General features: G+C 42.9%; 12 protein-coding genes and 1 long non-coding RNA gene across 22 annotated transcripts; 6 read left to right on the top strand and 7 right to left on the bottom strand.

The window, feature by feature from the left end:
• The first annotated feature begins 6,188 nt into the window (after positions 1-6,188).
• On the top strand, positions 6,189-8,466 carry LOC129838677 (uncharacterized). Its single transcript, XR_008756886.1, has 2 exons — positions 6,189-7,182; positions 8,004-8,466. It is a non-coding gene; the product is annotated as an uncharacterized LOC129838677 (long non-coding RNA).
• A 17,284-nt stretch (positions 8,467-25,750) lies between these two features.
• On the top strand, positions 25,751-28,456 carry LOC129838665 (islet amyloid polypeptide). The gene is made up of 4 exons (XM_055905786.1): positions 25,751-25,919; positions 26,247-26,342; positions 26,836-26,970; positions 27,927-28,456. The coding sequence occupies exons 2-4, from the start codon at positions 26,263-26,265 to the stop codon at positions 28,099-28,101; spliced, it is 390 nt and encodes a 129-aa protein (XP_055761761.1). The 5' UTR covers positions 25,751-25,919; positions 26,247-26,262; the 3' UTR covers positions 28,102-28,456.
• Positions 28,457-44,607: 16,151 nt separating this feature from the next.
• On the top strand, positions 44,608-53,432 carry pyroxd1 (pyridine nucleotide-disulphide oxidoreductase domain 1). Its single transcript, XM_055904986.1, has 11 exons — positions 44,608-44,952; positions 45,051-45,131; positions 45,346-45,465; positions 47,286-47,414; positions 47,509-47,582; positions 47,682-47,976; positions 48,215-48,317; positions 49,464-49,576; positions 49,690-49,812; positions 49,968-50,105; positions 50,303-53,432. The coding sequence occupies exons 1-11, from the start codon at positions 44,875-44,877 to the stop codon at positions 50,549-50,551; spliced, it is 1,503 nt and encodes a 500-aa protein (XP_055760961.1). The 5' UTR covers positions 44,608-44,874; the 3' UTR covers positions 50,552-53,432.
• Positions 53,433-53,714: 282 nt separating this feature from the next.
• Positions 53,715-73,871, bottom strand: LOC129838212 (ATP-dependent DNA helicase Q1-like). Of its 2 annotated transcripts, XM_055904983.1 has the most exons (15): positions 73,764-73,871; positions 70,389-70,455; positions 69,574-69,771; positions 61,521-61,700; positions 60,538-60,644; positions 60,230-60,428; positions 59,768-59,934; positions 59,508-59,589; positions 59,128-59,394; positions 58,754-58,892; positions 58,557-58,648; positions 58,168-58,384; positions 57,677-57,806; positions 56,544-56,663; positions 54,830-54,919 (listed from the first exon to the last, which is right to left on the bottom strand). In XM_055904983.1, the coding sequence occupies exons 2-14, from the start codon at positions 70,402-70,404 to the stop codon at positions 56,571-56,573; spliced, it is 1,887 nt and encodes a 628-aa protein (XP_055760958.1). In that variant the 5' UTR covers positions 70,405-70,455; positions 73,764-73,871; the 3' UTR covers positions 54,830-54,919; positions 56,544-56,570. The 2 variants fall into 2 exon arrangements, with proteins under 2 accessions (XP_055760959.1, XP_055760958.1); XM_055904984.1 differs by lacking the exon at positions 56,544-56,663 and having other exon boundaries at positions 53,715-54,919.
• A 713-nt stretch (positions 73,872-74,584) lies between these two features.
• LOC129838608 (vesicle transport protein GOT1B-like) lies at positions 74,585-78,035 on the top strand. Of its 3 annotated transcripts, none has more exons than XR_008756872.1 (6): positions 74,585-74,754; positions 75,178-75,269; positions 75,574-75,752; positions 75,945-76,026; positions 76,479-76,543; positions 76,841-78,035. XR_008756872.1 is itself a non-coding variant. In XM_055905694.1 (6 exons), exons 1-5 carry the CDS (start codon positions 74,730-74,732, stop codon positions 76,485-76,487), a joined length of 387 nt encoding a protein of 128 aa, XP_055761669.1. In that variant the 5' UTR covers positions 74,585-74,729; the 3' UTR covers positions 76,488-76,515; positions 76,841-78,035. The 3 variants fall into 3 exon arrangements, 2 of the variants coding, with proteins under 2 accessions (XP_055761669.1, XP_055761668.1); XM_055905694.1 differs by having other exon boundaries at positions 76,479-76,515; XM_055905693.1 differs by lacking the exon at positions 76,479-76,543 and having other exon boundaries at positions 74,586-74,754.
• Positions 78,036-84,495: 6,460 nt separating this feature from the next.
• Positions 84,496-88,508, top strand: LOC129838430 (spexin prohormone 1-like). 2 transcript variants are annotated; one of them, XM_055905371.1, is made up of 5 exons: positions 84,496-87,175; positions 87,341-87,479; positions 87,767-87,829; positions 88,002-88,088; positions 88,262-88,508. In XM_055905371.1, exons 1-5 carry the CDS (start codon positions 87,170-87,172, stop codon positions 88,324-88,326), a joined length of 360 nt encoding a protein of 119 aa, XP_055761346.1. In that variant the 5' UTR covers positions 84,496-87,169; the 3' UTR covers positions 88,327-88,508. The 2 variants fall into 2 exon arrangements, with proteins under 2 accessions (XP_055761346.1, XP_055761345.1); XM_055905370.1 differs by lacking the exon at positions 84,496-87,175 and having other exon boundaries at positions 87,332-87,479.
• A 289-nt stretch (positions 88,509-88,797) lies between these two features.
• On the bottom strand, positions 88,798-107,504 carry gys2 (glycogen synthase 2). The gene is made up of 16 exons (XM_055905369.1): positions 107,298-107,504; positions 103,417-103,598; positions 102,846-103,037; positions 102,460-102,645; positions 101,730-101,874; positions 101,387-101,504; positions 101,162-101,282; positions 100,966-101,072; positions 100,700-100,759; positions 100,307-100,385; positions 91,712-91,825; positions 90,559-90,685; positions 90,307-90,402; positions 89,864-90,027; positions 89,449-89,529; positions 88,798-89,109 (listed from the first exon to the last, which is right to left on the bottom strand). The coding sequence occupies exons 1-16, from the start codon at positions 107,416-107,418 to the stop codon at positions 88,891-88,893; spliced, it is 2,112 nt and encodes a 703-aa protein (XP_055761344.1). The 5' UTR covers positions 107,419-107,504; the 3' UTR covers positions 88,798-88,890.
• A 6,652-nt stretch (positions 107,505-114,156) lies between these two features.
• On the bottom strand, positions 114,157-126,372 carry LOC129838334 (L-lactate dehydrogenase B chain). The gene is made up of 8 exons (XM_055905264.1): positions 126,189-126,372; positions 119,126-119,265; positions 118,767-118,884; positions 118,370-118,543; positions 117,948-118,121; positions 117,529-117,646; positions 114,966-115,089; positions 114,157-114,854 (listed from the first exon to the last, which is right to left on the bottom strand). Exons 2-8 carry the CDS (start codon positions 119,252-119,254, stop codon positions 114,687-114,689), a joined length of 1,005 nt encoding a protein of 334 aa, XP_055761239.1. The 5' UTR covers positions 119,255-119,265; positions 126,189-126,372; the 3' UTR covers positions 114,157-114,686.
• A 23,590-nt stretch (positions 126,373-149,962) lies between these two features.
• LOC129838415 (phosphate carrier protein, mitochondrial-like) lies at positions 149,963-155,918 on the bottom strand. Of its 3 annotated transcripts, none has more exons than XM_055905355.1 (8): positions 155,822-155,918; positions 155,209-155,366; positions 154,060-154,184; positions 152,322-152,501; positions 151,890-152,071; positions 151,343-151,515; positions 150,853-150,963; positions 149,963-150,458 (listed from the first exon to the last, which is right to left on the bottom strand). In XM_055905355.1, exons 2-8 carry the CDS (start codon positions 155,348-155,350, stop codon positions 150,298-150,300), a joined length of 1,074 nt encoding a protein of 357 aa, XP_055761330.1. In that variant the 5' UTR covers positions 155,351-155,366; positions 155,822-155,918; the 3' UTR covers positions 149,963-150,297. The 3 variants fall into 3 exon arrangements, with proteins under 3 accessions (XP_055761330.1, XP_055761329.1, XP_055761331.1); XM_055905354.1 differs by lacking the exon at positions 154,060-154,184 and adding an exon at positions 152,975-153,105; XM_055905356.1 differs by lacking the exons at positions 154,060-154,184; positions 155,822-155,918 and having other exon boundaries at positions 155,209-155,340.
• A 6,819-nt stretch (positions 155,919-162,737) lies between these two features.
• tmpoa (thymopoietin a) lies at positions 162,738-180,732 on the bottom strand. Its single transcript, XM_055905148.1, has 6 exons — positions 180,118-180,732; positions 172,314-172,431; positions 171,762-171,911; positions 171,432-171,535; positions 164,598-164,701; positions 162,738-164,386 (listed from the first exon to the last, which is right to left on the bottom strand). Exons 1-6 carry the CDS (start codon positions 180,346-180,348, stop codon positions 164,023-164,025), a joined length of 1,071 nt encoding a protein of 356 aa, XP_055761123.1. The 5' UTR covers positions 180,349-180,732; the 3' UTR covers positions 162,738-164,022.
• Positions 180,733-180,949: 217 nt separating this feature from the next.
• On the bottom strand, positions 180,950-189,079 carry LOC129838285 (serine-threonine kinase receptor-associated protein-like). The gene is made up of 9 exons (XM_055905151.1): positions 188,549-189,079; positions 188,147-188,282; positions 186,637-186,718; positions 186,368-186,440; positions 186,181-186,280; positions 185,697-185,834; positions 185,263-185,399; positions 183,571-183,720; positions 180,950-181,682 (listed from the first exon to the last, which is right to left on the bottom strand). Exons 1-9 carry the CDS (start codon positions 188,658-188,660, stop codon positions 181,615-181,617), a joined length of 996 nt encoding a protein of 331 aa, XP_055761126.1. The 5' UTR covers positions 188,661-189,079; the 3' UTR covers positions 180,950-181,614.
• Positions 189,080-196,674: 7,595 nt separating this feature from the next.
• LOC129838897 (mucin-2-like) lies at positions 196,675-205,040 on the top strand. The gene is made up of 4 exons (XM_055906154.1): positions 196,675-196,895; positions 197,893-198,120; positions 199,874-200,147; positions 200,729-205,040. The coding sequence occupies exons 2-4, from the start codon at positions 197,992-197,994 to the stop codon at positions 202,564-202,566; spliced, it is 2,241 nt and encodes a 746-aa protein (XP_055762129.1). The 5' UTR covers positions 196,675-196,895; positions 197,893-197,991; the 3' UTR covers positions 202,567-205,040.
• Positions 205,041-206,984: 1,944 nt separating this feature from the next.
• On the bottom strand, positions 206,985-225,639 carry LOC129838896 (regulator of nonsense transcripts 2-like). Of its 4 annotated transcripts, XM_055906151.1 has the most exons (23): positions 225,553-225,639; positions 224,319-224,687; positions 223,396-224,175; positions 223,056-223,216; positions 222,688-222,876; positions 222,438-222,593; positions 221,859-221,962; positions 221,617-221,702; positions 221,225-221,333; positions 220,958-221,071; positions 219,737-219,853; positions 219,081-219,266; positions 217,606-217,809; positions 216,894-217,169; positions 216,553-216,736; positions 213,253-213,413; positions 212,728-212,832; positions 212,556-212,654; positions 212,294-212,467; positions 211,146-211,287; positions 209,519-209,639; positions 208,657-208,704; positions 206,985-208,492 (listed from the first exon to the last, which is right to left on the bottom strand). In XM_055906151.1, the coding sequence occupies exons 2-22, from the start codon at positions 224,684-224,686 to the stop codon at positions 208,698-208,700; spliced, it is 3,843 nt and encodes a 1,280-aa protein (XP_055762126.1). In that variant the 5' UTR covers position 224,687; positions 225,553-225,639; the 3' UTR covers positions 206,985-208,492; positions 208,657-208,697. The 4 variants fall into 4 exon arrangements, with proteins under 4 accessions (XP_055762126.1, XP_055762125.1, XP_055762127.1 ...); XM_055906150.1 differs by lacking the exon at positions 208,657-208,704; XM_055906152.1 differs by lacking the exon at positions 208,657-208,704 and having other exon boundaries at positions 222,450-222,593.
• Positions 225,640-226,250: the final 611 nt, after the last annotated feature.

Genomic DNA, 226,250 nt, shown 5'->3' with positions numbered 1-226,250 from the left:
CCAGTCGCAGGCAGCAGAGAACTGGAAGGAAAGGCGTCCAAATGAGGTTTTGGCTTTAGGGATGATCAGTGAGATACACCTGCTGGAGCGCGTGCTGCGGGTGGGTGTAGCCATCATGACCAGTGAGCTGAGATAAGGCGGCACTTTACCTAGCATAGCCTTGTAGATGACCTGGAGCCAGTGGGTCTGACGACGAACATGTAGCGAGGGCCAGCCGACTAGGGCATACAGGTCGCAGTGGTGGGTCGTATAAGGTGCTTTAGTGACAAAACGGATGGCACTGTGATAAACTGCATCCAGTTTGCTGAGTAGAGTATTGGAAGCTATTTTGTAGATGACATCGCCGAAGTCGAGGATCGGTAGGATAGTCAGTTTTACTAGGGTAAGTTTGGCGGCGTGAGTGAAGGAGGCTTTGTTGCGAAATAGAAAGCCCACTCTAGATTTGATTTTGGATTGGAGATGTTTGATATGAGTCTGGAAGGAGAGTTTGCAGTCTAGCCAGACACCTAGGTACTTATAGATGTCCACATATTCTAGGTCGGAACCGTCCAGGGTGGTGATGCTAGTCGGGCATGCGGGTGCAGGCAGCGAATGGTTGAAAAGCATGCATTTGGTTTTACTAGCGTTTAAGAGCAGTTGGAGGCCACGGAAGGAGTGTTGTATGGCATTGAAGCTCGTTTGGAGGTTAGATAGCACAGTGTCCAAGGAAGGGCCAGAAGTATACATAATGGTGTCGTCTGCGTAGAGGTGGATCAGGGAATCGCCCGCAGCAAGAGCAACATCATTGATATATACAGAGAAAAGAGTCGGCCCGAGAATTGAACCCTGTGGTACCCCCATAGAGACTGCCAGAGGACCGGACAACATGCCCTCTGATTTGACACACTGAACTCTATCTGCGAAGTAGTTGGTGAACCAGGCAAGGCAGTCATTAGAAAAACCGAGGCTACTGAGTCTGCCGATAAGAATATGGTGATTGACAGAGTCGAAAGCCTTGGCCAGGTCGATGAAGACGGCTGCACAGTACTGTCTTTTATCGATGGCGGTTATGATATCGTTTAGTACCTTGAGCGTGGCTGAGGTGCACCCGTGACCGGCTCGGAAACCGGATTGCACAGCGGAGAAGGTACGGTGGGATTCGAGATGGTCAGTGATCTGTTTGTTGACTTGGCTTTCGAAGACCTTAGATAGGCAGGGCAGGATGGATATAGGTCTGTAACAGTTTGGGTCCAGGGTCCCTTTGAAGAGGGGGATGACCGCGGCAGCTTTCCAATCCTTGGGGATCTCAGATGATACGAAGGAGAGGTTGAACAGGCTGGTAATAGGGGGTGCGACAATGGCGGCAGACAGTTTCAGAAATAGGGGGTCCAGATTGTCAAGCCCAGCTGATTTGTATGGGTCCAGGTTTTCCAGCTCTTTCAGAACATCTGCTATCTGGATTTGGGTAAAGGAGAAGCTGGGGAGGCTTGGGCGAGTAGCAGCGGGGGGGGGGGGGGGGGGGGGGGGGACTGTTGGCCAAGGTTGGAGTCGCCAAGAGGAAGGCATGGCCAGCCGTTGAGAAATGCTTGTTGAAGTTTTCGATTATCACGGATTTATCGGTGGTGACCGTGTTACCTAGCCTCAGTGCAGTGGGCAGCTGGGAGGAGGTGCTCTTGTTCTCCATGGACTTTACAGTATCCCAGAACTTTTTGGAGTTAGAGCTACAGGATGCAAATTTCTGCTTGAAAAAGCTGGCCTTTGCTTTCCTGACTGACTGCGTGTATTGGTTCCTGACTTCCCTGAACAGTTGCATATCACGGGGGCTCTTCGATGCTATTGCAGTTCGCCACAGGATGTTTTTGTGCTGGTCGAGTGCAGTCAGGTCTGGAGTGAACCAAGGGCTATATCTGTTCTTAGTTCTGCATTTTTTGAACGGAGCATGCTTGTCTAATATGGTGAGGAAGTAACTTTTAAAGAATGACCAGGCATCCTCAAATGACGGGATGAGGTCAATATCCTTCCACGGTACCCGGGCCAGGTCGATTAGAAAGGCCTGCTCGCAGAAGTGTTTTAGGGAGCGTTTGACAGTGATGAGGGGTGGGTCGTTTGACCGCGGACCCGTAGCGGATACAGGCAATGAGGCAGTGATCGCTGAGATCTTGATTGAAGACAGCCGAGGTGTATTTGGAGGGCAAGTTGGTCAGGATAATGTCTATTAGGGTGCCCATGTTTACGGATTTAGGGTTGTACCTGGTGGGTTCCTTGATGATTTGTGTGAGATTGAGGCCATCTTGCTTAGATTGTAGGACTGCCGGGGTGTTAACTTCTTCTGGCTGCAAGCCCGAAGCCGGGCACAATATGACAACAGCCAGCTCAAGTGCAGGGCGCGAAATTCAAAATATATTTTTTTGAAATATTTAACTTTCACACATTAACAAGTCCAATACAGCATTTGAAAGATAAACATCTTGTGAATCCAGCCAACATGTCCGATTTTTAAAATGTTTTACAGCGAAAACACCACGTATATTTATGTTAGCTCACCACCAAATACAAAAAAGGACAGACATTTTTCACAGCACAGAACCAACCAAACTAACCAAGAAACAACTTCATCAGATGACAGTCTTATAACATGTTATTCAATAAATCTATGTTTTGTTCGAAAAATGTGCATATTTGAGCTATAAATCAGTTTTACATTGCAGCTACCATCACAGCTACCGTCAGAAATGGCACCGAAGCAGCCAGAGTACTTACAGACACCAACGTCAAATACCTAAATACTCATCATAAAACATTTCTGAAAAATACATGGTGTACAGCAAATGAAAGACAGGCATCTTGTGATTTCAGCCAATATTTCCGATTTCTTAAGTGTTTTACAGCGAAAACACAATATAGCATTATATTAGCTTACCACAATAGCCAGAAACACAAGCCATTCCCCAGCAGCAAAAGTTAGGGATCGTAACAAACCAGCAAAAGATATATAATTTTTGACTAACCTTGATAAGCTTCATCAGATGACAGTCCTATAACATCAGGTTATACATACACTTATGTTTTGTTCGAAAATGTGCATATTTAGAGCTGAAATCAGTGGTTATACATTGTGCTAACGTAGCATCTTTTTCCCACAACGTGCGGATATTTTTCTGACACTCACATATTCTGACCAAATAACTATTCATAAACATAACTAAAAAATGCATGTTGTATAGGAAATGATAGATACACTAGTTCTTAATGTAATCGCCGTGTTAGAATTCTAAAAATAACTTCATTACGATATGCAGTTTATGTTATGGCGAGAGCGTGCCCAAAACCTGGCCGCAAACTACTAGTTCACATGTACGACAGATATATGAAATAACATCATAAAATGGGTCCTACTTTTGCTGATCTTCCATCAGAATGTTGTACAAGGGGTCCTTTGTCCAGAACAATCGTTGTTTGGATTTAGAATGTCCTCTTCTCCAGTCAATTAGCACGGAAAGCTAGCAAAGTGGCGCGAAGCTCTCCTTCCTGAACATACGCAGACAAAGCAACACGCCTAACGTCCCGAAAAAATTTCAATAATCTAATAAAACTATATTGAAAAAACATACTTTACGATGATATTGTCACATGTATCAAATAAAATCAAAGCTGGAGATATTAGTCGTCTATAACGACAGCTGTACAGAAGGCAAAACCAGGTCCCTTCACGCGCTCTCCAGAAAACAGGAAACTGGTGACACGTCATACAAAGAGCTTTTATTCGACCCCAGATCAAGTTATACACTCCATTTCTTCTCTCACTGCCTGTCGACATCTAGTGGAAGACATATGAAGTGCATGTATACTGATATATATCAAGGACATTTATAGACAGGCCCTAGAACAGAGCATCGATTTCAGATTTTCCACTTCCTGTCAGGAAGTTTGCTGCAAAATGAGTTCTGTTTTACTCACATATATAATTCAAACGGTTTTAGAAACTAGAGAGTGTTTTCTATCCAATAGTAATAATAATATGCATATTGTACGAGCAAGAATTGAGTACGAGGCCGTTTGAAATGGGCACCTTTTATCCGGCTACTCAATACTGCCCCTGCAGCCCAAACAGGTTAAGCATATCCCAGTTTAGGTCACCTAACAGAACAAACTCTGAAGCTAGATGGGGAGCGATCAATTCACAAATGGTGTCCAGGGCACAGCTGGGAGCTGAGGGGGGTCGGTAGCAGGCGGCAACAGTGAGAGACTTATTTCTGGAGAGATTAATTTTTAAAATTAGAAGTTCGAACTTGTTTGGGCATAGACCTGGAAAGTATGACAGAACTTTGCAGGCTATCACTGCAGTAGATTGCAACTCCTCCCCCTTTGGCAGTTCTATCTTGACGGAAAGTCCTATAGTTGGGTATGGAAATCTCAGAATTTTTGGTGGCCTTCCTAAGCCAGGATTCAGACACGGCAAGGACATCAGGGTTGGCAGAGTGTGCTAAAGCGGTGAGTAAGACAAACTTAGGGAGGAGGCTTCTGATGTTGACATGCATGAGGCCAAGGCTTTTTCGATCACAGAAGTCAACAAATGAGGGTGCCTGGGGGACATGCAGGGCCTGGGTTTACCTCCACATCACCCGAAGAACAGAGGAGTAGTAGGATGAGGGTGCGGCTAAAGGCTATCAAAACTGGTCGCCTAGAGCGTTGGGGACAAGGAATAAAAGAAGCAGATTTATGGGCGTGGTAGAATAGATTCTGGGCATAATGTGCAGACAGGGGTATGGTGGGGCACGGGTACAGCGGAGGCAAGCCCAGGCACTGGGTGATGATAAGAGAGGTTGTATCTCTGGACATGCTGGTCTCAATGGGTGAGGTCACCGCATGTGTGGGAGGTGGGACAAAGGAGGTATCAGAGGTACGGAGAGTGGAACTACGGGGTCCATTGCAAACCAAAACAATGATAACTAGCCTGAACAACAGTATACAAGGCATATTGATATTTGAGAGAGACATACAGTAAGGCATAAAGTGATTGCAAACTAGCTGTGAGGATCAGAAGTAGTGGCTCAGGGATTACGGCAGGAATCCGGCGCTGTTGTGGAGAGACAGTCCGATGCTGGTAAATTGGTGAGTAATATCCAGGCTAATAACAGGGCTGGTGTCTGTGCAGAAGGTAAAAGCTGCTAGCAGCAGCTAAAAATGACTAAATAGCTTGTAGCTGATTAGCTGGTTAGCTACTGGGGGTTCTTGAATGTGTTCCAAAGTTAAAAAATAATAGCGATTCCGTATCACATTGGGTGAGGTAGGTTACCGGAAGGTATAATTGAATTAAAAATCGAAAAGAGATATATATATTTTTTATATATATACAAGAAATACGAAAAATACAAACGTACACGAGAGGATGAAACAAAACACGTCTACACTGCTACGCCATCTTGGCTATATGAGTTCCGATATACTCACAGACATAATTCAAACAGTTTTAGAAACTTCAGAGTGTTTTCTATCCAAATAGAAAAATAATATGCATACATTAGCAACTGGTACTGAGGAGCAGGCAGTTTACTCTGGGCACCTTTTCATCCAAGCTACTCAATACTGCCCCTGCAGCCATAAGACGTTAAAGTAATGACGTACTGTCATTTCTCTTTGGTTATTTGAGCTGTTCTTGCTACAGTATGGAGTTGGTATTTTACCAAATAGGATAATCTTCTGTATAACCGCCCCCTACCTTGTCACAACACAACTGATTGTCTCAAATGCATTAAGAAGGAAAGAAATTCCACAAATTAACACCTGTTAATTGAAATGCATTCCAGATGACTACCTCATGAAGCTGGTTGAGAGAATGCCAAGAGTGTGCAAAATTGTCATCAAGGCAAAGAAAGGGTGGCTACTTTGAAAAATCTCAAATATTAAATGTATTTAGATTTGTTTAACACTTTTTTGGCTACTACATGATTCCATATGTGTTATTTAATAGATGTCTCCACTATTAGAAAATAATCAAAATAAAGAAACATTTGAATGAGTAGGTGTGTCCAAACTTTTGACTGGTACTGTATATATATATATATATATATATATATATATATATATATATATATATATTTCCTGAGCTTTCTTATTTCTCCTAGATGAAGGACAAACACTTCAAAACCTTGTTTCTTCTTATTTATTTTATGACTGTCTTTTTGGCCAGTTATGAATATGTTATACAATGCGTTTCTCTGGGCTATAGTAGTAAAGGCCAAATTCTATATTTTCTCAAATATTTTTATATTTTTTATACCTAAAGAGGTCCTAAAATTCCAATTCAAATAGCTAAATGATCCATAGAATGACCATCTTATAACAATTCCATGTGTCTCAGTGCTGTCCTGAGGCTCTATGGGGTTGGTTTAGGATATTGATCTTATTCTCGAACAGCTGGCTGAGGGGACTCTTCTCTTGTTTCATCTCTTGACATTGTAGGGTTGTGTGATAAAATGTTTGGGGTTGATGGCGCTTTTTCCAATAGGAATAAGGAGGGAGTATTGGCCCAATTATGCTCTACATTGAGTTGAGTTTTTCTTTGCACTTGCAATACACTCTTGCAAAACTCTGCACGCAGTATTTTGATTGGATGTTTGTACCATTTGGTAAATTCATTATTGAAAACCTTGCTGCCGTATAGAGCAGTTGCTTCTAAAACTGATTGGAAAATTGGAACACAAACCAGAAAGAGTAACTGTGTTGTATGTTTTTCTCTTATAGCTTCAGGTTTCATACTGTCACTGAAGAAGCTACTGAGCATACCAGCGTACTTTCTGCTTCTGTGTGGCAGCATCCTGAAGTTCAACTCCTTCATTGGGCTGCTCATGTTCAAAGCCAAGTACATGGAACAGCAATTTGGCCAATCAGCAGCCAGAGCCAACTTCCTCATTGGTTAGACACTGTAGCTACATGTTTCACAATCAGCTACCATCTTTATAAACCAACTAGGGCCCCACTACTGGCTGTAAGCGAATGACTGATGCGCATTTGGAGCAATACTGGCTGTATCCGAGGCTCAGTCAATCATTCATATTACAACAGAATGCAACATGCAACTGAAGAGAGAAGAGACAACCAACTTGCTAGTTACGGCATCAGCGTGCGCTCTGGAAAGACAGCAGAGAGTGGAAAGGCCGTTTGCCAGTTACAGCAGCATGTCCCCTGAACAATAATGAAAAGGTAGGTGAGAAGCCTGACCAAGGAGACTGGGGTGAGAAGGTGATGAAGCGTACTTCATGAGCTGTAACCGAAAAACAATGGCATTTGGAAAGTTTGAGGTGAGGAAGAAGGTGTGGTGGAACAAGAATTGTTAGCATTGTTAAGTATCTTGCTAGCTGGATCGAATTCTCCGCGTTAGCTAGCCAGAGAAATGTTGAGCAACGTTAGCCAACTTAGCTGATCAAATAATTGCGTTTATGCTGTGAAAATTAGCTGGGTAAGTTAATGAAGTCAAGCAGCTAGCTAACAGGAACTTTACAACATCGGATAAGCTAACGTTAGTAAACGAACCAACTCGCTATAGTATTAACTGGTATACAACTTCTTGCCGTTCCTCAAGTTATAACGTTAACGTAGTTGCTTAATGGACCCTGGCAACCTGTGTGAAATGTTAACTAGCTAACGACCTAACTACTATCAATGAACCAGCTGTATTTCATCACTTTCATGGCCTACCTCCTTCTTCTGCAGTTTGGCATTAAGTTTTACAACGTTCCTACAACGTGTAATTATTACATCTGATTGGTGGGTTGATACTTTCATTCAATCATTGAGTTCAGTCATTTATATTTAAAAACTAAAGTTTTGATCAGTGGAATATGAGGGAGAGTTAGACCAAAACACACATGGGCTTGTGCTGGGGCTCCCTCTTGTGGGAATATACAGTATGGTTGTTACTGAGCCAGGATTCCTGGCTGTTTTGTCACTGTGCCTATGTCAATGATAGTTCAGCGACAATTATTTAAACATCATTATTGCCAGCCATTTTCTCTGTCCCCCAGGACCCCTGGTGTACGATGGCAGCCTGTTGTCAGAGTGTAACAGAGACTGCTCCTGCTTGGCTGGGGAGTGGGACCCTGTGTGTTCAGACAACGGCATCACCTACAACTTCCCCTGCCTCACAATCTGCTCCAGCTCTACAGGATACGGCAAGAACTGAGTGTACAACACATTCACAGGGATGCTGGCCCATGTTGACTCCAATGCTTCCCACAGTTGTGTCAAGTTGGCTGTATGTCTTTTGAGTGGTGGACCATTCTTGATACACACGAAACTGTTGAGTGTAAAAAAAAAAACCCAGCAGCGTTGCAGTTCTTGACACAAACTGGTGCCCCTGGCACCTACTACCATGCCCCCTTCAAAGGCACGTAAATATTTTGTCTTGCCCATTCACCCTCTGAATGGCACACATACACAATCCATGTCTCGATTGTCTCAAGCCTTACAATATATTTTTTAATCTGTCTCCTCCTCTTTATCTACACTGATTTAACTAGTGACATCCATACGGGATTATATCTTTCACCTGGATTCACCTGGTCAGCATATGTCATGGAAAGAGCAGGTGTTCTTAATGTTTTATACACGCAGTGTAACTCATTGGCACTGAAATAAGTTATTTTCAACAATTACCTGGGGCCTTGTTGGGGCCTTATCTCCCACCCGGGACGAAGAGGGCTAAGTAAGTAATTGCTGATTGGCAATAAACTATTATTTTGACGTATGGTAAAAAATATGGTGAGCAATTCCTATGTAGAGAAGGTTATCTCTGGTAGTTGTTCAATATGACTTCAACTTGTACGGGGGGTTCTTGTAAAATAGATGTTTAAGGTCAATCTGACTCCCTGTTTAAATAAAGTTAAATAAATTAAAAAACGTCAACACAAACAAAGGATATGGGGTATGCATGGTATCACATCATTACATACTAGGCCCTACTGCACCTGCATTCCAGCACCATTCCAGCATCTGGAATTGACTCAACATGTTTGAGGTGGGGGATCAATACATGTGGGGGAAGAGGTGGCTATCGAATGTATGATTATGATATGTACAGGTAAGTTCATTGTGTGTGTGGGGGGGCGCGCGCCAATGTGTGTGTGCGTCCATGTTTGTGTGCGTACTCTGAGGTGTGTTTGAAAATGAATGAGCAGCAGTGTTGTGATGTGTCCTATCCCGTCCTTGCAGAGTGATCTTCCTTGGCCTCATCACATGTTTCAGTGGCTCATCCTACTTTTTCATCATCGCAGTCATGACAGTTTAGGAGGGAGGGGAACACCACCACGGGACAGACCACACACTCATCGCTAGAAATCGAACTTCAGACTCCCGCCAAAACCACTGAACCCCTCAACACACTGAAAAAGATTAAGGCGCACACCCCTAAAATGGGAGCCGGAACAGGGTAACTCCCTCCAAACGCACAAAGACAAAGAGGAGGAGGAACTATCCAACACCTAGGGAGAGAGAACGAGTGACCTCAGTCGAACACAGCCAGAAAGAGGAGGTGGAAGAGGCATTAGATAGAGGAGGAGGTTATCCCAGATGCTCATGTGAGCAAGAAGGAGCAGAAGCCTTCTGATCAGCCAACGGGCAGGCAGAGGGAGAGGTCATAGTGAACCACACCCACAGAGAGAAAGACAACCCACACAACCTCTTGGTTGAGATGAACCACACAGAGGTAGAGGGCCTACAGGGCTAGCCAGTCAGCCTGCCTGCTCTGATCCTCAAGTCAATTGTATTTCAAATCAAATCAAGTTTATTTATATAGCCCTTCGTACATCAGCTAATATCTCGAAGTGCTGTACAGAAACCCAGCCTAAAACCCCAAACAGCAAGCAATGCAGGTGTAGAAGCACGGTGGCTAGGAAAAACTCCCTAGAAAGGCCAAAACCTAGGAAGAAACCTAGAGAGGAACCAGGCTATGAGGGGTGGCCAGTCCTCTTCTGGCTGTGCCGGGTGGAGATTATAACAGAACTATGGCAAGATGTTCAAAATGTTCATAAGTGACAAGCATGGTCAAATAATAATCAGGAATAAATGTCAGTTGGCTTTTCATAGCCGATCATTAAGAGTTGAAAACAGCAGGGCAGGTCTGGGACAGGTAGGGGTTCCATGACCTCAGGCAGAACAGTTGAAACTGGAACAGCAGCAAGGCCAGGTGGACTGGGGACAGCAAGGAGTCATCATGCCCGGTTTGCCGTGACGTATGGTCCTAGGGCTCAGGTTCTCCGAGAGAGAGAAAGAAAGAGAGAACGAGAGAATTAGAGAGAGCATACTTAAATTCACACAGGACACTGGATAAGACAGGAGAAGTACTCCAGGTATAACCAACTGACCCTAGCCCCCCGACACATAAACTACTGCAGCATAAATACTGGAGGCTGAGACAGGAGGGGTCAGGAAACACTGTGGCCCCATCCGATGATACCCCCGGACAGGGCCAAACAGGAAGCATATAACCCCACCCACTTTGCCAAAGCACAGCCCCCGCACCACTAGAGGGATATCTTCAACCACCAACTTACAATCCTGAGACAGGGCCGAGTATAGCCCACAAAGATCTCCACCACAGCACAAACCAAGGGGGGGCGCCAACCCAGACAGGAAGATCACGTCAGTGACTCGACCCACTCAAGTGACGCACCCCTCCTAGGGACAGCATGAAAGAGCACCAGTAAGCCAGTGACTCAGCCCCTGTAATAGGGTTAGAGGCAGGGAATCCCAGTGGAGAGAGGGGAACCGGCCAGGCAGAGACAGCAAGGGCGGTTCGTTGCTCCAGCCTTTCCATTCACCTTCACGCTCCTGGGCCAGACTACACTCAATCATATGACCTACTGAAGAGATAAGTCTTCAGTAAAGACTTAAAGGTTGAGACCGAGTCTGCGTCTCTCACATGGGTAGGCAGACCGTTCCATAAAAATGGAGATCTATAGGAGAAAGCCCTGCCTCCCGCTGTTTGCTTAAAAATTCTAGGGACAATTAGGAGGCCTGCGTCTTGTGACCGTAGCGTACGTATAGGTATGTACGGCAGGACCAACTCGGAAAGATAGGTAGGAGCAAACCCATGTAACGCTTTATAGGTTCACAGTAAAACCTTGAAATCAGCCCTTGCCTTAACAGGAAGCCAGTGTAGGGAAGCTAGCACTGGAGTAATATGATCAAATTTCTTGGTTCTAGTCAGGATTCTAGCAGCCGTATTTAGCACTAACTGAAGTTTATTTAGTCCTTTATCCGGGTAGCCGGAAAGTAGAGCATTGCAGTAGTCTAACCTAGAAGTAACAAATGCATGGATTAATTTTTCTGCATCATTTTTGGACAGAAAATTTCAGATTTTTGCAATGTTACGTAGATGGAAAAAAGATGTCCTTGAAACGGTCTTGATATGTTCGTCAAAAGAGAGATCAGGGTCAAGAGTAACGCCGAGGTCCTTCACAGTTTTATTTGAGACGACTTTACAACCATCAAGATTAATTGTCAGATTTAACAGAAGATCTCTTTGTTTCTTGGGACCTAGAACAAGCATCTCTGTTTTGTCCGAGTTTAAAAGTAGAACGTTTTCAGCCATCCACTTCCTTATGTCTGAAACACAGGCTTCTAGCGAGGGCAATTTTGGGGCTTCACCATGTTTCATTGAAATGTACAGCTGTGTGTCATCCGCATAGCAGTGAAAGTTAACATTATGTTTTCGAATAACATCCCCAAGAGGTAAAATATATAGTGAAAACAATAGTGGTCCTAAAACGGAACCTTGAGGAACACTGAAATGTACAGTTGATTTGTCAGAGGACAAACCATTCACAGAGACAAACTGATATCTTTCTGACAGGTAAGATCTAAACCAGGCCAGAACTTGTCCGTGTAGACCAATTTGGGTTTCCAGTCTCTCCAAAAGAATGTGGTGATCGATGGTGTCAAAGGCAGCACTAAGGTCTAGTAGCACGAGGACAGATGCAGAGCCTCGGTCTGACGCCATTAAAAGGTCATTTACCACCTTCACAAGTGCAGTCTCAGTGCTATGATGGGGTCTAAAACCAGACTGAAGCATTTCGTATACATTGTTTGTCTTCAGGAAGGCAGTGAGTTGCTGCGCAATAGCTTTTTCTAAAATTTGAGAGGAATGAAGATTCGATATAGGCCGATTAGTTTTTTATATTTTCAGGGTCAAGGTTTGGCTTTTTCAAGAGAGGCTTTATTACTGCTACTTTTAGTGAGTTTGGTACACATCCGGTGGATAGAGAGACGTTTATTATGTTCAACATAGGAGGGCCAAGCACATGAAGCAGCTCTTTCAGTAGTTTAGTTGGAATAGGATCCAGTATGCAGCTTGAAGGTTTAGAGGCCATGATTATTTTCATCATTGTGTCAAGAGATATAGTACTAAAACACTTAAGTGTCTCTCCCGATCCCAGGCCCTGGCAGAGCTGTGCAGATCCAGGACAGCTAAGCCCTGGAGGAATACGCAGTTTTTAAGAGGAGTCTGTAATTTGCTTTCTAATGATCATGATCTTTTCCTCAAAGAAGTTCATGAATTTATTACTGCTGAAGTGAAAGCGATCCTCTCTTGGGGAATGCTGCTTTTTAGTTAGCTTTGCAACAGGATCAAAAATAAATTTTGGATTGTTCTTATTTTCCTCAATTAAGTTGGAAAAGTAGGATGATCGAGCAGCAGTCAGGGCACTTCGGTACTGCCCGGTACTGTCTTTCCAAGCTAGTCGGAAGACTTCCAGTTTGGTGTGGCGCCATTTCCGTTCCAATTTTCTGGAAGCTTGCTTCAAAGCTCAGGTATTTTCTGTATACCAGGGAGCTAGTTTCTTATGACAAATGTTTTTCGTTTTTAAGGGTGCAACTGCATCTAGGGTATTGCGCAAGGTTAAATTGAGTTCCTCAGTTAGGTGGTTAACTGATTTTTGTCCTCTGATGTCCTTGGGTAGGCAGAAGGAGTCTGGAAGGGCATCAAGGAATTTTTGTGTTGTCTGAGAATTTATAGCACGACTTTTGATGCTCCTTGGTTGGGGTCTGAGCAGATTATTTGTTGCGATTGCAAACGTAATAAAATGGTGGTCCGATAGTCCAGGATTATGAGGAAAAACATTAAGATCTACAACATATATTCCATGGGACCAGACTAGCTCCAGAGTATGACTGTGGCAGTGAGTAGGTCCAGAGACATGTTGGACAAAACCCACTGAGTCGATGATGGCTCCGAAAGACTTTTGGAGTGGGTTTGTGGACTTCTCCATATGAATATTAAAATCACCAAAAATTAGAATATGATCTGCTGTGACAAGGTCTGATAGGAATTCAGGGAACTCAGAGGAACGCTGTATATGGCCCAGGAGGCCTGTAAACAGTAGCTATAAAAAGTGATTGAGTAGGCTGCATAGATTGTTTACAGATATTTAAATTCATGTTCATTAAAGATTTTTATTCAAGAATTGAAAAGTCCCATTTACCTAATGATAATTCTTCACTGTCTGAAACCCTCAAGAACCAGGGTGAGTCTGGGTCACCCTTTTACTGGGCAAACACAACTTGCATATCATCATAGACTAGGCCGAAACGTTAATCTTTTAGCATTTTTTATAGTGAGCAAGAGTTGCGCTTCATCCTTTTCTACGATGATTAAAGTTTGTTGTTGCACCTCAACTCAACGTTGGTTGAGCGCCCTCCGTTTTTTTGTTGTCAAATAATATATATATTTTTTAAATGAAATAAGTAAATTATTAAAAGCATTCAAACTGGGATGTTTCCCACTTATTTACACAACCTACTCCACACTTGCAAAGTGAATGTTTTTAGAAATGTTCTGATATTAAGTAGTAAACAGAAGAAAAGCAGAATTGAATCCAATTATAATGCAAATAATTGAATGGTCTATGGTTCAATCCTGTTTCTGAAGGTCTGATGAATAAGGAGTATTGTTCCTCCTTCCTTGTGGCAGGCTCAGCAGCACACTGCCCTCCAAAGCACGCAAAAAAATTGCCAGACTGCCCCTTTCCTAGCTCTGCATGGAACATTCAGTGTCACATCCCTGGTTACGTGTGGGGTGACAATAGGGATGACCACAGCAACATCCTCTGGAAAGGGAAAAAAGAGGGACAGAATGTAAACAAATGCAAACCGTAGGTTCTAAACACTGGCCAGTTGAAAGGTTCTACTAAGATATCATGACAAACGGCACCTGTCAGAGTGCTCTCTAAGTGTTACTCACCTGCTTGGATGTCAGCTGGCAGAGTGGCGAAGACGGCCATCGTGAGAGTCCGTTCTTCAGGTGTGACGTCCACAACCTCCAAGAGGGAAGAGATGGGCTCTGCCTCTGTATTAGGGGTGATGTCCACAACATTCAGGTGGGAAGAAGCCAGATCTGCCTCTGTGTTATGGGTGATGTCCACAACCTCCAGGTGGGAAGAAGCCGTGTCCGCCTGTGTGTTAGGAGTGATGTCCACAACCTCCAGGTGGGAAGAAGCCGTGTCCGCCTGTGTGTGTTAGGAGTGATGTCCACAACCTCCAGGCGGGAAGAAGCCGGGTCTGTGTTAGTGGTGATGTCCACAACCTCCAGGTGGGAAGAAGCCTGGGCTGCCTCTGTGTTAGGGGTGATGTCCTCAACCTCCAGGTGGGAAGAGGCCTGGTCTGCCTCTGTGCTAGGGGTGATGTCCTGAATCTCCAGGTGGGAATTAGCTGGGTCTGCCTCTGTCTTAGGGGTGATTTCTACAACCTCCAGGTGGGAAGAACCCGGGTCTGCCTCTGTGTTAGCGGTGATGTCCACAACTTCCAGGTGGGAAGAAGCCGGGTCGGCCTCTGTGTTAGGGGTGACAACAACAATCCTGATGAGCTCTACTACTACAAGGCACCAAGATATCATCACAACAGGCATCTGTCAGAGTGCTCTCTATCAGTGCTACTCACCTGCTTGGATGTCAGCTGGTAGTGTGGTGGAGACGGCCACTGCGAGGACAGGGGGGACTGGTAGGGTGGCTGCAGGGGGCTGGAAGCAGCTCTGCACCTCGTCCGCCACAAAGATTCAGACAGAGCTCATATAAAAAGGGCTCTGGAGGTCCTCCGTGGAGAAGGACTGACTGATTCTCCTGAGGATCGACCGCACAGAGTCAAGAGCAGCAGCCCGGGAGAAAGGGATGTGAGGGGAAGGGTCCTTTAACATGCTGGAGAGCTTCTCCACTACGGCCGCCACCATGCCCACGGCCATCCCGCTTATTATGATTGGGTGCTCTGAATGGCCTTACTCTGGCTGAAGCCACAGGGCCAGGAGGAGCCTGGGCACCACCTCCACCACGACCTGGGATGGGCTGAGCAGGTTGCTTCGGGGCTCATTGGACAGCTCGCCCAGAATGCTCCTCCCAGCTCTCCACGATGCTGTGGACCTTATAGTCGCTGAAATCAACAAAAAGGAGAAGACAAAGCTAAACAATGTGCTCACAGAGAACACTGTCTTAGTCTGTTTCTGCATAGTTCCAGATGTGTAGATAAATGGATCAAGTCATATGCAGGGCAGTACATGGAACTCACATGTCTGCTGGCAAGGTGGGGTGCATGGAGCGGCGAAGCTTGCAGAAAGACTTGTGCCCTATGTGCATAATTTTTAGGCAAGTGTTTACTTCCCAGGCCTGCCGTAGGAAACAGGAAGTCCCATTAGTGTAATTTCACAACAGATCTATTCTGATGTACCAACTAGTTGTTGAAAAAGCTAGTAAAAAGCTCACTGACTTGTAGTATGTCTCTAACTCTCATTCTCTTACCAGCCGAGCGAGGTCGTTTCCCTCCTCCAGGGTGTCCTTCCACACCCTTCAAATAAAACACAGAGCAATTCAACTTTCCTGGCTTCTGATTTTTCTGTTGTTTATTTTACCCACACCTCCTGGAGTGCTGCTGGTGGCAGGGAATGGCAGTGAAGGTGAGTGCTGACGTGGTACTCACCTCTTCCTAATGGATTTTTTGCCCTGAGACACCAGCCAGTTGCTCATGTGCTCCGTGGTGACATGGGGCGGGACCTGGCCTTGACTCTGGAGCAGAAGATAGTGGACCATGAGCTTCTTCTGCAAGATGAGGTATGAGACCGTGCCACGAAATACCATATAATATGCTTTCAGAAGGGCCTCTCACAACATTTCACAACTGCTCATGCCTCACAATTTGCAAGTGATATTAACAACTCTCATGACCAACTTCTCTAAACTGTCTTGAAATGAAACTCTTTCTGTTTATGTTGTTGTGGGATGAATCTTACCTGTTTATTGTAATATGTTTCCTCCCACCAGGCCTGCAGAGTCTGAAAATAAAGGCTGCTTCTACAGAATTCCTTTGAAGAGAATGAAAATAATGATTCTTTGTTATGCACATTATGCTAAAATAGATTTCTCCTAAGATTACCTTCGTGGGACCATAAGTGAACTCTGGAATGCACCAAACCCTATCCATGGTAAGATGGGGAAGAAATGCAGCGCTATAGATATACGGGATGCTCTAGAGATAACAGGAATGACTTAAAGTCGCGAATGATCAATGACTGTGGAGTCGTCCAATATGCTGCACTTAGAATGGAGTTGTAGGCGATGTTTGGCGCAAAATAGAATGTTTACATTCTATTTCTTTGGCGAAATGGAATGTGTAGAACCTGTATAAATGGGTATGCTTCTATGTCTGTATTTCGTGAAAGATTAAGCTCTTTATTTTGTCATAATGTGTATATGAGGATGTAGGAGCCCGTCCCGATTCATGACGCGATTATCCAGGTGCATGTTGCTTAGACCTAATCCAACCTTGGTTTACAAGTTAGATACATTGTTTATATTTGCCTATACAAATCTATCGACCACATCCATTTAAAGCAATGATTGTCAATTGAAAATGTGGTTGTTGTGTTGTCCTGTTGTGCGCCTTGAGTGTCAGAGTCCCCTTAAGCACATTATTCCAATATTTCCGAGCTCTGAATTGACATAAGGTACACTTTTGCAAAGCTATTCGGTTAAAAATAAGAGTATGAATGACAATTAACCCATGACTTGTATTGTATGCATAATAGTGTCGTAAATAATATCGCTCGGCGGGGGGGGGGGGGGGGGGGGGGGGGGGGGGGTAACCGTTATAAGTCTCCAAGGCGCGTACAGACCATCACTTCGTTGTCTTGTTGGTAATAGTAAAAATGCATGACAGTTGGCATTGCAATAGTCTAACAGTTGCTATTCATTTTGTTTCTTACATTAAACAGGCATTTGAGAAGGGTTGCAGTTGTACCTATGACGCACAGACACACTAAAGCTGTACAGTGTAGTTTGAAAAGTCAGTTTCAATTATTTGCAGATGTATTCCCTAATATTTACAAATCGAAAGATGTAATATCTGAAATGAATGTGGCAGAACAGTTTAGCATAGAGTTCCTGTCGGAGTCTTCTCCTTCAGTCTTTTTGCCTCCTAGGCCTCGTTTCTCATTACATGGGATTTTCCCAGTGCCAACTTGACATGAGATGTCCGCTGTCTACTGTCATGTGGTGCTGAATGACAGATCTCGCTATTCCGATTTCGCTGCTGTCCATGGTGCTGAAACATCCAGTTTCGGCTATTTGCAAATGTATGACCATCCAAAATTTACACCACACACACACATACAGACACACGTTAATGCTAATCTCTCACACGCTTTTGAACACTGCTCAACTTGCAACAAGACACTGAAAGAGCATTTAATTCCAAGTGTGTTAGTGTTTGAATAAAGATGCGGGGAATGAAATCAATGTGTGGATGTTGATTGGACAATGTAAATGTGCTTTACAGAAGCAATTTTGTGGCATTCCCTGTATTATGATCAGATTGCTTTGTTTAAGCCAGACTGGAAATTTGTTCTGAGAAACTATGCCGATAATACAATGATAGCTGTAAAAAATAAAAGGCAATGTTTATATGACCCCCTTTCAAAGAGTTGCTCATTTATCACTGCAGATATACAGTGCCTTCAGAAAGTGTTCATACCCCTTAACTTATTCCTCATTTTGTTTTCTTACAGCCTGAATTACAAATGGATTAAATTATAGTTTTTTATCTTACCCAGCTACAGACAATACCCCATAACGACAAAGTGAAAACGATAATGACAACATTTTTGGAGATGTATTGAAAATTAATTACAGAAATATCTAATTTACATAAGTATTCACAATACATGTTAGAATCACCTTTGGCAGCGATTAAAGCTGTGAGTCTTTCTGGGTAAGTCTTCAAGAGCTTTGCACACCTGGATTGTACCATATTTGCAATATACAATATATACAGTACCAGTCAAAAGTTTGGACACCCCTACTCTTTCTAGGGTTTTTCTTTATTTTTTTTATTGTAAACCAAAAAGTGTTAAACAAATCAAAATATATTTCATATTTGAGATTCTTCAAAGTAGCCACCCTTTGCCTTGATGATAGCTTTGCACAGTCTTGGCATTCTCTCAACCAGCTTTATTGGTTCCAACCGCAGTGTCTTTCTGAGACGCAGATTAGGTGAACGGATGGTCTTCACATATGTGGTTCCCACCGTTAAGCATGTAAGATGAGGTGTGGGGGTGCTTGCTGGTGACACTGTCTGTGATTTATTTAGAATTCAAGGCACCCTTAACCAGCATGGCTACCACAGCATTCTGCAGTGATACGCCATCCCATCTGGTTTGCGCTTAGTGGGACTATCTTTTTTTTTCAACAAGACAATGACCCAACACACCTCCAGGCTGTGTAAGGGCTATTTTACCAAGTAGGAGAGTGATGGAGTGCTGCATCAGATGACCATTGAGATGGTTTGGGATGAGTTGGACCACAGAGTGAAGGAAAAGCAGTCAACTAGTGCTCAGCATATGTGGGAACTCCTTTGAGACTGTTGGAAAAGCATTCCAGGTGAAGCTGGTTGAGAGAATGCCAATAGTGTGCAAAGCTGTCATCAAGGCAAATTGGTGGCTACTTTGAAGAACTACAAATCTCAAATATATTTTGATTTATTTAACACTTTTTTGGTTACTACATGATTCAATATGTGTTATTTCATAGTTATATTCTACAATGTAGAAAATAGTAAAGATAAAGGAAAACCCTTGAATGAGCAGGTGTGTCCAGTAGGTGTGTAGACAGCCATTTTTAAGTCATCCCATAGATTTCAAGCCGAATTATGTCAAAACTGTAATTAAGCCAATTAGGAACATTCAATGACGTCTTGGTAAGCAACTCCAGTGAATATTTGGCCTTGTGTTTTAGGATGTTGTCCTGCTGAAGGGTGAATTTGTCTCCCAGTGTCTGGTAGAAAGCAGACTGAACCAGGTGTTATCCTAAAAAACTCCCTCGTTCTTGCCAATGACATGTATACCCACACCATGATGCAGCCACCACCATGCTTGAAAATCTGAAGAGTGGTACTCAGTGATGTGTTGTGTTGGATTTGCCCCAAACGTAACGCTTTGTATTCAAGACATAAAGTTAATTTCTTTGCCACATGTTTTGCAGTTTTACTTTAGTGCCTAATTGTAAACACAATGCATGTTTTGGAATATTTTTATTCTGTACAGGCTTCCTTATTTTCACTGTCAATTAAGGTTAGTATTGTGTAGTAACTCAAATGTTGATGATTCATCCTCAGTTTTCTCCTATCACAACCATTAAACGTTCTAACTGTTTTAAAGTCACCATTGGCCTAATGGTGAAATCCCTGAGTGTTTTCCTTCTTCAGCAACTGAGTTAGGAAGAATGCCTGTATTTTTGTAGTGACTGGGTGTATTGATACACCATCCAAAGTTTAATTAATAACTTCACCATGCTCAAAGGGATATTCAATGTCTTCTTTATTTGTACCCATCTACCAAAAGATGTCCTACTTTGTGAGGTGTTGGAAAACTTCCCTAGTCTCTTTGGTTGAATCTATGTTTGAAATTCCCTGCTCGACTGAGGGACATTACAGATAATTGTATGTGTGGGGTACGGAGAAGATGTAGTCGTTCAAGGGTCATGTTAAACACTATTATTGCACACATAGTGAGTCCATGCAACTGTTTATGTGACTTGTTAAGCAAATTCTTACTCCTGAGCTTATTTAGGCTTGCCATAACAAAGAGGTTGAATGCTATTAAGCTACCAGTTACTAAACTCTAATTGCATTCACGTCATGTTTATGTAAGGATTATGGCGACCTTGTTAATGTTGTTCCTCAATTTTGTTCCTTATATTTCAAAAAGTACAAAGCTGTTTCTGTGCGTTTCCTTGTCTCTGGTGTCGCCACATCCCTTGACGCGTGCAAACGGAGCATCTGTATCAGTTTTCGGACCTGATTGGTGTCACACTTTTGACCTGGCCCCAGCTAACACATTTGACTCCATTAATCAACTACTCATGTGCTTCAGTTTAGAATGCAATGTGTATAATTATCTGTGTTTGCTAGGGGTGGGGGAAAGGTTTGATGCCACTCCGGCCCAGAGGACTGGAATTGCCCACCACTGATCTATATGGTAGGACCAGTACCAGAGCTGAATGAATGTGTCTATTTTGAATATTCACAGATACAGAATAATGTGGTTGATAGCAGAGGCGTCATGCCTATAGGGGGCACAGGGTCACTTGCACAGGGTTCCCAATCTACCAACCTACACACCAACCTACACTGAACAAAAATATAAACGCAACATGTAAAGTGTTGGTCCCATGTTTCATGAGCTGAAATAAAAGATCCCAGAAATGTTCCATACGCACAAAAAGCTTATTTCTCTCAAATTGTGTGCACAGATTTGTTTATATCTCTGTTAGCGAGCATTTCTCCTTTGCCAAGATAATCCATCCACCTGACAGGTGTGACATGTCAAGAAGCTGATTAAACAGCATGGTTATTACATAGGCAATAAAATGCCTCTCTAAAATGTGCAGTTTTGTCACACAACACAATGACACAGATGTTTTGAGGGAGAGTGCAATTGACTTATTGACTGTAGGAATGTTCACCAGAGCTGTTGCCAGAGAATTTAATGCTCATTTCTCTACCATAAGCCGAGCTTTAGAGAATTTGGCAGTACGTCCAACTGGCCTCACAACCGCAGACCACATGTAAGGCAGCGTGTGGACGAGCGATTTGCTGAAGTCAACGTTGTGAATAGAGTGCCCCATGGTGGCAGTGGGGTTATGGTATGGGCAGGCATAAGCCACAGACAGGGAACACAATTGCATTTTATCAGTGACAATTTGAATGCACAGAGATACTGTGACGAGACCATGAGGACAATTGTCGTGCCATTCATCCGCCGCCATCACCTCATGTTTCAACATGATAATCCACAGCCTGCAAGGATCTGTACAGAAATCCTGAAAGCTGAAAATGTCCCAGTTCTTCAACGGCCTGCATACTCACCAGACATGTCAGAAAAAGAAATTAAGCATAATGATTACGGCTCTAGATTGCAGGAAAAATATGTTTGTAGCTAAGCAGGCCAGGGGTGTCATAAACTGTCCCTTCACGCCTAGGGCCCTGTCCACTGATTATGGGTCATGGTCGCCAGGGGCCTTATCACACCGTGGGGTCAGCAAATCACAGGCAGTCAGCTTGTGTCCCAGATCCCCAACTCCTGCCTCCCCCTCCCAGTCTCCCTCAAGCAGAGACAGAGATCAACATCTCTGTTTCTGCCCATCAACTGGACTCGTGGTACAGTGTGCATAGTGAGTGTGTAACATGTATATCATTTTTGCTTGTTGTTCTTTATAGTTACTACTATTGCCTATTGTAAGTTACTTCTCTGTGTTTACTGTGTTGTGTAATACTCTGCAGGTAGCTATGCCACTTATACAGTCCTTCCTTTGTTAATCGTGTTGTTGCTCTACTTGTGCTATCAGTTATTGTGTATATTCATTACCCCTGTTTTCTGTCCATTACTGAACCACTACCACCTTTCCATGTCCATTTCATTACTGTGTGTCAATAATGTATCCTTGTATGTAACTCTGAGGTTGCCTTCTTGCCGGGGGAGGTGCAAGCGCAACCTGGTCTCAGAGCATTTCGTATTATTCTGTATGTATATCAGAGACACCCCATTTAGTATGAAATGTTATGTTATGTATGCTATGTATTCATTTGGGAATGTCTATCACCCATTTTGTATAATATGTTACGAATTACAATTCATATTATACTGTATGTTATGAATTTGCAAAACGTACAATATGTTACAAATTTGCAAAACGTACAATATGTTACAAATTTGCGAAACGTATGATAAGAATTCTAGCTAGGTGGCTAACGTTAGCTACTTGGCTAACATTAGTTAGGTTAGGGTGTAGGGTTAGGGTTAAGTTTAGGAGTTAGGTAACAGGGTAAGGGTTAGGGGAAGGATTAGCTAAAAGGGTTAAGGTTAGTGTTAGGGGAAGGGTTAGCTAACATGCTAAGTAGTTGCAAAATTAGCTAAAAAAGTAGTAAGTAGTTAAGTTGCTAGTTAGCTAAAATGCTCAAGTTGGCCGTGATGAGATTCGAACTCGCAACCTTTGGGTTGCTAGACAATTGTGTTATATGCCAACCCATCCACCCTGACGAACCACCCTTCTTTCATTTTTGTCTTAAGTAACTGTCTGTCTTATATAACCATACCAAAAGTAACATATAATACGAAACCGTAGTGTCTCGGTCCCAGATTTACATGTATTATGTTACGTCTAGTCTATGAGACCAGGCTGGAGTCTGGAGTCCAAATGGAGTCTCTCTTTCACTCTTAGGTGTGGTGCTGGCTCTAGATGCATGTGCCTACGTGCTACTGGGCCTTGTCATCTTGCTGATCAAGAGGAAGCTCCAGAGAGACCAGGAGTCAGCTTAAAAAACACCCAGCCATGGGGCTCTAAGCAGGGTAAAACAGACTTGGTGAGTTTGGTCCCAGCTGCACTCTGTTGAGAACTGAAGAACTACTCAAGATTCCCACGAGATGTTCCATCTAAGAGGACCCTGCTGGAGAGTTCCATGGTCGTCTCCATAGTGATTGGGTCGCGGTGGTTCCTGTGGTGCGTTCCGAGTTCTTCGACCCAGCTCTATCCATTTTCTATAGGGGCATCTCAAATGACATTTGTCGAGTGCAGCACTACTTTTAACAATAACCATCTGCTAAGTTAAAGGTTATTTGTCTCAACAACTGTTGTTTTAAGGAGTTGGTGTTGTTGTTTTCCTGTATTGGCATTATTATTGTGAAGACGATTATAACTATTACTGTAATGAACATTAGTCACCACTTGGTGACAGCACAGAGCTGATGTGGTCATGTCTGTCAAGCTATTTTATCAAAAAGAGCCTCACACACCTTTATTTGGCCAAAGACTAATTGTTACATGAGACATTCAGAATGTGCCTGGTGTCCTTTTTCATGTTTGCAAGCCTGTCTCTTTCCTCAGTTCGTGTTTCAAGAACTAGGTATGAACGCCATATTGTTAGCTCATCACAACTTTTGATAGACTCATGAAATTATACAATACAAGCATTTTCTCTCTTTGCTCTGTCATCGTTGTCTCTCCACCTCCCACTCGTTCACACCCCAGACTCCTTCATCACCATTTTCTCTCCTTATCCGATCTCCTTAACCCACCCTTTCACTGTCTCTCAATTCCCCAGATCGCCAGTAACACGCAACAGTCTCATTTTAATCTATGAGGCATAAGAAACATCTCACTATAACCACGATGTATTATCTTATAATGAAACATACAGTGCCAGCCAAAAGTTTAAAGGGTTTTTCTTTATTTTTACTATTTTCTACATTGTAGAATAATAGTGAAGACATCAAAATGATGAAATAACACATATGGAATCATGTAGTAACCAAAAAAGTGTTAAACAAATCCAAATATATTTTAGATTTTAGATTCTTCAAAGTAGCCAGCCTTTGCCTTGATGACAGCTTTGAACGCTCTTGGCATAAAGAAAAACCCTGGAATGGGTAGGTGTGTCCAAACACTGGTACTGTATGTAATGGAAAATTGTCTGAGAGAGAAATCAAATTATCTCATGCAACTTTAGAATGATATGAATTAAAGTATAGCATGGTAGAACTCTGACATTTTGGGGTCAAACGCTTCCATAAATGGGGTGAGTGTGTGTTGAGGATCACTGGGGAGACTGGGGGAGAATCCTGCATCCAGCAGGCCTAGCTAAACCACAGATGGGTGTCAGTCACGTCTCCCCTAACTCAGGCCTGTGGGTAAAACTCTGCACTTAAATACTGTAGGATGCTTTCTCTGTAAGTCTCTGTCTGCGGGCCGCCTACGGGGCCTGTCGGTCGTGGTGTCGGCAGAGTCTCTAAGGAGAGTACTCTAGGTAATCAGGGTATCTGAGTGCAAAGGACCTCAGAGCCAGTCATGCTAGCAACTTCCATGGAGTTTGACTTGAACTGTACTGAACAAAAATGTAAACACGACGTTCAACAATTTCAATGGTTTTACTGAGTTACAGTTCATATAAGGAAATCAGTCAAATAAATGAATTCATTAGGCCCTAATCTATGGATTTCACATGACTGGGCAGGGGTGCAGCCACAGGTGGGCCTGGGAGGGCATAGGCGCACACACTGGGGAGCCAGGCCCAGCCAATCGGAATTAGTTTTTCCACACAAGGGGGCTTTATTACAGACAGAAATACTCCTCAATTTCATCAGCTGTCCGGGTGGCTGGTCTCAGATGACCCTGCTGGTGAAGAAGCTGGATGTGGAGGTCCTGGGCTGGAATGGTTACATGTGGTCGCCGGTTGTGAGGCCGGTTGGACGTACTGTCAAATTCTTTAAAATTACGTTGTAGGAGGTTTATGTTAGAGATATTAACATTAAATTCTCTGGCAACAGCTCTGGTAGACATTCCTGCAGGCAGCATGCTAATTGCACACTCCCTCAAAACTTGAGACATTTGTGGCATTGTGTTGTGTGACAAAACTGCATATTTTAGAGTGGCTTTTTTTGCCCCCCAGCACAAGGTGCACCTGTGTAATGATGTTTAATCATCTTCTTGATATGCCACACCTGTCAGGTGGATGGATTATCTTGGCAAAGGAGAAATGCTAACAAGGATGTAAACAAATTTCTGCATAAAACAAGAGCGAAATAAGCTTTTTGTGCGTATGGAAAACTTCTGGGATCTTTCAATTCAGCTCATGAAACATGGGACCAAAACGTCACATGTTGCGTTTACATTTTTGTCCAAACACTCACCAGTAACTACATTTGAAAATGAACTGGGGATGAAACCTAGTTCCTGAACCCGCCCCTGAGCAAGGCAGTTAACCCTCTGTTCCCCGGGCGCACGAAGACGTGGATGTCGATTAAGGCAGCCCCACGCACCTCTCTGATTCAGAGAGGTTGGGTTAAATGCAGAAGACACATTTCAGTTGAATGCATTCAGTTGTACAACTGACTAGGTATCCCCTTTCCCTTTCCCATTATCCACAATATTGTAGATGTTATCTCCTTATCTGCAATATTACAGTTGTTATCCCATCATTTTGCCAAGAGGTTACCTCCATTAAATAAGCCACCTAAAAACACAGTCTAACTTTGTGCCCAAAGAACTTAATTCAATATTTTGATGTAAAATGAATGTGTGGTTTCCGCCCCGGCTGTGTTGTCTCACCGAGTGTGTGAGTTTACCAGGCCAGACCAATCACAGCCGCCAATGACGCTGATGATGAGAATGACGAATATGATGACGTGTGTGTGCGTGTGTGTGGAGTAGGTGACTCTTGCTGTGGATTCGAGTTTCTTTAAGTGAACCTCATCCCTGATAATGGAAAAGCAGGACTATATTTGGAGGGGGTGATGTCACAAGTGGTTGACGGTGAAGCCTTTATCTGTGTGAGCATGTGTGTGACAGTCTGAGAAACCACTGGCAGTAGCCGTGTCTGTCTTTGGAACCACTGGCGATTGGGTTTAACTACTGAGGGTGAGTTGACCAGACCATTAGGAATCGTATTTGAACTGAGAGAGTTGGAGGCCAAGACACTATACACCATACTATCCAAAGTATTTTTCTCTGTTTTCCCTGTGGGGTTGAGAGTAGACTGTTGTGTGGTGTGTCTGTTTGGTGGTCTTTGATTAGCATGGTTCTCTAGACTACAGGACTTTTACTGTTTCTGTTGTCATTCTATTATAAAGTGTTCTAGTAGCATACACTGAACATAATTGATGGGTGTAGGTTACACTATTCACAGGCATGTGCAATTCAATGGCTTGTGTGATTACTGACTGTCCATCTTTTGTTTTCATGCAGGGATCTCGCGTGCACGATGTATCACCTGAAGCTGTCGGTGTTCCTTCTCGTGCCTCTCGTGCTGCTGCGCTGTGTCGCCACCGCCCCTAGCAACAGGTGAGAGCGCAAAGCTGCCTCGGTTATTTCCGTTGTTTCTGAGTGTCACTTCTGTGATGTCCAATTACAAGTGTCGTGCAGTGTCGCCGAAAGTTCAATTGTCACTAGGAAGCGGGTTTAATTTTGCAGGTGAATGAATCACTCAACTGATTTAGCACCGGTTTTAAGCTGACACATCCAGTGACTTGGAACATCCATCTTGAACCGTAAGAAATCAATTAACGACGTGGGTAGTCTAACTCTAAAATCGGCTAATCACATTGATGAGATCATTGAGATGAATATCCATTGCAATCGTGACATCGAAGAGGTCGGGTTTTGTCTTACCAAGGCAGAGACAGGAATATGTGGTTCGCGTAAATGTGATCAAGTGCGTACTGGAGGGGGACTAGTGGCCACTCCATTGCGCCCTCGAGAATTGAGCTGATGTTTTGAAGTGGGCATCAGTCACCGGTCTGAGTGACGGGTTGGATCTTTCCTCATCCTGATTCAGGTACTTCACGTCATCTAGTGAGCAGGAAAGCGCGCTCCCGAACAGAGAAGGCTGGCTCGTGCCCGGGATCGTCTCCAACCCCTTTCTCGGCCTCATTTCCGCGCGGCTACAGAGAGGGCTCACATCTGTCAACAGGTAAGGTTGCACCTTATTATATAAATCGCACCTATTTTATCGATTTGTTGATTGAGTGCAAATGTTGATAATTTTGCCGAGACAACACTGTAAGAAAATTATTATTTAGTAAATGGATCCACAGCCTTTTTTTAATATACTCAACTCGTCAGTCAAAAGTTGTATCTGAAATTTTATCTGAACTCAACATTTTTAGTTGGCGCCAGAATTTGCTCCGATTTAAGAAAAATCTAAGTTAGGGACACCCACACATTCAAATAGTGCTTTTAACATACAATGTTTTCAACCTACATATTTGACACATTGACATAAACATGATTACATTGTGCATGATGATTTTATACAGTCATTTTTATTCAACATGTCCTCACCTGGGATTTGAACTTACGATCTCTGGGTTGCCGGCATCCCTATCTATGTGCTACCCCACCATGTATAAATGAACATGCACAATGCCATCATGTATGTCAACATGTGTGAAATGTGTAGGTTAAAAACTCCGTTCGGGCCAACTAAAAAATGTAAGTTCAGATAACACTTTGACTGAAAGTTGAGTAAACAAAACAAAAGGCTGTGGAAACTAGTTACTAAATAATATGTTTTTAACAGTGAAGATTCATGTGGATCAGAATTGAACTAAGCTGAAATTTGTGGGCGGGAAAATCACAGAATATTTCAATTTATAGTGATAATAGTATTATAAATTCAATTAAATAATAGTGATCGTAATAATAATAATAGTCAGTACAAATAATAATAATAATAGTACTATTATTGTTACTAGTATCATTGTTATGGTGGGCTATTTTTATCCACTTACCGGCAGTATGTCTGGTAGGCCAATAACTCTGCTACATTTTCCTGATCTTCATCCCTCTATAAATGTTTAGATAAGTAAGGCATCATTTGTTTGACATATCGGATGAAGTGATTGCTGTCCTCCCATATCCCATCAGCCACCACATAGAGAAAAGGAAGTGCAACACAGCTACCTGTGTGACCCAGAGACTGGCCGACTTCCTGACCCGCTCCAGCAACACCATCGGCACGGTGTACGCCCCCACCAACGTAGGCTCCAGCACCTACGGGAAACGGGATCTACTGCGGCCTCCCAGCTATCTGCCTCTCTAGTGATGCATGGGTTGAATCCCACTGATGTAGGATATGCTCGGCTGAAATGACCACGCCGCCATGTATAGGCCAATGTATACTTTTCAAAACAACAATGATGGTTATGAATCATTAACTTGAGTTTTTCGGTTCTTTTATAAACTTCAGAAAAAAACAGCGCCTTTTGGTATAGAATAATAACAAAAAAAGTATTTGTTACACAAATCAGACGAGAGGCTGATGAGATAATAGTCTCTGTTCTGTGACCCTAACTGGTTCAACTCAACACTAACCCCACAATGGCATGTGAATAAAATGTGATGTAAAAAAAAGTAAACGGGTGCATAAGGCATATAAAATACAAGTTTTGTCGTTCTGTTTGTCTGTTGTGTAGGTTATTTGTTTTTTGTAATAAAGTTGATGGATTTTTGAAAGTTGTTGGTTACACCGCTGGGTGAAACTGCCGGGTCACACAGGTAGCCGTGTTGCAATTCATGAACCAGAGTCACACTGTTAACAATGAGGCGGTGTGCCCTAGTAGGAAGACCACTTTGTGCAGCTCACCCTGCACTATCAAGTCTACCTCTGATAAGCTTCCCAGTAAATTAACCAAGCAACCAAGAAAAGTGCTAAAAATAGCCCATATTAACAATGCAGCCTGAGAAACAAGGTCCATGAAGTCAATAACTTGCTTGTAACAGATTACATTCATATTCTGACTATCTCTGAAACTCACTTAGATAATACCTTTTGATGATACAGTGGTAGCAATACATGGTTATAACATTTACCGAAAAGACAGAGATGCCAACGGGGGCGATGTTGCGGTAATTATAAAGAACCACATTCCTGTAAAGCGTAGAGAAGATCTAATACTGTTGAAGTAACATGGCTACAGGTTCATCTGCCTCACCTAAAGCCCATTCTGGTGGGAAGCTGCTATAGACCACCATGTGCTAACAGTCAGTATCTGGATAATATGTGTGAAATGCTTGATCATGTATGTGATATCAACAGAGAAGTATACTTTCTGGGTGATTTAAATATTGACTGGCTCTCATCAACCTTCCCACTCAAGACAAAACTTCAAACTGTAACCATTGCCTGCAACCTGGTTCAGATTATCATTCAACCTACCAGGGTAGTTACAAACAGCACAGGAATGAAACCATCTACATGTATTGATCACATCTTTACTAACTCTGCAGAAATTTGCTTTAAAGCAGTATCCAGATCCGTCGGATGTATTGATCACAATATTATAGAAATATCTAGGAAAACCAACGTTTCAGAGGCTGGGCCTAATATAGTGTATAAAAAGTCATATAAGAAGTTTTGTAGTGATTCATATGTTGATGATGTAAAGAATATTTGCTGGTCTGTGGTGTGTAATGAGGAGGAACCGGACGCTGCTCTTGACACATTTATGAAATTGCTTATTCCAGTTACTAATAAGCACGCACCCATTAAGAAAATGACTGTAAAATCTGTTAAATCTCCTTGGATTGATGAGGAATAGAAAAAATGAATGGTTGAGAGGGATGAGGCACAAGGTATGGCAAGTCTGGCAGCACACTGATTGGCAAACGTACTACAAATTAAGAAATCATGTGACTAAGCTAAATAAAAATAAAGTATACTATGAAACAAAGATAAATTATATAAAGAATGATAGTAAAAAGTTTTGGAGCACTTTAAATTACATTTTGGGGAAGAAAGCCAACTCGGCTTCTTCATTCATTGAATCAGATGGCTCATTTATCACAAAACCCACTGATATTGCCAACTACTTTAATGACTTTTTCATTGGCAAGATAAACAAACTTAGGAATGTCATGCCAGCAACAAACGCTGACACATCTAAGTATATCTGACCAAATTATGAAAGACAAGAATTGTACTTTTGAATTCCGTAAAGTCAGTGCGTAAGAGGTGAAAAAATGATTGTTGTCTATCAACAATGACAAGCCACCGGGGTCTGACAATCTGGATGGAAAATAACTGAGGATAATAGCGGATGATATCGCCACTCCTATTTGCCACATCTTCAATTTAAGCCTACTAGAAAGTGTGTGCCCTCAGGCCTAGAGGGAAGCCAAAGTCATTCTGCTAGCACGCCTTACTTGCTCAAATCGCTGACAATCAGCCTGTTACCAACCCTTAGTAAACTTCTGGAAGAAATGGTGTTTGACCAGATACAATGCTATTTCACAGTAAACAAATTGACAACAGATATTATCGATCATAGTCTGCTGCTGGAAAAAAACATTTGTGTTATGGCTTTACACCCCCTGCTATAATGTGGATAAAGAGTTACTTGTTTAACAGAACACAGGGGGTGCTCTTTCATGGAAGCCTCTCAACATAATCCAGCTAGAAGCAGGAATTCCCCAGGGTAGCTGTTCAGAATAACACTATCAACAAGGCAGGTCCTACAGGCCCTGGTTTTGTTGCAGTAAGAGAGACTTGGGAAAATTGCATGTCAATCTCTCATGGCTCAAAGTGGAAGAGAGGTTGACTTCCTCATTACTTGTTTTTGTAAGAGGTGTTGACAAGCTGAAGATACAGAGCTGTCTGTTTAAAATACTAGCACTCAGCTCGGACACCCATGCATACCCCACAAGACATGGCACCAGAGGTCTCTTCACAGTCCCCAAGTCAGGAACAGACTATGGGAGGCGCACAGTACTACATCGAGCCATGACTACATGGAACTCTATTCCACATCAGGTAACTGATGCAAGCAGTAGAATCAGATTTAAAAAGTAGGTAAAAAATACACCTTATCGAACTTCGGGGACTGTGAAGTAACACAAACATAGGCACAGTCACATGCATACACACACATGATAACATAGGCACTATACGCACTATACACACACGTACACATGGATTTTGCGTTGTAGATATGTGGTAGTGGAGTATGGGCCTGACGACACACACTTACTTAGTGTGTTGTGAATTCTGTAATGAATGTAATGTCATGTTTTTAAAATTGTATAACTGCCTTAATTTTCCTGGAAGCAAGGAAGAGTAACTTCTGCCTTGGCAGCAGCTAATGGGGATCCATAATAAATACAAATACAAATACTGCACATCATTAATAGTTTCAGTCATGCAGAGGCAATGTTGAGCTATTTTATATATTAAATAAAGCATTCACTTACCATGAACAAACCAAATAAGTTACTCAACAGATACATGTAATAGCAGGTATTGGAGGGGGAAGGTGTGACGCACTACATTAACCTGTGTTTGATTAATACCATTCCCAATGTGAGCAGAAAATGACACCTGTATTCCACTGCTTTTTAACCCAGACATGAGAGGATATACAAAAAAATTGCACAGAGGTTAATTAAGCTGATGATGCCATACACAGACCAACCATTAAGCCCCCAAACATGGCTGCCACTGTGTGATGAGGGTCAGAGGTGTGTCAAGCTCTTCAAATGAATAACACGCATATAGCCTACCTCTAGGATAATGTACATCAAGAGTAGTCAATTAGACAGGGGTAATTCACGTCGACGGAGATGTCGTTGATGCATTGCAATACTGATTACTGATGAGAGTTGTCTATCAGTGACAATGTCACTGACGATGCAATTAACTACTCCATTATACTCTCTCTCTCTCTCTCTCTCTCTCCCTCTCTCTCTCGGCCGTCATGCAGGCTGCCATCTATCACTCACACCATATTCCTTCCATTTAGAGATCATTGCTTGCTGCTAATAGCAAGTTGGACATGTCTTTTAACAGCGCTCCAGAAGAAAAATAAACGGCCCTTCCGAACAGCTCATAGAAATGTTATAAATAGGTATGAGGTCCAGACATGAATAAAATACATCAATATCACGGCAGGGAGGGATAGAATATATATGAGAGAAACAATAAATTCAGTGTGGCTATAGCACCTTCAGATGCCAAGTACAACCTTTGCTTTTCAGGCCACCTTTGGTAATTTGCCTCAATGGCTATTTACTATACAGGCAATTCAAGTTGAGAATTGCCATTGACTGAGAAGAGAACTATTACCCTGGAAGAATTCTGGTTATGTTCTATTATTATATTGAAACAGAAAACTCTGTTTCAGAAGTGTACTACAGACCTTATAAGCGTTGCATCACATAGACATGTTTTAAGGGTTCGTAATATAATGAAAACATCAAGGCCTTCAACCTTGTAAACAATACAGATTTAGGATTTTTATTCAGATCCCCATTAGCTGTTGAAGAAGCAGCAGATATTCTTCCTGGGGTCCACACAAAACATAGAATATGACAAAATACAGAACACTAGTGGACAGGAACAGCAACACAAATTTAAACTGAGAACACTACGACTTAAGAACAATACAACTATTTACTAAAAACAAAATACAGAAAAAAAAAAAACAGTACTAAGAATAATGTGTGTGTGTGTTACGCACGCCTCTGAGAAGAGGGAACGCAACTCCCTGCTATAACTCAACTCTCTGAAGTGCAAGAGGTATGGACTGTAGGTGCGAGCAAGGATGACACAAAAGCAGATTTTACCGTTTACTTGGATTTATTTTCTTACACGGTAATATGGGGAAAAGGGGCTGGACGGAACCAAAGCAAAGAAAGTAAATATCAAAGTTCCCCCTCTCCTATCTAACCTGCCTACCCCCTTAACTTACCTAACTTAATACCGCCTGGTGCCCTAACCAAAATACAGGGGGTGGTCCGCCCAGGTCTTACCTAGTGTGCCTAGACAGTAAATATACTACGGGTATATGTATGCCCTCGGGCCTCTTGCCTAAGCACTCCCAAAGTGCCTTCTCCTTCCCCCCCTGGGAACAAACGAAATAGAGTAATTATTAACGATTTCACAAACACTCACAAACACAGGACATAGCAAAACTGCTACCAACAACAACAGTACATACCAAACTTTCTGATACACAACCAACACTATATCACAATCTAATTTTTCTCTCTCTCCTCTCTCTCCAAAACTCTTGGGGCAGAACACTGGCTTTTATCTTCAGGTGGCAATGGTGATTAGAGTCAGCTGCTTCTTGACGAGGGGGCGGGGTCAGCTCCAATCACCAATTAGCCTGGGGTTGACCAACAGCTGGTTGGGGAGTACTTCAGGAAGCCATCTCCTGAAACACACACTCAAATACAAAACAGAACACAGAAACTGGGGAACGTAACAGTGTGTGTGTGTGTGTGTGTGTGTGTGTGTGTGTGTGTGTGTGTGTGTGTGTGTGTGTGTGTGTGTGTGTGTGTGTGTGTGTGTGTGTGTGTGTGTGTGTGTGTGTGTGTGTGTGTGTGTCTTCACAGTCCTCATTGTTTCTTGAGGTGTTGTTTTATCTGTTTTTTATAACTGTTTTTTTATTGCTTGCATGAGTTACCTGAGGTGAAAAAGAGAATTCCATGTAGTCATTGCTCTATACAGTTGTGTGCATCCTGGGACTTGGGGACTGTGAAGAGGCCAATGATTGCGTGTCTTGTGAGGTATGTATTGGTTTTTGAGTTGTGTGTTAACTGGCTGAACAGACATTTCAGCTCTTTCAGCACGTCAATAGTTCTTACAAAGACCGACACTGAGTGATGCAGTCAATCTCCCCTCCAATCTGAATCAGGAAGGACTGACATGCATGTAATTGACATTTGCCCTCCGTGTACATGTGAGGGCCAGACATGCAGCTCTGTTCTGGGCCAGCTGCAGCTTTTCTAGGTCCTTTTTTGTCGCACTTGCCCATACAACTGAGCAATAGTCGAGAAGCAACAAAATCAGAGCTTACAGGACTTGTTTGGTTGCATGTGATGTTAAAAAATCAGAGCATCTCTTCATCACAGACAAACCTCTCCCCATCTTTACATCAATATAATAAATACGCCTTGACCCTGACAGTTTACAGTCTAAGGTAAGACCAAGAAGTTTAGTCTCTTCTACTTGCTCTACAGCCACATTATTCATAACCAGATTCAGCTGAGGTCCAGTACCTAGAGAGTGATTTGTGCCAAATACAATGCTTTTGGTTTTAAATACTGTATGTTCAGGACAAGTTGATTCCTAGCCAACCATTCTAAAACTGACTGAAACTATTTGTAAATGTTTTTCACTAGCTGTGGATGCTGACATGTATCGTGTTGAATCATCTGCGGACATAGACACACAGGTTTTGTAAAGGTTGTACTCTTCCTCTTCGTCCGAAGAGGAAGAATAGGGATTGGACCAAAGCGCAGCATATGTTGAATCCATAATTACGTTTATTAAAAAAAAGACGAAACACGAAGAATACTTGAAATGATTACAAAATAACAAAACGAACGTAAACAGACCTGAACTATGAGAACTTACATATAACACGAAGAACGCATGAACAGGTACAGACTACACAAACGAACAAACAAACAAAACAGTCCCGTGTGGTGCACAGACACGGAAGACAACCACCCACAAACAAACAGTGTGAACAGCCTACCTTTATATGGTTCTCAATCAGAGGAAACGTCAAACACCTGTCCCTGATTGAGAACCATATAAGGCTAATTACCAATGACCTAAACATAGAAAAAACATAGAATGCATAGAATGCCCACCCCAACTCACGCCCTGACCAACTAAACACATACAAAAATAACAGAAAACAGGTCAGGAACGTGACAGGTTTTGTTTAATGCTAATGGTAGATCATTTGTAAAAAATAGAGAACAGTAAAGGGCCAAGACAGCTCCCTTGTGGAATACCACACTTTACATGGTTGACGATAGAGAAGCTTCCATTAAAGAAAACCCTCTGTGTTATTTTAGGTAGATAGGTCTCTAGCCATGATATGGCAGATGATGTAAAAATAAAAATATGGTCAATAATATCTTATTATCGATATCTTTCAGCCAGTCATCAGTCATTTGAGTCAGTGCAGTACATGTTGAGTGTCATTCCATATAAGCATGCTGAAGGTCAGTTGTTCACAGAGATAGCATTGTATCTGGTCAAACACAATCTCACAATCCATAAGTTTGCTAAGAACTGGCAAGTTGATTGGTCGGCTGATAAAGTCAGCGAAGGGAGCTTTACACATTTTTGGGTAGCGGAATGACTTTAGCTTCCCTCAAGGCCTGTGGACTGACTTTTCTCAGGCTCAGATTAAAGATGCAGCAAATAGGAGTGGCAATACAGTCCACTAACATCCTCAGTAGCTTTCCATCTAGGTTGTATTACCAGGTGGTTTGTCATTATTGATGGACAGCAATTATTTATCCACCTCTCCACACTAACTTTACAAAATTCAAAAAATTTATTTAATTATTAGGTATTTTATGCATTAATATGATGACCACAGTTGGATTTCACATTTCGTGCTTAAGTTTGCCCACCAAGACGCAGAGTGGTAAGTGTCCATGTTTAATATAATCCACTGAACACGACAAAAAATACAAAATAGCAAAGTAACCTAACCGAAACAGTTCCGTGTGGCATGAACACAGACACAGGAAACAAACACCCACCAACCAACAGTGAAAACAGGCAACCTAAATATGGTTCCCAATCAGAGACAATGCAAAACACCTGTCTCTGATTGAGAACAATATCAGGCCAATTGACAAACCTAAACATAGAAACACATAACATAGACTGCCCACCCCAACTCACACCCTGACCTAACTAAAGACAAAACAAAGGAAAATAAAGGTCAGAACTTGACAAATAGTCATAAAAAATGTGGCAATATCAAAAGGAGCCCTCTGATTCAATAAAGATGAAGTTGAATTAGTCTTTCTGCCTATAATTTCATTTAAATTTCATTTAAATTTCTCAGTTTACAATATGTCTTCCAATCAGATGTGCAGCCAGGTGTATTTGCCACTCTCTTTGTTTGATTTCTCTCAAAACCATTTCGTTTTTAAATTCCTTATCAATCCAAACTTAACAGTTTTAAGTCAGTTTCCTAATAGGTGCATGCTTATTGATCACTGTAAGTAACAATTTCATAAATGCATCAACTGCAGTGTCTGGATGATCCTCATTACACACATCAGGCTACCAAATCTTCAACATAGGAATCATTATAAAACCTTTTTTATGATCTCTTATACAATATTTTAGGCTCAGCCTTTGGAACCTTGGCTTTTCTGGATATAGCCACTATATTATGGTCACTACCTCCAACGGTTGTGGATACAGCTTTAGAACAAAGTTTTGCTGTATTAGTGAATATATGATCAATACACTTGGATGATGTAGTTCCTGTACTTTTTATAAAAACTCTGGTAGGTTGATAACAGCTTTATCTCTATGGAGTGTTTGAGCTAATTCCATCAATACTGTTGATAGTGTAGCCTATTGCCACGCCCTGACCATAGAGAGCCATTGTTTCTCTATGGTGTAGTAGGTCACGGCATGACTGGGGTGTTCTAGTTTATTATTTCTATGTGGTGTTCTAGTTTATTATATATTTTTTATATTTTTTTATTTCTATGTTGGTGTGCTTGATATGGTTCCCAATTAGAGGCAGCTGGTATCGTTGTCTCTAATTGGGGATCATATTTAGGTTGCCTTTTTCCACCTGTGTTTTGTGGGATATTGAATTTTGTATTTTGAGTTAGTGCATGTGCACCTCTGCAGTCACGGTTTGTTGTTTGTTTCTTGTTTTTGTTTGATAGTTTCACTTTACATTTACATTTACATTTTAGTCATTTAGCAGACGCTCTTATCCAGAGCGACTTACAGTAGAGTGCATACATTTTATTACATTTTTTTTTTTACATTTTATTACATTTTTTTTTTTTTACATACTGAGACAAGGATATCCCTACCGGCCAAACCCTCCCTAACCCGGACGACGCTGTGCCAATTGTGCGTCGCCCACGGACCTCCCGGTTGCGGCCGGCTGTGACAGAGCCTGGGCGCGAACCCAGCCGCGAACCCAGAGACTCTGGTGGCGCAGCTAGCACTGCGATGCAGTGCCCTAGACCCCTGCGCCACCCGGGAAGTCACTTTAATACATTATGTGGAACTTTAATAGCGCTGCGCCTTGGTCCGTCTCTACAAACGACCGTGACAGAATATCCCACCACACCAGGACCAAGCAGCGTGCTACAATGGGGAAAATAAGTTGGACATGGGAGGAAATAATGGAAGGACAGGAGATCCTTCCTTGGCAGGAGTCACAGCAGACGCAAGAAGAGAAGGGAGAACAGCGACGACGCCGGGATTCGCGGCCACAAGGAAAGCCCAAAAGACAGCCCAAAATGTTTTTTGGGGAGGGGGCACACAGGGTGGTCGGCGGAGCCGAGGTGTGAACCAGTGACAACATGGGAGGAGGTAGCGAGGTGGTCGTTCGACCCAGGGAGAGTGCCAGAGCCCGCCTGGGAGTCAATGGAACAGTGCGAGGAGGGATACCGGAGAATGGAGTTGGCGAGGAGTATGCGGCAACGCAGGCGTTTGGAGGAGGGTGTTACCAGTCCAGTGCAATCTGTGCCGATCCCATGCATCAGGCCTCCAGTGCGCCTCCCCAGTCCGGTACGTCCTGTGCCTGCTCCTCGCACTCGCCCAGATGTACGCCTCCAGAGCCCAGAATGTCCTGTGCTAGCTCCTTGCACTCGCCGTGCGAAGTGTGTCATTGTTCCGGTACAATTTGTGCCGGCTCTACGCGCCAGGTCTCAAGTGCGCCTCCACAGCCCAGTGCGTCCTGTGCTAGCTCCTCACACTTGTCGTGCGAAGTGTGTCATCGAACCGGTACAATTGATGCAGGCTATACGCACCAGGTCTCCGGTGCGCCTTCACAGCCCAGTACGTCCTGTTCCTTCTCCCGGCACTCGCCCCGAAGTTCGTGTCACCAGTCCGGTGCCACCTGTACCGGCCCCACGTATCAGGCCTCCAGTGCGCCTTCCCAGTCCGGTACGTCCTGTGCCTGCTCCTCGCGCTCGCCTTGAGGTGCGTGTCACCAGTCCAGTACCACCAGTACCGGCCCTACACACCAGGCTTCCTGCGACGATCCCCAGTCCAGAGCTTCCGGCGACGGTTCCCAGTCCAGAGCTTCCGGCGACGGTTCCCAGTCCAGAGCTTCCGGCGACGGTTCCCAGTCCAGAGCTTCCGGCGACGGTTCCCAGTCCAGAGCTTCCGGCGACGGTTCCCAGAACAGAGCTTCCGGCGACGGTTCCCAGTCCAGAGCTTCCGGCGACGGTTCCCAGTCCAGAGCTTCCGGCGACGGTTCCCAGAACAGAGCTTCCGGCGACGGTTCCCAGAACAGAGCTTCCGGCGACGGTTCCCAGTCCAGAGCTTCCGGCGACGGTTCCCAGGCCAGAGCTTCCGGCGACGGTTCCCAGTCCAGAGCTTCCGGCGACGTTTCACAGTCCGGAACCTCCAACTATGGTCCACAGTCCGGAACCTCCAACTATGGTCCACAGTCCGGAACCTCCAACTATGGTCCACAGTCCGGAACCTCCAACTATGGTCCACAGTCCGGCACCTCCTGAGACGGTCCACAGTCCGGCACCTCCTGGGACGGTCCACAGTCCGGCACCTCCTGGGACGGTCCACAGTCCGGCACCTCCTGAGACGGTCCACAGTCCGGAACCTCCTGAGACGGTCCACAGTCCGGAACCTCCTGAGACGGTCCACAGTCCGGAACCTCCTGAGACGGTCCACAGTCCGGCACCTCCTGAGACGGTCCACAGTCCGGCACCTCCTGAGACGGTCCACAGTCCGGCACCTCCTGAGATGGTCCACAGTCCGGAACCTCCTGAGACGGTCAACGGTCCGGAGTTTCCAAACACGGCGTCCAGTCCAGCTCCATGGCAGGAACCGTCATCTGCGCCGATGCCCAGTCCAGACACGCCGTCCAGTCCCGCTCCATGGCAGGAGCCTTCCTCTGCACCGAGATCCAGTCCAGGCACAGTGTTCAGCCTGGGTCCATGGCTGGATCCGCGGGATGAGCGGGTTCTTCGTCCCGTACCAAAGCCACCACCGATGCTGACGGATCCACAAGCTGAGTGGGTACTTCGCCCCACACCGGAGTCGCCACCGACACTAATCACCCCCCCCCATCCTCCCCATTTTGTTTCAGGTTTTGCGGCCGGAGTCCGCACCTTTGGGGGGGTACTGTCACGCCCTGACCATAGAGAGCCATTGTTTCTCTATGGTGTAGTAGGTCAGGGCGTGACTGGGGTGTTCTAGTTTATTATTTCTATGTGGTGTTCTAGTTTTCATATTTCTATGTTGGTGTGCTTGATGTGGTTCCCAATTGAAGGCAGCTCGTACCGTTGTCTCTAATTGGGGATCTTATTTAGGTTCCATTTTTCTACCTGTGTTTTGTGGGATATTGAATTTTGTATTTTGAGTTAGTGCTGTAGTCACGGTTCGTTGTTTGTTTCTTGTTTTTGTTTGATAGTTTCACTTTAATAAATTATGTGGAACTTTAATCACGTGACACCTATTACTCAAATAGCTGGATATAGCTATTATCAATCTACCATAGTGTTGACAAAGACTACAGGAACTATATCATCCAAGTGTATTGATCATATCTTTACTAACGCTACAAACCTTTGTTCTGGAAAATAGTTTGGATGGAGCAGAGCAAAGCAGCCTATTCATTCTAATGTGAGTCACATCAGTAACATTTCACCTGTGATATACTCCCACAGTGTAATTATACCATACAGCTAACGGAAATGTGTTTTCCACCTCTAATGTCAGATCACTTCTCTTTTAATAATCCCAGCATATTAAACAACACCACAGACACCAACAGAGCTTATTAGCCCTTAATAGAACATGCAGCAGTCATGGATATCTGGTTGGCTATTATATCTCACACACTGTAATATATCGCTCACACTGACTTTAGTGTCTACATAATTCCATATCAGAAGGATCAGAGGTTACAGTCCCTTGTCACAGGGTAATTAACATGCTGGGTGCATTCATTTGATTCTACTCTGTCTGGATGTAGACATGGAAGTCTGTTTAAATCTGATTAGTAGCACTAATTGACACATGGGCACACTCATAATAGTATGATTGGTGATGATTGGTGATGAAATCTGGTGGGATCTTTCTGTCTGAACTCTGATTGTTTCCAGGGCCAAGAAAAACCATTTCAAGGGTCTTAGACAGAAGGAGAGTAAAAGTTCCATTCTAAGGATTTTTCCCCTATAGTCTACTGTTCATGAATGATTTCACACGCATTTTTCACTTTCCCTTATGGAAAAAACACGATTTCACATTTCAAATTGAACATGTGAAAACGTGTTTTTGGAACACTTCACATGTAAAAACAAAAATAAGTAATTATGAGACATATAGTGCTTTTAACATACAGTATTTTCATTTTACATATGACTTAATTGTGTATGTTTTTTATACAGTAATTATTGTTCAACATGTCCTCACATGGGGATTTGAACTCACAACCACAGCATTCCGATCTTTCTGCTATGCCACCACATATGTGTCAATGACTGATTTCACCTGTATTCCTGCACTTTGGACTTCAAAGTAAATATCAGCTTTGGTAAAAATACACTCAAGAAACCTATTATATTTCAGGAACAACATTGAAAGAGAATAATACTGTACGCCATACCAACATTATACAACTATACAGAAAACCATTAAATTGCTGAAATAAGAAAATTAAATCAATGGTGAGAATAGTCAGATTAACTGATAACTAAAATAGCAGTCAGATAAGATGGCTGACGTTTTATGTGTCCCCAACCAATTGTATTTTTTTGTTTGTTTCTTTGCGTTGTTTGTAACTTATGTTTTTACTTATTTTGTACATAATGTTGCCGCTACCGTCTCTTATGACCAAAAATAACTTCTGAACATCAGAACTGTGATTACTCACCAAAGAATGGCAGAATCCTTTTTTTCCTTCAACGAGTCTGACAAGCCCGACGTGAATGATATTCTGCTCTCCCGGGAACAGGCCCAGATCCCCGTGATTTGCGTGAAAAGAAGGCGGAGAAAAAGGGGCCAAAGGGCGAGCTGCTTTCTGAGAATTCGTAGGCGATCGAATAAACACCCACTTTCTTCCGTTCTGCTAGCAAACGTCCGGTCTTTGGAAAATAAAATAGATGACCGACGCGGAAGATTAAACTACCAACGGGACATTCAAAACTGTAATATCTTATGATTCACGGAGTCGTGGCTGAACGTCGTCGTGAGTATCTCATGATAAGCTGTAGACCACACTATCTACCTAGTGTCACGTTCCTGACCTGTTTTCCCTTGTTTTGTATTTATTTAGTATGGTCAGGGCGTGAACGTGGGTGGGTTGTGATTTTCTATGTTGTTTCTATGTTTGATTTTCTATGTTGGGATTTTGTGTTCGGCCTGGTATGATTCTCAATCAGAGGCAGCTGTCAATCGTTGTCCCACGCACCAGCTCTCCTGTGGCAGCCCCTCGCACCGGTCCTCCGGTGCCGGCGCCACGAACCAGGCCTCCAGTTCCAGCACCCCGCACTCGCCTTGAGGTGCGTGTCCCCAGCCCAGTACCACCAGTGCCATCACCACGCACCAGGCTTCCTGTGCGTCTCCAGAGCCCTGTACGCCCTGTTTCTCCTCCCCGCACTCGCCCTGAGGTGCGTGTCCTCAGCCCGGTACCACCAGTTCCGGCACCACGCACCAGGCCTACTGTGCGCCTCCAAGGTCCAGTATGCCCTGTTCCTGCTCCCCGCACTAGCCCTGAGGTGCGTGTTCCCAGCCCGGTACCACCAGTTCCGGCACCACGCACCAGGCCTACTGTGCGCCTCCAGGGTCCAGTATGCCCTGTTGACCATGACTATGGTGGAGTGGGGTCCACGTCCCGCACCCGAGCCGCCGCCGTAAGAAGGCCCACCCGGACCCTCCCCTTCTGTGTCAGATTTTGCGGCCGGAGTCCGCACCTTTTGGGGGGGGGGGGTACTGTCACGCCCTGGCCTTAGTTGTCTTTGTTTTCTTTATTATTTTGGTTGGGTCAGGGTGTGACATGGGGGATGTATGTGTTTTGTCTTGTCTAGGGGTTTTGTATGTTTATGGGGGTGTTTACTAGTCTAGGTGTTTGTATGTCTATGGTTGCCTAGATTGGTTCTCAATTAGAGGCAGCCGTTTATCGTTGTCTCTGATTGGGAACCATATTTAGGCAGCCATATTCCGTTGGGTATTTTGTGGGTTATTGTCTATGTGTAAGTTGCCTGTGTCTGCACTTTTCGTATATAGCTTCACGTTCGTTTTTTTTTTTTTTTTTGTATAGTTTGTCAAGTGTTCTTCGTTTCGGTAAATAAATAGAAGAATGTATTACTATCACGCTGCGCCTTGGTCCTCCTCTCTTCCTCCATACAACGGACGTGACACTAACAAATATCATACATTCCAAAAATGCTAACCTCCCCTGTTATTGGTGAGAGGTTAGCATGTCTTGGGAGTATGACATTTGTGCATCTGTAACTTTCTCACGCATCATCATTCATGATTCATTCAGGACTATCTGTAATCATGGTAGCATCCACATTAATGTAGAAGTGTTTAGCAACATATTCTGTTCTTATTTACATAAAAGTTACTGCAAAATGACACAATACATTATTTACCATTCATTTATATTGGGAACAAAATCATCTGAAACACAACCAAAACAAACAGCAAATGCATCCAACACATTTGTAGAGTCCCGAGCTTGATGTAATCATTGCGTGCCAGGAATATGGGACCAAATACTACGCTTTTGAATACTTTAATAGACATACAGTGCATTCAGAAAGTATACAGACCCTTTGACTTAAAAAAAAAAAATTGTTACGTTACAGCTTTATTCTAAAATTGATTAAAAAAATGTCTAATCAATTGACACACAACACCCCATAATAACAAAGCAAAAAAAGTTTTTTAGAAAATATTGGTAATTGATTAAAAATAAAAAAAACATAAATACCTTACTTGCATAAATATTCAGACCCTTTGCTATGAGACTTGAAATTGAGCTCAGGTGCATCCGGTTTCCATTGATCATCCTTCCCATGTTTCTACAACTTGATTGGAGTCCACCAGTGGTAAATTCAATTGATTGGACATGATTTGGAAAGGCACACACCTGTCTATATAAGGTCCCACAGTTGACAGTGCATGTCAGAGCAAAAACCAAGCCATGGGGTTGAAGGAACATTTCTGCAGCATTGAAGGTACCAAGAACACAGCGGCCTCCATCATTCTTAATAAATGGAAGAACCACCAAGACACTTCCTAGAGTTGGCCACTAGGCCAAACTGAGCAATCTGGGGAGAAGTGGTCAGGGAAGTGAATTGTCAGGATCGAGGGAAAGATGAACAGAGCAAAGTACAGAGAGGTCCTTGATGAAGAGAAAACATGTTGCAGAGCACTCAGGATCTCAGACTGGGGCGAAGGTTCACCTTCCAACAGGACAACGGGCCTAAGCATACCACCAAGACAATGCAGGAGTGGCTTCGGGACAAGTCTCTGAATGTCCTTTAGTGGCCCAGCCAGTGCCTGGATTTGAACCCGATCTAATATCTCTGGAAAGACCTGTGCCGTAACTGAGCTGTGTACCGGCTCTTCAAATGTTCTACTGCTTGAGATCCTGTACCACCTTATAAAATATTAGCTTGAACATTTTATGGAACTCCTGCACCGGAATGTAAACAGTACCTGCACCCAAAATGAGTACAGGCACCTATTTCAGTCCAAGTCAGTCACTGACCGCAACTAGACAAAAACCTCCAGGTTCTAAAAACGTCTAAACATTTTCTTGGGGACGTCCCTGGAACAAACCAGGAACAAGACAAAACCTGCAGGTGACAATGACTGTTTAAATTAAATCTATGTAAATTATGCCTTTGAAGTCAAATATTCTCAATGACATTTGACACCTGGGTTATCACATGTGCAAAAATGTTGTCACATGCGTAGGGTCGTGGTATCACATGTTACAATGTTGCATCTCCATTTTGTCACATTTATTTCACATGAGATCATGTTTCCAAAAGTGCTCACCCACACCCCGATCCCCAAATAAAGGATAGGCCCCCTACAAAGGTCAGTGTGGCCCAAGAGGCCAGGTTGAGAGGGCATTCAATCTAAGGGTGGAAATTGAAACTGTCAGGGAGGTGGTAATGTTGGTTTGTATGCATGATAGATTGCCCAGCCACTCTCCTTATATTGATGGGGGAAAGCGAGGGCATGCCTTATCACTGTTTCTACAATGTTTTCTTTTTCTAAAGTAATTTTTCTCATTCTCAAGGTTTTATTTCTGTCTGGATGCCTCCACTCTCTATTTATATAATTGGTGACGCATGCTGGTGGCATCACTTTTTAGCTAGAGGAGAGAGAGCCATTGATTGAACTATCCCAATAAAAAGGCCACACCAATTGTGTGTTTTGAAAATAATAAACATATGGTTTGTATATTATGAAAAATATTCTGTAGTAAAACTTGCATGCTTTTGCTAGTAGAGTTTTTTTCCATTTCCAAAAGAGAAAATCCATATTGCCTGTCCTTTACGATCCAGTATTTACAGGTTTCTCTGCATAATGAAATGTACTTTTGACCCAGCCGCTTGCCATAGTTTGGTCACAAACAAGGAAGTGCATTATATTGAAAATTTAGAGCAACAAAATAGTGAATGTAAATCATTTAAACAATGTATTGTTACTTTTTTTTGACGTAAAACAATGTGGATGCATACAGTGCAGTCCATTAGAAACTGATACAATTAAATTGTCTAATATACGTTAAGGACCTTGCGCGAGAACTCCAGTTTCTGTCAATGCAGGCATGCTAGCTAGCTAACGTGCTAGTTTAGCTGAACAGTGATGGCAGCAAATACCGAAAAGACATTCAAGTTTGTGGTCGTCGGTGGTGGCATTGCAGGTGTAACGTGTGCTGAGCAGGTGAGACCACTGTGCACTTTGTCAAACTGCCTGCAACGTTACTGCCTGTAACATTATCAACTTGACATGTTACGCTGTTGTGTGATTGTCTTTGACAGCTGGCCTCCCAGTTCCCATCAGCTGATGTTGCTCTCCTGACAGCAGCCCCTCTGATTAAGGCAGTCTGCAACTTCAAACAGGTGATCATACACAGAAAGACTAGCTATCATGATTGTTAACTTGTGTCAAAGATAAAAGTTATAGTCTATATTTTATTATAGACTACTAATCTGTTCAAAAAAGCATTCGTTTATGAGTTAATACTCTAGCTATGTCTAAAATAGATCTGTCCATAGTTCATCCAGTAATTCATAATGCACTAACGGTAACCCATACACTCCCCTCCCTGGCCAGATATCTAAGACGCTGGAGGAGTTTGACGTGGAGGAGAGGCCCTCCAGTGTTCTAGAGGAAAAGTATCCCAACCTGAGAGTCATCCAGTCTGCAGTGAAGGCCCTTCATGCACAACAACATGTACGTTTAATAGTAAACACACACAGGCTGAAATGCATTCGATTAAGCTAATATATGGTATTTTTATGTTAATGTATACAGTTAAATTATAGCTATCTATATTAATATAACCTTTCAAATGTATTAATGTACACTACATGACCAAAAGTATGCAGACACCTGGTCGTCGAACATCTCCTTCCAAAATCATGGGCATTAATTGGTTGGTCCTCCCTTTGCTGCTATAACAGGCTCCACTCTTCTGGGAAGGCTGTCCACTAGATGTTGGAACATTGTTGCGGGGACTTGCTTCCATTCAGTCCATTCGGTATTAGTGAGGTCGGGTGATTAGGCTTGGCTCAGTCGGCATCCAATTCATCCAAATCAAATTTTATTTGTCACATACACGTGTTTAGCAGATGTTATTGCGGGTGTAGCGAAATGCTTGTGTTTCTAGCTCCAACAGTGCAGTAATATCTAACAAGTAATATCTAACAATTTCACAACACTACACAAAATACACACATCTAAAGGAATGGAATTAAGAATATATAAATACTTTGACGAGCAATGTCAGAGCGGCATAGACTAAGATAAAGTAGTATAGAATACAGTATATACATAGGAGATGAGTAATGCAAAAATAACATTATTAAAGTGACTAGTGTTCTATTATTAAAGTGGCCAGTGGTTTCAAGTTTATGTATATAGGGCAGCAGCCTCTAATGTGCTAGTGATGGCTATTTAACAGTCTGATGGCCTTGAGATAGAAGCCGTTTTTCAGTCTCTCGGTCCCAGCTTTGATGCACATGTACTGACCTCGTCTTCTGGATGATAGCGGTGTAAATAGGCAGTGGCTCTGGTGGTTGTTGTCCTTGATGATCTTTTTGGCCTTCCTGTGACATCGGGTGCTGTAGGTGTCGTCTAAAATGTCATTGTATGCTGTAGCGTTAAGATGTACTTTCACTGGAACTAAGGGGCCTTGCCCCAACCATAAAAAACAGCCCAAGACCATTATTCCTCCACTAAACTGTACAGTTGGCATAATGCATTCGGGCAGGTAGCGTTTTCCTGGCATCTGCCAAACCCAGGTTTGTCCGTCGGACTGCCAGATGGTGAAGCGTGATTCATCACTCAAGAGAGCGCGTTTCCACTGCTCCAGAGTCCAATGGCGGCAAACTTTACACCACTCCAACTGACGCTTGGCACTGCACATGGTGATCTTAGGCTTGTGTGCGGCTGCTCGGCCATGCAAACCCATTTCATGAAGCTCCCGACGAACAGTTGTTGTGCTGACGTTGCTTCTAAAGTCAGTTTGGAAATGAGTGTTGCAACCGAGGACTTTTACGTGCTTCAGCACTCGGCGTTTGCGTTCTGTGAGCTTGTGTGGCCTACCTTGAGACGTTTCCACTTCACAATTCCAGCACTTACAGTTGACCGGAGCAGCTCTAGCAGGGCAGAAATTTGACGAACTGACTTGTTGGAAAGGTGGTATCCTATGACGTTGTCACATAGAAAGTCACTGAGCTTTTCAGTAAAGCCATTCTACTGCCAATGTTTGTCTATGGAGATGGCATGGCTGTGTGCTCGATTTTATACAGCTGTCAGCAACGGGTGTGGCTGAAATAGCCAAATCCATTCATTTGAAGGGGTGTCCCCATACTTTTGTATATATAGTGTACCATTAGGTCCCAAGCATAAATCCCTGTCCAACACTACCACCTTCTGGATGTATTTTCATCAATTACTATGTCATCTATTGTCATACAGAGCATGCATACAATACAGTATGTGCTATTAAAATGCAAGCATAACGTGATCTTCCTTCCTGCTTCTCTCAGACTTTGCAGACCGTGGATGGTCTGGAGATCCACTATGAGAAGCTGTGTATCTGTAGCGGGGGCAGACCCAAACTCCTTACCCAGGATAACCCCTATGTGCTGGGGATACGAGACACAGACAGTGCCCAGGTACTTGACAATGGCTTCCCAGTTAAGATATGCTTGTTTTACCACCCATTCGCTTCAGTAAATCTAGTACTCATGATGTCTTTTGTGCTTGCAGGAGTTTCAGAAGCGGTTATCCAAAGCCAAGCGAATTGTAGTCGTTGGAAATGGAGGGATTGCCTTGGAACTAGTGTGAGTATATCAACATTATTTTTGTCTGAATTGGTCTTGTTCTAAAATCTTCAAATGTGTATATATATTATAGTTAAATGTACTGTATATTGGGTTCAGGTATGAGGTGGAAGGTTGTGAGGTGATCTGGGCAGTGAAAGACAAGGCCATAGGAAACACCTTCTTTGACGCGGGAGCAGCCCAGTTCCTGATCCCCTCCCTGGACACAGACAAACCAGAGCGAGCTGTTACCTGTAAGAGGGCTCGCTACACCATAGAGGGGCCTGCAGCTACGCAGGGCCTTGCTGTAGGTGGAGGTGGCGACAGACAAGGCCAGAGAAGAGGGTTGGAAGAGCCAGGCAGTGCCCTGGGACCAGACTGGCATGAAGGCATCAGTCTGAGAGGAGCAGAGGAGGTAAGTGTGCCTCTGTGTGTTCACAATTATATAATACAACTTTAATGTTTTAGTAAGTTTTAGTAAAACAATTTTATTAGTTTATAGATGGTTTATAAATCTGTTATAAACAAATATAACACATTGGTGGAAACGTATCCATTCAGAGATGGGAATTTGTCTGGAACGAGGAAAGAAAGGTCAGCCTGGAGTAGTAATTCATAGTAACCTAAGTTGTTTTAACTCTTGCTGTGGCCAGGTGTCTCACAGGGTGTCAGTGGAGTACCAGTCTGAGGTGAAACAGATCTACACTCACCAGGACTTCCTGCTGTCACCACTTGCCTCACAGACACCAGACACTGGTGAGAGGAACCTATGACTCTATGACAATGGAACATATACCGGTGTGAAAGAGATGGAAATATGATGTGCTGAAAATGTGTTCGTTTCCATTAATCAAATAGTAAATTATACTGAACAAAAATATAAACGCAACATGCAACAATTTCAAAGATTTTACTGAGTTACAGTTACAAAAGGTCACATTTTGTATATCTGAGTTATAGATGTACAAAAGTCAGATATGCATCTGTTGGTCACAGATACCTTAACAAAGGTAGGGTTAAGGTGCCAAAGGTGGCTGTGCAAAGGTGGCTGTGCGAAGTTGTTGGATATTTCCGGGAACTGGAACACACTGTTGTACACATCGATCCAGAGCATCCCAAACATGCTCAGTGGGTGACATGCCTGGTGAGTATGCAGGCCATAGAAAAACTGGGACATTTTCAGCTTCCAGGAATTGTGTACATATCCTTGCAGCATGGGGCTGTGTATTATCATGCTGAAACATGAGGTGATGGCGGTGGATGAATGGCTTGATCCCGTCCCAGTATCTCTGTGCATTCAAATTGCCATAGATAAAATCCAATTGTGTTTGTTGTCCATAGCTTGGGGCACTCTGTTCACAACGTGGACATCAGCAAATTGTTCGCCGACACAACGCTATACAAGTGGTCTGCGGTTGTGAGGCCGGTTGGATGTACTGACAAATTCTCTAAAACGACGTTGGAGGCGGCTTATGTTAGAGAAATTAACATTAAATTCTCTGGCAACAGCTATGGTGGACATTTTTGCAGTCAACATGCCAATTGCACACTCCCTCAAAACTTGAGATATCTGTGGCATTGTGTTGTGTGACAAAACTGCACATTTTAGTGGTGTTTTGTCCCCAGCACATTATGCACCTGTGTAGTGATCATGCTGTTTAATCAGCTTCTTGATATGCCACACCTGTCAGGATTATCTTGGCAAATTAGAAATTCTCACTAACAGGGATGTAAATGAATTTCTGCACTACATTTGAGAGAAATAAGCTTGTTGTTAATATGGAAAATTTCTGGGATCTTTTATTTCAGCATGGGACCAAAACTTTACATTTTGCATTTATATTTCTGTTCAGTATAGTTGATTTATCTTTTCATCCACTGTACTGTTTTCCCCTACTATAGGCTCTTGGCCAGTGTACGCTCAGCTGACCAATGGGAAGACTTTTGGCTGTGACTTCATCGTCAGTGCCACAGGAGTTGTGCCAAACACCGAACCTTTTCTCCATGGAAACAGCGTAAGGAAAATAAGTCAAACAGATGTTTCATATCATCCATTATTTCATGACAACTCAGGCCACTTAAACTCAGAAGCAATATTTACCAATATTTGTCCATACATATTGTTCAGTTTGCGTTAGCTGAGGACTCTGGGCTGAAAGTGGATGACCACATGATGACATCAGAACCAGACATTTACGCTGCTGGAGACGTATGTACAGCAGGCTGGGAGCCAAGCCACCTCTGGCAGCAGGTACACAGACCACACTGCATCACTTCTAATCATGTTATGCTGCGTCTGACTATTCCTTTGGGTATGAGGCCTTTTGGATTTTGTGGCGAACTATCCTGTCATCAATTCATTTGCGATACATGACATGATATCCTGTATACATCTCTCCTCTGTAGATGCGTCTGTGGACGCAGGCCCGTCAGATGGGCTGGTACGCAGGGCGATGTATGGCTGCTGATGTCCTGTCTGAAACCATAGAGCTTGACTTCTGCTTTGAACTCTTCTCTCACATTACAAAGTTCTTCAACTACAAGGTGTGTGAAGGCAAAGTTGCTATGCTTTTCTACGTGAGTTGTCGACATGTGTTGAATCTGCTTATATGGTGTGTTCCCTGCAACAAGGTGAATTTCCCGTCACGTTGTAATAACAAATCATCACCTGACTTGAAATGCTAAATAAGGTGTGTCCACTTGCTGTGCTTCCCCCCCCCCCCCCCCCCCCCCCCCTCCAGGTGGTTCTGCTGGGGAAGTTTAACGGCCAGGGTCTGGGTCTGAACCAGGAGTTGTTGGTGCGCTGCACTAAGGGCCATGAGTACGTCAAGGTAGTGCTGAGCGGAGGGAGGATGTTGGGAGCAGTCCTTATTGGAGAGACTGACCTGGAAGAGACCTTTGAGAACCTCATCCTCAACCAGATGGACCTAACACCCTACGGAGAAGAGCTACTCAACCCCAACATAGACATAGAGGACTACTTTGACTGAGCGTGTGTGTCTAGCTAACACCCTATAGAGGGTTACTACTCAACCCCGACAGAGGACTACTTTGACTGAGCGTGTGTGTCTAGCTAACACCCTATAGAGGGTTACTACTCAACCCCGACAGAGGACTACTTTGACTGAGCGTGTGTGTCTAGCTAACACCCTATAGAGGGTTACTACTCAACCCCGACAGAGGACTACTTTGACTGAGGGGTCAAGAACTTCCTCGTAAATCAATACTAAACTGGATGTCTGCTTTAGCCCTGTTTATATCTGGTGCTAACACGTCCTGATCTTGCCCACATTTTTAGACCGGTGTAGACGATTTAAAAAAAACAACTGATTGTGATCAGATCTTCCTGACCACCTCCGGAGGTAGTAAGGGACACATTGTATCTGGATAGTGTAAACAGATCTGGATTATCAAACCATTTACATTGTCCCTCTAAAATCATTGACAGGTGGCACGATTGACCTAATGTGTGAGTATTTGTTTTAACATAAAACATGGTTGTTTTGAAACTATTTGAAACTAAACAGGTCATCTGGTAACAATGCAGACACAGTGGATAGATGGTCTTGTTCCCACTGCAGCCCTTAAATAAAACTGATTTGAGCATTTTCAAATCCATTTTGGAACACTGACTGTCCAAACAGTGACCTAATCGGATGTGTGTGTGGGTTCAAACAGCAGTCATTTGCTAATATGGCTACGCTAGCTGTCATAGTAACAACAGATGTGTGCGCAGTGGTGTAGGCTGATTGGTGCTGGTGGTTCCTATCCCTCAGAAGTTATGTACTGTATGTAGCAAGCTAAAGTGATAACAATGCCTGCCATGGACATTTCCCAGTTGCTTTGAATGTTCAAAATCATAGTGTAAGGACAGCCATTTAGCTTTCTATCACAGTCACTCGTTTGTAAACAATTAACAAGCTAGTTAGCTACCACATGTTCTTGTCAAACTGTCAGAGTAGCGAGGAAGCAACACGATATGCCAAATGACTAAAAACCACTTGAGGGCAAATAAATCAGATTTGACCGTTCAAACAAGTCGCATATGGCCAGGAATTAGATTTATCTTATTTAAAATCACCTTTGAAGGTGGTTTGAAATATCAGATTCCATGTGCTTTTTGGCTGTTCAGACTGCAAGAAAAACAGATTAAAATCTGATATGCATATATTTTTTGTCACTTTAAATTGCCAATGTGACATTAAAATACCATGTGTAGTTGCTGCAAATGTGTAGACTAGTGATGCAGTGGTCAGCTGTTTGTTCACAGCACTTGCTAATAACCCATCCGCAACCACCAGACTATGTGATAGTGAAAATATGAGGCCCACAGCTGACTAACCTGCAAAAAATGCGCCTTAGTTCCCTTTTTGCCTCAGTGGATCGATGTTAACTTTTTCTGCCCAAGTTACCAAAGCATGTGTAACTTGGCACGTGTACAGTTAGGCCCACGCACTAAATCCAGATAAAAATAATGAAAGATAAATCTCAATGTAGCTATAGATATGAATTGCACAATAATTATCAATTTCTGGATTTTTTTAATGCATTGTTTTCTCTTTATTCACGCAACCCACTCCCCCATCCTCCACACTATTTCGTGACCCTAAACCCGGATATAACAGCAGATTGCAGGTTATGAGTCAACCCGCGTGTGTGTGTGATCCTTGTGTAGACGCTAATAGTGATCGGATCATCTTGATTTGATCACGAAAACCACATGTTAATGCAAGGTGTAACCAAGGCTATATATATACCTTTGTTGAGAAAGGGCATTGGCAAGTTTAGAACCTGACGTTCTGGTCCCTATCCCAGTGCCTAGTCTATTGCGCAAGCAATTGGGAGGGCACAACTCATATTTTTTTTTTTTTACATATATAAAGCTGTTCAGTCAGGTAGAATTGTGATTAGTAAGGTTGGAAAACAAAAGCTGCATTGGCATTCCAACTGGCAACATTGTGTGTCGCAAACCGAGTTTAACGCCCTCGAACCTACTTCCCTAAAGAAGGCTTTTCTTTATTTGACTCTCACCTGTACACTCTGTACACCCTTTGACCTGTCCATCGAGCTTTCATCCAACCAATAAATTCGTCCCCGAGTACCTCTGGAAAATCTGATGACAATCAGTTCTTTTAATCGTCTAAACATGTGGACAAGATCAGGACACGTGTTAGCACCAGGTATAAACGGGGCTCTTGACTGAATCCTGCAGGGTGAAGAACAGATTTGCGTATCAATATCAAACCTTGAGTTAACATTGTTTTCAAGAAAAGGGTTATGAGTAATTTGCAATACACTGTAAAAAAACAAACTGGTGAATAGAACCAACATAGTTAATAAAAATCAATGCAAGTCATTTTACCAAACAAGTTAAGAATAAATCCAACTCTGTTGCATAAAATCTAAGTATATTTTGAGGATAACCAAAGAGAGAATTTATTTAAATGTGAATGGCTGTTTTTAGAGAAATGTGGGTAATTCAACATTTGTAGACCGTTACTTTTACAAAGTTGTATACATGTTTGAAGAAAAGTATATTTCTACATTAGTATTAAGCAGCTTGTTGAGCAATGAGGTGTAATGGATCATGATGAATGGGTATCAAAACCGTCAGACAAATTTACGTTCAAGGGTGAGACCACCCATGTCCACCATCAGCACCCTAAATTAGAGGCAAATGCAGCACATTGTAATGCTTGCAGTTCTACCTCCAGTTACTGCAGATGGATTGAGCACTTAACAATACCTGCCAAAGCTGGTAAATGGCAAATTAATGTTTAACATTGTTTAATGTATTTGTTAAGACACCATCACTGAAAATAACTAATCAGAAATGAAGTAAATCTCATTCATATTATGGCTATTATTATTTCCCTGGACTTTAATTGTGTACATTTGAATAACTTGTTTTCTACTCAATATTGTTTAAATTGTTGCCTTAATTTAAGCAGATTCAACAATTTTTTTTTACAGCGTATGTAGCTTCAATATTATCGTTTTCATTTAATAATTTTTCTGATCAGTGCTCTTACTGTGTTTTTGGGGGGGTTAGTGGAACTCAAAATGAATTATTTGAAAATATACCAGAAGAGGGTGCAAAAACCATCAAACTTTACAACCAAAAGATTAAAATTGAAATGGTCACATGAAACATTTACATTTTAAAATCAGATTTTTATTAATGATAGCTAAAGATATATACTGTGTTCCTCAAATGTGAATAGACCTTCTTATTCCAAAGCTGCAGTGCAGTATTATAAAATGTATTAGGGTGAATCAAATTCACTAGCGTGCACATTGTGGCTGTTAGATAAGGGTATACTTGAATATTTTTTTTTAAAGTGACATAATACATTGTGAAAACATTCTTCAGTTCAACAAACCTTTCAGTTCATCTGAGTTAGTTTATCCAAAGTAAAATATTGAAATGTCAACAAAAACAGCTCTTCATCTTAGGCTAACAGTGGTATTGATCCAACCGTACAATATTACAAACTAACTTGGATGGGGATATTCTCTGTCAAAGCCAATCCAGAAAAATAGAACATCAAGTGGTACAGAAAAAAGTAGACTCGTCTGCCCCCCAGGGCTCTAGGTCTGGCAACGTGAGACGTGAAAGAGAGAGATACAGTATTGTCCAAATCTGAATGTTAACTGTCCCATGTAAGGTCAAGGTTCATCTTTGGTTTCCTTCTGGAGCTGACTCTGGTCCACAGGTTGCGTGCTGTCCGGGTGATGGTTGAGCCACGGGGGAGGCGCAGGCTCTTTAGTGGCTCTCTGATACAGGCCAGCACCCCTGGGTCTGAGCACCCCTGATTCTTCAAGTACTCATGGGAAATGTAGTTAATCCGCCTCAGCTGTTTGCTGTAGTAGTTCCTCAGGTCACAGAGCTCCTCCACTGCAGCCTCAGAGATGATGGAGACCTGGGAGGGCGAGTTGACCAATGCTGGCCTCCGGTGGTCAGAGTCTGTCACTGCACCTTCTGAAGGCGCTGGGACCGCAGTAGTACAGGGTTTCCTTCGCTTCTTTTGAGGGGTTGTTGATTTAGGTTTTGGATTTAGTTTTAATGGCGGTAGTGGGGATTCACTGTCATTAACTTTCTCTATAATATTGATCTCTACGTCTACTTCAATGGCAGTGGGCTGGGCAGCAGCAGTGTCATTCTGGTCGTACCCTGTTTGACATTCTGTCTGGTCATGGTCCTTGTCTTGTTTCCTGGCCAGATTCTGCTGCTCTTTATCCATCTTGATCAGTTTGTTGTGTCTGTGAGGGGGAGGGCTGCTGTCGTTGGGGGCAACGGGAGGAGGAGACTGGGAGGTCACCACCACCTCTTTAACTCCAGCAGCTAATTGGTCCTCCTATGGGAGACAACAGGAAGTGTCAGTGACCCCTGACTTTACTGAAGAACCAATCCTAAATCGAAGATGGTTGATTTGGGATTGGGCATGTTGTTATACAGAACCATGTTAGTGAACCCCAATGTTAGTGTGGCATGGCGCGAGTTAGTGAAAGCATGCTCCATAATGAATCTACAGCCATGTTTGTAGACATTGACAGGACATACACACAGGACTGAGTTAGGACACAAACCATGAAAGCTGTAACAATGGTTATGAGTGTTTACAGAAATACAGTACCAGTCAAAAGTTTGGACACACCTACTCATTCAAGGGTTTTTCTTTATTTTGACCATTTTCTACATTAATAGTGAAGTCAAACTATAAAATATCACATATGGAGTCATGTAGTAACCAAAAAATTGTTAAACAAATCAAATTATATTGGAGATTTTTCAAAGTAGCCACCCTTTGCCTTGATGACAGCTTTGCACACTCTTGGCATTTTCTCAGCCAGCTTCATGAGGAATGCTTTTTCAACAGTCTTGGACTGTGTTTTGTGTCATTGTCCTGTTGAAAAACAAATAAGCGCAACCCAGATGGGATGGCATATCGCTGCAGAATGCTGTGGTAGCCATGCTGGTTAAGTGTGCCTTGAATTCTAAATAAGTCACTGACGGTGTCACCAGCAAAGCACCATCACACCTCCTCCATGCTTCACGTGGGAAGCACACATGCAGAGATCATCCGTTCACCCACTCTGCGTCTCACAAAGACGTGGCGGATGGAATCAAAAATCTAAAATGTGGACTCATCAGACCAAAAGGACAGATTTCCACCGGTCTAATGTCCATTGCTCATTTTTCTTGGCCCAAGCAAGTCTTCTTCTTATTGGTGTCCTTTAGTAGTGGTTTCTTTGCAGCAAAGGCCTGATTTACGCAATCTCCTCTGAAAAGTTGATATGGAGATGTGTCTGTTACTTGAACTCTGAATCATTTATTTGGGCTCCAATCTGAGGTGCAGTTAACTCTACTGAACTTATCCTCTGCAGCAGAGCTAACTCTGGGTCTTTCTTGTGGCAGTCCTCATGAGAGCCAGTTTCATAATAGCGCTTGATGGTTTTTGCGACTGCACTTGAAAAAACTTTCAAAGTTCTTGACATTTTCCAGATTGACTGACCGTCATTAAGGAAAGAAATTCCACAGGCACACCTGTTAATTAAAATGCATTCCAGGTGACTACCTCATGAAGCTGGTTGAGAGAATGCCAAGAGTGTACAAAGCTGTCATCAAGGCAAAGGGTGGCTACTTTAAAGAATCTCATATTTGTTTAGCACTTTTTTGGTTACTACATGATTCCATATGTATTTCATAGTTTTGATGTCTTCACTATTATTCTACAATGTAAAAAAAAAAAAAAAAAAAAAAAAAAAACTGGAATAAGTAGGTAGGTCCAAACTTTTGAACGGTACTGTATGACATCATGCATATTCTATTATTTTATGAATAATTATGCATTCTGTAAGAATATCATTCAGGGCCCAACGTTACAGATTTGTCTTTAACCTGATTGACATACACATGGTTGCCCAGACAGTGTCATGCCATATATGCAGTGGGTTGAATAGAGAATCAGGGAACTGTACTTTTTCTTTGGTCTCTTCAGGGGGGCACTAGAGGTCTTTCTTGACTTTCTTGGTGACAGGGGAGTTTGCAGCATTGTCACCAGATCTCTTTCCTTTGGTCTTTACCTGGGACACTTTTACCTGTAGGTCATCAACAACAGCTTTAACCTATCTGTCTCTCACATACACACATTCAGTCACTCATTCACCTAAGCTAGGTGTGGGTAATAACGTAAGAGAAGGGTTTAAGAATTGACATGGGAGAACCAGAAACATGAATCATTCCCATATCAAGGTGTTAGGATTGATTGTGATCAGCCATTACCGGCACCTTGGTCACCTTTAGCAAATATCAACATGGATTAAATAAGTAGGCCTAGATCTCAGCAACACCCAAAACCACAGGTGTTGTACTACACTTGGAGCCCTGATATCGGCGCCTGTCTGGTACTACGCAACACTACATTGTTTAGAAAACCTATAGCATTAGAACTACAGTGATTTACAAATACAGTGATTAGGGATCTGTTTTGTTTATAGTAAGTGTGCTAATGACAATCAAGGGTGACAGTGGTAAGAATGATTCTACTCAATCTTTAAAATAATAATTAACATTGATAAAAGGGAAAACGCTCAGATTTTGTTGGTGATTGTATTATTCAATCAATCAAAATGCTGGGAAAAAAATCTAGATCCTTCATCCGCTGGCCTGAAAGAAAAAGAAACTGGCAACGTAGTTCACTTACCTGCAGGTAAGTAAACAAGTAAACAATAGGAGGTATACAGAGAAGACTAAACAGATTGAAAGGGCAGAGAGAAGATGGGGATTGAGAGTGAGAAAACAAGTTGAGTACAGGGAAATAATTACACGTTACACTGAAATATTTCAGTCAGAAGTGCAGAAGGAGAAATAGACAAAATGTGATAAGCAGAAAAGATGAGACATGATGTACTGTATGTATTTTCAGACAAAAGTGGCTTCCTATCCTTAGTCTGCACTGACTAGAAAAAAATGACAACCAAAAAAAGCTATTACCGGGTAGTCATTTATCATATCGATTCCGTGCAGATGGAGGCCACTTCAGTCTCTTGAGATGCACCCAAAAGGCTTCCTGTCTGAATGATTCCTGTACCATTTGCTGTGTAGTACTGACCGTGTTGGCGTCCAGGCCTGTCCTCCTCATCTTCATGGTGATGGAGTGACTCTGGTTCTTCAGCAGTGGTGCCTTACGACCCAGCTTCAGGTAGAAGTAGGTGGTGTACGGAGTGAAACTGAAGTCTTCACTGTGGAGAAGAGGGGGTTAAAGAGGGGATCAAACAAAGATCAACATTCTAAAAGCAACCAGCTGTGCATTAGTACAAGTCCATTGTGACCTCACAATTCTCTCCAGACGCCACTCTTTTGACAACCTTATTTGTCCTTAGTCAGTACCTGATGTAAGGATGTGTTCTTTAGAAAAGTACAGCCTGAAGTCAAAACAATTTTTGTCGCAAAAGTTTTTCCTATTGTGTGCTGAACGTTTCCTATTGTGTGCTGAACGTTTCCTATTGTGTGCTGAACCTAGGTCGTAGGCCTACCTGAGGTATCCCTGCAGCAGTAAGCATATTGAACTGGTAAAGGGTTTCAAGTGAAGTCAGTCAGTACCTGAGGTAGCCCTGCAGCAGTAGGCTTGTGATGATGGCCTCCACCTCCAGGCGAGACAGGGTGGTGGTCTGGATCATCTTCCTGCGTTTGGCCGGACCCTTCCCCATCCACGCCTCGGTCACCTTCAGGGGGGTCAGTTTCTCATCCAGAGAGCCCGCCAGCTCCACAATCTGGACCAGATCTTTAGCATGCTGCGTGATGTCCACTGTGATGTAGTCTGGATGGAAACATAGGCATCTTAGGTAATGAAGACAACATAAATGATGGCAGATCTTTCCATTCGATGGGAGTGTAACTCATATGCCCAATTCCAAATCTACTCCTACGGCCCTAGTACGCCATGTACGTTGGATTTGAAAAGTGGTATGTTCACTATATTGTATACATACCATTGCCATGGCGACAGACGTCACACATCTCGTTGCATCCTTCATCGTTCCAAACCTCATCAAAGTGAACAGCGATCACTGAGCGCCGACACCTTAACACAATAGAGATACTCACGTACTGTACTCTTGATCCTCACACAGATATCTAAACAACTGAAATTGTCAATGAGAGTGTTGTTATTGGTCCAGCTCAGTACCTGTCTACATTCTGACAGTAGTCGACCATGGTCAGCAGCTTCTGTTGGCCTACGTTCTCCATGACAACCATGGTGCTGATCCTGAAGATGTCGTTGAAGCCAAAGTACACAATGCAGTCAGCCGGCTTATCGTCTCTGCCTGGAGGAACGGAGAGAGAACCACGGTAAAGATAAGGGAAAATAAGTGAAGAGTTTTAAGAGGAAAAGAGTTTAAAAACAAACTGGCTACTCCCATTGCTGCGGTCGAAGTAGAAGCGCAATTGGGGAAAAAATATTTTAAATGTAGAATAGTATTTGTCATTTTCTGAGGTCAAGGTATCAGGTGTTGTTCCTAAATTATCACATTTTTGAGTGGGGAGAAAAGAGTTGTCTACCTGCTCGTCCGCTCTCCTGATAGTAGTTCTCTATGGACTTGCTGATGGTGTGATGGATGACAAATCTGACATCAGCCTTGTCGATCCCCATCCCGAACGCCACAGTAGCTACCACCACCTGGATCTTGTTGGTGGCCCATTTGCGATGAACCTGTGACTTGTCCTCTGGACTCATGTTAGCGTGGTATGGAGATGCATTGAGGCCTTTCTTCTGTAGGTCTGCTGACACCGTCTCTGCATCCTTCTGGGAAAACACGTACACTATCCCTGCCAAAAGCAGAAGCATAATACCTCAAAAGTCTGGATAATAAGCTGCTGATGGTTTCAAAAATGGGACAAACTGAATTTTGACCTATCCTTTGTTTTTCCTTTCAAAGTACCTGACTGGTCCTTATATCGCTCCTTGATCAGTGTGGAGATGTCACTGATTGAATCATCACTGTTCGAGTCTTTAAGGCGTACCTGAGAAACACAAAAACAGTACAGATCCTCAAATACTTCTGTGCAGAGATACAGCGGGAATCTAACAAGCATTCCCTTTAGTAACACAAGTGTGTGTATTTTTAAAGGTCAAAAGAACATCAACAGGTGTTTGCCAAGCAGGTGGCGGCCAGGTGTGTATAGTTGCCATGACGCCCACCTCGTAGTAGAGGTTGGTGCGGTTGAAGGAGGCGGTGAGTGTGATTGGCTCAGGGACACACAGGATCTTCTGACAGTCCTTTAGAACACTGCTGGTTGCCGTGGCCGTCAGCCCTAGCAACGGCACCTTTGGGAATTGCCTCTTCAGGATCCCCAGGAGCTTGTAGTCTGGCGGAAGAGGAAGGGTAGTTGGCTATCAGCCCGACACAAAGCTCACAGCATACACCTTAGAATGAAGCAATCTATTGGGCATGCATTCTAAGTGGTATTCATAGAGATACATTGAAGTGTTCTGTTTAATTATATGGTGATATCCTTGTTTGGCTATTGTAACGTAAAGCAGAGTTATTAGAATTCTACTTTGAGTGATTTGTTTGACTAGCCCTTTACCTTCCAAAACAAAGTAAGGAGTCTTAATAAAAAGTAAGTAGTCCATATACAGTAATGTTGCATGGTCTCTCACCAGGTCTGAAGTCATGTCCCCACTGGCTGCAGCAGTGCACCTCGTCCACAGCAATACGGCTAAGCCTGCCTGCATTGTAGGCCTTCTCCAGCCTCGACATCAGCAGCTTGCTCTTCGCGATCTTCTCCGGAGTCACATACAGCAGCTTGAAAGGCGCTTTGGTGTCCGTCATCTCAGCTAGGACCATTTTAGCATGCTCCTGAGGTGCGTAGCAGAAGTCAAATCAAACACGAATCCTACAGCTAGAATCCTAATCAATACCAGCAAAGTATCAACACTATGTAGAAAGTGTTTGTGTTGGTCATTACCTTACTGCTGGATGCGTTGAGAGAGACGGCTTCAACGTCGATGGACTTTAAGTACATGAGCTGATCCTCCATCAGAGAAACTAGAGGAGTTACTACCAGAGTGAAACCTGGCAGCACACAAACACACGTTAAAAACACTGCAGCTAGTAATGGCTGCAACCATCTGCGGTCAGGGCTCTAAAGTGCGACTAATTTAGTCACATATGTGACCAAATATTTTGCTGTGCGACCAGGTTTTATTTTTGTAGCACAGTGCGCCTTTTGAAACTTTGTTCAGTCATGTTACCTAATTGGCTAGCTAGATAACATCCTGGTAACTTTACCAGTATATCCAAACATTTGGGGGCACAGAAAGAAAAATGGACAGCTTTTTCAGGAGAGCAAAGAATGAATGACCGAGCTCCTGCATGTCATCACAAACCTGACGTTCTTAAAGATAGTATATCATTTTAAACGTAATGCATCTCAATAGGAAAATAGTGCTTTTACACAATGTAGAAACCTAATATTCCACAAAATACTTTGAAATTTCAATGACAGGTATTCGTATTAACATTTTAGCCTTTATAATAAACTCATGTCTTTACAGTGTTACATATTAGTTTCTAAGGCATAACATGTGGTTCAAAAGTAAGTCAAGTTCATATAGGTCCAATATAGGCTGTATCACAATTAACTTATTTTCTGGTGCTCCTAAATTTCATGTGGTGCTCCTTACTTTCTTAAATTGGGAGCACCAGAGCTACCAATGAAACATGTTAATTTAGAGCCATGTCTGCAGTACGTGTTTGCACAGCACACACAATTATTCAATGAACTGTAACATTAGTGTTTTCAGTATATGCACCGTGTGTGTGTGTGTGTGTGTGTGTGTGTGTGTGTGTGTGTGTGTGTGTGTGTGTGTGTGTGTGTGTGTGTGTGTGTGTAATGCATGTATGTTTGCATGCATTTTGTGTATGTGTGTGTGCGCGTTCTCCCCTTACCCTCAGAGCAGACTGCAGGTAGCTGATAGCAGAGGCTTTTCCCTCGTCCAGTCGGCATCACTAGGAAGAGGTCTTTACCAGACATACTAAGGTTGATGGCCTTCAGCTGGAGAGGACGGAACTTAGAGAGCTGGAACACGTCCTTCAGATTCTGCTCCAGCTTTGTTGACCACGAGAAATCTAGGTTTGGAAAGAAAATATTCAAGCATGTCAAAATACAGTACAGCAATATATTCAGCCTTCAAGATTGTAGACCACCTAATAAAATAGCACTTTAGACACAATCTACATATTTATTTTTGCTTTAAATTGAACTGCGCAATTCAGCTCCTGGAAAGATATATCTGATATGTTTACATCCAAAAAGATAGGCAGAGTTAAAATACATGTGTATTCGATTATTAGTTATTTAAAATATGTATTTGAGTATTTTCAAATAATGTGGCCCGAATCAACTACTTCTATTGGATGTATTTTAATTTCCTAAAATTAGCCTATGTACTATTTGAAAGTATTTTCAAATACTTTTTTCAAAATACCTGGGTTAAATGTATGGGAGTGTATTTGAGTCAGTGTATGAGCATTGGCAAATACATACCAATATTCAACTACTTGTCTTTTCAAATAAATAAAAATCTGAGTACTTCCTTAGAAATGTGAAAGTAATTGAGATATTTGAAATAGTATATGAACCCAGGTCTGGAACATATTACACACACAGCAGTGTGGTTGTGCTTCTCAATTCATTTAACAAACATTGTAGAATGATAGTGAATACATAAAAACTATGAAATAACACATATGGAGTCATGTACAGCCGTGGCCAAAAGTTTTGAGAATGACACAAATATTAATTTTAAAAGTTATATGATGGCAATTTGCATGTACTCCAGAATGTTATGAAGAGTGATCAGATGAATTGCAATTAATTCAATTAATCCTCTTTGCCATGCAAATGAACTGAATCCCCCCCCCCCCCTCTCAAAAATTCCACTGCATTTCAGCCCTGCCACAAAAGGACCAGCTGACATGTCAGTGATTCTCCCGTTAACTTCTTTGGGACTGGGGGGGCAGTATTGAGTAGCTTGGATAAAAAGGTGCCCAGAGTAAACTGCCTGCTACTCAGTCCTAAAAGCTAGAATATGCATATAATTAGTAGATTTGGATAGAAAACACTGAGGTTTCTAAAACCGTTTGAATGATGTCTGTGAGTATAACAGAATTCATATGGCAGGCAAAAACCTGAGAAAAAATCCAACCGGGAAGTGGGAAATCTGAGGTTTGTAGTTTTTTGTAGTCATTGCCTATTGAATATACAGTGTCTATGGGGTCATATTGCACTTCCTAAGGCTTCCACTAGATGTGAACAGTCTTTAGAACCTTGTTTGATGCTTCTACTGTGAAGGATGAGGGAATAAGATCTGATTGAGTCAGGAGTCTGGCATGAGCTGATCATGCACGCTCACGTGAGAGTTAGCTGCGTTCCAACACATTTCTACAGACAAAGGAATTCTCCGGGTTGAAACATTATTGAAGATTTATGTTAAAAACATCCTAAAGATTGATTCTATACTTCGTTTGACATGTTACTACGAACTGTAATATGACTTTTCGTCTTATCTTTCACCTGGACTTGCCCGCGCCTCGTGAACTTGCCCGCGCCTTGTGTACTAAACACGCGAACAAAAAGGAGGAATTTGGACATAAATTATGGACTTTATCGAACAAATCAAACATTTATTGTGGAACTGGGATTCCTGGGAGTGCATTCTGATGAAGATCATAAAAGGTAAGTGAATATTTATAATGCTATTTCTGACTTCTGTTGACTCCACAACATGGCGGATATCTGTATGGCTTGTTTTGTTGTCTGAGCGCTGTACTCAGATTATTGCATGGTGTGCTTTTTCGGTAAAGCTTTTTTGAAATCTGACACAGCGGTTGCATTAAGGAGAAGTGGATCTAAAATTCCATGCATAACACTTGTGTCTTTTAGCAATGTTTATTATGAGTATTTCTGTAAATTGATGTGGCTCTCTGCAAAATCACCGGATGTTTTGGAACTACTGAACATAATGTGTAAACTGAGATTTTTGGATATAAATATGAACTTTAACGAACAAAACATACATGTATTGTGTAACAAGAAGTCCTATGAGTGTCATCTGATGAAGATCATCAAAGGTTAGTGATTAATTTTATCTCTATTTCTGCTTTTTGTGACTCCTCTCTTTGGCTGGAAAAATGGCTGTGTTTTTCTGTGACTAGGTACTGACCTAACATAATCATTTGGTGTGCTTTCGTCGTAAAGCCTTTTTGAAATGGGACATTGTGGCTGGATTTACAACAAGTTTATCTTTAAAATGGTCTAAAATACTTGTTTGTTTGAGGAATTTTAATTATGGGATTTCTGTTGTTTTGAATTTGGCGCCCTGCAATTTCACTGGCTGTTGTTGAGGTGGGACGCTAGCGTCCCGAATATCCCAGAGAGGTTAACACAGGTGTGAGTGTTCACGAGGACAAGGCTGGAGATCACTGTCATGCTGATTGAGTTCGAATAACAGACTGGAAGCTTCAAAAGGAGGGTGGTGCTTGGAATAATTGTTCTTCCTCTGTCAGCCATTGTTACCTGCAAGGAAACACGTGCCGTCATCATTGCTTTGCACAAAAATGGCTTCACAGGCAAGGATATTGCTGCCAGTAAGATTGCACCTAAATCAACCATTTATCGGATCATCAAGAACTTCAAGGAGAGCGGTTCAATTCTTGTGAAGAAGGCTTAAGGGCGCCCAAGAAAGTCCAGTAAGTGCCAGGACCGTCTCCTAAAGTTGATTCAGCTGCGGGATCGGGGCACCACCAGTACAGAGCTTGCTCAGGAATGGCAGCAGGCAGGTGTGAGTGCATCTGCACGCACAGTGAGGCAAAGACTTTTCGAGGATGGCCTGGTGTCAAGAAGGGCAGCAAAGAAGCCACTTCTCTCCAGGAAAAACATCAGGAACAGACTGATATTCTGCAAAAGGTACAGGGATTGGACTGCTGAGGACTGGGGTAAAGTCATTTTCTCTGATGAATCCCCTTTCCGATTGTTTGGGGCATCTGGAAAAAAGCTTGTCCAACTTCATGTAATTGTCAATAAAAGCCTTTGACACTTATGAAATGCTTGTCATTATACTTCAGTGTAACATCGGACAAAAATATTTAAAGACACTGAAGCAGCAAACTTTGTGGAAATTAATATTTGTCATCCTCAAAACTTTTGGCCACGACTGTAGAAAACAAAAAAAGTGTTAAACAAATCAAAATATATTTTATATTTGAAATTCTTCAAAGTAGCCACCAATTGCCTTGATGACAGCTTTGCACACTATTGGCATTCTCTCAAACAGCTTCACCTGGACCGCTTTTCCAATAGTCTTGAAAGAGTTCCCACATATGCTGAGCACTTGTTGGCAGCTTTTCCTTCACTCTGCGTTCAAACTCATCCCAAACCATCTCAATTGGGTTGAAGTCGGGTAATTGTGGAGGCCAGGTCATCTGATGCAGCACTCCATCCCCACTCTCCTTCTTGGTCAAATAGCCCTTACACAGCCTGGAGGTGTGTTTTGGGTCATTTTCCTGTTGAAAAACAAATGACAGTCCCACTAAGCGCAAACCAGATGGGATGGCGTATCGCTACAGAATTCTGTGGTAGCCATGCTGGTTAAGTGTGCCTTGAATTCTAAATAAATCAGTGTCACCAGTAAAGCCCCATCACACCTCCTCCTCCAGGCTTCACAGTGGGAACCACACATGCAGAGATCATCCGTTCACCTACTCTGCGTCTCACAAAGATACGGCGGTTGAAACCAAAAACCTAGAATTTGGACTCATCAGACCAAAGGACAGATTTCCACCGATCTAATGTCCGTTGCTCGTGTTTCTTGGTCCAAGCAAGTCTTCTTATTAATGGTGTCCTTTAGTAGTGGTTTCTTTGCAGCAAATCGACCATGAAGGCCTGATTCATGCAGTCTCCTCTGAACAGATGATGTGTCTGTTATTTGAACTCTGTGAAGAATTTATTTGGGCTGCAATCTGAGGTACAGTTAACTCTACTGAATTTATCCTCTGCAGCAGAGGTAACTCTGGGTCTTCTTTTCCTATGGCAGTCCTCAGCCAGTTTTATCCTAGCGCTTGATGTTCTTTGCGACTGCACTTGAAGAAACTTTAAAAGTTCTTAATGTTCCTTATTGACTGACCTTCATATCTTAAAGTAATGATGGACTGTTGTTTCTCTTTGCTTATTTGAGCTGTTCTTGACATAATATGGACTTGGTCTTTTACCAAATATCTTCTGTTCACCTCCCCTACCTTGTCACAACACAACTGATTGGCTCAAACACATTAAGAAGAAAGGAAATTCCACAAGGCACACCTGTTAATTGAAATGCATTCCAGGTGACTACCTCATGAAGCTGGTTGAGAGAATGCCAAGTGTGTGAAAATCTGTCATCAAGGCAAAGGCTGGCTACTTTGAAGAATCTCAAATATAAAATATTTGATTTGTTTAACACTTTTTGTGGTTACTACATGATTCCATATATGTTATTTCATAGTTGTGATGTCTTCACTATTATTCTACAATGTAGAAAATAGTAAAAATAAAGAAAAACCCTGGAATGAGTAGGTGTGTCAACTTTTCACTGGTACTGTACACACACACGAACACACACACTATACAAAACATTAGGAACACCTGCTCTTTCCATGACATAGACTAGGGTTGTTAAGGTTAACTGTTAATCGGTTAGCTGAAAATACATTTGACCAGCATGCTTCTCCGTCTATAGGTTAATTAGCATAATTGTATTTTGTGGAATTAAATTGGCGCATGTGCATGTGTATTTTTATTAGTCGTCATGCATTTTATTTATCCCGCGCGCACAACATACACAACATTTTGAAGAGCGGAATAGCCTACCTCCTGTCAGACAACGCAAGAATAGCTACTCAAAAAGCCTGTAGGTTACTGGAGTGAAACCTGCTTTTGTAAGCCCAGTCATTGCGCAACAAATTGCGTGTACATTTTGGTGGCCACGATTAAAAAAGGAGCTATTTTTATTTCTCTTTCTCACCTCGTAAAGCGCGCCTCCCATTCGCCATTTGGATGCATAGGCTATATATAGCCTGCCAACCGTTGACTATCAGCGCGTCACACACCACTTTGTAATGTTTGCTTGAGGCAGTATAATTGTTTGAAACCTGAACGTTTTAAATTACTTTAAATAATGAGGCGTGTCTTACCTTACATCAAAGTAGCCTTGCAAAAATATCCATCCATAGAAACGTGGAGGTAATTATTTTATAATGACTTCCTCATGCCATTAACCAGGATTTCTCTCCTGTTCTATTGGTTTTCATATTAACTTTATTTCGTTGTCCAGAAGCCAAAGGCACAATCCTAGACATATTAGCAATCCATCATAGTAGTTGCTATTAGACGCTTTCTAAAGGAAAAGGTCACATATGGCACTGCTCGCATTAGGTGCGCACTTTAGAACTTTGTTTTCCCGCTAAATGCATTTGGGTAAAATGCTTTATTAGCTGTTTCATGACAGGAGTCGCATGTTCAATAATAGGTTATAGCCTTTTGACTGTAAGACGATAGCCTTGCCATTGTTGCATGTTTCCATTAAGCTCGTAATGAACAATGTTGGGTCCTTGTACAGTTGAAGTCGGAAGTTTACATGCACCTTAGCCAAATACATTTAAACTCAATTTTTCACAATTCCTGACATTTAATCCTTGTAAAAATTCCCTGTCCTAGGTCAGTTAGGTTCACCACTTTATTTGAAGAATGTGAAATGTCAGAATAATAGTAGAGAGTGATTTATTTCAGCTTTTATTTCTTTCATCACATTCCCAGTGGGTCAGAAGTTTACATACACTCAGTTAGTATTTGATAGCATTGCCTTTAAATTGTTTCACTTGGGTAAAACGCTTTGGGTAGCCTTCCACAAGCTTCCCACAATAAGTTGGGTGAATTTTGGCCCATTCCTCCTGACAGAGCTGGTGTAACTGAGTCGGGTTTGTAGGCCTCCTTGCTCGCACATGCTTGTTCAGTTATGCACACACATTTTCTAGAGGGTTGAGGTCAGGGCTTTGTGATGGCCACTCCAATACCTTGACTTTGTTGTCCTTAAGCCATTTTGCCACAACTTGGAAGTATGCTTGGGGTCAATGTCCATTTGGAAGACCCATTTGCGACCAAGCTTTAACTTCCTGGCTGATGTCTTGAGATGTTGCTTCAATATATCCACATAATTGTCCATCCTCATGATGACATCTATTTTGTGAAGAGCACCAGTCCCTCCTGCAGCAAAGCACCCCCACAACATGATGCTGCCACCCCCGTGTTTCATGGTTGGGATGGTGTTCTTTGGCTTGCAAGCCTCCCCCTTTTTCCTCCAAACATAACGATGGTCATTATGACCAAACACTTCTATTTTTGTTTCATCAGACCAGAGGACATTTCTCCAAAAAGTACGATCTTTGTCCACATGTGCAGTTGCAAACCGTAGTCGGGCTTTTTTATGGCGGTTTTGGAGCAGTGGCTTCTTCCTTGCTGAGCGGCCTTTCAGGTTATGTTGATATAGGACTGGTTTTACTGTGGATATAGATACTTTTGTAATTGTTTCCTCCAGCATCTTCACAAGGTCCTTTGCTGTTGTTGTGGGATTGATTTGCACTTTTCGCACCAAAGTATGTTAATCTCTAAGAGACAGAAGGCATCTCCTTCCTGAGTGGTATGGCGGCTGCGTGGTCCCATGGTGTTTATACTTGCGTACTATTGTTTGTACAGATGAACGTGGTATCTTCAGGCGTTTGGAAATTGCTCCCAAGGATGAATCAGACTTGTGGAAGTCTACAATTATTTTTCTGAGGTCTTGGCTGATTTCTTTTGATTTCCCCATGATGTCAAGCAGAGGCACTGAGTTTGAAGGTAGGCCTTGAAATACATCCACAGGTACATCTCCAATTGACTCAAATGATGTCAATTAGCCTATCAGAAGCTTCTAAAGCCATGACATCATTTTCTGGAATTTTCCAAGCTGTTTAAAGGAACAGTCAACTTAGTGTATGTACACTTCTGACCCATTGGAATTGTGATACAGTGAATTATAAGTGAAATAATCTGTCTGTAAACAATTGTTGGAAAAATTCCTTGTCATGCACAAAGTAGATGTCCTAACCGACTTGCCAAAACTATAGTTTGTTAACAAGAAATTTGTGGAGTGGTTGAAAAACGAGTTTAATGACTCCAACCTAAGAGGAAGAGGCGAAGCGAGAGGTTTCACTCTCGCCAAAATATGTTCAATGCATTTCTATGGGCTTATTTTGGACCTATGCTTATCACCTGCCTATATTGTATTATATTATAATCAGATCTCTGATAGTATTTTAAGTTGGTCACCAAAACATTTTTTGCCGTTGGTTGACCGGTTAATAAGGGTCAGTTAGATGGCAGCAAAATTGACCGAAGTTTGCATCCCTAACATAGACTGACCAGGTGAATACAGGTGAAAGCCATCATCCCTTATTGAGGTCAATTATTTAATCCACTTCAAATTAGAGTAAATGAAGGGGAGGAGACAGGTTAAAGAAGGATTTTTAAGCCCTGAGACAATTGAGACATCGATTGTGTATGTGCGCCATTCAGAGGTTGAATGGGCAAGACAAACTATTTAAGTGCCTCTGATCGGAGTATGATAGTAGATGCCAGGCGCACCGGTTTTGAGTGTGTCAAGAACTGCAACGCTGCTGGGTTTTTCACACTCAACAGTTTCCTGTGTGTATCAAGAAATGTCCACCACCCAAAGCACATCATGAAAACTTGACAAATGTGGGAAGCATGCCTGTGGGAAGCATGGAAGAGTCCATGCCCTGACAATTTGAGGCTGTTCTGCGGGCAAAGGGAAGTGCAACTCAATATTAGGAAGGTGTTCTTAATGTTTTGTACACTCCGGGTATATTGTACATATGTGCCACATCCTATACATTGTAGCCTCTACCGTACCATCCTTCTCATAGCGCAGCAGCTCCTGCTTGGTCATTGCAGGTCCAGAGGGCTGGGTGGAGTCACATGGCTCTTCCAGCCTGCCGAGCAGCTGTTTCTTCTTGGAGGTCAGGCTAGCCTGCTTCTTCAGCAGCTCAGCTATCTGCAGCTCCACCACCTCCAGCTTGGCCTCCACAGAGTCCAGCTCTGCCTGCACGTCTGGGGAGGAGAATATTAACAAAAAATAAAACCATCATTATTTGCTGTATTCAACGTGCTCTATGGTATCTACTACTTACGATGGAGCATTCATGTAACACACATGCCCCTCTGGTAGGGAGGAGAACATTAGGTTAATAACTATTTTATCTTTTAATTACTTTTTCCTGTAATCAAAGCTCTCTACGGTATCTAGGCCCTACATAGAAATAATCTAGAATATGCATTGAACACATATGCACAAAGACAATAGTACCATGAATCAGAAATTGAAAACAGCAAGCTCACTCCAAAGTTCTTCTCTTTTAAATGCTGTGCTAAATCCTTGTAGATAAACACATGTTGGCCAGGGCCTAATATAAATTATTATGATATCCATTTCAAAGTTTGGCACAATCTGCCCTGGTTAGCTTTCCTCTGGGACCAATCGCATGTAATCCTATACGAGGAGACTGTCAGGTCTGACACTTCCAAGTCACTAACGACCTGTGTTTCACAGGTAGGGCGCTAATGATGTCAGACACACATCAGTCTATTTCACAGTCAATGTTTCTCTATGGGTTTGGTACCATACTTTTAAGAAAGGGGAATAGAAATGTGAGATCACATTCACTTACCTTTGGTACTGTCCATTTCCAAGGCAAATCTACAACACAATCAACCACCTTGCAGACTTTAATCACTCTGTTGAATGAGGGGGGAAATGGCAGTGTTATGCAATGTAGCCTGCAAGATATAGTGCCTTCAGAAAGAATTCCTACCCCTTGTTTTTTTTACTGATTTTGTCGGGTTACAGGTAGCCAAAATGTAAAATGGATTAAACTGAGATTGTGTGTCACTGGCCTCTGCCCTAACAATAGGAGTCGTTGTCCCAAAGGTGGGAAGGCAGGCGACAAGTTTAGATCCAAAATAAGCCCATAGAAGCACATTGGCCTTATTTATGGACAGACTTAATCAAAAGTGAAACCTCTCGCTTCGTCTCTTCCTCTATGATTTACACACATACCAAGCCCCTCCCCCTTCCGCTCACTCCAACAAAGTTGAGAGATCACATCTTCCTCTCTGACAGGGGGTTTCAACTCACTATTTGCATTTGAGGTTTGGTCCAGCAGAATCGGTCATATGGACACCAAAACACATTGAGACATTATTTTACTGTAATAGATAAGTTAAAAAGTTTATCGTTAGAAAAGTTGTCTCAACTACTCAAACTGCGCGCAGAGCAGACTACTAAAACGAGAGTGTCAATGAACATGGCTTCTGGAAAATGAATGCTCAAGTTTGTCCATGCGGCCTTGAGGTACCACTTAACGCTAGCAGCATTTTAGCCAAAGGGCTGTTATTATACTAGCTGTCTAGTGTGTGATTTATAAATGTGCAATAAGAATAAAACACAATTAAATAAGTACTTGGCAACTCGTTCTTATTCTGAGAAATAAGGTAGGCCACTTGATTTCAACATCTGAACAAAGTGGGCATGCTTTTCAAACAGTTGGAGACAGACAGAAGGGTGTGGTCATAACAATTAAACTGTTCAACTTTGTTAGCTAGCAACTAGATCAAAGTTGTCTAAAGATTAGCTGGCTAATCACTAGCACGTGGGCTTGAGATATTGTTGATGAGACCTGTGTTAATTGTCTAGTGCCTAATGCCTACTACAAGAAGTTAGTCATTATCAGTGAATGTGCATTGTGCATGATACTAGTTAAATTTGTAACAAAAAAGGGCATTTTCATAGACATAAAAAAAAAGCCAGATCAGTGATTATTTAAAAAAATAATAACGCAGGTTATTAAAATATTTTTATAAAATAATGAAATTATTTGTGGGTTTTATGGTTGTGGAAGGCTTATATTTAGTCTAGATATAATTTCACAAGCCCTGAATTCATTAGATTATTCCTGACTGTTTGGAATGCAGTGTATTTGACCTTTAATAGTACAACAATGCTTATTTCGAGAAAACATTTTATATTTTTTACGAGAATCGCCCAGAAGTTTGAGAAGAAAAGAAATTGAGATATAAAATAGAGTTGAATGGTTTTGATAGGAAAAAACTGAGGATGGATCAACAACACTGAAGATAAATAAATTCCAAAACATCCATCCTGTTTGCAATAAGGCACAATAATGCCTTATGCATAAAATGTGGCAAAGAAATGAACTTTATGTCCTGAATACAAAGTGTTATGTTTGGGGCAAATTCAACACAACACATCACTGAGCACTCTCCATATTTTCAAGCACGGTGGTGGCTGAATGTTATGGGTATGCTTGTCGTCAGCAAGGACTAGGGGGTTTAAGATAAAAAAATTAACGGAATAGAGCTAAGCACAGGCAAAATCCTGCTTTCTAACTGACACTGGGAAACATTCACCTTTCAGCAAAACATTGACCTCAAACACAAGGACAAATCTACACTGGAGTTGCTTACTAAGACGACATTGAATGTTCCTGAGTGGCCTAGTCAGTTTTTACAAATTGGCTTGAAAATCTATGGCAAGAATTGAAAATGGCTGTCTACCAATGGCCAACAATCAACTTGACAGAACTTGAAGATATTTTAAAAATAATCATGTGGAAATATTGTACAATACAGGTGTACAACGCTCTAGAGACTTACCCAGAAAGATTTATCTGTAATCGCTGCCAAAGGTGAGTCTAATATGTATTGACTCAGTGGGTTGAATACTTTATTTATTTTTATTTTTTACAAATGTTAGAATTTTTCTTCCACTTTGACAAAAAAAATTACAATTAAAATCAATTTTAATCTCACCTTGTAAGACATTAAAATGTGGAAAAAGTCAAGGGGTGTGCATACTTTCTGAAAGCTCTGTAAATAACATGTACCGGTAAAACATTGCTTACACAATCTTTCACCCTCAACATTGGATATGTAAGGGATAATCAACGAGGAGCTATGCGTTCTATGGAAAATAATGAGATGGAAGGTGTGTTTCACGACATGCTAGCAGAGTAGAACTGCTAGTTTAGCTAATCAAACCAACCACTAGCTTGCCATTATGAAAATCATATTCAACAATGCCAATAATGTTTTCAATTAGACTATTGCTTTCAAAAGCAGCTCAAACATTAAACATGTAAAGAATGAACTATTGGCAATTAATTCTACAGTGCAATTATACTGTCCATTTTAAGGGAAATAATGCACGCTCTAGAATGCCCTTCAAGCCAATCAGAAACAACTATTCAACAATGCCATGGTATAATGTGCATTATAAACTGGGTGGTTCGAGCCCTGAATGCTGATTGGCTGAAAGCTGTGGTATATCAGACCATATACCATGTGTATGACAAAACATTTATCTGTACTGCTCTAATTACATTTGTAACCAGTTTATAATAGCAATAAGGCACCTCGGGGGTTTGTGATTTATGGCCAATATACCACGGCTAAGGGTTGTGTCCTAGCACTCCGCGTTACGTCGTGATTAAGAACAGCCCTTAGGTGGTATATTGGCCACATACCACTCCCTCGGGATTTATTTCTTAATTAACCAAGAATATATTATAAACTGAATGCATAAAATACACTTTGAATCTATCCATACACGAACAAGCTGTTTCCTTGAGCTTTTGGCAAGCAGGCCGGAATGTAAACATTTATTGTGTAAAGTAACGGACATGTGTGAACCGGGAAAGCCCCCACCCTTCCTCCATGTGGCTTTACCATTTTTCTTAACTTTTTCTTCACCACATTAGATTGCTAGCCAATGATTGTTAGATAAATAGATTGCCAATGATCAACCACCCTAGCAGTACGTTATGCAGCCTCCATCGGGAATAACAACCTGCTCCACCAAACAGCCTAATGTTAATGTTAGCCAACCTGTAGCTGACCAGCTAGCAAATTCTACTTCAACTTTTTGACAGCTACATATTTTGCTAGCCATTAATGATACTAACATGTGGAACGAAATTATGGAAAATGAGGGAAAGAGGATGTTGAAAGAACAAAGCAAAACTCACCATCAAAAATTTCCTCGCCTCACTTCTCGAGTTTGCACTGATTATTTGCGCTCCCTTTTTTCTTGACGGTTGCTAGACAGCTCGCGCGGGTGATTTTGTTGGGCAGACCAATCAGATTGCTGTTGTTTCACTTTCTCGGCGGTATGGGGTACATTCAACAAACCAACTGCAATCAATGCTGAATAAATGTTGTATTTTTATTTTACCTTTATTTTACAATACAATACAACCTGAAAACATTTTCCATCCGGAAAATTGACGTGTATGTAGGCAGGGAATATATTTTCAAACAAATCAAATCAAATTTTATTTGTCACATACACATGGTTAGCAGATGTTAATGCGAGTGTAGCGAAATGCTTGTGCTTCTAGTTCTGACAATGCAGTAATAACCAACGAGTAATCTAACCTAACAGTTCCACAACTACTACCTTATACACACAAGTGTAAAGGGATAAAGAATATGTACATAAAGATATATGAATAAGTGATGGTACAGAACGGCATAGGCAAGATGCAGTAGATGGTATCGAGTACAGTATATACATATGAGATGAGTAATGTAGGGTATGTAAACATAAAAGTGGCATAGTTTAAAGTGGCTAGTGATACATGTATTACATTAAGATGGCAAGATGCAGTAGACGATATAGAGTACAGTATATACATATACATTATATTAAGTGGCATTGTTTATTGCATTGTTTAATTTCCAGCAACTACCGAGTTATATTCAGCAGATAAGTGCTCTCCTTTTTTTTCATTAACGTTTTTATACAACCCTTTAGAATGTTGAATGCAACCCTGATTTTGTCCGGAAGAATTATATTTTTGATGAAACCAAGAAGGCGTGTTTCCGGAAGACGTGGCTAGTGCTACAGTGGCAGCACTTGAACTTGTATTTTAGTAAAATACAATTAACAGTGTCAACTTTTATATTTTACAAGCTGTTGATTCATTGTCAAAATGATCTCTCTAACGGACTCACAGAGTAAGGCGATTTCTATTTTATCAGACGGTTGTTGCTTGCCAACTTGTTCCAGCTCTCTAACTAACATTAGCAAGCTATCCTCTCAGCTACATTACTAATGCGCTATTCTCTTATGTGAGGAAAACAGCTAGAAATATGTAGCTTTCTGAATCGTATTTGTTTGCTAGATAGAGTGACCATTGACAGCTAACGTTAGCTAGCTAATTAATGACATATTCATTCTGAACCAGATGGCTAGTTAGGGAGGGAGGATTTCAATTGAAAGTACGGAAGGATAGGCAGTGGAATGGTTGGATGCCATTCGATTCGCTCCGTTCCGGCCATTATTGAGTTGTCCTCCCCTCAGCAGTCTCCTGTGATTCAAAAGTATTAACGTTAGTGTGCTTGGATACTTTTAAATAATGTGATTCCTCTTTCTTGCAGAGATCGGAATGGGACTAACAGGCTTCGGCGTGTTTTTCCTCCTCTTTGGAATGATTCTGTTTTTTGATAAAGCCCTCCTTGCCATAGGAAATGTGAGTGATTTCATCATCACCATCCACAGTTCATATATTTGTCTACCTTCTGCAGCTACATACACGAGGCTTACGTGTTGCTATATTTATTGGAACATTGGTCTGAAATGCAATTCCGTTATCTCTGAGTGACACTGAGAAAAACACAGCTGCAGAGCCCTCCTTGCCTTTCTGACTCTCTCAACTGAGCACAATCACCACCCTATAGAGTAGTGGGGAGTTGTAGGGTTTAACTGTGAAGTACTCTGTCATTGTCAACAAACATTGACATTGTCTGTTCCCTGTCCCTTCTATCTCGCTATAGATCCTCTTTGTGGCTGGCCTGTCGTTTGTGATCGGTCTGGAGAGAACGTTCCGGTTCTTCTTCCAGAAACACAAGATGAAGGCAACTAGCTTCTTCCTGGGTGGAGTGTTGATCGTTCTTATTGGCTGGCCCATTGTGGGAGTGGTCCTGGAGATCTATGGATTTTTCCTTTTATTCAGGTGGGTAAAGTGCCGGCCCCAGGCTGTTTGCTAAGCTTATCTTTCGAATAAGATGCAGTCTTGAGGAAAACAAGCCAAGGAAATCTTTGTTTGTCCTGTCAACTGTCTCACCCCACCCCCTGTTGAGTGCAGCCCTCCGTCATCATGTGCTTGCTGTTGTCAACTAACTCTCTCTCTCTTTATCTTCTCCAGGGGGTTCTTCCCAGCGGCAGTAGGCTTCATCAGAAGGATACCCTTCCTGGGCTCCCTGCTAAACCTCCCATTCATCAGTGGGGTGAGTTCAGAGATGTAGTGGTAAAAAAAAAAAAAAAATCTGATTGCTGGTCACGGTGAGAAAAGAAACGCTCCAATAGTTTCAATGCATTTTTTCCCGGTGAGTGAACTGTTTACACTTGCGTTTACCCTCCACTACACCACTGTGTGAGGAAGAGTATGGGAACAGGAGCTACAATGCAGTGGGTGCTGGGTGGGCTGAGGTGGTTACACTAAAGACAACACAGGGTCCAATTGGTCTCTGACATTGGTTCTGGAAGGCTGTAGTGTCTCATAATGTGTCACTCAATCTTCTATCATATGTGTGTGTGTGTGTGTGTGTGTGTGTGTGTGTGTGTGTGTGTGTGTGTGTGTGTGTGTGTGTGTGTGTGTGTGTGTGTGTGTGTGTGTGTAATGTGGTGTATGTTCGTGAAGTGACTTGTTTTGAGGAGAATGTGTCTATCTCTTTTAAAGCCTTCATAATTAACTCTGAGGACAATCCGCTGTCTTGGTCAGTCACTGCAGATTTTCCCTTGCATGTGAGCATGATTCACATCTGTTTATAATGTATGTTATACTGTAATGTTGCCTTATGCCTGACCAGAGTAGGGAACCATTTGTATTGAAAATAATTTATACTAGGACACCAGCAACAGCATTTATCCTACACGCCATTTTTAATAGTCTACTCAATCAGTCACGTCAAGCAAACATTTAATTTCCCATGTACAACTATGCACTAAACGTTTTAGTCAAGCTTGTATATGTCATCTATTTTTGCTCTACTTTGCAAAGGGGACGGTATTAAATTTGTTTATTTTCTCTCTCTCTTTCAGTTCGTGGACAAAGTGGGAGAGAGCAGCACCATGGTATAACAGTGACTTTTTGTTTATGGAGGAAAAACAATCTATTATATTTATGATACAGTAGTTCTCATAAAGCCACATAACCCCCATAGGTCAATTGCTTACCTCCAACAGTTAGCTAGGTAATTTTCATGAGACTTTGTATATTAAGACCTCTTCCCATTTAAAGGGAAAACAGTCAGCTTTTTTGTATCTTGGTTCTGCCATTTTAAGGTCTGTACCAGTCCTGGTTGCTACGGGCAACTGTTACTAATGAATCTGGAGTTGGTTATGATGGCTACCCCAGAATGTTTTACATGTTGTTGAATGCTGCTCTCCTCTACTGGAGTACTCCCCACGAGGAGGAGAGTCCCTCTACCGGACTGAAGAGAACCAGTGTCCATTTTGGCGCTCTTACTCTGCTATTGAATGTACAGACAAACTCACCGTGTCATCGCCTCTGGACAACCTCAGAAGAGGTGTGGTGGAGGAGAGCTGGTCTTATTGTTACATTGTAGATGGGCAAGGGGGTTTTCCTAGTGCTGTGCTGTCTTGCCAAAAATGAACTAGGGGTTAGTGAGATGGCACAAACAGGTCTTAGACCATGTTACGATTTCCTGACCATATGACCAGACCAGGGAAAACTCAAAGCCATATTTAAAGGTGGTTACCTGGTCAGGTATTGGAAAGACTCCTGGTCCTACTTATGGTGCCTGTGCTTTCTCATACTGGACTGAAACTTGAGTCATGTGGAAGAAAATAGCTTTACTTTCCTTTTCTCTCACGCCTGTTATGATTACCAGATCTGGCAGTTGCATATTTTCCCCTTATTTTTCTGTCATTTCTGTGTATGACTGGTTGAGGAAGCTCTGTAGAATTTAAAAAATATATATATTTCAAGAGCAACATTTGAGTTGGAATTTTATCAATGTTAACTATAGTAATGGAGGGTACTGAATCGAATGGCTAATGGGATATGACAATTGTTTTACAATGTTTTGTCTGACACTTTTGTAATTACACTTTAAAAAAACGTGCCTTGTGCCGTTGTCTGTCATTCATTGGTTTGATTGTGAGAAATTGCAAATATACTAAACAAAAATATGAATGCAACATGTAAAGTATTGGTCCCATGTTTCATGAGCTGAAATAAAAGATCCCAGAAATGTTCCTATACACACACAAATCGTATTTCTCTCAAATTTTGTCCACACATTTCTTTACATCCCTGTTAGTGAGTATTTCTCCTTTGCCAAGATAATCCATCCACCTGACAGGTGTGGCATATCAAAAAGGTGATTAAACAGCATTATCATTACACAGGTGCACTGTGCTGTGGACAATGAAAGACCACTCTAAAATTTGCAGTTTTGTCACACAACGCCACAGATGTTTCAAATTTTGGGGGAGCGTGCAATTGGTATGCTCCCTGCAGGAATGTCCACAAGAGCTGTTGCCAGAGAATGTAATGTTCATTTCTCTACCATAAGCCGCCTCAAACATTTTAGAGAATTTGGTCGTACGTCCAACCGTCCTCACAACCGTAGACCACGCCATCCCAGGACCTTCACCCCCGGGGTATTTTCTGTCGATAATAAAGCCCTTTTGTGGGGGAAAACAAATTCTGATTGGCTGGGTCTTGTGCCCCTGACCAGTCATGTGAAATTCATAGATTAGGTTCTAATGAATTTATTTCAATTTACTGATTTCCTTAAATGAACTGTAACTCAACAAATGTTTGAAATTGTTGCATTTAGATTTTTGTTCAGTATACAGTGCATTTGGAAATTAATCAGAGCCCTTGACTTTTTCCACATTTTTCCCAAAAATTAACATACCTTATTTACATAAGTATTCTGACCCTTGAAATTGAGCTCAGGTACATCGTGTTTTCATAGATCATCTATCAATCTACACCCAATACCCCATAATGACAAATTAATAACAGATTTTTTTTTTATGTATAAAAATGTTGTTGTTTTTAAATAAAGAAAATGAAATATCACATTTACATAAGTATTCAGACCCTTTACTCAATACTTTGTTACAACCTCGAGTCTTCTTGGGTATGACGCTACAAGCTTGTCACACCTGCATTCTTCTCTGCAGATCCTCTCAAGCTCTGTCAGGTTTGAAGGGGAGTGTCGCTGCACAGCTATTTTCAGGTCTATCCAAAGGTATTAGATCGGGTTGAAGTCGGGCTCTGGCTGGGCAACTCAAGGATATTCAGAGACTTGTCCCAATGCCACTCCTGCGTTGTCTTTGTGTGCTTAGGGTCGTTGTTCTGTTGGAAGGTGGATCTCTGTACTCTGCTTCGTTCATCTTTCCCTGAATCCTGACTAGTCTCCCAGTCCCTGCCGCGGAAAAACATCCCCACCGCATGATGCTGCCACCACCATGCTTCACCGTAGGAATGGTTCCAGGTTTCCTCCAGACGTGACACTTGGCATTCAGCCAAAGACTTCAATCTTGGTTTCATTAAACCGGGGAATCATTTTTCTCATGGTCTGAGAGTCCTTTAGGTATCATGACACTAGGCAAGACCCAAATGCAGACACATGAATCAGATGGTTGGAGTTTAAGATGTTTAATAAATCCAAAGGGAATAGGCAAGAGAATAGTCGTGGACAGGCAACAGATCATAACCAGATCAGAGTCCAGGAGGAACAGAGTGGCAGGCAGGCTCGATGTCAGGGTAGGCAGAATGGTCAGGCAGGCGGGTAGGTGGGTACAGAGTCCAGAACAGGCAAGGGTCAAAACCGGGAAGACTAGAAAAAGGAGAAAAGGAAAAAACACTGGTAGGCTTGGACATACAAGATGAACTGCCACAGAGAGACAGGAAACACTGGGATAAATACCCTGGGGGAAACAAGCGATACCTGGAGGGGGTGGAGACAATAACGAGGACAGGTGAAAGAGATCAAGGTGACATTAGGTGCCTTTTGGCAAACTCCAAACGGGCTGTCATCTGCCTTTTACTGAAGAGTGGCCACTTTACCATAACAGCCTGATTGATGGAGTGCTGCAGAGATGGTTCCTCCACAGAGGAATTCTGGAGCTCTGTCAAAGTGACCATCAGGTTCTTGGTCACCTCCCTGACCAAGGCCTTTCTCCCCCGATTACTCAGTTTGGCCCGGCGTCCAGCTCTAGGAAGAGTCTTGGTGGTTCCAAACTTCTTCCATTTAAGAATGATGGAGTGTTCTTGGGGACCTTCAATGCTGCAGACATTTTTTGGTACCCTTCCCCAGATCTGTGCCTCAACACAATACTGTCTCGGAGCTCAACGGACAGTTCCTTCAACCTCATGGCTTGGTTTTTGCTCTGACATGAACTGTCAACTGTGGGACCTTATATAGACAGGTGTGTGCCTTTCCAAATCATATCCAATCAATTGAATTTACCACAGGTGGACTCCAACCAAGTTGTCGAAACATCTCAAGGATGATCATTGGAAACAGGATGCACCTGAGCTCAATCTGGAGTCTCATAGCAAAGGGTCTAAATACTTATGTAAATAAGGTATTTATGTTTGTTTTTTTGATGTGCTAAAATTTCAAAAAAATCTGTTTTGTTTTCGCTTTGTCATTATGGGGTTTGATGAGATTGATGAGGATTTTTTTTTTAAATCCATTTTAGAATAAGGCTGTTACGTAACAAAATGTTGAAAAAGTCAAGGACTCTGAATTCTTTCCAAATGCACTGTAGATGCCAGGATAAACTTGGGGCTGGACCAGGGGCATTTCAGCATGTCTATATAACCTATGCCAAACAAGGCACTTGCATACACTATGGCAGTGGTTCCAAAACTATTTATAGTCCCGTACCCCTTCAAACATTCAACCTCCAGCTGCGTACACCCTCTAGCACCAGGGTCAGCGCACTCTCAAATGTTGTTTTTTGCCATCATTGTAAGCCTGCCACACACACACTATACGATACATTTATTAAACATAAGAATGAGTGTTTGTCATAGGACCATGAGTTTTGTCATAGGACCATTGCACAAATAATAATATAATAATAATCTATAATTTTGCTCTTTATTTAGCCATCTTACATATAAAACCTTATTTGTTCATCAAATATTGTGAATAACTCTCCACAGTTTAATAAGAAGGGTGTACTTGAAAGGATGCACATAACTCTGGAATGTTGGATTGTATTGGAGAGAGTCTCAGTCTTAAATCATTTTCCACACACAGTCTGTGCCTGTATTTAGTTTTCATGCTAGTGAAGGCCGAGAATCCACTCTCACATAGGTACGTGGTTGCAAAGGGCATCAGTGTCTTAACAGCGGGATTTGCCAAGGCAAGATACTCTGAGCACAGCCTATCCAGAAATCTGGCAGTGGCTTCTGATTAAATACAATTTTCAGGGCCTCCCGAGTGGCGCAGTGGTCTAAGGCACTGCATCGCAGTGCTAGCTGTGCCACTAGAGATTCTGGGTTCGAGTCCAGGCTCTGTCGCAGCCGGCCGTGACCGGGAGGCCTATGGGGTGGTGCACAATTGGCCCAGCATTGTCCAGGTTAGGGGAGGGTTTGGCCGGCAGGGATATCCTTGTCTCATCGCGCACTAGCGACTCCTGTGGCGGGCCGGGCGCAGTGCACTCTGACACAGTCGCCAGGTGTACGGTGTTTCCTCCAACACATTGGTGCGGCTGGCTTCCGGGTTGGACAGGCATTGTTCAAGAAGCAGTGCGGCTTGGTTGGGTTGTGTTACGGAGGACGCACGGCTCTCGACCTTCGCCTCTCCCGAGTCCGTAACTACTACCAATTGGATACCACGAAAAAGGGGTGAAAAAATAAAACATGTTTTTATTTTTTTATTCACAGAACCGCTTGTTGCAATTTCGATGAGGCTCTTGTTCAGATTTCGGCAAGTGGACTGGAGGCAGGGCATGAAAGGGATAACGAATCCAGTTGTTTGTGTCATCCGTTTCGGGAAAGTACCTGAATAATTGCACACCCAAATGCTTCACTATATCACATTTGACATCGGCCGTAAGCTTGAGTTCATTTGCACACAAAGAATCATACAATGATGGAATGACCTGTGTGTTGTTAATGCAGACAGAGAAGAGCTCCAACTTCTTCATCATAGCCTCAATTTTGTCCCGCACATTGAATATAGTTGCAGAGAGTCCCTGTAATCCTAGATTCAGATCATTCAGGCGAGAAAAAACATCACCTAGATAGGCCAGTCTTCTGAGAAACTCGTCATCATGCAAGCGGTCAGACAAGTGAAAATTAATTAATTAAAAAAAAACCTGTCTATACTTTGCCCCTTGATAACCAGCGCACTTCTGTCTGTTGTAAAAGCGTTACATGGTCGCTGCCCATATCATTGCATAATGCAAAAAATACACGAGAGTTCAGGGACCTTGCTTTAACAAAGTTAACAATTTTCACTGTAGTGTCCAAAACATATTTCAAGCTGTCAGGCATTCCCTTGGCAGCAAGAGCCTATCGGTGGATGCTGCAGTGTACCCACGTGGCGTCGGGAGCAACTGCTTGCATGCGCATTCCCACTCCACTATGTCTCCCTGTCATGGCTTTTGCGCCATCAGTACAGATACCAACACATCTTGACCACCAAAGTCCATTTGATGTCACAAAGCTGTCCAGTACTTTAAAAATATATTCTCATGTTGTCCTGGTTTCCAGTGGTATGCAGAAGAGGATGTCTTCCTTAATTGACCCCCCGTAAACGTAACGGACATATACCAGGAGCTGTGCCAGGCCCGCCACCTCTGTTGACTCATCCAGCTGTAATGCATATAATTCACTGGCTTGTATGCAAAGCAGTAATTGTTTCAAAACATCTCCTGCCATGTCACTGATGCGCATGAAACAGTGTTGTTTGATGAAGGCAATGTCTGCTCAAGAGTTAAGGTTTCCCGCGAGAGAGTAACAGTTAATGTGACTGGATGTTAATTATTTGACTAGGCTACCTGTATTTGACATTGTATTGTTATTTCGCTGAACACTAGATGGTTTGATTTTATTTTTGGCAGTGAAACGAGGCTACTCAGGCGAGAAAGAAAACTCACCCAAATGTATAGCCCTTTGGGAAATATGAATGTACTGTTTGAAAATTTGAAGAATAAAAAAAGGGTATTTGAATTTTTAAAAACGTGAATCACATTTTTATTTGGCATACCCCCGACGGCATTGCACGTACCCCTGGGGGTATGCGTACCCCAGTTTGGGAATACCTGCACTATGGTAATAGACAGGTCAAAATCAAATCAAGTTTATTTTATATAGCCCTTCGTACATCAGCTAATATCTCAAAGTGCTGTACAGAAACCCAGCCTAAAACCCCAAACAGCAAGCAATGCAGGTGTAGAAGCACGGTGGCTAGGAAAAACTCCCTAGAAAGGCCAAAACCTAGGAAGAAACCTAGAGAGGAACCAGGCTATGAGGGGTGGCCAGTCCTCTTCTGGCTGTGCCGGGTGGAGATTATAACAGAACATGGCCAAGATGTTCAAAATGTTCATAAGTGACAAGCATGGTCAAATAATAATCAGGAATAAATGTCAGTTGGCTTTTCATAGCCGATCATTAAGAGTTGAAAACAGCAGGTCTGGGACAGGTAGGGGTTCCATAACCGCAGGCACAGGGTCAATAACATAACATCACTACTCACATCAATGGACTTTATGTCACATTGTATTGGTAGGCCTGTTTTTGTCTCAACATTTATGCACAGAAAATGTAAGATTGTAGTCCTTCATTTAATTTTTTTTTATTTAACTTGTATTTAATGAGGCAAGTCCAGATGGCTCTACTATTATTTTGTTCATTTTTAATGTATGAATAACTTTTGGAATAATGTATTCTTTGTCTCCATACACATTACATTGTAGGCATACGCTAGGCCTACTACTCTACAATTGTTTAGTTTTAGTTGTGGATTGTTTTCCAGCATTAGGCTAGATATAATAATTGATGGTAATGTCAATGAGAATCCCAGGGAACCCATCAACCCCCAGCTTCCCTGAGTCTATCCCAATCAAACACTCCTACATTCATTGGGAGACTGTCAGCTGTTCATTCATAAAAACGACCAGGCATCCATGAACCGCTTCAGTGCACAAGAAGTAAACATATCAATATTTCCAAAGCAATTACTTTCATTTTTTGCAACAGTAAGAATACTGATAGTGTCTCAGCATTTTGCATTAAATGGCTTTTTTCTTGACTTTTGATAAAAGATTACTTTATACAGTGCCTTCAGAAAGTACTCACACCCTTAGACTTTTTCAAAATGTTGTTGTGTTACAGCCTAAATGTTGTGTTACAGCCTAAATTTGAAAAGGGATTACATTTAGATTTTTTTGTCACAACAATACCCCACAACTTCAAAGTGGAATTACAGTACAAGTCAAGTTTGGACACATCTATTATTTGACACACCCAAGTTTGGACACACCTACTCATTACATTTTTCTTTGTTTCACTATTATTCTACTATTTTCTTGTAGAATAATAGTGAAGACATCAAAACCATGAAATAACACATATGGAATCATGTAGTAACCAAAAAAAGTGTTAAACAAATCAAAATATATTTTATATTTGAGATTCTTCAAAGTAGCCACCCTTTGCCTTGATGACAGCTTTGCACACTCTTGGCATTCTCTCAACCAGCTTCATGAGGAAGGCTTTTCCAACTGTCTTAAAGGAGTTCCCACATATGCTGAGCACTTGTTGGCAGCTTTTCCTTCACTCTGCGGTCTGACTCATCCCCAAACATCTCAATTGGGCTGAGGTCATGTGATTGTGGAGGCCAGGTCATCTGATGCAGCACCATCACTCTCATTCTTGATCAAATAGCCCTTACACAACCTGGAAGTGTGTTTTGAGTCATTGTCCTGTTGCAAAACAAATGATAGTCCCACTAAGCGCAAACCATATGGGATGGCGTATCGCTGCAGAATGCTGTGGTAGCCATGCTGGTTAAGTGTGCCTTGAATTCTAAATAAATCACAGACAGTGTCACCAGCAAAGCACCTTCACACCATCACACCTCCTCCTCCATGCTTCACGTCGGGAACCACACATGCAGAGATCATCCGTTCACCTACACTGTGTCTCACAAAGACACGGTGGTTAAAACCAAAAACCTAGAATTTGGACTCATCAGACCAAAGGACAGATTTCCACCGGTTTAATGTCCATTGCTCGTGTTTCTTGTTCCAAGCAAGTCTCTTCTTATTAATGGTGTCCTTTAGTAGTGATTTCTTTGCAGCAATTCGACCATGAAGGCCTGATTCACGCAGTCTCCTCTGAACAGATGATGTGTCTATTATTTGAACTCTGTGAAGCATTTATTTGGGCTGCAATCTGAGGTACAGTTAACTCTAATGAACATGTCCTCTGCAGCAGAGGTAACTCTGGGTCTTCCTTTCCTGTGGTGGTCCTCATGAGAGCCAGTTTCATCATAGCGCTTGATGGTTTTTGATTTACTGACCTTCATGTCTTAAAGTAATGATGGACTCTCATTTCTCTTTGCTTATTTGAGCTGTTTTTCCATAATATGGACTTGGTCTTCTTTATACCACCACTACCTTGTGACAACACAACGGATTGGCGGAAAAAAGAAATTCCACAAATTAACTTTTAACAAGGCACACCTGCTAATTGAAATGCATTCCATGTGACTACCTCATGAAGCTGGTTGAGAGAATGCCAAGCGTGTGCAAAGCTGTCATCAAGGCAAAAGGTGGCTATTTTGAAGAATCTGAAATATATTTCGATATGTTCGATATGTGTTATTTCATAGTTTTGATGTCTTCACTATTATTCTACAATGTTTGAATAAGTCGGTGTGTCCACATTTTTGACTGGTACTGTGTCGTTTTTTTAAATTTGTACAAATATAATAAAAAATAAAAGCTGAAATGTCTTGAACCCCTTTGTTATGGCAAGCCTAAATAAGTTCAGGAGTAAACATATGCTTAGTAAGTCACATGATAAATTACATGGACTCACTGTGTGCAATAATATATTATTTAACATTATTTCTGAATGAGTACCTCGTCTCTGTACCCCACACATTCAATTAATTATTTGTAAGGTCCTTCAGTAGAGCAGTGAATTTTACACACAGATTCAACCACAAAGAACAGGGAGGTTTTCCAATGTCTCGCTAAGAAGGGCACCTATTGGAAGATGGGATTTTTTTCTTCCTAAAAGCAGACATTGAATATCCCTTTGAGCATGGTGAAGTTATGAATTACACTTTGGATGGTGTATCAATACACCCAGTCACTACAAAGATGAAGGCGTCTTTCCTAACTCACTGAGTACCACTATTCATATTTTCAAGCATGGTGGTGGTTGCATCATGTTATGGGTATGCTTGTCATCGGCAAGGACTAGGGAGTTTTTGGGGGATTAAAATATATGTAATAAAGCTTAGCACAGGCAAAATCCTATAGAAAAACCAGGTTCAGTCTGACACTGGGAGACAAATTCTTCTTTCAGCAGGACAAAAACCTAAAACACAAGGCCAAATATACACTGGAGTTGCTTACCAAGACAACATTGAATGTTCCTGAGTGGCTTAGTTACAGTTTTGACTTAAATCGTCTTGAAAATCTATGGCAAGACTTGAAAAGGACTGTCTAGCAAAGATAAACAACCATCTAAACAGATCTTGAAGAATGAAAAAATAATAATATGCTAATATTGTACAACCCAGGTGTGCAAAGCTCTTAGAGACCCAGAAAGACTCACAGCTGTAATCATTGCCTAAAGAGACTCTAACATGTATTGACTCAGGGGGTTGAATACTTATGTAATCAAGATACAGCATATGACGTTTTCATTTTTCATACATTTTTTACATACTTTAGATTTTTTTTCTTCTACTTTGACATTACATAGTATTTTGTGTAGATCATTGACAAAAAATGACAATGAAATCCATTTTAATCCCACCTTGTAACACAACAAAATGTGTAAAAAGTCCAGGGGTGTGAATACCTTCTGAAGGCACTGTAGATCTATGATTGCCTTTGGCAGCTAATTGTATTCATAAAATGTGCATTGTGTACATTAAAATGTGAGTAAGTGATTTGATTGGTTCCTCTCTGCATTCCCTCTCTGAGCTTGGTGCCCACCTCTCTTTCATCAAATTGACATGACCTATCGCTGTTGACATCCATAACGTGTTGCGCTGTGGGCTAAGAGGTCTCCCCCACCCGTCCAATATAAATACAGGGATAGCACTTGCCAAGGCACACAACTTCTGCCCTTTTCCACTTGAAACAGATCTCTACCGGCGTTACAGGGATCTAATATCCTCCGTCGCAATGAAAGTAAGTTGCCTATTAGGGAGGTATATTTTGATCTTTGCGTTCTGACGAATTGAGATGCGCATGGCGTACACAAATTATTACGTTCTTGTCATTTATTTTGAACGCATATTTGTTTTACATTGTCCGCTTGTTCATACAGCATAACTCTACTTTTACATGTTTCAGGGTGTGAGGACTATTACAGCTTATGCACTTGCGCTTTTACTTCTGGCAACGCTCGTCTCCCATTCGTGGAGTGCACCGAAGGGCAGTTTCCAGAGGAGAAATTGGTCGCCTCAGGCAATGCTGTACCTCAAGGGCACCCGTATGTCTACTACCTATTTTAGCCTAATCATACTTTGCATTCCCTTGACATACCTTTTAAATGTATTTCTGCATGTATGTCCTCCACAGAGAATAATTGGAAATAATATGCATTTATTAGCTGTTATTATGGCACAACAATAATGATATTTAATGTAAAGAGATTAACATGATCATTTAAATCTGAAGTTGTCCTATTATTTACTCATTATGTATGTTTATTTATGAATGCAACTAAAGTATATTGTATTTCATAACTGTGTGTGACTGTGTATGTTGCTATTACAGAGGGACGGCGGTTTATCAGCGAGGACCGAAAAGAAGGAGACGTATATGACACATTACATTTAGGTAAATACAATACGCTTGTATTCGGCAGTATGCACATATTCTTCTTTTGTGTGGCTCTTCTACTGTATGGCTCTGTAAAGTAGTGCACTGTATGGGGAATAGGAGGATTTGAGATTTTACCATCATCTTTTACTTTGACCTATCATTCCTCTGCGCGACATCCTTTTTTCAGAGACTCGCAGTCAAAACACAGAGAAACTCCGTGTGAACCAGGCAGCCACAGTCCTGCTCAACTTCCTGCAGCAAGCCAAGGAGGACAGTGAGTTGGCTCATGTTGGAACCTACAGTAATGGTTTACGGATACATCCAAGCTAGCTAGGAAAACCACCTCAATAGGCGCTAATTCAGGCATCGACTTCCCCCAACTACATCCAAGCTGTAGGTTTGAAATGGCCATAAAGGTAATTGCACTGTTAACTTTTTTTGTTTCAGGAGAAGAAAATCTTGAACAACTGTACTTTCAAGACTTGCCGGCATGGAAAAGAGAGTACTTCTGATGTGTTTCATAATGTATTTATTATTGTTGATAACATTCTAATCTATTGCATCTGTTGATCTCTTGTTGGATGTAGAATATTTAATGCGATGTGAGAAAAACACTGGACTCTAAGTACGGCTGCACTGAAAATGTTTGAATGTATTATTTAATAAAATGTGGAATAAAATTATTTAAAATTCATAGCAACACTTGTCTGGGGGTATCTGATCATAGAAGTAATGTGTTCAGGACTAGGTTTGAGAGAGACCTCTCAATGCAATTCCTGATATATAACTATTGATTAAACTATTCATGTCTCATATCCTATGGGCGTGAGGGGACTTTTAGCATCAAAAGATTAGGCATTTTCTCTTAGAAAATATACATAGGTAGTATGTGTAAGTCCCCTCACGCCCATAGGATATGAGACATGAATAGTTTAATCAATAGTTATATATACTTGAGACTCAGTGTCCCTACAACAGAGCTAATATTGTACGTTCTGGGCTGGAACAAAAACCTCCACATACTGCAGCTCTCAAAGACCAGGGTTGGCCATCCCAGGCAAGTAGCGAGAGATCTCTCAGTTGGCAGACTCTCCTGGGTGTGTCTTCTTGCCCTCGGGCATGGCACCCAGAGTGAATGGGGCTTTGATGTTCTGCCTGTCCCTCTCCGCCTCCTTATCTTCATCATACGGCTCTTCGTCATCATCCTCCTCATCACTGTGGTGGGGGGTGGAGTGCACCGACGCCGAGGGGGAGGGGGGCACAGAGCCGGGGCGGGGGTAACGGAATCCCTCTGTCTGAGGAGAGAGAGAGAGAGAGAGAGAGAGAGAGAGAGAGACAAATTATTCACGTCTGTGGAAAAACCACAGTGCAACTGTACCTGTACAATACATACAACATACAAACCATGAACAAATGAGCAGAGAGAGAGACAGGGAGAGATTGTTTTACTGAAGAGGACAGTGCTTAGAGAACAGTAGTAACAGATTGCACAAATACAAAATCATGTCTTGTCATTTACTAAAATGTTAGGTTGTCAATTAAAGCGAAGGGAATGGATGAACTCTGGGTCTCTGATGCATCTATAGTGTCAATCAATAGAGTCAGAGGAAGACAAACTCTCCTCCGTATCTCACCTGTGGCGGGGCCAGCGGCTCCATCTTGAACTTGTCAGGGAAAGCCCTGCTGAGAGCCAGGCTCCGGGCGTGCATGTAGAACTGCAAACATAAATCAACGGAATCAATTGAACCACAAGTAAAACACAACTAAACCAATTACAAATCAACTGAACTAGTCTGAAGATGGACCAATAAAATACTTCACAGAGGAAAGAAAGGACATTGTTTACATTATATGTTACAAAAATAAATCGTACAAATAACAAAGAATAGCAATGAAGTTAGCACCAAAAGCACGCAATTCCGTGGAATTACTTTCAGTATGCTGCAATGTTGGTCATAGTATTTTGTTTTCTAAACTTTGTTGCATTGTGAGATTCACTTGCCTTTCAAACCATTAGGTGAACAGGGACATGAACCTATAGTGACTCACCCGTCCCAGGTACCTCCAGTCCAGCAGGTCCGACAGTCTCTCTGTGCGGTTCCTCTGGATGATGCGCTGTCGTCTGGACTGCTGGCAGAACCCGAACATGAACTGGGTCAGCTGGTTACACGAGTCATCTGCCGAGCGGAACCGCCGGTCCACTATGTAGATCCCTGAGAGGAGCGGGACATGAACAGACCACTGAGACGCAGGAATAAAGCATTCCATTCTAATGTAAACAGAGTATTTATTCTATTCTAAACTGCTGACTAATAGGAAGTAGGGGCTTGCATTTCACTGATAAAAAGAGTTCTTCTGGTTTTGGGGCACTCCCGAAAATATATCAGACCTCTTCAGACCTATCAGACCTCTTCCATAAGAGGTCAATCAAACTATGCACTGATTTGGTGATTTGGTGATGAAAGTGAAGAGGTCTACATGCACGTACATACCGTATGCCGTGGGGTCTGACACATGTTCCTCCATGAAGCAGCCGAAGCCAGACAGGTTGGTGGTCACACTGGGTATCCCCATCACAGTACACTCACCTGGGGAACAATAACAACATAATAGTTGCACCCACACATCATGCAACTCTCCGAGCACATGAAGGAAAACACAAAAACAACGACGTAAACATTAGCCAGAGAAAACCCAAGTGATGGAGTTTATGTTTGCAGGCTTTGTAAGTGGTGACAGGTCACCTGGTGTGTATCCCCAGGGCTCGTAGTAAGAAGGGAAGACCCCCAGGTGACAGCCTCGTACAAACTCTTCATAGTCCATAGGAAGTAGGGGACTGGTGGACGACAGGAACTCTGGGTGGAACACTATCTGAGAGTATCAGGAAACATGTCTGTTAGTACCATTTAGAATAAAATATAGAGATCAGCACTATGCAGGCTATACTGTATGCTCTCAGGGTCCTCTGTAGCTCAGTTGGTAGAGCATGGTGCTGGCAACAGTAGGATAGTGGGTTCAATTCCCAGGACCAACTGTATGTAAAATGTATAGCCGCAAGTTCCTTAGGATAAAAGCGCCTGCTAAATGGCATATACAGTATACTCTAACACAGGGGCTCCCAAACCTTTTTCCTTCATGACCCACCAACTGAGGTTTCTTTTGAGCCACAACCCACCATAAGTGTTGTGCGGTGAAAAAACATACACAGACGAAAAAACAAGTAAAACATATTATCGTGGCAGCGGAGAGGAAATGTTGCAGTTTCAAAACTAATCTCCTGAAATTCCACACAACCTGATATGGAGCTGAAATAAAATGTTGCAATTTTAAAGCCAATTTCCTGAAATCCTATACATTTTCCCATGGAGCTTAGAGAACATTTTGCGGTTTTTAAGCCAATTTCCCTACCATTCTCTGCATTTTGACATGGCTAATGTTGTGTTGTTATGCTCAAACGTTATAACAAAATCAATGTGGTCCTGATCGTCTAGCTTTTATTTTGTTGATTGTAAATTCAAAAAAATTATAAACCTATTATAGAAAAAACGTGTAGGTCCGTTATCTATCCTACCTACTTTCTATTTGGTTTAAGTTTAATGAAAGCGATTTTTCTATACGGAAAATGTATCTCTAAAATTAAATAAAACAAAATGGGGAGAGGGGGGGGTAATGTCCTCCCGCGACCCACAGTTGTGGAACCACTACTCTAACGGAATAAAGAATACTTTGATAGTACGTACATTACTTATCATAAGCACGTATGAGTCTTTATGGGGTCTTTTATATTGTCAATGTTTCGGCTGCCAGGCTTTTTCCGGACAATGCTTCAACTGGTTTAACACAATAAATGAGGCAAAACACTATCAAACACGGACATCAAACAAACCTTGTGCATACCTTGACTCGGTCAGTGCGAGCGTTGAAGAGGCCGATGCGTCTCACGTTGGCCAGGATGGGGTCGGAGGTGTCATCCAGCATGTTGTGAGTGGTCACTGGAGGAAGGGTGTGTCTCTGCAGAGAGGGAGACAGACAGAGTACAGTGTGCGTGTGTGTGTGTGTGTGTGTGTGTGTGTGTGTGTCTGTGTACGTGAGTGCATGTGCACGTGTTGTGACAGCGTCATCGTTGTGCACGTGCCTTGAGCAGTAAACATGGCGCGTATCAACATCTATAAGTCACTGATCCATGACTAATCACCTTTACGGGTAGACATTAGGAATATGGATCTGAAGGAGAATATCTAACCATTTGGCCTAATGATGTTTAATGATTCTCGTCTCCTGGGATTACCCTTGAAAAGAAACACAAGCCTTTCTCTCAGAATATATTAACTTGCATGTCAAAGAGTTGCTGAATAGACAGTAATGCTCAAAACATGTCACACGTAAACAGGCTGCTGCATCAGCTCTGAGGCGTAAGAATTTACCAGACACGCAAAGACATTTGTCACCCTAACCACTGTGTCAATGCAGCAAAAGTGGACACAGACAAGTCATTCTGTACTGGTACATCTAACACAAATGAGACTCGGGGTCAATAGAAATGGCGGTGAGAGTAACAACGGCCACAACCTGTCCACCCATCAAACACCCGGGTCGTAATTTCACGCCTACACACAAGTGACATGAATAAATCTAAGTGACAACACCATTTTCACTGGCACTTTGCTATTAAATACGGCAACAACACCCAATCTATTGACCCATGGCCTGCTGTCATGGAGGTTCAATGTTTCACGCTGGGCTGTATAACGGCAGGGACCATTCATTCATGATTTTAGCACCAGGAATCCCCCAGTCCCATTCTGAATTGACCACCTTACAGGGTGACCCTATAGGCCCATTTTACCACGTCAATGTTAAGTTACTCCTTTCATAAAACAGCAGGGTACAATATATAGGGATTCTCTGTACGATACATCACTATATTACGTTGTTGTCCAGTTGTCTCTGTCTTTCTACCACTCTGGTTGTCTCACACCCCAACTCTGTTTTATTTGGTGTTTATCATACAAACGTCTATACGCCGGTCTTTTAATCATAATGTAGACCTGACCCAATCTACAATATGGAGACTGCATTCCTAACAACCTAACAGTTAATGGCTTTATTACTGTGTATAACTTACATCTTTGTCACGTTCCTGACCTATTTCTGTTAGTTTGTTATATGTGTTAGTTTGTCAGGACGTGAGTTTGGGTGGGCATTCTATGTTTTCTGTTTCTGTGTTGGTTTATTGGGTTGCCTGGTATGGCTCTTAATTAGAGGCAGGTGTTTGGCGTTCCTCTAATTAAGAGTCATATTTAGGTAGGCGTTTTCACAGTGTTCGTTGTGGGTGGTTGTCTCCTGTGTCTGTGTATATGTTTGCACCATACGGGACTGTTTGCGGTTTGTTCGTTTTATGTAGTCTATTCCTGTTCATTGCGTTCTTCACGTTATATGTAAGTTCGTCGTTCAGGTCTGTCTGCATCGTTTATTTGTTTGGTTTGTTTATGCAAGTTTAGTTTGTTTTTTCGTCGTGTTCAATAAATCATGTCATTTCACTACGCTGCGCCTTGGTTCGATCACTACTAGGACTGCCCTTACAATCTTACAACAATTATATACACTGCTCAAAAAAATAATGGGAACACTTAAACAACACAATGTAACTCCAAGTCAATCACACTTCTGTGAAATCACACTGTCCACTTAGGAAGCAACACTGATTGACAATACATTTCACATGCTGTTGTGCAAATGGAATAGACAAAAGGTGGAAATTATAGGCAATTAGCAAGACACCCCCAATAAAGGAGTGGTTCTGCAGGTGGTGACCACAGACCACTTCTCAGTTCCTATGCTTCCTGGCTGATGTTTTGTTCACTTTTGAATGCTGGCGGTGCTTTCACTCTAGTGGTAGCATGAGACGGAGTCTACAACCCACACAAGTGGCTCAGGTAGTGCAGCTCATCCAGGATGGCACATCAATGCGAGCTGTGGCAAGAAGGTTTGCTGTGTCTGTCAGCGTAGTGTCCAGAGCATGGAGGCGCTACCAGGAGACAGGCCAGTACATCAGGAGACGTGGAGGAGGCCGTAGGAGGGCAACAACCCAGCAGCAGGACCGCTACCTCCGCCTTTGTGCAAGGAGGAGCAGGTGGAGCACTGCCAGAGCCCTGCAAAATGACCTCCAGCAGGCCACAAATGTGCATGTGTCTGCTCAAACGGTCAGAAACAGACTCCATGAGGGTGGTATGAGGGCCCGACGTCCACAGGTGGGGCTTGTGCTTACAGCCCAACATCGTGCAGGACGTTTGGCATTTGCCAGAGAACACCAAGATTGGCAAATTCGCCACTGGCGCCCTGTGCTCTTCACAGATGAAAGCAGGTTCACACTGAGCACATGAGCACATGTGACAGACGTGACAGAGTCTGGAGACGCCGTGGAGAACGTTCTGCTGCCTGCAACATCCTCCAGCATGACCGGTTTGGCGGTGGGTCAGTCATGGTGTGGGGTGGCATTTCTTTGGGGGGCCGCACAGCCCTCCATGTGCTCACCAGAGGTAGCCTGACTGCCATTAGGTACCGAGATGAGATCCTCAGACCCCTTGTGAGACCATATGCTGGTGCGGTTGGCCCTGGGTTCCTCCTAATGCAAGACAATGCTAGACCTCATGTGGCTGGAGTGTGTCAGCAGTTCCTGCAAGAGGAAGGCATTGATGCTATGGACTGGCCCGCCCGTTCCCCACACCTGAATCCAATTGAGCACATCTGGGACATCATGTCTCGCTCCATCCACCAACGCCACGTTGCACCACAGACTGTCCAGGAGTTGGCGGATCCTTTAGTCCAGGTCTGGGAGGAGATCCCTCAGGAGACCATCCGCCACCTCATCAGGAGCATGCTCAGGCGTTGTAGGGAGGTATACTACTTCCGGCGCCGAGCGAGATGGCAGCCTCGCTTCGCGTTCGTTAGAAAATATGCAGTATTTTGTTTTTTTATGTGTTATTTCTTACATTGGTACCCCAGGTGATCTTAGATTTCATTACATACAGTCGGGAGGAACTACTGAATATACGAGTAACGTCAACTAACCACCGTTCCTACCAGGAATATGACTTTCCCGAAACGGATCCAGTGTTTTGCCTTCCACCCAATACAATGGACCTGATCCCAGCCGGGGAGCCTACGCGACGCCGTAAAAGGGGAAAACGTAGCGGTCTCCTGGTCAGGCTTCGGAGACGGGCACATCGCGCTCCACTCCCTAGCATACTACTCGCCAATGTCCAGTCTCTTGACAATAAGGTCGATGAAATCCGAGCACGGGTAACATTCCAGAGAGACATCAGGGATTGCAACGTGCTCTGCTTCACGGAAACATGGCTAACTCAAAAGACGCTAACGGAGTCGGTGCAGCCAGCTGGTTTCTTCACGCATCGCGCAGACAGAAACAAACATCTTTCTGGTAAGAAGAGGGGCGGGGGGGTATGCCTCATGATTAACGAGACGTGGTGTGATCATCATAACAACACTCAGGAACTCAAGTCATTCTGTTCACCTGATCTAGAACTCCTCACAATCAAATGTCGACCGCATTATCTACCAAGGGAATTCTCTTCGGTCATAATCACAGCCGTATATATTCCCCCCCAAGCAGACACATCGATGGCCCTGAACGAACTCTATCTGACTCTCTGTAAACTGGAAACCACACACCCTGAGGCTGCATTCATCGTAGCTGGGGATTTTAACAAGGCTAATCTAAAAACAAAACTCCCTAAATTCTATCAGCACATCGATTGTCCTACCAGGGCTGGCAAAACTCTGGATCACTGTTATCCTGTCTAGGATCAGCGTGGCGCTAGCGGCACCCCCCCCCCCCCCCCACTGAAAAACCAGTGCCGCGAAATTCAAAAAAAATATTTTTTTAAAATATTTAACTTTCACACATTAAAGTCCAATACAGCTAATGAAAGACACAGATCTTATGAATCCAGTCAACATTTCCGATTTTTAAAATGTTTTACAGGGAAGACACAATATGTAAAGATGTACATCTATTACCTAAAAACACATTAGCATAATCCACCATCTTTTATTTGTCCACCAACACCAGTAGCCATCACCAATTCGGCTAAACTAAGATATTTATAGCCCCTAACCAACAAAAAAACTCATTAGATGACAGTCTGATAACATATTTATGGTATGGGATAGGTTTTGTTAGAAAAAAGTGCATATTTCAGGTATATGGCATAGTTTACAATTGCACCCACCATCACAAATGGACTAGAATAATTACAATGAGCAACGTGTTTACCTAACTACTAATCATCAAACATTTCGTAAAAATACACAGCATACACGAATCGAAAGACACAGATCCTGTGAATACAGACAATATTTCAGATTTTCTAAGTGTCTTACAGCGAAAACACAATAAATCGTTATATTAGCTTAGCACATAGCAATTAGCAGCCCAGCATTGATTCTAGCCAAAGTGAGCGATAAAAGTCAACATCGCCAAAAGATATTAATTTTTTCACTAACCTTCTCAGAATTCTTCCGATGACACTCCTGTAACATCACATTACAACATGCATATACAGTTTGATCGAAAATGTTTATATTTAGCCACCAAAATCATGGTTAGACAATGTGAAATGTAGACAAGCTGGTAAAGAAAACGTCCTTGCGCCACTTAGACAGTGATCTACTCTTATACATAAATACTCATAAACGTGACTAAAAAATATAGGGTGGACAGGGATTGATAGACAATTTAATTCTTAATACAATTGCGTTATTACATTTTTTAATTTATCCTTACTTTTCAATACAGTTTGCGCCAAGCGAAGCTACGTCAAAAAACATGGCGTCCTAAGCCACTAAAATGTTTCGACAGAAACACGATTTATCATAATAAAAATGTCCTACCTTGAGCTGTTCTTCCATCAGTATCTTGGGCAAAGGATCCTTTCTTGGGAGAAATCGTCTTTTGGTGGAAAGCTGTCCTCTTGCCATGTGGAAATGTCAACTACGTTCGGGATGAACTGAAAAGCGTTTCCAACTTTTCACATCGTTGCAAAAATAAATGTCCCAAAATCGCACTAAACGGATATAAATTGCTATAAAACGCTTTAAATTAACTACTTTGTGATGTTTGTAACTCCTATAACGAGTGAAAAGATGACCGGAGAAATATAACAGGCTAAACTAACGCTTGGAACAGGAGAGGGTCGGTGTCTTCCACGCGCGTTACGCAGCAAGAAAAGACTTGCTAGCTAAAGGTTTTTTTCATTTGTAGGGCCTGTGAACGAGCAATCGAGCCCGTTGGAATCGTCATCACGTAAAGGCATCCAGGGGAAGACGTAAGAAGTGTCCGTATAGTCATAGCAACGACAGAGCCCTTTTAAATGACTTCAGAAAAGTGGCCAACGTTTCTCAAATCTGACTCCATGTCAGGGAAATTGCTGTAGAATGGGCTCTGTTCCACTTAGAGACAAAATTTCAACTCCTATAGAAACTATAGACTGTTTTCTATCCAATAATAATAATAATATGCATATTGTACGATCAAGGATTTTGTGGGAAGCCGTTTAAAAAATTAGCCACATTAGCATAAATAGTCTAAACAGCGCCCCCATCCCCAACAGGTTATACTAACTTCCGCGACGCATATAAGGCCCTCCCCCGCCCCCCTTTCGGAAAAGCTGACCACGACTCCATTTTGTTGATTCCAGCCTACAAACAGAAATTAAAACAACAAGCTCCCGCACTCAGGTCTGTTCAACGCTGGTCCGACCAATCTGATTCCACGCTTCAAGACTGCTTCGATCACGCGGATTGGAATATGTTCCGCATTGCGTCCAACAACAACATTGAAGAATATGCTGATTCGGTGAGCGAGTTCATTAGGAAGTGCATTGACGATGTCGTACCCACAGCAACGATTAAAACATTCCCAAACCAGAAACCGTGGATTGACGGCAGCATTCGCGTGAAACTGAAAGCGCGAACCACTGCTTTTAACCAGGGCAAGGTGACCGGAAACATGACCGAATACACACAGTGTAGCTATTCTCTCCGCAAGGCTATCAAACAGGCAAAGTCCCAGTACAGAGACAAAATAGAATCGCAATTCAACAGCTCAGACACAAGAGGTATGTGGCAGGGTCTACAGTCTATCACGGATTACAAAAAGAAAACCAGCCCCGTCGCGGACCAGGATGTCTTGCTCCCAGACAGGCTAAATATCTTTTTTGCCCGCTTTGAGGACAATACAGTGCCACTGACACGGCCCGCTACCAAAACCTGCGGGCTCTCCTTCACTGCAGCCGAGGTGAGTAAAACATTTAAACGTGTTAACCCTCGCAAGGCTGCAGGCCCAGACGGCATTCCCAGCCGCGTCCTCAGAGCATGCGCAGACAGGCTGGCTGGTGTGTTTACGGACATATTCAATCAATCCTTATCCCAGTCTGCTGTTCCCACATGCTTCAAGAGGGCCACCATTGTTCCTGTTCCCAAGAAAGCTAAGGTAACTGAGCTAAACGACTACCGCCCCGTAGCACTCACTTCCGTCATCATGAAGTGCTTTGAGAGACTAGTCAAGGACCATATCACCTCCACCCTACCGGACACCCTAGACCCACTCCAATTTGCTTACCGACCCAATAGGTCCACAGACGACGCAATCGCAACCACACTGCACACTGCCCTAACCCATCTGGACAAGAGGAATACCTATGTGAGAATGCTGTTCATCGACTACAGCTCAGCATTTAACACCATAGTACCCTCCAAACTCGTCATCAAGCTCGAGACCCTGGGTCTCGACCCCGCCCTGTGCAACTGGGTCCTGGACTTCCTGACGGGCCGCCCCCAGGTGGTGAGGGTAGGTAACAACATCTCCACCCCGCTGATCCTCAACACTGGGGCCCCACAAGGGTGCGTTCTGAGCCCTCTCCTGTACTCCCTGTTCACCCACGACTGCGTGGCCATGCACGCCTCCAACTCAATCATCAAGTTTGCGGACGACACTACAGTGGTAGGCTTGATTACCAACAACGACGAGACGGCCTACAGGGAGGAGGTGAGGGCCCTCGGAGTGTGGTGTCAGGAAAATAACCTCACACTCAACGTCAACAAAACAAAGGAGATGATTGTGGACTTCAGGAAACAGCAGAGGGAGCACCCCCCTATCCACATCGACGGGTCAGTAGTGGAGAAGGTGGAAAGTTTTAAGTTCCTCGGTGTACACATCACGGACAAACTGAATTGGTCCACCCACACAGACAGCGTTGTGAAGAAGGCGCAGCAGCGCCTCTTCAACCTCAGGAGGCTGAAGAAATTCGGCTTGTCACCAAAAGCACTCACAAATTTCTACAGATGCACAATCGAGAGCATCCTGTCGGGCTGTCGGGGCAAACTACCTGCCCTCCAGGACACCTACACCACCCGATGTCACAGGAAGGCCATAAAGATCATCAAGGACAACAACCACCCAAGCCACTGCCTGTTCACCCCGCTATCATCCAGAAGGCGAGGTCAGTACAGGTGCATCAATGCAGGGACCGAGAGACTGAAAAACAGCTTCTATCTCAAGGCCATCAGACTGTTAAACAGCCACCACTAACATTTAGCGGCCGCTGCCAACATACTGACTCAACTCCAGCCACTTTAAAAATGGGAATTGATGGAAATTATGTAAAAACGTACCACCAGCCACTTTAAACAATGCCACCTAATATAATGTTTACATACCCTACATTACACATCTCTTATGTATATGTATATACTGTAGTCTATATCATCTACTGCATCTTGCCATCTTATGTAATACATGGACCACTAGCCACTTTATACTATGCCACTTTATGTTTACATACCCTACAGTACTCATCTCATAGGTATATACCGTACTCTATACCATGTACTGCATCTTGCCTATGCCGTTCTGTACCATCACTCATTCATATATCTTTATGTACATATTCTTTATCCCTTTACACTTGCGTGTATAAGGTAGTAGTTGTGGAATTGTTAGGTTAGATTACTTGTTGTTATTACTGCATTGTCGGAACTAGAAGCACAAGCATTTCGCTACACTCGCATTAACATCTGCTAACCATGTGTATGTGACTAATAAAATTTGATTTGATTTGATTTGATACAGGCATGTGGAGGCCACACACACTTCTGAGCCTCATTTTGACTTGTTTTAAGGACATTACATCAAAGTTGTATCAGCCTGTAGTGTGGTTTTCCACTTTAATTTTGAGTGTGACTCCAAATCCAGACCTCCATGGGTTGATAAATTTGATTTACATTGATCATTTTTGTGTGATTTTGTTGTCAGCACATTCAACTATGTAAAGAAAAAAGTATTTAATAAGAATATTTCATTCATTCAGATCTAGGATGTGTTATTTTAGTGTTCCCTTTATTTTTTTGAGCAGTGTACTATAACATTTACCGGAGTATATTTCATACATTATCTGTCTCTTCAACTCCTACCTGTGTGGCATAGATGGCTCTCTTCATGATGGTGAAGTCGTCTCTGTCCAGGATGGTGTTCATATCAGGGATGTCTCCTCTGAAGACATCATGAGGTCATCAGCAGGTCAGTAAGGCAACACTCAAGTAATCACATTATAACCCGCATGGACAAGCCCTTCATTAACACGGAAGCTCGTTCCACACTTTGGTAACGTGGAAGACCCAAAGGTCACACACCATCCGCATGAATGAACTAAGTGAAGCCTTAGTTCCTTCATAACAAAAGCCTGCTTAAGGATTGCCTGGCTATATGGCAGGGTTGTCAAATGCAGGAGTGTTACACTGATATGACATACAGTACAGGTCTGGTGAATACACTGGTATTTTTTATTTACATTTAAATTGACTTACTTTAACAATGCCTCATAAAGCCTCTTGCCAAACTTATCTTTCACCGTGTGAGCAGTGTCCCTGTCCGAGAGAGATACATAGATAATCAGCAAACTGTTTAAGATTTAACATGTTCATGGGAACCATGTGGGCAACACGAGTTCCAAGGCAACATTCTCAGAAGAACACAAATTAGAATGTTATTTTCATGAAACGTTTTGGCGCTAACATCGCAGACATTTTGCAGAACTCCATGAGGTGTAGCTTTGGGGGTTGCAGAGACGTACCAGAGCTGTTTGCGTACCGCCTGACCCTTCAGCGTCTCCACGTTAAAGTTGTTGGTCTTGGCTGGCATGATGAAGAACACCACCACTGTGACGTCATTCTTATGCACCTGGGAGAGAAGGGGGGAAAAAACACTTCAACTGTCGTTTTGCTATGAGAGAGACCAGTACATGTGCAGTATCTTTTAGAGGTCCATACCCTTAGCAGATAGTTGAGTCTGGACAGTGACTCCAGGAAGATGTCAACTCCCTTGTTGGAGAACTCATATCGTCCAGCAATAAAGAAGAAGAGAGTTTTCTCCAGATTGAAGTCCAGATGACTGACAAAAAACAAGGGATAATAGTTTTATAACGGGCAATAGTAATATAGGTAGCAGTATATTGGATAACAAACTTGAAAACATTATAAGGACCGAAGTTTTACCCATAGAAGTGTCCCCTGATGAATTCCTGAATCCGGCCCTTATTAGTGGAATGAAGGTTCTGGAACTCGTGCATGGCTGAGAACTTCTTGATGTTCAATCCGTTTGGAGTCACCACATCTGTACAGTAGATAGAGAGAAACCCAGCCTACTTCAATATCAAATATCCCCGCTCTGTCACTTTTTGTTCCATAGGAGGAAATAGAGGGAAACAGGAGAAAACCTTTTTAAACGTGAAAAGAGCATTCTTATTGGACATAAATGGACATTTTCAGGTAGTACCTCCTCCATTTCGAAAGGTTTTGGTACGGTGAACCGTAATGTACAGGACCCTGGCCCCCTCACCTGGTTTCCTGTGCAGCATGTGGTTAGCCTCTACAGCAGTGATCTGGGATACAGTTGTAAAGACATGGGCACAGTGGACAGCAGCTCTCTCCAGACAGTAGCGATGGTAGATCTGCCTCTCACCAGCCTCCTGGTCTATGTTGAACTGACAGGGGCACATCAGAAATCAACACAAGAGTCATTAATAGGTCCTTGTTAAGAGATCCCTAGTGTGTAATTGTCTATTGTCGTGCACATTCTAAGTAAATATCAGGTGAATAGTGGAATGAAACCTGTGAACACAACTTTTTCAAATGTTGAGATCTACAATAACTATTATTGGGGCTATGGGGTTCATTTCGAGTTTGTTGGGTATCTGTCAATCAAACAGTTTGACAAGTGTTTGAAGTAAGATCACCCTTGAGTCTTCTGTCTGCCAGTGATGAGGAGGCTTCCTCTTCCTCTCCATAAGGAGAAGCTGCTGTCAATTACCCTGTCTGCCCAGTGAATGACCTTTAGGTCCACAATGACCTTTTTACACTTAGCCTGAGGGCCAATTACAACACCATACACCAGCGTGAACACAACACAGACCCACAGCTCATTGACACCCACAGGGAAGATACTATGGGAAACTAAACTCAACCTAACTCTAACGATGCTTATTACGTCAACATTGTCAAAGCAGAAAAAGTTTGAGAGGAATTTGAATAACAAAACGTTATTGTGTGTGCGTGTGCGGCCTCTTTACCTTGCCAAGGTTGTTGTAGAAGTCAACATTTCCGGCACAGATGTATCTTCCCAACAGAGTGGCATGGGTTGTGAAAATGGTTGCCAAGGGAATCTTCCGTGAGCGACAGAGAATAAGTCCTGCCCCTACCTGCCACTCATGGAAATGGGCGATAACATTGGGCGAGTCTCCAAGCTCGTCGGTTAACTAGGAATGAAAGCAATTAATTACTGATAATTAGCTCTGAAATCTCATGTTACCCAAGAGGGTGAATATGTATTGGGTAAAAAGAAATAGGCTACTTGTATCATTTATTTTCAAAGGTATCTGACATTAAGGTATTCCCATCAAGCATAAACCTCTTTCAGAGTATTTTTCAAAGCATCCTTAACAACCTGACAAATTACCTCTTTAAAGAACCAGGCAACCATGGATCCGAAGATGAGTGAGTCGTTGGCCTCTTTGTCATGGGCGGGCAGGCCGATACCACAGGTGTCCCACAGATCCCCCTTCCATCGGTCCAGGTTCCAGGCTGCTGACCCCGTGTCAAATAGGATCACATAGGGACTGCCCTCGATCAGCCAGCGCCCAAAGTACACCTAAAACATACAGTATAACCCCAACACAAGGGAAAGATATGTGTGGTTCTAGAAGACAGTACCAACCAACACGAGACCCACAACCACAGTATCAAACACATGGGGCAAAGCTGAAATACTACTAAATAATAGTTTCTGAAGCTGCTGATGTATTTCTCTGTTTCTGATCCTGGAGATGGAGTTTGTCTGCCATCTTGTGGATTCATCGTCTCTATCTAACTCTTTTGGCGCAATAGTCTAGGCCTACTTCTGTATAAGTGCGTGTCTGCCCTCTTCTGGCCAGAAAGTACTACTACAGTACTACTATTATCCACTTGCATGTCACAGCCATAGAATAGAATAGAAAATAATAGAATAGAGTAATTCTGTAGTAGAGTACCAGGCAGCCGTTGTCACTGAGGGCGCTCATTGCTTTCTTGATGGCTGGGTTGGGGGGCTCACACTGCTCCACCTGGGTGTTAAAGTTGTGTTCGTAGTACGGCCCCATCATGAATAAGTTCTCCCCCCATTCATCCACTGTTATCTTGGCCTTGGTCTGGATAACTGTGTAGATCCCACCCACTGGAGGAAATATATATAATATACATGAGATTCAAACGTTCTAACCTGTGACTTGTTATGACAACAATAAGGGGAGGTGTGTCCACATATTAAGGTATAATTCTGCATGATATTGTGTGTTTTGCATGATTAATAGTCCAAGATACACTGGAATTAACAAAATAAAGACCATGATATAAATAGCTTATAAATATAAATAAAAAACTGAAGATTCTGCATAGAAGATAAGCTACAGTTGTCAAATATTTGTGAAGAGGAACCTCAACAATCACAAACCACGGTATTATGTTTGCACACCGTCATACTGTAGGCGTATAAGACATTTCCCTGATGCCAAATACATTTACTCAGGATACCTGATAAACAGTGTTGGGGAAGCTACTCTTAAAATATAGTTTACCAAGTTACTAATTGCTTCAATCTGGAAGAAGTTAAACTAGACTAAAGCTAACCTTAAGAACAATGGAGTTTAATTAACTAAATTGACTTCGAAAAAGTATTTCACTACATCCGAACTGCATCTGAAATGTTATAGACTACAAATTGCAATAACAGATCACTTTGGGGTCATATGTAAACAGAACGTGTAATTTAGCCTACTAAATACAAAAACATTGTTTCAAGTAACAATTAGGCAGGTCTGATGTCGAAAAATGAACTACATTCTAGCCTACCCAAGAAAACACAACCAAGATTTGAATTCAGGTCAACTACCACCAAGCTATTGCAAAATGTAGTTAAATTCAAATCAAATCAAATGTTATTTGTCTCATGCGCCAAATACAAAAGATGTAGATCTTACCCTGAAATGCTTACTTACAAGTACTTAGCCAACAATGCAGTTTTCAGAAAATAGAGATAAGAAAATATTTACTAAATAAAAATAAAAATATACACTACCGTTCAAAAGTTTGGGGTCACTTAGAAATGTCCTTGTTTTTTCAAGAAAATCCAATTTTTTGTTCATTAAAATAACATCAAATTTATCAGAAATACAGTGTAGACATTGTTCATGTTGTAAATCAGTACTGTAGCTGGAAACGGCTGATTTTTTATGGAATATCTACATAGGGGTACTGTACAGAGGCCCATTATCAGCAACCATCACTCCTGTGTTCCAATGGCACGTTGTGTTAGCTAATCCAAGTTTACCATTTTAAAAGACTAATTGATCATTAGAAAACCCTTTTGCAATTATGTTAGCACAGCTGAAAACTGTTGGTCTGATTAAAGAAGCCATAAAACTGGCCTTCTTTAGACTAGTTGAGTATCTGCAGCATCAGCATTTGTCGGTTCGATTACAGGATGGCCAGCAACAAAGAACTTTCTTCTGAAACTTGTCAGTCTATTCTTGTTCTGAGAAATTAAGGCTATTCCATGTAAGAAATTGCCAAGAAACTGAAGATCTCGTACAACGCTGTGTAATACTGGCTTCACAGAACAGTGCAAACTGGCTTTAACCGGAATAGAAAGAGGAGTGGGAGGCCTTGGTGCACAACTGAGAAAGAGGACAAGTACATTAGAGTGTCTAGTTTGAGAAACAGACGCCTCATAAGTCCTCAACTGGCAGCTTCATTAAATAGTACCAGAAAAACACCAGTCTTAACGTCAACAGTGAAGAGGCAACTCCGGGATGCTGGCCTTCTAGGCAGAGTTGCAAAGAAAAAGACATATCTCAGACTGGCCAATAAAAATAAAAGATTAAGATGGGCAAAAGAACACAGACACTGGACAGAGGAACTCTGTAGATATTCCATCTATGTCGATATTCCATTAAAAATCAGCCGTTTCCAGCTACAATAGTCATTTACATCATTAAAAATGTCTACACTGTATTTCTGATTCATTTGATGTTATTTTAATGGACAAAAAATGTGATTTTCTTTCAATACAAGGACATTTCTAAGTGACCCCAAACTTAAAAGTAACACAATAAAATAACATTAATGAAGCTATATACAGGGGGTACCGGTACCGAGTCAATGTGCGGGGGTACAAGTTAGTCGAGGTAATTTGTACAGTGACTATGCATAGATAATAAACAGTGTAGCAGCAGTGTAAAAACAAAGGGGGGGATCTGGGGACCCAAGCCAAATTTTTTCAGTCTCCTGTGGTGGACAGGGTGTTGTATCCTCTTCATGACTTTCTTGGTGTGTTGGACCATGATAGTTTGTTGGTGATGTGGACACCAAGGAACTTGAAACTCTACCTGCTCCACTATAACCCTGTCGATGTGAATAGGGGCGTCTTCGGCCCTCCTTTTCCTGTAGTCCATGATCATCTCCTTTGTCTTGCTCACCTTGAAGGAGAGGTTGTTGGCCTGGTACCAAACTGCCAGGTCTCTGACCTCCTCCCTATAGGCTGTCTCATCGTTGTCGGGATTCAGGCCTACCACTGTTGTGTCATCAGCAAACTTAATGATGGTGTTGGAGGAGTCGTACTTGGCCATGCAGTTGTGGGTGAACAGGGAGTACAGGAGGGGATTAAGAACACACCCCTGAGGGGCCCCCATGTTGAGGATCAGCGTGGCAGATGTGTTGTTGCCTACCCTTACCACCTGTGGGCGGCCCGTCAGGAAGTCCAGGATGTGTTTAGTCCCAGGGTCCTTAGCTTGGTGATAAGCTTTGTGGGTTGAACTAGTTGAACTACATATACAGAAGTTCACTACTCCCAACACTGCATAAGTGATAACCTCTGAACTCTTCACATCAACAACAGGATAGACTCAGACAACAGATCCGTACGCGTACAGTACACAGAACTGAATCAATCAATCAATCAATCAAATGTATTTATAAAGCCCTTCTTACATCAGCTGATGTCACAAAGTGCTGTACAGAAACGCAGCCTAAAACCCCAAACAGCAAGCAATGCAGGTGTAGAAGCACGGTGGCTAGGAAAAACTCCCTAGATAGGCCAGAACCTAGGAAGAAACCTAGAGAGGAACCAGGAAGAGCCCTATACTACAAAAAGTACATCATGTTTTTATGATCATTGGGACTCTCATGTCTAGTTTAGTCTATTTTCCAGGAACACACGTTTATTTTGCCAGTAAGGTTAAGGTTCATATAGTATATATAACCATAGTTCATATGGTTCACACATCCTCTTTCACAAACAACATTAAGACATACTGTATGTATTTGACAGAGATTGTGTATTTATCTTCAATTTAATGTTTAAAGGTTCAGACACTGAGACTGAGACAGTTAAAGTTCTCCACACTGTATTTTCACTGTATTTCAATATTTGCTCTTTTGGGGCCAAAGATTCAAAGATAACCTTATTTAGCAGAAAGGAGATGACAGGTGACACTGGCATTAGGCTAAACTGTCACAGCTCCAGAGGAATTTAAGATGATCCTCTCAATCATGATAGTATCCCATATCTGACCACTCTGGACCAATAGTCCAGGGGTCATGAACTCTGTAGGAGTTGCTCCATATTTGTACACTTCACTGCAACCCATCTTTACACAAAAGTAGTAACACTGCCTAAAATATATGATGGACTATTACAATTGAAAGGTCATCAATGGCATCTGTAGAGAAAGCATACAACATTGCATCCACTGTCACTATTACATTTACTGAGGAGGGTCACAAAACAGTTATACTCCAAGGACCAATACCATTGGAAGAGACTTCACAGTGAATTGTCTGTCTCCATGCAAATAGTTCTCGGTCAGGTAATACTAACCTTTATTAGTGACCTCCCAGGCTACCTCAAACAGCAGCAGGTCGTCTACAGGTAGATCTTCCTCATCCCACAGAGGCAGACCGCTCAGTGACGTCATGGATAAGGAACGGGTCAGGGGCATGTTGCTGTCAACAAGTAGAGTTTTTGAAGTTAAGAAAAGGTAAGTGCCACTGATGCTCTCTCAGTTGGTTGGTCCTCTCCTCTGTAGGTTCAACTGTAAACTGTCTATCTTCTCACAGCAGAATATCCCACTGGAGTTCACATGGACTCAGAAGAGGATACAACACACATCCCATAGTCCCAGTTCGTCACTCCAAGCAGTCCACTGTCCAGCCCGCCTACTTTTTGTGATTGAATCCGACCCTCGTCTTTGAACAGAAAGTCAACATTCCCTGGCTGCATGCACGGGACTGAAGTCCACACACAGACATCAAGAGTAATGTTTTGACTAAACCAATAGTGAGCCAAAGTGGAGAATATACAGATGTGGGAACGTAATTTGAGCCAGTTTGCTACAGCAGGAAAATAATCCTGCAGCAACAGGAAATGTGGATTATAATTAATTTACATTTTTATAGGGGTTGATACATTTTTCAATACTGGAAATTACAAACTTTAGAAGTCTTTTTAAAACTCAAATACACTACAAGTTTGCATTTCCTGCTGTGCAGGACAATTCTCAGCAACAAAAGAGTGATCCAATGAAGATCCTACATAAATTATATATCAAAGTTTTACAGTCATTATTCTGTGGTTTCCCTAGCCTTAAACAGTACACCAAATTCATGACATTAAAAATACTCATTCACATTTGGATATTGTACTTTTTATATCAAAATGTAAATGTTTATTATTTACATCATGAATTTGTCCCTACTATTTATAGGGCTATGGTTTCCTCATTTAGGCGCTGTAGACTATATTAGGCCTACTGGAGTTTTATTATCATGAATATCATATGTCTGCAATTGAGGGACCTCGACATTAATTACAGTAGCCTAAATAATTACACAAATCACACTTTTGTTTTGAAACAATAGTTTAAGTTAGGGGGAAAAAACAGTAATTGCGACAACAACAAAACCTAGGTCGCCTATAGTTAATTTCCGCTAATGATGACGCAGCAGGCTGTACGTGACGCAACGTTGCGTGAACTTTGCTCCTCCTCATTCAGTGACAGCCAAATGTTATGGCTGTGTAGTGCGTATCCACACATTGAAACCTGACCTAGCTCTTAATCCATGTTCAGCCCATGTAGCCTTTTCAAGCGTATAGTCCTTTTCTCAATGTTGCCTAGCCTATAGGTGGTTTAGCCTATAGGTAAGCCTATTGGTGGTATTTGGCATCATTTCTCAGCAAATAATCTCGATTCATTCCCAGAAATAGGCCCTATATGTTGTGTTGGCTATGCAAACACTTGGCAAACCCATTTGTCCTGAATGGGGTTGAATGTTGGTCAAATATAACGCATCCGATTCGGACAGACCGACATTACGAGAATCAATCATGGGTGAAGTCATTTAATATTATCAATCATCACTATTGGACAACCTCAGGAAGCAGATGGAGGCAGTGCTAAAGAAGCATTCAGGAAGCACATCAGGTCAACTTGAAAAAGACGTAATGGATATATTTGACCATTTCATTGACCCTTTTGCCTGCAACAACATTTAGACAGGACAGTGTTATTAAGGAGCAGTTTAGCTGTTCGGGCGCAGAGGCAATTCCAATCGCTCGAACCAGATGCAGGATGAAATGTGGGAGGATCAAAATACTTCTTTATCAAAGACAAATGATTTCATTATGTACCATTAGTCACAAGTCTGGAACAGTTCTTATCACACCCAAAGATGTTGTCTGTGGTTGAAAAGATGTGCAGGGAAAGTTTTTATCATGACATTGTTGATGGTGCTCTTCTAATTTGTAAGTTGCTCTGGATAAGAGCGTCTGCTAAATGACTTAAATGTAATGTAAATGTAAATGTAAAATCACATCCCTTATTTTTCAGAGAAACCCAAGGCGTTGCAGATCGTTCTGTACACGGATGAAATATAGATCTGTAATCCACTAGGATCCTTTGCATCAAAAAACAAGTTGTTAATGGTGTACTACACCCTAGGAAATGTACATCCAAAATTCAGGTCTAAACTGGCTGCTATCAGGCTACTTGCCATGCCTAGATCAGCAGACCTCCGTCCATCTGGTGGAGATGTAATATTGAATAGAATCAAGGAAGACATGGATGCATTGTACAGTGGGGTTAAAATGCTAACTATTAACGGAGAGAAAAGGATATATGGTGCCATGGTTTCTCTCTGTGGAGACACCCTGACACAACATGAACTAGCAGGGTTCAGAGGGTGTGGGCTTTGCCTGCAGTAAGTGCAGACACTGAGTGTTCTCTTGAGGACATGCAGACACACTTCAATGAGGATGCATATACTAAAAGGGCATTGGAGAAGCATGTCAGACAGTGTGATGAAATAGAAAAGGCACAGACGGACTTGCTTCGCAACAGCCTGAGAACAACATATGGGATCAATAGAAGGAGCAAGTTAGTTGAATTCCCAGCCTTTGGTATTAAACAACAAACTCCGCAAGACATTATGCATGTAATTCTGGAGGGCATAGCCCCATTGGAAATCAAATGTGTTTTGAATCATCTTGTTGTGTCAGGACAGATTGATCTGGACTCAGTGAATTCTGCTATTTTTGGTTTCCCTTATTCCCCTCTAGATGTTAGAGATCAGCCATCCCCAATTTCTGTTAGTACATTAACGTCAAGTGATGGTAAACTAAAACAGTCATCTCGGCAAATGCTTGTCCTGCTAAGGATATTGCCATTTGTTTTGGAGAGTTTGGAAGTCAATGCATATATACAACTCATAATTGAGCTAATAGAGATTTTACAGATAGTATTTGCACATGTTCTTTCCATTGTGACTGTGTCTAGTTTGAAGTTACTCATTGAAAATCATTTGAAGCATTGGAAGTAGCTTTTTCCAGACTTCAATGTTACACCTAAACAGCATTATATGATACATTTGCCATCACAGATAAAGTAATTAGGTCCAATGGTTAGACATACTGTATGCGGTTTGAGTCTAAACATTGTTTCTTTAAAGAATGGGCTTCCAAGCTCCATTTTGAAAATATTTTCAAGTCTTTGATCAAGCAGAACCAAATATATGAAAGCTGCCAAACTGTTGACAGTTCCATGCACCCAATTTTTTCAAATGAAAGGGAGATGGGACCTGCATCAGTGGTTAAAGATCTACAATATTTACGTGGAAAATTGAGGGACTTCCTAGGTTTCAATGAAGTAAACCATGCTGTATCAGTCAAATGGCTTGTAATAAATTCTAATAAATACATAACTCAGGAGTACTGAATGGTAATATGCCAGAATTTGGACTGGTCAAAACACATTTCTTGTTGATTCTAGGCTTTATTGTTTGGAATATCAACAATTTCAAACTATACGCTTTGATAGAAACGTCTCGGCTTATCAAGTTGAGGTCCCACACCTTGCACAGGCCACTGGGTTAGTGGATGCTGAAAAGCTGGTTGATTTTACCTCTTATTACACAATTAACAACAAGAGCCAAACTTATGTACAAGTCAAATACCGTCTTGGGGATGTAATAGAATTGTACAACAGTTCAAATGACTCATAGTGTGTTCCCCAGATACGAAAAGTGTACTGTCTTTGTTCTGTACTGTATTTTGTCTACATGATTGCTGTGCCGTGTGTAAGATTGACAATAAAACAGTGAATTCCATTTGGTTATTATCTGTTCTTAATATGTGAAGAGATGAAAAGGATAAGATGCTTGAAGTAAGAAATTCTGACTTTGACAAAGCAGCTTTGTACTTGTCAGTGTTGATCAAACAGCTTTATAATTCTGGTAATTCTAGTTTCGAGCATTAAGTTACTCAGAACCAGTAATACAATCTCAGTAACAAGTTATATTATCTTATTAAGATAATTAAGGACAAAAAAGCTTGAAATAAGTGAAATGCTCCAACATAAAAACTGGCTGATAAGAAGAAATATCTTGTCAGACAAAAAACAAGCATATATTGCCTTGATTTAAGATATTTGATCTTACTTAGATTTACATTTTTGCAGTGTATGGATGTATATTCTTGACTTTAGCCAAACGCATAATACATACTCTTTTCATATCCCTCAATCCTCTCATGCACTCTAGCAAACTGCATCAATTTAACAATAACCACATCTGACGGTCATATTTTCAGAGAAAAGACATCCCTTGGCGCGGTTGTCAACATTTCCTAGAACGTAATTAACTATTCATTTCAGCACCACTAAACAGTGGACAGCGCTGCAAACGCGACTCATTCGCTGTCATCTCGCTCCTAACAATCCGGGGCATACAGAGGGAAATATAAAAGGCACAGAATACACGTCATGCATCAAAGAAGACAGCTTAGTGTAGATAACATATCGTTTCTTTCTGCATCACTTGGATTTTGACAGAATGAGAATGCTGGCATTTTTCCTTGTTTGTGCAATAACTCGCCAGTATGGAACATGGGGAACTCCAACGTATGGATTTGGGTGGACGGATATCCCAGGTAATTTCTTGATTTGATATATTCGAATTACTTTTGGATTTCTTATAGGTTCATTTTCTTCTCATAATGTCCTGAGCCAAACGTTGTAATATCCAAAAGTAACAAGCTAAGAAAATTCGATTTTATAATTTGATGCTCTCTCTTTTCTCAGGACATACGCCTGCTAAGGTGCAAGTGGGGCACTCTGTGGTGATGAGAAGCGAGATTGTCAGTCCGAATTTACCTGGCGATGCGAACCTTTGTTACCTTCTGAAAGAGGATGATGAAGACCAGCGACAAATGATCTGCAAACATCGTTTAACTCGGACCAGCAAATTCAACTTCAACCCGTTTGGACTCCGATTTGGAAAGCGCGATCAATTTGACCCATCCAAGGCCAACCTCTTAAGATCCAGGACAAGCAAACTGTTGCCTATTCTTCTCTCCCTCCGAGAACTAGAAGTTCCTGCCTAAATTGACAAGCATTTTCTCTTCCCAAGAAGGAACCAATATTTAAACAACGGATACGGTCAATTTCTTATTGTTGTAGCAGTTATAGCAGCGTCGTTATAGCACGTCACTCATGAGGTAAAGAATGTGTGTCATATTGTCTACTTGTAAGTTGGGTTTGGGAAATACAATTCTGCTAAATAAAAGTTTTGTACATGTATTGTGTGATGTAATTATTACACCTTGTAACAACCGATCAGGAAAAATACACTAAATGGCCAAAAGTGCACCACATTAGCAAAAGTATGTGGACACCTGCTCGTTGAACATCTCATTCCAAAATCCTGGGCATTAATATGGAGTTGGTACCTCTCCTTTGCTGCTATAACAGCCTCCACTCTTCTGGGATGGCTTTCCACTAGATGTTGGAACATCGCTTGCGGGGAATTTCTTCTATTCAGTCACAAGAGCATTAGTGAGGTCAGGCACTGATGTTGGGCGATTAGGCCTTGCTCAGTCGGCTTTCCAATTCATCCCAAAGGTGTTTGATGGGGTTGAGGTCAGGGCTCTGTGCAGGCCAGTCAAGTTCTTCCACACCGATCTCAACATTTATGTATGGACCTCGCTTTGTGCATGGGGGCATTGTATGCTGAAAGAGGAAAGGGCCTTCCCAAAACTGTTGCCAAAAAGTTGGAAGCACAGAATTGTCTGGAATGCTGTAGCGTTAAGATTTCCCTTCACTGGAACAGACCACTATTTCTCCAAACTTTAGTTGGCACTATGCATTGGGGTAGGGAGCGTTCTCAAAACCCAGAATCGTCCATCGGACTACCAGATGGTGAAGCATGATTCATCACTCCATAGAACATATTTCCACTGCTCCAGAGTCCAATGGCGGCAAGCTTTACACCACTCCAACCGACATTTGGTATTGTGCTTGTGTGCGGCTGCTCGGCCACGGGAACCCATTTCATGAAGCTCCCGACGAACAGTTCTTACGAGGACATTGCCTCCAGAGACGGTTTGAATCTCGGTAAGGAGTATCGCAACCGAGGACAGCACTCGGCGGTCCCGTTCTGTGAGCTTGTGTGGCTTACCACTTCACGGCGAAGCCATTGTTACCACTAGGCATTTCCACTTCACGATAACAGGCACTTATAGTTGACCGGGGCATCTCTAGCAGGGTAAAAAAAATTGACCAACTGACTAGTTGGAAAGGTGGAATTCTATTATGGTGCCACGTTGAAAGTCATTGAGCGCTTCAGTACGGGCCATTCTCTCAATGTTTGTCTATGGAGATTGCATGGCTATGTGCTCAATTTTATACACCTTTCAGCAACGTGATGATTCAAGACAATTACACTAAAGTATGTGGACACCTCTATAAATGAGGTGAGAAATTTGAAGGGGCGTCCACATACGTTTGTAGTGTAATGCCATGTAGTGTAATGGTCTTGAACCAGCTACATTTACATTTAAGTCATTTAGCAGACGCTCTTATCCAGAGCGACTTAGACGCATGTCAGTACCACTAAACAGTTGACAGGGCCTTTCATTTGTTGGTTGGGGAAGAATAGCAATGTGAAAGGCATGCAGTAGTGTTGGCTATTTAACAGAATGTTTCTTTGCTGAAAATGTCAATAATTGTCCAAATTAATTTGATCGTTTATGTGAATAAAAGCATGGCCAGCGATCTGGATTTCCTTCTCCACTTAACTCATCTTGAAAAATGTCAGATTATGTAGTAGCAATATGTAACCACAGGGAGGCATTGTGTAGCCTAGTTTTTACAGAGAAACATTTACGTCATTGGACACAACAGGCTTCGTAAGGTTCAAATATTTATTAATTGTTGTCGTTACTCATTACACAATCAACATGGGTGTTCCAGTAAGTAAAAATAAAGTAGGCGGTTTCGATTGATTCCACCTCTGCCCTCTCTCCCTCTTTGACATTGAATGCCAGAACATCTCTCCTCACACAATAACCAACACCACTGCTCCCCTCAGGAGGAGACTGAGTTATAGGGTCTGTGTTTCTGCGCTCACTACAGGAAGTGAACAGAGCAGTGCTACCAAGACAGTGCAAACGGAGGATAAAGCCAACATTTTTTTTGATCGTGGAACAATAGCTTCAACACATGAATCCAATGAGGGTGCATACAGTCATACTGGTTCACAAAGTACCTAGCATGGAAACACAGCAACCTAATCCTACAAAAGGAAAGGGTGGGTGAAAGGAAGAAGTATACCAGTAGATTAAGATGAAAGGGAGATGGATACAGTAGATCGGAGGACGGTTGGAACTAGGTCTGGGTTTGACTGCATCGGGAACGGAAAAGGGAGGGCAGATGTGTGTCTAGATGTCCTTGAGGTCCTTCTGGATGCCCCAGAGTGTGTCTGCGCTTTTCTTCAGCTGTCCCACCTCAGCGTCGGTCAGGGTCATATTGATCACGCTGCCCACTCCGTTGCTGTTCAACACACATGGCAGGGACAGGAACACCTCCTCGCCAATACCATACATGTCCTGGAGAAACAAACCACAGCCGTCAGTCATTATCACATAGCAATGGGTGTTCTATTCTCGTGTGTGTTTACATTTCCGCATGTGGATAATGTGTGACTGTTATCCCGTCACCTTGACCATGGTGGAGACAGGGTGGATCCTGCTCATGTTCTTGATGATGCTCTCAGTGAGATCAGCCACACTCAGGCCGATGGCCCAGTTAGTGTACCCCTTCAGCTTGATCACCTCGTAGGCACTGGAGGAGCACACAAAACAGTCAAAGTCAGTCAACAGCCGACTGTTGCCATCTTGAACAGGTCTCTCTCACAATGAGGAAGCTGTATGAGGGGTAATGCGGCCTTTACTGGTTCTAACAGCAAACCTATCAGCTCGTTGCCAGCTCTTAGCAAACTGTTAGGGGAAAAAAGGGTGTTGACCAAATACAATTTCTCTGTAAAGGTAACAGACTTTCAGCATGCTTATAGTGGAGAGCACTCAACATGTACTGCACTGACAAATTACTGACATTTTCAGTGCAGCCTTTGATATTATTAACCATAACCTGTTGTTCAGAAAAACGTGTTTTATGGCTTTTTAACCTCTGCCATATTGTGGATTCTGAGCTTTCTTTAATGGAAGCTTCTAATGTCAAACATGTAAAGTGTGGTGTTCCGCAGGGCAGCTCCCTAGGGCCTCTATTATTTTTTACCAGTGACCTGCCACTGGCTTTAAACAAAGCATGCGTGTCCATGTATGCTGATGATTCAACCATATACGCATCAGCAACTACAGCTAATGAAGTCACTGAAACCCTTAAAAGAGTTGCAGTCTGTTTTGGAATGGGTGGCCAGTAATAAATTGGTCCTGAACATTTCTAAGAGCATTGTATTTGGTAAAAATCATTCCCTAAGTTCTAGACCTCAGCTGAATCTGGTAATGAATGGTGTGGCTGTTGAACAAGTTGAGACCAAATTAATTCGCGTTACCTTAGATTGTAAACTGTCATGGTCAAAACATAGATTCAATGGTTGTAAAGCTGTAGTAAAGAGACACTGATTTTTTGACGCCACACTCCAAAAAGCAAGTCCTGCAGGCTCTAGTTTAGTCTGATCTTGATTATTGTCCAGTAATGTGGTCGAGTACTGCAAACGACCTAGTTAAGCTGCAGCTGGCCAGAACAGAGTACCGTAATTGCTGGACTATTAAGCGCACCTGAATATAAGCCGCACCCACTGATTTTTTTTTATTTTGTACATAAATAAGCCGCAGGTGCCTACCGGTACATTGAAACAAATGAACTTTACACAGCCTTTAAACGAAACACGGCTTGTAACAAAAATAAATAGGCTTTAACGAAACAGGCTTGTAACTTTTTTTTTCTTAAATAGCAGTAAACAATAGCCTACCAAGAAAGTCCTTGGTCACTATCTTCCTCCTGTGCACTGAAACCACTGAAGTCATCTCCTTTGGTGTCGGAGTTGAATAGCCTCAGAATTGCTTCATCCGATGTTGGATCGTTTTCATTGCGCTCTCCTCACTTTCATCCGGTGGCAAACTCATCCAAGCCTCATTTTCTAGTTCGGGCCATCTGCTTTTCTTTCCTCTGAAAACTTTTGTCTTTTTGCACAAGTCAGTTTCTCACGCTGCTGTTTCCAACGTCTTATCATCGACTCATTAAGGCTCCCGTGCAGCAGCACTATTTCCTTTTCCAACAGCCAGATCGATCGCCTTCAAATTGAAAGCTGCATCATATGCATTTCTCCGTGTCTTTGCCATGATGAGGGTGACAAAATGACTACCGTAATCAGAATGTTAAGTTTGAGCGCGCTCGATTTACGTCACATTATGTGACGGTGCTCAGTTTTTTGGCGGCATGAATTTGTGAAAGCGGGAAAAATCCATAAATTAGCCGCGTCATTGTATAAAGCGCAAGGTTCATAGCGTGGGAAAAAAGTAGCGGCTTATAGTCCGGAAATTACGGTAGTACATCTTGCTCTTCACAGTAAATCAGAGGGCTGATATAAATACTATGCTTTGAGGAGAGACTGACTGCATCACCTCTTTTAATAAGAAACTGTTAAATTCCAAATTATTTGCATACTCAAATTACACAGCTCTGACACACACACTTACCCCACCACATGCCACCAGGGGTCTTTTCAGACCCCAAAACCAGAACAAATTCAAGAAAGTGTACAGTATTATATAGAGCCATTATTGCATGGAACTCCCATCTCATGTTGCTCAAATGAACAGCAACACCTCACAAGGGCTCTCCCAGATTTCACCTAGATAATTTGTGTATGTATTGATATGAAGGCTACGTGTGCTTCTTGTATATTAAATGTATCATGTGGACCCCAAAAAGAATAACTGCTCCATCTGCAGCATCTAAGGGGGATCCTAATTAAAACACAAAACCTCAAAAAAGAGAACTCAAAATAAAATGGGGAAGGGAGGGCCGGCTTTGACAGTAATTCTAGTATACAACGTCAGTAGAACTAATTATATAGAAAATTAGCCCAGCCTTATATCCTTATTTTAGGCCTTACACCTTGACAACTCCAGTAGATACGAATGAATCAAAAGGTGGAGTAATACAGTGTAAACTACAGCTGTACTACCAAGGCTAGGTGAAGTCAGAGGCACATATTTAGACTCTGGATGGAGCTGGGGATAGGTTCAGGGTAGTTACCTGTCGACCACTGCCTTGTGGGTGGCCTTCCAGTCCTCCTTGTCTCCGTCAAGCCCAAACTCTGGGTTCAGCTTCTGCAAGTTGACTCCAGCCACATTGACACCGCTCCACACAGGGACTAGCACACCGGGAGAGAATCAGATATTTACTCATTCATTTAAACAAATATTAGAATTTCCTATTTAAAAACAAGCAGACTCAACTCATTCTTTCTGACAGAGATAATTGGATGTCCAGAGTGATGTAAAAATCCATGCTAAAACAAGTACTTTCGTGGGATTCATTTAAAGCCTTTAAAAATCTGCCAACAGCCTTGTGGCTTACTAGATGTGACAAGAAGTTCTCACATGAGCTCAGATTCACACTGAAGTACACACTCCACTGACGTCAATATTATCCCCATCGTCCCCACCACCCACCACTGGTATCCCCGTGTTCTCCCAGCACCCATCCGTTGAAACTGGAGGCATGGATGCCCAGGCGCTCAGCCATCAGGAAACGGAAGCGGGCGGAGTCCAGGTTGGTGCCGCTGCCGATGACACGGTGTTTGGGCAAGCCGCTCAACTTCCACGTCACGTAGGTCAGCACGTCCACTAGGGGGTAGGGAAAGACGGGGATAGGGTCACACACACACTTATCCTTGACAATGTCAATGAATGACTGCCCATCCCTGTCACCTAATTTGTTGTCAGTGACCGCCCTATCTTGTAATGTGATACTGTAGTAGTTGATAAGGGTGGAATGTTGGTACAACAATCTAGGGCAGAATGAGCCAATTGTGTGTCCAAGATTATATATTAAATGTCAGTGTGTGTACCGGATTGTTTGTTTGTTTGTGTACCTGGGTTGGACACCACAATAAGGGTGCAGTTGGGGGAGTGTTTGACAATCTCTGGGATGATGTGTTTAAAGATGTTGACGTTCCTCTGGACCAGGTTGAGCCTGCTCTCTCCCTCCTGCTGACGCACGCCAGCGGACACAACCACGATGCGGGAATTCGCCGTTACGGCATAATCTGGACAGAGATCGGGAAAGAGCAATTGAATTACGTAAGATTTTTCCATTTCACATTTAGCAGGGGTAAAAAAAATATCTAAAATGGTAATCAAAACCTTACCAGGGTAAGGCCACTCGTTTCAGAACAGGCTGCATTACATGTTCATTGTAAAATACATAAATATTCTGCCATTTTAGCTCTGAACCACTCTAGTGGCATACACACAAGGGGATTCTCTTACCTTTGTCAGCGACTATCTTAGACGTCTTTAGGAAGAGGCTCCCGTGCTGCAGGTCCATCAGCTCTCCCTTCAGCTTATCCTCCATCACGTCAACCAGAGCCAGCTCATCAGCCAAGTCCTACAGGAAAGAGGGAGAAGGTAGGGTGGAAAGGAGGCGAAGGGCCAGAAGGAGAGGAAAGATATGAATACCTGGTATTTAGTTAAAAATGACATGGTAAAATCCACAATTACAACTAGCCTACATAATAACTGAGTAGTAACTATTTGTTGGTATCACAAGAGTAGAGGTAAACTAGTACTGATAACACAATAGTAAGAGTAGTAAAGTAGCAGTAAGACAGTGATATAGTTAGACTTACCCTGAGGAGGACGCTGACGGCACAGGCCATTCCCACCATGCCCACCCCCACCACGGTCACCTTGTTCCTGGGGGGCTCCGCGGGGCCTCTGGCCACGGGGGTGAGCAACTTCTGCATGACAGACGACATGATTCACAACGCTGGAGGGAGAAGAGAGAGAGTTTAACCTTCAGTCTAGTTATCAAGGTTCGTCTACTGAGAAAAAAATAAAATGGAAACCAAGATGAGTGTGAAATTTGGGTGAGAGGTCATCATGCCTTTGCAAAAAGCAATCAAATTGACATTCCCCATTGAGCACGCTCCTTTAGTCCAGGCGTAGGCTTGACCTGTATCCAGCCCAGGGCATCTATTTCTTAAGCCAATCAACACTACAGCATCTAATTTATTTACTCCAGATGGAGTCAAAACCAATATCCTAGTAACTGTCTCGCCCCCCCCCCCAAAAAAGGGTCTGACAGTCACCCTAATCCTCCCTCCTAACCCATCTTCAGGCCCCCCAGAGCCTAAATTACAATCCACAAAACGCACTGCCCCCTCCATTTGCTGCTGCTGAAACAGAGGCGCACACACACAAACTTGCACGATAAGTGATGTCAGTGGGAGAGTTGCTCGCAAATATCTAGGCTAGTCCATGTGAGACGCAGTTACTATTGCTCGCAAACTCCTCAAACGTTACTTGTAACAGTTCTTAAAAAACAGACGCAGACTACATAAGCACTTCACTGTTATTGTACACCTGTCCTACACCGGTTGTTTACAAAGCACGTAACAAATAAAGATGTGGCGAGTTAGAATTGTTTGCCACCAGTAGATTGAATCCTCCATCAGCAGCAAAAAATTATACTGAAAGGTCAAGCAACGGTGTCATTACAATTTGACCTGAATAGAAGAGTAGTTCCGCTGACAACACCTGTTCTACATGACAATGTGACTCGTGGGCCTAACATAGCTCTATAAATGAGTAGCATGACCCAGACGTGAGTGTATGTTACTGCATTTCTTACATATGAAAACAGTGCACCCTCTGACAATTGTCTTAATCTTATGACAATGAAGGATACAGTGCCTTCGGAAAGTATTCAGACCCCCTTGACTTCGTCCACATTTTGTCACGTTATACAGTCTTATACTAAAAATGTATATATATTTTTTTTAAATCCTCAGCAATCTACACACAATACCACATAATGACAAAGTTACCCACAGGTTTAGATTTATCCCCCCCCCACATTAAAAATACCTCACGTAAATAATTATTCACCCCCCCCTTGCCAAGAGACTCAAAATTTAGCTCATGTGCATCCTGTTTCCACTGATCATCTTTGAGATGTTTCTACAACTTCATTGGAGTCCACCTGTGGTAAATTCAATTGATTGGACATGATTTAGAAAAGGCACACCCGTCTATATAAAAGTTGACAGTACATGTAAGTGCAAAAACCAAGCCATGAGGTCGAAGGAATTGTCCGTACAGCGCCGAGACAGGATTGTGTCGAGGCAGATCTGGGGAAGGGTACCAAAACATTTCTGCAGCATTAAATGTCCAAGAACAGTGGCCTCAATCATTCTTAAATTGAAGATGTTTGGAACCACCAAGACTCTTCCTAGAGCTGCCTGCCTGGCCAAACTGAGCAATCGGAGAAGGGCCTTGGTCAGGGAGGTGACAAAAAACCTGATGGTCACTGACAGAACTTGAGCGTTCTTCTGTGGCTTTGGAAGAAACTTCCAGAAGGACAACCATCTCTGCAGCACTCCACCAATCAGGCCTTTATGGTAGAGTGGCATGATGGAAGCCACTCCTCAGTAAAAAGCCCATGACAGCCCAATTGGTGTTTGCCAAAAGGCACCTAAAGACTCTGACCATGAGAAACAAGATTCACTGGTGTGATGAAACCAAGATTTAATTATTTGGCCTGAATTCCAATTGTCACATCTGGAAGATACCTGGCATCATCCCTACAGTGAAGCATGGTGGTGGCAGCACAGAGAGAGATCCTTCATGAAAACCTGCTCAGGACCTCAGACTGGGGCGAAGGTTCACCTTCCAACAGGACAACAACCCTAAACACACAGCGAAGACAACGCAGGAGTGGCTTCGGGACAAGTCTCGACATGTCCTTGATTGGCCCAGCCAGAGCCCGGACTTGAACCCGATCGAACCTGAAAATAGCTGTCAGCAACGCTCCCCATCCAACCTGAGAGCTGGAGAGGACCTGCAGAGAAGGGAGAAACTTCCCAAATACAGGTGAGACAAGCTTGCAGCATCATACCCAAGAAGACTCAATGCTGTAAATTGCTGCCAAAAAGTGCTTCAACAAAATACTGAGTGAAGGGTCTAGATCAGGGGTGTCAAACATACGGCCCGCGGGCCGGAACCGGCCCCCAAGGAGGTTCGATCAGGCCCGCAGGATAATTTGAAAGTGGAAAAAATGCATAAAAGACATGGAATTAATATTTTTAATTCGCTGCAATTCATGGATTATCCGCTAAGGGGCGCATCACTGAGACAGACTGAAAACAGCAGACGGTATCAATGCGCCATCTGCTGCTTGTTACGACGTTGTTAATACCTTGGTCTCTACCTCTCCGCTACACCCTCATTAGCCAAAATGTCGTTATCCAAACGGAGAAAAGTAGATAAGGAGTGTAGAATTTTCAAAGAAAAATGGACCACGTCCTATTTATTTACAGAGATGCACGGAAAACCTTCGTGCTTGGTGTGTTTGCAACAAGTTTCGGTATTGAAGGAATATAATATTCGACGCCACTACGAGACTCATCACAGCGAAAAATATGACGGCTTGCAAGGACAACTGAGAAGAGATAAGATTAACGAATTGCTGGCGGGTCTGAGGAAACAGCAGTCAACTGTCATCCAGAGCCGAGAAGTCAGTGAAGCAGCGGTAAAAGCCAGCTACCTAATCTAAGTTTTGTGCCTTTGTACAATCAGTGGGATCAGTTGCAATGCATATTTGTGAATGATAAAAGTAAATTGCACATTTGTCTAAGGAAATATGAGGTGTTTCATGAAATGTTTTGTAAAAGGATAGTTCATTAAATTTCAATATTTTCCTAATGTTCTTGTGCTTCTTTACACCAAAACAAAGGAAAGACATGATATTTTGGTTATTTATAGCAGAGTATGGTATAATTTTAATGGTCCGGCCCACTTGACATCTCCCTAGGCCGTATGTGGCCCACGATGCGAAATGAGTTTGACACCCCTGGTCTAGATACTCATGTAGAATGTGAGGTTTATTTACTTTTATAAATTAGCAAAAAAAATTGAAATACTCAAGAATCTAAAACATGTTTAACACTTTTACTACACAATTCCATGTGTTATTTCATAGTTGTGATGTCTTCACTTATTTTACAATGTAGAAAATAGTCAAATGAAAAACCCTGGAATGAGTAGCGGTCCAAACTTTTGACTGGTACTGTATATGGGTGACTCCTCACAACAAAAAGAGAACACCATGACTTTCACTAAATTTTATCTATAAAAGGGTCCTTCAGAGGAAAGCTTGTTCACATGACATTTGTGACTACAATTAAATATTTCTCAATTATGCTTTAAGATACAATGTGACATTGACCTTACCCAGGTCTCCTTTAAGACTCCATAATGTTTCATCTGTAGGTGCTACAAATTAAAAGTTGGTGTCATATGAACCTTTATTGCTTGCTCTAATGAGTAGTATTTTGATTTCAATAACATTTGACATTTATGAATATAGAAAAATATATGTTGAATATACTCTACAGGCATATCAAAGTTCGAGTGGGATTTCTGCTAGTTTTAAAGTTATGGCCCATTGTATACAGATACATTGGCATAGTAGGCAATGTAACCAATCAGACCTTTTGCTTGCATCATTGCACATCCTGCAAATCACCAGCAGAGGGCAACCATTTTGAATCCATTTTCACTGTTGGTAATGCTTACCAATTGGCTCATAACTCTTAAAAGTAGCAGAGATCCCACTCCTGAACTTTATATAGTGTGGGAAAAGAGAATCCGTACACACTTACAACGTAGGTGTAGACGCATTCAGAATTCCATGATCAGAATACTAAAGCTGCATGAACTGTCAAGTCTAGACACGTCGAGAGTGGGGGAATTAAAGACTTGCCTGGCACAATGTGTTCACCTTGTCAGTCAATCCTATAGAAATTGCCTAACAAAATACAAGACAAACGGGTGGATAAATGGATCTATGGCTGGGGTCAAAGAGGCTGCCTATTCACAGTGGACTGAAGGGGCAATCTCAAAACCCATCGGTGTATACTAAACAAAAACAGCATGCAGACCATTTAAAATTTTACTGAGTTAAAGTTCATATAAAGGAACTCAGTCAATTGAAATGAATTCATTAGGCTCTAATCTATAGATTTCACATGACATACAGATATGAAACTGTTGGTCACACATACCTTAACATCCAGCAGTGTTTGGTTTTCGCAAGGCATAAAAATGGGGCCCATGTAGCCCAAAAAGTTAGACTTTTGACTCATCTGTTCATAAAACGTACTTCCAAAAGTCAATGATCATCCAGGTGCTTTTTAGCAAACTTGAGTCAACTTTTTAGACAAGATGGGTCCCATTACATCTGGCAAAAAACCAAACACTGCATTCCACAGTAACAACCTCATACCAATGGTCAGGCGTGGTGGTAATGGTTTGGGGATGCTTTGCTGCCTCTGGACCTGGCCAACTTTCCTTAGTAGAAGGAACCATTTACTCTGTATCAGAATTCTACAGGAGAATGTCAGGCCATCTGTCTATAAGCAGAAGCTAAAGCGCAGCTGTGTCATGCAGCAAGACAATGATCCAAAACACATCTACATGAAAATTGCTAAAAAGCAACAATGTTGAAGTTTTGGAATGTCTTAGTCAAAAAGTCCAGACCTAATCCCAATTGAGATGTGGCAGGACTTTAAACGAGTAGTTCATGCTTGAAAACCCACAAATGTTGCTGAGTTAAAGCAGTTATGCATGGAAGAGTGGGGGCAAAACTTGGCCAGTGACTAAAGACACTGAACAACACCCACAGGAAGAATTTGGTTGAACTCATTACAGCCAAATGTGGCACAACCAGTTATTGAGTGTAAGGGGGCAATTACTTTCACAGGCAAATTGGGTGTCGCATAACTTTAAAAAAAACTTGTTTCCTTTATCTAATATTAGGTTAGAAGATCTGACATTTATAAAAAATAAAAAATAAATAAAAAAACACTTTCACAGCACTCTTTAGTTTGAGAAATTGTTTACCTTTAAAAATATGAAATATTGCCTTGTAATTCTGTTTCAAAACCCCACATATCTTTAAGTTAGTTTACTGATATCAATTGTATTTGTGATTTAAAAATCTAATGGAATTACAGCAACTGAATTGGCTACAATGGGAAATGATAAGTCAAACCACAGTTGGGTCACCTGCTACTGTCCTCTCTTCCACTGGCATACGGTCTTATTTACAATGACGGCCTACCCCGCCAAACCCTGATGACGCTGGGACAATTGTGCGCCGCCCTATGGGACTCCCAATCACGGCCAGTTGTGATACAGCCTGGATTCGAACCAGGTTGTCTGATTCTCTTTCTACAAGGCCTAGTCTATCAAGTTAGGTCTGCCAAATTAAAATGTAGCATTGAGGGGGGGGGGGGGGGTAAAAATACATAAATCCAGCCATAGAGTATAGCCCATCATCAAAATAAAAGTAGTTTATAACATGCACAATTAGAAGCCTCAATCTATATAGAGCAAGCTTGACTAAATTCGAGCCCAGTAACTTTGCTCACCGCATCCTCCTTCGATTGCCTCGTCTGGCTGCCACAAAGCCCCCCCACCTTGGAGACAGTCAATCACATCATTGTGGAGCTGCTGATCTGCTTGATGTTTGTGCGTGCCACTGGCCATATACTTTGCTGGACATGCTGATACAAAACAGGGCCACGGTCTGCTTTAGGACCATGCGGGCCCCTCCGAGCCATCAGATAGGCTGTTTGGAGTGTTCATCTGACTGGATAGATATTTTATATAATAATAATAATTCCCCCCACTTCTAAAACCAAAGTTGCACCCCTGGTAACATGTACTGTTCACGGATCATACGAGGCGTCTAAAAAGGGCTTAAAATTCCCACTTTCATCATGATCTTTCCAAAAATGGTTTAGAATACAAATGTAAAAGGTGTATCAAACATTCTTCCTCCCAATGTGAGTATTACCATAACAATCTGACATAAAAATATATTCCGGCCTTGCTGGCGTGGACTCGCCAAATTGAGGCCTATTAATAATACCAATCATATTAAAAATATTGAAGCCTCAAGATGTCGGGCATGAGATAAATAATAATGTACCTATTGGGATATCAGTTTCCTATAAAAAAACGAAGCCATGTCCTTGTAGGCCAATGTTTAATACAATAGTCCTTCCATCGTCCTTGATGGTCGGATACTTTTTTTTGCACTGCAAGATGGCAGAACATCTATAACCTCCACCTCGTTTGTCACATTCCATTAATACTCTGCACAGTTCAAGATAATATTCAAGTCGTCAGTAAAATCATTTGCCATATCTTCAAATGACACATTCCGTAATACGAGAACTTTGTCATGTTCAAAACGGAGTCGCCCACGAAGCTCAACGAGGAAAATGTAATTTTCCTGTGAAGTGAGCGACAGCCACCTTTTATAAGAATCCATCGACTGTTGTCGTCCTCCGGAGCTAGCCTACTACCTAGCAAAAACACAGTATGCCATTAGGCTGTGTAGCCTAGGACTAGACAGCCTACAAACGCAGAAATATACATTTCTATTCAACAGTAAAGTCAATCTAAAAGGACTTGCAATAGCCCACATCGACTATTCCAAAATGTCAATAAAACCCTAACCATGTATGCAAATCAATAACATTTAGGCTGTTACAAGCTACAGAATGTATCCCAAAAGTGTTTCGGCCTACGTGCATTTGAGCATAAAGCGTACATGAGAAAAGAGAACCTATGAGAATTCACTTAGTCAAAGCAAAACACCGGCAGTAGCTAGATACATACATTTTCCAGCGATTTAAAGAGTAGTAATATCCCTTTTTGGTCCAAAGAGGCAGGCGACTGAAGAAGGTCGTGAGAGGGCGTGACGATTTCACTTATCGAGTGCGGGGTTTAAATGTGTTTTGGAGAAAGAGGAGGACGCAACATAGGGCTTTACCACTGGCTGAGTTTGACACGGGGAGAATCTCAATAGTAAATCCTCGCGTCCGCTCTCCTCGCCTCCTTCTCAAAACCCATTGGAGGAGAACGTCAGATGGGCGGGATCTCTGGCTTTGTCATCCAATGGGTTTTGAGGAAGCGAGGACGAGGAGAGAGGACGCCAGTAGGATGCAATTGAGATTGTGAAATATGTTGTCAGACGGCTGGACCATTTTCGCTAGATGGGTTAAAGCTATTGTCATATTTCATTTTTTGTAGCAGGTAGAGAATGTACACAGCAGATAATGAGAATTAATGTAGCAGATTAGGATAATTGTTTAAGGCTAGGAAAGGGTAAGATAAAATGCAAAAAAATTATATACTTGACGTTCATTTGACTAAAACGGTACTCCTTCTAGCCATGACCCTTGGACCAAATTCACATGGGGATACATTTGCGCACACACAGAAGACGACATTTTTAGAGCTGCTCTGCTGTGATAGCAACGGCTACCTATAAATACATTAATTCAAGTTGTCTCCCCAGGACTCAATCTCTGGTTGTTACAAAACGTTATGTGCATGTACTGTATCATCTAGTCTATTCTTTATTGTTGTACTGTGTAGGTATATGATAGGCCTATTACACAGACTAGGTGTATTCAATGGACTTTAATAGGAAAATGAAAACTGTAGGCATAGCCTACTCTACTATATTCCTGAAAGGTGTTCCTACGGAGGGGGAGAGAGAGAGAGATATCATGTTCAAGTTTGCAAGTTTAAAAGCCTATGGTGATTGACAACAGGTGATTCTAATTTAGGTAGGCCTAACTTATAGTAAGCTCACAAGCTGCAATGGTCTTAGCTACAGATTGTAACACCAGATAATATGATTAAACCCCAAGAAATGTGGCATCCTTGCTTGGAGTTACAGGTTAGATACTGTTCCGTGTAGGGCAGATCATTTTGGGCCAACCATAGTCTTTGTCCTCGATTAGTGGAAACAGGACTCTCATAAATATTTTTTTCTATTTGCTTTGGGTCCGTTTGATTTTTAAAAAAATGCTCCATTAAAATAAATGTTTTTTTGCTCCATTATATAATTCAACAATGTTAACGCCGCAATCTGGTCTATTTCAAGTCTTCTCTCATCGATTGAGAAGTGGGTCCATCTCAAAGTGCCACATGTCATTTTGACGAACACCTGTCTCAATCAATGAGAGAAGGCTTGAATTAGACAAGATGGTGGTGTACAAATTGTCTAAACTTTGATACTCATAGCTTTTTTTTGTGATCAACACTGTTTATTGATTTGTTACACAAACATAACCAGATCGAATAATAAACATCAGCCAATAAATAACTTCTTTGTTGAGCCCATTTTCTTGAAATTCTCTCTTGACATCATTAGTAGACTACACATAATTCCATGAAGAAGACTGGTAATCCCTGGACCTCTTCATGATGATACCAGGGACATTCCACCAATTTGGTGCCCTTTGAGAAGTGTATCAATAAAAACATTTGATTTCACCTCATTTTCATAAATAGCACATGCTCAACTTGATAAAAAACACATTTTCCCATCTCATAAGGACTGACACACAAAAAAAGACTAAGCGCCAAATAAAGTAACATGGTTGACCGTAACAGGGTTGACGATTTCATCTTAAATCAGCCATTCATCTCCTTGTGACAGGGTGAATGGAAGCTTGTTGTGTGCAATAGGGAGTAGCAATTGAATGCAAGCTTCACCAAAAAAATGAATACATGTTAAAACGTTTCTAGCCTGTCTATCTGTTGGCAACGGGGTTGACGTGTTATGCCTAACCCAGTCAGTTTTCTGCCAAAAAGAGTAGAACCAGCTCACCTGCTTTTACATTATGATTTGACTATTAGATGTTCAATGTTTCTTTTGAAAGGAATCGTTTCACCATATTAAAACAAGAGTTCAGGTCACATAACAGGGTTGACCTTAAAATTAGGGACAGAGGTAAATGAATCACTAATCACAGTAAATAAATAATCATCTTCGCAAATAACTTTGTCAAAGCAACAAAATAACTACGGCTTCAAAATGATGGTGAAAACCTGGAGAAATGTTGGGGTTAAAAGGGTTCAAATCTTCCTAGAACAGAAGGTACACGGAGAACAATGTCAAAATGCTGAATTTCGGCACTTTAGCAGGTCTTTATTCACATAAAAAATCTGATCTGTTGAATTGTCCATGTGATCTATATTAAAGGGCACTTCAGTTGAAATTCAATATTGGTGCACGTTTCTTGGAACGACCCACCACAATATTCTCCTCCCCGTATGATCCACCTCCTTCTCACCGAACTCAAAAAGTCCTGACACTTGTTCTAAATGAATGCGTCTAATACGATGTGCAAGTGAAGTCATCCTCTGTCATACTTCTGGGTCCTGTCCCCTAATCTTTTCAATAGGCTTGATTATATCAACAAATTCACGAAAAGGCGGTCTTAAGTTACGTATGTATATAGTGCATTCGGAAAGTATTCAGACTCCTTCCCCTTTTCCACATTTTGTTATGTTACAGCCTTATTCTAAAATTGATTAAATCATTTCCCCCCTCATCAATCTACACACAATACCCAATAATGACTAATCAAAAAAAGGTTTTTAGAAATTGTTGCTTTTTTTTTAAATTATAAAAAAATGAAATGTAACATTTACATAACTATCAAACCCTTTACTCAGTACTTCTCTGCAGATCCTCTTAAGCTCTGTCAGGTTGGAGGGGGAGTGTTGCTGCATAGCTATTTTCAGTCTCTCCAGAGATGTTCGATCAGGTTCAAGTCCGGGCTCTGGCTGGGCCACTCAAGGACATTCAAAGACTTGTCCCACTTCTGCGTTGTCTTGGCTGTGTGCTTAGGGTCGTTGTCCTGTTGGAAGGTGAACCTTCGCCCCAGTCTGAGGTCCTGAGCATTCTGGAGCCGGTTTTCATCAAGGATCTCTCTGTACGGAGTCACGGTTTAGCATGTGAATGGAGAAGAAGCTCGTAGACGAGGCTCCTACGCATTAAATAATTTTGGCAAATTTGTACTTTGCATTCCACTTTCTTACATATCATATTTGATTGGTGAGTTTGTAAGTTACCTTTTTGATTCAAATGTCACACGACCTGTGGATCAGAAGACCTGTAACTAATGTTTCAACCGCGATGGCAAAAGTGCATGGTAATGGCGCCGACTCCAGTCCAACTGTTACAGAGCCTCATGTGGTCACACTCCCCACAGATCTTCAGAACCTCCGTACGGTTCTGGTCTCAGAAATTACAGCTACCATTGCCACTCAGCTCAAAACTGCCATCGATGCTGCTTTGGCCCCCTTCTCGGCCGTCCTGGATGGTGTTCGACCCGTTGCGGAAGAACAAGGCCGCCGAATTGATGGCTTTGAACATGACCTGTGTGACTACAGTGACCGCTAGGTAGCACTTGAGAAAATGGTTGCCGTCTGAGCTCTGAAAACCAAAAGCTGATTGACAAGACCGATGACCTGGAATCCAGTTCGTGCCGTTGCAATCTTCGTGTTGTTGGTATACCAGAGAAACGTGAAGGAGGGGACTCAGTTAAGTTCGTGTCAGAATTCTTCACGGATGTGCTGGGTCTGGCCATCGTTCCATCACCCCCGAAGATGGATAGAGCCCACCACATTGGCCCCTCCCCAGCGGGCGGAGACGACAACTCCAAGCCTAGATTGTTTATCGTCCGTTTTCACTATTACCATGACAAGGAGCGCATCCTGCAGAGGCAGGGCAGAGACCAGCTGCACTTCTGCGGATGCAAGAGCTAAATTCCTCGATGTGAAATGCAAACTGCATGAGAAGAAAGTGAAATTCTCACTCCGCTTCCCTGCTCGTCTGCACATTGAACATGCAGGGGGGGAAGGTACAGTTCGACTCCCACGAGGACACCCAGCGTTGGTTCGGCAGTCATTTCTGAGCCGTATCTTGGATCTATGACCTACTCTTTTGCCAGGTAGCATGCACCCTCTAAATCGAAGGTATGTTTGACTTTTACGGCAGTATTTTTTCCCCTGTTGCCATTCCTTTTCTACTCGGCAGAAACACTAACGTTATTGAACTCTGATAAAAATGTTGAATACTGTCTTGTGTGGTTGTCATTTAAGCTACACATTTGGGAGGTCCTTTTTATTTGGTTAGATGGCAAGCGTAGTAATGCATGGCTACAATTCCAGGCTTTTGCAGAGCTTTCCTTTGTTGTTTTTTTCTTTCTTTTCATCTAGATACTTACTGAAGTACTTTTCACCACTTTATTAATCCCTATTGAATATTCGTACATGTTTTCTTTTTGTAACAGGGTAACATACTGTGGGACACTTATTTGGCCATCCTTAAGACACATTGTAAGTGTTGCACTGATTGAAGACTCCCTGAGTCAGGACAGTTCCGTTTCACTGTTATGTCAGTTTTGGTTATCTGTTGACCTACTTTACCGTTTTGTGAATGCCTTTTCAAATAAAGTTTTTATCTTGGAATACTAAGGCAATGAACAATCCTGTCAAGAGGTCTAGGGTCTTCTCTCATTTGAAAAAGCTAAAAGCAGATGTGGTATTTTTACAAGAGACGCCAGGTTTAGTCAGGTTTTCTGTTCAGACTTTAACTCCAAAGCCAGAGTGGTTGCAATTTTGGTAAGTAAAATAATACATTTCTCTACTACTAAAATGTTATTTCAGACAGTAATGGGAGATATCTAATCATAACGGGCACCATTTGGAAAACACCTGTAGTATTGGTCAATGTATATGCTCCCAATTTTAATGATGATGAATTTGCCAATGGGTCTTCTCTGAACACCCATCTTTTGATATTTGGCAGGGATCTGAATTGTCTTATTAGCCCGGCTTTAGACCGCTCCAACCCCATAACTATATATCCTTCTGCTATGTCAAAGTCCTTCTCAGATTTTATGGATCAGAATGGGTGTACAGATCCCTGGAGATTTCAGAATCCCCAGGCAAGAGTATTCTTTCTTTTCACATGTACACCATTCTTTTTTCTCGAATTGACTATTTGTTTATTGATCATAAGTTACTTCCAAATGTCACCTCTTCTGAATATTTACCCATTGTAATTTCTGACCATGGACCTTTAGCACTCAATTATCATACTCTTCTCTGTTGGAGATTCCATTCTCTTCTCCTGTCTGATGCAGACAGACAAGCTCATTCTCCCTTATGGGAATCACTTAACTTAAGGAGAAGTGCTATTGAAGCCTATGTTAGCATAGGTGGCAACGAGCCACGTTCAAGTGATTCATTATACATAGATAAAAGTAAAGGGGCTAACTTGGTACAGCATTTCTTAAAGAACTTAGTTGGAAATACATCAGGCCCTGGAGCCTTGCTGCTCTGTATTGACTTGCTAGACTGAATAACTTCTTCAAGGCTGAGAGGTGAATCAAGGTCATCTGCAGTTTCAGCCTCAACTGTGGGAGTCTCCAGTTCACCCAGAAATGTAGTCATACAGGCAGTATCTGATGGAAATTCAGTCATAAACAGGGAGGAATAGAAAGATTTGAAGGTGTCATTGATCCCCATAGGGTCAGAAATCAAGCTATGAGAGGAATCTTTAATTTGGGGAATCAGACGGGTAGTAGCACTGCGTTTTAATTGGTGTGCGAGCAGACGACTTGCCCTGGCACCATGTTCATAGTAGGTACCATGTGAATGCAATAGTAACCGTTCTGCATCTGTAGTGGACAAGAGATTGAATTCAGATTGTAAGTTCAAGCGTTGTTTATATAGCTCTGGAGATGGCATCAGGGCATATTGATGGTCTGAGTCAATGATGGCTTTAGTGAGTTCTTCTGGTTTAGCTTTCTAAGTTTTGTTTAAATGAGAAGAATAAGGAATAATTACTCCTCTAAGATATGGCTTAAAACCTGTCTAGGATCAGCGTGGCGCTAGCGGCACACCCCCCCCCCCCCCCACTGAAAAACCAGTGCCGCGAAATTCAAAAAAAATATTTTTTTTAAATATTTAACTTTCACACATTAAAGTCCAATACAGCTAATGAAAGACACAGATCTTGTGAATCCAGTCAACATGTCCGATTTTTAAAATGTTTTACAGGGAAGACACAATATGTAAAGATGTACATCTATTACCTAAAAACACATTAGCATAATCCACCATCTTTTATTTGTCCACCAACACCAGTAGCCATCACCAATTCGGCTAAACTAAGATATTTATAGCCCCTAACCAACAAAAAAACTCATTAGATGACAGTCTGATAACATATTTATGGTATGGGATAGGTTTTGTTAGAAAAAAGTGCATATTTCAGGTAGATGGCATAAGTTACAATTGCACCCACCGTCACAAATGGAATAGAAAAACTACTTAGAGCAACGTGTTTACCTACTTACTAATCATCAAACATTTCGTAAAAATACACAGCATACACGAATCGAAAGACACAGATCCTGTGAATACAGACAATATTTCAGATTTTCTAAGTGTCTTACAGCGAAAACACAATAAATCGTTATATTAGCATACCACATATGCAAACGTTACCAGAGCATTGATTCTAGCCAAAGAGAGCGATAACGTAAACATCGCCAAAATATATTAATTTTTTCACTAACCTTCTCAGAATTCTTCCGATGACACTCCTGTAACATCATATTACACATTCCATATAGAGTTTGATCGCAAATGTTTATATTTAGCCACCAAAATCATGGTTGGACAATGTGAAATGTAGACAAGCTGGTAAAGAAAAAGTCCTTGCGCCACTTAGACAGTGATCTACTCTTATACATAAATACTCATAAACGTGACTAAAAAATATAGGGTGGACAGGGATTGATAGACAATTTAATTCTTAATACAATTGCGGAATAACATTTTTTAATTTATCCTTACTTTTCAATACAGTTTGCGCCTAGCGAAGCTACGTCATAAAACATGGCGTCCTAAGCCACTAAAATGTTTCGACAGAAACACGATTTATCATAATAAAAATGTCCTACCTTGAGCTGTTCTTCCATCAGTATCTTGGGCAAAGGATCCTTTCTTGGGAGAAATCGTCTTTTGGTGGAAAGCTGTCCTCTTGCCATGTCGAAATGCCAACTGCGTTCGGGATGAACTGAAAAGCGTGTCCAACTATTCACATCGTTTCAAAAAGAAATGTCCCAAAATCGCACTAAACGGATATAAATTGCTATAAAACGCTTTAAATTAACTACCTTATGATGTTTTTAACTCCTATAATGAGTGAAAAGATGACCGGAGAAATATAACAGGCTAAACTAACGCTTGGAACAGGAGAGGGTCGGTGTCCTCCACGCGCGTTACGCAGCAAGAAAAGACTTGCTAGCTACAGGGTTTTTTCATTTGTAGTGCCTGTGAACGCGCAATCGACCCCATTGGAATCGTCATCACGTAAAGGCATCCAGGGGAAGACGTAAGAAGTGTCCGTATAGTCATAGCAAAATCAGTGCCCTTTTAACTGACTTCAGAACAGTGGCCAACATTTCTGAAATCTGAATCCATGTCAGGGAAATTGCTGTAGAATGGGCTCTGTTCCACTTAGAGACAAAATTTCAACTCCTATAGAAACTATAGACTGTTTTCTATCCAATAATAATAATAATATGCATATTGTACGATCAAGGATTTTGTGGGAAGCCGTTTCAAAAATTACCAAATTAGCATAAATAGTCTAAACAGCGCCCCCATCCCTTAACCTGTTAGGGCTGTAGGGGGCGTTTTGGAAAAAATGGAAAATATGTGCAAATTTTCAAACGGCCTCCTAATATATTTTTGCTCTTACAATATGCATATTGTTAATACTGTTGGATAGAAAAGAGTCTATAGTTTCTAAAACCGTGTTAATTTTTTCTCTGAGTGGAACACAGGTCCTTTGGCAGCACTTTCCCCGACCAGGAAGTAAAATGCAATATGTTTATGCTCGCTTCAACGCTCTGCCTATATATGGTCATGCCACCTATGACCCGAAACACACCTCGTACGCCTTCCTCTGGGTGTCAAGAGGACGTCAGAAGAGAAATCTTGCGTTTATCTTGTTCTGACGTGAAATAAGACCTATTTCTTTAGCGTGACCGTCAATTTCAGGAAGTCAGAAGCGCGCGACTTGGGAGAGATATCATGTTTTGTTTTGCTGCCGTTTCTGATGTGAACTATCTCCAGCTCGGATTTGATTTGATAAATGAGACCATGTCATCGTAATGTATGTTTTTCAATATAGTTTAATCAGATTATTTGAATTTTTTCGGGAGTTTTGCCGTGTTCTGTAATGTTTCCTTTGTTTACTTTGGAGAGATCCATGCCACTCGACTAGTACCCAGGCTAAAGGAAGATGGAAAGTTGCCATTCTGAATGGATTGAACGACTATTCTGGACTAAGGACAACTTGATCAACATTCTGATGAAAGATCAGCCAAAGTAAGACAATTTATAATGTTATTTCATATATCTGTCGTGCATGTCAACTGGTCGCGCGCGCCCAAGTGTGTCTGTCTGGCGTGGCTACGCTAATTTAGCGCTACATTTAGCTTTCGATGTAAAACATTTCATAAATCGGAAATATTGTCTGGAATCACAAGAATCCTGTTTTTCAATTGCTGCACAGTATGTATTTCTCCGAAATGTTTTATGAGGAGTAATTAGGTATTTGATGTTGGTGTCTGTAAATGTTATGGCTGCTTTCGGTGCAATTTTTGAGTGTAGCTGAAATGTAATTTATGATTTATACCATAAATATGCAGATTTTTCAAAAAAAACATATGCTATACAATAAATATGTTATCAGACTGTCATCTTAGGAAGTTGTTTCTTGATTAGTGGCTATATATATCTTCATTTGGTCGAATTTGTGATAGCTGCTGATGGAGTAAAAAACTGATGGAGTTAGAAAAAGTGGTGTCTTTTGCTAAGGTGGTTAGCTAATAGATTTACATATTTTGTCTTCCCTGTAAAACATTTTAAAAATCGGACATGTTGGCTGGATTCACAAGATCTGTGTCTTTCATTAGCTGTATTGGACTTTAATGTGTGAAAGTTAAATATTTAAAAAAAATATATTTTTTGAATTTCGCGGCACTGGTTTTTCAGTGGGGGTGGGGGGGGGGGGGGGGGGTGCCGCTAGCGCCACGCTGATCCTAGACAGGTTAAGGGGAAAAACCCCAGTTCCTGTTCTTCACTTAGGCCCCTTAATGTGGATGTGAAGGTGCTGGCAAAGGTGATAGCGAGGCGTCTTGAAGTAGTCTTACCAAGACTCATATCACAGGAACAAACCGGCTTTATAAAGGACAGATATTCATTTTTAACATTCCGACACTGCTTAACCTGATTTATTTTAAACAATTCTCCAAGTCCCATGAGGTGGTAATCTCCCTAGACGCAGAGAAGGCATTCGACAGAATTGAGTGACAATGACAATGACACCCGTTCTGATTATTTTGCCCTGGAACGTGGGACATGCCAAGGCTGCCCACTGTCCCCTTTATTATTTGCCGTCGCCATTGAGCACCTTTTAGTAGCTTTACGGACATCCTCCTCTTTCCAAGGTGTAACACGGGAAGGAGTTAAACATAGGTTATCATTATATGCAGATGATTTGTTACTCTATGTAAACAACCCTGTAACCTATTTACCTTCTATCCTTTCTATTCTGGAGAACTTTGGTTCCTTCCCCGGATACAAGCTGAATCTCCAGAAAAGTGAGTGCTTCCCAATCAATCCAGCAGCGCTACAGGTCCAGCAGACAGACTTGCCCTTTCAGCTTAGCCACTCTGGTTTCAAATACCTTGGAGTGAACGTAACTCGTTCATTACATGCTCTTTTTTCCGCAAACTTTTCTCCCCTTCTTGCGCAAATGAAAACAGATTTTCAGAGATGGGGTAGCTTACCCTAATAAGAAGGATTAATGCTGTAAGAATGAACAGTTTACCCAAATTCCTTTATCTATTTCAATCTATCCCATTGTTTTTAACCAAAGTGTTTTTTTAAAGTCAATCAATCAGACTGTTACCACATTTATCTGGGGATGAAAGGTACCCAGAGTCAGTATATCTTTACTTCAGAGATGCAAGTTTAGTGGAGGGCTGGCACAACCTAACTTTTTATACTATTACTGGGCAGGTAACTTTCAGAAATTGTCATTCTGGTTACATGCTCCAGATACCCCATGGTGCCACCTAGAGGCACATTCTTGTATTTCTGCCTCTCTTCCTGCTTTACTCTGCTCTTCTCTCAAATCAAATTTTATTAGTCACATGTGCTGAATACAACAGGTGTAGACCTTACAGTGAAATGATTACTTACTGTTCAGGAGTCTTATGGCTTGGGGGTAGGAGCTGTTTAGAAGCCTCATGGACCTAGACTTGGCGCTCCGATACCGCATGCCGTGCGGTAGCAGAGAGAACAGTCTATGACTAGGGTAGCTGGAGTCTTTGACAATTTGTAGGGCATTCCTCTGACCCCGCCTGGTATAGAGGTCCTGGATGGCAGGAAGCTTGGCCCCAGTGATGTACTGGGCCGTACGCACTACCCTTTGTAATGCCTTGCGGTCAGAGGCCGAGCAGTTGCCATACCAGGCGGTGATGCAACCAGTCAGGATGCTCTCAATGGTGCTGCTGTAGAACCTTTTGAGGATCTGAGGACCCATGCCAAATCTTTTCAGTCTCCTGAGGGGGAATAGGTTTTGTCGTGCCCTCTTCACAACTGTCTTGGTGTGTTTGGACCATGTTAGTTTGTTGGTGATGTGGACACCAAGGAACTTGAAGCTCTCAACCTGCTCCGCTGCAGCACCGTCGATGAGAATGGGGGCGTGCTCGGTCCTCTTTTTCCTGTAGTCCACAATCATCTCCTTTGTCTTGGTCACGTTAAGGGAGAGGTTGTTGTCCTGGCACCACATGGCCAGGTCTCTGACCTCCTCCCTATAGGCTGTTTCGTCGTTGTCGGTGATCAGGCCTACCATTGTGTCATCTGCAAACTTAATGATGGTGTTGGAGTCATGCCTGGCCGTGCAGTCATGAGTGAACAGGAGTACAGGAGAGGACTGAGCACGCACCCCTGAGGGGCCCCTGCGTTGAGGATCAGCGTGGCAGGTGTGTTGTTACCTACCCTTACCATCTGGGGGCGGGCCTTCATGAAGTCCAGGATCCAGTTGCAGAGGGAGGTGTTTAGTCCCAGGGTTCTTAGCTTATTGATGAGCTTTGAGGGCACTATGGTGTTGAATGCTGTGCTGTAGTCAATGAATAGCATTCTCACATACTCTATGTGTTCCTTTTGTCCAGGTGGGAAAGGGCAGTGTGGAGTGCAATAGAGATTGCATAATTTGTGGATCGGTTGGGGCGGTATGCAAATTGGAGTGGGTCTAGGGTTTCTGGGATAATGATGTTGATGTGAGCCATGACCAGTCTTTCAAAGCACTTCATGACTACAGACGTGAGTGCTACGGGTTGGTAGTCATTTAGACAGGTTACCTTAGTGTTCTTTTGCACAGGCACTATGGTGGTCTGCTTAAAACATGTTGGTATTACAGACTCGGACAGGGAGAGGTTGAAAATGTCAGTGAAGACACTTGCTAGTTGGTCAGCGCATGCTCGCAGTACACGTCCTGGTAATCCGTCTGGTCCTGCAGCCTTGTGAATGTTGACCTGTTTAAAGGTCTTACTCACATCGGCTGCGGAGAGCGTGATCACACAGTCGTCCGGAACAGCTGGTGCTCTCATGCATGTTTCAGTGTTATTTGCCTTGAAGCGAGCATAGAAGTAGTTTAACTCGTCTGGTAGACCTCATGTCACTGGGCAGCTCTCGGCTGGGCATCCCTTTGTAGTCTGTAATGGTTTGCAAGTCCAGCCACATCTGACGAGCGACATCCCCCTCTTGCTATACTCGCAATCCTGTAGTGCTTTCCACAGTTAAGATTTGGTACCAGTTTCGATAGCATTTTAAATTCTCAGCTGCATCTACTATGGGTCCTATCGATAAGAACCACTTATTCCCCACTTCTCAAATAGATAATGCTCTCTCTTACTGGACAAGGAAAGGTATTAAGTGCTTCCAAGACTTCTAGATGTCCCAACCTGGCCTCTAAATACTCTTTGCCTCCATCTCACTTTTTCCGTTAACTTCAAATTAGGCATTGTATCTCCTCCCAATTTTCTGTCTTCCCAGCTCCACCCCCTTGCCAACCCTGGGATGGCATATTGACTCTGTTACCTCGACAGAAAGCAGTAATTTCTCAGATCTGTCTGTGTATTTTGTCACTGGACGAACACTCCACCAACAAAATGAAAACGGGAAATGGGTGTTGAATTTACACAGGAGCGGTGGGATGAGGCGATTAATGAAGTACGTTCCACTACATCTTGTGCTCGTCTTGGTCTGATACAATTGAAGGTTTTACATAGGGTGCATTTTTACATTTCCAGATTGTCTGACATCCACATGTAAATGATGAGTGTGATAGATGTCATGTCTGTAACGCCCTAATCTGTTTCACCTGTGCTTGTGCCCACCCCATCCAGGTGTCGCCCATCTTCCCCAATTATCCTCTGGGTATTTATACCTGTGTTTTCTGTCTGTCTGTGCCAGTTCGTCAAGCTTACCAGCGTTTGTCCTGTCAGCACCTGTCTTTTCCCAGCCTCTCTTTTTCTTGTCCTCCTGGTTTTTGACCCCTCTGCCTGTCCCTGAGTTTGCCTGCCATCCTGTACCTTTGCTCCACCTCTGGATTATCAACCCCTGCCTGCCTTGACCTGTCATTTGCCTGCCCCTGTTACAATAAACATTTTTAATTTACACAGTCTGCACTTGGGCCTTACCTTGATACCTGATAGTAAGAACTAGCCATGACTGACCCAGCAGACTTGGACCAGCTCCGCAACGCCATCTCCTCCCAAGGAGCCACCATTGGTAGGAATGAATTGCTTCACGGTCTGATGGAAGGGTTCCAGGCCGTGGCTGAACGTCACGACCTAGCCTTGGACGTATTGCTGGAGCAATTCTGTGGGTTGCCTACGAGGCAGCCTACCATGACAGTAACCTCCCAGCCCCTCTGTAACCCGGCTGGTAGCAGCTCCGTCACCCGGGTTTCCCAGGAACCTCGCTTACCTCCCCCGGAGCGCTACGATGGAGATTCCAGAACCTGCTGGGCCTTTCTCTCCCAGTGCGCCCTCATTTTTGAGCAGCAGCTCACTCAGGGATCCCACCTTGCAGCTGTTCTCCGGAAGTCCACGGCGTCTATGTCCCAGAGAGGATCCGGGCTTACCCGAGTCCCTCCAAGAGCCTCCAGATACTGCCGATGCAGGGCTAGGCTGTCTCCAGCCGAACGCGTACGCAGACTTGAGACCCAGAGTCTGTATTGTGGTACTGCCGGTCATTTTGTGTTTACCTGTCTTATCAAGAGACCTGGCTCATTCGTTGGAGTGAGTACACTGGTGGGTCTTAAAGATCATTGTTATTTTCCCCTTACTCGCCCCCCTCTCCATGTCACCCTGATTTGGGGCGACCAGTCCAAGTCTCTCCAGGTACTCATCAACTCTGGGGGGAGGGCGATGTGAGTCTCATGGACGTTACCCTGGCGTCCGAGCTGGGCATCCAGTCCAAGCAAGTTATCCAGTCCAAGCAAGTTTGTCTAAGGTTTACTGATCACTTATTTATGTTTTTGTATTTTTAATCTGTATTGAGATGTTTGTATATCCCCCCCATATTCTTGATTGTTTATTTGTTGTGAAATCTCTGTAGAATTGGTTTTCTAGGACCGAAGTGAGGTAGGGTAGGGACTAGGGGGGTTGGGTGGATGTGTTGTATGTAGGGAGGATGGTTGGGATATGGTCAAATCTTTGTACTTACATTGATGTAAAAATAAAGGATCTCTCTGTACTTTGTTCCGTTCATCTTTGCCTCAACCTGTCACGTTCCTGACCTGTTTTCTGTTGTTTGGTATGTGTTTAATTGGTCAGGGCGTGAGTTTGGGTGGGTAGTCTATGTTATGTGTTTTCTATGTTGGGTTAATGGGTTGCCTGGTATGGCTCTCAATTAGAGGCAGGTGTTTGACGTTTCCTCTGATTGAGAGCCATATTAAGGTAGGTTGTTCTCACTGTTTGTTTGTGGGTGATTGTTCCTGTGTCTGTGTATACTATATGGGACTGTTTCGTTTGTTTGTTCGTTTTAGGTAGTCTGGTCCTGTTCGTGCGTTCTTCGTCTATATGTAAGTTCGTTTGTTTCAGGTCTGTTGCCTTCGTTTCTTGTTTTGTAGTTTGTTCTAGTGTTTTGTCAGTGTTTCGTCTGTTTAATAAATTCAGTATGTCTTCATCACCCGCTGCGTCTTGGTCCGTTCAATCACCACAAGACGAACGTTACAGAATCACCCACCAAACCCGGATCAAGCAGCGGGTTAACGGACAGCAACGACAGCAGCAGTGGGTCAAGGAGGAATGGACATGGGAAGAGATTCTGGATGGAGAAGGACCCTGGGCAGAGCCAGAGGAGTGTCGCCGCCCCAAGGCGGAGCTGGAGGCATCTAAAGCGGAGAGGCGACGATATGAAGAGGCAGCACGGAAGCAAGGCTGGAAGCCCGCAAGTACAACCCAAAAATTCGTTGGGGGGGGGGGGGGGTGCCATGAAGCCGGCTCTACATATCTGGCCTCCAGTACGTCTCCTCGGGCCGGTGTACATGGCACCATCCTTACGCATGGTGTCCCCGGTTCGCCAACACAGCCCAGTGCGGGTTATTCCACCTCCCCGCACTGGACGGGCTACGGGGAGCATTCAACCGGGCAAGGTTGGGCAGGCTCAGTGCTCAAGGGAGCCAGTACGCCTGCACGGTCCGGTATATCCGGCGCCACCTTCCCGCCCCAGCCCAGTACCACCAGAGCCTACACCACGCACCAGGCTTCCAGTGCGTCTCCAGAGCCCTGTTCCTCCTCCACGCACTCTCCCTGTGGTGCGTGTCTCCAGCCCAGTACCACCAGTTCCGGCACCACGCACCAAGCCTCCTGTGCGTCTCCAGAGCCCTGTACGCACTGTTCCTGCTCCCCGCACTCGCCCTGAGGTGCGTGCCCTCAGCCCGGTACCTCCAGTTCCGGTACCACGCACCAGGCCTATAGTGCGCATCGAGAGTCCAGTGTGCCCTGTTCCTGCTCCCTGCACTAGCCTTGAGGTGCGTGTCTCCAGTCCGGTACCACCAGTTCCGGCACCACGCACCAGGCCTACTGTGCGCCTCAGCAGGTCAGAGTCGGCCATCTGCTCAACGCCGCCTGCACTGCTCGTCTGCCCAGCGCCGTCTGAGCTGCCTGCACTGCTCGTCTGCCCAGCGCCGTCTGAGACATCTGTCTGCCCAGCGCCATCTGAGCCATCCGTCTGCCCAGCGCAGTCTGAGCCATCCGTCTGCCCAGCGCCTTCTGAGCCATCCGTCTGCCCAGCGCCGTCTGAGCCATCCGTCTGCCTAGCGCCATCTGAGCCATCTGTCTGCCCAGCGCCATCTGAGTCATCCGTCTGCCACGAGCCATTAGAGCCGCACGTCTGTCCCGAGCCATTAGAGCCGTCCGTCAGTCAGGAGCCGCTAGAGCCGTCCGTCAGTCAGGAGCCGCCAGAGCCGCCAGCCAGTCAGGAGCTGCCAGAGACGCCAGCCAGTCAGGAGCCGCCAGCCAGTCAGGAGCTGCCAGAGACGCCAGCCAGTCAGGAGCTGCCAGAGCCGCCAGCCAGTCATGAGCTGCCCTACAGTCATGAGCTGCCCTACAGTCATGAGCTGCCCTCCAGTCATGAGCTGCCCTCCAGTCATGAGCTGCCCTCCAGTCATGAGCTGCCCTCCAGTCATGAGCTGCCCTCCAGTCATGAGCTGCCACCCAGTCCGGAGCTGCCACTCAGTCCGGAGCTGCCACTCAGTCCGGAGCTGCCACTCAGTCCGGAGCTGCCACTCAGTCCGGAGCTGCCACTCAGTCCGGAGCTGCCATTAGTACAGAGTTGTTCCTCTGTCCTAAACTACCTCTCTGTCCTTAGCTACCTCTCTGTCCTTAGCTACCTCTCTGTCCTGAGCTACCTCTCTGGCCTGAGCTACCTCTCGTTCCTGAGTTGTCTCCTCTATGTAGGAGGGGCCTTAGTGAAGGTTCCTGGACCATGGTCGGGGGCGAGGGTCGCCACTCAAAGGACGCAAAGGAGGGGGACAAAGACAGTGGTGGAGTGGTGTCCTCGTCCACCACCGGAGCCGCCACCTCGGACAGATGCCCACCCAGACCCTCCCCTTGAGTTTTAGGGGTGCGCCCGGAGTTCGCACCTTGAGGGGGGGGTTCTGTCACGTTCTTGACCTGTTTTCTGTTGTTTGGTATGTGTTTAATTGGTCAGGGTGTGAGTTTGGGTGGGTAGTCTATGTTATGTGTTTTCTATGTTGGGTTAATGGGTTGCCTGGTATGGCTCTCAATTAGAGGCAGGTGTTTGACGTTTCCTCTGATTGAGAGCCATATTAAGGTAGGTTGTTCTCACTGTTTGTTTGTGGGTGATTGTTCCTGTGTCTGTGTATACCACATGGGACTGTTTCATTTGTTCGTTCGTTTTAGGTAGTCTGGTCCTGTTTGTGCGTTCTTCGTCTATATGTAAGTTCGTTTGTTTCAGGTCTGTTGCCTTCGTTTCTTGTTTTGTAGTTTGTTCTAGTGTTTTGTCAGTGTTTCGTCTGTTTAATAAATTCAGTATGTCCTTTCTCATGGTCTGAGAGTCCTTTGGTGCTTTTTGGTAAACTCCAAGCGGACTGTCATGTGACTTTTACTGAGGAGTGACTTCCGTCTGGCCACTCTACCATAAAGGCCTTTGATTGGTGGAGTTCTGCAGAGATGGTTGTCCTTCTGGGAGGTTCTCCCATCTCCACAGAGGAACTCTAGAGCTATCTCAGTGATCATTGGGTTGTTGGTCACCTCCCTGACCAAGGCCCTTGCAAACTTCTTCCATTTAAGAATGATGGAGGCCACTGTGTTCTTGGTGACCTTCAATACAGCAGAAATGTTTTAGTACCCTTCCCCAGATCTGTGCCTCGACACAATCCTGTCTCGGAGCTCTACGGACAATTCCTTCGACCTCGTGGCTTGGTTTTTGCTCTGACATGCATTGTCAACTGTGGGACCTTCATATGACTTCAACTGATTTTTGGGGGGGGTGAGCTCATTAGAATAATACCCAGCATGCCTTACAACTATAAATGTACATTTACGTGTTGGCCATTTAGCAGACGCTATTATCCAGAGTGACTTCAGTTAGTGCATTCAACAAAGGTAGATAAACCACCACATGTAAAAAGTAACAATTAAAACGTTTCTGTAACCATTACAGAGAAAACCGTTGTAGTTAAGTGGACTGTTTGACATTAGCATAGAGTGCACTGCTAGCTTTAGAGATGATTAAAAATCTCACACATAAGCAAGAGACAGGTTAATGTTCCCTACTGAAATCTTGGTGAAATCATTCCAAAGATTTGGTCAGTTCTGAAATGTTACATTTTGTAAGTAGTTTCAACTGTATAGGAAATTGATGTAACTTTACATTTTAAGGCAGCCAGGTTGCAAACTTTGGTAAGATAAAACAACAAAAAGTTATGTTTTTTTGACTATCCAATACTTCCTCTCCACTTCATCATTTGTCAAAACAACTTGAGTAACTTTGTTAGAACAACTAAAAAAAAATCTGTTGAAGCACATTGATTTGACTAAAAGTATCAAGTTCACTCAAGTTATTAAATCCAACTTGTTAGTTCCACTTACTTTACTAGGTTTGTAATGGGTTCTTCGCAGTGTAATGGGTTCTATTTTTTTAAATGTATTTAACCTTTATTTAACTCGGCAAGTCAGTTAAGAACAAATTCTTATTTACAATGACGGCCTATGGGTAAAGGGCATAGTACGATGATGTAATATATATAAAGGGTCTCCTATTGTAACTACTGCAACAGGTCAACTGGAGAGAGGGGTGATGATGTCAATGAATCCAGACAGTGGAAAGACAATAGACACTGGCTGTCTCCTATACACACCACACCCTGCCGCTAGGATGTTTACTTTGGCTCAGTGCTACATTGTTTGTCCTCCCATTTGTCATGTGTTAGTGATCCCAGGATTTTGGGAGGATAAAAAAAAATGTATTTAAATCATGTTGTGCATTTTTATGATGACGTATATTAACATAGGCCTATGGTAAACCTACTAAGGTTTCGGCGTTCCATTTCCCTGTGTTCCATTCCACTCTGTTATATCTATTCCACTGTCGTCCAATAGATTCATTTAACTGAGGGGGTAAACTCATGTATCACATACTATATTAGATGGCTATTCTCCCTCCCTCCTCCCCTGATGTTGCTGCAATCCTATGAATCTCACACATGAAGCCATGGCACCCAATGGGGTTTAAGTCGCTCCTACTTTCTCAGCCAATGAGGTGAGAGGACACTGATCCTGCTAAGGACTTCCAGTCAGCTGCAGCAAGGGCATAGTTTGGTGAACATGCAAGCAGGGAGCGTGTAGTGTGGTGCAGCAAGCTCTCTGTCTGTCTGTCTCTGTCTCTCTCTATCCCTACACCTCCCTCTCTCCCTGTCAGACATCCTTATCATCACACACATTGGGTACATGTGACCACAGGACACAATGACACACGCGAACCGTCCAGTCACACCATTTACAAGAAGGTCATGAGCAGTAGCGATGCTTGCTGTAATGTGAGGCACTTGAGATGAAGAGATTTGGTTTAAATGTATCCCTCAAAATATGTGTAATGAATTTAATGGGAACGGGACATGTGACAGAAATGGCCAACCTCTGTATGGCACCAATCACTACTAGACCAGTGTTTCCCAACTCCTCGATTACCCTCATCAGTACACGTTTTTGTTGTAGCCCCAGACAAGCACACCTGATTCAACTTGTAATCTAATCAAGCCTTCCATGAGTTGAATCAGATGAGTTTGTCCAGTGTTACAACGATCATGTGTTGTGTTGGGAGTACTCCAGGACTGGAGTTAGGAAACACTGTACTACACACACTCACATAGACATTACTGTATGTAGCCAAGCAAACGCTCAACCCTGTGCTATCTAGTGTTTGTATGTTGGAAAATTACTGGGCTGACTCCTTATGCTGTTTACCCAGCAACATTATCAGTGATGACCTTGTGCCACTGACATGCACTGCAGTTGCTTAGTGACAGGCCATCATACGTGTAATGGATTGGCACTGCAGTGAATGTGTAGACTTAACTAGACTTTCCATCCTATGTGCGCTCATTTATCAGAGTAGAACCAATTAGATTCAAGACCAATAGTGGTGACCAGGTGTAGGCCTATAACAAACTCAGCTATAAATTGTGCATAATAACAGAACTCTGGTTTTTAGTTATTATTACTGTCAATGCTGTATTCATATGCCATGTCAAGTATTGGGTTGAGTGCCAATGTTTACACATCATTTGATTTTCAAGGGTACTACTCTTGACCTCACTGTGTCACAACCACATTATAATTAAGCAATAAGGCCTGAGGGAATGTGGTATATTGCCAATATACTACGTCTAGGGGTTGTTCTTATTCACGACACAACACAGAGTGCCTGGATACAGCCCTTAGCTGTGGTATATTGGCCATATACCACAAACCCCTAAGATGCCTTCTTGGTATTATAAACTGGTTACCAACATAATTAGAACAGTAATAGTACTTTGTCATACCCATGGTATACATTCTGATATACCACAGCTTTCAGCCAATCAGCATTCAGGGCTCTAACCCGGTTTGTAATCCCTGACCAATCAGATACATGGATAATTAGAAGGAGCTAGCATGTGACCAATCACACTCCTAAATGCTTTTGAGCAATGACGGGATTCAATTAATCTGGCCTGGGTGCTGGAGTAAGCGTGTTTTGCAAAGGGTGAAAGTTGATTGCATTCGTTTTGGAATCGGGCTGCCTCCAGGCATGAGCCAGGAGCCTTAAAACAAAAATCACATAAGTAAAGGGATACTTCGGAATTTTGGCAATGATGAACTTGTGGATACGTCTCTGTGTCCAGTATGAAGGATGTTGGAGGTTGTTTTTTGAGCCAATGCTAACTAGCATTAGTACAATGACTGGAAGTCTAGCAGATACCCGTAGACTTCCAGACATTGCGCAAATGCTAGTTAGCAATTGCGCTATAGCCAGTTAGCAACTTCCTTCAAACTGCACGCAAAGACATTAAAATGGTATCCACAAATTCATCTAAATCTGGGGAAGTAGGTAAAGGCCCTCATTGCAAAAATCCCGATGTATCCCTTTGGAGTAATGAGCAGGATTCTGTGTTATCACATGCAAAAGTGATTGCTTTTGATAAAAACACTTTATCTGCCTTCCCAATGAAAACTAGTTTGAAAATTCAAACATATATTTTATGGAAAAGAGATGTATGTTTCTGGATGATGCACCATGCTGACTCATTGACAACATGACCGAGATTACTGTTCAATTTGAGAAGGGGACTCCTCCTTCACAGTTTTTTCCCATTCACGTAACGGGCCATAGACCGGTGCTCCAGGGCTCAGCATAATCCAATTCGTACAATGATAGCCATTGTTCCTTCTAATAAAGGACACGAGTCAAAACGGACCCTTCAAACCACAATAGATAAACAGACGTGATTTCATTTGTTCTCTAACTGCGCATGGTTAATATCGATGTTTTCAACGTAATAAAGGACAATTATTTTTGCATTCACACTTTGGACAACTGATCTCTTTCTTGGACACAGTCCCTGAATGTGTATCACACAACTATATATATCATCACGTGTGATGTTCTTAAGTCAATAAGAAAAACAGTAGTCACATGATACACCTCAAGTTTTACCTCACGTTTCCCAAACAATAGCTCATTGTTTGCTATTAACCTTCATACTAAACATGACAAAGGCCCATGAGGCCATGGCCTCACTACATAGGGAACACGGTGTAATTCCGTCTACACAAGACTCATGCTCAGCCCACTCCTTAAATCGACCCAGTTTTTGTGACACTGGAACACAGGCTACTGTTTCAGTGACCTCCACAAACCCACACAAGGGCAGAAACACAATGGAGTGGACACACACACACTTCTGCATGACCGCACACACGTTCACACATGCGCACACACAGAGGAGAAAGGACGTTGATATGAACTGTTTCCTGTGCTGTGGTCAGATGTGGTGCTGTCAAATCATGAAGAGACAACAATAAGTGCCTGATAGAAAATAGTTCCAATATCACCAAGGCAGGCTTAGACTATTTCCAATATCTTGTGTTTCAAATGTTTTTCCAAAGTGCTACCTTATAGTAGTAGTCTTCAGTTCCGCATTGGGTCTTCAGTTTTATCTTCAGTTGCAGTGTTAAAATAACATGGAAGATAGAAGTTGAAAAACATTGGCAGGCCTGTCTCTCTGGGGATTGGGAGAACTGCCACTGATGGGCTGCAGCTGTCGCCACCTCAGTAGTCCACAGTGATGTATATTAGGGACCAGGGTAAAAATAGCAAACCGGAGCTTGTCCCCCTCAGCAGCTATTCTTTTAGAGTTTACGCACCAAGATGATGTTAATTTGAGGAAATGTTTGTTTATTCTATTTTACTGAGCCATTACGTTATGTTCTTATATTTTATTGTTATGTATCCTGTACATACGACTAATCCAACTTGAATGGATAGCTAGTTATCTATAGCAGTACTGAGCATCTCTGGAATGTTATGTTGCTTGAGGTGGTAGTTAGACTTTCTATGTACTTCCCAGGACTAATGGATGAAACAAAACGTGCAGACATGATACATTAGGCTACACAACACCACTAGTAATATAGTTAAGAAATGACTAAATTACTTACTGAATTAATAAATCATACCATGATATCAATATCTGTACAGACATTTCTGAATTTCACATTTCTGAAATGCTCAGCAACACCCCCCCCACCCCCCACACACTTGAAATAAACCATGTATTTTTTTAAACTGCAGTAGCAGCCAGCAGAGAACATCTGAGTAATTACCTTTTGAAAGCACACAATGGTTACCAGGTTATACAGAGGTCACCAAGGGGTCACAGAGAATGGGAATCCATATCCCATGACCACCCCCCCCCCCAACCTCAGCAGACCTGAGCTCCAGGTACGCAAACACAACCCACATTTCATTTCCTGGAAACATCGCTTCTATTGTGTATCTTCTGCTTTCAGGGAAGGGAAATGTGAAAACCCCATTATTAAGAGCAACCAAATGGATTATAATGACATGGTTACTGAGTCACAATTCCGTCCTATTAACAGTGGGAGGCCATCGATGCGATGCCTCTTGGGTTCATTGTGCTGCATGTGAGATTCACTAGTCCATTAGATTCCCCAGAGCCTTTGCCAGTTCTGCTCACCTCCTAGCCCTGCACTCAAATCACATACTATCAATGCTCCTTGCTCAGGCCTCCATTTTACAAGACAGAATGACGCAGGCAACTTTGTTGTTCTGATAGGATGCATTTTTTATAAATGGGGTGATCCCCTATCAAGAGACAGTCATCAGATAAGTGCATCACTAGGGACAATAATTGTGTTTCACAAAGGAATAGGGTGCCATTCTGACAAACGCTGTACATAGTATATAGCTCCCTCTAGTGTTCATGTAGAGAACAGAAACAAATCCTGCACCTGTTTCTATTTCTGAGGGTATAGAGCCCCACAGAGGTGTCATAATACCCACTAAACCTAGCGGTCAAACAAGGAAATGGTTCCAATACTTTTCTACCTTTTATTTTCCCCTTAGCCCTTATTTTAAGTGTTTCTAAAATTCCCTGCGTTTCATCCTGTAGGCTTACCCTAGCGTGGCGTTTTGATAACCATGTACAGTAAACGCCTCCCGGACAAGGTTACTTTTATCAATATAATCAGCTCTATTTACTCAGATCATGGCATTTATAGTTCTTTATAACATTAGCATTTCGGGGGGGGGGGGGGTAAATAAAGGCGAATATATTGACAAGTCACCGTCTCCTAGAGGTTTACAGTTAACAAAACGTCACGCCAGGGTAAGTCTACACGAAACACAGCCCTTATTGTTTCTAATTGTACTATGACACCACCCTGAAACATATTATACATATTATAAACTGGGTGATTCAATCCCAGAATGCTGATATCCATAGTATATTTAAGCAATAAGGCACGAGGGGGTGTGGTATATGGTCAAAATACCACAGCTAAGGGCTGTTCTTATGCACGACACATTTCGGAGTGCCTGGACACAGCCCTTAGCCGTGGTATATCAGCCATATACCATAAATTCGAGGTGCCTTATTGGTATTATAAACTGGTTACCAGCGTAATTAGAGCAGTAAAAACATGTATCAGACCGTATACCACGTGTGACAAAACATTTATTTTCACTGCTCTAATTGCGCTGGTAACCCATTTATAACAACAATAAGGCACTTTTGGGGTTTGTGATATGGCTAATACCACGGCTACGGGTTGTCGTATCCTTAGCCGTGATATATTGTCCATATACCACACCCCCTCGTGCCTTATTGCTTAAGTACCCCAATGCCCAAATTATTTTAATTGCAGTGGAAAACTTCCAAGAAATTAAAACCGGACATGTTTTAGAGGGAATAATTTATTTAAAATAATTATATATCATTTCCACATAACTAATGACATGATTCAATAAAACCAGACCATGTTTCTACAGTACATATATTCTCCTAAACATCAGTGCAGAGGGGGAACAAACATGGATCCCTCCCTTCCGGTCTCTCTTCCCCTTAAATATACATGGAAGGAACAGCCCTGTGCCTGGAGAGGAGCTGCTTTAGGAACATAAATATAGAAAACAGAGCTGTGTGCTGCAGCCAGGGTGGTGAGGTGTGAGTTGAGAGGGGGTCCCGGAGATGTAGTGAAGGGGTTGGAGTGTAGGTGGGCTTTTGTTTATTTTTTTACTCAGTGAGCCCCAGCTTCTTCTTGAGGGACTCTGGCATCTCGGGGGGAGGGGGACGGGGCAGGCGGAAGTAGACCTTCACGGAGTCGTAGATGAACCACTGCAGGGCGGTCAGGGTACCAATCATGATGATACGGGCAACCAGGCCCTTCCACACACCTTAGAGCGGGAGAGAATGGGAGAAGGGATGTTTAGGGGAAGTGTATAAATAAATTACATCTGCTTTGTTGTTTCTTTGAGCAGGCCAAACACCCAATGTTGGACAGTTATATATGCAAGAGGAAAAAACAAAAAAAACAATTCAGTAGACTGACTATACAGCAACAGCACAGGAGCGCCCTCCAGAGTTTGATCTAAGGAGCGTGTTTTTGGAATTGGGACATTAAATAAATAATAAATCACATCCACCTACCCCCCTCTCCCAGTAATCTAAGAGGATTTGGTTGGTTAAAGTAACCTGAGGTACCAAATCAGTTTCACGAATCACTTTAGTGATAACTTTGAGGAAGGATGCATTTCCTAAGTAAGACAAGCCCTAAGGTTGTCCACTCACCTTTAGGTCCGAGCTTCTTGAGCACTTGGGCGGCAGTGCTGCCACTCTCCTTGTTCAGTACAGACACCACTGAGTCCGCTGGGTGGGACACGATGGCACAGAACACACCAGCTGCAGGGGACAGACAAATGCTCAGCACACAATCCTATATAGGCCCACTATATACCATCAAACAGAAGCCTGGGTCATCTTTACTAGTCACCAAATGGAAGAAAACTGATTGAAACAGGGAGGGACAATTACCTGTACATGCGCAATAAGAATTGCTTGTTTTCATTTTCGGTTGCAAAACATTTTGCTATGGTGTGCACTAATGAATACGACCCAGGTTTCTCTGGGTAGAAGTTGCAATTGGGCACAGATCTAGGATCATATTACGCTTCCCCCAATCCTAACCTTAGTTATTACAAGGGCAACACAAACCGGACTCTAGGTGAGCTACTAGACCTAGGGCCACCTTCATCCTATTTCCTGTGGTACTAATACTCACCGATGTAGCCGGCAGTGAAGGTGACAATCAGCTGTTCGCCCTTTGTGCACTCAGCGCGGGGTTTGGGCACCACATGTTTGTAGAGGAGCTCCACGGTCCTCTCAAAGCAGGCAAACTTCATCATAGTGTAGGGGATCTGCCTCATCCACAGGGGAACCACACCCTTGTAGAACCTGAGAGAAAAACACAAGGAAGAATGTCAGTTCCACGCAGGCAGATCAGAGTTCTCCTTCCTTCTGATCAGAAACCATAGGTGAAAGCAATATGGTGGTCACTAACAGAGGTGGATCTAAGGAGAGTGTTTGTTTGGTAACCTCACAAATCAGCTATGCAGAGCAAGAATTACTTTTGTAGGCTTATGTTCCATACCAGCCAAGAAACACCCAATTAATGTAATCAAGGCTACAAGTTGTATCATATTTGTTTCACCTAGTGTAGGAGCAAAAGCATACACACGTCGTAACTGTCTATGACCAGGGTTGAATGCTTTTACGGGTTATACAGTCTCCAAAACAAATAGACCACCACAAACACAAAATCTACTCACGCCCATACTCCCTCCTCTGCGAACATCTTGGGAGCACACTGTCTGAGGTTGTTGGCGTAGCCAGGGCAGGTCTGGATACGCACTTTACACGCCTCCATGGGGGCCAGGGCAATATCAGCGAAGAACTCTGCACTGGCAGACGCAGCCAGGTACAGGGATGTCCTCCACAGGTAGGTGTTCTCCTGTTAGATGAGAGGGGGCGAAGTCAGATGTGGTCCTGTGTGGGCTAGCAAGACCAATGACATGGGTTCAAAGTCACGCAGGGATTAGTAAATGTAAACCGCTCATTGTACTGTACTTGGATAAAAGCGCCTACTAACTAGCATGTCATTTATGATTTTTGGTGGGTGAACGAGTCCCTTTAAAACACTGTAAACAAGGGAATCCAACCGTGTTAGTTTCTACCCACATTGGTTCCTACCCCTGACTGACCTCTCCAAGCATGTCGCTGTAGAAGATCTTGAACATCTCATAGAAGCCAAATTTGCAGAGACCCTGCATGGAGTAGCCGATGAAGGTAGGGGCCCAGCCCTTAGCCAGCCCTCGGGCTCCATCCTCCTTCAGTGTGAGGGAGAAGCCTTTGCCAATGCTCTTGTACTTGTCAGGGTCCACCTAAGGAAGAAAAAACAATTGATTAGTAGAGAGTCAAAGGAACAATGGAGGTAGATTAGATTAGAGCCCTATAGGCTGAAATCTAGGTCATTTTAGCGAAGGTTTCAAGGCCATGTTAATTAAAAAAATAACTAGCTAGGTTTCAGGTTGTGAACTAGGGGGTTATCCAGATTAACATTACTACTTATAGCTAGTGATTTATCTAATGTCTGCTAATCTACAGGAATCTTCCACCCAATCACAAATCTAGTTTCCCCACCCAATTTTCTCTTCATCTATTCAAGTGCATAGGAATTAAGGGTACATTTGGACTGCAAGGTCTTGACGGATTGTACGGCCACAATTGTTGAACAATCCCTCAGACAATAAAGTTGAAACTAACTTCTTAGGGTTAGATTTGGGATTGGGAACCTTTCCTTACAGGAGCTATGGAGGCCTTCACACAGCAGACAACTACAGGGGGTACCACAAACCTGGATGCGGCACTTGACAAGGTCGAGGGGTACAACAGCTGTGTGTGTGAGGCCGCAGCTCAGGATACCCCCAAAGCCACACAGGGCATAATACTTTGTTGAGCCAAACTCACAGCTCACATCTGCAGAGTCTATAGCAAAAAAACACAACAATACATACCCAACATGCAGTCACGACACATGCAACACAGGACAATAATCACCAACAAACATGCCACCATTACATTATAACACACCAGGGAATGAGCCAGTTAAAATTTCAAACACTTGTGAATCAGGGTTCAGGTAAATTCCATTTAAATTCAGGAAGTAAACTGACATTCCAATTTACCTCAATGCTTCTCTATGATAAATTTTTTGAATTAGTTTACAGTGTACTTCCTGAATTGAAACTGACCTCAAACCTGCTTGTGATTTTAAATGGATTATTATATACCCAGGATTTATTTTACTCATTTGATGAAATAATCATAACACAGGGTTAAAAATCTGTAATAAAAAATAAAAGTTGAATTATAACTTGACTCGAAAATGATTGTTGAAGCATGAGCTGTATAGTTAGATAAAATAAATATAGCTTGCATAAATATATGAATCGTTTATACTTTAGTCAATTTAAAGCTAGGAATAATTCCATTGAGGTGTAAATTACTTGGGCCTCTGGACCTAGTTAATAAAGCTATAGGCTAAAGTCCAGCAATGCATAGCTGCACTTTGACCATGTTATAAATAGCAGGGTGAACAATCTGAAAACATTTTCCCATTGTCACTCCTGACCTTTCAGTGACCTACAAGTCCTTCAGCTTTGGATTGAAAAGGGGAATGGTAGCAGGCAGGGCGGTTCAGGAACACTGGTGATTGTGAATCACACACTTACCATGCGATGTGGGTCATTCGAAAACATTTTTTTTATTTTTTTTAAATCAGGTGATCAAGTGGGATAAAACGTGAGGAACAACAATGACAAAGATTCCACCACAACTGCACAAAACCGGGCTGCTTGAAACATCCATTCTCCCATGCAAATTAATGCATTTCAGACAACATCAAAAACATGTGGCACCAGGCCACAGGGTTAGACAGACCTGCATTCTGCATTTGACCAGATCGAGGGGCACTAGGGCAGCATGTGTGGTGCCACAGCTGATGATGCCACCAAACCCACAGAGGAGTAAATACTTCCGTGAGCCAAACTCACAGCTGTCTCCCTCTGAAGAAAGAGTCAGGCAATACTTTCAAAATGGGGACTTGATGTTGTTCATTAGAAAAGTGGTAATAAGTAAAAGCAAACTGCATCTTCACTAGGCTAAAGGGCAAATGCAAGTAGAGCTTAGATGTGTGTGTCCTGTCCTATGTTGTCTGCATAGGCCTATGTCACAGGTGCAAAGAGCCATGCACACGTGGAACATTTACTCCCTATGAGGGCAGACTGTTGTACAACAGGCGCTGTACTAGCAGAGTAGACTAGCTGTATAACTAATCAACCAACCAGCAGTGGGCTATAAAAAGAGGACACTGGCCAGCAAGCTCTAAAACTATCCAAAAGCCTGACCAAAATATGGTGGATCAATAATAGCTAATGTCACCTATAGAACTAGGCTGGCTAAACAGTAAAAACTAAAAATATTCCATAGAACATTTTCAAGCAACAATGAAAAACAGCAATAATATTGCAATGGTCAGAATATAACTGATGGGTGGTTGAAGGCCATGCTTTTACAAAAAGGATAGCATTTCAAGTGATCCTAAATCTAGACAAAACTTGTCAAACTTATTCGAATTGAGAACCAATTAAATGCACCCGTCTAGGGGTCAGACGCATATCATTAGCTGGTTGGTGTGCTAGAAAGCAATACACAGACATTCGCCTAACTACTACTTTGCCCTTTTGAGTCAGGGGCCTCTCACCTTAGTTTTAAACAGCGATTGAGGGAAGACATGAATTCAGTTCAGATACCTGCGGCATATTTCAAAGTTTACATTTGCCCTTCCATGTCCTCCATAGACAAGGCCTAGCTTGTCTTTGACATTCCACATTTAATGACCGTGGCTAGATAGCGTTACAAGTTTGACCAACAGTCTTATCTATTAAATAACACATGTTGATATCTATTAAATAACACCTTAATAAAATTGGTATCTCGTCTCATCATCATTGATTCAGTTGGCTGCGTACTTGCTCGCTAGTTAGCTACTTGCTAACTGTACTTGTTAGCATGCAGAACATAGGTTACCAGCGATTGCTGCGGCAGCGAGGTTGCGGCTCTGTCCATTTGCAGGGAGGCTCTGTTTGGGCTCCTCGATTTCTTGGAGGGAGAAGAGCGGGGCGTTGAAGGGATTAGCCCGAGACAACTGCGTTAGTGTGGTCGGATACATGATGTCCAAAACCGGGCTGTAGAATGAAAGCGAATGTTAGCAAGCTAACTCACTACCTTGCTATAGAAACACGATCAGCAGTAAGACAACTCAGCTGACACTAACAGCAGGCTTGGAATGTCACGTGAGTATATAGCTATAGTTTGACATCCAGATAACATGGAATGGAAATGCAAACCGTATTCCATCATGTTATTGTTGGTGTTAGCTAACGAGCTATTCCGGTCTCTGGCTAGTTAGTTAAATTACGTTAACTAGCTAAATTATTTAACAAGCTCACTACTACTAGCCGGTGAGCAACTGATTAGCTAGCTTTCCCAAGGTGGAACAGTTGCACAAGACAAGCTAGCAACATAAAACATTCTAAACGTCCTAAACACAGCATTACAATAAAGACAAGCCTTAATATTCCCTTCCACTGTAACATTGTAAATTCGAATAACGTTAGATATTTCATAGTACTCCACTCACTCTCTCGGTGTCTTAAAATGGCGCCTCCGCTCTACTGCAACCGGCGGCTCACTGGGGCCGAACGACCTCGCGATAAAATAATTTGTCCTACCCTGACATCACGGACAAAAGTGGGAGAGTCCTTCTGCGTTCTGTCCTATCGGGGACGATATATGGAATGACAGTGCGATCAATCAAAATGCGGGGTCCAATCACGAAACAGGACTTTCCTAGGCCTTCAGCGCTATCCTAGAAGTACAATGCTAGAATGCTCTTTAAATTTGGTTTTAGAAGTGACAGTGCAACCAACCACATGGAAGACTAAACAGTTGATACATGATGGAGTGCTTTGTGTGTCAGATAAAGACAGGGAGTGAGGGGGAAAGAGAGAGGTAATGTAAACATATGTTTCCCAGGCCAATAAAGTCCTTTGAATTGAATTGAGGGGGCAGAGAGAGAGAGCGACACAGAGAGAGAGAGCGACACAGAGAGAGAGAGCGACACAGAGAGAGAGAGCGACACAGAGAGAGAGAGCGACACAGAGAGAGAGAGCGACACAGAGAGAGAGAGCGACACAGAGAGAGAGAGCGACACAGAGAGAGAGAGCGACACAGAGAGAGAGAGCGACACAGAGAGAGAGAGCGATACAGAGAGAGAGTTTGTGGGAGAGAGCGAGAGAGGTGATAGTAAGTAGATTACTGTGCCTTGGCAGTCTATTCTTGTCCATGGTATTAATCTAGGCCTGTGGAGCAGGGCAGTCTTCCATCCCTGCACGTCAACAGTGTCAGGGCAGTCTTGACTTTTGCCGCATTCACGTGCTAGTCGGAACTAGGAAAATGGTTATAGTTATACACATATAATCCTGACATTTCTATTGAACCAGTAGGTTACTCAGCTGCACATACTCCGACTCCTTTTAGAAGCAAGAGTTATTTTATACCTCCAGACAATCGCAATCACTCTATCGAGACATATTGCAGACTTGTTGAAAAAGATGTTGCTCATCTCCTTAAGAACAAACAGGAGTCCAAATCTTTCCATAATTTACCTAAGGATGAAAAACAAGCTTTGCTTGATTCACAATCCGATACGTCAGCCCTTATTCGTCCTGCTGATAAGGGTGGGTCGTTGTACTCATGGATAGGACAGATTATGTAAATGTGTGTCATAGACAACTACTTGACAACACCTTTTACAAGAAACTCAGAAGTGACCCCACTTCCCCATTTCAGAATACCATCTTTACTGTCCTAGATGGGTATTTAAGTTCTTGTCAGATAACCAAAAAAAGAACATTACTTTTTGGCTATTCAACACCCTAAAATTGCCACTTTCTATACTTTTGTAGCGGACATAGATGCACTATCTACTTTTGTTGACTTTTTTATTAGATCACTCGCAGAACAGCTCCTCTCCTTTGTAAAGGACACCAGCAGTATGATCTCTATCATTGAATATCTTGATCCTCTCCCTGAGAATACCTTGTTAGTTACTTTTGATGTTGAGTCGTTATACACAAATATTCCACACGAGGGCGGTATTGAAGCTATGGAACATTTTCTTCTGCAACGTGACCCTAACGAACTACCTTCCAGTGCATCATGCATTATAACATTGGCTGAAATAGTACTCACACATAACTATTTCATGTTTCATGTTTTCTTTATTTCTTTATTTTTCTTTATTCAGACGAAGGGTACTGCTATGGGATCCCCCATGGCTCCTAACTATGCTAATTTGTATGTGGGTTACATGGAGAAGTCTATTTTCAATCCTCTCAAAAATGTTTTCTTGCCGAACATCATTATTTGGAAACGGTATATTGATGATATTTCTGTTCTATGGAGGGGTGATGCAAAACAGCTCCAGGCGTTCCATGCTTTTCTTAACTCCTGTTCTGAACATTTGAGATTTACTATGCAATCTGATACACGTCAAATTAGTTTTCTTGATCTTCTGACCTTGTGTGAAAATAATGTTCTATACACTGATCTTTACAGGAACCCTACTGATCGTAACAGTTTGTTGAGGACTGACAGTTGTCACCCACTTCCCTTGAAAAATTGTTTGCCCTACAGGCAATTCTGTCGAATCAAAAGAATTTGCAAAAAAACATTCAGATTTCGACAGAAATATGGCTGAGACGCAAAGTAAATTCAATGAGAGTGGGTATAAAAATGATCAGATTAATATTGCCATTAGGAAAATTCAAAACAAAAAGAGACATGACCTTTTTCAAGGTAAGTCTCGGAAAAAGACGCATTCTTGCGTTCTAACTACCCGCTATTCTACGTGCTCTGAACAAATTAAGGGAATTGTTTACAAACATTGGCACATTCTACAATCCGATGATAGTCTCCGTAATGTGTTTTCTGACCTTCCCTTGGTCGTATTCTCGCGGGGCAGAAATCTGAGACCAATTGGTACACTCTGATTTACCACCCCAAGATATTCCTGAACAACCTCTATTTGCGCCCCTACTGGATGGAAATTAAAAGTGTAATGGCTGTGCTCAATGCAATGGCACTTATAAATGTAGCTCCTTCAAACACCCACAAACAGGGAAACAGATCCCAATCAAAGGTGTTATCACGTGCTCCACTAAGTCTGTTATTTATCTTATAACTTGTCCTTGTGGTAAAAATTATGTGGGTAAAACAAAGCGCGAATTAAAAGTACGTATCTCAGAGCATCGTAGCACCATTAGGTTCAAAAACTTGATTTACCCAGTTGCGGCCCACTTTTTGAAAGCAAACCACTCGATTTCGTCTCTGCGTTATATTGGCATCGAACATGTCACCCTCCCTAGGAGAGGGGGTGACCTTGATAATTTATTGTTAAAACGAGAGGCTTTAATCTTTAATTTAAAGTCCCTTGCTCTCTTCGGTCTCAACGTAGACTTTGATCCTGAAGCCATTCTTGTGATTATCGTGACTTTGCCATTGGAATTGTTTGTAAGCGTGTGTAGTCTAAAATGAATCTATGATCGTATGATATCCATTTGTTTTTTTGTATGCTGTTCTTTGTATGCCATTTTAATATTTGATAATTAACCAATGATATTAGGCCACACTTGGCCATGATTACAGACACCTGTGTGTCTTTTGACACTATAAACGAGTCATCCCGCAGTGTTTGATTATACCCTGATGAAGACAGCTTGACTGTCGAAACGTTGGACATTACATTTTTGCATCTGAGCTCCTAGAGTGTGCAGCTCTCCTTTATTTTATAGTTATACACATACCACGTTCAACCAGTTAGCAAGTCAGAAATATCAGAATGTCCTAGTTCCCGAGTAGCATGTGAAGCTCTTATCAAGTGGACCTCTGAATGATTGGACTAGTTTAATAAATATCATATCAGAAAGCAGAAACCACAGAGAATGCCTTCATGCCTCTACTACAACCTATATTTAAACAATTATTTGGCAATGGGCAGTCAGTAGGCAGCTCAACCCTGCTTCTGGCCGACTGTGTGTAGGTGTCTGTGTGAAGTTAAAATTAGCATCAGGGTCCTATATGAGTGCAATAGGTGAAACTATTCCTGATTTCCACTCTGGGCTAAGTAGAGGGTATTCAGTGGGGCCTGTATTTTATCATTGATACCATTACAAAACAAAATTTGCCTTCAGAGTGCAGTAGAACTGCAGTACAGTCTGTTGCAAATAACACTATGTCCAAAATAAGTTTTTTTACTGCAGTAATTTTGCAGTGTAACTGCAGTTACAGTTCAGTATAACTGCAGTACACTGCTGTTATTCTGCAATTACTGCATCCAAAATACCACAGCCGACTGCAGTTTCAAAAGGCTCAGCTCCCCCTCTGCAGCTAGAAAGTACTGTGGCTATTTTGGAAAGGCTGCTCCAAGGAGTGCCTCAAGGCTCCATCCTCGAACCTCTGCTTTTCATTATCTACATGCTTCCCCTGACCCCGATCATCTGCCGCTATAGTCTCAACATCCACTGCTATGTGGATAACTCCCAGATTTACATCCACACCAAACCCACCTCTCATCTCTGTACCCCGTCTCTGATCAAATATCAAGGATATGAAAACTGGATGACATCCAATCTACTCAAACTCAACAGTAATAAAACAGGTCATGCTGTTGGCTCCCAAGGCTCTCCTCAAGAAAGTGGGAGACCTTGTAATGCCCATCAAGGGCTGTTCCATCTGCCCGTCATCTGTGGTCAGAAACCTGGGTGTCATCCTGGTCCCACTCTCTACTTTGAGACCCACATAAAATATATCACCAAATCTGGCTTCTTCCACCATCACGTATGGACTCTTCTCTGGTCCAAAACTGTGGACCCGTACGGGCCCGATAATTTTTTAAAGGGGGTGGCCCGAACCCGAATGAACCCGCGGACAAACAGACCTTAATATGTTGGATAGGCCTTCTATAAGTCAATAAATTCACCTTATTGGTTTAAAATAAATATCTTACAGGCTATGCAGAGCTGTGGTTACATACATTGTATTTGGAAACTTCAGACCCTTTGACTTTTCCCACATTTTTTGTTACGTTACAGCATTATTCTAAAATGTATTAAATTGTTTTTTCCCCCTCATCATTCTAAACACAGTACCCCATAATGACAAAGCAAAACACAGGTTTTAAGAAATGTATGCAAATGTATTAAAAATAAAAAACGGAAATATTTCATTTACATAAGTATTCAGACCCTTTACTCAAAACGTTGTTGAAGCACCTTTGGCAGCGATTACAGCCTCAAGTTTACTTGGGTATGACGCTACAAGCTTGGCACACCTTTATTTGGGGAGTTCCTCCCATTCTTCTCTGCAGATCCTCTCAAGCTCTGTCAGGTTGAATGGAAGCATCGCTGCACAGCTATTTTCAGGTCTCTCCAGAGATGTTCGATCGGGTTCAAGTCCGAGCTATGGCTGGGCCACTCAAGGACATTCAGAGACTTTTCCCAAAGCCAGTCCTACATTGTCTCGGCTGTGTGCTTAGGGTCCTTGTCCTGTTGGAAGGTGAACCTTCACCCCAATCAAACAGGATCCGACCTGAACCCAAGGAGAAAGTAAGTATTTCAGGTTCGGGTGGACCCGTTAAGACCTCTAGTCTGGACTATTGCGGCTCCAGTACGTCCAGAACTCCGCTACCAGGGTCTTCTCACACACCAAATCATCGGAACACATCACCCCCACTTTGCACTACCATCACTGGCTCCCAGTCAAATGATGCATTACCTGCAAGATCTTACTCGTCACCTATAAGGCCCTCCATAGCCTTGCCCCCTCATACCTCTCCAACCTCCTCCGCTCCCCTGACACAGGACTACTCACCATCCCCAAAACAAAGATTGGGGGACCAGGCATTCAGTATCACAGCTCCCCAAATTCTGGAACTCTCTCCTCCCCAGCCACCCACAACTCTGACTCCATCACCACCTTCAAAAGCAGACTAAAATTCCACCTATTCAGTCTGGCTTTCCCCTCAGTTTAGCCCAAGCTTAAAATAAGTAGCTTATATTTATATTTTAATTAGGGTTTTACAGAGAAAGCTACTGTTATTCTTAGATTTTTTTAAATTTTCTTGACATGGTCAAGTAAATCAAGCATAGATTGGTAACTTTTTAAATAATTTGGTACGGAGGCAGGCCATGAGTAACTTGGTCAAAAATAATGACACAGATTGGCCTATAGGTGGCGATGTTATAAGCAGTCTCACTTAAACCCTCATATCTGCTGCCCATTTGAGCTAGACTTGAAACTTTGTATGTAAGTGTTTAACTTCATGCTGAACAAATTTACCTCAAATACCCGTAAGGTCCGTCAGGGTAGATTTCCCTCCATTTTGGACATTTTTGAAAACCTTTTGAACCATTAAACACCAAATAACACAAGTCCAGTCCAAATATCACCAAATTCGGTATGTAGGACCACTTAAGGGACTGGTTAAGAGATGGCTGTTATTGATCAAATCAGGAAATCAGACTTTGTATCCATTTAAATCCTCTGTAAATCCACTCTACAATGGCCTTTCAACTTGAAACTTTTTGGGGTCATCAAAGACATTACCATGATGAACCATGTTACGTTTGGCATTGATATCTTTAAAAAAAGGAAGCTATTAATAATGAACTTTTACTATTTAACACTAATGCTTAAAATAGTCATACAAAATCTTCCTTCTCATGGACAAAGTCAGATTCACTCCAAATGTGGTCTTTGGACTCATCACAATAGTCCCTAGAGATTGAGAAAATAACATTGATGCAGTCAAAGATGTCCACACTATATCAACAGATACACTAATATGCTAAAATATGCAAAAGCTTCTTGCTCCTATGCTTCTCATGAACCACAGGACCAAATGACACCAAACGTGCAATGTAAGCCCATGGAACGCCTTAACTTAGTTTGAGAAAAGCTAAGGGATTGGTCAAAAGGTGGCTCAGTTACTGACAAATCAGTCCCTAAAATGAGATTAATTGAATTGGTATTATCAACAAAAAAACAAGGAAACTATGTAACACTAATGCTCAAAATCTGCAATTTTCCCCTCATGAACCATGCATGAGATTCACTCCAGATGTTGTATTGACTTATATCAGTCTAATGGCTTTGAGAATGATTAGTTGCTGCATTCATTGTCAGCCACGCTACAGCACTAGATGGCATATCACACCAGGGCTGGAAGAACTGAACCGATGGACATCGAGCAATGAAATTTGGTGTGTAAACCTTATGTATACATCCCTTAGAAGCTGTGCGAAAATAAAGTCTCTGCAACCTTAGATGGCTGTACCAGACCAATTGGTGGCACTATAGATGTCATTGTCACTAGTGGTGCAATAACTATTGATCAAGTGGACTTGGTCTAATGCAAATTAATGTACGATTTCAATTATGCAGACACACAATGTGAAATATCCTTATTAGTATAATCACATATTGCTGCCCAAGTATGTGGTCCGAACGTGGTGAAAAGTGGAGATTTTATTTTGAAAAATTAGAAACCAGAAGTCCTGCCGCTTGTACAGTCAAAGTATTACAGCAGAGTATTGAAGCATGTACCAACAGACTTAAATCATTTAGACAAATATTTACACTAATGCTGAAAATGTTTAACTAAATATTTAATCTTAACATAAACCATTAGTCAAATTGACCCCAGGATTGGTATATAAAGTCAATACATTAAGTAATGATTGCCTGCTGCACTCAAAGATAACCAACCTACAGCACTAGGCTAATCTTCACTTGCATCCTCCTTATGGTATTGAGAGAAACTTGGTAATGCTTCCACTGATTGTTTCTACATGACCGAGCACTTACTGTTATCCAACAAATCTTGTTTATTTTCTGTCATGCTGTGAACTCCGTTCATTACTGCTCGAAGCTAATATTATTATCATTTAAAAAAATAAAACATTTTTTTTTTTTGAATGGTGCTTTATTATTGTTTCAAGTAAAATAAAAATCTAAGACAAATTATCCCTACATATTACAATAACAGTTTTATTGAGAAGATATTCCATTATTTATTACAATTAATACATACATTATTAATTTGGCTACACAGACAATTTCAATTTAAAAAACGGGGCAGGGGCATATAAGAGCTATTTGTGTGCATGAGTTTTAAGAATCCCCGTCTCACACACGCGTACGCTGTATAGATGGTTTGATCAAGAAAAAAATTATTACAATTGGTTGAAATTCCTTCAGTCTTTTCCTGACTGTTTTTGCTAAGAACTGCATTAGATTACAGCGACAGCATTACAAAGCAAACTGCGTGAAACACAGACACGCACACAGGCAGTTCTCTCTCACAGACTCACGCAAATGCAATCATACGACTACACCATGCAGAGACATAAAACAAAAATAGACCACAAAGCAAGTTCACATCATTTGGAGGCCACTGTTTCGGTGTACGTACGTTATCTGGAGATGAGTGGTGCGACTGGCTTTCTCTCAGCCTCACAGGCTCAGATGGGGAAAGGACAGACAAACAAACAGAAGACGGTATTGTCATTTCAGAATGAGAAGCGGTGGTCATCTTCAAGGTTCAATATGTCATATTGGACATTGTCGTCTCCAGGAGGTGTTGACAAAGATTAGGCTACTGTACCAGACCACTTAACCAATTATAAGTGACAGAAACAGGAGAAGGGAAAAAAATACAAGAATGCCAAGGAAGCGAGGGACGATGACAATGAAAATGGTGGCAGTAACATTATGCTGCCTTCACTTGCGGACCTCACTGCCACTGGTCTGAGTGGAATCTGAGGACCCACCAAAGGGCGCCATAGCGTTGGTCTCCATGGTCTGGTAGACGAAGAATATGAAGCCAGCTACAGCGCTGAGGAGCAGCAGCTTCAGCCAGACAGGCAGGCCACGGGGTGGTGCTACGGCCTTGCCAGCAGGGGGCGCCACTGACGTTACCAGCCTGGTAGAGGGGGGCAGGGTGGTGACTCTGTGGACGGTGGCAGTGCGGCTCTCCGTGTAGGAAGAGTTAGAGGCGGAACGCAGGAGGGTCTCATCTGTCCACAGGTCACCAGACTTTAGGGGCCTGCCGGCTGCACCTCGGATGGGCCGTCGACAGGTGGCGCTAGAGGGACAGGAAAGGTAGAAAGTTGAGTTTCATGGTGACATTTCACACATGAGTTGCCATCAGGCAAGTATTACTATCAAGCTCTTAACAAATTAGTTACAGGACACCGCTTTACAGGAATGACAAGACTGTGGGTGGCAGTCTGCCAGATATAGCAATGTTTTATTGAAGTTGTTTATGTTGATAGAATAACGTGCGTGTGTCTTACTTGATTCCTGTTGGAGTGTTGGTCTCGTAGGGGAACATCTCCTTCAGGACATCCTTCTCATCCGCCCTGCTGGGTGTCTGCTCACCAGCTGCTATCTTCTCCACCTGCAACACACATTTTAGTACACTTTCTTTAGACGTTGAAGCTGACATGGAGCGATGAAGGTGAGGGTGAGACATTGTTCCATAGTCACTGCCACATTCACATATGGTATTATTTTTGGAAAAGGTTAGAGAGGGTGTGTGTACACCTAAGAACCACTAGGTGGCCCTGTTGCAGTCCTTTTCCCATGTGAACGCACAAGACTTTAGAGTCTTCTTTCACTCCCCTCACTTCAGCTGGCACTTAAGCAGCTGTACTGGTACAGACAGACAGCTGTGCGCCACACCCACACTACAGTAGCCCCATTCATAATTGTCACCCATTTGTTTACAATTACACCATGTGAGGAAAAAACGTGACACCACTTTCACTCCACCACAATTAAATTCACCTTAAAGTTCCCATTTCCGGGTGCCACCACAACAAACCACTGTGAGAAAAACAGAACTCTATTTGAGAACAACTGTTGTGCAAAGACAGTATACCAGAGTAAAGCGATTGGACAGCGTGTCAAACTTGGCAGAGAGAGATGATAGGGATTCCAGTTGTTCCTTCAGGACTTGAGATGGGAGTGTGTGAGACATGGCTCACAGACCTGACGGTGAAGGAGGCAAAGGGGTCACTTCCAGACAAATGAAGTAGTGAGGAAGGCTTGGCTACTAGGAGCGGGCGGACTTCCTGCGGTACCTCCTTTAATATGGACTGGGTAAGTAACAAACTGGATCAGTATCCTATACTCGTAGAGTTGGGCCATCTCTTAGACAGGTACATTTCAAATCTAGTGAGCAATATTACAGTTGTGGGCATCCTAAGAGGACAGTGTGATTATGATCATATACCCACCAGAGGCCATTGTTTCAAGGGTCTAATGCCCTGTCCTACTGGAGCATGGACACTTGGTGCAGGTTCCTGAGATGACCACAGATACAGATTAGAAATATCAGTTATAGAAGAGGTTGGTTGATATACATACAGACCCAGGAGAGACTGACGGCAAGAGAGAGACAAAAACGAATAGCCAGTGATCAGAGCACTGAGGAAATTGTGAACAGATTGAAAATCAGACAAAACACCCAATACAGAGTGATGTCCCAAGTACTACAGCAGGTGAGAGAGATGTCCCAAACCTCCAAAAGAGCAGTATTGAGTAAGGAAGTTGGCTCTTGACTGGGAGCCTAATCAGTCAGAGTGAGAGGAAGACTACCATCCTCCTCACAGCACAGCTGAAGGTAGAATAGAAGAGAATGGATTTATTTGTTCACAAAAGGGAAAGAAAAGTTGTGGCTTTCGAATTAGATAAACAACACACACAAGACAGATACAAACATTACACAAGAAACAAAGTCACGAAAATAAATTTTTTAAGTGGGTGAAAAAGTCTTTGGTTTTGGTGGCAGAGAAATCTTCCAGGACGTTCTCCTTACACCAGAGGTCAAACTTGTCCACTGAGTTGAAACAGTCAAGTTGTTTAGCTTTGTGCTGCACTCACCGTTTACACAAGGTAGGCATTGTTCCCAAACCCATCCAAACTCAGTTCCAAGTAGATCAAATCAAACCATGTTCATTGTGAGCATACCTTCCATAGTTCCTCTACCACCAGCCCCCCTTTACTTCCTCGATCCTTTTTGGTTTCCGCTGTCTCTCTTGCCACACCTCATTTGGCTTCCTCTAGGGTGTCAACCCATTCTGAGTGGGTGAAAACACGGTTTAGTGATGAACTTTCACTTCCTTATTTTATCAAATACATTTTACCAAGACAAATATGATTCTTCATGTTCTGATTCGTTCAGTGGGGTCTTTCTCGAACATATCATCCAACACTATATGCAAAAAGTTGGATTTCATAAGCCGTTGACAGAGCGGTGGCGCTTTCTCACAGGAACTTTTGCATGTTGTGGTGGTAGTCTGCAAAGACGTTTCTGAGTCGCAAAAAGCTAAATTAGCATGAACCAAGCTAAATTAAATGTAAAAGGCATTGAAAACGCTTGTTTTTGTGAGAAATATTTTGTCACTTCTCAAAATCGATATCCATCTTACCTTTATTGTTTTATGTCCTCTGGATTCAGAAGAAAGATGAGTTCAACGGCGAACCTGTCAGTTTAGCCTCAATTCTCGCACAGCAACCAGCCTAGCTGAAGCAATGCTATTTTCCTGTTTTTTAATCACTTCTTGTCTCTGGCCTACATTGATTTAGTCATCCTAATTTGGGCCACCCTACAACGGTAAAAACGAAAATAACTTTTGAACAGATTATGACAGAGACAGGAGTTTGGACTATTGGTTTTCTTAGAGGAGCATCTACACAATTAACATAAATCTACCAATTAGTCAAAATATGTGTTTTTGATTGGACACTCTACTTCATCTGCCTGCCCTCCAGAACACCTACAAAAGACCCGGTGTCACAGGACGGCCAAGATAAAACCCAAGCCACGGCCTGTTCTCCCCGCTTCCTTCACCTCCCCAACGAACATTGACCCTGCCCCCGCACACATTTATCATTGTCACAGCGTAAATAAATAAATAAAGGTTTTTATTACAGTTCCATTCACTTCTCACTCCCCCCTGCTGCACCCCTATGGACATTCGCCAACTGACTCTTCCCCTACCCGGAGCATAACATTTTCACTGTACCCTGCAGTTATATATGCATCCTTGTACATGTGACTAATGAACTCAACCTAATGCCACACCCATTCCATCTTAAGGCAGACATCCCGGTTCTGAAGAAGCCGGCTCTCTCGACTATGATTACATCTTATGTCTCCATCATTAACGTCAAGTCGCACAGGCGAGAAGCACATCAAAACCAACAAAGTTAAGAAATAATACCCACGCACAAATGTACAAGTTAAAATGTAGCCTAACAATACATTGTTCTAACGTAACAAATCATTTTTAGTTCCCAGTGATTGACCAAAAAGCTGTTTCTATCTCCCAGTAAGTGAATAAATGAGGGGGCAAGGAAAGCACATTCCTACTGGTCTGCCAGGGAGTGAGGGAGTAGGGGTTCTCCAGATCTCTGTGGCCCTCAGGGACACTGTGGCTGGGGGTCTTGACTGGGGGGGCCGCTGGGTTTGGCTCTGGGGACCCAGAGCGCAGCAGCATTCACATTCAGGGGGAAGTCTCGGTCAGGGACAGACTGAGGGTAAGACACAGAGACTTTAGAGTACTTGATTAAATAGCCAAAATGCCAGGTGGGTGGGTGACTCTTCAACATTAAGGTTCAGCATTAAGAAAAATATATATGCAAAATGGCACAGTCCCACATATCTTACTATAACTAAGAGACACCACTGTAACTACGTGATCATTAGCTATGTACACCCATTAAACAACTTCCAATATCAATCTGTGCCATGATCACAACAACAATTCATAGCGACAGTGAGTGACAAGTAACCACAAAGAACCCCACCGCCTGAGCTGGGAACCTAGATACCCGAGTCAGTCTGGGTGAGGGAGACTCAGCCCTGGCTGTTAGGACAACGTGATAGATAGTCCTAGTGGACTGGGCATGGGCTAGGCCCTGCAGTAAGGGAGAGGGCTTAGAGCTTGGCTTGTCTGTCAATATAGGCTTAGGTTCCTTAGGGACTTCCTGGAACATGACAGAGGGGGAGAGAGAGGCAAAAGGAAGTTAAATAGAGGGAAGACTGACAAATGGATCAGAGGGAAGTTTACTCAGGACATCACAAATTCACTAGAAGCAGAGGTGCCTTGCCTCTCTGGGAGGGGGAAGAACTACCTCACCAGCTGATAGCTCAGATGGAGGATGAGGAGGCGGCCTAATAATGGAGGAAATCAGGCAGCTAGGCTTAAGGCGAGACCTGCCACCTGTGCAGTGGTCATTGTTCACTATAGCTGAGGAAGACCGTGGCAGCAGGTGATGTGGTGAAAGGGGGGACACACCCACCCACACGAGAGTAGCTTCCCAAACAAATCCAAACATATATTAAATAGTGGATGTAGAGAACCCAGTGAATTAAGACATTAGTCTAAGCCTTACTTTGTGAGACTGCTTAACTAATTGTATACTACATCTCATTTCATTTACTTACTCATACGCAGCTTTTAGCTGCAGATGTGTATAATTCCAAATAAACCTTAAATATATATAACATGACTAACACTATCCACAAAAAGGTGACTATCAAGCTAAACACTACTCCATCACACCACAAACCTAGTGAGATGGATAGGCTTAGTGTATATTACAGAATCATCGATTGCAGGGACCATCTGGTCGACTCTATGAGAGGATCTCCTCAATGGGCTCTTTATATTCAACACAGGATGCTCTTCCTCAAGAGCATCATCATCCTCCTCCTCCTGAGCATAGATCTAAACACACATACTTCTCAGAACACCGGACCTTCCACCTCTTCTCGAACACACCTTACAAAGCCAAGTCCACAACTCAGTGAGTGAAGTTGGCAGTCCACAAACATGCTTTAAAGGGATAGTTTGATATTTTTCCAATGAAGCCCATCGACTTCCCCAGACTCAAACAAACTCTGGGATACCATTCTGATGTCTATGTCCAGTATGTAAGAAGTTAAAAGGTGCGAGACAAAACTAACTAGCTCATGACTGGAAATGCACAGGAACAGCTAACTTGGGGTAGTAGATACAGGGCTTAATTTACAAAATCTCAAATTCTCTTTAAATTCTTATGGCTGGGGGCAGTATTGAGTAGCTTGGATGAATAAGGTGCCCAGAGTAAACTGCCTTCTACTCAGGCCCAGAAGCTAAGATATGCATATTATTAGTAGATTTGGATATAAAACACTCTGAAATTTCTAAAACTGTTTGAATGTCGTCTGTGAGTATAACAGAACTCATATGGCAGGCAAAAACCTGAGAAAAAAATCCAACCAGGAAGTGGGAAATCTGAGGTTTGTAGGTTTTCAACTCTTTGCCTATCCAATATACAGTGTCTATGGGGTCATATTTCACTTCCTAAGGCTTCCACTAGATGTCAACAGTCTTTAGAACCTTGTTTCAGGCTTCTACTGTGAAGGGGGAGAGAATAAGAGCTGTTTGACTAAGGGGTCTGGCAGGAGGCCATGAGCTCAGTCAGGCGTGCGCCCGTTATAGGTAGCTGCGTTCCTTTTCATTTCTAAAGACAAAGGAATTGTCCGGTTGGAATATTATTGAAGATTTATGATAAAAACACCCTAAAGATTGATTCTATATATCGTTTGACATGTTTCTACGAACTGTAATGTAACTTTTTGACTTTTTGTCTGGCCTGCGCCTCGTGAATTTGTGAACTAAATGCGTGAACAAAAAGGAGGTATTTGGACATCTATTATGGACTTTATAGAACAAAACAAACATTTATTGTGGAACTGGGATTCCTGGGAGTGCATTCTGATGAAGATCATCAAAGGTAAGTGAATATTTATAATGCTATTTCTGACTTCTGTTGACTCCACAACATGGCGGGTATCTGTATGGCTTGTTTTGGTCTCTGAGCGCTGTACTCAGATTATTGCATGGTGTGCTTTTTCGGTAAAGCTTTTTTGAAATCTGACACAGCGGTTGCATTAAGGAGAAGTATATCTATAATTCCATGCATAACACTTGTATCTTTTATCAATGTTTATTATGAGTATTTCTGTAAATTGACGTGGCTCTGCAAAATCACCGGATGTTTTGGAGGCAAAACATTACTGAACATAACGCGCCAATGTAAACTGAGATTTCTTTTATATAAATATGAACTTTATCGAACAAATCATACATGTATTGTGTAACATGAAGTCCTATGAGTGTCATCTGATGAAGATCAAAGGTTAGTGATGAATTATATCTCTATTTCTGCTTTTTGTGACTCCTTTCTTTGGCTGGAAAAATTGCTGTTTTTCTGTGACTAGGTGCTGACCTAACATAATCGCATGGTATGCTTTCGTCGTAAAGCCTTTTTGAAATCGGACATTGTGGTGGGATTAACACCAAGTTTATCTTTAAAATGGTGTATAATACTTGTATGTTTGAGGAATTGTAATTATGAGATTTCTGTTTGAATTTTGGCGCCCTGCACTTTCACTGGCTGTTGTCATATCGATCCCGTTAACGGGATTTCCGCCGTAGAAGTTAATGTGGTTATAATATCCACATGAGACAGGAAGCTTCAGTTGAGTAGGTTACCATCTGGTAGGTTCAGGATTTCGAACACCAGATGGCACCAACACCTCCCAAAGTATCAGGAAAGAAGGAGGAGAAAAGTAACCACTCAAACGATAGGTTTTGCATAGGAGTTGTGAAAATAATGACTATGTTCTTGCAAGGAAAGAATGAAATAGGGAGAGAGAGAGTCAAAGAGACAGAAAATAGTGGACAAGAGGCCCCCAGTGGCAGAGAGAAAACAAGCTAATGTCAATTGGCCGGTCCTGAAATCAAAACCTGCTGCACAAACTCCCAGCAGACAGACACACAGAGGGTCCTTCAAACAGACATTTGGTGCTTTGTTTTCCACACAAATGTAATTCCCACCTCTATAGGAGTCTCAAAGGACACACTTCCTCAATTAATATTTGAGACAGGTTTAAAATCAACCCTATACTGTGTCTACTAATCACAATTTGAGATATGCATGCTATTTAACTCATATTTCAACACATTCGGTATGGCGAGCTTTGAAGGAATAAAAACCATGACGTTGGCCTAGGGTGAGGATGTGCTTTTGTCCACTGATTGAATAAACACAAAATAGAAAGAGGGACTCACCCGGTTGTGCTGGCTGCTGCGGGTCCTGGTGGTGACTGGGGTCTTCCCTCTGCTTCTGACAGGTCTCTCCACCACGGGGACTGGCTCTGGGACTGTTGTCATCTCTAAACACATACACACCACACAATTTCCATCAATGTCATGCTCTGTCAGTCAGTCTATTAACCATCAAATCGCATGATTTGTATTATCCCAGAGGACCAATTTGGTTTGCAAGTAGGCATCTCTGGAAAAAAAATGTGTAATGTAATGTGTCAACTGCCGAGATGAATCTGATTTGAATCTGTAATAGCCTGGTCTAAGAGGATGATTAAGTGTTACGTTTCTTACCTTCCTCCTTGTCGCTGTAGTGGTATGAGTCAGAGTTGCCGTTGTGGTTGCTGTCTACCTGAGTGATGACCACCGGTAGAGCAACGGCCTCAGGAGGACCATGGTCCAACAGCTTCTGGAGCCTTCTCTCATACAGCTTACGGGTTGAGGCTGCCATGACAAGACATTCAAATAAATTCAATGAAACTTTATAAAACCCTCTTCTCATACGGTCTATGGGTGGAGGCTGCCAAAAGCTCAGACATTATTCAAATGATTTCAAGACAACTTTATTAATAAACAAATGAAGACTGCAACAATAATGGCCATTATTAAAATAAATTCAATACAACTCTTAATTCCCTTCTGTAGAAATATAGAAGGCATTCTATGTCTCGATCAAAGTAGCAGTTTTATTTACATGGTCGGTATACAAGAGCCCATCACAATTAAATATATATTCCACCTACCATATAACCAACAGGCAATCGTAGACTCAATAACACAGAATGAACCCAATGTTTTCTAAAAACAATGCCCCTGGCAAATGTACTAGCAGACTGACTGACTCACCCACGATGGGTCCTGCGTTGAATCCATACTTGAGCAGCTCGTCCTTCAGGCCCTCACTGGTCAGCTCAGTCACATCCAAGTCGTCAGGCCGAGGCTTGTCCGTTTTCCTCGTGGCTTTCTGTGAAAGAAGGACCACAGAGGTCAGATTGATGCAACATGAAAAGTGTTGAGATCTATAGGTCACATAATTAGCCTACCACCTATCGCAGAAGGATGACTTGAATTGGCACACCCATTCTAGTAATTATATTTCTTTGAGTTATTTTTAATGCACTTCAAATAAAAAGGTTGGATTCAATTTGTGCTGGAGCTCGCCAAAACACAAATCCAAAGAAGCAAAGAAAAGAAATCCATTTTGTGCTACTGAACATTACAGGGTTTAACATTTGAAATCCAAACTGAAATGTCCAAATAACCTCTCTGTAACTCTGCAGTGTGTGAATGTGTGAGAGAGAGTTGACTGATGTTTAGATTAGTGTTTTCTTTACCCAGCTCCTTGGGCTGCTTCAGCAAGCAACACCACAGATGTTAAACGCCTTAAAAAGGTTTCCAATCACACACTAATTATTAGCAGAGCTAGTTCAACGCCCTCGCCTGACATAAACCATCATGATTGATCAACACTGCATGTAAAGAAACAAGTCTCCGCTCAGATGAATCATCAGAAAAATATGTTTGCCTAACACAAGACATGCATCATATACACTGAGTGTATAAAACATTAAGTACACCTGCTCTTTCCATGACAGACTGACCAGGTGAATCCAGGTGTAATTTTTGATCCCTTATTGATGTCACCTGTGGAATGCTTTTGGCACCTTGTACTCCATGCCCCGACGAATCGAGGCTGTTCTGAGGGCATGTAGTGTGTCCGCCTTTCCCCGAGGACGAAGGGATTTCCTCCTCTAGACGTTCAGAGATAAAATAACAATACTCTCCACATTGTGGCGTACACATGCTACACGCTGGTTGAACTACTCAATCATTAAAAGGTGGTAAACAACCAGAGAGCAAACAGAGTGGTATACTACGAAGCATTTTTATTACTTATTGTTAATGCCATCTTTGGTGTGCTTATCAATGCACAAGCACCCTTTTCCTTCTATCTATGGAACTGCTTGTTGCGTTGTGGGCATAGACATATAATCCATAGAAGGGTGTTGACTGTTAAACTCATGGATACACTAGCAATGGCTGCTAGTCTTGAATGGGAACTGCCATCTATGGATTATATGTCTATGGTTGGTTGCGGCTGGCAGTTTGCTTTTCTCAACATTCAGAATATAATAGAGCGAAAAACTGGTTGGAAAGCAAATACTGTCATTACTGAATGTGTAATGTGATAGACATTAAAAATGTTTTGTATTCGTCTCTTTTACACTGAACAAAAATATACAATGTAACATGTAAAGTGTTGGTCCCATGTTTCATGAGCTGAAAAACAATGCCAGAATGTTCCATATGTAAAAAAAGCTTCTTTCATTTTGTGCAGAAATTTGTTTACATCCCTGTTAGTGAGCATGTCTCATTTGCCAAGATTAGAAGTTGATTAAACAGCATGATCCTTACACAGGTGCACCTTGTGCTGGAGACAATAAAATACCACTTTAAAATGTGCTGTGTGACAAAACTGCACAATGCCACAGATGTCTCAAGTTGAGGGAGCGTGCAATTGGCATGCTGACTGCAGGAATGTCCACAAGAGCTGTTGCCAGAGCATTGAATGTTCATTTCTCTACCATGAGCTGCCTCCAACATCGTTTTAGAGAATTTGGCAGTACGTCCAACAGGCCTCACAAACGCAGACCACATTTAACCACGCCAGCTTAGGACCTCCACATGTGTCTTCTTCCCCTGCGGGATTGTCTGAGGGGGATGGGGGGTTGCTGAGGAGTATCTCTCTGTACTAAAGCCCTTTTGTGGGGGAAAACTAACTCTGATTGGCTGGGCCTGGCTGCCAAGTGGGTGGGCCTATGCCCTGCAAGGCCCACCCATGGCTGTACCCCTGCCCAGTCATGTGAAATCCATAGATTAGGGCCTAATGATTTATTTCAATTGACTGATTTCCTTATATGAACTGTAACTCAGTAAAACCTTTTAAATTTGAGCATGTTGCATTAATATTTCTGTTCAGTATAATTCATAAAATATTTAATTAGTCCTCTTCATCAAATGAAGTGGATGATGACAAACTTTGCTAGAGGAAGGGTATCGGATTTCATTGGTCCTCAACCTCGTGGCTCAGACATTTCATTAAGGATAAATGTAGTTAGCCTGCCCTGGAACAGGTTAGTTAGTAAGGATTTTTTGGCATAGAAATATACCTGGCTAAAAAGGTGAGCCACTTTTAGGGAACCAGTTAACCAAAGTTAACTCCTCAAACCTGATTCATAGTATAGGGCTCAGGTTCAATCCCCTTCAACCAGGCTGCAGAGAATTTATCCACTCTGCTGACAAGTATTTTTCTATAATGGAAAAACATTCTAGCCATTCTGTTTAGTCCCAGAAACTGATGGGTTGGGCCAGACCCAGAACACACATGGGTAAAGCGGCGGCTTGAAAATGTGTAATTGGATTTTATACTCTGATTAGTTAGAGATAATCCGATCGCTGATGACTTTGTTTTGTATAACAACTCATTTTGATGTTATCACAAACAACTTCAATGATGGCAGTCTCAGATTGAAGTATACAGCGAATGATAGAGCAGTGGAAAAATTCAGTTTGAGTCATCGGACAAGGTATAGCGGCCTACCGGCAGTCACCTAGTATTAGTTTTTAGTGAGTCTTCCTCCACAGAGGTTGATGATTGTAGTTGCTCACAGCCAAAGGGTATTTTCCCCCTTGGCCTAGGCTGTGCAACCGTATCGAAACGCCCCGCCCCCAGGACGCCTCTACGGCAGAGCTAAACAACTATCACTTTCTGTGCATGTGTTACTCTGACTCATATTTCTTAACAGCTAGAATAAAAGCCCTGCATCTATTTGAACAAATATGCATATATACTGTGTGTACGTACACACACACGTATGTAAAGGTTGTCCCCAACAAAAACAAAATCTTGGTCGACCGAAAGTGCTCTTTCGACCAATTGTTTGGTCGACATTTTTCTATACATAGACACACCCATTGTTTCAATAAAATCAACTCCATGCATTGAGCTTGTCTAATGCTTTAAGCTCACGGTTGGACGAGATAAGACAAATGCCTCAAGAGGGTGGCAGAGTTCTAGATAACCTGACCCAACTATTCTCTTCCTGCTGGCTTTTGCAGATTCTGCCATTACTCTCCTGAAGTTGCTGGTAATAGACTACACGAGGAGTCGGCAACCTTTCATGTGGAATGCCAATATATCTTACCATTTCTACCAATCTGTGTGCCAGTTATGATTTTCATATGCAAATATTTGTTAAACAGATTCATTTCATTCATAATAACGTCTTCAACATGATTGTGATGTGGTTAAATCAAATTCTATCCAAATCTAAAATTGTACAATGTAAAAAGGAACTTCTATTGCCATTGCTAATTATAGACAAATAGCCTACATAAAGCCAACAAATAAAAACATTGCAGCCTGCAGGTTAAAAAAAATATCCTGATAATAATAAAGTAACCTATAAATCACATTGGCTACACATGGCCCGTCTGCAACAAACTTGAAACATCAACTAACTTCCGTCCGGATGCTTGAAACATTGTATAAAATATTCTGGGCCCTCAGTTTCCAATGCCAGTGAGCACGGGACAGTAACACAGACACATCTGTAGGCTATTTGCACAAAGGTTAAGAAGCAGTGATATTGCAGAAGCAAACATAAGCAGGACGCAGACAAATGTAGGGTAAACCAATTGCATTTTACCTACATGACAGCATAACATGTAGCCTAGCCCCGTCTACACATTGCATCGGGGGAAAACATAAAATAACCATAAAATAACATACAACTATTATTTAGCTTCTCAGTGACCATGCAACACCGCACATCATTGAAATTTGCCAGAGTAGCCTGTTGTGCCTTGGGCATAAAGTTGCAAATACGCATAAGGTACGGATTTTTAGCTATCAGGAAGTCCAGAGACCCTGGCCACGCAGCTACTCTGTTTGCTCTTCAGTCTAGAATCAGTCTAGAATCTTTTTTTCTGCCATGATAATATAGCACCATCCTATGAGCTTTGGATTCAACTCTATGTAAAAACGGTACTGACGGTAAGACAATTAATTAAATAAAGCACGCCGGCCTAATTTGTTTCGGCATACTCCCCAGCCGATAACAAATCCAATTCCTTCCCATCTCTGCCATGGTCGGTTTAACGTTTAACGTAAGAGTTGGGAATACTCTGCCTGACTGACTCACAATGATTCAAGCAAAAAAAAGTGACAGGAATTAGGAAGTTCTATAACTATTTCTATGGTTCTTGCCACATTCCATTGGAACTCTGTCATGGTTCTCTTATCCATAGTACATTTGAAGGAGTGGGAGTAGTAAGGAGAGAGAGGGAAAGAACCTCAGACAGACAGAGAGGGGGATTTAGCAGCTATCAGTCTCTCACTAGCCTATATTAGACTCCTTACTGTGGGCCTCAGTAAAGTTGCAGCTGGATCTCAGCCCAGCAGAGGACATTTCATAATCACAGCATTCCAAGGAAGAAATAAGGGGTGGGGAAAAGAAAAGTTAGAGACTTCCCGTTTGTTCACTCACTTTTCATCCGCTCCCTGACCACACACTTTAAAAGGGAAATGAAGGCACTGAGCTCATGGCTAGCCCCAAGGCCCAGACCATACCTGTGCTTTAAGTTTTGTGTTAGGCTACTTGCAGAAGGTTTGTAAACTAGAGGTTTAAATTATATGGAATACAGATTGCATCAATGTATTGCAGAACAATATAGTTCAGTCACATGATCGCCTAGATGTCCAAAATGCTCTTTCTGACTAAGTGGTTGTTTCTACACACAGAAATCAGCTTGGTGATGTAATATTGAAACTGACCATTTTATGTGGCTTTTGGGGGTAGACTATAACAAATTGCTAGGTTGTGAATTATGATGATGTGCATATGGTTAACCACCTTAATGAATGGTTATGTCAGACATGATAGTTTTCATATCTGTGGTCCTTGCGATGACCGCTGCAAGCGGAAAACTCCTAAACTCCCAATGACAAACCATTCAACCTCAGTTGAACTAAACCGTAGGAGAGAAAAACAGTACTTCGCTTTTTTTTTTTTTTTATCCCAAAGGGTTTATTTTGATAGCTGTTATGAGTGAAAACGTGTGTTTAATATTCTGAGTGTGCCAGTGGATGTTTTCCTCAAATGCTTCATGGTAAGCTATAAAAACACACAGACACACATGATTGGGAGTCAGGTGACTATACGAAAACATCAGGAAGAGCACTGCTGCGATAGCATTTAAATCTAATGAAAGTACTAGCCTACACACCCCCACTTGTCACACACAGTTAACCACACATCTGTTCAGGGATAGTCCGTGCACACATTCCTCTTCCAGGGAAAGAATTTCCTCAATAAAGAGACCAAACCCCATAGGAAAACAGCCCCATCCTCCACACCAGGAGCCTCGATTTCCTTCAATCCCATTACCTATACCTATGCCATTTCCAGCACACTCAAAACTCCTTAAAGTTCCTTTCCTCTTCTCTGCATACCAAGGCTTTCCCCCTAACATAAAACTTATCCTGTCCAGTTCCATCCCTTCTATGGATTCCACCACTTATGACACTAGCTGCTTTTAGCAAAACGTGTGTATTTTCATACACCATCGTTGCTTCCTATTGTATTGGGTTGCACAAAATCAGTCCGCAGGAAGTTAAATAAAATTCAATTTCAACTTACTGTGCCAGTGGGCAGGATGGTTGGTCATTATGACGGGGAAAATAAGACATTTCTAAAATAACGTATTATTAAAACAGACTTTACAAACGTGGGTCTGTTGACTTTAGTCTCAAATTCCACCCTTCATAATGAGCAACCGTCCTGCCCACCGGCAACAGTAAATTGAAATGGAATTTTATTTAACTTCTAGCTTCCCGCGGACTGTGCCCTATAATCTCAGTACACAGCCCTGGGTCTGAACTCCTCCCTATGCAACTGGGTCCAGGACTTCCTGTCGGGCCGCCCCCAAGTGATGAATGTAAGCAACATTACCTCCAACACTGAGGCCCCAAAAGGGTGCATCCCCAGTCCTCTCTCCTGCATTCCCACGACTGCGTGGCCTCACAGTTCCAACTCCATCATCAAGACGCGTCAGTAGAAGGCCTGATCACCAACAACGACAAGACAGCCTAAAGGGAGGAGGTAGGCACTGGGATGGCGTGGCACCAGGTAAACAACCTGTCCCTCAATGTTAGCAAAACAAAGGAGCTGATTGTGGACTTCAGGAGGAACAAGGCTGGACATGCTCACATACTCATCAACGCGGCCGCAGTGGAGATGGTAAATAACTTCAGATTTATCGGCGTACACATCTCAGAGAAGCTGAAATGGTCTTACCACACAGACACTGTAGTGAAGGCGGCACAACAGCGACTCTTCAACCTCAGGATGCTGAAGAAATTTGGCCTGTCCCCGGGGGCCCTCACAGTGTTCTAAAGGAGCACCAACGAAAGCATACTGTCGGGCTGCATCACAGCCTGGTACGGGAACTCCACCGCCGCTGACCGCAAGGCTATTCAGAGGGTGATACATGCAGCTGAAAGCACACTGCCTGCTCTACAGGACACCTACAACACCAGGTGTGGCAGGAAGGCCAACAAGCCACGCCCTGTTCTCTCTGCTTCAATCACTCAGACACAGTGACTGCATCATGGCAAAAACTGAGAGATGGGCCAATAGTGCCTACCCTCAGACCATCAGGCTGCTGAATACCCACCACTAGTAAGCTACCCCCCCCCCCCATGAACATTATCCCCCACTGCTACTCCCCCTGTGGACATTCTTTCTCCTGCTGCTCCCCAGCCCAATGACATGAATAATTGTTGCAGTTGTTAATATGTATATTACTTTTTGTTTTTTATTTCACTTAAATGTTCATGCTGCTGCTCCCCCTATGGTCACTCCACCCTACCCCGTGAGTCTACTCTGCCTCCACCCCAACGGACATGTATTTATTAATCCATTACTGCCACAGTTATGTATATAGTGCTTTTTCTATTCTTTTTATTATCATTTTCATTATTTTATTTCACTAGTCCTGCATGTTGGAGCTCAAAGCTCTTGGAGACTTAACCAGAAAAACTCACAGCTGTAATCAAAGACTGCCACCTGCGCCGAATTCAACATGTGTAGACCTTTCTGAAGGCACTATGTTCTACTATCTCGAAACCTTGATTTACAAAAGTAAATTTCGACTTTGTATGGCCATGTTTACTTACATATCTCGACATATTCAAATAGTATGGATATTTACACACAATTGAGTGGCGAGAATGGTTTCCATAAGGAAGCATTCAGCAGTGACACTGGCAGATATTTTAAGCGGGAAACTTTCAGGTGATTTGTAATACAATACAGCCAACATGTGTTTGTTTTTATATTTAAAACGAGATGGAACTCGCTGTAATTGAAAAGATGGGAGATATCAATTGTATTTAAAAAAAAAAAAAAAAAAAATATGTAATTACCTAGAAGACCAAATCACATCGATAGTTTTTAAGGGAGATTAAAACACCCTACAAAAGAGTAACGTCTTTCCTACAGACATGTACTTGCAACATTCACACTGGAAACATTGTTACAAATATTATATTCGCGCGCGAGAAAGAAAAATCTTAAAAACAACTCACCCTGCCAGAGCGACTTTTGTTTAAGACTACGGGGACTGGAAACTCCTCGTCGCTGGAGAAGGCGTCTGTAGATGAGATCTTCTTGTTCTGCACGGTCAAGTTTTTCAGATACAGCTGCACATAAACGTCCTTTCGCTGGTCTCCGTTCGGGAGACCAACATTGTTGGCCAAAAGCTCGCTCTTGAGTTTATCTTTGGTGAGAACCGATGGGTCCTCCAGATATTCCGGCATGTTGCTCGCTATGAAAAAGCAACTCCGCCTCCGTAACAACAAAATGAAGTATTTAGCTGGCTATGTTAGCTAACTGGCTAAGTAGCGCCTCTTGTTGGATTAAATCTGCGAAACTACCCGTGTACACAAACTTGCTGCTTCCTGGAACAATTTTAGCACGTTAGCTTACTAGTTGTGGCGACTCTTTTGTAAAACTCTTCTCAGTAGAATGAAGAAGTGAAAGCGCTAAACATAAGACAGACCTCCCCTTTAAAGTACGTGGTCTTGGACTATTATACCAATATGTGCTAGCTTGCTAGGACACCGGCCCTCAGCCAACATTGAAGGAACAAACGCCGTGAGAATGGAACCATCTGTGTGTGTGAATCACTGCCCTGTGAAAGCAGACACTATTGGACAAGAGAGGTAACACCGGGCTTTGCCATTGGTAGAGGGTACATGCACATTTTAGGCGTTCATGAGCTACCGAAATGATGTATTTTCCCTCTACTTACATTTTAAACGTATGTGAGTCAAGTAATTTGCACTGCAAAGCACTATCCTTTAATTGATACAATAACTTATCTTGCTGCAACAAAAAGCTTTTTTTGTGCATAAAAAATAAAATAATGTATGTGTGTCTTTATTTAAACTACATAACTGCAAAGTTGCAACCAAGGACAAAAATACAAAGCAAACAACTTAAGTCATTTTACTCTCTCACCTGTTAGAGAACATTCCTCCATATAATAGTTTAGGGTACAAGTATGGACAAAATACCACTAACTGAATTTAAGATAATTTCATTGAGAAAATTAACATAATTTCTCAAAGATTGTATCAGTTTCCCTCTCCCCTGTAACTATGTGTGTATTCCCTTATTGGAAAATGAAAATAAATCACAGAGAACCAAATTGCCCCTAAAGTCAATACATTTGAAACAAAAATTGCTAATGGGGTCACAGTGTTGAACAGACAGACAGATGAGGGGGGACAGACTGAGCTGATCAGAGAAAGCAGGCAGCGATGAGCCTGACGCTCACAGGTCTACTACTTTTCTCTGGAGCCCAATCTCTCTCTCTGTGTGTGTGTTCGAATTACCAATAGAACCCATTTTGTGTGTCTACATTTGTGTGTTGGGTCTGCCTGAACACGTGTGTAAATCGGGAGCTCAACTCCAGATCAGTTCCCGGTGAAGAGGAGGGGCTCAGGTCCTTGCTGGGGCTTGGTGTTCTGAAGAGACTGGAACACCCTGCTCTTCTCCTTTCTTTAATCTCTTCCCCTGTCTCAGGCCTTGATCTCAGGAGCAGCAGGAGTGCAGTATATTGTGTCAGAGTTCTCAGACACCAGCTCCTCTGTTGAGGAAAATAACATGACAACTCAATGACATTTGCCTCTAGCTATTAGTGTGACAGATTCATGGTTCGTTCCATTTCGGTTTCCAGCATCTTAACGAAGTCAGTACTCCTTCCGATAAATATTCAGACCCTTTGACTTTTTCCACATTTTGTTACGTTACAACCTTATTCTAAAATGTATTTAAAACATTTCGTCATCAATCTACACACAATATCCCATAATGACAAAGCGAAAAAAAAATAAATTTTTACTAACAGAAATACCATATTTACATAAGTATTCAGACCCTTTGCTAGGAAGCTCGAAATTGAGCTCAGGTGCATCCTGTTTCCATTGATACTCAGCAAACTGGATGCAGTCTATCACAGTGCCATCCGTTTTGTCACCAAAGCCCCATATCCCACCCACCACTGCGACCTGTATGCTCTCGTCGGCTGGCCCTCGCTACATATTCGTCGCCAGACCCACTGGCTCCAGGTCATCTATAATTCTTTGCTAGGTAAAGCTCCGCCTTATCTCAGCTCACTGGTCACCATAACAACACCCACCCGTAGCACGCGCTCCAGCAGGTATATCTCACTGGTCATCCCCAAAGCCAACACCTCCTTTGGCCACCTTTCCTTCCAGTTCCCTGCTGCCAATGACTGGAACGAATTGCAAAAATTGCTGAAGCTGGAGTCTTACATCTCCCTCACTAATGTTAAGCATCAGCTATCTGAGCAGCTCACCGATCGTTGCAGCTATACACAGCCCATCTGTAAATAGCCCATCCAACTACCTACCTCATCCCCATATTGTTTTTATTTACATTTTTTGCTCTTTTGCACACCAGTATTTCCACTTGCGCATCATCATCTGCACATCTATCACTCCAGTGTTAATTTGCTAAATTGTAATTACTTTGCTACTATGGCCTATTTATTGCCTTACCTCCTTACTCCATTTACACATACTGTATATAGATTTTTCTATTGTGTTATTGACTGTACTTTTGTTTATCCCATGTGTAACTCTGTGTTGTTTGTCGCACTGCTTTGCTTTATCTCGGCCAGGAGACTACACCTGTCAGTTGTAAATAGGAACTTGTTCTCAACTGGCCTACCTGGTTAAATAAAGGTGAAATACATTTATAAAATAAAAAAAATAATCCTTGAGATGTTGCTACAACTTGATTGGAGTCCACCTGTGGGAAATTCTATTGATTGGACATGATTTGGAAAGGCACACCTGTCTGTATAAGATCCCACAGTTGACAGTGCATGTCAGAGTAAAAACCAAGCAATGAGGTCAAAGGATTGACCATAGAGCTCCGAGACAGGATTGTGTCGAGGCAAAGATCTGGGGAAGGGTACCAAAACATTTCCGCAGCATTGAAGATCCCCAAGAACGCAGTGGCCTGCATCATTCTTAAATGGAAGAAGTTTGGAACCACCAAGACTCTTCCTAGAGCTGGCCGCCCGGCCAAACTGAGCAATCAGGGGAGAAGGACCTTAGTTAGGGCGGCGACCAAGAACCAGATGGTCACTCTGACAGAGCTCCAGTGTTCCTCTGTGGAGATGGGAGAACCTTCTAGAAGAACAACCATCTCTGCAGCACGCCACCAAATCAGGCCTTTATGGTAAAGTGGCCAGACAGAAGCCACTCCTCAGTAAAAGGCACGACAGCCCACTTGGAGTTTGTCAAAAGGCACCTAAAGGACTCTCAGACCGATGAAAGCAAGATTGAACTCTAAGGCCTTAATGCCAATTGTCACATCTGGAGGAAACCAGGCACCACTCATCACATGGCCAATACCATGCCATATTACTTATACCTATCCAGTCATTTCAGATACTAAAGTTCCTAGGAATCCCTATTACTTTGTAATTAAGCATCAAAACTCACCAGGAAGAACACACTTCCACAGGCCATAGGTTTTGCCGACCGCAGTCTGCCACAGCCGGAGCGTACCGTCCTCAGAGCCACTGGCATACAGCTCCCCGTCTGGACTGAACCGCACGCAGTGTACTGGCCCAAAGTGACCCTTGTACGACTCTACAGGAGTGGAAAGAGAGCCTAGTAGTGTTAAACATGACCCTAACCCTAAACATGTCCACACACAGGTTATAAAGCCATACATGTGAGGCAGCCACTATCGTCCAACAGTATACGGTCAATGTCAGCGAGTTGGTTAGGATTGAGTGAGCATTCTCTTATATACAGAGCATTTCGAAAGTATTCAGACCCGTTGACTTTTTCCACATTTTGTTACGTTACAGCCTTATTCTAAAATGCATTACCTTTTTTCTCATCAATCTACACACAATGACAAAGCAAAAACAGATTTTTTGAAAATTTGCAAATATATTAAAAATAAAACAGAAATACATGATTTACTTAAAATAGGATTGTGTCGAGGCACAGATCTGGGGAAGGGTAACAAAAAAAATCTGCAGCATTGAAGGTCCCTAAGAACACAGTGGCCTCTATCACTCTTAAATGGAAGAAGTGTGGAACCACCAACACTCTTCCTAGAGCTGGCCGCCCGGCCAAACTGAGCAGTCGGGAGAGAAGGGCCTTGGTCAGGGAGGTGACCAAGAACCTGATGGTCACTCTGACAGAGCTCCAGAGTTCCTCTGTGGAGATGGTTGTCATTCTGGAAGGTTCTCCCATCTCTGCACCAATCAGGCCTTTATGGTAGAGTGGCCAGACGGAAGCCACTGCTCAGTAAAAGGCACATGGCAGCCCGCTTGGAGTTTGCCAAAAGACACCTAAAGGACTCTCACACCATGAGAAACAAGATTCTCTGGTCTGATGAAGCCAAGATTGAACTCTTTGGCCTGAATGCCAAGTGTCACGTCTGTAGGAAACCTGACACCATCCCTACAGTGAAGCATGGTGGTGACAGCATCATGCTGTGGGGATGTTTTTCAGCTTCAGGGACTGGGAGACTAGTCAAGATCGAGGGAAAGTTGAATGGAGAAAAGTACAGAGAGATCCTTGATAAAAACCTGCTCCAGAGCGATCAGGACATCATACTGGGGCGAAGGGTCACCTTCCAACAGGACAACGACCCTAAGCACACAGCCAAAACAACGCAGGAGTGGCTTCGGAACAAGTCTCAATGTCCTTGAGTGGCCCAGCCAGAGCCCAGACTTGAACTGTGCCGCAACGCTCCCCATCCAACCTGACAGAGATTGAGAGGATCTGCAGAGAAGAAATGGGAGAAACTCCCCAAATACAGGTGTGCCAAGCTTATAGCGTCATACCCAAGAATACTCGAGGCTGTAATCGCTGCCAAAGGTGCTTCAACAAAGTATTGAGTGAAGGGTATACTTATGTAAATGGGTATTTACGTGTTTTTTTAATTATTTATAAATATGCAAACATTTATAAAAACCTATTTTTGCTATTGTCATTATGGGCTGTTGTGTAGATTGATGGGGGGAAACAATTTAATACATTTTAGAATGAGGCTGTAAAGTAACAAAATGTGGAAAAAGTCAAGAGGTCTGAATACTTTCTGAAGGCACTGCAAATTGGTGTGATTTTATATGACTCCTTGTGAAGTTTTTTGTAGTGTAAGCTGCTGCTTACCCAACTCCTCCTTGGTGCCGTAGTCAAATTTGTAGAGCTTGAAGTCGTCTCCCCCGGCAACAAAGAAGTCCTTATCTGGATGCAGCGAGGCAGAGTGAATGGAGGCAGGGGCATCCACAGTCTTGATCATGTCAAGGCTAGGGAGAAACACAAATCAGAGTAAGGAAACACACACAGCTTTAGCACTAGCCATCACAATCAAATATGAGAGAAATCAAATTATAATGGATGTCATATACTGTATGCTATGACTGACCCTGAGGATTAGGTAGAAGTAGTCCCTAACCAATGATACAGGGTCAGATATTTTATCAATCCCCTAATGGTTTAGGCTAGGTTTGGGAGTGGGAAAATCTTATCCTAGATCTGTGGTTAGTGGCAATGTCTACCTCGAGCTATGCCTGAGGGCAATGCCTGGGTTTTGTGTATTGTACCTGAGGGCATTGTAGAACGCGATGGTCTTTCCATAGGTGATGACCAAAACCTCTCCGTCAGGGATGTACTCCATGCTGCTGACTGACATGTCGAAGGAGAGCTGCTTCACAACCTCAGTGGAATTCCTGTCCCACAGTCTACACAAGGGAACAGAGTGCGTATATAGCAATACCCATTTTAGATCAATAGATACAGTACCTTCTTGATTGAAAAGTCATCAAGAAATGACAGCAAAAATCGAAGCGAGAGTGACGGCCAGACTCGTATGATCATAGTACGTTAATGACCTTTCAATGTTGATAATCACACACTGCCCTCCTGTGTTCATAGAGGGCAGATACTTTTTGCTGCAAAGGAAAATGACTGCAAATCGCTCCAAATGTTCCCAATAGTATATAAGGTGTGTGGTCATCCTATCAGCCTTTTGGCATCATAATAATATCCATGACAAATGTAGAACCAGGTAGATCAAAGAGCACTGACCGTACGGTTTTGTCATCAGCGGCAGAGAGGATCTGTGTGTCGTTGTTACACCACAGGGCTTTCTTTATGGCAGACGTGTGCCCTGTAATCTCTTGCGGTTCTGAGGGAAACAAAACACAATACATATCTAAACAACCAACCAAACGTTGACGCAAACAATTAAACGAGGGGTTGCATTGGTACGAACCTGCTTCCGGTTGGTTGAGGTCGTAGATGCGTATTATCTTATCATTCCCTCCTGTTAACAGACAACTGCTATCCTGTCAGAGAGAAATAGAGGGGGGAAGAAGTTGACTCAAATATCCAATACTTGAAAGTCCCATGTATCGGAACAAAAAAGATACGCAAGACATGTAAACAGGTTTACACTGTCATGACAGGGAGCATTTAAGTCCCCAATCTCATACATTTGACACATAAAGTAAAACCCATATCAGTACCAAGTAACTGTAGTACCTGAGTAAAATTGACTGACTTGACAATGTGCTTGTGTGCCAGCGTGAGGACCTCATCTCCAGTCACGGCATCCCACACCTTCCTGAAGAGCAAATAGATAGTCATCATCAGTATGTCAGCCAAGAAAAATAATACAGTAGCCTAGTTACCACCTGCCAGACATGCGTTTGCTTTCACCAACTCTGTTGTTGAAACGACAAATGAGTTGGCTAAAGCAGACAGACTAGTGCCTAGGCTAGGAGAGTAATAAGCTAAATGTCAGAAATCTTGGAGATCTCTCATTGAAGAATTGGAAGATTTAACACTCATTCTGTTCTGAAGTACAGTATAGGATTTATAGCCTGGTTCTATACTGTATGTGCAGTAGCCAACACTTATTAATAATTTTTTACCTTTATTCAACTAGGTCAGTTAAGAACAAATTCTTATTTACAATAACGGCCTACACCAGCCAAACCCGGACGACGTTGGGCCAATTGTGCGCTGCGCTATGGGACTCCCAATCACTGCCAGTTGTGATACAGCCTGGATTCGAACCAGGGTGTCTGTAGTGACGCCTCTAACACTGGGATGCAGTGCCTTAGACCACTGGGCCACTCAGGAGACTTATAGAGCCCACCAGCTTGTAGTCCTAAAAATCTGAAATTGGTTGGCATTTTCTACCTGTGGTTCGTTCACCATTCATATGGGGGAAATTAATGGGGAAAATAATGGGGGTTTGGGATATACGCCAAAAATAAGGTTAACACAGGCTTAGGAGATCTTATATGTTTTGTTCTAGGAGACAATATCAGTCAGTTACCATGACCTTTATGAATTATAAAGCTTATGTGCTCAAAATAAGTACGCTGCTAACAAGTCACTAACTTTTTACTTGTTTGGATTACATAAATGCTTCATAATTATCTCATAAGCCCTTGTTAACCGCAGACCTTACTTTCGGCGTTTATCCACCTGAAAACACAAATTTCCCCATAGGCGTTGGCCAATGAGCCATGGCAAAGTTAACCTCCGTTATAGCCCGCAAACTCTAGTCGGCATTCTGCCTTCTCCTTACAGTTTTCAGCCAACAGCTGCGCCCACAACTGGCGAGTTAATCTACACACAAGTGTTTGGAGAATGCTAGATAGCCAATTAGTACAGGTGGTCGCTGCTTGTCTTCCATCTGTTTCCCATAAGCAAGCTCTGTAACATGGGGATATGGCCGTGCAGCGACACTAACCCTATCAAGGTGTATCAATTTAACTTTTTGTATTTTGAAAACTATTTCTTGCTGATATGAAAGTTAAGGTCCCTGTTCTTCCAAAACCCTACCGCAAGCGACACGTGTTACTGTTCAGATTGAGCGTGGCTGCTCTTAACAAAACGCCTTCGTCCAATGACTCCTATGTGTAATGGAGTCATGATCAAGGGCTAGCCTCCATTACAAAAAGACACCATTACTATTGCTCTCTATATTGTTGTCATAACATGGTCATGGCCAGGCTATGTTGTAGGCCTAAATACATACGCAGTGAAGTCTGCAGCAGCAGTGGCTGCCTTGGTGGCTTCATTATTCAGAGTGGCCCCCCAAACAGCACCCTTGTGACCCAGGAACGTTCCGATCCAGTCCCCCGTGTCTCCCTGGCGCAACATGGGTTTGCCATCTACAAGAAGGAACATTCATAAGTGGTTAGTACATTCACAAGTGGTTAGACAACTACAGTTCCTCCAACTGTAGCACATACATAAGTGAAATAGTCTGATGATCATTTTCAAAATACATCTTTTCAATTCCCCTCTCTATTCTGACTCCCACCTGAGGAAAAGGTGTGATGGAACTTTGTTTACCTCTACTTCACATTCAATATTTTCTAAACAATGATCTATGGTTATCTATTACAACAAGGACTATCTAGCAAGTATGTCTTACCTTTGCAGGCACTGATGAGAAAATACCCGTATGGGGTGATTCCACTAAAGGCTAGATCCACCACAGGTCTTGTGTGGCCAGAGCAAGTGAGTGGTGTCTGTCTCATTGCCATGCTCACCTTTGTTTCAGACTGACTAGCTAGTAAACAATACAAACTGTTAAATAATATCACCAAAAGTATGGAGCTAGTTAATGAATATAAATGACAGCTTGCAACTGGCTAGCTAATGTATGGAATGAGATTGCTAAAACTCTGGCTCGTGCTGAATAGCTAACGTTAGCTTCCAATGGAACCAAAGTTAGCTTGACAGACATTAGCTAGCCAACGATTCAAGATAGTTTGAAGATAACGCAACCACCGTTAACTAGATTTTATGAAAAAAAGAGAAGGAATTAAGCGAAGATATTGATGTTTCAGTGAAGGCAAAGGGCTTCTCTCCCAGCTAGGAAAGAGCGCTAATAGCTACAATATTGCAACTAACTAGCAACGTGCAGTAAGCGGCCTTAGGTATTTAAAAAACATTGTAAATATAGAAATACTTCCGGTATCATGAACGCTGACGTAATTTTCTAAATAAAAGTCCCAGATCTAAGTTAATGGTCAAGACTTAAGATCATTGCTGGTACAATGAAATCATCTATAATTTTGCACTTTGTCAAATATTTTAAACGTGTCCACCAACTTTTTCGAATAATATTTGATTAATTACATTTAGACTCCAAATGACTGATCATCCTATCTGTATTTATTGGTATCATCAAGACTCATATTTTAACGTGCTACATTGAATATTATCACATTGTAAAATTTACAGAACTTTTTGAGGGGACATGTGTAAATCTAGAGCATCAGGAGTGTGAGGGGTACAATTTGTGCAAAGAAAGCTATTAGAGCTCTATGATGTTGAAAATAACATGTAGGCTTGCCTTAGATGGGTTTGCCACACACAGATTGTACATGAAACGTAGAGGTAGAAAGAGGATTAAGGCCCCCAGGGTTCTAGTCTAGAAGCACACTTTCCACCAGTGGTGGGAAAAGTACCCAATTGTTATACTTGAGTAAAAGTAAAGATACCTTAATAAAAAAATGACTCAATAAAAAGTGAAAGCCACCCAGTAAAATACTACTTGAGTAAAAAAAATTAAGTATTTGGTTTTAAATATCAACAGTAAATGTAATTGAGAAAATATACTTAAGTATCAAAAATGAAAGCAAAAATATAAATAATTTCTAATTCCTTATATTAAGCAAAACAGACGGTATAATCTTTTATTATTTATGCATAGCCAGTGGCATGCTCCAACACTCAGACATCATTTACAAACGAAGCATGTGTTTAGTGAGTCCGCCAGATCAGAGGCGGCAAGGATGACCAGGGATGTTCTCCTGATAAGTGTGTGACCATTTTCTTGTCCTGTTAATCATAAAAAATGTAACCAGTACTTTTGGGTGTAAAGTAAAAGTTTTCAAAAATATAAATAGTAAAGTAAAGTACAGATACCCTAAAAAACAACTTAAGTAGTACTTACAGTTAATTGAGATAGCTATGTACACTACCGGACAAAAGTTTTCGAACACCTACTCATTCAAGGGTTTTGCTTTATTTTTTACAATTTTCTACATTGTAGAATAATAATGAAGACATCAAAACTATGAAATAATACATATAGAATCATGTAGTAACCAAAACAGTGTTAAACAAATCAAAATATATGTTATATTTGAGATTCTTCAAATAGCCACCTATTGCCTTGATGACAGAAAAATGTCAAGAACTTTTAAAGTTTCTTCAAGTGCAGTCGCAAAAACCATCAAGCACTATGATGAAACTGGCTCAAACTGGCTCTCATGAGGACTGCCATGGTCGAATTGCTGCAAAGAAACCACTACTAAAGGTCACCAATAAGAAGAAGAGACTTGCTTGGGCCAAGAAACATGAGCAATGGACATTAGACAGGTGGAAATTTGTCCCTTGGTCTGGAGTCCAAATTGGAGATTTTTGGTTCCAACCTCCGTGTCTTTGTGAGACGCGGTGTGGGTGAACGGATGATCTCTGCATGTGTATTTCCCACTGTAAGCATGGAGGAGGAGGTGTGATGGTGTGGGGGTGCTTAGCTGGTGACTGTCTGTGATTTATTTAGAATTCAAGGCACACTTAACCATCATGGCTACCAAAGCATTCGGCAGCAATACGCCATCCCATCTGGTTGGGCTTAGTGGGACTATCATTTGTTTTTCAACAGGACAATGACCCAACACACCTCCAGGCTGTGTAAGGGCTATTTTACCAAGAAGGAGAGTGATGGAGTGCTGCATCAGATGACCTGGCCTCCACAATCCCCAGACCTCAACCAAATTGAGATGGTTTGAGATGAGTCGGACTGCAGAGTGAAAGAAAAGCACCCAACAAGTGCTCAGCCTATGTGGGAACTCCTTCAAGACTGTTTGAAAAGCATTTCAGGTGAAGCTGGTTGAGAGAATGCCAAGTGTGCAAAGCTGTCATCAAGGCAAAGGGTGGCTATTTGCAGAATCTGAAATATAAAATAGATTTGGATTTGTTTAACACTTTTTTTGGTTACTACATGATTCCATATGTGTTATTTCATAGTTTTGATGCCTTTGCTATTATTCTACAATGTAGAAAATACAATGTAGGAAAAAATACAGAAAAATCCTTGAATGAGTCGGTGTTCTCAAACTTTTGACCGGTAGTGTATAGGTAGAGGTAAAGTGACAAGGCAACAGGATAGATAAGACAGTAGCCGCAGCATATGTGGTGAGTGTGAAAATGTGCGTGTGTGAGTGTGTGTGTGGCATCAGTATGCGTGTGTGTGTGTGTGTGTGTGTGTGTGTGTGTGTGTGTGTGTGTGTGTGTGTGTGTGTGTGTGTGTGTGTGTGTGTGTGTGTGTGTCAGTGTTTGGGTAGTCCAGTGGGTCCAAGAGAGTTAGTGCAAAAAGGGGTCAATGCAGGCAGTCCGGGTAGCCATTTGATTAGCTATTTAGCAGTCTTGTTTAGCAGTCTATTGGCTTGGGGGTAGAAGCTGTTCATGGTCCTGTTGTTTTCAGACTTGGTGCATTAGTACCGCTTGCCATGTGGTGGTAGAGAGAACATATGGCTTTGGCAATTTTTGGGGGACTTCCTCTGACATTGCCTGGTATAGAGGTCCTGGATGGCAGGGAACTTGGCCTCAGTGATGTACTGGGCCGTATTCATCACCCTCTGTAGAGCCTTGCAGTCGGGTGCCTCACAGTTGATGTACCAAGACCTGATGCAGCCAGTCAAGATGCTCTCAATGGTGCAGCTGTAGGACTTTGTGAGGATCTGAGGGCCCATGACAAATCTTTTCAGACTCTTTTGAGGGGGAAGAGGTGCTGTAGTGCACTCTTCACAACTGTGTGGGTGTGTGTGGACCATGTTAATTCCTTAGTGATGTGGATACCGAGGAACTTAAAGCTCTCGACCCATTCCACTGTAGCTCCAAAGAATGTGGATGGGGGCATGCTCGCTCGTCCGTTTCCTGTAGGTCATGATCAGCTACTTTCTCTTGCTGATGTTGAGGACACTTTCGGTATTGCAGTTTAACTATAGTCCGGCCCAGGAAGACAATTCCCATAGACATGGAGACACTTTAATCATCATTTTATGCACAAAACATCCATTGAATTTTTCAAATAATAATTGTTGCAGATGCAAATAATTTTTTCATCCCCCACAGTCAAAGATATCAAAGGGATAATTGACCCAAATTACAAAATGTCATATTGGGTTTACTTCCATGTAAGCAGTCTAAGGACAAGGTATGACATGCTTTCCCATTTAAGTCATGGGACCGATATTATAATTGTTTTTGCATCATGTTCAAATCATCTATAAGGGATTTTATTGAGCTTCACAATCCATTTTATATAGTTTTGGATGATTTGGACATGATGAGTAAAAAATGCTAATATCGGTCCCATGACTGTAAAGTCTACTACACCTGTTGTATTCGGCGAATGTGACAAATAAAATTTGAGATAGAATTTTTGCCACAAATGCTAAAACGTTAGCATATGGAAACGGTGCCAGGGAAACTAACATAGCAGGAACATACTTGCGAACATTTAAAAAAAAAATTACTTTTAGACTTCTTCTCCTTCTTAAAAGGTGTGAGGCCCCCTCGTGTCAAGCTTTTTTGTTAGAGGAATACTTCAGGATTTTTCCAATGAGGCTTTATCTACTTCCCCAGAGTCAGATCTTGTACATGCACCACCAAGTCTGAACATTAGGCTAAATTATGAGGGGGAAAGGGACCAAATTATTAGGGTGGGGCACATGGGCTATTAACACCTTACTACACTTAGTATTGCAAACTCAGTAGATACCATTATGTATCTGTGTCCAGTTTGAAGGATGTTAGAGGTAGTTTTGCGAGCCAATGCTAACTAGCAATTAAGCTGGCGCTAGTGAGCAACTTCCTTCAAACTGCACGCAGAGACATAACAATGGTATCCACAAGTTTATCTGACCCTGGAGAAGTAAATAAAGGACCTTACCATTACTCATTACCAAAATACCAAAGTAAATCTCTTCAAGGAAAAAACTGCTAGTCGTCAATGCTCGATTCAAATAATGCATATGTGACAAAGTGGATGATTCTAATGCATAGGACACTCAAGGACATTCAGAGACTTGTCCCGAAGCCACTCCCGCGTTGTTTTGGCTGTGTGCTTAGGGTCGTTGTCCTGTTGGAAGGTGAACCTTCGCCCCAACCTGAGCGCTCTGGAGCAGGTTTTCATCAAGGATCTCTCTGTACTTTGCTCTGTTCATCTTTCCCTCGATCCTGACTAGTCTCCCAGTCCCTGCTGCTGAACAACATCCCCACCTCATGATACTGCCACCACCATGCTTTACCGTAGGGTTGGTGCCAGGTTTTCTCCAGACGTGACGCTTGGCATTCAGGCCAAAGTTCAATCTTGGTTTCATCAGACAAGAGAACCTTGTTTCTAATGGTCTGAGAGTCTTTAGGTGCCTTTTGGCAAAATGTAAGAACGGCCCATTCAAAAGTGCTGAACAAATAGTTATTGACTACGACCGTCTTAGCTCACTCATTAAGGTCTTAATCGAAATTACAGATTGCCTCTCATCTGCTCATCGTTCCCTTGTGCCATAGTTTGTACATCTCAATTATCAGTAGAAGCCCCATTTGTTTAAGCAAGTCAGCCATGTCTTTTTAAAAAGGCAGTAAATGAGGCTGAATGAACTGTGTCGCTGCCAGACAAGTCTCTGCTGATAACCAGGTGTAGCGGTGGTAAGGATTCACTCCATGGTGCTGAAAAGAAAGCTCTGCTGTTGGGACAGCTTTATGTAGGCCCTAACAGTTTGTATGCACTGTTTGTCACTGTTATAGTGCAATTAATATATTGTTTAGTGTTGTGCAGTGGCTTTGCTGGCATGTAATCCCAAAAGAAAAAAAGTTGACTTTACCCCACCAAGATTTCCGTGTTAAAATCGCCATTGGGAGTCCCTAAACAAAATAATGAGAAGAAAATGCATTAATTTGTTGGGGCCACTAGAGGGCGGTGATCAGTGGCGATTTTAGCATGTAAATCTTGTACATGCACCACCAAGTCGGAACAGTAGCTAAATTACGAGGGGGAAAGGGACCAAATTATTAGGGTGGGGCACATGGGCTATTAACACCTTACTACACTTAGTATTACTTTCTTAGCTACAGTATACATATCTCCCTGGCATATTACATAATTTATGCAGCAGTATACAAGGCGTTTTAGGACTCATCGTTGTGCTGTTGTAACGGATGTGAAAGGCTAGCTAGTTAGCGGGTACGCGCTACTAGCGTTTCAATCAGTTACGTCACTTGCTCTGAAACCTAGAAGTAGTGTTGCACCTTGCTCTGCAAGGGCCGCGGCTTTTGTGGAGCGATGGGTAACGACGCTTCGTGGGTGACTGTTGTTGATGTGTGCAGAGGGTCCCTGGTTCGCGCCCGTGTCGGGGCGAGGGGACGGTTTAAAGTTATACTGTTACACTGTGCTCACTTGAACAGGAAGGTTGCGCGACGGTCCTTCTTGTGGGCAAATGTTGTCATCAAAGTCTGGCATTCTCTGGATTTATGGTGCTTTCAATACAACTGGGAACTCTGAAAAAACAAGGTTGAATCATGACGTCAGTGATTTTCAGGTCGGAGCTCTAGAAAGAGGCCTGAGTTCCCGAACTGGAATTCCGAGTTGGATGACCATTCAAAATGTATTTTCCTAGTTAGAGCTCGTTTTTCCCCTGAGTTCCCAGTTGTCTTGAACTCACTGAAGACTGAGATTTCCCAGTTCCGAGTTTCTAGTTGTTTTGATCGCGACAGAAGTCATGCTGGATTGACAGCATGGCCAATTGTATTCAACCTTTTCTGGCCCATGGTGTTGCGTGTGAATGTTTATCCTTTTAAGTTTGTAAAAGAGACCTTTAAACCCAGACGTGGACCACACACCCTCTCCACTAAATAGCAGGCTAGAGATTGCTTTGCAACCGTTGCAGTTAGCCACTGATTCCATATAATCTACTCATTGTTGAATTTGCGATTTCCAATGTTGGATTGAAAAAGGTTTTCCACTAGATTGTTGACGTGATTCATGATGATGACTACTTGTCTAGCTTGCTAGGTAAGCTTTTGAAAGTATGATGTTGGCATGATCAGTCCAATCAAAACTACGGTAGATATAACGTGATTTGGCGTCATTTTATCTGTGACCAATAACCTTGAGCCTTCTTGGATGGGAACTTCTAAAGTAAATATATGACAGCACCCAAGGGGGCTTGAACTTTCTAGCTCTCCCTATTATGCGGTGATATAGTGTCCGCATGAGTGACAGAACACTGAGCCAATCACGGCTCAACTAGAGAAGATTACCTACTCCTACACATATTTTCTCTGGCTGCCCCTCTACCACAGAAAGTACTGAGCTAGGCTTAAACACCTGCATTTTGGAGCTGCCTTACACAAGAAAGCAAAAAAGAGACCATGTTTGTATGCAGCTTTATGAACTCAATACATTTTATTTTTTTTACATAGTTTGCAAACTGATATGTGACATGTATTAATGCCAAAATAACATGCAAAAGAGGTAATAAAAAAAATAAATATATATATATATATTGGCTAAACAGGTGAACCGAAGGCAATGCTGTGCCTTCCCTGAATGACGGATCGCCACTGGGTACTCCAGCACTAGAGGTGGCGTAAAATCACCAATATTAGCTTTATGCTTTTTTCAAACACAAAATAAGAAGTAATGTTACTTTAAAATTGAGATAGCGCTCAATGGTGCTGCCCATGCATTCACCGGAATCGTTATGGTACAGATACAAAGACGAAGTCTCTTTCTAATATGGGTGGCGAATAGTGTAATGCCAGCAGCACAAAGTGCGGCCAAAGACTACCGGGTCACGGCCCAAAAAATACAAAAATGTCCTCAAATTAAACGCAATGTTCGCACGTAAACCAAACTAGATAACAATTCTTGCATTTTAATTTGGTTGTTGCTATGATGATAACAGTTCTTTGGAATTCCAATAATTATGTCATTCACTAGGCTGGAAAAAAAGAAGCACTATGATTCATGAAAATATCAGACATGCCTGCCTATGAATGAAATGTTAATAACAATGCCAGGGTATGGCGTGAATTGGGTGCCAACCTCATTTGTACCAAAGTAGAAACTGTAATGAAACTCTAGTCCAGAGAGTCGGGTTTGTTAAGTTTTGGTCCCAACCAGGGCAGGGCAAAAGCTGCTACACGAGATTTGTAGGCTAAACCGGATTATTAATTACATCTCGGGCATGATATTAGCTCATAATTATTAAGGTCATAGGGTCTGAAGCGAAAGGTTTGCAGAACATTCCAGATGTGACACGTTAGTGCGTGCGTTAAGTTCAAGGGGTGGCCATGCTGTCATTAGCCAAGATTGCTTAATTGTTTAAGTGAAAAAGCCTATAATAGCCTACATATTTAACTTGGACTCAGAGAAAAGCGCTCTTAATCATTTCTAGTAGTCAGTGGGCGGTCTCCAGCACTTGAATGAAAGCTCCAGTTCACTGCTCAGCTGCGGTATTGGGTGGAGTCTTGTGCGCTTGACGCTTCACTGGAACAGGAGACCTGCTACATTACGCACGGGGAGGTCGCCAAGTACGCCAGTACCGCGAGGAGACTGGAGGGCAGAGAACTCTGAGAACAAAGCTAACGATTTTATGTTTTTGTTCTACGAAAAGGAAGAGTTTGTTACTCCATCCCTGTATACAGAGTGACGTTTTGGGACATTTGGATATATTTTTCTCAGAAGCCTATGGTTCTTTAAGGTAAGTGTATATCTAAATGTTTAAGAAAGTTAAGTACAGTACATTCAATGTAAATGTGTCTACCATACCTTGTGTCTATGGAAGCCTATTTTGGACTAATTTGGTCTAATATTTCAAATCTGCAATGAAAATACTGGGAATGGGAATATGAAGTCCCAGTGTCCCACAGCAAAATATCTTAATTTTAGGCTTTATTTGATCATGACATAAACTCATAGGCTACATCGAAACCAATGGCGAGAATGGAATGTGTCAAAGCAGTCACCTTGACAAATCATCCATCAACAGCTTTGAGCATCCAATGTAAGTTTATTTGAAGGTCATAAACAAGGAGGGCTTATCCGGTGGAGCCTGTTTGCTCGTCGCTAACATACCCGATCCAGAATAACTCGTCTATCAGTTTATGAGCTTTGTACTAGTGATGCTGTGCCAAAAAAACTCCACTGTATGTACTAGGTATATTGTAATAACCTGCTATAGAGGGTGTAATAACTGTATTATGAGAACGACGCACTAGTCGAGGGACCTACTGAACAAGGTGAACCGTGTTTATGGCTGTGACTTGGATGTGTTGCCCCGCTGAGGCGACCAGCATTGGCAAACATGACAACCTGTTGCAAAATGACTGATACTTCAGCTGAAATGGTTGAGTCAGTGTCAGTTTGGAGTTCAAACTTTTGGGTTGAGAGTTTGGCATTTACATGAAACAGATTTACCCTGAAGAAGTGTTTGGGGGTGGAAGGAATGAGGAAGACATTTTCCCAGGGGAGAGTGTTCTGTTCTCACCAGCTGGCTCCGCTGAGAGTATTGAGACAGTCAACATGATATTGATGTTACAGTAAACCAAAACGCCACTGTGTTATTACATTCATTCTATTACCGTACACCCTTTGTTCAGGCTATCAGGGAAGTAGTCTTATACTGTACACCTACTACTATGTTATTGTTTGAACTAGCCTCCTTTCCTTAAAGCCGTCCCTCTTCTCTCTGTTTCCAGACTGTTTGAGGAGATTAAAAGGTTATTCAGAGTGAGAGCAGACACGTTCCCTCGACTTTCTCTCCAAGGACTGCTCGGAAACCCCTGACCCTTCATGAGATGCCCAGGAGTTGCCTGGCATTTGACCCTATAACCATGGACGTCCGAGTGCAAGCCAATCCGAACCTCTACTTTGGTGTCAACGGGGGTCACGATGGCGCTGATAGAAACTCCCACAGTAAACCATTTGTGAGTATAACTTATATGAATCCCTTTCCATTAATGGTTTATTCTCTTGGTATCTTAGGTCAAAATGTAAATATTTCTCCCTTTGTTCACAATTTACGCACCCATATTAAGGGGGCATGGCGTTGAAGTATTCACCCACTTGTTCCTGGTTTAGAGCAGGTGTTTTTCATCGTGTGACTTAAGAAAAACCTGACTTATCTGTTTATACACCAAAGTCTGTCTCCATGCCCCCCTCTGTCATGCTGCCACTGAGAATTTACACAGGATTAATGACTACATCCTGTTGCATGCCTCAGGGATAACACACACACACACCACAGAGACTGAGGGAAACCGGTTAAGGTGCAGTTTTGTTGGTCCTGCTTCACACAACAGAAGTCAGTGGTCTTTGTGTTTGGTTTCGAAATTAGTTTGCCTACAGATGTGCACGCGTGTGTGTTGGTGCGTGTGTGAGTGTGCACATGGGTGCGTGCATACATGTGTTTGTATGGCTGGTGTGTGTGGCTGAGTTGAACAGGTCTGTGTTGTGGTACAGATTTACCTCTGGTAAAGGTTGATCTCTCCATCCCTACAGTGATGCCTAGCAACGAGATGGCATCCTGCTGCGGTAACCTGTTGACCCTCGTAATCACAGGCACAGGGTCGTAACTTGAAACAGCAAACAAAAAATATTTGGTTTGTCGCTGATTGACAGTGGTGGTAATGGTTGATGAAAAGTGGTATGGGTGCATCCGTTGTTTATTTTCTGGTTGCAATAAAAATGGGCCATTGTCAGCCAGGTATTTGTGTCTGTGTGCGCTTTCCTGGGTTTGTGTGTCTACTGCCTACATGTGTGTATTTAGATGACACATTGTTTTATGGGGGATCTTCAGTATATATAGCTAGTCTCTAGCTCATTTGTGCATTCTGTTGACCTCGTACCTTTTTCCTAAACCCATTAAGGTTCATTTGAAACAATCTAACCAGGTTGCCCTTTGATTCAGTGTATTATCTTGAGTGAAACAGACCCCAGGGAGCAGTGGAAAAATCTATAGTCAGTGTCATCCAGCAGCTGTCAAAGCAGCCCTATCATTGTATACCCTATGCCTATTGTGTTGTGTTCTGTGGCTGTATGTGCTCTGTACAGAGGGACAGGTAGTGATGTAACATGTAGGCAGTGAGGCCTCCCTGTTGGAGAGGCTGGAGGGTGTAGGCTCCTTCCTCCAGGTCTCTGTGCTAGGTTGAGGGGGATTAGAAGGTTGAGAGGTGGGAGAGCACGAACAAGCAGCACTGTTCTCACCGTGGCTCATACGCACACACAAACATACGAGAGATGGCAGGCAGCTGGATGGATTGGGACACAAAAATCATGCAAAAAATGTTGGCAGGCAGATAGATGTCCACGAGCGGATGGTCTCTAAAACACAGCACACCGAACGAACGGCAGGCGAACGGCAGATCAACATTCAGTGTAGTGTGTGTGGTCCTTTCGAGTATGAGGGGAAAGGCTAAACCAACAGGATCTGTGTTTGTTTACATCCTTTACATAACTTTTTTAAGGCAACAGGAAGTATATTCCATACACTAGACCTGATTATAGTATAGGAGATACTGTATGTCACATTAATGTAACTCGTGTTACAATTACCCCTTAACCAAAGAGCACCTTTAACCTACGTTTCTGATGATCTACTCGTGTGTCCCTGTAGTCGGCGTTTCCCATCCAAGTAACTTGTGTGTTGTGTTGCCCTGTGCCCTGTGTCGCCCCCTACAGGAGGATAAGGCGCTACATTTCTTAAGCCAGGAGGAGCAGGATTGTATCCTCTTCTTTGAGAAGACCATCGACTCCCTGCTAACTCCCCCAGCAGTAGATGAGCTTGATGGACCAGGACCCCCCATACGGGCATCCGCCCCCAGCCTCAGCCCCGTACCACCCCTCTCAGCCTCGGACAGACGCACCACCCCCAAGGACATCATAGACCTGGTTCGCCCAGCACAGCCTGATCTGGTCCACCCCACACATGCACCATTCAACCCCCCCATGCCAGGTACAGCACAGTTCGCTCCTTGCTCCACCCTAAACAGTACTGTTTACATTTGATTATCAGTCCCTTGGATCATTAGAATTACCACAGTCAAATGAGATCAGACTTCATCACAATCATCAGCATGACAGATTACTCAACATTGACATTTGTACTATATAGTGAATATACAAGTGTCACGTGGGCTCCCTCTCCGGCCTCTAGGTCACAAGGCTGCTCGTTAGGGCGCACACCTGTCACCAGCGTTACTGCGCATAATGACACTCACTTGGACTCCATTATCTCCTTGATTACCTGCCCTTTATATGTCACTCCTTTTGGGTTCTTCCCCAGTCGTCATCGTTGCTGTTTCATGTCGGAGCTCTGTTTGTGTTTCTTGTTTTGTTCATTTATTAAAATGTATTCACTTCCCGAACTTGCTAACCCGACTCTCAGCGTACATCGTTACAACAAGAAATATGATTGACTTTCCATTGACCCAAAGGTTTTTTGAAGATATAGATTTGCCATTGACCTTGTCTTTTGAAGATACAGAACGTACAGCGAACTGATGAGTTTACCTCTCAAACTCTTTCTCTTTGCAGATTTCACCCAGAACATGGTAATGAACAACCCTGAGAGGCATTTTGAGAACAAGCCGAGGCGTGAGGGGATGGAAAACTTCCCTACAGAGTACAACCTGCCGCCCCCTGGCAAGGACAGTGCCCCCTATGGCCACGCCCTGTACCAGCCTGTAGGCTCCGTCCCCACCCCCGTCCGCATCGCCCAGAAGATTGCAGAGCACCAGGGGAGTGTGGGGAACACCAACATCCTCTCTTCCTCCCTCCTGTCCAACTGCCGTAGGAACCTTGATTTAGAGAACGTAGAGAGACCACCCACCTCCCCGGATTATCCAATCAAACAGGACCCGACCACCTCAGCCAAGCCCACCCATTACCCCAACAACATCAGCATGATAATGGGCAGCAACCAGCACCACAGCCATTCGCTGGCCAATGTGAACCTCCAGGATAGGAAGTCTCAGATGCTGGCTAACCTATCAGGGACGTCCCACCCTGTGGAGGCGGAGGAGCTCCATGGGCTGCAGAACGCCCAGGTAAACCTTCCCACCCGCAGTGTGTCTTTCAGGGATCCCACTCCAAATAAGTCCCGGATGGAGGCACTGTCCAAACTGGGCTTGACCCGAAACCACACCCACAATAGCAGCACAAACACCAAACCCGCTGCTGCCCCGATTCCGGTTGCCACCCCTACACCCGTTCCCATGCCTACCCCTACACTGACACCCGTGAGTAAACCAGATGTGGCCAGACAGGCAAAGACCTTGCCACCAGCAACAGTCAACACCAACACCTCTCATGCAAGTATCCATGACAACAAGCCTGCTTCTCCGTCACCCGAAGTCTCGTCCAAGGACTTTAACAGCTATGGCGGGAAGACCATCGTGGTGAACCCCTCTAAGGCTGCTGCTGTAGCTCCCTCCACCAGTGGCCATGGCAGTAAGGCCCACCCAGTGACCTCTCACAGTGACTTCAACCCTTACGGGGGTAAGACTAAGGTAATGAAACCTGCTCCTGTTACCACAACCAGGGCTGACCTAACCCAGCCAGACATCGAGAGCAGGGCCGTGCCTCCCCCAGCCTCCACCTCAGCCAGAGTGATGCCTTCCCCAGCCTCAACCCCAGCCAGAGTGATGCCTTCCCCAGTCTCCACCGCCACCCCAGCCAGAGTGATGTCTCCCCCAGTCTCCACCTCCACCCCAGCCAGAGTGATGTCTCCCCCAGCCTCCACCCCAGCCAGAGTGACGCCTTCCCCAGCCTCAACCCCAGCCAGAGTGATGCCTTCCCCAGCCTCAACCCCAGCCAGAGTGATGCCTTCCCCAGCCTCAACCTCTACCCCAGCCAGAGGGATGCCTTCCCTAGCCTCAACCCCAGCCAGAGTGATGCCTCCCCCAGTCTCCACCTCCACCCCAGCCAGAGTGATGCCTTCCCCAGCCTCAACCTCCACGCCAGCCAAAAGGATGCCTCCACCAACCTCCAGCTCCATCCCAACCAAAGGAGAAACCATGTCCTACGAGGTCAAGAGCTACGGGGGGAAGACCAGAATGGTCACCCCATCCGACACCACCCCCTCTACCATTACCACCCCTGACATCCTCACACACACCCTAGTGAGGTACCCCAGCAAAGCTTCAGCCCCAGTGCCTTCTCCAGCCTCCAGACCTTTCCGCTATAGCACTCCCCCTAGCGCCAATAGGGCGGGGGCGTCTCCCTCTTCTCCGGAGTCCCGGCCGAAGTCCGCCGTCTCCAAGCCATCGTTCCGCTCCCAGGGGATCACTGTGCAGTTCTCCGGACGGGGAGTGACAGATGAGTCACGCAGAGAAGCTCTCCGGAAACTGGGACTGCTGAAAGACACTTTCTAACTCTCTGCATAACCTCTATTCAGCTTCCAGGTGGACAGACGTAACGAAGGCCTCTGGAGTTTTTCTGAAAGGGTGTGAGGCGTGGCAGGAGAGGATACCTACATTACTGTGGAATGATCCGGGCTGAAACCGGCACACCCGGTTCTGAGCGCTGAATGCTGACAAACGAGTCCGACACGTCACATGGCCTAGTTGACAAATACACACACGCAGACATGTACACACACATTCGTCAAACAGACATACACGCACTCAAACACACACGTGCACATGCACTCATACCCACAAATACATTCACCCAACAATCCCACACTTATATGCATCAAAGCACTATCTCTTAATTGTGCTCTATTTAACTGTAGTCCGACGAAGTGTTTTACATTGCCTCTGAATCAAGACATATTGTACTTTACAGTATACATGTACCTCTAATATTCTCTGGGCCAAAACAGACAAAAAAAACAGACCTGTTCAAAGGGTAATGCAGACAGCTGAATGTCTTTGGCATTGGCACATTTGGCAGAGACCGACTTTTTACTACCTTTGCCACCTTCTGATGTCACATCCTCAGCTACCAGTGAGAATCCTTACACGCTCTCACTCTCCAAAGATGGATTTATATACCCAATGTAATTACATTGACTTTGTATGACACTATAATGATTACTGATCAGTTTGAGCCTGGTACTGATAAAGTGAACTGGAATCATTATAAACTGGCTGTGCAGTCACCTGAGAACTGAAGAGCCTCACAACATGTTATTTTGTTTACCGATTTCAGCGTCGTTGTTATCCAGGGGGTTATTAAGAGTGTGATGCATCTCACCGTTCAGCTCTTAAGAGCATGAACAAGCACATAGTTTGAGGGACTTTCCTGGCAGAATAAGGTTGAATTAACTTCACTCACTAATTGTCACGTTTACTCCCGCTCCCCCCTCTCTACGCACACCTGCCACCATCGTTACGCGCACCTGCGCCTCATGACACTCACCTGGACTCTATCACCTTCCTGATTACCTCCCCTATATCTGTCACTCCCCTTGGCTCTTTCCTCAGGTGTTATTGACTCTGTTTCTGACTAGCTGGTTCATGTATATACGCTACTCGTGTTACTTGCATTGTTCAATGTTCATTTATTTATTAAATTCACTCCCTGTACGTGCTTCCCTACTCCCAGCGTACACGTTACACTAATCTATTAGAATGTATCTATATTCCCTGTGAGGACGGTAACCATCCTACTCATAAATATTGATGATATCCTACTTGATAGGTATTTATGCACCCATTGATTTCCACTGCTGCCATATGGTATGTTAAAGACAGGTCACTCGGAAAGGGGTACATTCCCTCATGCAAGAGCAAAGCTTAGAAACGTAACAATTGATTGGCATACCAAGCAAACTAAGTGACAATTAAAATAGTTTGCATTCATGTACCTCATATGCTCAGCTCAAAGGATATCAAATTATTGGAAGTTCTGAAGTGACCCCATGTGTTTATCTCCTCATATGACATTTTTGTGAATGTAAGTTACAGAAAAGAGGGAGTGCAAGACAGGCTTGAGTTTCTAGGAAAGGAGTGATATGTAACTACAGCGCTGGCTAAAGTGTATTTTTACTCCATGGACATTCCTCCCACACAAAACCACTGGATGTGGTTTGAAATGTAGACTTTTACTACTTTGAGGGGGGAAAAACGTAACTTGGTGAGGACGGGCAAGGGCTTGCAATGTCCAAAACACAAACACTGAAGCCACAGAATCCAGAAATACTCACAAGGACCATTTTTTCTTGTTTTGCCCTTCTTTTGTTCATGTACTGTATGCTGAACTTGCATTTGCAATATGTCATTTAACTGTCATCATAACTGATGCCTCTTGTTTCTCGCTGGACTGCAGATATATTGGTACATAACCCTCTGTGTGTGTGTGTGTGCGTGTGTGTGTGTGTGTGTGTGTGTGTGTGTGTGTGTGTGTGTGTGTGTGTGTGTGTGTGTGTGTGTGTGTGTGTGTGTGTGTGTGTACGTGAGTACGTGAGTGAGTGAGTACGTGAGTGAGTGAGTACATGAGTGAGTGAGTACGTGCGTGTGTGAAACATGTTTGAGTGAGTACGTGAGTGAGTACGTGAGTGAGTACGTGCGTGCGCGAAACATGTTTGTCCATTTTAAAGTTTTTTTTTTAATGAAAAAAGTCAGACTCCGGTTTTGTAGTTCATCTACAGTAACTCATGAAGTATCTAATACACACAAACACATACTGGGAAAATATACCTGTAGTTTGCAGACCCAGAGAGAGAATCCAAAAAGACTCACGTTACAAAATCTTTATTTGACATTCAATTAACATTTACAAATTGTCAACAAAAGTTGCTGCTATGGTACAACAGCGGCTTTATATATTTTGCTCATTGTCATATTGTACACAACGTTTAATGTACATCTGTGTCACCTAATAAAGAGACTAATATACATAACTTATCCTATCCAGAGTTTGTTATTCTTCGCAGGGCATTTACCATGTTATGAATGAGTAGAATCTCAGTGTATGGTTTATAATGATTTCTCTTCCCTGGGAAATACTTCACCATGGTTTTAATGGAACAGTAAACAGACAAGCTTTCCAGGGCATCAACTCACCTCAGCCTACACTCGAACCCCTTATTCTATTACTTCATTGACTGTCCATCCATGAAGGTCATGATTCCAAAGTTCCCTGTCTCCTTTCTGCCACTAAGATGAAATAATTGGACAGTCAAACTCCCATAAGTCTTCCTCAATATTGTTTTTGTCTTTCCCTTTTTGACAGATGACAGAGGAAGATGACAGAGATGATGACAGAGGAAGACGTAAGAATATGGAGATACCTTCTCTTTCGTACAGAATATTTCCCTGGAGAGCTGTAGCCCACTGTGTACTCTCTCTGCTAGGTGGACGGCCGCTCCCAGTTTCACATGGGTATGCTGTCTACACTGCAGAGTCAGACCACTTTACCCAGCCCCAACAGAGAGCCTCTCTTTCCCTCTGTGGGGCATGGGTCTGAGTGTGTGTGACCAAGAACATCTGGGGCATTGGCTATTTTGGGAGTGTGAGCGAGGGCAACTAAAGCTGTGGTTGGGTAAGGAGTGTGTGTGTGTGTTGAGGGGAGGTACGAAGGCAGGAAGTGAGGAAATAAGCATGTTTAGGGTCTGTAATTAGAGGCAGCATAAAAAACATTTAAGAGTGCCCTCAAACAAACACACACACTCCCTCTGCCATACTACCTCTTTCTCTTACACACAGATGCACGAATACAGTCTTGCACTCCCTCTCATACACACATAGGTACATCAATGGAGGCTTAGCTCCCAGCCATATTGGTGGGACCAGGGTTGGGGAGTAACGGATTACAAAACGGTAACTGTAAACATTACCAGTAAAAATATTGTAATCAGATTACAGATACTTTTGACAAACTAGATGCTTACTTCAAGGATTACTTTTAAATTCAGAAAGGAGGTTTGCAAAAATAAATCTTTGACATTTCTGTTTTCTCAATGACATTCAAATCCGCATTGAAAAATCTCGCAAATGTAAGTTTGTTCCACCTGAGCGAGTCTGACCACAAGTCAGAGACCACTATGATGACACAGCACATGGGTTTGATGGATCGCGGGAAAAGAGCAGGAATAGGCTTTTGTAGGCTACAATCCAAGCAATGTCTTCCAATGGTGAGACTGCTGTCGGCATTCCAAAGATTATCCAACTTGAATAAACGCTTGGAGGTAAGGATGACAGCGGTGGTGTAGTCTACGGCGATACGGATATCACCTCTTATTGATATCTACATAGCGCATTGATGTGAATCACACTGCTGCTCTCTCCTTTAGCTAATTGCGCTGTTAATGACAAAAATCATTAACAGAGTAGGGCAGGCTAATAAATCCTTAGTTTTGGGATTATGCTCAGGTAAAACAATTTGGCTAATCTATACTTCCATATTTCCAAGTCCTGTTCTTGAAGATTAAGGGGTATAACATTTACTGGAGTGACTATAATGATGATATTAATTTAATCATATTATTATATGTAGTAGAAAGCGATGGGTTAGAAAAAGCCTACATAACCAACCCATAAAGTAAAATGCAACATCCATATATGGCCAGCTATGTCAATTTTAACATGATTTATCCTGCAATAGATGTGGTTATGTTGGTAACATACATGTATGTCTTCTTCTAATGCCTCTAAGGGGAAAGTAATCTAAAAGTAACTGAATGTAATCCGATTACGTTACCGAGTTTTGGTCATCCAAAAGTTACATTACTGATTACAATTTTGGACAGGTAACTAGTAACTAACAGATTACATTTAGACAGTAACCTACCCAACTCCGGGTGGGACAAAAATCATGGACACAGTAAAGAAGTCGAGTCAGAGGAGTGAGTCACAAACTGACACTTTTACTGAAACAGGCAGAAATTGGTTTACAGAAAGGCCCATGGTGCTGAAAGGCCCATGCAGTAGAGTACAGATTATCTATCTATAGATTCAACAGACAGAAACAATCAAACAGAAGTTATCATCACTGAGTAGGGCTCAGGAGGCAAGAGCACAGATAAGTATCTTATCCATTTGTCAAAAACTACAATACGGCACACAAATTCCAAATCAACAAACTGTATATCACCCCAAGAAAGTATAGATTTTTCATGAAAATAAAGGAAACATCTAGAAAGCCAAAATGCTGAAAAAATAAAGAATATGTATTATATTCATCACTTATATTTATTTTTTATTTCTGATGATGAATCGCTGGTCAGTCAACACTGGTCTCGTACCCGCCTCTGGGTCAGGGTCGTCACCGTGACAAGGTGTTCCATTTCCAACAGGGTTAGGAGGAGCAAACAATCTCTATGGTACAGATGCAGGATCTTAATTTGATCACCCTGTTGCAGGAGAACTGTGCTGCAATGCAGGACATTTTAAAACTTTTAGTGTATGAGGTTTAAAAATGCTTCTGAAGTTTGTAATTTCCACTTAGAAATGTCAGACTTGATTTTCCCTTACAAAAATGTATCAACCCCTACAAAAATACCCACTAATCATAATCCACATAATAATTCACATTTCCTGTTGCTGCAGGATTATTGTCCCGCTGTAGCAAACTGGCTCAAATTAAGATCCTACACGTGTAACCCATCCTCACACACAAGCAACCGCGCCTTTCTGTACATAATCCTGGCCTCCTTGTTCCCTTGTTTATCAAGTCATTTAGTAGTGGTGACCCCGTCTGTCTCTCCTCCATACCCCTCTCAGAGCTGCCTTTGAACAGTGTGTGATTTAGCTAGATAAAGAGATAAAAAGACTGAATGACAAATCTGTTCCTAGTAAGAGAAGCACAGTCCATCTCCAAAGATGTCACACCCGTCCCCTTTGCTATCACTTTGTCCGTTCTCCTCCTCTTGTGAGCCCTTGTACACCACATCCTCATCCTGCACGGGAGCATAGAGAAGACGACTGTGATCCCTTGTCCTGCTGCCTAGCTGCCCGTGCGTCTGTTTGTCTGCGTCTATGTCTGTCCGTACATATATCCGTCCGTCAGCTGGTCAGTCGTTCTTTCATTCATCTTTTGGTTCATCCTCTTGTTGAGACGGGGTGGGTGTTTGTGCTGCTGTGCTGGTGTCGTCCCGGGTGACGCACAGAAAGGAAGGGGAGTTCTCTGGAACGCCTTAGCTGGATGAAGGGGGTGCCCCCCCTCTTCCCCACCCCTCGTTGATGCCCTTTCTCTTTCTCTTCTTCCGGCGGCGGGGTTAGGTGGGGGTGTCTGCGCTTGCGTCAGTGGGCGGCTGGCGGACTCACTCCCTGCTCAGGCGAGACCGATGGTCCGCTCGCCCTCTCTCGCTCTCTCATTCGCTCGCTCCCTCAGCTAGACTCCAATCAGCTTCTCCTAGGGGACAGAGCAGGGCTTTACTGTCTTCCAGAACACTCACTGTAATATTTATCCCCTCCTCAAATCCCCAAAACATCCATCCAAGATCCACCCCCTTTTCTCCACCCATCCCTCCCTCAACCTCCTGCCCCAATATCCGTCCCCGTTCACTCCTTCAGTACCATCATTACTGCAGCTCCATCCATCCATAGGTTGCAATGGTCTAGCGTCTGTTCGTGAGGAAAAAGTAATTGTGAGTGACAATCCAAAATAAAGGTGTGTTATTCGTCAAAAACATCATTGTGTACTTTGCCATCAGTATCATGTAAGCATCTGTCAAATGTATGTCAGGCATGAATATGATGCGTGATGTTGCCGCGGATCTAAAGATCTCCTTTCTGAATTCTTTAGTCACTTTTCCAAGACAAATGTGAGGAGGAGGACAGAGAACCACAAACTGTTTTTGTTCTGATGAAAATAGAAAGTTCATGCAATCTTTATTTCCAAAAATAGAAAGCAATCTTTACAGCATTTAAGGAAATATATGAAAATTCACCGTAGTGCCTGCAAAGCAGAGCAGATATAGTTTCTTTCACGGTGCAAAAATAAAAGGGGGACAAGTCTGTCTCTGATCAGAATACTCATATGCCAACAAAATATGGTTTGACAGTTGGGAGACATTAACCCTTTTCCGTCTTAACATAAGCAGGCCTGAGTGCAGAGTCTGTCAGTAGCGTGTCCGGCTGAGCTGGCTGGCCCTATCCTCCTGGCCCTCATATCTGTCGTTTCTCTTGCCTCTCTTGTCTGTCACGCTTTTCGTGCCTTTCATTTCTCTCCTGCTTTGTTTCCTGCTTTCTGTTCAGGTGCAGAGAACAAGGAGGGAGAGTCAGTAAGTTGACAAGCACCACGTCCTTCGACAGGACCCCATTCTAATGCCAACCCTATTTCTACCAGCATTTGGCTGGTGGTCTGCTGTTAATTCCTGGCCCTGGTGGTGTGTGTGTGTGTGAGTAGTCGGTAGGTAAGTTGAGGAGCGAGTCTCACCTTCCTCCGGTCTTGAAGATGAGGTCGGCGTTGGGTGCCCCTTTGGGGTGTTGGTAACGCGGGCGCCGCTCCCGGTTGGTGTTGGCAGGAGCAGGCCGCTGGGCCAGAGACGCCATCATTTCTACATTATAATAACCAAGAGAGTTTAAGACAGTGCTGCACAAACCAAGGCAACACAAACCAACAATGATTACACAATGCTAAACAAACCAACAATGTTAACACAATGCTACACAAACCAACAAAGTGTAGGCCTGTTGAATTCTGGTAGTACTCCTGCTACTTTCTCTCGTCATCTCTCAAACACTCCCCATTTCTTTCCCTAACGCATGCCTCATTTCGCCATCTGTCCCTCTTCTTATCAGTACTGTTCAATCAAAAACACATATTTTGACCAATGTGTAAAATAATGTTGTGTAGATACTCCTCTACGAAAACCAATTGTCCAAACCTGATGTCTCTATCATAACCCGTTACAAAAGTCACTTGAGTTTTTACTCTTGTAGGCTGGCCAGAACTAAAATCAATGGAGGTGCGAGAAGAAAAGTGGGCAAAAGTCAGGATAATTGCATGGCGTCAGCTAGGAGGATTCTGTGAAAGAATTAAGGCTCCTGCTACCTGACAGGCTCACTTTCCCATTGAACACGTCATCTTTTCTTCGCCAGGACATAAAACAATAGAGGTGAGATGGATATCGGTTTTGAGACGTGACATATAGTATTTTCATATTTTAGTATGCACATTTCATATTATACGCTTTTACATTTCGAAGATTTCACACAAAAACAAGCGTATCTCTGTGAAATGTCAAAGGAGCACTGAGCGTGTACCAAGCTTTTTATTTTCAAAGCCTTTTACATTTAATTCAGCTCGTGTCGTGCTAATTTAGCTTTTTTGCAACCTGCAGAAACATGGTTGAGAGAATGCCAAGAGTGTGTAAAGTTGTCATCAAGGCAAAGGGTGGCCACTTTGAAGAATCTAAAATATTAAATATATGTTTAACACTTTTTTGGTCACTACATGATTCCACATGTGTTCTTTCATAGTTCTGAAGTCTTCACTATTATTCTACAATGTAAAAAATAGTAAAAATAAAGAAAAACCCTTGAATGAGTGGTAGTATGTATGTATGTATGTGTATGTATATATAAAAGTGGTGTATATAGACAGTATATGAATAGAAAAGGTGTGTACAGCCGCAGTTATATAGGATGAGCCATGACTAGAATAAAGTATATACATATAAAGTTGGTCAAATAGTATGTAAACATTATTAAAGTGAGCAATGTTCAATGATTATGTACATAGGGCAGCAGTCTCTAAGGTTAAGGGTAGAGTACTGGGTGGTAGCCGGCTAGTAACAGTGACTAAGTTTCAGGGCAGGTTGCTGGGCGGAGGCCGGCTAGTGGCTACTCTTTGTTTATTATCGGCTGTATTAGGTTACGAAATCCGACATTTTGGATATAACGCGAGTGATATGTTAGAGAAAGACCATGCTGAAAGAATCAGGACATGAATAATTATATTTGTCTTGGTCAAATGTATTTTATGACATAAGGAAGTTCAATTTCATCACCAAAAGAGTGTTTTCACCCGCTCAGAGTGAGTGGAACACCCTATATAATACCTTGGTAGTCCTCTTGCTCCTGTCTCTCGTTGATGTCCAGCGTGAGCTTCTTCATCCTCATCCTCTCCTCCTGCTCTGCCTGCTGCTGGTTGAAGTGGTTGGCAGCCAGGTGGGAAGATAAAGGCACGTTCAAGATCTTAAACTAGAAACAAGAGAGACAAAACAGACACACATTCAAGAACTTCAACTGCGGTTGGGGGATCTGAAACAGGCACATTAAGGATTGAGAAGGAGCAAGAAGGACATCTCATGGTGTAGGCAGACAACGGGACAAGTGCTCAGTATTCACACGGCAGAAACATGCTCTCCTGGTTTACTATTCAACCTTTGACAACATTCCCTGTGATCCCTACTTTTCTTCTGGCTGTGCTAAAACTTAAATGTGTTTCCCGGACGAAGGCCCAGGCAGCAGAGAAAAGGAGGGCCACTCCCATGGTGTGGAGCTGACAGAGGAATGCAGTGAACGTGTCTGACAGGGAGGGGTCCAGGTACGTCACATAGAGAAGCCGTGACGCTGACTAACACACACTGAACCCCATTATTCTCACCTCAGGAAACACACTACAGGAGAGGATATTGTGTTTATCATATGGAGAGACATGTCATTTATAATGCATTAAGTCATTTATATAGCTTAATTTTATACCAACAAAGACCGTCTATAGCCGGTACTGTTATTTGGTCAAAACGTAATGTTTACATAGGGTTTATAATCTGGTAAATGTAGTTGCTGGAGGTGTAGTGGACTGAGTTTAGTGAGCTCTACTTTAACGTCTTGATTTTCTGGGCAGAGACTGTGGACACACCCTGACCCTACTCCAGTACAAGAGCTTGTCGTCTCTACCCCAATGCCTTACATTCCACCCGCGGACTGGGCCTAAATACACACACATACACACATACACACACAGTTAAGAGTCAATATTATCGCTGGGTCTGTCTGACAGTGCTGATTTTGTGGAGGGATCTAACTGATCTCACAGCGAAGAAGACCTAAACAAGTTTGTGTGTGTGTGTGTCCATACTCTGTGTGTGTGTGTGTGTGTGTGTGTGTGTGTGTGTGTGTGTGTGTGTGTGTGTGTGTGTGTGTGTGTGTGCGTGTGTGCGTGTGTGCGTGTGTGCGTGTGTGCGTGTGTGCGCGTGTGTACCTGCTGCTTGTTCCCCTTGCGTGTGAGCATGACAAACTGCATGGTGTCTGAGATGTCTGCGTCCCCCTCCCCAGAGCAGACGGGTCCGCCAGGGCCTTTCTTCAGCTGGCTCTTCAGCTGCAGGGGGATGGCCACGTCCAACTGGTGCACCTTCACCGCCTCCCCGCTCCGCTGCTACACACACACACAACTCCTGTTAATACCCGTTTATAAACAAAAGTAGTAGACATAGTGAACTGAGAGAATAGGAGAGATACTGTACCTGCAGGTTCTCCAGCATCATCTTGTCCAGAGCCTGGATGAAGTCCTCATCCTCCGCACATGCCACATGCTTCAGACCGCCACCACGGATGGTCACCTCCTACAGGACAAGGCCGTCAGTAACACAATAACCTCTCTCCCCCTCCCACCCTCCCTCCATGACATGTTCTTACATTGTTCTCCTCGTCTGTCTCGTTCTCCTTGTTGGAGTCGGTCAGATAGTCGGTGTTCTCCTCCTCCTCTTCCTCCCGCTCCTCTTCCTCATTCTCAGACCCTTCCTGGAACACACAGCGGGTTCTTAGATGGGGGGGGGTGTGATTGTGTGCTAGCTTGTGGAAGGTAGAAAAACAAACACTAAACCAGGAGAGCTAAGGGGGGGGAGTAAGAGTTGATTTATGAAGGAGGAACAAAGAGTTACCGAAGGTTGACCCGTCATGCTTTTCTGACCGTGGAGTCAACACATCAATCTAGCCGCACAAGATGACCCACTTCCTTATACAGTATCCTGCTTAGGACTGGGCTTCTGTCCTCAGTTTGCCCTTACAAAACTAGGGGTGAGGGCCAAATGAATGAATAAATGGATGGACAGATGAGGGAATGAGTGAGTGATCTAGTATCCACCTATTATGAGAGACTTGTGTATCTTAGACGTGCAATGAATGGTCTGATGCCCGTGAATAAAAGATTGACATAATCACTTCTTCCTCTGGCTCGTTCATCTCGCTCTCATTGCCAGACTGTTCCTCTGTGTCCGCCCCTCCCTCTTCGTCGTCGTCGTCGTCATCCTCGTCTAGCGCCTCGCCTTCACTCCCCATGGCACTGGAGGGCCGGCCGTCCTTCTGCCCATCCATGGCCAGTCCTGCAGGGCACAAACGTACGCGCACACACACCTTTATTGGAACGGCGCGACGTCAGTTTGCGAGACTAAGCCTCGAGGCAAGAGATCAAGAGAATACGCTGAATCATTTGCATAATAGTCATTGATTACAGTCCTTGGTAACAAGCTCCTCCCGTGAGCCACCGCTCCATCTTCTGAACAGGCTTCACCCTGGCTCTTTCCATAATAAATCAGATTATACACAAAGCATAGACATTTACCACAGATAATATCCTAAACTACTTGAAGTACGTCCAGGAGTGAGGACAGATTTGACGAAAACAACAAGCCCATTTAGAAACAGGAACTGGAACGGCAGGAAAAGCAAGTCATTGCAAGAAATACAAGTCACTGTGACATTCACGGTGATCCTAAAACAGGTGCTTCAACACGGTGCTTGGAGACCATGAATAGAAGCCTGACGAGCTGAGAGCAGCAGAGGAGCAGATAGGCGTGTAGTTAAGAGACGCTGCTAAGCAGTAGAACTTAGTTGAGCGGGGTTCAACAGAGGCAGAGGAATGCCTTCATTGCCTTATCTTGGTTAAAGGATGAAAGGTGCAACAATGAGGCCACTGTACAGCCTGTGGCTTACGTCACCCTCATCGATCACTCAGAACACACACAGTACAGACAGACGCACTGCGTTCGAAAGCGTTCCCTCACATTCCATGTCAACACGTTGAAACCTTGAACAATGCTCTGTGTGTGTTAATAGAGATGACTATTTGTGAGTCAGGATATATTTGTATTTATTATGGATCCCCATTAGCTGCTGCCAAGGCTCTTCCTGGGGTCCAGCAAAATGAAGGCAGTTTATACAATTTTAAAAACATTACAATACATTCACAGATTTCACATCACACTGTGTGCCCTCGGGCCCCTACTCCACCACTACCACATATCTACAGTACTAAATCCATGTGTATGTATAGTGCGTATGTTATCCTGTGTGTGTACGCATGTGTCTGTGCCAATGTTTGTGTTGCTTCACAGTCCCCGCTGTTCCATAAGGTGTTTTTTGTAATCTGTTTTTAAAATCAAAGTTTACTGCTTGCGTCAGTTACTTGATCTGGAATAGAACTCCATGTAGTCATGACTCTATGTAGTATTGTGTGCCTCCTATAGTCTGTTCTGTACTTTGGGACTGTGAAAAGACCTCTTGTGGCATGTCTTGTGGGGTATGCACGGGTGTCTGAGCTGTGTGCCAGTAGTTTAGACAGACAGCTCGGTGCATTCAACAATACCTCTCATAAATAAAAGTAGTGATGAAGTCAATCTCTCCTCCACTTTGAGCCAAGAGAGATCGACATGCATATTGTTAATGTTATCTCTCTGTGTACATCCAAGAGCCGGCCGTGCTGCCCTGTTCTGAGCCAATTGCAATTTTCCTAAGTCCTTTTTTGTGGCACCTGACCAAACGACTGAACAGTAGTCAAGGTGCGACAAAACTAGGGCCTGTAGGACCTGCTTTGTTGATAGTGTTGTTAAGAAGGCAGAGCATCGCTTTATTATAGACAGACTTCTCCCCATCTTAGCTACTACTACATCAATATGTTTTGACCATGACAGTTTACAATCTAGGGTTACTCCAAGCAGTTTAGTCATCTCAACTTGCTCAATTTCCACATTATTTATTACAAGATTTTGTTGAGGTTTAAGGTTTAGTGAGTGTTTTGTTCCAAATACAATTCTTTTAGTTTTAGAAATATTTAAGGCTAACTTATTCCTTGCCACCCACTCGAACTGCAGCTCTTTGTTGAGTGTTACAGTCATTTCAGTCGCTGTAGTAGCTGACGTGTATTGTGTTGAGTCATCCGCACTCATATGTAACAGTATAACTTTAGTCCGTCCCCTCGCCCCGACCCGGGCGCGAAACCAGGGACCCTCTGCACACATCAACAACAGTCACCCAGGAAGCATCGTTACCCATCGCTCCACAAAAGTCGCGGCCCTTGCAGAGCAAGGGGAACCACTACTTCAAGGTCTCAAAGCGAGTGACGTCACTGTTTGAAAGGCTATTAGCGCGCACCACCGCTAACTAGCTAGCCATTTCACATCGGTTACACATAGACACTGGCTTTACTCAAGTCAGTAGCATGTCGTTAGTAAAAAATTTAAATAGCAAAGGGCCTAAACAGCTACCCTGGAGAATTCCTGATTCTATTATATTTGAGAGGCTTCCATTAAAGAACACACTCTGTGTTTTGTTAGAAGTAGTAACTCTTTATCCACATTATAGCAGGGGGTGTAAAGCCATAACACATATGTTTTTCCAGCAGCAGACTATGATCGATAATGTCAAAAGTTGCACTGAAGTCTAACAAGAACAGCCCCCACAATCATTTTATCATCAGTTTCTCTCAGCCAATCATCAGTCATTTGTATAAGTGCTGTGCTTGTTGAGTGTCCATTACACCTGCAAAAGGAATGCTTCCCTCTTCCTCCTCTAAGTCGCTCAGGGTATTTCATGATCTACATCCTGTCTGTCTCTTGATTGTGTTTTTATCTCTGTGCATCTCTTTGCTCTCCATCAGATACTGATCAACTGTTCAGAGAGCACTACAAATGAGCATTTCAGCTAAAGAAACACTTTCAGTATTGTGCCACATTAGAACAGCAGGTGCAATAGGGCAACGATATATTTGACGATATATTCACATATCTTGTCATTGGGGCGTTACTCAGGTATTGATTAATATTCCCCTTACTTGAGAAAATATGTATTCGTCCAGACTTAAGAGTGTTTTTAAGTGGCAGTCTACAGCACAGGCAGGTCTGACTGCTGTGTGTTTGTGTGTGAGAGGGCCAGGTATGCGTGTTATTATGAGGGAATTAGACCTGTCAGACAGACAGACAGAGTGCCCAGAGCTGAAGCACCCTCCTACACACAGGGGAATGTTGCTCAACAGGGAGGACAGAGAGCAGGACTGGGCCAACCCAAGGAGCTAGCTTCTACAGAAACACAAATACATTTCCGAGGCCTGCAGGCACACACACACATCTGGGGGACTGACGTATGACAAGGATCTTTAACGACCTTGTTGTCGTGTGCGTGTGTGCGTACATGTGTGTGTGCCCTTATGCATGCGTTCCTGTGTGTCAATCTCTCACGGTCTCTTACCCAATTTAACGAGGAACTCCCTCTCCAGCTCGGTGACCTGTCGCGCGGAGTCTTCCAGGGAGATGCAGAGCCTCATCTTTGGCCGGAGCAGCTCCAGGGTGTCACTGATCATGTAGTCAATGTCGATGGGGAACTGGTGCTCTGCACTCCACACCTCCACACTCTTCTTCCACCAGATATACCTCTGGAGAGGACAGACAGTCTTGTAATAAATGATTGTAATTGACATTATGTCACAACAGTATCAAAACGCTTCTTAAAGGAAAGAAAGAGAGTAAGAGAGCGAGAGAGAGGCTGAGAGGAGTGAAATAAGGAGAGGTCAAACGGTCATACCGACTGACCTGGAAGTAGATGAGGAAGCAGTCCAGCTTCCTCTTGCTGGAGCCTCGGTCAAAGTACTGTCCGCAGGTGTCCAGCAGGGTGCAGACCATGCGAATGCGGAACAGGTGCTCGGGGGGGTCCAGGGGGCTGGGGCCGCCGTCCGGGTTCACCCCGAACGAGATGAAGGAGAAGAGGGTGCGGAAGATGACCGCTGACTCCACCATGCGGTAGTTGTAGAGCTCCCCCAGGAACTTGGCACTGCTGATCCGACGCTGGTTGAACTTGGGCTGGTTCACCTGCAAAGGAGAGGGGGAGAAGGAGCGACAATGGAGGAGGGGTAGAGGAGAAAAGGGGGTGAGATGGGTAGACAGAGAGGAGAGTGAGAGAGAAAGCAGGTGAGATGGAATGTCAGAGAAGTTGAGTGCCTCCGTGCTTAGAAACACCATAAATATGAAGCTCCAGGGAAGACTTTACCCACATGAACCTAACATGCAGCCTGTTCACACGGTATACAACACGTAGCCTCAACAATCAATCATTCAAGTCATAAGAAACGTACCATCAATCTCTCCTGCTAGGGCTCTTCACATGGCCCTGACATCCAGGAATTAACTCTTGAATCTGGGCCTGACTCCAACAAGATCCCCTTCCCTGGTCCTCACCTCCAATCCCAGAAACAGCTCACCACCCTGGGCTTGCCTTCCCCTTCCCACCCCCTCCCATGGTGCTCACCTCCATTCCCAGGCGGATGTCCTCCAGGACCCCGTCCACCACGTGGATGCCCACGTCCTCCTGGTAGGCCACAAGGCCGGCCAGCAGGTTGGCCACACAGTGGATGCTGTTGTACTTGACGTTCCAGATGTTGACCATGCAGCAGATCAGGTAGCCTTTAGACTCTGGGTCCTGCCAGGGGAGTTTACGCATCTGCCTCAACACCTAGGGGAGGGAGGAGAGAAGAGGACGGAAACGAGGGAGACAAGGAAGCGGAGAACAAGAAGGGAGAGGTAAGATGATAATTGGCAGGTGTTTGGGATACTTCTGTTGTGGTAATGTTGGTTAAAGAAATTCCAGACTAATCGGGGTGGGGTGGGGTGGGGGGGGGGAATCACACCTCTTTTTCCCCCTCATATCTCTCTATAGTGTTATGATGAATATGCATAAGCCAGTGACTGTATAAACGAGGCATTTTTTCGTGATATCCAATTTCGATCTTGTCTTATCGCTGCAACTCCCCAACGGGCTTGGGAGAGACGATGGTCAAGTCATGCGTCCTCCGAAACACGACCTGCCAAACCACGCTCATTAACACCCACCTGCATAACCCGGAAGCCAGCTGCACCAATGTGTCGGAGGGAACACCGTTCAACTGACGACCAAAGTCAGCCTGCAGGCGCCCGGCCCGCCACAAGGAGTCACTAGAGCGCGATAAGCCAAGTAAAGCCACCCAGGACAAACGCTCCCATAACCCGGATGACGCTGGACCAATTGTGCGCCGCCCTATGGGACTCCCGGTCACGGCCAGTGGTGACCCAGCCTGGGATCGAACCTGGCCTGTAGTGATGCCTCAGGCACTTTAGACCGCTGAGGCCTAAGAAAGTTACAGAGGCCTATATATCATAGTCCCCCAAAAATGCTAACCTTCACTGTAATTGTAATCGTGAGATGTTAGCATGTCTTGGGAGGTATGATATTTGTGCATCTGTACTCATCTGTACTCATCACACTCATTACGATTCATTCAGGATTATCCGTAACCATGGTAGCATCCACATTAACGTAGAAGTGTTTAGAAACACATTCTATTCTTATTTACAATAAAAATGACTCCAAAATGACACAATAAATGATTTACCATTCATTTCTATTTGGCACAAAATAATCTGAAACCCAGCAGATGCATTCAAAAGGTTTGTACAGTCATTGTGTGCTAGGGATATGGGATCAAATCCTTTTTGACTATTTTAATACACATAGTAAATTTGACCCAATACCTTTGGTCCCTTAAAATGAAGGGACTATGTACAAACTGCTGTCATTTCTAAACGGTTCACCCGATATGGATCAAAATACCCTCAAATTAAAGCCGACAGTCTGCACTTTCACCTCGTAGCTTTTGGAGCTCACTGTATCTTAAGATGAATGCACTAACTCTAAGTTGCTCTGGATAAGAGCGTCTGCTAAATGACTCAAATGTAAAATCGTCATACCTTCTCCGTGGTGACCTTGGAGAGGTCCTTGTAGAGCAGTTTGCGGATGTACTCCTGCAGCGGGGGCCTCTTCTTCCTGACAGTCTTCTCCATGGGCGGGGGGTTGCAGTAGTAGTAGGCATTCTCCACCATGGTCACGTAGCGAGCATCCAGGTGCTGCGCCTGCTTCTTACGCATCATTTGCTCCTGAGACACACAAACATACAAAAACAAGTGCGTCATTCAATATAGCTCAGAGCACAGCTAAAAGCCCTCAAAAATATTATTATCTTGCCAAACGTAACCTAGAAAATATGGCAGCTGTGCACGCAACATGAATAACCTCATCCCAAAGCAATTTAGGGACAATAAAGCTGGGTTAATAGCTCTCCAGGACTCTGGATGCACTCCACAACCTTAGGGGAATTCCAGTACAATGTTTGATAGGTGTGTGTGTTTGCTTGTACATTAGTGGAGGCTGCCGAGGGGAGAACGGATCATAATAATGGCCGGAACGGAGCAAATGGAACGGCATCAAACACCTGGATTTGAAAAAAATGACACCTATTCCGCTCCAGTCATTACCATGAGCCCGTTCTCCCCAAATAAGGTTCCACCAACCTCCTGTGTTGTACGCGCGTTCATTGCCGTGTGTGTGTGTGCATGCGTGTGTGTACCAGAAGGACGCTGGTCCGGAGGTGGGAGTCGGGGGATCTGAAGAGGAAGCGTCCACTGGTCTCCAGCAGGGTGCAGGCCATCTCTATGTGGTGATGGGAAAAGTCTGACAGCAGCATCTGTAGAACACACACACACACACACACACACCACACACACACACACACACACACACACACACACACACACACACACACACACACACACACAGTAACATGATGATGACAGTGTAATACAATAATTGTAACAGTAATCACGTTTCCATCCACAGTTTTTATGCGAGTGAAGTCATGTATTTTTTTTTTAGCACGACAGGTGTGATGGAAACAGGAAGTGTCAATACAATTTCAGAAATGTCGACAAACAATTTGTTAGTTCGACATGGTGGGATCATTTTGTGTCCGTAAAACGAATTATGTGATATTTGCAGTGAAAACTCCTTTATGCGCAAATATTGATATAATAAACCATCGTGTTGATGTAAATTTGGAGTCACGAGATATGCTAAGTTGTACCACCACTACGACATGGAAATGTACTAAGAGTTTATAGGCAGATGAAATAAGTTCTGATGAACTTCATGGTGGTTAAGTGATGGGTGATGAGCTTCGGAGGTGTTATTTGAATGCTGGTGACATGATGATTGATGCATGGCTGCCAATTATCAGATACAAATTATAAACTGAGTGGTTCGAGCCCTGAATTCTGAATGGCTGACAGCGGTGGTATTTCAGACCATATACCACAGGTATGACAAAACATGTATTTTTACTGCTCTAATTAAGTTGGTAACCAGTTTATAATAGCAACGATGCGTCGTGCCTAAGAACTGTCCTTAGACCGTGGTATATTGGCCATATACCACACCGCCTCGTGCTTTATTGCTTAATTATATTGCTCTTATCCATATCTCAGCATATAACTTATAACCTACCATTGTCCACTTTATCAGCAAACTGTTATCTAGAGAGCATGTGCCAAAACCAGATTGGGCAAGTTACCTATTTATAGCAACAGTTTGTGACGAAACTATTGGTAGAGGTAAAAATGAAATGGAAACATTGAACTTCTGCTTTTTATTTGGTACATGAAAATGGTGTGAAAATGTGAATATTGTTTTCATGCAGATTTTAGAAGAGTCGCATGAATATCTGTCGCCAATTGGATGGAAACCTAGCTAATGATAGCACAGCTTCCTGGTGAGAGAGAGATGCACCCCCTACCTTCAGACAATGCAGAGTGTCCGTTTTTGAGAACAACTTGAACTTGGCCAGCTCCCCGATAAACCTTACAGTTTTATTTTTTGTTTCGATGTTGATCTGGTCCTTCTTCCGGATCTACAAGGAAACACAACAAGCAGTGTGTATTGAAAACTCTTTCAAAACTGTTTGTTTCCTTCAGTATAGATCATATTTTAATGAGGCAGTGGTTCTGTATGAAAGACACAACGAGGAAGGTGTTAATAGCTGTAGTAAAGTCTTGGGACCTACGTGGAACCTGAAGTCTCCTTTGAGTATGGAGCACAGGTCATCGGCCACATCTGACATGCAGGGGTGAAGGGTGGCCACCAGACGGGAGTAAAAGGGCAGCAGATCCAACCTGGAAGAACACAACTATGAGCTTTACAATAACATAAGTACCATTAACTTCCTTTATGCCATTTCAAATTAAATGAGGAGCAGCAGCACTACCTAGTGGGGAAAAGGGAGAAGGGAAAAAATACTTATTCCCACACAAATCAATACATGATCAAATCCTTCCAAATTAACTATCTGCGTGTGCATGCGTGCGTGCTTTGTCAGGGAACGGTGAAGAGAGTCCAGACCAGCTTCCTGATCAAATCCTTCCAAATGAACTACCTGCTTTATGGTGTGTGTGGTACCTTTGTCTGGGAACGGTGAAGAGAGCCCGGACCAGCTTCCTCCTGTTTGACTTGGTGTTCATATTCATGCAGAAATCCATGGCAGCCTGTGAACAAACACACCTACAGTCAGACTAATTCACTGCACAACTGTGTACTTAGTACCATATTCACTGTGAATTGTTGCCTTTGTGGCTAAACTCAAATTGTCAAGCTGGGAATAGATCCTTCTGGTATGCTGAAGGTGTGTGCTCTCTCCTTGCCTTGTCTATGAGGTCTCTGTTGACACAGTTGGGAAGCTGCTGGATGAAGGCGTCCACGATGAGCTTCAGGTGGGACCCGGTGCTTGCCTCCTCATCCTCTTGTTCTTCATACATAAACCGTGAGGACACAGTCAAACATGTATACAGCAAAGTCATGCTCCAAATATCTCCTTAGCTAACTTAAGAGTCACTCACCGACAGAAATAGAAAGAGCAAAGCCATAGCATAGGTATAAGCCTAGGAACGGGGTTGATACATGTGGTATATTAGAAACCTTGTGAATGACTGTCTGGTTTCCACATGCTCAGCAACACACCTCTGTTTAGTTGATTGGCCCTGAGCACCCATGAGTGGGCCCTAGCTCTGTTTCCCTGACCTCTCTCATACCCTAACTTGATCCCTGGAAAAGACACACAAACACCAAGACACTGTCCATGTCAATAACCAACATGGTTCCTTTATCCAGAGGTTGTAGATATTAGATGATTGCCGCCCTCTTGTTGTCTTTGTCAAAAATGGAAAGCTGGGTGTGCAAAGCGCTGGGTGGTGTGTGCTGCTTGGTGGCTGGATAGAGAATACCTTCATCTTTACCTTGCTCGTCCAACAGTTTTTTGGCGAGCTCTGCCTCGTTCTCTGCCTCGTCAGGTCCATCCAGCTCCAGAGGGTCATCAGCGATGTCTAGAGCCTCGAGCTCCAACTCCAACTCCTCTGTGGTGGCCGCAGCATCTTTAGCCTCTGAGGAAAGGACACAGCAACAAGAGCAGGCTCAGTCAGACAGCGTGAGTGTCTGTGTGAGTCTGCATGCATACATATGTGTAGGTGGCTGTACCTTTAGCAGCAGCCTCCTCTTTGTCCTTGCCCTTCTCGTTATCTTTGAACAGGATGGCGGGGACGAAGGCCTTCAGGTCCACCATGTTCTCGTAGAAGTTCCTGGCATCCTCGTCCTCCCAGATGCCCCCCTCCAGGTCATACTCTCCGGGCTTCCCAGGGGTGAAGATGTCAATGCCAGGGCCGTGCTCTATTATACAGAGAGGAGAGGAGATGGCTAGATACACACAGACACCAAAGACTGTAGGCTACATATAACCAACAGCAATAAAATATGATAACAATGTGGCTTTATAACACAAATCACCCAAAAGTACATTGTTCCTATAACAAAGTAATAAACAGTATACAAGGGTTGTTACTCTTTACCTTCCTGCACAGTCTTGTCCAGTGGAAGCTCTGGCATGTTCTCATCCAGAAAGTCAGCCAGAGACTGGGTGTTAGCCAGCAGCTTCTGGTAGGACGTGGCAAACTCCTCATGCTGCTTGTGTCTGTCCTCACTCAGCTCCCCTTTGGAGTGGAGGATACGCCTGGAGGGAGAAAAAACATGGAGCTGTCAGTATGTACACTCAAACACATTTAGCATGTTACTCAAAATGGCCAATCGTCATGCACTGTGGCAGGAGTATACACTGAAATCAATAATACAAGAGAAGAAGTGGGATAGGTCATGTAGAAAAGTTTCTCCAAGTAACCTAGGCCCCTTCACCTGTTCTGCCTCTCAATGTTCTGCAGCTCGCGGTGGTCCTTCTTCAGGTGCTTGGTGAGCGAGGTGAAGTACTCCCTCAGAAGGTTCTGAAAGGGCTGCTGCTTCTCCGTGTTGATGATCTCGCTGGGAGGGAAGGCCAGGCCAAACTTCTCCCGTGCAGCCTTCACCTTGCGAGGCACCAGGCCCGCAATGTCGTCCCCGCAGTGCTTACAGAAGCTGATGACCACTGACACATGCGTGTGTGTCTCGCGGTCCGTCCCGATGATGCTCTTCAGCTGCTCGTAGATGAGCGACAGGCCCTCCTTGTCGGTGAACAGGCCTACGATGGTGAGCTCTGCGATGAAGCGCAGGTCGGTGCGCAGCTTGCTCACGTTGGGTGCCTTCTCTTCCTTGCGCGCCTCAAAGTGCCTTTTCCAGGCCTGGAGAAGCAGTGGGGCGAATTCGGCGTAACGCTGGTGGAAGAGGGAGCACAGGTGCACGGCGCAGCCCACGTCAGAGATCTTCAGCTTGGCCTCCACCACAGAGCCCACCGCCTCGCCGATGTACTTGCTGAGGTTGAGCGAGCCAAAGTCGTTGGAGAGGGCATCGCGCTGCTGCTCGGTGAGCGTGCGCAGCTTCTTGACAAAGGCTGTGTTCTTCTTCAAGCTGGAGTCAAGGCGGCTAAAGAAGGTCTCCTCGGGACGGCCCTCGTGGGCGTTCTGGTTGCGGACGCGAAGCTCCTTCCGGCACTGGTGGCGCTCCCAGGCCTCCTGGTGGAGCTGGTGGCCCTCCTCCTTCTCTCTGAAGTGGGAAGAAAGATGGAGAATCAAGTTAGCAGTTATCTGAATAAAAAAATACTGACCATACACAAAGTTCATGATGTTGAGAGCACCTACAGTAGAACATGATACATTATTATAGTGGTTCCTCCCCTGAGCTCTTACTTGAGTTGAGCTGCCTCCTCTTCACGCTGTCTCTTGGCCTCCTCCTCCTGAACTTTCCTCTCCTGCTCCTCTTGCTGCTTCTTCTCCTCTTCCTCCTTCTTCCTCTGCTCCTCCTCTGCCTTCTGTTTCTCCTCCTCTTTCCGTTTCCGCTCTTTTTCTTCCTTCTTTCTTTTGTCCTCCTCAAGCCGCCTCCTCTTTTCCTCTGCAGCCTTACCAATATCTTTCTTGCCACTCATCTTTGCCTCATCCTTCACTTTATCCCGGGAGGAGGCGGGCCGTCTATCACCATCCCTGTCTTTCTCCTTGTTACTAAAGGAGCTCACCTCTTTTTCATCCATGTTTAATGATCTCTTGCCCTCAGCAGGCATTCTAGAAAAACAAAAAACAAAATTGAGTCATTCTCATTAGCAGTGTTACACATCAGAGCTAGGCAAGCCTAGTTAATAACATACACTTTGACTCAACGTTAATATTCGCTGATCATAACATTGGCTAATTCACATTGCTAACTACACACGCATCAAAAAATGTCGATTTAACAATACTAGCTGTGCTGTGACTGGTCGAGCCGCTAAAAGTTTTAGCCAGCCGTTGGTGAAAGCGTCATAAGATTAAATGTCAGTGATTGAACATTCCAATAGCTTAGCTAACTAGTTATTTTTCTAATATCCGCGAACTACCATATCTAATTAATAGGTAACGTTATAACCCCCCCCAACAAGTTGACTACACGCCAATTAAATGTTTATCAACGTGCGTTATGAGGATATTTCCCTCTTAAATCGCAGTTATTTGATCGTGTTGTTAAGGTAACGTTAGCTATGTTGACGTTGTCTTACCTACGACGCACGTATAGCTAGCCTAACATAGCATGCCAACTTGCTGAACACACAACGGTTAGGTGAGAACCGTTAGCTGTACAATTGCTAAATTACGACGATTACGTACAATCATTTTAGAACAATGCAATAAGGTGTAAAAACATTTTTTTTTACCACAAGAGTCGACAAAACAGCCCACACTAAGCCAACGTTACGTTGCTAACGCGTCAGCTAGCTAACTGTTGTTAGGCCGCTTCGGCTTGAGTAGAGGTAAACAAATGGCTTGGTAGCCCGCGAGCACTAAGATCGTCGAGGTCAATCGTCTGCATTAAACCAAAAATATGCGGCAATATATATATTAGTAATCTTTGCATGTCTTTAATTATGGAATATAGTCTAAAACACATTATTACCTTCGATTTCTGTCAACATAAACATCAGACTTGTGTTAATAAGTAAAAATGATTTCCTTGTGCGGGAAAGGACCCCTTTGATTAGGCACCAAACATTCTGCCTGAAAGGAAATGTAGGACTAATCTTCTTTGTTTATTTAATCGATATGCAGATCGAATATCTTTAAAGTATTTTTTAAGGAATATTTTTTCAATAGATAATAGTTTACCTACACAAATGATATAATTGAGTTACGTATTCATTAATTCAGACAGGCAATGTCGCAGATGACATTAGGGAGTGTGTCTCTGTTGTGTCTGCTGGAGCAACAGTTTCAGCCGAGAGAGTTCCAGTCAATTATGTATATATACACACACACATAACATTTCAGTCATTTAGCAGACTTACATGAGCAATTATGCTTTTATCCTTTATCAGTTATCCTTGCTCAAGGGTACATCTTCAGGTTTTTCACCTAGTCGGCTCGGGGATTCAAACCAGCGATGTTTTGGTTATTGACCTAACACTATTAACCGCTAAGCTACCTGCTGTGGGTAGAGAATTATTTTGGTCCAGTCTTCACTGATAAATAGTTGGTTATCATGTTTTATTTTTCACTTTACTGTCAGATCTGTGCATGCATCATAGAAAACACAACTAATGGTACGAAATATTATAAATATTCATAAATCATCCTATTACCCATTATATACATTCA

This window comes from Salvelinus fontinalis, chromosome 39 (assembly GCF_029448725.1).
Source record: "Salvelinus fontinalis isolate EN_2023a chromosome 39, ASM2944872v1, whole genome shotgun sequence".
NCBI classification, from domain to species: Eukaryota; Metazoa; Chordata; class Actinopteri; order Salmoniformes; family Salmonidae; genus Salvelinus; species Salvelinus fontinalis.
The sequence above is the reverse complement of the archived record's forward strand: the minus strand, read 5'-3'. Positions and strand labels throughout refer to the sequence as shown.

What these genes read in the sequence shown, in the direction of transcription:
- LOC129838665 (XM_055905786.1), top strand. Translation starts at nt 26,263, where the DNA reads ATGTATCACCTGAAGCTGTCGGTGTTCCTTCTCGTGCCTCTCGTGCTG. An exon ending in GCCACCGCCCCTAGCAACAG is followed by an intron (nt 26,343 to 26,835) that starts GTGAGAGCGCAA and finishes ATCCTGATTCAG; the next exon opens with GTACTTCACGTCATCTAGTG. An exon ending in GGGCTCACATCTGTCAACAG is followed by an intron (nt 26,971 to 27,926) that starts GTAAGGTTGCAC and finishes ATATCCCATCAG; the next exon opens with CCACCACATAGAGAAAAGGA.
- gys2 (XM_055905369.1), bottom strand. Translation starts at nt 107,418, where the DNA reads ATGCCCCTGACCCGTTCCTTATCCATGACGTCACTGAGCGGTCTGCCT. An exon ending in TCAGTGACAACGGCTGCCTG is followed by an intron (nt 103,038 to 103,416) that starts GTACTCTACTAC and finishes TGTATGTTTTAG; the next exon opens with GTGTACTTTGGGCGCTGGCT. An exon ending in GACTCAACTATCTGCTAAGG is followed by an intron (nt 101,073 to 101,161) that starts GTATGGACCTCT and finishes CTTCTCTCCCAG; the next exon opens with GTGCATAAGAATGACGTCAC.
- LOC129838897 (XM_055906154.1), top strand. Translation starts at nt 197,992, where the DNA reads ATGCCCAGGAGTTGCCTGGCATTTGACCCTATAACCATGGACGTCCGA. An exon ending in ACTCCCACAGTAAACCATTT is followed by an intron (nt 198,121 to 199,873) that starts GTGAGTATAACT and finishes CGCCCCCTACAG; the next exon opens with GAGGATAAGGCGCTACATTT. An exon ending in ATTCAACCCCCCCATGCCAG is followed by an intron (nt 200,148 to 200,728) that starts GTACAGCACAGT and finishes TTCTCTTTGCAG; the next exon opens with ATTTCACCCAGAACATGGTA.
- LOC129838212 (XM_055904984.1), bottom strand. An exon ending in GGGACATGACTTCAGACCTG is followed by an intron (nt 59,935 to 60,229) that starts GTGAGAGACCAT and finishes CTCTTCCGCCAG; the next exon opens with ACTACAAGCTCCTGGGGATC. An exon ending in TCAGGAGAGCGGACGAGCAG is followed by an intron (nt 58,893 to 59,127) that starts GTAGACAACTCT and finishes CCGTTCCTCCAG; the next exon opens with GCAGAGACGATAAGCCGGCT.
- LOC129838415 (XM_055905354.1), bottom strand. Translation starts at nt 155,350, where the DNA reads ATGTATCCGACCACACTAACGCAGTTGTCTCGGGCTAATCCCTTCAAC. An exon ending in CGCTGCCGCAGCAATCGCTG is followed by an intron (nt 153,106 to 155,208) that starts GTAACCTATGTT and finishes TTTTTGCTATAG; the next exon opens with ACTCTGCAGATGTGAGCTGT. An exon ending in GCAGAGGAGGGAGTATGGGC is followed by an intron (nt 151,516 to 151,889) that starts GTGAGTAGATTT and finishes TTTTTCTCTCAG; the next exon opens with GTTCTACAAGGGTGTGGTTC.
- LOC129838334 (XM_055905264.1), bottom strand. Translation starts at nt 119,254, where the DNA reads ATGTCGTCTGTCATGCAGAAGTTGCTCACCCCCGTGGCCAGAGGCCCC. An exon ending in CACAAGGCAGTGGTCGACAG is followed by an intron (nt 115,090 to 117,528) that starts GTAACTACCCTG and finishes GTGCTCCTCCAG; the next exon opens with TGCCTACGAGGTGATCAAGC. An exon ending in CTGTCTCCACCATGGTCAAG is followed by an intron (nt 114,855 to 114,965) that starts GTGACGGGATAA and finishes TTGTTTCTCCAG; the next exon opens with GACATGTATGGTATTGGCGA.
- LOC129838430 (XM_055905370.1), top strand. Translation starts at nt 87,332, where the DNA reads ATGTTTCAGGGTGTGAGGACTATTACAGCTTATGCACTTGCGCTTTTA. An exon ending in GCTGTACCTCAAGGGCACCC is followed by an intron (nt 87,480 to 87,766) that starts GTATGTCTACTA and finishes TTGCTATTACAG; the next exon opens with AGGGACGGCGGTTTATCAGC. An exon ending in ATATGACACATTACATTTAG is followed by an intron (nt 87,830 to 88,001) that starts GTAAATACAATA and finishes TCCTTTTTTCAG; the next exon opens with AGACTCGCAGTCAAAACACA.
- pyroxd1 (XM_055904986.1), top strand. Translation starts at nt 44,875, where the DNA reads ATGGCAGCAAATACCGAAAAGACATTCAAGTTTGTGGTCGTCGGTGGT. An exon ending in GTGTAACGTGTGCTGAGCAG is followed by an intron (nt 44,953 to 45,050) that starts GTGAGACCACTG and finishes TGTCTTTGACAG; the next exon opens with CTGGCCTCCCAGTTCCCATC. An exon ending in GAGACACAGACAGTGCCCAG is followed by an intron (nt 47,415 to 47,508) that starts GTACTTGACAAT and finishes TTGTGCTTGCAG; the next exon opens with GAGTTTCAGAAGCGGTTATC.
- tmpoa (XM_055905148.1), bottom strand. Translation starts at nt 180,348, where the DNA reads ATGCCGGAATATCTGGAGGACCCATCGGTTCTCACCAAAGATAAACTC. An exon ending in CTACAGCGACAAGGAGGAAG is followed by an intron (nt 171,536 to 171,761) that starts GTAAGAAACGTA and finishes GTATGTGTTTAG; the next exon opens with AGATGACAACAGTCCCAGAG. An exon ending in AACACTCCAACAGGAATCAA is followed by an intron (nt 164,387 to 164,597) that starts GTAAGACACACG and finishes CTGTCCCTCTAG; the next exon opens with CGCCACCTGTCGACGGCCCA.
- LOC129838285 (XM_055905151.1), bottom strand. Translation starts at nt 188,660, where the DNA reads ATGGCAATGAGACAGACACCACTCACTTGCTCTGGCCACACAAGACCT. An exon ending in TCTCATCAGTGCCTGCAAAG is followed by an intron (nt 188,283 to 188,548) that starts GTAAGACATACT and finishes TCCTTCTTGTAG; the next exon opens with ATGGCAAACCCATGTTGCGC. An exon ending in GCTGATGACAAAACCGTACG is followed by an intron (nt 185,835 to 186,180) that starts GTCAGTGCTCTT and finishes TCCCTTGTGTAG; the next exon opens with ACTGTGGGACAGGAATTCCA.
- LOC129838896 (XM_055906153.1), bottom strand. Translation starts at nt 224,686, where the DNA reads ATGCCTGCTGAGGGCAAGAGATCATTAAACATGGATGAAAAAGAGGTG. An exon ending in AAGGAGACTTCAGGTTCCAC is followed by an intron (nt 221,072 to 221,224) that starts GTAGGTCCCAAG and finishes GTTTCCTTGTAG; the next exon opens with ATCCGGAAGAAGGACCAGAT. An exon ending in GCTTCCTCATCTACTTCCAG is followed by an intron (nt 216,737 to 216,893) that starts GTCAGTCGGTAT and finishes TGTCCTCTCCAG; the next exon opens with AGGTATATCTGGTGGAAGAA.
- LOC129838608 (XM_055905693.1), top strand. Translation starts at nt 74,730, where the DNA reads ATGATCTCTCTAACGGACTCACAGA. An exon ending in GGATTTTTCCTTTTATTCAG is followed by an intron (nt 75,753 to 75,944) that starts GTGGGTAAAGTG and finishes TATCTTCTCCAG; the next exon opens with GGGGTTCTTCCCAGCGGCAG. An exon ending in ACCTCCCATTCATCAGTGGG is followed by an intron (nt 76,027 to 76,840) that starts GTGAGTTCAGAG and finishes TCTCTCTTTCAG; the next exon opens with TTCGTGGACAAAGTGGGAGA.